We start from the raw sequence: 235,403 nt of genomic DNA on the forward strand, positions 1-235,403 counted from the left end.
GTATCAAACAACTTTGTGCAAACTTTAAGAACTTTGAGTAGCAGAATCCCGTTCACACCCCCATCTTTGTACCATTGTCATACATTTCACATCTGAATATGTTGTAAACCCCATGATACAATGTGATAATTTTTACCTGAAACAATCATTTGTCTTTTGATGGAATTAAGAAATAAAAAATAATGATAGCTCTTATGTTTACACATCTATTTATAACTTTTTGATTCCCTTCATTCTTTCTGATACGATTTCCTTTCTTTTGTTTCTGATTCCAGTAATTTGATTCTTCTTTTTTCTTTCTTTTTTTTTTTCTGTGGGGGGAGGTAATTAGGTTTATTTATTTTATTTCTTTTTAGAGAAGATACCAGAGATTGAACCCAGCTAAGCATGTGCTCTGCCACTTGAGCTATACCCCCCCCAACCCCCTGCTTGATTCTTCTTTTTTCTTGGTCAGTGTAGCTAAAGGTTCATTTTTCGGGGGTGTCTTTCCAAAGAACCAGCTTTTGGTTTCACTGATTTTCGTTATTGCTTTCTCTGTTCTCCATTTTATTATTTCCACTCTAATCTTTATTATTTCCTTCTTCTGCTTGCTTTAGGTTTCATTACTTTTTTCAAGTGTCTTAAAGTGAGAGTTTAGACAGCTGATTTGAGATCTTTCTTCTTTTTCAACATAGGCATTTACAGATATAAATTTAGCTACATGTATTGCTTTAGGTATTCCCCATAAGTTTTGATATATTGTATCTTCATTTTCATTCATCTCAAAAATATTTTATAATTTCCTTTTTATTTTTTGATCCATTGACTATTTGGGGTATGTTGTTTAATTTCAAACACTTGTAACTGTTCCAAATTTGTTACTGATTTCTAATTTCATTCCATTGTGGTCAGAGGACATTCTTAGTATTAATTCTATTATTTGAAGTGTATTGAAGTTTATTTTATGACTTAACACTTGGTGTGTCCTGGAGAACGCTCCATGTGTACTTGAGAAGACTGTGTACTCTGTTGTTGGGTGGAGTATCACAGACGTCTGTTAGATCTAGTTGGTATATAGTGTCTTTACAGTTCATTACTATCAATGAAATGGGGCCAGGGTGGGTCCCACTTTAATAACATAGACATTTTCATGGTTACCAGGTAGATGACATGGTGGGGAAATTCTCCCCCCCCCCAAATGATTTTTTTGGCCAGACCAATCTGTGAGGTACTTTCTTTGCTGTTCCTGACTCCATACAGTTGGAAGTCTCAGCTTCTTAGACTAGCACATGAAGACCTCCAAAATCTCCCTCTAATTAACCTTTTTTTCCCTCTACTTCTGTCAATTCCTATATCTTTCCCTATTCCCTGAGTCTGGCAGCACCAACCTATTTTCTCTTCCTGGAATTCACTGTTTTTCTTGCCTGTGAGCTTTGGACATGTTTTTCTAGTTTGCCTGGTAACTTCTACTCATGTTTTGGGTGTAGCTCAGTGTTATTTCTGGAAGCATTCTTGATGTAAACCAAGCAAAACTCACTGCTCTTTGTGTGTTTCACTTTATGTGCATTGTTCCAGGGTCCCTATCGCATCGGATTGTACTTGTCATATAAGCTGTTTCCTTTCTCTATCAATTTAGACATTCTTCAAAGCAAGACTATATCTTGAACATATTTGTCTCAATGGGGGCTGTATTCATCTGGTATGTAGTTGAGGGTCAATAAATTCTCACAAGTCCTTTTATTATTTTTCTCTTTTTTCTCCAGACCTAAATCATCTCAGCACCCCAGCTCCCCAGGCTATCAGCAAACTGAGAAAATGCAGCTTGATTTGTTTTTATCCTTGCTCTTTGCCCTCTTTTAAAAAAGTTAAAATTTATTTCATTACTCCTCCTTCATTAAAGTAAAATAAAAATACCCTTAACTCATAAAAATAAAGGACGCAACACAGTACACACACACACACACACACACACACACACACCATTAAACAGAAGAGGTGAACACAACAAAAGACAAGATTAAAAATCCCCAAAACATTGAATTTTGGGGCTTGATGTGGGAGTAGGAATAATGGAGACATAATTCTGGTTCTCCTTTGGGTGGTTTTAAAATTCCTGTCTCTAGGGGGGAGGGTATAGCTCAGTTTTAGAGTGCATGCTAGGCATGCAGGAGGTCCTGGGTTCATTTCCCAGTACCTCTATTAAAAAATAATAAACCTAAGTAACCACCCTCCTCAATAAAAAGTGAATTCCTGTCTCTCAGTCCCGATCAGAAAACAGGCAGCTGGTGCATGTCTTTGCCTTTCTTCTCACTCCATTTCTTCTCTCTTCTCCTTTGCCTCCTTGCAAAACTAAGGATGGGTTGGGAGCCCGGGAATAGCAGAAGGGGGACATCCTTTCCCCTACTCCTTCCCCTTCATTCTTTCTCCCTCTTCTTCAAATTTTGGGCCTGTCCTTTCCCACCATCTGATGGTAACACTTTTACTCTTGTCTCTATCATATTTTACTATAATGTGCAAATTCACGGACAGAGAAGGTATCCTTTTAGAAATTTGGATTTTTAAAAAGAAAATTTACAAAGTTGATTCTTTTAAGTGCAAACGAATAAATTCTTATATTCTCCAGGTTTCTAAGCTAATCATTTTCGCTGTACCTGGGCAAAAATACATTTGAATTCCTATTAAGTGGGTTTTCAGGACGAAATCTAAGATCACCCCTTTTATTTAAATCCAGAAAAACAAGATCAATAAAAATCTACCCATACTTATTAACATACTTACTAAACTCTTAAGAAGGGTTTGAGTAAAGAGCAGAGGCTTAGAGCAGTGATTCCCGCACTATTCTGAAACCCAAAACCAGTAACGAATGCCTATTAGTAGCCCTTTCCATCCCTTACAGGACAATAGAGATAAAGAATAGGAGAAGATTAAAAAAGGGGGGGGGTTAGATTTCAAAAGAAAATATAAATCTTAAAATGAGAAGCCATCGGAACTCATAACGTAGATGACACTGGAAAAGAACAAATCCAGGAAAAGCATGGAACTCTGAGATGCGGGTCCAGGACCCCGGCCCAAGCAGCGGACTCTGGGGAGACTCCACCTCCAGGAACAATTTCATAGGAGCTCACCCGCCGGCTCACACCCTCTTCCGCATGCGCACAGCGAGCAAACCCTGCGGGGTCTTTTCTGTCGCCTTCCCCGCCCCCGGATTTCCAATTGCGATTGGTGCGCTTCACGGGGCTGCCTCTTGGGCGCAACCAATGAGGAAGCAGCCTCGGTGCTCCGCCCTCTCTGCCGGCAGCGGGCGGCGGCGTAGCCTGCAGACCCGGGCGGCAAGTGGGGATGGCGGCGGTGGCGGTGGGTGCGTGCCGGCTGCTGCGGCTCCGTGCGGCCGGGGCTGAGGGACGCTGGCGTCGGCTCCGTGGCGCGGGGCTGCCGCGGGCCTTCCTGCAGCCCGCCTCGGCCGACGCGGATGCGACCCAGAGGCGGGAGGTAGCTCACTTCACTTTCCAGCCCGACCCGGAGCCCCTGGAGTACGGTGAGCTGGGGGCTGCCCTGTCCGCTCCCGCTGCAGCCCAGACTCCCAGGCACGCGGGAGGTCACGAGCAGTGCCGCCCTGCCTGTCCTGGGCGGAGTCCGGCAGGCTGACCTCCTTGCATCCCGGCGTAATCCCATCCCTGCTCTCCGGAGCCTCGTTTTCCCTTCGGGTCTGACTGTGATTTTCTCCTCGCTCCATTTTTGTGACTTTTCAGCCTTTGGGAGAGGCAGCCCCTCAGCACCCTGGAGATGGGTGAGGGGGCACATCGGGTCTGCAAGGGCCTGAGGTTGGAGGGTTGCTTCCAGGGAACGTCTCTCTTTCTTTCTTGGTTCTTTATCCTTTCTTTACCAACGCTCGTCTTAAGTGTTGTGCACTCTTGCCCAACGCTGGGCCGCTAACTATAGGCAGAAGTTATGTTGAGAGAGAGGGAGGGAGGGAGGGAGAGAGGGAGAGGGAGAGAGAATTTTCCCTCTCTTTTTTGCTTTGGCAGGTAAGAGAATTCGGAGGGACTAAATAACTGAGTTGATTTTTCCAAGGTCACGAAACAGGTTCTTCCTAGAGATGCGAAAAATCAGCTTCCTATCTGAGCCCCATACTGCTGAGTTTGTGCTGGGCTAAGCTACCACTTAGACAAGGAGGGTTAAGCAATGGAGCTGACGGGCCGAGGAAGACATCTAGTGCTTCCCACAACAGGAAAGACAGGTAGCAGGTCTCACCTCACGGGATGGCAGCGGCGTGACTTTTATGGTTTCTTCCCCAAGTTTTATGTAATCTTCAGAAGACCCAGTGTCAGTCATCGGAACATTGGAAACACTAAGAAAACAGTAACCTTTTCCTTGGCTAATAGCTTCTCACGTGCTAGAGCTGACACTTTGGGAAACGTGCCTTTACTTGAGAGTAATAAGAGTAAACATTTTTATTGGGTGCTTACCACAGGCAGGCACTGGGCTGAGAAATTTACATTCATCATCTTATTTATTTGATGCTTAGGACAGCCATAAGAGGTAGGTAACATTTTTATTCCCATATTTCAGTTAGAGTAACTGAAGTCTTCAGATAATTTGCCCAGGGTTACCCAGATGAGTTAGTGGTAGCTTCAGCTTTGGAATCTAATTATTCAGATTCCAGAGTTTCCATTCTAAACAATATGCTTAAATGCATGTAGAATTTGTTTACTAAGAGGTGTCTTAGTTTTGTGAAATAGTAGATATTGTAAAGTTGAATAGTATTTTTTTTTTTTCTCACCAACAAGATAAACCTTAAATTCTGTCTTCAAAGCAAAGAAACTTTAGCCCAGTCCTTGAGAAATAGAGCGCAGGTCTTCTTAACCTCCTTCCATAATTATGAAATTACTAAAATCCGAGTAAAATGATTATAAAATGTTTATTCCTATTATAAAAATACTAAAAACATGGATAATTTGAATAATAGAAAACAGCAAAAAAAGAAAGTAATCTCATCACTCACTACTGAAAATATTGCTAGCATTTTGGTATGTATCCTTTTTATAACATTTGGTGTATTTCCTTTCAGTTTAGTGGAATTAAACTATTCCACTGATAAAATGAGTAGAATAAAAATTTCTTATAATTGTAATTTTAATGCAGCTATAATCTGCATTATTTAATCAGAAGGATTTTCCCATATTGTTACATAGTTTTTATAAACTTCTTTAGAAGAATACCTGTTCTGTGGAGCAGAAGTACTGTCTAATTCAGTGGTTAAAATCTTGGTTCTAGAATTGGATTGTCCTAGGTTCTGTCTTCACCCTGCTGCCTATGACTCTAAACTCATCACTTATCCTCCATAAAGCCTCCATTTCTTCATAAGTAAGGAGTTAGTAATTATACCTACTTCAGAAGGTTATGAGGACTAAATAAAGGTAATGTGTATTTACACAATCACTGACTCTGACTCCTAGAGGCACTTACTCAGTAAAGGGAAACTTTTAATAACTACCTTTATGCTTTTGTTGCTACAGTTTTGCTCAGTGTTATAAATAGTGCAACTAGAAACACTTCATGTATCTTAGGTTATTTCTTTCGGGTAAAGCGCCAGGGATGAGATTTCTGACTTGAAGATGTGAACACTGTAATGGGTTTTTAATGCATAGTTCAAATTGCCAGTTCATGACTCCCATCTGCAGGTATGAGAGTGTGAGTATTGGGTGTCATGCTACAATCACATGTGTACCATGATAATAAGAAAGACATATTTGGTCTTTGTTCTGTTCCTGGCACACAGAACTCTGAAAACCTTTGACATTTTCCGTGATGAGAGCAATAAAAATGTCTTTTGCTATGGTAATGTTAACTGTTGGTGAACTCTGAAGTCACCTATGGATGGGGGCTGGTCACCAGATGTGATTAGAGCGTTGGAACATTCAGTCCCACCCCCTTGTCCTGGGGAGGGTAGAGGGATTGGATGTCAGTGAATTGCCAGTGACCAATGATTTAATCAGCTATGCCTGCCCAGTGGAGCCTCCTTGAAACCCCAAAGGATGGGGTTCAGAGAGCTTCCGGGAGAGTGATGCTGTCAGAGAGCATGTAAGCTCCTTGTCCCTCCCCATGAACCTTGCCCTGTGCATCTCTTCTATTGGCTGTTCCTGAGTTATGTATTTTTTATAATAAACTGGTGCTCTGGTAAGTAAAATGTTTCTGAGTTCTCTGATCCACTCTAGCAAATTAATTGAACCCCAAAAGGCATCCATCTTAAGTCAGTCAGTCAAAGCACAGGTGACAGCTTGCACTTGGGGCTGGCATCTCAATTGGGGTGGGGGCAATCTTGTAGGATTGAGCCCTTAATCTGTGGGATCCGACTGTCTCCAGGTAGATAGTGTCAGAACTGAGTTGAATTATAGGACACCCAGCTGGTGCTGCAGGTTTGCTTGGTGACGTGTGAAAAAAAGACACACTTTGGAATTGCTGTCAGAATTGTATGCGTCCTTCTGTGTGTGTGAGCACGTGCGCGCACGCACACAGGTATTTTGTGCTACCTGCGCTTTGTTTTAATACACATTTGTTTCATTTCTGTTGAGGAATATTTTCCCATATATTTATTTGCTGAATTTATTTTTCTCTTCTGTGACTTGAATTGAATGTTCCTTGTTTTTGTGCATTTTAAAAATTGTACACGTGGTAATTTTTCCTATGGGCACTAATATTGTCTACCACTCTTGAGGGACTGCTCTGTCCCAGGTGCTGTGGTAGACGTCAGTCTATAATCCTTACTGTAACCTGAGAATATTATGCTCATTTTATAGATGAGAAAATTGAGGCCAAGTCTGGTAAGTAGCAGGACAAGAATGTGAACCTAGATGTTTCTTAACTCCAGAGCTTCCCACACTACTTCCCTACTAACGTTTTGTATATTGGAAATATTTATCATCTCTCTGCCTTTATGTGTACTATCTCTCTGCCTTTCATATGTGCTGCAAATACTTTTTATTCTTTCACTTCGGTTACTTTGACACATGAAAGGGACCCCTTAAGTAGAGTGGTGGTAACGGTTGACCCTGAGGTGGCGGTTAAGCTGCATTGTGGGGATGATGTGTATCCTTCCTCTTTTATCCCCTTTCTCTGTGTTTCCCATTCTGACTGACTTTATCACTGCTCTCTAAGCCTTTCCGTGGTACCCACAGAATGAAGAGAACAATGGTAGCAGGCCCCCCTTTTTTTTTTCTTTAATTGAAGTATAGTTCATTTAAAATGTTGTGTTAATTTCTGGTGTACAGCATAGTGGTATGTGGGTTTATTTCTGAGCTCTCTATTCTGTCTTATTGATTCATATGTCTGTCTTTGTACCAATACCACGCTGTTTTGATCACTGTAGCTCTGTAGTATTGTCTGAAGTCTGGGAGGGTTATTCCTTTGGCTTCATTCTTTTTCTTCAGAATTGACAGCAGACACTTTTGTCAGTGCTCACTGTGAGCCACACTATTCTGGGTGCCTTACATGTATCAGTTGATTTAATCCTCATCTAACAGTGTTGTGATAGACAGCCTACTGTTCTCTCCATTTTACGGATGGAGAAACTGAGACTCAGAGATTGAACTTCTACTTTTTGACACTGAACTTCGCCAGGTCACATCCCTTGTGAGAGACAGAACCAGGCTTCATGTTTAAGTAGTCTGACTCAGTCTGGCTCCCAGAGTCTAGGAGCCTAGAAGCACTTTACTGTGCTGTCTTTTGCATGGTTCATATATGTTTCTGTTTCTTCACACAACACTTTGCCCCCTCTAAACCCTCTCTGAAACCTGGCTTTCCCCAAATATGCTGCTTCATTGCATCTCATTTGAGCAAAGACTGCTGTCCTCTTTCTTTGTAACTTACCCACCTTCAAGTATCTTCTCTATTGACTGGTCATCTGGAGACTTGATTCATAGTTTTCCTCCTCCTTCCCTGTTGGCTGTCATCATGAAGATGGCAGTGTTCCCGAGGCAGTATTTCAGAGAAGCTAAGAGCTGGCGTTCTTGAGTCAGACGTGCCTGAATTTGAGCCCCGACTTTATAGCTTAGTGTTGTGACGTGGGCCAAGTTTATTAATCTTCACAAGCTTTCTTTTCCTCATCTGAACTCCCCTCAGGTTGCTGGGGGCACTCAATGAGATAATGTGTGCAGTGGGTTAGAGGAACATACCTGGTTCATAGCAAAAGATTCCTGAAAAATAGGGTATCTGGGAGAGGTTTTGTTGGGGGAAATAGGTAGCTTCTTAGGCACCCTCCCATTTGACAGTGTGGCTCGTGCCAGATTATGGCACTGACATCATGCATTCATCGTGCTTCAGCGGGCATGTACGACTTGTCCCGTATGTGTCAGGTGCTGTGCTAAACGCTGAGCTTTCTCAGAGGAACGCGATGAGGAGGTGCTGTGATGCACAGGTCGACACAGGGACCAGGCAGCTCAGAGGAGGGCAGCGCTGGATGGGCGGGTGGAAGCTTCTTTTTTCTGAAGCAGACCCTAAGCTTCCATGTCATAGCTGTGTGTGTGTCTTTGTTTGGGGTCTCACTGCAAACACACTTGTCAACATGCACTGCTTTTGACCTTGTTTATTTCTGGAGACTGCTCTTTGGGCACCCGCTGGCCCCATTCATCTCAGGTGCTCTAGCTCTGTGAATGGCTTCTCTCTCCCCTCAGCGCTCCCCCGTGCTGCATACGGAATAGTTACTCAGAATAACTGAGTTCTGCTCTGTCGGACTGGTACTGCAATGTCACCTCTCCCCTACTCCCCTTTGCCTGCAGTTTGTCTTTGAATTGTGACACTGGTGGATTTTTTTTTCTTACCCCATTCCTTTGTTTTCAAGTGGTTGATGGACAGTTTGCTTTATGTGTTAATTTTTACGTAACAGCCTCATCGTTTATTTGTTCAGCTCAATATTTATTAAGCACCTGTTACATGTCAGATGCTGTGGTCAGGCTGAGCAGATAGCTTTGATCAAAGGCAGTTAAGAACCCCTGCCCTCTTTTAGCTTATGTTCTATTATGTCCCTTACATCCCAGCAACATGCCGCTCTATAGCAGCTCAGTTCCAACCATGAAGCCTCATTTTACCAGTGAGTACCCTTTAGCTTTTGTCCTTGGCTTGGGAAATGGCACTGCTGTGTATTTTTATGTTTTTGTTATAATGTATTTCTTGGAAAAGAAGAGTCGTCAGTCTGGTTTTGAAATTTCGTAGCAGTTGTTGACATGGGTAATTGTATGATTTGGCAGCTGTGTATAATAATTTTGTAGTGGTGTTTATAGACCTTATTATTATTTTTTTTTCTTTTTTAAGGTCTTACCAGTGATACAGCTTTGGTTAGACACGCTGCAGATGTGCGTATCTCATCATAAGGGAACATATCATAAGGGGAAAAAAGGCTTATTTTATCAGTAGTCTTTGAAGTAACCTACAGAAGAATGACTAATGCTAAGGAAAATATTTAAAATGATGTTACCTGTGAATAACTTGTGATTTCTTCCTGACCCATTCATAAATCATACTACAAATTTTAAAAGAATCAAAAGTAGATGTTGTACTACTAAAAATTGTCCTGTGGAGCTTTTAAAGGCATCTAGTAGAATAGCAGTTAATCCCAAACCCCCCAAATTCTGATTCTATTTTAAAAAAGTATTCAGGAGTGAAAGGTTATGGATTCACATGGAAATAAATCCTTTAAATACCTGTACTTGTAAATTATTTTCATATATGATGAGCAAATTCCTTGTGGTTATCAGGCAATACTTTCCACATTCACTTTGTATGATGTTTATTATTAAAGTCTTTGCTTTCTTCCTATTGGAAACGTGCTGAGCAGAAATGTGATCAGATGTCTTAGGGGCATTCAGTATTAATTGAAATGGTCAGCAGACTTGAAATAAATACCAGCTTAGATGTCAAGGCATTTTCATTCTCTCTAGGTTCTTAGTGATGAGAATAGACAAATAAAAATCTCACTTTAGGAAATGCATGAAATAGGAGAACGAGAAGGAATGTCATGGTGGTTGGGAAAAAGTTTACCCTAAACCGTTATTATCTGATACTGGGCACCAGTCAGCACTATCAGGAGTTTTATAGAATAGAGAAGGATTAAAGGAGAATATCTATTAAATGGTAGAGGGTCAGCCTGAAGAGAAATAAATTATGAAGTAAGTATGGACATGTGGTGGGATTGTGTATCCTTTGACGTAGGTGATAGGACAATATTTCTTGAATAAATTCCTATTTTTTCCATCAGAAATAAGAGTAGGCAGGCCTTTATTCTGGACTCAGGGAGGAGCAGATCTGATTGGGATTTGATATCAGCGTGGGTGAAGGTGAGCACTCAGGCATGAATCAGGGACTAACATGAAGACTCGGCCGGCCGTGCGTCAGAGAAGAGTCAGGCAGAAGCCTTTTCTGCTGGGAAGTGTTTTCGGAGAAGAGTTGACCTGAAAGTTCCAGGATGACTGGGTGCTAGGCAGCACTGAGGCTTAAATCAAAGCTCTCAAGTCATGATGTTTCTGAATTCCAACATTCAGAACTTGATCAAATAAAGCTTTGTTACACCATTCAGAATAATGCCAAGGTCAAGATGAAGGACACAGGGGGAGGGTATAGCTCAATGGTAGAGTGCGTACCTAGTGTGCACAGGGTCCTGGGTTCAGTCTCCAGTACCTCCATCAAAATAAACAAAGAAACCTAATTACCCACCCCCCCCAAGTAAATAAATAAAATAATAAAGTAAAAGTGATAAAAAAAAAAAGATGACATACCCGGGCAAAGTCCAGAATCTAACAATAAAGAGCTAACATTTATTCAGCGCTCATGTGCTTTCCATGTATTCCATTTAGTCTTCTCAACAGCCCTGTAGGGGGGAGGCTGGCCTGCAGGGGTTCTGCAGTAAGAAGGACCACCCCGATGTCCCGTGGCATGGGATTATAGCATTCTCCAAACACAAGCAGTTCTGGGAACTGGAGTTTGTTTTTAGCCTTCCTCATCATTTTACGGCTTGTGACTGTTTGCTCTTTTTGGCACATTTAACAGGTACCATTGGTCATGTGTGTTCATGATGGACTCTCCCCAGACCACTCTCACTCTGGCTGGTTCCCTTTTCGGACTTTCCAGAGCTTTTATTTATTGCCTATACATATTCAACTTTTATTCCTTCTTCCTTTTTATGCTTGCTTTTCAGTTGTGTAATATGTTTAAATTTTGCCTCATCAACAGCGTCTTAAAGTTTGTATTGCTTTTGAGCCCACCTCATTGTAAATAATCCACTAAATTTGCATAATATATTCCATACCATCCTTTCTACCTTGACTTTAATCAAGTGTTAAACAGCTATTAGGAAACTGGTTATTTTAAATATATTTTACAATGCATGAAATGTTACTTTTTTTTTTTTTTTTGATTTTCACAGGGCAAACTCAGAAAATGAATCTCTTCCAGGCAGTAACAAGTGCCTTGGATAACTCATTGGCCAAAGATCCTACTGCAGGTAAACTTTGTGCTTGATTATGGTAGCTATGTTAATTCAGAATTGAACATTTGCTGGAATTATTTGTCTGGGGCTTATTGGATAACATTTTATCTATTTCAAATTTTTAAAAGCTCTGAACAAATGATTAAGGCTAAATAACCCAATGATGATATTAACACATTTTTTCTCCTCTAATTATGAATTAGTTCTCATGTATATTTGACGTCATTAAGTTAACTTTCTCCCATAGTACATGTGGTCCTGATATTACATTGACACCTTCTGGATTTTTTTGTTCTTTTACCGTGTACTCCTGTTTCTGTAGCATACAGAAAAAATGGAAAAATTTGTTCAGATATCTATTTATAAAATGAAGGTAATTATCTTTATAAGTCACTTTATCTTATCAAGTTAATTATTCATATAAAAGCAGTTGTGCTGCTGTCTGTTTTCTGAATTTGATTGACTTGACTTCATATGTATATTTAATAGCCTTGGGTTTCCATTTGAAAATCTCTGTTTTAAGTTCAAGTGAAAAAGAGGTGATTTTTTTTAGGAGGAAGTGAGAATTAAACTAGTGGCTGGTTAGACCTGGCTTTGTTTTGAATGCTACCTGAGAATGACTGGTCTAGCTGCATAGATGAGGCTGAGTTATTTTCTTGAGGCCTGCAAAGCTGGTGAGGTGCATTAGTGGGACTGGAATTGAGCTTTGCGAATACCCATTGTTTGGTTTTCTTTGCCTTCCTACAAAGCACCCCTCAGTTTTCACCTAAGCTCTTCTTTGCCTCCTGTGTCCCACCCGACTTGCCTCCTTTCTCTTTCATATAGTTCCAGTCACTTTCCAGTTTTGGGACTGTCGTCTCCGCTTGAAGTGCTCTTCCTCCAGCTCTTCAGATTGCTGACTCTCACTGTATACTGTGTATTAAAAAGAAAACACTGGCCAGGGACTCAGGAGCCTGCAGTGGGAGTCCCCGTTCTGCCTCTTGCTTCCTGGCTTGTTAAGTCACTTTACTCCTTTTCTGGCCTCCTGTCCTTCACGGGTAAAACAAGATGAGATTCCAGACCAGTGGTTCTTTCTCAAGGGGGCCGATTTTATTCCCTTTTACCCCCCTTACACTTAATGATGTCTGGAGACATTTCAGGCTGTCACAGTTGTGTGTGGGCCACCTGTCACCCACCGGGTAGAGACCGGGGGGGCAAAGGACAGGCTGCTATGACATAAGAGACTGATCTAGTCCAAAGTGTCACTAATGTTGAAATTGGGGAACCTTAGTTTAGCTCTGCGGTCCATTTTTGTTTTCTAATTTAAAATGTGAACATTTAAAGTACTTACTTCTCATTGTTAGTATTGTTTAGGGATTATTAAATAAAATGTGTTCTTTAAACGTTGTTTTTCAGTAATATTCGGTGAAGATGTTGCCTTTGGCGGAGTCTTTCGATGTACTGTTGGCTTGCGAGACAAGTATGGTAAGCTAGTGTCTTTATATGTGAATAGTATTCCTGTAGAAGTTTTACTTAAAGATCTTGAAAACAGAAAAGAGTTTTTAACAGAAAAATGTTAAAATGTTGGCCATATCCTCACTGTATGGATGGGTTCCTTTTCATTTCCATGGCCTCCCACAGACTCGTTTGACCTAGATTTCTCCAAATGTCTTCTAACTGTAGCATCCTTCTGATCTAGTTCATATGACATGTATTATAGATTCCAAAATAGTCTTCACTAAATGTATTGTTTATCATGTCATTCGTAATCCGGGAATCTTTGATCTCGTATTGCTGCCTACCTGAGCCACTTTCAATCCCATTGCTTCTAGGTCAAGGTCCTTCCCTGTTGGTCTCTGTTAATAGATTTCATCTTTTATTACTTTCATTGGTCAGGGTTCTCCAGAGAAATTGAACCATTAGGATATATCTATATGTGTATAGATATATGTGTGTGTGAATATGTATTATATTTATGTATCTTTATCTATTTGTGTGTATATGTATTGATACCTGCATCTATATCTTTATATTGAGAGAGAGAAAGGGAAAGAGAAAATGAGAGAGATTTATTTTTTAAGGAATTGGCTCACACCATCGTGGGGGCTGGCAAATCTGAAATCTGTGGGGCTGGCAAATCTGAAATCTGTAGGGCAGGCCAGCAGGCTGGAAACCCGGGCAGAGTCTTAACAAATTTCTTCTTGTTTGGGAAACCTTCGTCTTTTCTCCTAAGGCCTTCAACTGATTGGGTAAAGCCCACTCACATTAAGAAGGGCGGTCTGCTTATTATTTACAGTCTACTGATTTACACGTTAATCACATCTAAAAATACCTTCACGGCAATATCTAGACTGGTACCTGACAGCTGGGCACCATTGCCAAGCCAAGCGGACACACATCGTTAACCATCACACTGTCCTTCCACATGTTTCTTCCCCGCGGCTCTCTGTCTTTTGCCTGGCTGGTGATTGATTTCTGCCTACTGCTTTCACTCATTTCAGTTGACTCAGACTTAAAACCATCAGAATGCATTTTGGCCCATCCCAGCATTCCCACTGCTGACTTGCTGTGTAAGGAATGTGTTTCAGCCCCTCACTGTTAGGAGTGCCTCTGAGGTGCTTTGACTTTTCCTTTCTTTTCTCAAGTCTTGTCTATTCTGGAAATCAACAAAGCAGTTCAGTTTGGGGAGTAGTTGACGACTGCCTTTCTTCTTATCTTTGCCACTGCTCTGTAAAGTCCCTGTGTGCAGAGTAAGGAGTGAGGGTCCTTAAGAGTTTGTATTTTTTTCCTAATTGTTGTTCCTCCTTCTTCCACTCGTCTCTGAAGTTATATTATACCTGAATCCAGGAAACCATAGCATGTTCCACTTACCAGAAATTCTCCGATGGTTCTTTTTCCCTTTACAGCAGGTTGATTTTTCTTGGTCCTGTCCCTCTGCTTTCTCCTTGCTGTCTATTTTAACAGCTGTTCAGAGTTTGAGATAGTTGGACCAATTTTGGTGATCTCCAGCTATCTCAGCTTCAGCTAATTTTTTTTTCACATACAGAAGAGTCTCAGTAAACATTTACTTATTGAATGAAGGCATGAATGGTTAGTCTTTACTAATCCCTGCCCACCTCCCAGGCAGTTCATTTCCTTTCTTAGATTCTTAGAGCACTGAGTTCACATATCTATCACATGTCACATTGTAATTATTTTTTATGTGTCTGTCACTCCCACATGGACAACGTAAAATCTTCCAGCCAGAATCTTATCCATCTTTTGTCCCCAGGGCCTGACAAGCTTCAGCTAATTCTGATTCCCAGAGATTTTAGATCTTAAAAAAAAATTAAAGCCTTTATATATTTGATTTCAAAATGCATATGCACTATAGAGAATTTGGAAAATGTAGAAAAGCATAAAGAAGAAATTAAAATTGTCCGAACTACTGGAGATAACCTAGAGAAAAATCACTCTTCATATCTTGGTTTATATACTTCTCAAGCATATTTGAATATGTTTGAATATATTTATATATTAACTAATAATTAAAACATAGAACTAACTATACTTTTGTTTTTCTCTTAAGGATTTTCATCTCTGTTTACATTGCCCATCTGTTCTTGCCTGCAGTCTACTTTATCCATTAGAGACCTTAGTGTATTAATCATGGTTGTTTAAATTCCTGGTCTGATAATTCAGGCATCCCTGCCATGTCTGGTTCTGGTGCTTGCTCTGTCTCTTCAAATTGTGTTTTCTGCCTTTTGGTGTGCCTTGCAATTTTTTTCTTCAGAACCAGACATGATGCACTGGGTAAAAGGAACTGCTGTGAATAGACCTTTCCGGGTGTGGTGATGAGGTGTGGGAGTGGGGAGCGTGCTATAATCCTTTGATTAGGTTTGTATTTTCAGCCTGTTCCACTGGACAGTGAACTTCACAAATACTTCTCATTCTTTTTCTCCCCTTCTCAGGTAGGATGGGATGGGATGGCTAGAGTGGGCTGGGGTTGGGTGTTTCTCTTCCCCCATGTCAGTGATGTTCTGATGATACCTAGCAGGTTAGACTCTGGGTAACTAGTTTTACCTGAGGTCAGGGCTTCTTTATACATGCTCTGGCGTACTTCAGAGTGGATCCTTGTCCGCTTCCCCTGCTGGAAGCAAGAGACGATTTCTCTCTGATGTTTACTGTGGAAACCTGGTAGAGCTCACAAAATTGTGGGGGGCCCCCTGTGACTGGGCCCCCTGGAGTCTTTAAACTCTCAGACTTGTCCACACTGAGCCTCCAGCAGTTGGCCAGTTACAGCTCAGATTTCCCACGGCCCTGGTTCCCGCAGTGGTTTTGAGATTCCCCCCATTCACCTGTCTGTCTCTTCAGTCTTGGGGGCAGCGCCTTGCTCTATGTCCTCGCCTCTCTAATGGGTCCAAGCAGAGTTGTAGATTTTGCAGTCTGTTCAGTTCTTTACTTGTGAAGACGGAACGGCAACTGCCAAGTTTCTCACACATGGAACTAGAAACCAGAAGACAACTTACACTTTTGTAATTTAGTCTTGTGTGTCTATGCCGAGCAGCCTCTAGCTTTCACTGCTGCATCTTGCCAGAGCATCTTCTACATATTGCAAGTTATGTTGTAATTGTCTTCCCATGAGATCTCTGCACAGATAGCTTCTTAAAGGCAACAGACATTTAAATCATTGGTGCATCCCTAACTCCTAATGTAGCATCAAGTGATACTTATGGAGTGGATGTTGAGTATATCTCCCCTTCACTTTCACACCAAGACAGTGGCCTGCTGCCTCAGAAAGGGGATTTCCTTTTCTCTGGTCCATCTGTGTTGCTGCAGAGGGCATTATTTCAGTCTGTTTTGTGGCTGAGTAGTAGCCACACACACACACACACACACACCACATCTTTATCTATTCATCTGTCGATGGACATTTGGGTTGCTTCCATGTCTTGTCTGTTGTAAATAGTGCTTCTATGAACATTGGGGTAAAAATAACACATCTTTTAAAAATGATGTTCTGCCCTTTTGAGTATAGGCTGGGAATTTTAAGCTATATAGAAACAGGCTTGGCTTAGTCTTCTCTTTAAGTTAAAAGAATCTGTATTTATTGAAAAAAATTTTATTGACATATAGTTGACTTACAATACTGTGTTAGTTTTGGATGTGCAGCAAAGTGGTTAATTTATATATATATATATATATATATATATATATACACCGTTTTTGGGGGGGGATTGTTTTCCATTATAGTTTATTACAAGATATTGAATATTGATCCCTGTGCTATATAGCAAATCTTTGTTGTTTAAATAATTGGTACTTAAAAGAATGAAAAATATTGTGTTGATATAGTTGAATGCATTGAGTTAAATGACAGCAGGAAAATCTCTTGTGATTGATTCGCTTTCTGGGGAGAGCTGAGTGTTGAGTGAGAAGGGACCGGCCAGTAGGTGGCAGCCTACACTTTGAAATGAGACTGTCCCTGTTGGTCTTGGACCAGTACTCTCGCACCGCGGAGAAGCCTTTTAAATTCCACCAGAAGGGAGATTTTGAAGGATTTTGGGTTAATGTTGTGATATTGTAAAGTTGAATACTGTTGAATATTACAGAAGAAGAAATTGAATCACTATGGACGATGCTGTAAAGAAAGGAAGGGAGGTAGATAGAGCCCTTTGGTCCTCCAGATACCACAGACGAGTGTGAGTTTAGCACCACTAAACTGCGTTCCTTCTTCCTTGTTCTTTGACAGAACAGAATGTAAGGAGTGCTTGGACTCTGGAAACAGAAGGACATAACCTCATCAACCCATTGCTTACCAAATGGCGGTTTTAATATTTTAGGCCAGCAGATCCCTTGATGGGAGCAGCAGCTGGAATGGGGGAGTTGTAGGGAAGCAGGGGATGGGAGGCGGGCATGAAAAGTAGCTGCTTTTTAGGGTGTGTGTGATTTTATGTTGAATACCACATGTCCTTTCATTTATGCAAGTAACGAGACGGATTCCGCACGCCATATACAAAAATCTGCCCTCATTATTTTCATTCTTTGTATGAGAGTGTTTGTGTTTTATTCAAATAAGACTTTGGTGTATTAATTTCAGGGTACATTTTTATTTAACACTATTCTGTACTGAAATGAACGTGGCCAGGCTGTGGTTCTTAAGGCTGTATTTTGGTCCACTTGGAGGAAACTCAGGTGAGGAGAGGAACAGCAGAGGACTTGTTAAATTAGTCTACAGACCTAAGCATCTGCCTTTTCACGGGGTTTGATGTTTTTCCATCACTCTGTTCATTCCTGCCCACCACGACTGTGGCCTGTCGTAGCCGCTTGGGCACATGGATATAACCACTCACTTGTTTTCTTATGTAAACATCATAGAAATTGTATAACCAGATACTCTAATACACGGAATTCAGGAAGGAAAAGTAGGGCAGGCATGTGGAGAAGGCGAGTTTTTCTCTGTAACCTGCACATATTTTGGAGCTGGCTTTGGGCTCCAGGGTCCTCATCCGTAAAGTGAAAGGGAAGTACCGTCCTTGCAGACACACAGTTAAATATTCTTTATGCTTTTATCTCTTTTTAAAAAGAACATATTTGCTTAATGATTTGATTTCCTTTACATTTAGAGGTTTTATGAATATAACAGTTGTCATGTCATATTAGAACCGTGGACTGCCTTAGGCACTTAATTTTCTCTTAAGAAGTCCCTTTTCCAGTATAATAAGTTTTAAATGTAGAGGCTGAAGGCAGAATCTTTTGACAAGTCTTATATTTTTTCCTGAATTACGAAATTAACATCTTCAACAGAAAAAAAGTGACCTTGCATCATATGTTCTTGCTACAAAGAAAGGGTTGCTTGGATGATGGTTCTACTCTTGGGTTTCATGTCAGGGCTCCACTGAAGAATGGTAATCTGTGAGATGGGGTTTGGCCTCTGGGCAGTTGAAACTAATTTTACTTCAAAAAAAAAAAACTTGGTAAACTGATGACAATTTTTTAGGAATATGGATTACATGTTTTTTTCCCCCTATTGAAGTATATACATTTATGACTTCAGAGCAGATTGAATACCAGATACAGATTGTAAGATATCTAACTGTTTTGTGAATTTGGAGTAAAATCATGAATCCATAGTAGCAGTATTTTTCTGCCTTCCTTAAAGTCAAGCCCTTTAAGTTGCTTCTGTCCACTAAAGTTCCTTTGTCTACTAAAAGTACATATGTGGAGAACTACTTAAAGACTGTGTTCATATGCCTTTCTTTTTATCTTTTCTTTTTATCCAGTTGAAGGAGTTGCCCTCAAAAATGGGATGAAAATATTATTGGCGTCTGCTTCATTTAGATGAGTTTCCCTTATATATTGCTTTAATGTCCTTTTGTGAATTTTCTTTGCAAAAAAAAAAAAGATTTTAGAATCTACAAAAATTAGAATTGGTATAAACAGTCACTGTATTTCATTTTCTCTGAAAATCAGAGTGAGGATCCTCCCAGTTGGCATGTTGACTTAACAAATAATATTTAAGAAAATAAGCTATTTAATCTATTTTGTAGGGTGTCAGAGCTGGAGAGAATGAGTTACATATCTAGTCCAGTGACTCTCAAGTAGGGGTGGTTTTGCCCCCCCGGGGGGATCTTGCCATATCTAGGGATATTTTTTGGGTGTCACAACAGGGGGTTGCCACTGGCATGCAATGGGTAGATGTCAGGAATGCCAGTAATCATCCTATGATGCAGAGGGTAGCCCTCCAAACAAAGAATGATCTAACCCCAAGTGTCAATAGCTCTGAGGTTGAGAAACTGAAATACTGTAGAAACTGAAGTTCTGAGAGGTTAAGATGTTACCAAGTTTTCCAGGGGCAAGTAGGTGAACCAGATCTGGAACCCAGTTCTGTGCTTTTGTACTACATTGTTTTTCCTTTTTATTTAGAAATGAGCAGCTCATTATTATAAAAAATGAGAAATATAAGGAATATATAAGGAATTTTAATAAACGAAGCTCGGGGTTTTGATTATTCATGGAGCAAAAAGAAGCTTAATCCATATGAAAAAGTTGAAAACAATGCTTTCTGTGACTCCTGTGAACAAGCTTTTTGACGGGTGCATTAGGTTATTCTGGCAGCTGCTGCTTCAACTATTTTTTTTCTTAGTTGATTAAACAATAAATGCTAGAGCTGCCAACAGGTGTTCCCTTTGACATTTTAAGCATCAGTCAGCGTGAAGTGCCCTTAAGCCAGTTCTTCTCAACCTTATTTGACGATGGCATGCTTTTAAAATTATCAAATGGGAGCACCAACGGGGACTTAGGAGATGGGTTTGGACTAAAGTAGGATCCCAGGAAAAATGGGTGTCAGAAAGTCTACAATTGATTCCTGTATCTTTTTCCCTTTACAATGTTTCTATGTTATTTTTAATTTTATTTTTTCAGAACAACGCCTTTTATTTTTTGTCTTTAAACCATCATAATTAAGAATTAGAAAAATGAAGCTCTAACAAGAACAACAACTAAGTGAGAGTAAAAGGTCTCGTTTTATTTTTTCACTGTCAAGTATGACATCTATCATTGGTCCGTTTAATATGAGGGACGATGTTGCTAAGTTAGCTTCCTAAGTCTGGTGCTGGGTCTCATCAAAATCCCCTTCTAGACTGATACTTTTAACAAGGAAAAACACAAACTTGTTTCTTCAGCATTTAGTATTTCTTGGATTTGGATGCACTGGACATTTTAAATTGTTTTAGTTTGGACAGCTCACTTATTAATTTTTTATACGTTGAAGCCAGTGTTGTTTTTTTTTAAATTATTTTACTTTTCATGTGTTCAGAATTGCTGCGCATTTGACGCGAATCTTTTTGAATGATAAGGCTTTTCTTTTTAGATCTTGGAAATGACCAGGGGTGAAAGGGGATCAGGATAACAATTTCTATATGGGCTGTTCAGATTGTACAATATTTAGGCATCCCTGGGTTCTCCCATCTTGTTTCGTTCAACTTAAGGAAACGGATCACAAACCCTTTAAATTTACAACTGAGGATGCTCTTCTAGAAGGAGCGTGCTTGGTGGCCATGGCAGCTGTATGGAAATGTAACGTTGATATGCTCCCATGCTGAGTTGCTGTTGTCACTTAACCTGTCTCAGGAGGTTTGAATAGAAATGCATAGTTTATGACATAGCCAGACAGTCTGTGCTCAGTTCTAACTTGGAATTCCACTGTTTAGCACCTTCCATGCAGTTATAGAGTCACCTAATAATTAAATTCACCAGGAAAAAGGATTTTCTAGTCCAGTTGCGAGTAGCCAGTAAAAATAGCCCTGCGTGGGGGACAGCACTAACATCATCTGCCAGATCCTTGTTGAGCTAGGCCTTCTATGTAAAGTCGCAGAGGCTTGGAGCCCAGTGCTTTGTTTTCTGTTCCTGTTCAGTGTAGGGTTCTTGATTGCTTTGATTGGCAGAGGGGATGAGGGCTCAGTTAAGTAGAGTTTGGCAAGTATCACGTGCTAAGGAATCACTTGGGAAGTCTGTTGGACAGAAGGTTTTCAGGTTTCCGAGTGAGCAGCTGCACCCAAAGGCAGCATCAGCCACCAAGTGCCTGACCTTCTCCAGGGGCATCCTGCCAGCCCTCTCCCCCCTAGGGCCTCTGGCCACCAGCCAGAAGTGGTGGCATCTGGCCAACCTTAAATTAGCCAAGAGATTCTTTTTCTGTAGTTTTGGCTTTTGGACGCTCGAGCATTGTTGGTAATAAGGGATTTCTCCTCCTCTCAGTTACTGGGCAGGCTGCTCCTTCAACCCTCGTCTTTTTCTTTTCTGGTCGCTGCCAGCTTGGAGTCCAGCAGAAACAAAGAGACTTGTTTCTGAGCCGAAAGGGAACACACACAAACACAGTATTATATTCTTAATTAATCACCATTCTGTAGATGCTGAACTTTGGCGTTCTGTCCTTTAAAAACTGAAGGTTCCTCAAAACTCAAGAGGAAGCTTTTCTATCATTTTAGGAAATGTGAATTAAAAAAATTTTTTTTTGGTGTAACCTAATTATTTATTTATTTCTTTATTATTTTTTAATGGAGGTACTGGGGATTGAACCCAGGACCTCATGCATGCTAAGCACGTGCTCTACCAGTGAGCTGTACCCTCCCCTCAGGAAATGTGAATTTTTGACTCAGAGGAAGAGGGGAACATGTTAAATGGCATAAACCCATTATATTATTCAACTCTAAATACTGATAGAATAGACATGAAAGAGAAGAGTTCTGCCGCATTCTGAACAAATTCCTTTGTCCGAGAAGGCCACTGAGACATTTGCCAGAAGAAGGCACCTTTTCTTTTGTTAAAGGTTCCATGGAGTTTCTTCTCAAGGGCCATTTAGCTTTTAATTACTCTATACAGGTATATCAAAGCAGGTTACAACTCTGCTCACAGTGTTGAACTCTTTCTCTAAAAAGAGAAAAGTTAGATATTGTGGCATACAATTGTTGAACTAATGTGTTCTCTTAAACGGCTTCATTCATCCCGCAATCTGCTGACAGCGAACCAGGCGGGGAACCAGGAATCTCCAGCCTACCCTGCCTCTCTTGATTTCTGTCAGATACTTAGAAGCAGAATTTGAGCCAAATAGTCTCAATGAAGCATTGCCCTCTTTCACTTCTTGCCAAATTACCTTTATTCACTGTCATATAGTTCACATTTGCCAATTTATTCGCCTCCATGTCTAGTTTGCTCTGTTTTCTTTCTGCAGGCAGGCGGCAGCTCACCACTCAGCTCTGCCTTCCAAGACACTTAAAGGTTTCAGTAAAGTAAAATTTCAGTAAACATTTCTTCCCAATTTTTCCAGGCCAAGGGATCCTTAGGTGATTCATTTTACTAATGGAGCAATAGCCAAGTGACTGAAAAAGCTTTCCCTGTTCAGATTTCCTTGTGGCCACGTAGGGCTATTGCTGTCACTTAGCTCCCTACCACTTCCCATTTCTCTCAGAACCATCTCCGTATTCCAAGGAAATTGCAGGATCGGAGAACAGACATGGTTTTTTGAAAGAGTAGTAGGTAGGTACATGGCTTTCAGTGGGTGAAGAGTCTAACAGACCAGGATTTCCTTGCTCAGTGTTCTTTTTGCAGGTCCCCTTCTGGGATCATTTGTACCTACTTGTGGTCTCTTGTGGGGTCTTTGTTCAACAGCATGGCCCTTTCCTCCCTAATTTCTGCTGGACTGCAAGGGGATCGGGCCCAGTTGTTAGCCTTTGATGCATTTTTCTCCCTTCCAGACCACGTGGACTCTTTTTTCTCTTGTGGTTCCCTCTTGCGGAGGCTTTCGCAGGTGGTCACTGTCTAGCCTTGCTTGTCCTCTTCTTGCCACCCCTGTGTGAGCAGGTGTAAGTGAATTGATGTCCATCCTCTGGAGAACAGCCAAAAAAGGCCTGAAGAGGCCTCTGTCTATGGTGCAGTGACGTGGGTCATGGTCCCCAACTTTGCTAACATTGTGGGATCTGGTGCTCGAGGTGACGTCAGCTCTCATCAATTCCCCAAAACTACCACATGCAAACATAACATCCAAGTGAAAACAACGGGCTCTCCATGAAAGTGTTAGATTAAGATGAGCCATCTGGCTTCAGTCTCTCACTAGGATGCCTCCCCTGAGCTCCTCCTATGGAGATAGTCTGGAGCCTCTGCTACCTGGCAACACCATCCATTTCTTTTTTTTCTTTTTTCTTTATTTTGTTGGGGGAGGTAATTAGGTTTATTTATTTATTACTTAGTGGAAGTACTGGGGATTGAACCCAGGACCTCGTGCATGCTAAGTGTGCGCTCTACCACTGAGCTATACCCTACCTTTCGTCCGTTTCTTTGTTTGGGTCAGTTTTAGAGTTTCTGCAGAACTGTAAGGTTACCACTCAAAATAGCCCCAGGTCAGTTCAACTGCGTGATGCAATTGCTCGGCCAACTGCTTGAGAGTGATGAAGGGACAATGAAGGCAGTAATGAGTGAATTACACTCGGTAGAGAAAGGCTGGCATTGGCTGTTACCATTGCCACGTTGACCAATGGGCACAAGAAGTCAGTGGTTAATATTAAAGGGTCATCTGACAAGTAGAAAAAACACCCTGGGACTTTGTCTCAGACTAAGGTGCTTCTTTAATATGTCCTTGGATTACTCAGGTTATTTTCCTGGTTACAGAGACCAGAGCGTGAGGCCTGAGAGCTTGCTGGAGATGCCACCCGAGGAAGGTAGGAGCCTGTCAGTTGTGCGTGTACGCATGTGGGACCAGTGTCTGACATAGGTCTCCAGACAGCAGTCCCATTCCCTTCACAGCACTGTTGCTCAGCCGGGCCTGAAGGTTGCACTTCTCACCCTAGAGATTCTGAGTTCCTGGTCTGGGGTGTGGCTAGGGTGTTGGAGTTTTAGAAGGTTCTCGGGTGATTCAAATGTGCAGCCAAGTTTGGGAACTACTATTCTAGAAGGTACTAAAAATTTTAACATGTCGTCTCTGCCTTTAAGGAAATCTAGTACACTTGAAAGGACAAAGCTTAATTCCCTGGGGAGTAAAGTAACAGTGGTCTCTCGGGACATCTTTGTTCAGTAGCAAGACCCCTTCCTCCCTGTTTTCTGCTGGACTGCTAAGGGATCAGGCCCAGGGTGAAATGACAATATCAAATGATGTAAGATGTGCCCAGCAACTTTCTTTTATTTAGTCCTGAATTTAAAGCTTTTTTGGGTGGGGGATGGAGTAATTAGGTCGGTTGGTCGGTCTGTCTGTCTGTCTATCTATCTATCTATCTATCTATCTATCTATCTATCTATCTTTATTATTATTATTTTTTAATGGAGGCACTGGGGATTGAACCCAGGACCTCTTGCATGCTAAGCCCGCACTCTACCACTGGGTGATACCCTTCCTAGTCCAGAATTTGAATGACAGGAGGTGAGTGAAATTGTGTGCTGAGAATTTTGGTAGAAAATGATGGCTAAGATTTCTGGAAAAAGAGACAATCAGATGTAGTCATCAACATCTGTTCCCTCCCGAACCCCCCACTAAAATGTCAAGTGATCTTCTTTCGTAAATGCCTGAATCTACAAAGATAGGGAGAATGCGACTGGAGGTAACACGAACAAAATGTTGGAAGCTGGAAGGTAAAGGGCACAACAGGATTGGAAAAACAGAATCTGGAGTGCGCAGTGGGGCAGACAGGAACCAGCCTCGCTTACATCACAGAATTACGCAGAGACTCAGGAACTGGCAACACCCATACCTCTGGGGACAAGAGTGAAGGGAGGTGGGGCACCAGAGTGCAGAGAATTGGTTGAAAGTTTTTACAAAGCCCTCAGGACTCCAGCCTCCCTCTACCACCTGGCAGAATCCTGGAGGTTAACGTTCCATGGGGAGGGTAGATGTAAACCAGTTAGATGTAAGGGAGGCTGAAAAATCCAGTATTTAATGTGTGTGGACATGTGCTCAGCTAGAACTCTGGGGTTATGTTACTGTAGAAGAAAGAGAATGAATATTGGGGGATCATTTGCCGTCAGTACTATACCTAGATGTAGAGGTATTTGCTACAGAAATGTTATAATATTGTAATGATAACAATGGTGGTGATAATGGTAGCTGCCAACTCTTCACAGTGCTTTCTACGTGCCCAACCTTGTTCCAGGAGCTTTCCATATATTAAGTCACCTCATCATCGCAGTTCTGTGAAATTAGTTCTGTTATCGCATTTTGCAGATGCAGAAACTGAAGCACAGAGAGGTTAAGTAACTTCAAGTTTTCACAACCAGAACCAGTCCCAAGGCCTCATCTTTCCATGATTAAACCTGACATTGTGAGGAAGTTTCAGAAATTTAAGTTTCAAATTAATGTTGTTTACTGTACTGGTTTTGTATTCTCTTTGGAAAAAAAACTCTTCTAATATCTGTGCTTGATAAATATAAGGCATTATTGCTAATTTTATAAAACTTTGATGTCTGTACAAATTCAAGTAACATTTGAGCACAAATTTAAGTTAACATTTGAAATTTATTTTTTGTTTGAAGTAGGTTCATGTATTTTGAATACTGTTGTAGTAGGGGATGAATGACATGATTAAATTGGTAATTGAGAACCTAACTCTGGCCACCACATTGGGGAGCTGTGAGACTAAAGGCACGGAGACCAGAAGTGGGATGCTTGCTGATTATGCAGGATTTTAAATTTTGCTGTGCATCAGGATGACTTGGAAGGCTTGCCCAATCTCAGATTACTGGACCCTGCCCTTAGAGGTTCTGATTCAGTAGGTCTGAGGCGGAGCCCAAGCCCGATTTTTAGTTATAGTAGTTTTCCAGATGTTGCTGCTGCCGCCCCTGGTCCGAGGACCACAGCTGGAGAACCACTGAGTCTATCTGAGAGGTAGTGAGACTCTAAAGCATGGCAGGAGAGGGAAGATGGATCAGGAAGGGGTCCATGAGGAGTCCGTCAGGGAGCATTGATAAGACTTGTGATTCTTTGCAAGTGGAGGCAAAAGGAGAGTAAAGGACGTAGAGCAATTCAGGAATTAAATATCGAATGAAAGATTGAAAAGTTTCCCCTGGGTCTGCAATTAGGAGGCCATTGTGACTTGTGACCTAAAAAATAAAAGCCATTTTCATGGAAAAGTAGGGTGAGAAATAGATTAGAGGACTAAGGCTTTGAAGACATGTGATTATCCCACAAGAGCACAGAGAATATAGATTTCTTTAATTCCGAAACATTGGATTGTACTCTGTACCATTGCTTATGTTAGCTGGCCATCTGGTTCGGACCAGGCTTCCATCGTGTTATGCATTGTGATACTTTCTGGCCTTCCCCGACCCTTTGCTTAAAAATGGATCTGATGTATAAAAAGTGTTTATCCAGTTTATTTCAAGTGAAACTCGTCCTTCTGCATACACACATATTAGTTTTAGATCAGTGTAAGAGCTGTCACCTTTCTCTTCGTTGTGTTTGGGGACTTTCAAGCTCTGCCTGCCTCTGGGATCCTGGTTCTGGATGCTCAGAGCCAGTCAGATTGAGAACTTCAGAGTTGTGTGAAATTAACTCTGTTAATATCCCATTTTGCAGATGAAGAAACTGAAACACAGAGAGGTTAAGTAACTTCAAGTTTCCACAGCTAGAACCAGTCCCGAGACCTCATCTTTCGGTGATTAAACCTGGCATTGTGATTAAGTTTCAGAAAAACTCGATTTCAAATTAATATTTTTAGTGTACTGGTTTTGTGTTCTCTTTGAAAAAATTATTCTAATATTCAATTTTTGATAAACATAAGTGATTATTGCTAGTTTTATAAAACTCTATCTTGGGGTTTCTCTCACTGCTGTCCCTACTGTGACTGTCAGAGTTAATGCCCTCGTTACTTTTGGTCTGAATGATTCTAATATTTGTCAAGAGTCTTTCTTCTCCCTCTCCTTCCTACTCCAGTTCGTGTTATATACGTCTGTGGGAGGAATTTTTTCACAATACAGCTCTGATCACAGTGCTTCATTGCTGAAAGCCTTCCCCAGGTTTAAGGGTAAAGTCCAGTTTTCTTAGCTTGTGTTTAAGACAGTAAGTGGTCTGGCTTTGACTTTTCTTCCCAACTTTAGTTTTTTTCCCCTGTAGTTTTGGCTGCATCCACACTGCCCACCAGTTGCCCCCGGGCCCCTCTGCCTTTATGATGCTGTTTCTGCCCCTCAGAAAATCCTCCCCCTCTTTCAAATCTGACCTGTCCTCCTGGACCCAGCCACATCTTCCTCTGCCTTTACCAACTGGAAGTCATCTCTCAGTTATTCTTGTCCGTTTCCACCTGGCCCTGCATCTGTAACTCATATGCTTATTTTGTCCCATATTTTACTTATATTTTCAATTTATCTTCATATTCCCCACGATGCCCGGAACAGTGCCAAACACGGAAATTGGTTGAACAAATGGAAGAGTGGGAAGCCAGTTGTCATGACTTAGGGCAAATAAAGTGACGATTCATTTAACTGACACAGTAAGAATGTTATATATCATGGAGGACTTTTTTTTTTAATTGAAGGATAGTCAGCTTACAATGTTATGTCAGTTTCTGGTATACAGCATGTTTCAGTCATGCAGATACATACATTCCTTTTCATATTCTTTTTCATGATACATTACTACAAGACACTGAATATAGTTCCCTGTGCTTTACAGTATAAACTTGTTTATTTTATATGTAGTAGTTAGTATCTGCTAATCTCAAACTCTCCATTTATCCCATCCCATCCCCTTTTCCCCCTGGTAACCGTAAGTTTGTTTTCTATGTCTGTAAGTCTGTTTCTGTTCTATAAATCAGTTCATTTGTGTCTTTTTTTTTTTTTAGATTCTACATATGAGTGATGTCATATGGAATTTTTTTTTTCTGTTTCTGGCTTACTTCACTTAGAATGACAATCTCCAGGTCCATCCATATTGCTGCAAATAGCTTTATTTTCTTTTTTTATGGCTGAGTTGTATTCCATTGTGTGTATATATGTATGTCTTTATCCAGTCATCTGTTGATGGACATTTGGCTTGTTTCTATGTCTTGGCTATTGAAAATAGTGCTGCTGAACACTGGGGTGCATGTATCTTTTTGAAATAAAGTTCCTTCTGGATATATGTCCAAAAGTGGGATTGTTGGATCACATGTTAATAAGTTTATTTTTAGTTTTTTAAGGAATCTCCATACTGTTTTTCCATAATGGCTACGCCAAACTACATTCCCACCATCAGGATAGGAGGGTTCTCTGTTTATCATGAATGACTTCTAACAGGATTTTTTAAAGCTGCCATAAGTGAGGGCTTAAGGGACCTCTTTACATATAGTCTATCAACTTTGTCATATCTTTTTTTGATCAGAATTCTTTTTTATTTAACTTAATTCTTAGTTTTTGATTGTGTTCTAGATAATTTCAGTGAGCTGAATACTAGTTTTACCATATGTGGGATATCACTATGTTATATTTTGCTACTTATGGCAAGCTTATTAAGTATCACCTGGATGACACATGTGTGTGTATATGTGCAATGCACATGCATGTATGTATATTAATATGATGACCAACTGTATTTTCCCACACAGTGATTATTTGTTTGATGGATTAGTGGGCTCACTAGCCTGCTCAATGGTCTACACCAGTTATTTTCTACTTTTTGATAAATTCCATTGATGTTTTCTGATTCCTGCTTTTATTGACTCACAGGAGGGTGAATTAGAAGCATGCTGTACACAGGTACTTAGACTGCAGAAGTGATGTGTAGGATTTGTTGGTTATAATTGATTTTAGAGGATAAAACATCTAGAGCTAGCAAAAGAAGTGATAATGTTATAGTTTATAAAAATTATAAAATGTTTCAGATGCAGAATGGAGTGATGTGGTTGAATCTTGAAAATTAACTTCTTTTTTGGCTAAGCATCAATCATTGGGGGCATTTAAACTATCACTTTTGGGGCCATATTAAGGATTATAATTATGGTATCTGTGTTTAGCTCTGCCTGTATGTGGACCTTGAATTATTTCCTGCAGCCCTGAGACTCACAGATGCTTTAAAGAGAGCTGATACAGTTAGTGAGTGTTGTTTATTTTCTGGTTAAAACTGGTTCTTCATTCTCTCGAGTTTTATTTTATTAATAGCTCTTCAGTTTGGACTTAGAATTGGTTTAATGTCAACTTTCTCCTGTTTACATAGGGGAGAGCTCATTTATTTTTCATGCTTCTTTGTCATGTTGTTCCCTTTGCTTCTGAGAAAAGGGCACCAACCTGTTTAGATAGGGACGTTTAGGCTATTTATAAAGCGAGGCAGGTTAATTGAAATTGACAGCTTGGTAATGTCCTCCTCGGTGAATGACGCACATGGGTTTTAGATGATGTTGGCGTGCTGTGTTCACTTACAGTCAGGCATCAGCTGGAGAAATTTGTGTACTTTGAGCTCTGGTGTTGACGTAGGTACTGGGTATGGATATGTTTTAGGAAACATCTTATTTCCATATAAATGAAGGAAGATTAAAAAAAATTAGATGGCTTGCCTTTAAATTCCAGCTGGTATCTCAAGGATGATGAAAGTATTTCTTTTGACTTTCTGGAAAAACAGCTTTGGTTGTATTCAAGCACAGTGAAGTCATTACAGGTTTTTCAGAAATACTTTTTGTATTCATTTATTGGAATCTTTCTTTACAGCATCAACTACGTGTACCTTTATTTGAAAAATATGTTTTTAGCATGCATTTCTCTAAATAATACTCTAGACTTTTAGTAAGTTTTAGATAGCTTAAGGAATTTGGATAGTTACATCAATAAATGATGTTGATTTAATTATAATAAAAGGTAGACCCAAATAGCTCATCTTCTTTCTTACATGATGAAACTGGTTCCTTTTTTTGGGACATAGTAAATATCAGTTTGACTGAAATTAATTTTTGTGTTTTTCTTTCCAAGCAGCATGTAAAGGAGAGCCTTACATAGATAGAGAGCTTAGATAGTTGTATGGTACATATTCCCTAAAACCCAAGTGTTCAGATTACATTTGTTTAAATTCAGTTTCATACAAGACAAGGTGATTTTGTAAGTGGGAATTCTTTCTCCTTAAGTCACATTGATCATGCTCAGAAACAGAATTTCAGCTTATGCACAAGTGTCAAAATAACCAGTGGTTGATTTATTGCTGGTTATACTTTGTCTCCTATGGGCCTGTAGCTTCCATCAAAGCCAGTGTTAGGCGATTCCTGGAGCTGCCCGGGGCCCTAGGGATGCAGAGTTGGTTCTCTGCTGCCAGGATCATGCAGTCATCTGTGTAGGTCATCACGTCAGAGGGGTCTTACTCAAACGCACGGAACAGCACATAGTTCAGGAGCAGACACTGGTTTACTTACATGCCCATCTGGGTGGGTAGGGGCAGGTGGTTTAGAGTCCGGGCTTCCAAGTGGACGTCTGCTTGAACAGAACTGCAGCCTATTAGGATCAGCTGGCCCTCATTTCCAAGCAGTGAGGTGAAGGCTTTGGGTCCCTGGGGCTCAGTCCTTGGCCCGCATGGTTTCCGGCCCCTGCACGTGCACAGCTGTAGCAAGAGAGCATTTGTTCCCCAACCCTTCACCCTCACTCCTTGGGTATCTTTTAGTTATTTCTTTTGCTATTTTTTCAATTGCAGTGTAGTTGATGCACACTGTTATGTCGTTTCACTGTGTACTGCAGAGCGATTTGACATTTGCATGCATTATGAACTGAGCACCACGACATGTCCAGCGACCGTCTGTGCTCCTGGAATAGCTCTTGTGGACGGTTAGCAGTGGCTGGGCCTCCTGTGTGCAGCCCTACGCTGCCCAGTGGTGAACTTCGGATGGAGGTGTATGCTAGCCTCCTGCGGCGCCTCTTCGTGGTCTTGCTAATGGAACAAGACTTTGGTTGATGGTTTAGAACTGCTGGTCCCAACCCTGTCACCGTGATGACCTTCCTTGCCTGCCCCGCCCTTCACCCCGGATGGAGAAAGTACTCGCTGTGGAGTGACTCACACTGCTGTTGACATCTAGCTGGGGTGGATTGGGGGTGAGCAGGGTGCGGTGCTGAGTGGGCTCCTCCAGCTGAATGTCCAGGGGTCTGGAAGCCTACTTTCGGTCCCCAGTATCTCTTAGTGCCAGCCCTCAGGGTTTCGCTGCTCCCACATGCCTCTCAACTAACGACACTGAAGTCCCCTGACTATGTTCATGTGTTTCTCAAACTTCTGTCTCTGTAGTGTTTCTCAAACCCTTTCTCCATTTTATTTTCATTACCACCATCCTGATGATACTTTACATTCTTATCATGCTTTACGGTTTATAAAGCGCTTATACAAGCCTTATCTTATATGACCCTGGTTGGTAGGTTCATTGTTTTTATCCTAATTTTATGAATGAAGAAACTGAAGCACAATCCAAGATCTCACAGCCGGAAAGTGGTAGAAACACATCTAAACCCACGTGTTCTGACCTGGAACCCCCACTTTTAACCACCACACTAACTAGTGTGTATACCCTGAACTTCCTACCTCGATCCCCTACTACTGTCTCTAATTCCTTATCTCCCTTGGTTCACGTCTCAGCTCTGAATTTGCACTTTATTTCCTGCCTCTGTGCGTTTGGTCGCACTGTTCCTTCTTCTCCCTCTGCCTATCGAAATTCTGCCCATTCTTCAGTGCCAAGTTCGTAAGACTTTATTTACATGATTCCTCCAAGCCTGAAAGAGTCTCTCCTTACCCTCTCCTCTAATAGCTTTTTATTTTTACATCACTTTCTTGTATCTTAGTTCTTTATGTTTGTTGCATCTCCTTATTGCATTGTATGTTGTTTGAATGTTTACATGTTTAACATTGTTTAAATGGTATCTTACTTACCACTGTCATTTGTAGCATCCAACTATGGTGTCTTGTACATGGTCAAGGACATACTGGGCAAATATTTATTCCATTGGATAAAAACTCATTATAGCAAATAATATTTTTCACTGAGTCAGAGTTAAAGCCTCTGATGGTGTCAGGAGGGCTCAGGGCTTGATATTATCCCTCGCCACATTCAATAAGCTTAGAGGGGTATTCTTTTTGTTTGTTTATTTGTTTTTGGGGGGGTAGGTAATTAGATTTGTTTGCTTTCTTGTTTGTTTATTTGTTTGTTTATTTATTTATTTAATGGACGTACTGGGGATTGAACCCAGGACCTTGTGCATGTTAAGCACTCATTCTACCACTGAGCTATACCCTCCCCCTTAGAAAGATATTCTTGAGATATATCTTCAATTTGCCCCATCTCTTAGGATACAATTCATTTGTCAAAAGTAAGGTATCTTAAGTTGCAACAGATTGAGCATTTTGTTCATCTTAAAATTTCGTTCCAGTGTTTCATATTTTTAGTAGTTTCCAATCTGATAATTGCTAATAGTAACTGAATTTCTTAGCAAACAAAAGAAGATCCAACTTGAAAGTCTCGAAGTCATTTTTATTTTACCCTTTAAGATTTCTTTATAATTCGTTGAAAAGTGAAAAACAGAAACAAAAACAAAAGCAAAACTCTTTCAAGTTTATGCCCAACTTCAAGAGCATAGCAAGCAGGAAATGTTGAATTAAAAATTTTTTTTGACTAACTCTATCATATAAAGATCATTTGAACTGTGAAACTGATACAGTCAGTAAGAGATCCTCAGTTGCATCTGGAACTGACTTTCCCTGAAATTTCCCTTATATCAAATTGCTTACCTTTCTCTCCACCCTCTTTCCCATAAGATGGATAGTGGAAAAACCACTTGATGCTTTACTGTTGGTAACATCTTAGTTTTATGCACAAGTTTGGAGAGTTAATACTGCATTTTCAGGATAGAAACATGTAAACATTTATGCAGAGTAACAGTGCTGTATTGCAATGCAGTTAATTATTGAATCAGAGTCTGAAGCAGCCCTTTTAAAAGTTTTTTTTTTTTAAGAAATGGTATGTAATGGTATAGGTTTAGCCTGAAGAGAAATAAATTATGAAGTAAGTATGGACATGTGGTCTGATTGTGTATTCTTTGATGTAGGTGATAGGACAATATTTCTTGAATAAATTCCTATTTTTCCCATTAGAAATAACAGTAGGACAAGCCTTTATTCTGGACCCAGGGGACAGCAGGGCAGATCTGATTGGATATCGCTGAGACCTGGAGCCTGGGCACTCAGCTGTGTTGAAGGAGCCAGAGAGATGTGTGAGTCCAGAGCTGACAAAGAATTGGAAGGGCGGGTGTCAGGGGCAAATGGAGGATTGGGGTATTATAGGTCAGAGCCTGCTCTGGAGCGAGGCTGCTCCAGGGATGGGTCTCCAGGAAGAGGATGGGTGACCAGTGTCTCATGGCCACAGAGATGAAGGTGTGACCCTCCCTGGGAATTGGACCTTGGCTTTTGGGACACACAGGCTACTTAGGTTCACAAGGAAAACTAATTTAAAACTAGTTACGGGTTGCAAAAAATGTCTAGGCACTGAAGATATTGAAATACTCAATTTTCTTGACCTACCAGGAAGTCATTGGTTGTCTCCTTAAACCCTGGTGGCTTCTTTTTCCTAATAGTTGTTTCTTCACACTCTGTTCGCTGTGTCTGGTCTACAGTTGTGGCCTCAGTGTTGTCACAGGGAACAAGGTTCACTGATGGACTCAGCTGGCTCACCTGTGATTCTTCGGCCAGAGAAGTCAACTGCTGGTTTTTTGATGTTTGGCATTATTTAGTGGACAATATCTTTAAAAGATCGTACACTGCCAGTGATGTAACACTTCTTACCCATGTTCCCTTTACAGAAGAAAAATTGTTAGAAAGTGGTGATATGACTTTATGTGTGATCCTCAACAGATGAGAAATTGGAGCCAGTTATTTAAAGGATCAGCCATCATATTGTACATGTTTTCATTGGCCCGGGGATCATGGAATTAAACAAAGATATTAGCCTAAGACTTAAGCAAAGGTAGCCAAATATAAGGAAATGGCATGCGTATGAATGCCTGTTGTTCTTTTCATATTTTTTCCATTAAAGGTTATTACAAGGTATTGAACATAGTTCCCCGTGTTACACAGAAAAAACTTTTTTAAAATCTATTTTTGTATATAGTGGCTAACATTTGTATAATTTATCCTTTTAAAATAAACATTTATTGAACACATTCAATAACTAATTCAGTCATTTATTGAGTACTAAGCACCAATACTATTCTTCCTTGTCATCTGTTGACCCCAGGCCAGTCCTCTTTGTTCCTAGCCTAGCTCACTGCCAGTCTCTCTCCAGCACTCCTGTTAGTATCCATGTGGATGATCTTCTTAATTTTTTATCCCTTTCTCTAGTGATCTTGTCCTCCATCCTACCTCAGCTTCTCACTCTTGCAGTCCTACCCCAGGTTTTGTCACTGTCAGTAACTGTGGTCCTTCCACAATCTCAGTATGAAGCACTCCCAGCTGTGACCTGCACCTTAAATCTCCCCAGCTCACTGCCTCAAGTACCTCCACTCCAACCATCCTTTGACTTTATTGATTCTTAAAATCCATGGATCCCACTACTCTGTCACTGAATCTTACTCCTCTGATGACCTTTCTTCCCATTAGACCCAGTTTAATTCCCCACCGTGATTTGCTTGGCAAATCCAAGTCTAGTTAAATCCATCTCTATCTAGATGACTATATACTTATACAATGGAATACTATCCAGCAATAAAAAGGAATAAAATAATGCCATTTACAGCAACATGGATAGACCTGGAGATTGTCAGTCTAAGTGAAGTAAGTCAGACAGAGAAAGAAAAATACCATATGATACCACTTATTTGTGGAATTTGAAAAAAAAAAGGAAAAAAGAGGACACTAATGAACTCATCTACAAAACAGAAACAGACTTGCAGACATAGTAAACAATCTTATGGTTATAGGGGAAAAGGAGTGGGAAGGGATAAATTTGAGAGTTTGAGATCTGCAGATGATAACCTTTCTATATAAAAACAGATAAAAACAAGTTTCTTCTGTATAGCACAGGGAACTATATTCAATATCTTGCAATAACCTTTAAAGAAAAAGAATATGAAAATGAATATATGCATATACATGCATGACTGGGACATTATGCTGTACAACAGAAACTGACATATTATAACTGACTGCATGTCAATTAAAAAAAAAATCCATCTCTGTCTAAATCCTAAATCCTGGGCTGAATGATACTGAAGCAAAACACATCCTCTGGCCAACTGATCCCACTTTAAGTTCAAGACTAGTGATCTGCAGGGCCCACGGGTGCTGCCTGCCATCCTGCTGCATGTTCCTGGTCCATCCACTCTTGTGTTTTCCTGGGTGACTGTTTCATACTCTCTCTTCTCTCAACACTGCCTCCCCATCCTTACTCTTAGCTGATGATCTAGTTTTGTATTTTACTAAGAAGGCAGATGCAACTGAGAGAGAACTTTGGCAAGCTCTCACCACTGCATGCATCCCTGTCCCAACATCCGTGTTGATACACTCCTGCACTGTGAGTGAATGTAGGGTTTCTGTCCACATCTCCACACTAGACCCCTTCGTCCTCTGTCACCTACTCAAACGCATGGTTCCAGTTGTTCTTCGTTCTTTCCATTTCACTAATTTTCTCAATCATCAATTCCCCTTCTCTATTGATTGTTCCTACCAGCCTGCAAATATCCTGTTATTTTTTTTCCATCTTAAAAAAAAATCCTTCTGTTGATTCCATATTCCTCTCCAGTTCATTGTTGTTCCTTTTCTCTTCTTTCCTTCACAGCAAAATTTCTCCAAATAATTGTCATTACTCATTGCCTCCAATTTCTCTTCTCCCATCCCTCTTGAATTAGGCGTTTGTTTTCCCCCTTCTGCTTCGCAGACCCTGTTATGTCAGGGTCACTAGTTAGGAAATCCTCAACCCTCATCTCACTTTCAGTTGGCATTTAATGTACTTGGGAATTTCTTCCAGTCCTATGGTTTTTTTGTTTGCTTGTTTTTTAATTGAAGTATATTGATTTACAATGTTGTGTTGATTTCTGGTGTACAGCATAGTGATTCAGTTCCACATATACATATATTCTTTTTCATTACAGGTTATTACAAGCCATTGAATACAGCTCCCTGTGCCATACAGTAGGACCGTGTTTATCCTATTCTGTACATAGTTTGTATCTGCCAATCCCAAACTCCCAATTTATCACTCTCCTATGTTCCTCTTTGGTAATCATAAGTTTGTTTTCTATGTCTGTAGTTTGTTTTCTGGTTTGTAAATAAGTTCATTTGTGTCACTTTTTTGGATTCCACATATAAGTGATATTATATGGTATTTTTCATTCTCTTTCTGGCTTACTTCACTTAGTGTGACAATCTCCAGGTCCATTCATGTTGCTGCAGATGGCATTATTATATTCTTTTTTATGGCTGAGTAGTATTCCATTGTAGAAATATATCACATCTTCTTTATCCAGTCATTTGTCAATGGACATTTAAGCTGTTTCCATGTCTTGGCTGTTGTAAATAGTGCTGCTATGAACATTGTGGTGCACGTATCCTTTCAAATTTGAGTTCCCTCTGGATATATGCCCAGGAGTGGGATTGTTGGATCATGTGATAAGTCTATTTTTAGTTTTTTGAGGAATCTCCTTACTGTTTTCCATAATGGCTGCACCAAACTACATTCCCACCAACAGTGTAGGATGGTTCCCTTTTCTCCACACCCCAGTCCCATATTTTTTAATGTCACCTCCACACTGAAGACTTTCAGCTCATATATGCAGCAGTCTAATGACTAGCTTTACCTTAACATCTAAAGGCATCTTTACAGCCGAGCTCCTGGTCTCTCATCCCAACATGCTTCTTCATGGTTTTCCCATCGTTAATCAGTGGTAGCTCTCTCCTTAGGCTGCTCAGACCAGAAGCCTCTGAATCATCCTTAGTGTTTCTCTGACTCATTCTCCACATCCATTTCCTCAGTAAATCCTTCTGATGCTATCTTTAGACTATAGCTAGAGTCTCACACTTTTACTGTTCTGTATCATCATCTCTTACTGGGATTATTGCAGTATCCTGTAATTGGTCTTGCTGTGTCCGCATTTGCCTATTTACAGGCTGTTCACCAAACACCAGCCAGAGAGATCTTGCCAAAATGGAATTTGGAGGATGGCATGACTTTGCTCAGTGGCTTCCTGTCTCACTCACCAGCTTACTGACTCACTCGCTCTCACTGTGGAAGTCACAGTACTCACAGTGACCCGCCAGGCCCTGTCTGATCTGAGCCACGTGCCAGCCCATCCTTTTAACTCTTCAGCTTCATCGCTTACTGCTGTTTCTCTTTACTCCAGACCAGGCTCACTGGACTTGGACTTCTTGCCTTTCCTCTGATGTGCTAATAAACCTGTTCATACCCCAGGACTTTGCACTTGCTGGTCCCTCTGTTCAGAACATTTACACCCTGAATGCATGCACGATACATCTCCTCACTTCCTTTAAATGTCACCTCTCAGTGGTGCCTTCCTGATCTCCCTGTTTAAAACCACAGTAGTCCCACTTCCTCTCCCCCAATCACCTAGTCCCTGCTTTACTGTTCAGCACTTCTCATCATCTCACTCATTTTCTTGTTTTATTGTCTGTTTTCCCTGACCAGAATGTAAGTTCCATGAGGGTAGGAATTTTTTTTTTACATTTTTTTGTTGAGTTACAGTCATTTTACAATGTTGTGTCAAATTTCAGTGTAGAGCACAATTTTTCAGTTATACATGAACATACATATATTCATTGTCACATTTTTTTTTTTTTGCTGTGAGCTACCACAAGATCTTGTATATGTTTCCCTGTGCTATACAGTATAATCTTGTTTATCTATTCTACGTTTTGAAATCCCAGTCTGTCCTTTCTCACCCCCCCATCCCCTTGGCAATCACAAGTTTGTATTCTGTGTCTATGAGTCTGTTTCTGTTTTGTATTTATGTTATTTGTTTTTTTTTTAAGATTCCACATATGAGCAATCTCATATGGTATTTTTCTTTCTCTTTCTGGCTTACTTCACTTAGAATGACATTCTCCGAGGACATCCATGTTGCTGCAAATGGCGTTATGTTGTTGGTTTTTATGGCTAAATAGTATTCCATTGTATAAATACACCACATCTTCTTTATCCAGTCATCTGTTGATGGACAGGAATTTTTTTTTTTTTTTTTTTTTAGTTTTGTTTGCTACTGTATCCTCTGCATCTAGAATACTGTCTATACAATATTAGGTACTTTATAAATGTAAGAGTAAGTGTGTTAGTTATTTTAGTCTTTCCAGTACCATGATTAGTCTGTTACAATATGAAACTGAGCCTTGAGGGGGTTTAGTGATTTGTGGCGATAGCACTTAAACCCAGATCTGTCTTGACTCATGGTGCAGTCACTGCATGTAGTAATTCACCCATTGGGAGACAAAGTGTATGAACTTTACGTTAGGTTAATTGCACTAGAAAGTAGAAGAAGTCATCAATACTGTGCATTTTATTTGTGCTCTTACCCTCAGCCATTACCTGTTTGGGAAAAAATAGAAACAGATTTTTAACATTTAGTTTGTAATTGAAGCAGTTTCTGTTAGATCATAGAAACTTGTTGGAGAGAGTTGTTTAAACAGTTTCGTCAAACAAACCAAACAGGTTTTTGGAGTAAGAGTTCTGAGAAACTCAACTTTCTGCTTTCTAGCAGCAAAAAAGATTTTATCTACTGATGAAAAATAGCTGAATCGGGGAACTTGAAGCAGCAAGGACTAAATAGGAGCACCGCTCATCCGGTTAAGGTGCTTTGGCTGTTCCAGGGACGCAGATCTCACAGATGGCAGCTGGAATCTGTGTTCCTTTTCTACCAGTGAATTGTTCTTGGTCTAGTGGAATCATAGATTGTCAGCAATTATCAAGCTACTTGCAATCAAATAGCGAACTGGTGATGGATGGAGGTCACAATTTCAGAAGGTAGGTGCAGATCATGATGAGTATGACTCATGCTATAAGTTTCTGCAGCTGCTTTTTGAGTGCAAACGACAGGATGTGTCTAGTTGGCATCTCCCAGCACCTGCCCTGTTTGCGGTTCACAGTCAGAGGAATGATTGAGGAGAAAGTGAGTTCTGTGCACCGGGAAGAACCGGTATCCCTGGGCTATGGAAATGAAGCAGGAGACCCAGATCTGTCGGCCGAACTTTTGGTCCCCTGGCCAGACTGTGACCATTGCTTGTATCCATCCAGCTCCCTGAAATGAGAATTTTTCACGTAATACTGATACCAGCCTGGAGGTGGTGAAATTTCAAGTGAGAATTGAGTGTATGCTAATAAAGTATCCTGCGGTTTTAGTGGAAAGCGTAAGATGTTTGTCAAGCTCCTTTAATTTGAAGAGTCTCAGATTCCACGTCCTGGCTCCTCTTTAGTGAGCACTGCTGACGTCCCTACACAACCCTGTGAGTTCCAGCCATTGTCACCTGATGCAGGCACATGGGCCTGCTGAGAGTCTGAGCAGAGTGGATGCAAAGATTTTGGGGTGTCCCCATGTAGTGCCCCGTTTTGAGGGACTTAGTCTCTCAGTTTCCAGCCACCAGGAGCCCCAGACTCCATTTCCTGACACCTCAAGTCAACAGGACTGAGTATGTGCATCTGAGTTCTAGCTGTCCCATGTCACATGGCCTGGGGAGTCTCCCCAGGGCACAAGCCTGATAAAGGTCATGCCATCCTGAACTTCCTTTCTTTCAAGGGTCAAGTCCCCTGCAGTTCAGTCCTGCTTTTTGTTCTCCAGTGCCTTTTAACGGTCGTTTGTTATATTCTGTCCAGATTTATAATCATTAGATGTAGGACATTTAGTGTGGAAACAAAGCTGCCCTGCCATTACCGAACCTGGAACTTCAGTAAGTTGTGATACATAGTTTTTCATTATCATTCAGTTCAAAACACTTCCCAATTTCCATTATAATTTCTTCTCTGAGGCATGGGTTATTTACACATTTATTTAAAGGTTTTTTTTTCCCTAATATAAGGCTTTAAAATTTTTTTTTGAGGCATAAATGACATATTAGTTTCAGTTGTACAACATACTTTGATATTTGTATACTTTGTGAAGTGATCGCCACAATAAAGTCTAGTTAACATCTGTCACCTTACACAGTTAAATTTTTTTTCTTGTGATGAGGACTTTTAAGATCTGCTCTCTTAGCAACTTTCAGATATGCAATACAGTATTATTAACCATAGTCATGCTGAGTATTACATCTCAATGATTTATTTATTTTGTAACTGGAAGTTTGTAATTTTTGACCACCTTCACCCATTCCCCCCACCTCTACTCCTGGCAATGAGCAATCTGTTCTCTGTACCTAGGAACCTATATTTTTGTTTTTGTTTGTTTGTTTGATATTACACATATAAGTGCAATCACATGGTATTTGTCTTTCTCTGTCTGACTTTCTTCGCTTAGCATAATACCCATGTTCCATCCGTGTTGTTGCAAATGGCAAGATTTCATTCTTTGTTATGGCTGAGTAATATTCCACTCCATGTGTTTGTGTGTCTGTATATATATAGATTTTTAGCTATCTATATCTGTCACATCTTTTTCCATTCATCCACTGATGGACACTTAAGTTGTTTCCATATCTTGGCTATTTACTGTAAATAATGCTGCAGTGAACATGGCGGGCATATATATATTTAAAACTTTGTTATTGCTTTTTAGCTTAATTCTACCATGGCCTGAGAATATACTCTGTATAATTTTAATCCTTTGTAACTTGTTGATTGGCTTTACAGCCCAGTCTGTGGTCGATTACTGTCAGTGTTCTCGTTTACTTGAAAAGAATTTATATTCTTAGCTCTTGGGTACAGTGTCAGTTGGGTTATGTTTGTTAATCATGTTCAAATCTTCAATAGTTTTTACATTTTAAAATAAAAAGTGTGTTTTTTCTTTCAGTGAGACTGATATATGAAAATCTCCCTCTAGATTGGAAATTTTATTTATCCTTTTAATTCTGTGAATTTTTTCTATTTATTTGGAGCTTGTGTTATTAGATGAGTATAAATTTAGAATTATGTCCTCCTTATGAGTTGAATCCTTTAACATATGAATTTCCCCTCTTGTCTCTGGTAATGCCTTTTCCCTTAAAGTCTACTTTGTCTGCTATTAATGCAGTGACATCAACTTCTTTGGGTTAGGTTTCCCATTGTTTGTTTTTTCCTTTCTTTAACTTCCATTTATATTTATTGTTTGAGTATTAATTTGAGTATTGTTTGAGTATTAATTAATTAATTAATTTTCTTTTAAGTAATTGGGTTTTGCTTTCTTTTATCCCAGTGTGACAATTTTTCTTTTAATTAGAATGTTTCGATTACTTATATTTAATATAATTACTATGTTTGCATTTAAGCTGTCATACTATTTCTTATCTGTTTCATCCACATGTTCTATGCTTTTTTCCTCCACCTCACCATTATTAACTTAGTGAATTTTCAATTGTGTGGTGCATGACATTACTCTCATTTGTCATATTAAGATGACTTTCTTTTCTTTCGTAGGTAAAGATAGAGTTTTTAATACCCCATTGTGCGAACAAGGAATTGTTGGATTTGGAATTGGAATTGCAGTCACTGGGGCTACTGCCATTGCGGAAATTCAGTTTGCAGATTATATTTTCCCTGCTTTCGATCAGGTAAGAAGATTGTATTTGACTGTAATTGAGCATTTCTAAGGGAAGTCCATGAAGTATTGAAGTATTATCTCCACTCTCTCACCTCCTAGCTGGGGAATTTTTTGTTACCTTTGGGCTATTGTGTTATGGGCATGTATTTAAAGATCTAATAAAATGGCTTAAGAAAATGGTTGGGAAAAATGACTCATGGTGACATGTCCCTTCTCTCTTTCCCCCTCAGATTGTTAATGAAGCTGCCAAGTACCGCTATCGCTCTGGAGACCTTTTTAATTGTGGAAGCCTCACCATCCGGTCCCCTTGGGGCTGTGTCGGCCACGGGGCTCTCTATCACTCTCAGAGTCCTGAAGCATTTTTTGCCCACTGCCCAGGCATCAAGGTATTCTCTGTGATGTGCTTTATTTGCTCTCGATTTGATGTTTCCGTTTTGGTTCCTTCTGTTAATATTAACTGATCTGCTTATCGAGAGAAAAGCAATCAGGATTTTTGGAATTTATGTGAACTTAATTGTTTTTAGGAAAGAGAGCTTATATTTCTTTTAGATCAAGTATCCAGTGCCCAGGTTTATAGAACAGTCTTCTTGAAGTGGCCTTGGCTTGACCTTGACATTAATTTCATAGACTTCAAAGAATAAGAGCTAGAACACAGTCGGTTTATCTTCCACCTCTTTCGAAGCTCTGTTTCTTTCTAATAGGGCTTTCTCACTCAACTGATTTTGGGGTAATTTTAAGAAATCTTCTGTTAGCAGATTTAGTCCATATTTACCTGAAAGTCAGAGGGATAAGACTTTTGCTTTTAGTCTGTTTCTTCTTAAATAGAGTAACAGAAGACTTTGTTGCCTAGATGTGTTTTCCAGTCTAGGATAAGGTCATAGTTGTTCAAACAGTTAATTTTGAAGCCTCTTTTGTAGCCTTCTGCAATAATCTTAGGTCTTCCACAATAGTTCTTGGGTCTTTTGATTTTATATATATTTTTGTATGTATGTATGTATGCATGTATTTATTTATTTATTTGCTTATTTTATGTCTTAATTTTTTACATTACCTTCTTTCCTATCTTCTGAAACACCTTCCAGGGAATCATTATAGAAACTCATCGATGTGTCCACCTAGGGCAGTGTGTCTGTTTTTTGATAACATGAATCATTTGTGACTGAGTGTTTAAGTTTTATTTTATTTATTTATTTTTTTTACGAGACCCAAGTTGTAAAATTTCTTAGTTGAATAGAGTTTGCATAATTTTCCAGTGTAAGCTGGAAATGGTAGGTTGGGACAGAAACCACATTTGAGGCAATCATTATTTTTTTGCCTGAGCTGAAGATCAATTCACATTTACTGTTTATGGTGTTACCCAGTATTTTTAAAAGACGTTCTTTTCTCTCAGTCCCCTACCCTGTCCTCCCTGACCCTTTCTCTTTTATCTTACCCCAAGTGAGAATATATACATAGTACAAAAGATTGAAAATAAACACATGAAGAAGGCAGATGAAGAAAAACTAAAATAAGAGCATAAGATGAAGACAGTGTGTGTTATGAGGGGCCATGTGTTTAGCTGTCTGCTTTCAGAAAATAGTGAGATTTTTGCTATTTTATTTTTTAAATTAAAATCTTTCAGTAAGATGATATAAAAATGATTTTGAAAGCCAAGTATAGCTTGCTTCAAGGAATCTTACTTAAGTGTTTATGATAAATTCAGATTTATTTTATTTTATTATTTTAAAAAATATTTCATTGTCTATATTTTTCCCCCCTTCTTAACAGAGGTACTGGGGATTGAACCCAGGACCTTGTGCATGCTGAGCATGCCCTCTACCACTGAGCTGTGTCCCCACTCTCTCAGGTTTATCTTAATGATAACTCTTCCCATGGGACACTTATCTTTATGCAGTTACTTAACAATCTTTAAACTAGATACAAGTTTGTGATTGGAGGCAAAATGGTATAGAAGTTAAGAGCTTGGTCAGTTAGAACAGGTGGGAATCCCTGCTCTAGCAATCGGTGTAACCTTGGGAAAGTTACTTGATCCCTCTTTAAGTCTCAGTCTGTATTTCTAAATTGGGGAAAATAATAATCACCACCTCGTGGGGTCGCTATGAGCAGCGGAAGAACTAACCCACATAGTGGGCTTGGCCCCACTAACATGTGTTCTCCCTGCTGTTACTACCATCATCTTCCTCAGTATCAACCTCATTCTCAGGAAGGTCCTAGAGCCCTTTCCCCACCTGGAAGTGTTTTAAGTATCCACACTTTTCTTTTAGCTTTTCAGTAACTTGGAATTATAGTACCTGGATCATAAAGTTCAGTGGATTATCCAGATTTTGCATGGGAAAGGAGGAGATTTTAGCATGTTAAAATTGGAGAAGAGAGTTGCATGCCTTTGGAGTATTCTACTGGAATATTAGTAGAAAAGATTTCTTTATAGGTAAATGCAGGAAGATATTGGGAACTTTACTCTGTTGTATTGATGAGTGCTTTTTGTGGATTCCTTTTATTGTTTATGTATATGCAAACCTAGCTCCTTGAGAGAAGAGCAGTATCTTAGTTACCAGAATATGGTGGGCATCTGGTAAAAATTTGTGGAACAAATGGGATTTTTTAGGGGACAATATGTAAATTTTATAATAAACGATGATTGGTCTAAAAATACAAGCTTTCTATATTTAATTAGTAACAATTGGTTATTTAAATATCAAACCTTTTTATAAGTAAGATAACTGGGATACATTTTCACTGAAATTGTCTTTAAAACAAAAATCTGTTTTTGCAGGTGGTTGTACCCAGAAGCCCTTTCCAGGCCAAAGGACTTCTTTTGTCATGCATAGAGGATAAAAATCCTTGTATATTTTTTGAACCTAAAATACTTTACAGGGCAGCAGGTAAATGTTTCCTTTATTTTATATTTATGAAGATCTTTATACGTTTTGTTTTACACAGTTCAAAATTATGTAACTTTTTTTTTTTCCCAGAAGCTTGTTTTATATTTTCCTTGTAGGAAAAAAAGAAATCTGATTACTTCTATATTTAGTTTGTCCTCAGCTGTATATTTTAAGTTAACCATAGGGAACATCCATCCTAGCTGTTTTATATTTTGATTGTGGAAACAGAAGCAATGTGAGCTGGTAGCAAGAAAATAGGGATTATATTTGACTCCATAACAGATGCTAGTAGATGTGGATTGAATGAAAAAGTGAATGAGCTCTTTGTCCTAAATAACATCAAATGCCCTTTTAGCAAAAGTGACCTTACAGGTCTTCATCTGAATTAGGACTCTTGGTAGTGAAGGGGACACTGTTAATGCTGTGACATCAGGTCTGCACTGAGGGGAGTGTCTAAGATAAACTGGAGTGTTTGGTCACCCTTCCCCTATTCTCAGAATCATAATTCTGTAAACCCTCATCTGTGACTGCCTCTTTATCAACTATAGTGGACATTTAAACATCAAACTGTTTATTCTGTCTAACGTGTATTTTGTTTTAAATTCAAGAAACATTGCTTTGGCAAATCATTCCTTTCCTTGAAGAGCTAAGCTTAAAAACATTTTGTTTTATTCTGATGTGAATTACTTACATTTACATACAAATGCACAGATATTAAGTATGCACTTTGATAGATCTGACAGTCCCATACATCCATGTAAACACTGCAAAATAAGATGTAGAAAACTTTCATCACTCCAGGAAGCTCTTTCCTGCCTCTTCTCTGCCAATCCATTCTCCCTACCCCAAAGTTAGCCACTTTTCTAATTGCTCTCACCATATATTAGATGCACATGCTTTGGGGCTACATAGAAACAAATCACATAGTACTATATATATTCTTCTGTGTTTGTCTTCTTTTGCTCAACCCATTGGCTTTGAAATTCATTCATGTTGTTACTTGTATCAGGAATTTATTCCTTTTTCATTGCTGAGTAGTATTTCCATTGTATGAATATACCACAGTTTATCCAGTCCTGTTGATGAGCAAATGTCCATTATTGTTTTCAGATTTTGTCTATTTTGTACAAGGCTGCTAGGGACAATCTTGCACAAGTATTTTTGTGAACATATTTTTTGAAGTGGGGGGAAATAAACATCTAGGAGTAGAACTGGTTTGTCACAGAGTGGATGTAGATCGTTACAAGAATCTACTGAAGAGTTTTTCAGAGTGGTTGTGTCATCTTACATTTCTGTTGGCGAATTTATCAGAGTTCTATTTATTCTTAAGTTAAGCATACTTTAAATTGAATTTCTATCTCTTTAAGAAACTATTGTTATCTATGTCCCTTATGGAATAAAAAAATAACAAAAGAATTTATAATCTTGAGGTGAATAGGAAAATATCAGTTTTTTAAAACTCTTTTTATTGAAGTGTAGTTGATTTACAATGTTAGTTTTAGGTGTACAGCAAAGTGATTCAGTTATACATATACATACACACACACACACATATATATATATATATTCAGATTCTTTTCCATTATAGCTTATTACAAAAAATTGAATATAGTTCCCTGTGCTATACAGTAGGACCTTGTTGTTTATCTATTTTATATATAGTAGTGTGTATTTGTTACTCCCAAACTGCTTATCTATCCCTCTCCCATGTCCCCCCTGGTAACCACAGTTTGTTTTCTATGTCCTTGAGTCTATTTCTGGCTTGTAAATAAACTTTGTATCTTTTTTTAAATTTTAAATTCCACTTATAAACAACATCATATATTTGTCTTACTTACTTCACTTAATATGACAATCTCTAGGTCCATTCATGTCCTGCAAATGGCATTATTGCATTCTTTTTTATGGCTGAGTAGTATTCCATTGTATAAATACACCACAGCTTCTTTATCCAATCATCTATTGATGGACATTTAGGTTGTTTCCATGTCTTGGCTACTGTAAATAGTGCTGCTATGAACTTTGGAGTGCATATGTCTTTTTGAATTAGAGTTTTCTGTGGATATATGCCCAAGAATGGAAAATACCAATGTTAAAACTGAGTAGCTATTTGATTTCTAATTACTTGGATACCTTGTGAGTATTATATTTGTAAGACCAACCAATTAAAGCTAATCAATTAATAAAGGTGTTTTTTTTCAGTGTTTAATAAGAGACTGAGTAGGAAACATTTCAAAAAGTAATACTTATTTTGCTGCAGATTTTGAAACCAAGACTGGTAAGGGAAATGTTTAATGTTACAGGATTCCAGCTAAGAGACTGAGCTGGAGATATTAGTTGTAGGTTTGGCCCTGGGATAGATTATGAAAGGCCCCGACGAGGAGGATCGAGGCTCAAAAGTTTTGCAGAAGTTTCCCTGTGATTGATTATGTGCCATTTCAGGGACTCTTAACTCTGAATCTTTTCTTGACCCCCAATGGCTCGATAAAGACTAAGAAAGCATCGTTCTTTCACAGCTAGAGGACTTGTCTGTAGAAGAAAGTAGGCTAGGAAGAGAGCTAGCCAGCAAAGTCTTCATATGAGTGTTCTCTGGGTGGTTATCAAGGTTGATCCCTGGGCCAGCAGCAGAAGCCTTGTGGGAGCTTGTTAGGAATGCAGACTGTCCAGCCTCAGTTCAAGACCTACTGAATCAGCACCCCTGGGGACGGCCCAGCTCGCTGTGTCGTCACAGCCCTCCAGGTGCTTCTGACTCAGAGTAACTTTTGAGAACCAGTGCTTAATATCAATATTAAAGCAATAACTATCTCCATTTGTCTTTTTTAAAAATTCTTGGTTCTTATATAGAATTCAGGATGCTTTTAAGGGGGTAGGGTAGGTGCTTTTAAGGGGCTCAGTGGTAGAGTGTGCACCTAGCATGAACAAGGCCCTGGGTTCAATCTTCAGTACCTCCATTAAAGATAGATAGCTAGATAGATAAATAGATAGGTAGGTAGATAGGTAGGTAGGTAGGTAGGTAGATAGATAGATAGATAGATAAATAAAAAAACCCTCCCATGCCAAAAAAAAAAATTTCAGGATGCTTTTAACGTTTAGTTTTCTTAGACTTGGCCTCTGGTTCAAATCCGTATCTTATAGCTGACCATATTTTGGTTTCTGCGTTTTTGAGGGGGATGAGGTCGGGGACTCTGAATATTCTGACACTGATTCTTTTATTGCTGCCTGTGTGGAGCCACTCTTTTCTGGCTCCATCTGTTAATCTCTCAGATCTACTTTGCACTGGTGTAGTAAACTCCACAGTTAAGTTTGTTTGGAATGATATAAAAAGGAATGGAGTATTTTGATTCAATAATCTGGAGTGCCTTGTGGAAGACATTTCTGTATTGACAGAGTCAAAAAGATAAAAGATGCTTTAGATTCAGCTTTAGATTCATTTAAAAGATCAAAGAGCGTGAAAATTCCTAAGTGGTAGTAATAGGAAGACTTGTATCTGTAACTAACTTAATAGATTGACTTCCCCTCACTACATTCATTCTTGAATTTCCAGTATACATTTGGGAATAGTTAAAACAGGTGACTAAAGATAGGAACCTTTACATTTGAATTTTTTTTAAGAGTTTATGCTGGAAAAGTTCATAGAGTAATAAATATAGGTGTGTATTATTATATTACAGATACTTTCCTGACAGTTACTTGTAAAAATGGGAGTTGATTGGGAGTTGTATTAATTACATAATAGCTCATTTATGCTAATTATCCAGTAATCCTAGCTAAATGGGACATGGTCAAGTATAAGTAAGGACACAAAAGCTAACTTTTGAGAAGTCTAAGGCAATGTTTCTAAAGTCCATGAATTTAAGTCCTCATTTTATTTGTGGAATGGTATCTTAAATACATGGATATATTCATGAATTATACAATTTCAAAAAGTTAGGCGAACAATGGAACCCATAATAAGACCTTAAGGAAGACAGAAGTTTATCTTTCTCTCACATAAGTGTCCTGGTTGGCAGTGTGGCATCTCCTCAGTCATCAAGGTACCAGGGCCCTCCTGTTTGATTTCTCTGCTGTCTTCAACGTGGTCCCACAAGGGTGCTGTACTCCCAACATCACATACACATTTTAGCCACCAGGAAGGGGAAAAGAAGGAGGAAAGGGAAAGGGAAGAAGGGGAAAGAGATTCTTTAAAGAATGACTTAAAAGGGGGAGAGGGTAGAGCTCAGTGGTAGAGCATATGCTTAGCATGCACGAGGTCCTGGGTTCAATCCCCAGTGCCTCTGTTTAAAAAATATATACATTTATATATAAATAAAAAACCTAATTACCACCCCCCCCAAAAGAATGACTTGACTGTTTCATTTAATCCTCACAAAAACCTTACCCGAAATTCTGTCACTATCACTATTTTATCCATGAGGAACCTAAGGGTTAGAGAAGTTAGGCAACTTGCCCAAATCTGCACAAACAGGATTCAGACCCAGACAGTTTATCTCTAGACTCAGGCATTGGACGTATGTGGTAAATGGATCGTTCCATTTAATCTTCGTAAAAGCTCTGTGAGATGGTATTATCCTGAAACTGCAATGTAGAGAATTTAAGAAACTTACTCACAGAGGAACTAGTGACAGAGTTAGGTTTTAAACCAAGGTGTTCTGACCCCAAAGGCTGTCCTCCTTCTCACATTACTTACCCTACTTTATATTACCACTTAAACATTGTTGGGTGGAGGGCATAAATGAAACAAGTTGCTCCCTTGTCCTGGTTTCATGCCAAGAAATACGCTGTTTAAAAACATTTTCCCACAGAATTAAAATGACCTACGTTTTAATTGAATGGAAAAATATGCCATCAATAGCCATTCATTGAGGCTGTGTATCATTTATGGGCTGTATAGTCCAAGGTTTGAAGGTGTACCGACTGTGCTAACTTCTCCATTGGCATTGGGTTAATTTTCTTCTTTAAAGGTTATAAAAACTACACGTGACACAGCCCAGTGTGGTCACAGGTCTGATTTGGGAGCCTCTGTGCTATAATTAAGGGACTTGGTCACATGTCCCCGGCTAGAGACAAAGGCAGCCGAGAAATATAGTCTTCTCACATTTCAGGGAGGGGGGTAAAACCATTTGTCCCTGTCACAGCTCTTCTTGACCTCCCTGACCCCCTCATTTTTGGATCTGGTCCCCATACACTATTCTCTGTTGCAACATCTGTGCTGTGATGTCTCTCCCTTATGTCTGGTCTACAACATTTAGAAAGGATTTCTTCCCACTTAGCCATTAACTTTATAAACTACAAAGATGAAGGTAAAAATAGGTCATTAATCCATTCTTTATGCAGCAGTTTTCTTAATTTTGTCTCCACTTGTTTTGAATATACAATAAAGCTTGTACCTTTTAAATTTGGAAAGAAAAAGTCACTAAATATTTCTGGATCATTTATTCTAATTATGACATCTACATGCAATTAAATTTTTTTAAAAATAGCAGAGGGTTATTTAGAAGAGGCAGATAAGGAAGAGCAATCTAGACAATGTCAAAAATATACAAAATAGTTATGATTCAAAAAGAGAATGAGTCGGGGACATTATCAGATAAAGGCATCTGGTGGAGAAGCTGTTCTTGTGTGTCTTTTGAACTTTTCGGTTTTATTTAACTGAATGATTCAGGGCATCAGTGATAACTGAAGTAAATACGGCTTTTATCTATGGTTGTTTAGTGAGAAGAAGTAAGGCTAAAAGCTTGTGTTGCCTTATTTCCAGAATTCACACTACCCTTTCAGGCAAATATAGGTCATAATGATATTGAGGATTTTTTTTTAAGCAAATATAGGAATTAGATACATACTCATACATTCTGAAGGGAAGAAAATTGTTTTAAGTGGTTTCTGAATGGTAGAAGACTTTAAAAATATTTTTGCTAAATCCCAGTGTACACAAAAAAGGAATTCATGTTTTGTATTTTAAATTTGTTTTGGTTGGCATCATTAAAGCAGGTTATTTTTATGCAGGCTAGGACATTTAATACTAGGGATAGTCACTGAAAAGAATTAAGTTTGATGCAGTAATGAGAGAAAATTCATTTGTTAGATTTGTTAGTTTTTAAATTAAAATGATACACAGAATTTAAAAACTCAAATAATATCTTGTAACCAAAAATAGTAGTTCCTTACCTCAACCTTTGCCAAATCCATGCTTCTCTCCCCACAGGCAATCATTTATAGTAGTTTCCTGTAGTATATCATCATTAGTAAATAATGTGCTTACACTTGTTTTTAAAATTTTAAGCATTATTATTTTAACTTCCTACTAGAATTTGGCTATTTTATGCCCTCTTCTTTTCTCCAGCATGTGTCTCAAAATATCCAGGCTTTAAAAAATATCTCTATAGGGTGGTAGTGTAATTTTTGGTCAGATTATTATTTAGTATTTACATTGCTATGATCACATTGGTATGATTCACAACAGCTAAAAAAAAAAAAAAAATGCAAAATACCCAGCATTCTTTTATTTCCTCTTTGATTTGAACTGTTTGTTTTCTCTGAAATACTTTTTTTCCTTTTCTTTCTCTTTTCATTTGCTTAATTTCTCATGTTTCTATTACTAATATAGTCCCTAATCTCCTCAATGTAATCTTTCTTTGTTATCTTCAGACACATTAAGTGGTCAGTGTGGTTTCTCTTTTTCCCTTGGGCAACTTGTCTTTCTTGTGGCAGTTGAATAAAGTGGTTACGATTGTAGATTTTGGAACCAGATTGCCTGAGTTTGAAGTCCTGACTCCACTACTTCCTGCTCAGGTGACTTTGGGCAAGCTTCTTACCCTCTCTGTTTTAGTTCTCTCAGTACCAGGACAGTGATAATACCTTGTCTCATCAAGTTGATTTAAAGATGAAATGAACAGATTTAAAGGGACTGGCACAGTGAAAGTTCTCCGTCATTGCTGGTGGTGGTTGATGTGACTTCCAAGGGTAACTTAGTTGTATCATTAGTCCTTAATATGACAAAAATACCTATTTTTATATCAGGTATTTTATTCATATATATAAGGGCAGCATTGAAGTTTGCTAAATGGCAGCTTGGAACTCGAAAGTAGTTCAGTTACCCTGTTGCACTACTTTAATTTTCTTTTTTTTTCAATTAAAAAGACATACACCTACTAGAAATAAGATACCTGTAATATTTCAGTGTAAACAACATTCTAGTTAAGTGGTTAGTAGTGTCTTACATTGTTTTCTTGAAAAGACTTATTTTTCACCTTATAAAGGTATTGTATGCTCTACCGGCAAACAGTTGATGCTTAATGAGCCACTTATTGGCTTGAAACAACTTTCTGTACAGCTCATGTGCAGGCCAGAGAGTAAGGCTGAGCTCAGCTGGGCAGTTCTGGTGTCCGCTGGGCTCCATCATAGGTCTGCCATCAGTTGCAAGTCAGGTGTGGCTTGGATTTGCTGACCTTAGTTGGGCTGTCTCAGGTTTCTGGGGCCGTGGTTGGTGTGCTCTGGTCTGCTGTCCCTCGTCCTCCAGCAGGCTAGCGTGGGCTTCTTCACATGGTGGAAGCAGAGGTCTCAAGGGAGCACGCAGAAGCACCCAAGGCCCTTGAAGCCCAGGCTGGCATGCCTCTCTGCTGGAGTATGCTAGAGCAAGCCTCAGGCTCAGCCTAAGATCATCAGGAGGGCAAACAGCGTCCATTTCTTCATGGAAACAACTGCAAAGTCACATTGCAAAGGGTGTGGATACCTGGTTAAAGGATTGTGGCTATTATTGAATCTTTCCTATGTGTTTATTGAAACTCCTAAAAGTACAAAAGCGATGATCAAAGGAGCTCATAAATCCATCCCCTAACTGCTCTTGACTTTTTGTTGTATATCCTGCTAGACTTTTGTCTGCATGTATGGCCTTTTTATTACTGTCCATTTATTTTAGTTTTCATTTATTTGATTACAAATGATCTTTTTTACATTTTGTGTTTTTTACTTTCATGCTTGTTTATTCTTCATGAATTGCTCGCGTAGACTTCAGCTTTAACCTTGTGGAGTAGCGTTTCCCTACCCAACTCCTCAGATCTTTCTGTGCATTTATATTTATACATATGTGAATGTATAGAACACATTTACATATAAACAGAGTTACATAAGGTCATACTGCAAACATGGTTCTGTGGCTTTTCAAATCTTTTCCCATGCATTTACATTTACACAAATATGTGAATCTATAGAACATATATACACAAATAATGAAAATAAACATGTTATGTGTAGCTATTTTATAACTTGCTTTGCTTACCAATTTATTTTGGATACATTTGAGTGTAAGTTCACAAAGATTTAGCTGATTTCTAACTTACACAGTTTCTTGGAGTATACCATAAATTATTTTTCCTTCTATTGTGGAACTTGGAGTTCTTTCTAAATTTTGCCTATTCTAAACAATGTTGATGTAAACATCCCTATTTATATATATATTTGGGCATGTGGAAGGAGAAAATTAAAAGCCTGTGTTTTTTGTAGTCTAAACTTTAAAGCCTACGTTCCTTAATTCCATTTTTGTTTTCTGGAAGCCTCTTGTATTCTTTGATTAAGCCCTGAGTAATAAATAATAGATGAAGGCAGACACTGCAAGTGTCTAAAAGGCAGTGACTGAGAGGATCAGGTGTTACCGACACAGGTCCTGTGGGAAGACAAGACTCAATATGTAACCATTTATAGTCCTGAAAGCTAAAAGTGAAAGCTGGAAATGTTTGGAAGACAGTTAACTTGGGGATGCTAAAAATAAAAGCCTTGCATTTTTATTCTTGTGTGTATCAGAATTTTTCCTGCTCTTGTATTTTTAAAACTTTTTGTGTGTGTGTGTTGTTATAAAACGTGTCTTTTTCATCTGTTTATTAGAAGTTCACCTTGAAGCAACTGGATCTCAACAGTTTAATGTTACCTTCTGGGAAATGTCGCCATTATGTCTATACCTGTGAACTGATTGTCATTGAGAGCAGTGTTTGTCCTATTATTTGGAAATATATGGGTATATTTATACATAGTTTGTAAAGGTTTTTTTTTAAAGTAGGCAAAAAAGATTGGAACGTTTTTTTCCCTGTTCTTTGCATCTGCACTATAACGATTCTTCTTTTCCAAAAACATGTTTGTCTTCATTTATTCAGACTTTTTATGTTAATGCATAAATTGTGTAGGTATTTCCATTAGGTTTGGCATATTTTGTTGTTAGAGTTACTACTAGATGTTTTATATATATATATAAAAATTATGGGTAGGATATTTTTTCTGTTACATATTTCTAATTGGTTATTACTGGTATATGGATAAGCTGTTGATTTTGTGTGTTAATATTGCATTTGGAGACCTTACTCAATTCTCTGATAAAATTTCAATTAATTACCTTAAATGTTCTAGGTAGAAAATCTTATCCTCTATAGCTAATGATTATTATAGCTCTTTTTCCCCCCAATAATTGATCAGACATTTCTCTTTTCTTTATTAGAACTCTCATCTTTAAAAAATTTTTATTAAAGTATAGTTGATGTACAATATTATATATTATAGGTGTACAATACAGTGATTCATAGTCTTTAAAGGTTATACTTCATTTAAAGTTATTATGAAATATTGGCAATATTCCCTGTACTGTACAATATATCCTTGTAGTTTATTTCATACATAATAGTTTGTACCCCTTAAATGTCTCATTCTTCCTTAACCTAGTACGCAGTTGATGCTCTTTATCAAGTTAAGGAAATTTCTCTTATTTTTAACTTAGTCACAGGCTCCTTCCTGCCACTTCTCCCAAGGTGCTGAATTTTTTTCAGATTCTTTTTGGGTATCTGATGAGATGCTTGTATGGTTTTTCTCCTTTGATCTCTTGATGAGATGAATTTCATTAACATATTTCCTAATGTTGAGTAATTTTGGGATAAATTCTACTTGATCATGATGCGTTGTTCCATCAGCACATTCCTGTATTCAGTTAGAAGATTTTTAAAAAGACCTTTTTGTTCATAAATAGACTATAGTTTTCTTTCTTTACATGTATATGAACATGGATATATATTTATATGTAAAATTGGTTTATAGCTTTTCCTTCCTTCACCCTTCTTGTCTGGTTTCCAAATCAGAGTTAAGCTAGTCTTGTAAAATGAACTGGGCTGCTTTCTTTTTCTGTGCTCCAGACTGGATTGAATATCTAGGTTATTATCTGTTCTATCAGGTTTAATACAATTTGCTTGTAAAACCACTGTTTCTGGTGCCTTTGGGGACAGATTTTTGACTTTGCTTTTGATATCTTTTATAGTTCTTGGTCTACTACCGGTTCTTGAGTAAATATCGGTTATCTATATCTTTTTATAATATCATATTTTCTCTGAATTTTCAAATTTAGTAGTATGAAATTTTCTTTGTAGTATCATTTGATTAAATATGTTAATACATATAAAATACTTAGAATAATGCCTGACATATAAGAAATGCTTAATAAATGTTAGTGGTGTATTAAAAGATGTTTCTATTATTTTAAAAAAACTCCAATAATTTATTTGAATATTAACACCATCAATATAAGCCTTTATTCAGAATGTTGTACCATGAGCACACTAGAGTGTTCTAATTCAGGAGAGAGGGGGTAAAGGATTTTATAGAGCTTTAGCAAGAGAGGGCCACCAGTGAGCAGCCAGTTTCAGGAATAGTTGGTCCAAAACGGTTACCAGAAGAGAGAGGAATTGTTCTTCCAATGTTGTTTCTGTTGATTGGACAATTCAGATTTTATAAGAAGTTCAGAAGGAATAGTTGCTAGGTCCACGGTAATACAAGGGCTACTGTGGAATGTTTTTAGCCTGTCAGGGATTCTTATGAAGATTATTTAGGATTTACAACACATCCTAGCATATTTGGATGTACATTGTATCATGTTAAATCAAGCCAGAGTCCTCTGCTTCTTGATTACAGACAGTTCCTAATGTGTTTCTCAAAATGTGAACAAAGTCAGATGTCTGAAAGTCTAAGATGACTTCTATTTAAAAGAGTTCTTTATCAAGAGGGGAATTACAAAAATTCCAGTTTGAATCTCACCTTTTAGATATAGTTGTCAATGACACAGTTACCAAGCTTATGTATATGTAAGTATGTATCTTTAATATTTTTCTTTCCAGATTGAATGATTCAAATGACTTAAATGCACCAAGCATCCAAGTGAAAATTTGTATGCAGTAACCAAATGATTTCTTAACTGACTTCAGTTTTATAGTATTTTCTTTGGTGGCATTAGTGCTTTGGTTTTTCTCCAGCAAAATATTGAGGGCAAATATAATAGCTCTAATAGTATAGAAACATTGCTATGCAAGTATTGTCATGATATTATTAATGTTATTAACATTGTCAAAACTGAACTGTTAACTAACATTAGGGATGTTTTGAGCTGGCATTTAGTTGATCTACAGGGTTTCAAATTTGGAGTAAAAAGCACACACAAAACCCATTAGGAATTTTCATTTTCAATATGTACAAGTGTATGTTAAGCAAAAGTTGAAGCTATATATTTTGAGGTCTGGCATGCTAATAGGTTGGATAGGTAGGAAGCCCTAAACTCTGGAGGCCATTAGGTTATTTAGGAATTTTCATATATATTTATCTTTCACAGATAGAAATAAAGTTGTCAGGTGTGTGAAAATTACAGTTGGGAAATTTTTCTCAATTTGAAACATTTCATTAATGTTGTCTTTACTCCTTCAGCATCTTTCAGTGTTGTACTTAAATTTATGGATTCTACCTAATTTATCTTTATCTCAGGTGCTGAATATGTCTTGGGGGGTAGGAAATGATTATAAATAAATGATGTTTGTTTTTCTTAAGTCACTGGACTACAAATCAGAGTTTCTGGCTATATTAGTGTGCCCAGTATTCCTGGTAATTTGGTAGTTTTAATCTATGATTTGATATAAAGGAATTTATATAAATGGAGAATACAGATTTCTAACAAAGGAGTGATAATACAGCCATACGCAGAGGCAGATACTGGGTGATAAGTGTGTGTGGAGATTGTGAAGAATACTTGATCTATGGAATAAAAAGCCCATTTAGTATATGAATTTGAGGAAATGGGAGCAAATTGCTGCAGCTAAGTGAGAAGTTCAAGATTTAATACTTGATTGGTCTTAGGAAAAACGGCAATTATTTATTCTTAAGATTATGTCGTCAATCTTTTAAAAATGTGACAAACCTAACATCCCCTTCGTTAAAATATACAGTTGCTGCTATTGATTTTTAAGGTTTACAATGATACATGTTCATATTTCATATTTCTACTGAAACCCACTTTGGGCAGATGTCTGAGCAATATGACATAGTGGTTATGAGCTTGGACCCCAGAGTTACCCCTTTGCTATCTTATAACTTTACCAAGTTAGTTAATACCTCTCTGACTCAGTTTCCTTATCTGTAGAATTGGGGTAAATCTAAGATCAATCACATTGAGTTGTGAGGATGAAATGAGGCGATACATGTAAGATCCTAAAAAACAGTGTCTGGTATGTAGGAAGGGTTTGCTAAATAGTAGCTCTTTTGGTTATTATTAATATATTGGGGTTTCCTTTATTTCTCACCAAAGGTGACTTTTTCTTCTCTTAAATACTAATATTATTAGGTAAATCTGTTTTATATTTGTCAGTTGGCTCTTGTTTCCACACTTGCTTTACTCTAGTTCTCTGTAATGCTGGAAAAGGGGTTGGAAATTAGTAAACTGTATTTTTCTTTCTTTTTTTTTTTAATTGAAATATAGTCAGTTTACAATGTGTCAATTTCTGGTGTGCAGCATAATGCTTCAGTCATATATGTAAGTGCATACATTCCTTTTCATATTCTGTTTCATTATAGGTGACTACAAGGTATTGAATATAGTTCCCTGTGCTCTACAGTAGAAACTTGTTGTTTATCTATTTTATACATAGTAGTGTGTGTCTGCAAATCTTGAACTCCCAATTTATCCCTTCCCACCCCCTACCCCTCCTGGTTACTGTAAGTTTATTTTGTATGTCTGAGTCTGTTTCTGTGTATTTTTCTGACTCCCTGGCTGTCCAAGTTCCAGGAGATTCTGTCAATGGACAGTATTTGCATTGGATTAGAAGGAGGGATGGAGGTGGAAGGGAAGGAGGCCAGTTATGGTTTTGGAGGCATCGCTGGTCATGGCATTGATGAGACTCTAGCAGCTGTCATTGTTCTGCAGCATCAATGTCAGCAGCTTGATGGGCCTTCAGCTGGACTCTCCTGCTCAGCAGCATCACATGGTGGCTCCTGCACTGTTAGTGGGTCTTCTGGGCCCCTAGGTCCAGCCCAGAAGTCATATCTGCTTCCTGATCTCTGAGTTGCATTATTTCACCACTGTGCTACTCCAGCCCTTGCCACATCTTTCTAGCAGATTCCCTGAATTCACTTCTTCTCGAGAAGTTCGTTTTCCTGATTGGATCCTGATTCATAAAGTCATTAACCACTGTTCAGTGTTACATATGCAGTGATGAATTTTGCAGTCTAGCAGACGTATCGCATGGTTCCCACATGTCTTTCTTCTTAGAACTGTTGTCTTTGGCTGATGTGCTCCAGTGATTTTTTTCTGTCCGTTCTTTGCATTTAAGAAGTCAGAGGACAAAAGCTCCTGGAAAATATAGCTCCTCATGGGTATTTATGGAAACTGAGGGATTTAAGATACCAAAAGCGTGATATAGAAAATATCTATCATAATACTTTAATGTTGGAAAGTCATCTACTCAGTATAAGGTATTATATTTTATTGATTCTAAGATGTCCATTGCCCTTCACATTGTAACATATCTGAAATTGGAATGTGGCTTAAAATCAGTGGCATCTTGGAGTCATCTTAACCAGTGGCCACTGTTACCTGCGCGTGCACAAATATCAAAATGGTTAATCAGGACCAGTAGCTGTAGATTGGGTATCAACAGCTTAGAATAAAATTTCAAAGACGCCAGAGAACTACTCTTTTAACAGTGAGGTTCTAAGTGGTGTGATGGGTAGAAGGCTGGGGAAAGTGGAGGCTCACAATTCAGGGATCTTTCGAAGCAGGAGTCAGAAATAGGCTGTTCCTAATGCTGAGCTAGCGGGAAAGCCTGGTACCTATCTTTTAACTTTTTTAATGGATTTATTTAAAAGGTGCTGCATCAATGATGTGCCTGGTAACACAGAAAATGATATTCTGTAAAGAACATGTACACTGATGGTTGTAAGTCAAAAGGTGAGTGAGAATTAGATTCTGAAAGTGAAAGAGTTCTAGGAATAGCATAACTAACATATTTTCCTTACACTTTGTTATGATGTGTATATAAAGGTGATAGGTGGTACCCACGTCTGATTAAGTGTAATTTTTTTCTTTCAATAAGAAGTAAAATAAAAATTCTAGGTTTTTTTTTTCGTGTTTTTTTGGAGGGGAGAGGTAATTAGGTTTGTTTGTTTCTTTGTGGTTCATAAACTAATGGTGATTTTACAGTTGACTGTGAAAACTAATATATTCTTTTTCTATATCAACATAATTCTTTTGTTAGGTAATTTTTTTTTCTTTAAACTTGCTACATGCTGATGGAGAATGGCTTTAAAATGTGCCCCTTAATTCAGCATTCCATTATTATCTTTGCCAAATACCAGTTTATCTTGTTAGAATCTGTGTAAGTGAAGTTCATCCATATGTAGCTCCTTGCTCTAGAGAATATTTACTTAAGGAATTCTAGAGTCTTAAACATGAAAAATGAACAAATGCTAGTAAAATGGCTGATGGGAGAACTTTTGTTAAATTATTAAATACTGCACAATAGAAAGTACATGAGGAAAAAGGACCCTAAGAGTAATTGCAAAGATTGATCAAGGTATGTTATAAGTATGGTTAAATTTTAGCATATGCACTAAGTTTGTTGACACATATTGCAGAAAAATATCAGTTGTTGTAAAAGCTTTTCTGTTACATTAAATGAGACAGGAGAACGGAAAGAGGCTAATTTTGAAATTGTGTAAGGAATACGGTGGTTGCTTTACCAAATCTTTGTTTTTGTGATGACTTTGAGAAAAAGAATCTAATTTGTCTTATATGCAAAAGAACTGGGAATGTGGGATTTTCAAAATAACTAATTATCAAAGAACAAGAATTAACATGCATTTGAGTTGAACTGGGTCCAGGACTTTTTGTTTCAAGGTAGTATAGCTATTCAGTAAAAAATAATAGGTAGATTTTTTATTTTTCAGTGATAATGACAACATGACCTTCTGAAACAGTAATGCTTATTTAACATGCTTAATAGTGTGAAGGCCTAGGTTATTATGTGGTTGTGACCCTCAACCACTGTGGCTCCCAGGACATCCCTCTGGTTGACTCCTTTGTGGAACTGAGGCTTTTGTCAGTTTATGCTGTGCACGCATGCTCCTAATAATCACCATGGGTTAAATAATACCAAAGGCTTGCACTTCATTATTTTATTTATGGAAAGTTGATTTTATCTGCTAATTAGACTGTAATATTAATATTATGACAAATATATTGATAAATATAGACAAATATATAACAATATATTGACTTTTTAAAGTAGACTGTTAATCTTTAGACCTTCAGTAATTTGAGGTGCAGAGGTGATGCGAAGATTGGGCACAACGGTGTTTGGAGAATAATTTTAAAGTGATTACTAGAAGAAATTGCATTAGTTTTTTTGTTCATATAGTCTTAGCTCTCACATCAGTGTTAAAGGAAATTGTTAGTGTAGAGGTGAAAAATTACCAAAAAATATGACCATAATTAATACCTTCAAATTTGAAAGGAGAGTGTTTAGGAAAAGAACGATTATAATATAGAGAGATTAATTTATGATTAAGTAGAAGTTTTATACAGCAAATGGTAATAGGAATAAGAATAACGTTCCTGGAATGAAAACTTTATAGTCTCAGTGACTGTACCAATGCAGTATTTTAAATTATAAAGCTGTTTTCTTCCTCAGAACTGAAAGAACATCTATAGCAATTAACTTAATGTGTCCTCATTCTGTTCCTGTGATGTGCCAGGTAGACTCAGGCTGCTTCCCATAGTTATAGGTGGGAGACTAGGGCACAGAAGTAATATGATGCTTTGTCAGGGCAGCAGATTAGATGCAGAGACAGGGCTGGGACTGGGCTCTTGTGGGGAGAGGGTGTGCGCACTGTCCCCCATTAGGTTGTAAATTCTGGCAAATGAGCGAGGCTCTCTCAGGTGTGGAGACTTGGGATCTGCTGTTACTGATCAGGCAGCATGAAGTAACGTACTTTAGAAGTACACTTCCTTTTTAAAAAGAACATTTGTGCTTTATCACAGCATCATGTTTAATGCAACACAATAAAGCCCTACCAAGCTTCACATCTGTGAGGAAACGAGCATTACTGTAGGTTAGTGCCAGCTCAGAGAAATGACCCTATTATCTCTGTCCCGGTAATGCTGTGCCTCACAGCGGGACTTACAGCATTAAGAGTGAATTGTTGCTCTCTAGCCAATTCTTTCTACATGAGTTCTTAATGTATTACATCGGAAAGAATTGGAAAGTTCTTTCTAGGGACTTGGAATTATAATTTAAAGCTTTCAGTGTTCACCTTTACCTAAAGCATCATGTAAGTCTGTGTTGACACGTGTTTGTAGGTGTGTACACACACACACACACACATCTCACACCTTCATTTCTTTGTACACACGTTTTCTTTCTATATGAAATGTCTCCTTTATTTCCTCTTGTGCCAAGTACTTCTTTATCTCTGAGACCCTGATCAGTTGTCCCCTTGTTGGTAGTGAAGCTGCCTCTACCTTATAATCAGATGTTGTTTCTCTGTGTAGTCCCAGAGCAGTTTGTCCTCACTGCTATATCTTTTTTTGGGGGCAGGGAGAGGTAATTAGGCTTATTTATTTATTTATTTATTTTTAATGGAGGTCCTGGAGATTGAACCCAGGACCTTGTGCATGCTAAGCATGTGCTCTACCCCTGAACTATAACCTCCCCCTGCTTAAAAAATAAGTTTTTTTGTTTTTTGTTTTGCATCATGTTTTTATTTGTTTGTTGATTATCTCTTTTCATCCTTTTAACTCCCAGTTGAGTATGTGCCTCTCAAGGACAGGAACTGCCTTTTTTAATTTCATAGTCTAGCATCTTGCAGGATGTCTGCATATATCAGGTATGCAATGACTATTAAATGAATTAGTGTATATTATACATAGTCTGTAGGTTATTTATATACTCTACCTTATTTAAAGAATGTGTTGGGGAGAGGGTATATCTCAAGTGGTAGAGCACAATCTTAGCATGCGTGAGGTCCTAGGTTCAATCCCCAGTACCTCCTCTAAAAAAAAAAGTAAATAAACATAATTACCCCCCACCCCCCCAAAAAAGAATGTTAAGATGACTTGTAAGCAGTACAACAAATTAGAAGAAAATTGGAAGGAGAAAAGAAAGAGAATGGGAAATAAAAGGGATCAAGCATGAGTTAATTCATGCTGAGTCTATAAATGTACGTGTAATATGAATATAAGGGCATTTGCAACTGCAAAGAAGCAGAGATGTTGGAACTTACCATATACATTAAAAAAATTGATCCTGTTAGATGTTTGAGCAAAAAATTGCATCTTTTTTATTTCGGCCTTAGAAAGCTCTGTCTCTTTTTTCCCTAAGCCACACATTTTTGTCAACACAGCTGATGCTGAAGGGTTTCCCTTTGGAATGCTCATGAGTGCTAAGATTAGAATGTAATCAGCACGTGGGGGAGCGGGGAGGCTCAGTTAGTCCCACTGCTGGGAAAACAGGAATCTGGCTGCATAGGGGCTTTTCAGTTCCCGGGGTTTCGTGCTCTAACTCCTCTTACCTGCTCTCTTTCATAAAGCGCTTAGCCGTGGTGTAAGAATGACTATGTGAAATAAAAACTCTCTCTTGGAATAAAAATCTTTAAGTTAATAAATAATTCAAGTTAATAAAACTAGAAAGTACCTGTGAATTACAGCTTGCTCTCTAGGTGACCTGTTGGTCACGTTTAAATAAATGAACATCTTAAAATTGTGTTCTTTTTATATTTAAAATTTAAATATATTTTACATATATTTAAAATTATATTGTTAAATTTATATATGTGTGTGTATATATGTATATATATAAATATAATTATAAAATCTCCTTTTTCGTCTGTTGATGGACATTTAGATTGCTTCCATATCTTAACAATTATAAATAATGCTGCTAGTGAATCTTGGGTGCATGTGTCTTTTCAAATTAGTGTTTTCATTTTCTTTGGATATATACCCAGGAATGGAATTGCTGGATCATGTGGTAGTTCTATTGTTAGTTTTCCAAGGACCCTCCATACCGTTTTCTATAGTGATTACACCAACTTACCTTCCCATCAACAGTGTACAAGAGTTCCCTTTTCTGTACATCCTTGCCAGCATTTGTAATTTATAGAATTTTTAAATTTAGTTTTTGTTGAATGAAAGTTTCTTTAATTTCTATAGTACCTTACAGTTTCCAAAAATTTCACACACATGATTTTATATAATCCCATAATAACCGTTTTTTTTCTTTCCCGTACCCCTGTTTTGCTCCTCTTCTCTTTCCCCACTGGTAACCAGTAATTTGTTCTCTGTATCTGTCTGCTTCTTTTTTGTTTTATTCACTAGTTTGTCATATTTTTCAGATTCCACGTATAAGTGATACCATACAGTGTTTATCTTTCTCTCTCTGACTTATTTCACTTGGCATAATGCCCTCCAAGTCCACCCATGTTGCTGCCAGTAGCAAAATTTCATTCTTTTTTATGGCTGAGTAGTATTCCATTATATATGTGTACATATACATATACTACCTCTTTATCCATTCATCTGTTAATGGACACTTAGTTTGATTTCATACCTGGACAGTTGTAAATAATGCTGCTGTGAACTTGAGGTGCATGTATCTTTTCGAATTAGTATTTTACTTGTTTTCAGGTATATACCTAGAAGTGGAATTGCTAGGTCATATGGTAGTTCTGTTTTTAATTTTTTTGGAAACCTCTGTATTTTTTTCCACAGTGGCTGTACCAATTGACATTCCCACTAACAGCGTACAAGGGTTCCCTTTTCTCCACATCCTCGCCAACATTTATTATTTGTGTTCTTTTTGATGATAGCCATTCTGACAGGCGTGAGGTGATATCTCACTGTGGTTTTGATTTGCATTTTTCTGATGATCAGCAGTGATGAGCATCTTTACATGCGCCTGTTAGCCATTGGTATATTTTCTTTGGAAAAATGTCTGTTCAGGTCTTCTGCTCATTTTTAAAAATCAGTTGTTTGTTTTGTTATTGAGTTATATGAGCTCTTTATATATTTTGGATATAAATGCCTTATTGTGGGGTTATGGTCACATCATTTGAAAATATTTTCCTCCCATTCAGTACATTGTCTTTTCATTTTGTTGACGGTTTCCTGTGCTGTGCAAAAGCCTTTTCATTTAATTAGGTCCCATTTGTTTATTTTTGCTTTTGTCTCTTTTGCCTGAGGAGACAGATCCAAAAAAAATATTGCTGGGATTTTTGTCAAAGAGTGTTTTGGGTATGTTCTCTTCTAGAAGTTTTATGGTTTCTAGTCTTACATTTAGGCCTTTAATCCATAAAATTGTATTCTTATTCTCCTTCTCTCAGGATTAAACTTATGCAAATCTAAAAAGAGATTTTTTGGGGGGTAATTTTTTATCTGAGATCTTCCTGAATCAAGTTCTTGTCATGATTTCTTCTTTCTTTCTTTCTTTTGATGGACTTTAAAATTGGTTTGTCATGTTGTCCATTAAGTAATCGTTAAAGTAATGAGGTCTTATTCTGGGTAATTTATTGAATACAATGAAGCAGTTAGTCACTCACTGGGAATTTTTCAAAGGAGGTGGGCCAAGATATCAACCCATTTCTTTTGGTGCACCAGCCTTTAGAGTTGGGTGTTCCAAGGATTTGCTAATCACCAGCTGGCAACTGATTTACAAGGCGGGTAAGATGGGACTCCTGAGTGGTGGCCACCGACTCACAAGCAAGACAAAGTGTGTACCGGCTTCAAGACTTGTCTTTTGTATGTGCATCTTGATGGCAGAGAGACTGCGTGCTGCCCGTGGCATGTTTGCCAGATGTTATCAGTTCTTGACCATCACTTTGGCTTAGCAGCTGGGGACTGCTAAGTAAAATATGTTATTCCAGTTGAATATGTCTGTCTTCCTATTTGTTCTTTTGTCCATCCATCCATATATCCATTGATCCTTCCATCCATCCAATACTGGGCTTAAGCCATCAGTGAATGGGCTAGAATTAACTTCTGAAAGCACTGTTTAGAATTGAGGTTGGGAAACATTTTCTATAAAGGGACAGATAGTAAATATTTTAGACTTATAGGCAATGCTGTCTCTTGCAACGACTCAGTTCTGCTGTTGAAGGACAAAAAACAACTACAGATAATACGTAAATGAATGGACGTGGTTGTGTGCTAATAAAACATTGTTTACAGAAGTTACTTTCCTGCCCCTTGTTTAGACAGTTGGAAGTATCTGACTCAACATAGTTTGTGTGCTACACAAAAAACTTAAAAAAAAAAAATGCTTTTGATGCTTATCTGTTTCCTAACAGCTGTGTCTCAGGTTTGTTAGCTTAATTGTCATCTGTGTTGAGGTTTACCCACAAAAGAAGTTTTATAGGTTTTACCATTTTATTTATTTATTTTATTTAAACATATTGATGATTTAAAACTTACTCATTTCTCTCTGGCACTGGTTATAGAAAAGTCATTGGATTGGAAATATACAAAAATACGAGGACTAAAATTTTCCACCACATCATTGATAACAGCAACATTAAATTGGAGAATTGTTACTTACAAATATGATTTTAAAAACTATATTTTTGATATAAAAACATATCCAAGATATATTGCTAAGTGGAAATGGAGATTGTAGAAGGGTTTTAATTAGTGTGTACAATGTGATTCTGTTTGTGGAAAGAAAACAAGATTTACATATATCTATGAACAGTCAACAGGTTTGAACTGTGCGGGACCACTTGTACTGGGGTTTTTTCAGTAGTAAATACTACTGAATAGTACCATGATCCATGGTTAGTTGAATGTGTGGATGTGGATGTGGAACCAAGGATGCAGAGGGCTGACTGTAAGTTATATGCAGATATTTGACCCGTGGAGGGTCCATGCCCCTATCCTCTGTATTGTTCAAGGATCATATTACAAATATATCTGAAAAGATACTGAATCAGCCAGAGTCCTTAGTTTTCAAGTAGATGAGATCAACTCTCCAATATAAGCAGAAAGATAATTGAAAGATAATATGAAGGATAAGCTCAGAGATCTCTAGAGTACCTAAAAACTAGGCTTAGAGGTCATATATCTAGGTACAAAATTTGACTGCATAGTGGTTTTGCAAAGATGCCGCAGCAACTTTAGTGGACATGGAACTGTAGTCTGAACCATTGGTACCATTGAACCTGGGTGCCAGATCTGCCTCCACCGTTAGTATCTCATGGGTTCTGGATATTTGCTGGTCTCTGGTATCATCAGCTTCCAATTCAAAGGCTGGTACGGATGGTGCATTTAATTGGCAGAGCCCATGTTTTGCGCCCTAGATGCAAGGGAAGCTGGAAAAGTGAATGTGTGGACCTCAGCTTTGAAGTGGACAGGGAGCCTTGCTTCATGAGGATTGTAGGAAGATAATTAAGGGATCTGGACAACAGATAGAATGAGAATTATTCATTGCAGGCACTATGAAATTGTTGGTATTGATTACTTCTGGGCAGTGGAGTTGGAAAGGCTTACTTGGGAGCAGAGAGAACCTTTTCTTTTACTCTTCTGTGCTTTTTGAATTAAAAAAAAAAGGAAATTCATGTGACAATGGTAATAAAAAGACCATGGGGAAAATGAACAAAAGGGAACAACACTTTTTTCCCACCACTTCCATTCTTATTCTACTTCACATAGGCATTCAAGGTTTCCCAGCATAATGGGGCAATTCCATCAATGTCCTATTCAATTTCCCATAAAAATTATCTTACTCTTTCCTCTTGAATTCAGTCAACTCTATGTTACTTGCACTTGGCTGGACAGAGAAATCATGAAATGGTTTTCTCTGGAGTACCAGTGGTTTATTCTTCCTTTTGTCCTGGTGGAGCTGATTTGGTACCTCTCTTTGAGATCTACAGGATTCAGCTTTGAAAATTAAGGTGTTGTCACCTGCCATGGTTGATGAACTGTTCATAGATGCAAGGTGCAAAAATAAAGTATACTTAAAACCTTGGCCCTACTATGTGTGTGTGTGGTTTTTTTTTTTCTATTTTTCAAACACCCATAACTCCTTGATAGAAAACTTGTCTGAGATCTTAATTCCATCCAATAAAGTTTTAGCAGACATATTAACATTTTGTAAACTTTATTTTGTAGAATAGGTTTAGATTGATAGAAAAAGTACAAAGACACTACAGAGTTCCCAGACACCCCAAGCCCAGTTTCCCCTATTACTAACATCTTATGTTTGTATGGTACATTTGTTATAATTAATGAACCAATGTTGATAAATTATTATTAACTAAAGTACAAACTTTATTAAGATTTTCTAAGTTTTTCCCTAAAGTTCTTTTTCTGTTCCAGGATAGCTGATTTGTATTGTACTTTTTAATCTGTGTAGTAATGTCATATTGTAAATGGTGTTTCTGTTATAAATAACTTATGGAATTTGGGGGAAGAATAAATAAAAGTAAGCTTGCCACAGTGAAGTTCATATATTCTTTTATGCACAAATGCCACATGCGAAAAAATAATTAACCTTTCATTTTTTTCCCTTGTTATCTATTCAGTGGAGCAGGTTCCCATAGAACCGTACAACATCCCCTTGTCCCAAGCCGAGGTCATCCAGGAAGGGAGTGATGTTACGCTCGTTGCCTGGGGCACTCAGGTCAGTAACAGTTGTGGCAACGGGTAACGTCCATCTTGTGTTTGGAAGCTCTCATTTTCAATTCTGATCCGATGAAGATCAGAATTACGCCTTGTTTTGTGCTACATCTGTATCTGGTACTGATTTTTGATTGAAGGTGAGATGCCTTTTCAGTCATGTTAAAATATATAGGCGTATGGCGAAGCCATTAAAACTATGTTGAGAGTTTATGAAAATGTATTCACTAAACATACATTCTCTCAAGCACACGTTCCACATCCTCACTACTTGGTGCAGCACGTGACTTACGATCGTCTTTTTCTTCCCATCTGCTGTCCTCTTTCCCGATTACTTGGCTGGCTCTTTGGACCCAGCCAGGGGTCTCGTTATTCCATTCCTTCTCTTTTCGAATGACCTGACCTGCCTCAGCTTTCCCCAGCACTTACTCCCACATGGGTCTCCTGTCCAGCTTTTAAGCCATAGACTTCTATCTTGTACATTACTTCTCCTTCTTTTCTTTTCTTTTTTATCTCGTATACTTCTGTCTCTCCTTCTTTTAAAGAAATGATCAGTTTTGTTTTTTGCAGTGTGAAGGAAATACTTGCTTATTTTAGAAAATTTCTTACCCCACACTGTAAAGAAGATACTGAGAATCATTTGCGATACCACAGCCTCCTGCTCTCTTCTCCTCTTGATTTTTGGCTTGGAGAGCTGTAGTCCCCATGGCTTCTCACCAGCAGGGGGATAACCATGCTGTTGGGTGAGTCACATCCCGTGATGGTGTCCACAGTGATTTTTGCAAACCTCTTCTGCTCTCCTTGAGCCCCCTTTAAAAAATATCCACCCTCAGCATGTGTCCGTGTCTCTCTTTTAATAGGGAAGTTACATGTCTCAGGCATTAACTCCCTCAACGTGCTTTCCCCTCACACCTATTAATTCTGCTGCCAGTCCTTTCCTTTTTCCCTTTTGTCCTGGTCCAAGAAGAGGTATCTGGTTTTCATAGCTTCCTCTCTAAATCTGTTTCAGGATGTATTCCATTTCCCCTTCTCCAGGACTGGGATTAGTCAGCTGGTCCCTCTCTCTCCTGCATCTTCAGTTTCTCCTTCCATGTCCCTTTTATTTAAAAAGCATGTATCTCTTCTCTTTGTAAAAAAATACCTTTTCTCTGTCCTACTTTTTCCTTAAATATCAGTGGATCGCCCTCCTTTTTTTATCACCAAACTTGAACAACTATTTTCTATTATCTGTATTTAATTCTTTAACTACCTTGTCTTCTTTTTTTTTAAACTCATTTCCCTTATGAGTTCTTTTCCCACTAATTAGAACTATTTCTGCTAACATTGATAATCGTCTAGTTGTTAAATCCATCCCTTATCCTGTATTGCTATAGTATGTGACACTGCTACTGTCTCTGTGTATCTTTTTTTAGCTTCTGGAATATATTGTCTCCTGATTTTATTTCTTTTTCTTTAACTATACTTTTTCTTCTTCATCTTTTTTTTTAATTTTTTTTTTTTATTAAGCAATCTCCTCTTCCTCCACTTAACTCTTAAATGTTGGTCATCTACAGGATCCCATGACTTATGCCCTTTACTTCTCTCTCTACATGCTTTCTCTGGAAACTCAACCTACTTGTGTGACTTTGTTTACCTTCTGTGAGCTGATATCTTTGGAATCAGTATCTCTGGCAATGACTGCTCTCCCTTTCTCCAAGAACCTCTTTCCTGCTATTTTCTAGGCATCTGTATGTGATTATTTTGGTGGAATATGGGGTACAACATGTCTAAAACTAATTCAACTTACTTTACAGACCAATTCCTCTGACTTTAAGCACTATCGCGATTAAGGCTGTCAGAACTCAACAATTTTTGTCAGTAGTCCTTCTCTGTATATTTTCCTCCTTATTTCAGGTTCACGTGATCCGAGAGGTGGCTTCCATGGCTCAAGAGAAGCTAGGAGTGTCTTGTGAAGTCATTGATCTGAGGACTATACTACCTTGGGATGTGGATACAGTTTGCAAGGTATGGATATACTGTGGAGAGTATCATTTCCTCAAAATCAGGGACCAGATTTCTTGGCTCTTTGCAAAGAATCAGTTTGAAATTTTGAGCTTTGTGAACATTTTCAACTGATTGAAAACTTTAACATTTACACCCTGAAAGAAGTGGATGCTGAATAATCCGCTTAAGGCTCAAGGAAACAAGTACATTCAGGTTTTTTTTTTTTTTTTTCCTCCCATAGTTATCTGTTTCAAATATTACAACTCTCTGTTCATCATGCAGCCAGCTTGGGTTGAGTCGTGTGAGTTATGGACAACTACAAATGAGAGCATGTCAGGGATGTTGAAATCACTTGTGTTTTTTAACTTCTTATTGGTTATGGTTCAATAAGTTGGGTTTAATATAGCCAGCTAAATGGTTTGGCTGAATTCTCATTTGTCCCCTCTCCAAAAGAGATGGAGATGGATTATTAAAACAAACAAAGAAAACAACTTTCTTTAGATAGCTTTAATACTGTGCCTCACAGTTTGATGTTATATTGTGGGATTCTGGCTGCTCTGATTTACAGTTTTGTATCTAAGTAGTCTCTTGAACTTTGGCGTGTTTAGATTGCTCTGGTTCTTACTATTAATAGGATTCACATAGTCCCCTCTCAAGAATATAGTTTAGTTCTCATTTACTTGGCTATGACTGATGCCTTTCATATTAATATCTAGATAAATTGAGGTACATCTGTTACCATATTGGTATATAAGGAAGGTTAAGCTACTAAACTTTAGGTAACATTGCATGTACTTTTTCTTGATCTACGGTTATAGCAGATGAGTTGTAAGACCTAGACTATGTTACATTTATTATTTTCAAAAGCTTTGGCATTCTTACAGCTTTTGTAGGCTGTTTCTTAGGTTAGTTATGTGAAAATAATCTGCAGCTAGTACTGCTGTAAAAGCATAGCAGAGGATGTCTTTAGGTGAAGATTTGTTTCATAATTTAGTGGAAGATTTACAATAAATGTTCTGTAGACTCACTGGACACTGTCTAAACACTTGAGATGGTTACAAATGGTTTCAATAATATTCTAAGTACTCTTAAGAGCACCATTTTAGGTTGAGTTATTTATAACTGCACGAAAACAATGCTTTTTTGCAGACGTTATTCAAATCAGGTCAGACATTGAATTTTCTTTCAAATAGCCAAATGTCGCAAAGAATGGTTAAACTGGGGCCGATAGCCTTTGGCCCAGAGCAGGCTTCTTGTGTGCAACATGTCTCCCCCACTTGGGGTTTGTATTTATAATGTGACTATAACGTGTTTTTTCGTATGGGGATACGATGCTTTGTCGTGGTGCAGTGGAGGGTACTGATATATGGTCAGGGCAAGTACTTTTAAGCCTATTTTACATATTCATATACATTTTACATTTAAAAAGAATTTATAGCAGTTTACAGTAAAACACAAATATAATAACTCTCCACGTTTGTAAGCATGAAAGTACAGTGAGGAGAAGTAGAGGAAGAAAGAAGTGGGAAATTATATCTGTATCAGTTTGCTTCCGTGGACACCGCCACCCGCCAGCGCCCTTTGGTGAATCTGCTGGTCGTGTCTCTGTGTGATCCCCGAACGTAGCTCCTGTTCCCTAAGGCTCTGCGCTCCTGGAGAGGGTGAAAGAGGAGACCCAAAGCCTCCGCTGAACGGGACAGCGATGCGGCAAACCTCTGCCTTGCTTGCAGCTCTCTTTCCGGCTCGTGCTGGGGTGCTTTCATCATGTTACCTTTCTAGTTGAAGGCCCTCCAGTTGCGCCAGTGAAAGCCAGCTTGTCATTTCTTGATTACTTCAGGTGTACTTGTGCCTCTCTTCGTTGCTGCCCATACTATATCTCCTGTTTTCTTTTCATGTATCAAAAGAGTATCAAAAAAGTTTTTTTTTGATACTTGGCATCTTCTAGCAATTGGAGATGATTTTAAGGAAGAGGGCCCTATACCCAACACTGATATTAAAAATTAGATTTTTAAAAATTTAACTACAATTTGGCTTTTCTTTGTTATCTTTATGAATTCTGTAGTAATCAAGATTTATGTTTATTACCTCTTTCAGTTAGTGCTGTGTTTCATTGGTTGTTTTTGTCTTATGACACAGTTAGATCCCTCAGCGTTTTATTCATTATATGTTAAACTCAGCACGAAGGTGCATCTTTTAGAATACCACATCAAGAAAAGTCTAAAGTCTATTAAAAGTAAAAAATAATTTATCAAACATATGCATTAGCATACTGTGCATAGTAAAAGGACTCTGGAATATTGGTTAATGTAATCTGGATTTAAGTATGCTTTGAAAACATACTCATACTTTTTACTTAAGCCTTGAAGCATTGTTTGGACGTTCTAAGCCTGAACAGCTGCTTAGGGACAGAGAAAGCAGCAGTGATTTAAAAAAAAAAAGAATTAATTTTTAAATTGAGGTGTAGTTGATTTACAGTGTTATATAAGTTTTAGGTGTGCAATATAGTGGTTCAAAAGTTTTATAGATTTTTATACTCCATTTAAAGTTATTATAAAATATTGGCCATATTCCCCGTGCTGTACGGTGTATCCTTGCAGCTTATTTATCTTATACATAGTAGTTTGTAGCTCTTAATCCCTGACGTCTATCTCAACTCCCCGGCCTTTCTCTCTCCCCACTGGTAACTACTAGTTTGTTCTCTGTATCTGTGAGTCTGTTTCCGTTTTGTTTTACTCACTAATTTGTTTTACTTTTTAGGTCCCACATACCAGTGATAACATACGATATTTGTTTTTCTTATGTCACTAAGCCTAATACCTTCCAGGTCCATCCCAGTGGCAGAATTTTTGACTGTTGCTCAGGAGTGCTACAAAATTGGAGACTGGAGTGGGCCTAAAACCCAGAGTCAGTTCTGAACCTGACATAAAGAGCTCAGCTGGAAGCTACAGGAAAGCAGAGTAGAAATGCTGGAGTTTTGAGGTGCTGAAGAGGCAGGGACCTACTCTGGCACCGCGGGGTGTGTGTGGGCGTGGAGTGGCTTAAGAACACCAGTGATGAGCAGTGAAAGCCCTGAAATGAGGCGTAAATTGACACTGACTACTGCTCTTTACTTGGGGATACCAGTTGGTCTCCACTAGAAGCTGAGAATCCAGGTTATAGAACCCGTGTCTCATGGGGCTATAAGAACAGAACTGGAAACTCACAGGGTCTTAAAGACACAGTTAGTCTCCCTCTCAAGATGCTTGCCACATTCTAAAGCTGTGTATGACAGGGCCTAAGAACATAACTGAAAAGCTAAGCCGCCACTCACTTGAGGCTGAAGTGACTAAGACCAATAATGCTCTGAATGGAAAGCTGTGGGGTCAGGTCCTTGATTAGAGGCAGGCCAAAAGTAGATCATCCTCAAAAAACTAAAAATAGACTTACCGTATGATCCAGCAATCCCATTCTTGGGCATATATCCAGAGGGAACTCAGATTTGAAAAGATACATGCACCCCAGTGTTCATAGCAGCACTATTTACAATAGTCAAGATATGGAAACAACCTAAATGTCCATTGACAATGACTATATAAAGAAGCTACTCTGGAATACTACTAAGCCATAAAAAAGAATAAAGTAATGCCATTTGCAGCAACATGGACAGATCTGGCGATTGTCATTCTAAGTGAAGTAAGCTAGAAAGAGAAAGAAAAATATTGTATGATATCACTCATATGTAGAATCTTAAAAAAAAGAAAGAAAAGAAAAAAGAAGATACTAATGAACTTATCTACAAAACAAAAACAGACTTGTAGACATAGTAAACAATCTTATGGTTACTGTGGAGAAAGGAGATGGGAAGGGATAAATTGGGAGTTTGAGATTGGCAATTACTAACAACTGTATATAAAATAGATAAAGAAAAATGTCTTCTGTATAGCACAGGATACTATATTCAGTATCTTGTAGTAACCTATAATGAAAAAGAATATGAAGACAAATATATTTATGTATGTATATGACTGAAGCATGCTGCATACCAGAAACTGACACATTGTAACTGACTATACTTCAATTATAAATAAATAAATACATACATACATAAATACATAAAAAAGAAAAAGAAAGTAGATCAGATCTTCCCAAACCCACATGCAACCTCTATCCCTCTCAGTTCCTTATTGAATTAGTGTAATTTACTTTTCTGCCCAGCAGAACAGGGAGGCAGTCCTCCCATCATCTGGAACCTCTAGGAATCAGAGTTCAATGGAAAATTACTAAGTATATGAATAGACAGGATCATTTGACCAAAAACCAAGAGAAATTAAAGTAATAGAAAGCAGAAACACAAGTGATTCAGATGTTGGAGTTAGCAGACAAAGGCTTGATGATTATTATGTTTAGGAACACAGAGAGAAAAAGGAGTGAAAGAGGTGAGAAGGTAGAGAATTATTCTAGAGAATTGGGGGGAGTGTTTGTAAATGTATGTGTGTGCACGAGCCTGTGTGTCACACATTGTAGAACCAAAAAAATTTTGACAGTAAGAACACAAGAGGTGTGTTTAAAGACATATTAGACTTAGCAGGTGATACGATCAATAACCTAGAAGGTAAGTTAATAGAAAATGTCCAAACTGAAGCACAGAGAGGGAAAAATAGACTAAAACAGAAAACAGCATAAAACACATTTGGGATCTGGTCAAAAGCACTATCCTACATACAATTTGAATAAAGAGGAAGGAGAAGAGAGAGTGAATTGGTCAGAAACAGTATTTTAAAATATTTCTCCTGTGAGCCTCTAATGATATATTCAAAGAAAACCAGACACATTTACGCAATGGAATGACATCTTTTTTTTTTCTTTTTTTGCTTTTATTTTTATTATCATTTACCCACTTTTTTCTAAGAAGCATGATTCCTTATTTAAATGTTTAAATTTATTCTCATGCTGTTGAATGTATTTACTTTGGGCTTTTTTTTTAAACTTTTTTTTAATTGAGTTATAGTAATTTTACAATGTTGTGTCAAATTCCAGTGTAGAGCACATTTTTTCAGTTATACATGAATGTACATACATTCATTGTCACATTCTCTTTCACTGTGAGCCACCACAAGTTCTTGTATATATTTCCCTGTGCTACACAATACAATCTTGTTGAATGACATCTTAAATTGCTGGAGATGCCAACCTAAAATGCTATACCCAGTGAAAACATCCTTTTAAAATTAAGGTGAAATAAATAGTTTAGACAAATAGAAATTGAGAGAATTTATCACCAGTGCATATTCACTGAAAGAAGTACTACCAGGGAATTCTTTAGGCAGAAGGAAAATTATCCTAGAAGAAAGTCAGAATAGGCTCACATCAACTAAAATATTCTTTGTTCTGGGATTCTTAGTGTAAAATTTTTATTAGATTATGATAAATCAAGGATGCATGTTGTAATCTCTAGAGTAACAACTGAAGTAATAGTGAAGTGTGTATCCAGCAAGGGCAAAAGGGAACTATAGGTTAATAAAAATATTTGGTTAGACCAAAAGAAAGAAAGAAGGGAAAATATGGACCAAAAAACAGGTATGTCAGTAGAAAACAGATAGTAAGATGACAGATATAAACCCAAATATATGTGTAATTAAATTAAATACAGGTGAATGAAATAGTCCTAATAAAAGCCTAAGATTGTCAGACTTCATTAAAAAATGACACCAACAAACTTGCAGCTTAAAGGAGATATAGTTTAAATATAAGGACACAGAAAAGTTAGAAAGGGATGGAAAAAGAAAGCTATTATAGTTATACTAATTTCAAATAAAGCTTTCAGGCAAGAAGCATTACTAGAAATAAAGAGGAACATTTCATAATTCCAAAGGGATTAGTCTGTCATGAAGGTGTCACAATCTAAAATCTATTATGTCCTTAAGAGCATAGCTTCAAAATACGTAAAGCAAAACAAACAAAACACAAAGCTGAAAGGAGCTGTAGACCCATCGACAGTTAGAATGGGAGACTCTGACACCCCTCTTAAAGGCTGATCAAACAAGAAGACGGTATCAGTGAGTACAGAAGATCTGAACACTTAGTAAACTTGTGCTAACTGTATACCTGGCTATGCAAGAAATCGTTCTTTTCAGTTGATGATAGAACATTTGTCAACACTGACCAAATGCTCAGACAAATAGAACCTTAACAGATTTCAAAGTTTGACGTCATTAGGAGTATGTTCTCAGACAATAGTAAAATTCAGTTAGAAATTGAGGGAAAATAAAAGACAACTGGAAAATCCCCTACAAATTAAATAATTTATGTTTAAATAACCATGGGTTGTAAAATAAATTGCAGCAGAAATTAGAAAAGACGCTGAACTAAATGGTTATGAACATAACATATCAATAGCTTAAGGATTCAGCTGAAGTCATGCTCAGAGAGAAGTTTATAGCTGTAAACACATATATTTAGAAAACAAAAATAAGAACTAAAAAATTAACAATCTGGGTTTCCATCTCCAGAAAGAAAATCAGGCCTAGAGAAAAATAGAAGAAGTTAAGTGACAAAGAGCAAAAATCAATGAAATAGAAAATGTACAATAGAGAAATTTAATAAAGTAAATTTGAGATCTTTGAAGAGATTAGTATACTTGATAAACTTTTAACAAGACTATTTGAGTAACATACTTGGCAAACCTTTACCAAGACTACTGAAAAAAAATAGATCAAACACAAATGACAAATATCAGGTATAAAGAAGGGAAAATCACAGCAGAGTCTGGACATTAGAAAGGTAGTAAGAGACTATTATGAATAATTTTACAAATCAATTTTGGGTGAAATGGACAAATTCCTGGGAAAATACAAATGTTTCAAAATTAATAAAAGGAGAATTAGGAAACCAGAACAGTCAGATATCTGTTAAAGACATTTAATCCATCTTTATCAAGCTTATACAAGGAAAACTCTAAGCCCATATGGCTTTACTGATGAATTCTTTAAAACACAATTCTTAGCAAACTTTCAGACAGTAGAAGCAGAGGGAAAACTGCCAAATCCTTTTTTTATATGGGCAGCATAATCCTTATATCAAACCTGTTTAGGACTATATAAAGCAAAATTATAGACACATTTTTCTTATGAACAAAGATGTGAAATTTGGAAGCAAAATACTGGAAAGTCAAATCCAGCGATATATAAAAAGCTTAACATGAGGGTTTATTTCAGATATGCAAGGGGTGTATGAAATCACAAACATTCACAAAGGGGTTGATGCAGTTCCCCACGTGAACAAAAAATGGCAAGAACCATCTTATTATCTTAATAATACAGAAAAATAGTTGTTAAAAGTCTATATCCATTCATGATTAAAGTTTCTTAGCAACCTAGAAATGGAAGGAAATTCTATTAATTTGATAAAGAGTGGCTTTATCTTGTTTTATAAACAAGATTTAATCTGATAAAAAGTAGGTTTGTCTGGTAGCTCCGAGTAGCTTTTAAAAAGCCTGCAGCAAAAATATTTCCCAGTGAAATTTTGACAGTTTTTCTCTTGAGATCAAGATTGCAACAAGGATGCCCAGTCATAAAGGCAAGAGGCATGACAATTGTATGGATGGGAAAGGAAGAAATAAAATTTATTCATAGATAGCATGACTTGTATGTAAAAAAGACCTAGTAGAATCTACAGGCAGGTTATTGGAATTAAGTGGGTTTACCAAGGCCCCTGGAAGCATGGTTAATATACAACAATCAGCTGTATTTTTTTATATCAGAAATTGATAATAATTGAAATTGACAATAATTGAAATAATTTTTGAAATTAATTTGAAATGTTATCAATTAAGAAATTGATAATACTTTTTAAAGCATCAAAAAATCAAATACCTAGGGAGAAATCAAGTGATGTGTGTAAGAATTTTAATGCAGAAAATCACAAAATATTATTTAGAGAAATTAAAGAAGATTCAAACAAACCAAAGCACACACCATATTAATTGGTTGCCTTGGCTATTCTTGGCCTTACAATCTTGAAGAAGAATAAAGCTGGAGGACTTCATTATCGTATGTGTTATAGTCAAGAGGTGTTACAAGACTATGGGAATTACAACATCATCTCGGTGTAAAGATGGAAATATAGACAAGTAGAATAGAATAAAAAGTACCCGAAACAGACCTGTTGGTCATCTTTGAATCCAGGACAAAGGTGACATTGCAATTCAGAGAGGGCTGGGTGGACTTTTCAGTAAATGATGTTGTTTTAGTTGGGTACCACAGAAAATAATTATGTTAACCTGTAGAACACAAATGTCAGTCCCAGGAGGACTGTGGATCTAATTGTGAGAGGGAAAATGATAAAGCTCTTGGAAGAATAGGTGAATATCTTTATGATCTTGGGCAGTCAGGGATTTCTTAAGTAGAACAAAACAAAAACTCAAATATTAACATTAAAAAAAAGGCTGACAAAAACTAGACTTCATTAAAATTAAGAATTCGTTCATCAAAAGGCCTCAGTAAGAGAGTAAATTGACACATTTGGAGAAACTTATGGAAATTTATATTCAGAAATATAAAGTACTGTTACAGTCAAAAGGAAAATATAGACATCACAATAGATATATTGGCAAAAGTCTTGAAAAGGTTCTTAGTGGAAGAATATATCTATCGAAATGGCCCATAAACACATGACAGATTACTCAGTTTCTTTAGCCATCAGGGCATGCAAACTAAAGACACAATGTAGTAACACTAAAGACACACCATTCTAGGCAAAAGAAAAGTGCCCCTCAATACGAAGTGTTACTTAGGACATGGAACAACCCATCTCTCATGTACTGTTGTTGGGGAATATAAAGTGGCACAACGAGTTAAAAAAATTGTTGAGCATTATCTGTCTGAGTCGTATGACCCATAATCCACTCCTGTTTATATACCCAACAGAAATGTACGAAAGATAAGTTCAAGAATGTTTGTAGGAGCAGTATTTCGCATAGCCTCACCCTGTAAACTACTTAAATGCCCATCAGCCAGAGGATGGAAACATTATAAGTAAATAGGATATTGATCAGCAATGAAAGTGAATGAACTACAAATGTAATGGAACAATGTTTTTCACCTCACAAACGATTTGACTTAAAAAAGCTAGCCTCAAATGCAGTACACACTGTGTGATTCCATTTATGTAACATGCACAGGTAGACAAAACCAATCTATGGTGTTAGAAGGCAGGTGAGTGAGTAGCGTGTGGTGGTAATAATTGGAAGGGGGCCGTCTGCGTAGGGGATGCTGGTAACAGTTTCTTGTTCTGAGTGTTGGTTAGGTAGGTTCAATTTTTGAAAATTGAGCAGAACCCTCATTTTGTGTACTTTTTTTGTGTTTATGTTATCCTTCAACGGAAAGTCAAAAAAGAAAAAAATGCAACAAACAAAAAAAGCACTGTGCTCCTGTTGATCAATTTCCCTGCATTTGTATTGTACTGGACCTTCCTATAACTCAGGGAGAGCCTTGGTGTGCTCTGGCCAGGAGGAGCCATTCGGCTTGGTCCTCGATGGCTCCCAACTTAGCTCAGCTGTCGCACTGATGAGAAACAGGTGCCCCTAAGTAGGGCTCCTCTTCCCAAGCCTTCCTAGAAGTCAGAACAGTGGTTAAGTGTCGTGGGCTTGAATGGTCTTTCCTGCTGAGATACCGGCCACATTCAAAATGTATTTAGAAGTGAGCTACAGGCTAATGACGCAGTGGTCAGGCACAGAGCTAGGCTTTGAGGTGCTGTCCAGCTTGAAATGAAGAATTTTTTAATGTGTGGAAATTAAGAGAAGCTACCCACAAAAAAATAACACTTGATTTTGGCAGGAGAATGATAAGCTTTGAAAGAAACTCGGAATTTCAAGAATCATACTGTCATTCTACTTAGAACACTGCATTCAACAATGCAAATTTAAGAAATGACCATTTACAAGTCATGGGTGATTTCCACCTGTTTATAGAGAAAAGAAAATTGATGTATAGTTTTGACATGCTTGTACTTTAATTGAAGATGAAATTATGCTAATTATTGAAATAAATAAAGGTTTGCCTTTGCATCTTGGAGTTTTTGATTTTTCTCTCTCTCTTATGCTCTGCTTTCCTACGTCCATTTCCGGAGCAGATCCTCTTGGCTTTGCCTACACAATATGTCCAAAATTTGACCACCACTGCTACTACTGTTACCCTTGATCCTGGTCCAAACCACTGGCATTTCTCACCTGGGTTTTGGCCATAACCTCTTAACCACTGTCTCAGCTTCTGTCCTACCCTTGCCATAGGCAGGGTTGATCCTAGTCCCAGAAAGCCTCAATGGTTTCCCGTTAAACTCAGTGATAAAGTCAAGTTCCTTACCAAGGCTTACAGGGATTTGCCTGATCTCACCATATTCCACACCCCTCTGCCCACCCACCCTTCAGGAAATAAATGAGGTTGACTCTCAGCCAAGTCACCACTGTTAAGTCATCACTCAAATATCGTCTTCTCATGAAGGCCTTCTCTGACCAGCTTACGTAATATTGAATCCCATCCTTCCTGCCAAGACTCCCCTTCACCTCTTCTTTCTTTTTCTCTAGAAAGATTAACACGATCTAACATACTTTGTAATCTTTGTACTTTTGCTCTTTCTTTCCTCGCTAGAAGGTAGGTTCTATGCAGGCAGGGATTTTGTCTGTTGGCTCACTGCTGAATTCTTAGTACCTGAAACAATGCCTGGCCCAGGCCTGGTGCTCAGTAAAAATTTGCTGAGAAATTATTATGAATATCAGCAAGAGCAGGTTGGACAGTATGCTATGAAAACTGTTGTAGTATTGAAATGTTTTGACTTTGGTGCTTTTTCTTACTTGGGGTGCTTTATACGAAAGTTCAAAAAGTAACCCAAGAATATTGCTTTATGAATAAATCCACACATTATTCTAGTGGAAACATATAAGTTTTAGCTTGACCTTGTGTTTTTTTAATAAATTTTAATGGTGTATAGAAATGACTCATTTGAATTCTATTAGAATAGGACCAATATATCTTTTCTAAAAAGCAAAGTGAAATTGACTACAGTAAACATCAGCTGTCGGTAATTTCTGAGAAATGAGTTCTTAAGATAATTCACTTTTCTACAAAGATGAGAGTTACTATTCAGTGTCATAACTTTTGAAACTTCTTAACCAACCTTTTGGATGTCAACATTTCTAAAACCTTTTCACTTAACATTTTCTCAAGGAAAATATGTGTATCATTTCATCTTTTAAAAATAACTGAGTCGAAATGAACTTGGATTGTCTTACTGTTTTAAGACATTTACATTTATTGAGGTCCTTGGCTGTTTACCTCATTGATAGGTTTCTGTGCTTAATTTTTATGGTTTTAAGCCTTTTGAAATTTGAACTTTCTTTTCTATTTTTTGCTGTCACATTATCACCAGCCACGCATGGGATCCAGATGACCAGACTTTATAACTGAGATGTGCATGTTGGCCGGAGAAGACCTGTAATGTTTTCTTATGAATTAAGAACACATGCTTCACTCTTCAAACCTTATGATATCAATTTGGGCTTTCTGAACCTTTCTCTTCTCATTTCCTTGTCTGCGTTGCAGGTGGATCATTGTCATGGAATTTAGAGCCCTAAGAGGTCAGTCTGGGCTGGTTCCCTCTGGCCTTCCTGCTGGTCACAGGGATGACCTGTGAGTTCAGCATCCATCAATCCCAGTAGGCACTGCTTCTGATCAGGGGTTTTCTTTGTCCAAATGCCCTGTGGTACAGGATACTGTCTCAGAGCCTTCCCCTTGCTCCCAAAGTATAATCTAGTTTTTTGAAGTACTTGGGAAATGGGTTTTTTTTTTTTTAAACAAAGGATGTGATTTAAAAATAATCTTCTCTACCCCTTCCAATCTTCTCTCCACCACTCTCCTTCTTCTTTTCTTCTTTTAAACCTAAATTATGTAGCAAAAGATGATGATGGTGGTTCTTTGGCTAAATACTGAGGCTTCTGTATGCAGTCTCAGAGTATTTTGGGGTGAAGCCATCATAGGGTGAGGGCAGGGCCTCAGTGTTAACTATGGTAACTGGAGGACAGGTAACTGGAGGACAGTAACGGGGACAGAAGCTGGAGGTAATTCAGCCAGCTCATAAGGGTGTGACCATGGTTGGGAGGGAGGGCTCAGAGTCCCTAGATTTACCAACCTTTGCTTCTCCTCTTTCCCAGTTGTTTCCGTTCTTGCTTCAAAAGATTTCATTGGGACCCTAGACTAGCCTAAGGCAGGTTCTAGGGCTGGCAGGGAGGGATTGGGGCAGGGAGGTTCTGGGAGCAGAAGGTCATTCCATAGAAAAGGAAAAGGGTCTTCTAGGAGTGGATCTCAGAAGGAGATAGACATTGGTCATCTGGATGTGAGTAATTTTATAGATAAAGAACCAAGTTTGCTTAGTCTTTGTATTTGCACCTGGTGTTAATTAGTGTAACTTTTAGTGCCTAGTGTAAAACGCATTTAGAAGACCCGTAGCACCACTGAAGATAAACATAAAAACGTATGGCTTTTATTTTATGACTTTAATTCTTACTTTGTAGCCTTTAAGTTTGTTTGTTTTTTTCATCGTAGGATTGGTTTAGACTACTGTAGTTTTCATTTTTATTAAGATTTCTAATACCAGTAAGGGAATGTCAAGGTCTACACTGAATGTCTCTAAATTGGTTTTATGGGGAAGCTGGAGAATTTGCTCTTAGAGAATCCATATTGGTTCGTTACTACCAGTTATTTACATTTACTACCAGTTATTTTGATTTCTTGGACTTAATTGAGTAATTCAGTGATTGAATATTAGCTGTTTTGCTTGAGGCTTTAAATTTGTGATGTAAAGGGGGGAAAGTATGAGAATTGAATGAGAAGAAGGAATGAGTACCGGAGGGTGGGGGTTGGGGGTGAGAAGGGGAGCTTATACCTTCTATCACCACTAGAGGCCTCTCTTAAACCAAGTTTCATGGTTAATAGCACCAGGTTTTCATAGTGGGGCCTGTCTCTGTCATTGTAAATTCAGCCTGTTTTATGCTGTAGCTCTGAATAAACAATATGGCAGTACTTTCATTCTAGAGCATATATTATAGTGCAACCCCAGTGTTTTCTTTAATGTATAAATCAGAGCAGCTGATGGTCTATTAGACTGAAAACGTATTAGGGATCTTTCTCATCTTTTCACTTTCATTCTCTAAATAAGCTTTTAGTAGAAACATGTAGTCAAGGAATATGGCAAGATGGAAATTATATGTCTTTCCAACAGTGCAAGGCTATTTAGTTTAAAATTATTACTGATTTAATGTGTTTAAACAGCGAGAGCAATTTATCTTTTTCTAGTAGGTAGACTCTAAAGTTATTTTAAGTTGTATGCTAAAAGTTACATGTATTTTTTTGTGATTATAATAAGCTTCTAATCTCAAAGACATATTTAAGAAGTGACTCAAAAATCTTTTTAGACTTAATATTATCTGGGGTAAAATTTAACTACTTTCCTTTGGGAGTAATAAAAATAAATCTCATTTTTAGTGTGGAATTATTTTGGATGTAGGTTGACCTTGCTGAGAAAGCAAGTAGACAGGGTAGATTTGTCCTGTCTGATGAGAACAGTTCTGGTCGAAAGTAGGAAAGCTGACAATTTGGAACTTGGTTCCACTTTTCCAAGTCATTGTTCCTACTGGGTTTTCTTGGTCGTGATCACAACTGCCGCAACTAGTTAGTTGTTGTACTAACTGGAGCAAGTTCTAGGTTCTGGGATGCTGTATTTGAGATGTGACTAGTACACATATTGCCCTGTGTGGTGGCCATTGGCCAATTCCTCTGAGTTCCACAAGGGGAGGGAAGTTTGTATATTTTGCTTATTGTTGTATCTCTAAGAGTCTTGAAGTGTGTCTAGTATGTGGAAGATCCTCAGTAAATTTTTCTTTTTTTTAAAAAATATTTTAACAAGATAAATGTTTATTAAAATTAATTTAAACTTTCCTTATGTAAGAGTTGTTGATCAAAAAGGTAAGAAATTTTTAAGGCAATACAATATCAAAAGAAAAGCTTTCAAAAAAAACTATGAAACATTCCAGATGATTTCGGTTACTCCAGATGAGGCTTCCAGAATCTAACCTTTTTTTTTTTTTCAGATTCTTGAGGATGATATTGCTCAGTAAATTTTTCTTGAATGATCTTACTGGATTGCAAAAATGACATGTAATAGGTAATAACACTTTGGTTTTTCTGTGAAAGAAATTAAAGGAGAAACTGGTAATTCCTGTAGGAAAAAAAATACACAGTATCACTCCTGCTACCTGGTGAATGTTTGGTATGAATTGTGTTTTAGGTATGTTTTGAGGAAGATTCAAATAAAAACTGGGTTCTGTTCTAGTTTTGTGTAATATATTTTACCCAACAAGGCTTAACATAGTATCTGGTAATTGGTAAATCAAAGAAATTAAAAGGACAGGTTTTGTACCTATCTCCTTTAGTTTTCATGACAGTTCTAATTAGACATCAATGTTGTTATTTTATTTTATTTTATTTTATTTTATTTTATTTTATTTTGTGATATTATTTATTTATTTTGTATTGTATATTGTATTTTGTATTGTATTTGTATTGTATTTATTTATTTTTGTATTGAAGTAGAGTTGATTTACAGTATCGAGTTAGTTTCTGGTGTACAGCAAAGTGATTCAGTCATATTCTTTTTCATATTCTTTTCCACTATAGTTTATTATGGAATATTGAGTATAGTTCCCTATGCTGTATGCTGGGACCTTGTTGTTTATCTCTTTTATGTATAGTAGTTTGAATGTCAGTAGTTTATAGGTGAGGAAACTGAGGCTCAGAGAAGGTAGAATAATGAGCTGTAACCCACACAGCTGATGACAGGTGGGCAGAGCTGGGCTCCACCCAGATCGCTGAACTCAGGGGGCCTGTCCCTTTTGTTTTTCTCATTCTTTTTCTTTTCTTCTTCTTCTTTTTTTTAAATAGGATGCAGCCTCTCAAGTACAGTTTGAGCAGAATTTGTAAATATTTTTCACATGTGATAAAATAACTGTGGCTTGTGCCGTAATTTGGGAGTAACTTGAAAATAGAAAAATGTACTGTCACTAGAAATGTATTTCTGGAGAAGGGTAGTGCTTTTTAGTTCGTGTTGATCTCATGGGCTTTCGGTCAGAACTGTATATATTCTGATTTAATCCTTTTGGTTGTTCTATATGCTCAGAATTATTACTTCCACTTTAGAGAGGAGGAAACTGAGTCACAGAAAGATGAGAAGCGTCCCTAAATCACCCGGCTCATAAGCCGCAGAACTGCAGTTCAATCCCAGCTCTTAAATTCTTGAACCCTTAGAGTTTTGTAGTATGACGGTGCCTCCTGTTAGTTATTTTACAGTTAACTAACTTCATGGTTTAAAAATTATTGTTTTGAGTCTTGCTGATGAAATGCTTCTAAAATTTTTTGTTTTGTTTTTTAGAAGGAGAGGTAATTAGATTTATTTACTTATTTGTTTTTAACAGAGGTACTGGGGATTGAACACAGGCCCTTAGTGCGTGCGAAGCATGCACTCTACCACTGAGCTATGCCCTACTCCCCCTTGAAGTGCTTCTAAATCTGAGCTTGCAACGTCTCGGTAATTTTCTTTCATGTTTGCCCACTCATATAGCACTTCTAAGAATATATAACATTCTTAAATACCGTTTTTACCTTATAAATCATACTACCATATTTTATTTCCTTTGGCATTGTTGTTTTTCTTCTATGTGGAGCCAGAGAGAGCAAGATTAAACTACATAATGACATTTTTCTATTTCTAATCCTTTTTAATGTGTCCCCTTACACAGGCATACCTCATTTTATTGTGCTTCACAGTGTATTGCATTTTTACAGATTGAAGGTTTATGGCAACCCCGCATGGAGCAAGTCTCTCAGCGCCATTTTTCCAACAGCATTTGCTTACTTTGTGTTTCTGTGTCACATTTGGGTAGTATTCTTGCAGTATTTGAAACATTTTCATTCTTATTATATTTGTTATGATGATCTGTGATCAGTGATCTTCAGTGTTACTATTGTGATTGCTTTGGAACACCAGGAACTGTGCCCATGTAAGACAGTGAACTTAATTGATGAATGTTACGTGTGTTCTGACTGCTCCACTGACCAGCTGTTTCCTTGTCTCCCTCTCCTCGGGCCTCATCCCCTGAGACACACAGTATTGAAATTAGAGCAAGTAATAACCCTACAGTGGCCTCTAAAGTCTTCAAGTGAAAGGAAGGGTTGCGTGTCTCTTACTTTCAATCAAAAGCTAGAAATGATGTAACTTAGTGAGGAAGGCACATCTAAAGCCAAGAGCAGCTGAAAGCTAGGCTTCTGTGCCAGTTAGCCAAGTTGTGAATTCAAAGGAGAAGTTCTTGAAGGAAATTAAAAGGGCTGCTCCAGAGTACACATGAGTGACAAGAAAGTGAAACAGCTTTATTGCAGATATGGGGAAAGTTTTCCTGGTCTGGAGAGAAGTTCAAACCAGCGACAGCATTCCCTTAAGCCAAGGCCTAATCCAGAGCAAGGCCCTTCAATTCTGTGAAGGTTGAGAGAGGTGAGGAAGCTGCAGAAAAAAAGTTTGAAGTGAGCAGAGGTTGGTTCATGAAGTTTATGGAAAAAAGCTGTCTCCGTGACATCGAAGTGCAAGTGCTGATGGGGAAGCTGCACTGAGTTATCCAGGAGATCTAGCTGAGATCACTAATGAAGGTGGCTGCACCAAACAATAGATTTTCAATGTAGATGAAACATCCTTCTACTGGAGGAAGATACCACCTGAGGCTTTATACCTAGAGAGGAGAAGCCAACGCCTGGCTTCAAAGCTTCAAAGCTTCAAAGCACAGGCTGACTCTCTCTTTAGGGGCTGATGCAGCTGGTGACTTGAAGTTGAAGCCAGTGCTTATTTATCATTCTGAAAGTCCTAGGGCCCTTAACAATTATGCTAATAAAGGGAATAACAAAGCCTGGATGACAGCACATCTGTTGACAACATGATTTACTGAGTATTTTTAGCCCATTGTTCAGAAATACTGCTTAAAAAAAAATCCTTTCAAAGTATTACTGCTCACTGACAGTGCACCTGGTCACCCAAGAGCTCTGATGCAGATGTACGACAAGACTGATGTGTTCTTGCCTCCTAACACAGCATCCATTCTGCAGCCCACAGGTCAGGGAATCATTTTGATTTTTAAGTCTTTAAGAAACACATTTTAGAAGGCTGCAGCTGCCGTAGATAGTGATTCCTCTGATGGATCTGGGCAAAGTCAGTTGAAAACCTTCTGGAAAGGAGTCACCATTCTAGATGTCACTAAGAGCATTTGTGATTCATGGGAAGAGGTCAAAACATGAACATTAATTAACAGGAGTTTGGAAGAAGTTGATTTCAACTCTCAAAGATGACTTTGAGGAGTTCAAGACTTCTGTGGAAGAAGTAACTGCGGATGTGGTAGAAATAGCAAGAGAACTGGGATTCATAATGGAGCGTGAAGATGGGACCTGAATTGCTGCACTTTAATGATGAAACTTGAATGGTTGAGGAATTGCTTTTATGGATGAGCAAAGAAAGTAGTTTCTTGAGATGGCATCTACTTGGTGGAGGTGCTGTGAAGATTGTTGAAATGACAGCAAAAGATTGAGAATATTGCATAAACCTACTTGATAGCGCAACAGCAGGGTTTGAGAAGATTAATTCCAATTTTGAAAGAAGTTTTGTGGGTAAAATGCCATCAAACAGCAGACCACTTAAAACCTATAACTTTGTAACTGGAGTAAGAAAGCGTTTGTAAGTAGAGTCAGGAAGGGTTGAAGCTGCTGAGTTATGGAGTTGAGGGCAAAATGCATGGAAGTCAGGGAGAACAATGTAATAAACACTTCTAAAACAGAGCAGATGGGCCAGCCTGAGCCAAAAGCCATCACGTGTGGAACTGTATTTCTCTGAGGCTCTCAGCTCTGTGGTTATGCTTTGCCTTTTACTGAGTTTCTTAATAGCATGAAACTTTAATGTGCTCAGGCAGCTGCATGTATGTCAATGTGCCTTGGATGGTTGCTGCTGCCTCTGGCCCCAAAACACATTCCACACTTTGTGACAGAAAAATGGACTCCCCTTGCCCAGTTCCTTCCCTCATGTGGCTCACTGATGAATCAGGCTTAATTGATAGAGCCTAGGTCACATATTTATCTTAGGTATGATGGAGACTGGAAAATAGTTTCCACATTCTACCTTGAGAAAGTGGGATTAAAAATTAGGGAAACTGTCAAAAGTGGAGAGTATGTTCAAAAGTTTTGGGTTATCAGAAATAAGAGCGGTCCAACACATACATAAGTGCCCATGTATATAAACATATGTATATCAATGAACATATATATATCTTCATTTATCGATTTTGAACATTATTTATTCCTCACTCTTGACACATGAAGATTCAGTGTGCTTACATTACCTCCTAGCTTCACCTCATCATTTCCCCAATTTTGAGTTATAATATTTTATTTCTTTTACTAATTGGCTTTTTGTGTCCTCTGTCTTCTTGGTGAGCCTGGCCAGAGGCTTGTCTATTTTGTTTATTCTTTCAAAAACCAGCTCTTGGATTGTTTCATTTTTTAAATATATTTTTAAATCTCTATTTTATTTATTTCCCACCTAATCTTTATTATTTCTTTCTTTCTATTGACTTGAGGTTTTGTTCTTTTTCTAATTCTTTTTTTTTTAATTAATTAATTTGGGGGGTCATTAGGTTTTTATTTATTTGTTTACTTATATTTAATGGTCCTGGAACCCAGGACCTCGTGCATACTAAGCACACACTCTACCACTGAGCTATACCCTTCTCCCCTAGTTCTTTTAGTTGATAGGTTAGGTCCTTTATTTGACATTGTTCTTGTTTTTTGAGGAAGCTCATTGCTGTGAGCTTCCCTCTAGGACTGCTTTTGCTATATCCCATGGATTTTGTGTGGTTGTTTTTTCATTGTCATGTCTTAAGGTACTTTTTAATTTCTTCTTTGATTTCATCATCAACCCATTGGTTTTTTTAGTAGCATATTGTTTAGTCTCCATGTAGTCATTTTTTTCTCATTTTTCTTTCTGTGATTGATTTCTGGTGTCATGCCATTGTGATCTGTAAAGATGCTTGAAATAATTTCTATCCTCTTAAATTTGTTGAGGCTTCTTTTGTGTCCGAATATATGGTCTATCCTAGAGACTGTTCCATGCATACTTGAAAAGAATGTATATTTTTTTTTGAGATGTAATTTCCTGAAATTATCAACTAAGTCCAACTGTTCTGTTGTGTCATTTAGTTTCTCTGTTGCTTTATTAATTTTCTGTCTGGAAGATCTGTCCAATTATGTTAGTGGGGTTTTAAAGTCTCCTACTATTATTGTGTTCCCATCAATTTCTTCCTTTATGTCTATTAGTATTTGTTTTATATATTTAGGTGCTCCTATCCTGGGTGCATATATGTTAATGAATGTAATATCCTCTTCTTGTATTACTAATTGCCTTTTGACTTTCAGTTATTTCTTCAAATCTTTCTTATCTTGTTTTATTGACTTTTCTCATTATCTCTCTATCTTTCACTGTGTAAGAAGGTGACATTAATGTCCTCTTCACCTGTCCCACCTCTTCACCTCTTTCTTCCCTTCCGATTCCCATTTTCTGTCAGCTATTTTATTTCACCACTGACCAAAGGTGTAGCATTTTATATTTTTGCTTCCAAGTGTTCTCTGCTCCTGGGCCCCTAAAAGGAGATGTCCTTGACATCCAGATCAAATGGTTTGCCTTTTCTTAGAGTGCATTAATTATACAAAACCTTGCCACATTTTAGGTGCTTTGTATTTGGGCCACTGGCATTTTTTAGATCATTCTGGATTTTTTAGAGTTTCAAATTACCTTTCTGTTCTCCTTGAAAAAGCATACCAGCCTTTACTATATCTTGAAGAGTGATACTGTCTCTTGGAATCCACTTTCCTTCTACCTCCTATTTTAGGCTTGACTACCATTCTCTAAGTCTGCTGCACAAAGGTCTTCAGGGATGTAACTCTATTTAACTCTTGTAGACATCATTTTATGGGTCTTTCCTCTTTCATGGTTTTCTCCCTCACTTTGCTGAAGGATGTATGTAATTAACTTCTTCAAGCAAATGGTATATGGGCAAGGGAGACTGGTATTTATTTTGTACTCACACTTAATTGATACTTGGCTGCACATAGAATTCTGGATTGACAGTAACTTTCACTTAGAACTTTGAAGAGGTTGCTTCATTATATACCTGTGTCATATTGAAGTAATATACCAGCTTGGGTTTGATACCAGTCTGTTTCTCATTCTTTTGTAAGTGATCTCTCTGTGTGTTTGTTTTTCTGGAAGCTTTTTTTTTTTTTTTTGTCCTTTTATACTGAAATGTCACAGTACTGCATCTAAATGCATGTCTGTTTCACTCATCCTGTTTTGCCTGTCATGACTTTCCTCTGAGAACTTATTACTTACTTAAAAATAATTATATCCTTCCTCTTTTGTATATTTTCTTTTCTTACCAGTTGGACAATAGACCTTCTAGATTGATTCTCTGTGTCTCTCATCTTTTCTGTCCTAGTTTTTCTTTCATTGTGTTCTTGCACTATTTGGGACATTTCTCCTATTTTTTTCCTTTAATTTCTTACTTTGCATATTTTAATTTCAGCAATCAGAATTTTTTTTCTTATGCTCAGTTCTTTTTGTAGTATGATGCTTGTTTTGTTTTATGCCATATATTCTTCTATTGTCCTGGGTATACTAATACAATATAGGTTTTATTTATATATATTATAAAATAGTAGTAGTAGGTTTTTTTTTTTTTTTTTAAGTTCTCTTCTATATATTATCTCTGTTTCTTCAGTAGTTTGTTTTTTCTGGTATTATATATTTCTTCTTCCTGTTGATTTTTCTGGAGAGCTGGCTGGTCCAGTTTTCCCATAGGCCTGTTTTTTCAGAAGGCATATCCCTTGTGGGGAAAGGGTAGATCTTTATACATGGATGTAACTTGGCTTTAGCGTGACTGCATGGGCAGGAGGGTTGCCTCTAGCTGTGTAATGGAGTTTGGATTTGACTCTTGGACATCACCCCCTCACAGTATAAGCCTGTCTTTGCAGACAGTTGAATGGTTTTGTCAGGATTGTTTGTTTGCTTAGATTGTCCCTGGGGTCAGGGTTGGAAAAATGTGTTTTATTGGGGAAGTGGGGCCATTGGTACAGCTGCTTTAATTCTCCTATTTTCATTCCCCATACTTACACCCACCTTCCACACCTGCTTATGAGCCCATCTGGGGTCTCTGGGGACAATCACTTCCTCTTCCCCTGTTCACCTCCCTCCACACCCTCTTGGGTCCTGGCTTTAGCTTCCTCTGTTTTTAGTCTACATTACATCTCCCACCCATAAGAGACTTACTCCAGTCTCTTTTGTCTAATAATCACTACCCTTCCCCATCTTTGTTGTCTTGGTTGTTACAAGTTTTTTCCCTTTCGTGTCATTTCCTGTCTAAGGCGAGAAAGAAGACAAAAGCAAACATTCAGTTAATCATCTGGAGTTGGAAAGCTTCTCTCTTGTGTTGTTTTCACTTTTTAACGGGAAGCCTGATGATTTGTGTGTGTTAGTCTATATATTGTCATTTCACCAAAAATCTTATTCATTTCAATAATTTCTTGGTTGATTTTGTCTGATTTCCTTGTTTGGTAATCTTATTCTGCAAGTGAGACCTGCTTTGTCAATTCTTTTTTAATCTGTGTACCTATTTTTTTTTTCTCATTTGGCCAGAACCGCTGAACAATGTTCAATGACAGTAGTGATAGCACACAATGAACATGGTGTTTCTAAAGCCCTATCCTGAATGGATTGAATTGTTCAGTGGGACATGGAAAGTATTGACTTCATTAGGTAGATTTCTGGCTTATTGAGAAAGGCATCAGAATGGATTTGGCACTTACAGCCCTGAGTACCTCTTAGATTTCTTTTGCCAATAACCACAATTCAGAATTGGTGATGGGTAGGAAGGGAAAGTTAGATTTCTAAAATAACCCTTCTGATAGAGTTCATCAAGTTTTAGACGACAAAGGTGGTAAACTGTCATTGGGCAGCAAAATCATTATTTTTTTGACAGAAATATTCAAGAAAAATATGTCACTTAAACAGCTCTGATGGATCTTCTACCCTAAAGACCTAGTGAAACAATCAGAACTGGAGAGCTACCTGCATGGGATAAATATGGTCCCCCGATTGACAGTTAAACAACAAGTCATTGTGAGGGCCAGAAGATTTGGTTATTAGTTATCGTGTAGAAGAAATTAACCACTTGACTTATTTGTAGATTTTAGTTTTTTTGGGGGGGGGAGGTAAATAGATTTACTTGTTTATTTATTACTTTTGGTGGAGGAAGCAGGGATTGAACTCAGGACGTTGTGTATGCTAGGCATGAACTCTACCACTGAGTTATACCCTCCCTGCTGTTTTTTTTTTTTTTGAATTATAGTCAGTTTACAATGTTGTGTCAATTTCTGATGTACAGCACTCCTCGCTATTTTTAATTTTTAAGGGTGCTTAATGAATTGCCTTGTAGATATTAAAACATTTCATAATGTGAAAATCTGGAGTATAATCTTTGGAAATGCTTGGCACAAGTTGCAGGGAAGCAATTTTACGTCAAAGTAAAGAGACTGTATATCAGTTTTATCTATAAAGGGACTATAAATCAGTTGGAACTATCAAGAAATAAAATGAGTTGCCTCTTGTGGTTGTGAGACCATCATTAATGGTAGAAACATGATGATTATCTGGCAGAGATGTTAAGAGAAGGATTGGGAAGGATGGCCTTCTACGTCAGAGGTTATGTGAAATGAAGGAAAACCATCCTTCAGCATTTGGGAATATATTATTATATCTCAGTATTGTAATGCAATCACACAGATATTATAAGAAGTTACCCACTGACCTTTTATGTTTTTACACAAGATTTCTCTCATATTTGTAGTAAAATACTTTGTGTCCTTAGACTTTTCTTTTGCTAGCTTTGTCTTCTTTTTATCACAGTCAAATGGTAAATTATTTCTCCAGTTCTGTAAGTAGATAGACATCCACTGGCCAAGTTTTATAGTGATTTTTATTATAAACCTCTGGTATTTGCCTTTTTAACTCTCCACAGCTGCTCCTCCCCTAACCCACTCCAGGTTTAACACACTCTGGCCTTGACCCGACCACCTGCACTACCTCTTGAACCATGTGTTCCTTCCCTTCTCAGCGCCTTACTCAAGCCATCATGATTTCTCTTTGGAACACAATGTCCTCTTGCTCCTTCAAAGCCCACCCTTCTTGCCAGGGTCATTTTTCTGAACTGGAGTGCTGCACGGATCATGACTCTTATATTTCAGTTCTATTGGTGGTTTTGGGTTGCCCTTAAGACAGAATGTAAAATCCTATTATGACATATGGGCCCTCCATTCTCCGATGCTGGTGCATTAGCTTCTGTCATTTTCTGCCATTTCTCCAGCCACACATGATAACCTAGCTCTACCAAAATGGTTGTAGTTCCCCCGAAAACATCCTGTTCTTTGTTGATGCAACGCCTTGGCACGTGCTGTTTCTTCTCCATCTCCTTCTCCTGATGGATCTGCGATCCGAGTCGTCTTTCAACACTCAGTTCACACACTTTCTCCTCCAGGTAGCTTTTCCAGACCTGTTTTGCCCGGTGTCTTTTAAGTCTGCATTGAAGTCATTGTTAGTGTTCACAGGGCACTTTCCTTCCATCTCTGAAAGCGGGTTTCCCTTTGTGTTGTAGTCGGTAATGTCCTCATCTCAGTCCCATTAGACATTGCCTTTTATCTCTTTTCATTCACAACTACTAGTATGTGTGGCATCATATAGTGGGCGTGAAATTGAAATCCATCTCTTGTCCTACGAAATGTGGACTTTCCACCTCTCCAGCGATTAAGTTTCTTAGTATCTGTCTTCTCTGATGCGGCTAAGAATCTTGAAGTACGTAGAAAAAGACTTCTAAGTAGCTGGTAGTCGGTTGCTGTAAAACCCATGGATAACAGCACCCCCACACTGACTCTGTAGGGCCCTTAGTCCTCTCCCTTCAACTTTTACTTTACATGGAATTCTAACAAACCTGTCTACCTAGTGTCACAGCCCACATTAGATTAGAAGCAACACCTTAGAAGATGTAGAAGCAACACATTAGAAGACGGGGAAAAGTTGCTTTGACAAAGGTAAGGATGTTAACAGGACTAAAGCTGACATACTGATAGCCTGAAAACAGGGCATTCCTTGGGAAAAGGAAAAAAAAACAATAAAAGCTACATGGGATTTTTTAAAGAAGTTGCAGTAGTCATTTAATGTAGAAACAAGGTAAACATCTACCTTGATTGCATGGTGTTATAATGGATATTCCCAATTCTACCCATCACCGCGAAGAGGTTAATTTCTGTTCTCTGTACTGTGTTTGAAATACAATCTTATTGCTTAAAGGTATGAGTGGGGTGAACGCTCAGATACGTTGAATAACTCAACTCCTACAGTGCAGGATAAATGAGTTCTTGCTGAGTTTCTTTCTAAAAGCTACAGGGTCCTTTTGCTTCTAATCATTAATTTCCCTTTGTTGTAGTCACATTACTAATAATGTTATGTAGCAATCTTCTGTTAGGGCATTTTTCTATTAATTTCTGATCTCTCATGTCACACTTGGAAAATAATAAAAGGGCCCCTGTCTTTTGGCTCTTACTGTTTTTTCTTTAGTTATTTTAATCATGGAATTGCTTATGAATGTTTGATGGCAGAAACCTCAGTATGTTATTAATTCTAATAGAATTTTGTATTAACTTCCTCCAGCATTTCTCCAAACTTCCCTTTCAATGGATTGGTGGGGATAAAAAAAGAAGGGAGAGATTAAATGTCCGTGTTCGTGGATTGAGATATCGAGATGTGACAGGTACCATGTGTAGTAACAGAACCACGAGTCCTTGTGCTGGACCTTGGGACTATTAATCTTCTTGGTGTGAAGCCCTGAGACCTGCTTCTTCTGTCTCTGGTGTGGTTAAACTCGTCCAGGGGAGGCTGGGCTGGCGGTGCCAAAGGGTGGAGGGAGGTTGACTAATCTGTAGAGTTGCCTTTTATCTGAGAGTCTAGTTTCTCATTAGTATTTCTGACCAAAAGGGTAGATGGTTGGAAATACGGATTTTTGTTTTTAATTAGTCCCTCTAGGGATGAGAGGCTTATTTTTGAAGAATGGAATTTTAAGGAAGCCTGACAACCTCAGTTTCCATGTGACTGAAAAATCTTGGCAGCTGAAAACGCTTTCACAACTAGGAGTTAGAGCCAGACTTTCCATCAGCTAAGCCGGGAGTGTGAGACTCAGGCATAACCCGTAGCTCTGCTCGCAGGTTCCCGCAGTTCCCGTGGGACTGTCGTGCTCCTTCCTCCCTGGTGGCCCCAGAGGCTCTTCCGGGGTTTGCCCTGCCGTCATGTGCGTTGTAAAGCCCTGCACTTCTGCATCCTCTATTCACGCACGTCCGTGAGGTCAGCGGCTCCCTCCCGCAGGCGGAGGGCTGCGCACCTCGGCGTTATCTTTACAAGAAAGGTGTTTTCCTCCTCTCGTATGCCGCCATAAAAGTACAAGGCTACTGTATTACCAGCGTTTTACAGCTTGAGAGGCAGAGAGATCGGTTGTTTTGCCCAAGATGCTGTAGGAAAATGGAGAAGTAGCCAAAAGCGAGCAGACTTTGGACGCCACCCAGTCCAGCTCCCTGTGCTCTGCGCCTAACACCCTGACAGGCAGGCAGCAAGCTCCTACTAGACGCTTCCCGTAAAATGAGGCAGCCAGTTTTTTTTTTTTTTTTTTTTTTTTTTTTTTTGGGTCAGGCAGTTCTGTTTGTTAGAAAGACTTCCTCTGACTGAAACTAGCTTTTCTCTAACTACCACCATGTATTGATTCTTACTTGTTTCTCTCATAAGACCATTTGTGTATCTACTGCTATACGACTTGCCTTCAAATATTTGGGCAACTTCCAACCCTCCTTGTAGTCTTCTCATCTCTAGACTAAATTTTCTGTCCATCCCTTAACATCTTTTGGTTTTCAGGTTCCTCACAGTACTGTCGGTTATCCTTGGGACATGCTTTCTTTGTCCAATGATCCTTTTAACTTCAAATGGCTTAAAAATGATTCTTGAGATATTGTCTGTCTAGCTGAATGCCTAGAAAGACGTTTTCTCCTGAGGCCTGACCTCTGTCATGACCTAGAATGAGTTTATGCTTTTATGCTTCTGTTTTACAATGCCTGGACAAAGGTGAGTTCCATGTCATTGGATGTGTTAAGCAGATGCATATAATGTTGGGGATGTTATAGATAAAAACAAACAGAAAGCATGTTGGGAGTGTAGTGTCCTTACAAAAATAAATTAAAATGGCTATTAAAAAAAATTTTATGTAGGGGAGGGTATAGCTCCATGGTAGGGTGCATGTTTAGCATGTATGAAGTCCTGGGTCCAATCCCCAGTACCTCCTTTAAAAATAAGTACATAAACCTAATTATTTCCCCTCAAAAATAGAAAAAAAATTAAAAATAATAAAAAAGTTAAAAAACACCTTAATGAAATACCAACTATAAAATACTGAGCCTATTAGAGTACATAATGTTGGGAATGATACTTGGAAATATTCTCCTCTTCAGAGTGATAATACTGTATCACTTAGATGCTTTTGTTCTTTGACCAATTACTGAATAAACTTGTAAGGATATTTTGCATCTGTGAAAGACTGCATCTTTTGTCATAAACTTTTAGTTCACAAAAATGTCATTGATATTTTCCCTTTATGTCAACATTTAGTACTTCAGTTTTCTCCACATATGCCCACATTGTTTACTTATTTTTTTATAGTGTCAACATTTAGGGCAGTACAGATAGGTTGTTACAAATTTTTAAAAAATCATTAATCAGCATTGTTATTAGCATTGTTTTGTCCATTACCAACTACTCGCCTATTTCTTTTACTAGGATCATGTTAACCCATGCAATGTTAGATGATCTGAACCATTTATCAATGACATTTTTGTACATGGAATATTGTTTACTCTTAATCATAAAATCAAGTTATTGAAAAATATATTGACATTACTATAAATTTGAGGCTGTGTAGCTAATAGATTTTGCCAAATTATGGCAATGAGAGTTTTTGTGGTGTCCGTTTTAGGGTAAGTAATTCTTTAGTGACTATGTTAATGACATACACTGTAGTGTATAGAGTTTATTTTTTTCCATGAGGTTATTTTTAAACTGTGTGGCTGTTGTGAGATATTTAGTCCAAAAATATGTTGCATCTAAGGACATTCAATGAGAGGGTTCTTGGGTTACAAGGAAAGGATGCTGAAAAACCAAAATCTCTCAAGTAAATTGTGAGTGTAACAGTTCCATCCTCGGGGAAGGGAGGCTCCTTGAAACTTCCATGACTATTAATCTTGAGAAAGAGCAGGCAAGGTCTCGTTGGACTGAATCCTCTAGCCATCTTACTGAGCCAGGGCTATGAAGGTGGGAACAATTTGCATTCCTTTTTGGCCCATTAATCAGAGTGAAGATGCTAGGAGAACGCGGATGGCTCGGTGGGTCCTTTGACAGGTAAGCGTAGGCTGTGTGTCATGACCATTTCCCATTTCTTGATTTTACCGTCTCCCCAAAGTCGCTCACCAGAAATGTACAGTAAGAAGCTGAATCCGCTGAGTTCACTGAACTTGTTTTGGAGAATGGGTGAGAGGGGCTTCCAGCTGGAGCTGTCAGTTTTTTTCTGCAGCATGCGTCTGCCTTTAGCTCTTTGTGAGGATGATCTGATACACTCTTCCTTTCTTGTGCTGCCATGAAGCACACTACCCTGGTTTCTGGAGGCCCCCAGGCCATAAGGTCTGGGTTGTACATAGAGCTCTGGGCTTGGAGGAGGAACCCAGGCCCTGGTTTTCACCTGGTTGCTGATGACCTTTGGTCAAGAGAGTCAACCTCTGCTCTGTTTTCTTTCCTATTTTATAAAATTGAGACTTTCTTTTTCTCCTACTCTTAAAAAAAAAAAATGAAATAAAAGGGAAGTTTCTTGAGTGAGTTAACATCTCTGGATACTTTAGCTATATATAGATAGGGCGACTTCGCCGATTACTAGGAATAAATTAAATAAAATGCCCCAAATGGGTTCAATATGTATTCCAGATTGTGTTAAATAAAAGATGTCAGTCTGGTCTAATTTGTATAAATCACTTCAAGTCTCTTTCGAGGAAAAGCAATGTAGTTATTTATGTTGTCCCTGTAAATTGTATTACAGCATTAGAGAACTTCAGGGGACACTGAAAAATTGTGCAGTCACTTAAGCCCTTAAAGTCCCTTCAGGGCATCTAGTTGATTCATGTGGACCCTCCAAAATCATCTAGTTAACCAGATTTTAAAATTGCAGCAGGATTATTTCATCTCTTTAGGGCTCTCACTTTTAATTTAATTTTGCTTAAAAAAAAAACAACAAACAACACAGGAAATGACTTAGCCTGGAAACATGTAAACTTAATGGCAGTGTTTGTATCCGGGATGTCTATTATGCCTTTATAATCCTACTAGCTCATTAACACTCCAGTTCTCATATTGGGTGCCCTGTGAGCCTACAGACTTGAGTACCCTGAGCTGCAATCTGTGGTTTAATAGTGCAATCCGATCTGAGGTTTATGACCATAAATCTCCTTCACTGGACTCCTCTGTTTATGGATCTAAAAGTGTTGTATGTGAGGTAGCAGTGAGTCTGATGTGAGAAGGTTTTGAAAATGATAAAGCACTCTTCAAACAGTAGAAGCGTTATCTGGTAAGAGTAAGTCCGTGACTCATAGTAATTCCCTGACTTTTTATTCCCCGTCACCCATAGAAAGAACCCACTGTAGGGGGTTGGAAATACTCTTAATGACTGTGGGATGACAGACTGGTTGCTTTTTCCAACCACCATATGTGGTGATTAGGCTGTTCGGAATGACATTGGGGTACTCTGAACAAACAGCTTTCCAAAGAACTTATAATAAATAAAGTATGTAAGACATTTCCCCCAGCCAGATGTAGCGTTCAATAGTTGAGAAATAAATTTAAAGTGACCTCTACCAGGGAAATCTGGGAAAGGAAGCAGGAATGCCGTTCGAAATAAGCAAAATCCTTCCCTATTTTCAGGTGAGAATATATCATTTAAACGTACATTTAAATTTTGTTTTCATGATTTCCGGGATTACTTGGAAAATGCATTGATGGATAACACCTAAAAGCTTCAGTGAACTAACAATCTATTCGAACTATTACAGAGTCTTTGTTTCCAATATTTAAAAACATTTAAGTAGATAGCACTTTGGTGAGGGTCATTTTCCTGAACATTTAGTAACTGATTGAATTTTATTAATTAAATTGTGTTTTACACAGTAGAGTGAAATTCAGTTCCGGGGGAAATTCTGGAAAGGTGACATTTAAACCTGTGCCTCTGAGCTTCCTCTCCACCACCTAGAAAAGCTGCTTTAGAATTTCTAGGAGAAGAGTGCTTTCACCTGGGTTTTGTGTTTACAGTTGACCTTTGAATAACTTAGATTTGAACTGCAGGGCCCACTTATACGTGGATGTTTTTTTCCAGTAGTAAATACTACAGTGCTTTGATCCCTTTGAGGAAAGGCTGAAGAAAGGAGCTATGCAAAATACCTGGGAAGGAAGAGTAGGCAACGTTCATAGCACTTGCAAAGGGCCTGAGGCAAGGATATGCTTGCCTGTTGAAGTAACAGCTGGGAAGCTGGTGTGTTTGTAGGAGATGAGATGTGGTTGTAGAAGTAACCAACAGCCAGATCAGGAACAAAACAGGAATGTCTGCTGTCACCATTATTAATCAACACTATTTTGGAGGACCACCTAAATAATGACATAAGACTTAAATTGTTATATTATAGAAAAAAATTATTTGTATTTAGAGGACCTGTTTGTACACTTGTGAAGCCTGAGAGACTTTAAATAATTGAGAAGTAATAAAAGAATTGAGAAAGGAAGCTTGGTGTACACTGAAAATGAAAAAAATTAATAGTTTGTCCCTGTCCTAGGGATAAATAGCTAGAAATGGAAATTGGCCAAAAGACCCTATTTATAATCAAAACAAACTATAAAATATGAATACATTTTACAAAAAAGATAGTCAATATATGCAGAAAATAATAATAAAACCTTATGAGAGGCCTTAAAACAAGACTTGAACATGTTGTGTTCTTGGATGGCAAAGTATGTAAACACCATTTAACACAACTCCAATTCTAGTCCCGATAGAGTCTTTTAGTTTTTTTTTTTTTAAACTGCCTAAAGATATATGAAACTTCATATAGAAGAATAAATGCCCTAAAATAGCCAAGAAAGAACAGGAGAGGGGATTTTCTATTATTTGAAATTAATACTAACTGCAAAGCCACGTTAACAATCTATGGCTAGAAATTAACGTATAAGTCAGGGGCTAGCAAACGTTTTCTGTCAAGGATGACATAGCAAATATTTTAAACTTTGTAGGCCATGTGGTCACTGTCTTGACTGCTCAGCTCCCTTTTTAGCATGAAAGCAGCTATCTGGCTGTGAGTGGATTTATTTGTTTTTGCCAATTCATGATAGAGATCTTAAAGCAAAATAGTGCTTACTAGGAAATGACAAAATATGTGACAGAGGTGTTATTTCAAGTCATTTGGAAAAGACTGTTTAGTAAGTGGTGCTGACAGTTTATATTAATCTGAGATAACTAACATTAAGTTCCTACTTAGTAACATGTAAAAGTAAATTCTTGGTATAGAAAGATTGAAATATAAAAATGAAACAATAAAATAATACAAGAAAATGTAAGAATATTGTATAATCTGGGACTGGAGGTTGCATTTTTAAACAAGACAGAAAATAGAGAAGCTATAAAGAAAGGAGAGAGAATTTAACTGCATATAAATGAATATTTGTTTATGGCAAGGGTACAAAATTTGGTGACTTGTAAACAGAAGTTGATAACGTATTATCTGTAAACAAAGAAATAAAGTGATGGCCTATGAAAAAATATTTGCAACATACATGAAGAAAAAGGGCTGCTGTTCATAACATGCAAAGTACTTCTGCAATTGACTCAATTTTAAAAAAAAGGCAAAGAGGACAGCTCTTGAAAAGAAAACAAGTGGCCAGTGGCTATAGGAAATGATCCTCAGTGTCACTAGAAGCGGTTTTGTCCTTCTGTAAAACAGTGCATAAAGTTATAGTACCCACCTTATCGTATTGTTGGAAGGATTAAATCAGATAATACAAGTAAGTTATTAAAGTGCTTGGCCTGAAGGATGTTCTCCACAAATGTTAATTTCTTACCCTGGAGAAATAAAAGCGCAAGTGGGCAAGGATTGCTGATAAAGGATAGTTAATGCCGTTTTATTTGTAGTTGGGAATAGCTGGAAACAAACTGAATGGCTCATCAGTAGGGATATAATTGAATAAATTGTGTATCATTACTATGGAATTTTATGCAGTTTTTTTAAGACAACGAGTTTAAATTATATCCATAGGTTTAGAAAGTTTTGTAGGGTGTATTGTGTAGGAGAAAAGTACATTTTAGAGAAATATAGAAAGTATGACTTCAGTTTTATAGAATTATATGGCAAAGATCTTTTATTTTTTCTCTTATTAAAATTTTTTTGTATATATATTTTTATATTGAAGTATAGTCAGTTTACAATATTGTGTCAATTTCTGGTGTATAGCATAATGCTTCAGTCATACATGAATATACATATATTCATTTTCATATTCTTTTTCACCATTAGTTACTACATAATATTGAATATATTTTCCTGTGCTGTACAGTATGAACTTGTTGTTTGTCTGTTTTACATATATTAGTGTCTGCAAATCTTGAACTCCCAATTTATCCCTTCCCACGCCCTTCTCTGCACCCCCGTAACCGTAAGTTTGTTTTGTATGTCTGTGAGTCTGTTTCTGTTTTGTAAGTAAGTTCGTTTATCCTTTTTTAAAAATTTTTTTTAACAAAGATCCTTTGGTATGTTTTATATGATGCTGACATTAAATTTCTACATTTAAAAATCACTGTTTTGCAGACTCACAGACAGAGAGCAAACATGGTTACCAGGGGGTAAAGGGAGTGGGAACGGATAAATTGGGAATTTGAAAATTGCACCTCTTGGAGAGTGATGGAAATGCTAGCTATCTTGATTGTGGTGGTGGTTTCATGGGTGTAGACATTGATCAAAATTCATCAAAGTGTACATCTGAAATACCTGTAGTTTACTGTACAGGAACCATACCACAATAAGGGTGTTGAAAATCTTTTCAAAAAAATATAAAAGAAATTTTAAAAATCACTATTTTGATGCAGAATATTCTAAAAACAGACTCTACAATTCACTGCCTTCTCTAAATACACCTTTCAATATTTGATTTCTTGTTAGACCTCCCCCTCTTTCATGATATTCTAAATGTAATCAGGTTTTATTGAAAGTCCTCTAAAAGAAATTACACCTTTTATTTCCTGGAATTCTAAACTCCAATAAGTCAGACAGAACATGAAGAACAACGGTTGTATAGAGCACCTGGGGTCAGTCACCACCATCTCGTGCCTTTCTATTATTCCTTCAAGAAACCAAGAAAATAGTTTTAAGAGAACATTGTGTCTGTTAGTTGGATATTGGTACTTAGGGAATTAACTTTTTTGCTGGCTATGATCAGAGATGGTATAGTGTATGTCAGCTGGAGGGGTAAGTGTTTGTATATAAATTAAGAGCTGGGGTAAAGGTTTTGAGTAGGTTAGTAGCTTGATAGTAAATGATATCTTAAAATTGTATTGTTCTTTAGTTTTTACAACAGATTATAGCAACAGCAATAACAGTAGCTAGTACTTCCAGTGTTGGGCATTGACTGAGTACTTTGCATTTGCTCCTCTTTTAATCCTTGAAACCTTAAGGGATAGACACTGTTATCATTTTCCTTTTAGTTTTGAGGAACAGATGCTTCGGTGAGTTGAGTAACTAACCTTCTGTTAATTGTTGAAACTATAAAAGCCAATTCCTACTTCTACAAAGTAGAAGAGATTATTTTTGAATTAGTGTCTGAGCTGGGATTTGAACCTAGGTTACTCTCTTACCGAAGCCTATATGTTCTTGATTGTCAAGGTACATTTCTTCTCATTTGATTGCCACATTAATTCTGTCCAAAGTCCAAGGGCAGTTATAGAGTCTGTGGAAATCATTTTGTGAAATAAAAATTTTGAGTCCTGGCAATTCTCCTTGTAGTTCTTGCAGAGTAGGGAATAGGATAACTTAGAGTCACATCTTGAGTCTTGAAAAATCTTATTGTGTTATCTTTGAGTTTTATACAGCATCTGATGGCAGGAGAACAACAGTCAGGCTCATTCCTCAAAGGAGCAGGGAAACTGTGTTGGGAATTGATGCTGCTCTGAGCCCTGGCATTGGGAACCACTGCTCAGTCATGCCATGCTGGTGGGAATGATGGTTTAGTGGAACCTGAGCATCAGTGGCCAACTGCCAATAAGATTAGGTTGCTCTGGTCAAGCAGGTAGTTAACCCGTGCTGCATGTGGAAGGGTTGGTTTTGTACCCCTTCACGTTTGAATGTAAAATATAAAGCCAATTGATTAATCCTAGTTTATTCAAAATATGATTCAAAACAGTTGTCCTTCTCCAGCCATTTAGATGTTCTGCTATTTCTTAGATAAACTGTTAGGCTATGAAGTATTGCCTCATATCTTTATTGTTATGTTGCCATCTTCCCCAAGCCTTTATCCGTACAACTAATGCATTACCTAAATGATGGTTATTTGTTTACATGCATAGTCCCAGCTTAGCCAAGGACTGTTTGAAGGAAGGGCTGCCTTATATAATTTTGTGCTCTTACAGTGACATACTTTTAGGTGATCAGTTAGTGTTGAACTGATTTGAACTGTAAAGTCAAAGTCAATGTTTTGTCTTTGTTGTTCAGAATGTATACTTGCATTCACTTAAATTTAAGCCAAGCTGTAGGTCTCAGTTTAGGTGAAAAAATGAAAATTTAATCTATGAATATAAATGTAATTTTAGGTCTCATGGTCTTGTATAATTCCATATAGAGCCCAAGGCATTCTATTATGGAAAAGAAGATAAAGCCCTCACTAAATGGCTGTCTGAAGCATTTACGTAGATTTAACTCATTTATTCCATACCACTTCAGCATGAGGTAGCTGCAGTGAAAACACTGAGATCTAGAGAGGTCAGATGAATGACCCCAAGCCACATACCAACAAGGGCTGAGCCAGGATTTAAATCTGTGCAGTCCAGCTCCAGAGTCTGTCTCTTAACCAATACGCTATGCTGGCTCATTGCTCTGTACATGGTGCATGCATGTATGTGAGTCTGTACCTGGAAAGAAAAAGAGATTGAAAGAGATGTTCTTTGTCTGAAATTTTGTAATAGACATCATTATCACTTCTTGAATAATATATAATATTTTACAGAAAAATGTTTTTCTTTTTTAATTTAGTTAAAAAATTTATATGTTTTATTTTATTTTATTTTAGGTTTTCTCTCCTTCAAAAAAAATTTTTTTTGGTGTGGGGGGAGTGGAATTAGGTTTATTTATTTAATGGAAGTACTGGAGATTGAACCCAGGACTTCATGCATGCTAAGCACACCCTCTACCCCTGAGCTATATACCCTCCCCTCAGAAAAATATTTTCCCTAAGGTCAACTTTTAACATAAAGGAAAATAATGTATCTTTTTTTCATATAGATTTGTTTTAAGAGAAGTTTAGATGAATTGGAATGAGTTTGGAAGGGAACCAACAGAAGAGTAAGGAAATTTAAGCCATTTAAGTTATTATAAGAAACATTGTAGATATTTCATTTTAAGAATATTTATAAAGGAATTGGAAGTGTTTTTCAAATATTTGAAGGTAGAAGTTGGTGGCGAGTTTAGCTTACTTCTTTATAGGTTGGGCAGGTAAATTGAGGACCATTTGGTAGTTGCTTTGGAACAACAGATTTTTGCTCAGTAGAAGGCAGACCTTTCTGCATGGTTGGGCTGACTTAGAAAATAATGAGCTTTTTCTTATCAGAATGCTCACAGGGACATGAATGAGGATAATCAAGTGTTTGCTGATTGAATAATTGAACTTGTTGATCAAATATAAAGTTCCTTTTAAGGCTGCAATTCAGTGATTCTAACAACCTGGACAGAAGAGATTCTGCTTTAATACTTTACTCTTATTACACACTTCACCACTTAGAAAAGTTCTATCCAAGTGACTTCCAGTGAAACTTGTATTCATTAATTCCAGTGGTTGTAGAAAATAATGCCTACTGCAGAGCGATTTATAATATCAAGCTCACGGAAAGCCATTCAGGATACTCGGTGTTAATTGTTGCTACCGATTCCTTAGTGTTTATTATGTGTCAGGCATTTTGTTAAGCACCGTATATTTCTTACCTTATTTACTCTTCACAGTAACCCTGTAGGGTAAATACCATATGATCTGTCCCCATTTTATAGGTGAGAGATTGAATAACTTGCCCATGTTCACATTAGCCAGTAATCTAGCATGGCCAGGACTTGAACTTAGGACTTTCAGACTCCAAAACCCATACTCTTACCTACTGCACAAGACTTCAACTTCCCAACCCAGATCAGAAATTGAAAGTCAAGATAATTAGCAAGCCAAGTTTCTCAGAATATGTTACCTTTGGTTGTTTATTACATCAGGAGAAAAGGTTTGGGTCATCGCCAACAACTGGAGACTATGAGAAAAAAAAGGAGTAAAACAGAAGAATGGAGGAGAGGAACAGGGGCAAGAGCATTGTAGTATAGAAACCGTTTCATATCTAGTTGGAATATGTTATAAAACTTAAATGTATTTCTTTATTGAAGTATAGTCAGTTTGCAGTGTGTCAATTTCTGGTGTACAGCATAATATTTCTGTCATACATATAGATACATATACTCCTTTTCATATTCTTTCTCATTATAGATTACTATTAGATATTGAATATAGTTCCCTGTGCTCTACAGTATAAACTTGTTTATCTATTTTATTTATAAAATGTATTTTTTAAATAAGTTTTGTTGGGGTGGCATGATTTTTATAAAACTAAACTTCTTTGTTTTCTTTTTTCTTTTTTTGGTCTGTCTTGTCCTGTTCTCTCTCTGCCTCTCTGTCTCTCTTCACCTCTCCCCACTCCTACTCTTCCCCTCTTAATAAGAAAGGAGATATCTTTTGTTGTTGAGGAGATTATCTTTAAGTTAGTCAGTAAACAGTTCATTACTGATAACCTTTGAGAGGGGATATTTGTTCCTCAGTGAGGAGTATCCACCCTGGATGTTGATGACAGTAAATAGAGTCAGTGTGCATCTCAGAGTGTCACTGTCTGGAAACTGAGTGAATGAAAAAGCCATTGTCTTTTCCTTTCAGCCTAGGCTTTAGGTGAAGAGTCTAGACCAGTAATGTCCAGTAGAACTTTCTGTGATGATGGACATATCTCTGTACTGTTCAGTATTGTAGCCACTAGACACATGTGACTACCTAGCAGTTGACATGTGACTAGTGTGATGGGAAAACTGAATTTTAATTTTAATTAATTTAAATCTAAAATTAAATAGTCCATGTGGCTAGTCCATACTGGACAGTATGGGTCTGGATTACTTAGGTGGCTGGAGTGACTGAATGCTTAACAATGGGAAGGTTATATTTTCAAGTCAACTATGTTTCCTTTAGTATTTCTTCCCTTTTCTCTCCTTTTTTATTTTAAAATAATTTTTCCAGCTTTATTGATATATAATTGACATATAACATTGTATAAGTTGTACAACATGATAATTTGAGATGTGCAATGATTACTGCAGTTGGGTTAGTTAGCATTTCCATTGATTCACATAATTACCATCTTTTATTTGTGATGAGAAGATTTAAGATATACTATCTTGGCCACTTTCAAGTATATAATACAGTATTATGAACTATAGTCACCATGCTGTACATTACATCCCTAGGACTTACAACAGGAAGTTTGTAACCTTTGGCCAACATCCCCCCATTTCCCCTACCTTCCAGCTGCTGGCAACCTCTATTCTACTCTGTTTCTGTGAGTTTGGCTTTTTAGATTCTACATGTAGGTGAGATAATAGAGAATTTGTTTTTTCTATGTTTGACCTATTTCATTTAGTATAATGCCCTCAAGGTCCATTCAAATTATTAAAAATGGCAGGATTTCCTTCTTTCTCATGGCTGAATAATATTCGATTGCACACATAGATCTTTATCCATTCATTCATTGATAGATACTTAGGTTGTTTTAATGCCTTGGCTCTTGTGAATAATGCTGCTGTGAACATCAAGGGTGCAGATATCTCTCTGAGGTAGTGATTTCATTTGCTTTGAAGTATATGGTAGTTCTGTTTTAAATTTGCTGGATCATATGGTAGTTCTGTTTTTGAGTTTTTGAGGAGCCTCCATATTGTTTTCCATTGTGAGTGTACCAACTTACACTCTCACCAACAGTGGACTAGGGTTCTGTTTTCTCCACACCCTCACCATCGTTTGTTACTTGTAGACTTTTTGATAGTAGCCATTCAAACCATATATGTTTTGGAGGTACTGGGGACTGAACCCAGGACCTCATACATGCTAAGCATTTGTTCTACCACAGAGCTATTATCCTCCCCCCCTCCATTATATTTTTCAGTTATTAACTCAACAAATATTTATGGAGTACCTGCTTTGTGCTGGACATTGTTCTAAGTTCTTAAGGTACAGCAAGTGAACAAAAGAAAGATCCTTTCTCTCTTGGCATTAATATTCTGCTTAAGGAGATGGGCAATATATAATACACATTTAAAACAGTAAATTATATGTACATTATAAGGAGACACTATAGGGTAAGAGAAAGTAGATTCAGATAAGGGGGCTAGAAATACTAGCGAGGTAGGGAATTACAATTTTAAATAAGTTGGTAAAGGTAGGCCTCATTGAGCAGGCAGTTGAGTGGATTTGAGACAGGTGAGGGAATTAGCCATATACTTTTCTGGGAAAAGAATGTGCCAGGCAGAGGGGGTCAGAAGGCAGAAGTGTGCCTGGTATTCTTAGGAAACACAGAGGAAGTTCGTGTGGCTGGAGCATTGATAGTGACTGCAAGTGTGGTGAGAGGTGAGGTGAGAGAAGTTAAGAGAGTGGAGCGCTAGTACTTTGGCCTCTACTCCGAGTTGAAATTCAAGCTATTGTGGAGTGAAATGATGCAGTATACTGCAGAAGGCTTGATCCAGTTGCTTTGTTGGAATACACTGAATAGAGTCAGGGAGACCAATGAGGAGACTACTGTAGTAATTTGGAAGAGAGATGCAGTAGCTTGGACCAAGATGGTTAACAGTAGAGGGGGTGAGAGGAATGGTCAGGTTCTGGGTTGCTTTTTTAAAGGCAGAAACAGTGAGATTTACTGACAGATTGGGTCTAGAGAGTGGGAAAGAAGAATCAAGGCTGACTCAGATTTCTTGACCAAAGCTATTGGAAGGGTGGAGTTGCTGCAGACTGAAATGAGATGACAGCAAGGATACACTTTAGGGAGGGAAAATCGGGAACTGAGTTTGGACTGTGTTGTATTTCTTTTGTCTTTCATGAGTCTAGAGTTTAGGAAAAAGGTCTAAGTTGGGAATGTGCATTTGAGAGTCATCAGCATATAGATGGCATAATCTATATTGGGTAAGATGGGTAAGATCACCAAGGGAATGAGAGTAGGCAGAATAGATACCGAGAAGCAGCCTTGGGACACTCCAGCTTTTAGAGATCAGGGAGAAGGGAAGGCGCCATCCGAGGAGTCTGAGGAGGGGCGTTGAGTGAATTAGGATACACTGTGTGAAATCCTAGAAACCAGATGGAGCAAGGGTCAGGGACGAGAGTGTGGTCAGCCGTGCCAAATGGTGCTGATAGGATCTCAGAGATGAGTACTGAGAACTGAGCAACTGATTTATCACCATGGAGGTCACTGATGAACTTAATGAGAAAAATTTTAGTGAACTGTGAGGGTTAAAAGCCTAAAGTGTGTTTAAGGGAAATAAAAGGAGAGGAGTTGAAAACACTAATGTAGAAAATTGTCAAGGAGTCATTTGCAGAAGGGAAGCAAAGAGGGTGGTATAGGATGGTGGAAGTAGGCACAAGAGAATGTTCTTTTCTTTATGTTAAAGAAGTGGGATAAATAAGAGCTTGATGGTCCAGTTAGAGCACAATTTTGAGTTATTTGCTTATAGATACGTATACATTTTTTCTAATTTATTCTAACTGCTGGTGTTCTGTTGTATGAATATCTCCACATTGATCTATCTGTTTTCTCCTTAATGGAAATTTAAGTTGTTCTCTGGTTTTCTCTCTTATGGTTTATGCTTTAGGGAATATTTTTGTTCATGTTTCCTTGTGTGCATATGCAAAATTTCTCTTATGTAAATTCCTGGAAATGAAACTTCTAGATCATACTTTACCCGTATTTTCAACTTAGTAGATGTTATGTTTGTACCATTTACATGCTCACCAGCAGTATACGAGATGTCTTGTTGTGATAAGTCCAAGTGTGTGCAATGGTATCCTGCTAGGCTCCATTCTGCATTTCCATAGTCACTAATGAGGTTGAATGTCTTTTCCTAAGTGTACTGACCATTCTGGTTTCTCTATATATTCTCTCCCATTTTTCTACTGGGGAAAAATTAAAATTTCTTAATGATTTGTGGAGCTCTTTACATTTTCTACGTATGAAACCTTGATGATATCTCTTTGTCTATCTATCTACCTACATCTCATGCATTCTTTCTCAGTCTATGACTTGCATGTTCACGCTTTTAATGGTGTCTTTGATGTACAGAAGTTTTCTATTTTGTTGTGATCAAATTTATTCATCTTTCCATTTAGAGTTTGTGCTTCTTCTGTCTGACTTAAATCCTTCCTCATCCCAAGATTAAAAAGATATTTTTATATTTTTTTGAATAGTTTTGAAGTTTTACCTCTCAAACTTAGGTCTTCAGTCACCTTTAATCACATTTGATGTTTTTAGTGTGGTTTAAGGTAGGAATCCTTCTTTGATTTTGACGCTACCATTTATTGGATAGGTTCAGGGTGGATAGAGAGAACATTCTAAACTCATGTCTGGATAAAACCAAATCAAATTAAGCATTGGTTGACAATAGCTAAGAATTAGTGGGAGAAGTCCCTTAAGTTATCTATTTTAAAAAATGTAACTTGAGATGGGTCACAACGTAAATACAGGGCCTTAGAATTATGAAAGCTATGTGTATATTTGCCTATTTTAAAACATTTATGTAAAGATGAATGAACCACTCACTTTTTCTCTCAGTCAACTCTGGCAATGAGAAGTCACATGCTCTAAAGATAAGCAAAGTGTCTATGAAGAAAAACCCACTGTTCCCTGATGCCTTGTCCTATAAACACGAGTCTCTAAAATGACGGAAGCTACTGGGTTTTTATGTTGGGAAACTGTAATTGGTAATGCATGTTAAGTAGTGATATTTGGGGGAGGCCGAGGTGTTTACTTATGGAGGGAAGTAGAGAGAGGAGGGCACAGTCTTGGGTTTATTCTCTGTGGGCGTAGGTGTGTGTCTGGAATCGTGAAAGAGTGTAACTAGAGGTATATATTTAGGTAGAATTAACGGCCAGGCAAGGGGTGGTTTAAAAAACCTGTTAGAAAATTGTTTCCTCTTGAGGTTATTTCCCATAGAGATGCTGAAAGACATTGCCCGTAAATCAAATCTTGAAGGGCTCCAACATAATTACAAAAAAAAAAGTGAGCTCTGTTAAAATTACCATTAAGAGAATTAGGCATACATTCTTTTTGTTTTGTTGTTATTATCTAAATAGAGAACAGAAATGTCTTTGTTTTGAGGGAAAAAATTGGGAACAGGCATTTTGTGTGGTTTGTGCTTTTGTATGTGTGTGTCCACTATAATAGTAACAGATAATGTCTTTTTTACAGCTCATGGAAAGAATTAGTTTCTTCTCTACCAAAAAGCTAGCCTTGTGGAAGCTGACAAAAGTCATTATATTATTATGATTTTTGGCACAAGAAAATAATGATATCTTGGAAAAAGTGAAGGCGTGTGGCAATGGAAGAAAGACATCTGTAATACAACAGACAAATTCTTTAAACAAAAGATACAGTGTTTCTTTAATTGCATTCTCATGGACTATTGGTTTAAAATGTGCTGACCAAAGGCAGTCTCGGGAAGAAAGGAACTTTGGATTTCTGAATCACAGTTTTTCCAGTTTAGAGTTCATATAATTCAGCAAACTTTTATTGGGCATCTTCTCTGGAGCCAGACAGCCCAAGTGTGATTCTCAAGTTTTATTTTTCCACCTCTCTGTCCATCCGTTTCCTCATCTGTGAGATGGAGAGGATAATAGTAGTCCTTACCCTCTGTAACTATTTTGAGGAGGAACTGAATTTTTAAAAAAATAATCTACATCTCTGTCTATCTTTCCTTCTTTCTTTTCTTTCTTTCTTTCTTTCCTTCTTTCTTTCTTTCTTTCTTTCTTTCTTTCTTTCTTTCTTTCTTTCTTTCTTTCTTTCTTTCTTTCTCTCTTTCTCTCTTTCTCTCTTTCTCTCTTTCTTTCTCTTTCTCTCTTTCTCTCTTTCTTTCTTTTTTTCTTTCCTTTCTTTCTTTCTTTCTTTCTTTTCTTTCTTTCTTTCTCTCTTTCTCTCTTTCTTTCTTTCTCTCTTTCTCTCTTTCTTTCTTTCTTTCTTTCTTTCTTTCTTTCTTTCTTTCTTTCTTTCTTTCTTTCTTTCTCTCTTTCTTTCTCTCTTTCTTTCTTTCTCTCTCTCCTTCTCTCTCTCTCTCTCTCTCTTTTAAATGGAGGTATTGGGGATTGGACCTAGGACCTCATGTGTGCTAAGCACGCACTTTAGCACTGAGCTGTATCCCTCCTCCACTGAATTTTAATATATGTAAAGGATTTAGACCCGTGCTTGCCACTCTGACACAGAAAGTCAACTGAATTAGAGACTGGGACTTTATTTATTAGTTCTTATTTTTGATTGATGTGTAAATGACTTACAATGTTAGTTTCATGTGTACAGTAAAGCGATTCAGTTATACATACACATACATATCTATGTATTTTTTTCAGATTCTTTGACTTTTTGTTAGCAGGATTCTTCCTTGTTCTTTTATTTTTTAACTTTTTTTATTGAGTTATAGTCATTTTACAATGTTGTGTCAAATTCCAGTGTAGAGCACAATTTTTCAGTTAAACATGAGCTAACATATATTCATTGTCACCCTTTTTTTTTTTTTTTTTTTTTTGCTGTGAGCTACCACATGATCTTGTATATATTTCCCTGTGCTATACGGTATAATCTTGTTTATCTATTCTATATTTTGAAATTGGGACTGGGACTTTAAAGATGCTCACACTATCTTCGTGAGGGAGACAGGGAAGCCAGGGAAGCCAGGTACTCAACCCAGCAATTCCAGTATTTTCTGATGGTGACAAGAAAACATTTGTCAAAAGTTGCTGTGGGTACTCAGAGTTGGAACAAATAACAATCTCAGGGGGAGAGTTTTCTGGAGTAAAACTCAAAGACAGGTTTTCTGTAGGAAAGGAAAAAAAATGCCTCCCAAAAGTTTCGGAAACAAAAGGGAGATGAAGCTGGAGGCTGGACACATGCGTTGGCAGCTTCCTGAGCTTCCTTCCTTCCTTCCTTGATGGGCTTATCACTGCATCTGGCCACTGTTTCGATCCCTCGTAAAAACGTGTTGGAGATGGTTTTAAGTCGTCTCAGAGTCTAGTTGAGTCCGATGGAATTGTGATAACTAGAATAGTAAAGGACTGTTCCTCAGTGCAGTGCCCTGTCCTGTCGGATAAATGATTGACTGTGGATTGGGTTAGAAGAATGTTGTGGAGAATGAGCACTGCTTTTATGCCCCAGCTCTTCTCGTCTGTACTCTGTGAAGTAGAATGAATGCAGAAGAAGAGACGTGAGCATTATCTTGTTAAAAACAAAAGCGAGAAAGGAAGACATTTTTTAAGACCAACACTTGGGAATCATGCTTTAGGATAATCTGGATGTGGGCATAATTTGTGATTCTCTAACCTGTGAAAACTGTAAAGTGTTAAGCAATTGAACGTTTATATGCATTTGTGGATGTACAGAAATGTGACTTCCTTTATTTCTCTGTAGCTGACCTCAGTTTAGCTCTGGAAACATTTTTTCTGCAAGTAGGAAGAAAATGTGTAATATTGCTACTTCAAGTTAGTATTTCTTTAACACTTGGGGGGGGTCACTGTTCAGTCAAATTCAAGATGTGATTCAGTCTGCAGAATTCATTCTTAGGGCTGCTGTTACTGTTCTTTGGTTCTTCCTCCATCCTCATCCTCATCCCCACCCCAACATACTCCAGATGGAGTCTCAGTATCGAGAAGGGAAGGTAGGTGTTCATCCAGTCCACGGTCCCCTGGGCCTCCCCGGCCTTTCTTGTGTGCCTCATCCTGCTTGGACTTTGGCCTCTGTCTTCATGGTATTCTGTGTTGCTATGTCAAAAACTGGGGCATCTTCTGGTTGATTTTTTTGTAGGTAGGACAAAGCCACGATGACTGCTTACTGATTGATCCATTGGCTGGCTCCATAGTTCTCCACACTCGGTACCCTCACCCCCTAACCCCAGTGCTGCAACAGGAGCTGCACAAGACCTCCCTTGAAGGGGCTGTGAGAATGATTTGGGGTCTCCCTGACAGCCCACTGGAGCCAGGAAGACATGGAAGCTCAGAGCTCTCAAGCCCATTCTGCCCCGCCATCCTTCACCACCACTGCTGCTCTGTGATTTCTACCGACACTGACTTGGAGGACCCATCAAAATAGTTCCCCCAGAGGGGTTCAGATGGACAGCTGGCCACAAGCCACTAGTGTTTGTGGATACCCTCAGTCCCTCTGAATTTTCTACCACCTTACTACCCCTCTCCAGTTCATCCACCTCCAGACACACTCTTGTATACATGTACCTTTGAGGACCTAGATGGTGTTTAAACTTTAGCTAGAGACTTTCATCCTTTCCTCTTTCTACCAGCCATTCAAACTTTTGTCTCTTTTCCTGGAGCCAGGAAAACTGCTCTAACATCATGTTGTGCTATTGCCATGTTCTTTCAGTATCTTTCCTGTGAGCTCTCAATGCTACACGTTCCAAGCCAAATGCTTTGGGAACATCAACATACCGTTTTGCAGGGGGAAGGCATAGCTAGCATGCATGAGGTCCTGGGTTCAATCCCCAGTCCCTCCGTTAAATAAATAAACCCAATTACCACCCCTTCCCCCCAAAAAATCCCAAAACGAGAAAAATTCTTTAAAAACCACCACCACCACCACCAAAAATACCATTTTTCCTTCAGGCCCTCACAATAGAGAATGTGGGTTCAAGACAATTGCTTCTGCTGATCTCATTTAAACTATTCTATTTGGAAAGTTACAATTGAACAATGTCTTTGTTCGTGGCTCTGTCTTCCTGTCCCTCTAAGCTGAAGCTGTCTCAGCTTTACTGGGTAGAAGAACAAAATCGCTCAGAGTGAAAAACAAATCAGATGATATCAAAGAAAACAACAACCACAAAAACCCCTCACCTGTTAAATCTTATTGCCTCCATCTGAGTCCTTTTACTGTATATCGTTTATAACCCTAACTTTGCGATAATGAGTCAAGCTAAAATCCATGTATATTTATAAACCAAAGTGTTTGTCAAAAATGTGTTGCAAGTGAGCTAATGTTAGATACAGAGGGGAAATTGTTGGTCAAAATTCTGACTCCTCTCTGATTCACTTGGATGTCTTTACAATTTATTTAAACCTTCCGGAACCTTATCTCCAAAACAGACATAATGACTCACTTATGATGATAAAGCGTATTGTTCGTACCTTTGGAGACCCGGGTGTCACCAGCTGACCAAATTCTATTATCAGAGACGTAAAATGAATTGACATGACCCCTGTTTAGTTCCTGAAATAGCGCCTTGGGTAATCACCGCTGTGAATTGCTGCTGTGTTAGCGGAAATCTCTGGGGTGAGGAGGACCGCTTGAACGCTGGCTGTGCCAGGATCGTTTGATGCTTTTTGCTACTTGACGTTCAGAATGATCCATGGTTCTTTCTAAATTGCTATTAAAAACCTCAGTGTCTTATCAGTGGGAGTTCTGAGTATCATTGCCCAGTAATTCTAAGACCTGCTTGCCTCAGAGTTTTTCAGAGAATAAAACGAGATAATGTATGTGAACATTACAAACTTCACGCCATGCAAATGTTAGGTGGTGGTTATTATTTTTACTAACTCTGCTACTTTATTCTATTTTCCCTTCATACATTTCCCTTTCCTTTCACTGCTTTGGGATAGTCATGCCTATTAGGCTTGAATTTTAAAGAGAGTAATCTTTTCTCAGAGTCAGCACCCTACCTGGTGGGTGTCTTCTGTTATCTAAGTGTCTTTTTCACTGTTTAAGCCACGCCCTGGGGCTCCTTTGGTTCTTTCTGGTTTTTGAAAGTGGAATACATTTCCAAATGTGCTACTTTTTGATACTGAATGCCATTCTTCACTGCCTGCTTTTGTTTATTTTTTTTCTCTAGTCTTCTTTGGGCTTATCACTTACCAACTGGTTTGAAAGTATTAATTCCTATTCCACATTTGGATCAAATGCCGATTACGTGCAAAGTGTAGTGATCATTCTGGGGAGGGGATGAGCTCAGGGTGCCCAGACTCCCCCCTTGAGGACTGGTAGATAGCAGTGTCGTCAACCAAGGCTGGGAATACGAGAGGTGAAGCGCAGCGGGGGGGGGGGGGGACCGACCAAGTTGGGGGAGTAAAGAGAGATCGCTGTTAGTTCTGGACACGGGGAAAGCTGGAGGTGTCCAGTGTGTGAAATCTGAGAGAGGCTCTGACTCCAAGTGACAGATCTGGGGGTTATTAGCATAAAGACTGTGATTGAAGCCAAGGGAATGAATGAAAGGAAATGAAGATGAATTCCTTGTTGAATAACTACCAGGCGTGCCATGGTTACTCTTCTGTAAGCAGATATCCTGGTGGGGGAGAACCCCTCAAAACAGCGAGAGTGATGTTGAGGTCTTTACGTGCTGAATGTCATTGATCGGCTTTTTGGAAACTGCAGTTTTGAAAATCAGTGACAGCCTTAGAACAGAGCTTCTCAACCTTGGCGCTGTTTGCATTGTGTTTCAGATAATTCCTTGGTGTCGGAGGCCGTCTTGTGTACGTTGCAGGCTGCTTAGCAGTGTCCCTGGTCTCCAAACCCTGGGTGGTGGAGGCATTCCCTTTCCTGCCCCTCACACCTCCAGCTGTGACAACCAGAACTGTCTGCAGACATTGCAGACTGTCCCGTGGGTAGATAATGCCACCTGAGCAGGTGCTTCTCTGAGTTTATGTCAGGCATTTTGGAAGGAGCTTACAATAGCTCTTCTGTTCCAAAATAGTTGAAAAATGCATTTGCATCTGCCATTATCCTGACCCTGTTAGGACACAGCTTACTCATCTTGGAGTTTCGATTAAATAATTTTACAGTTTTTCTTTTCCCAAAAAATCATCTACTGCACGTAGAAGCACAGATGGCGCTAGTTTCAAATCAAATCTTGTTTTTCTGTGTGTGTTATTGATTATATAAATAAAGGGGATACTGTACTCCAAACAGTGAAACAGCTTGTGGTTATGATGCAACCATTTCCCAGGAATTGCTGTCAGTTCCTTATGTGTCAAACATTCTAAGGCAGATCATCTAAAGGGGTTACTGAGAGTACTCTTGAGGATGGAGGTAAGAGGGTAGGGTTCAAGTGAAGCCAACATGAACCTTGTTCTAGTCATTGGAGTGTAAGAAATTTTAAACACAGGAACTGGTACTTAATAGTCTTAAACTTACGTTCTTTTATAGTGCATCAAAAAAAAAAATGGAAGAAAGTCACTTAATAAATTACCTGTCATGGTAGCTAATTAACCGATAGTTTGAAACGCTCCTTTTAAAATTACTCAAATTTGCAGAGAGATTGGTAAGGTACGTTAATTGCAAGGACTTGTATACACATGTTGCTCTGAAATGAAGCTGCTTGGAAGCCTCTGAGAGATGTTAGCCTCTTGTTTGGCTCCTTCCTCACAGCCCGGTATTCCTGACACTCCATTTGGGGAAGGAGCCAAGGCTGGGAGTTTAGCCTCCTAAGGAGATCTTTCAGCGTTTCTTCCTAAGCTCTCATAAAATTGTGGCTACTGCACATTTTATACGCCTTGTAGAATTGTGGCTCTAGACTTCTAGCCCCAATCTTTAAAAGTCTTTTTTTTTTTTTATTGAATTACAGTTGATTTACAGTGTTGTGTTAATTTCTAGTGTACAGAAAAGTAATTTAGATATAGATATACACAGTCTTTTTCATATTCTTTTTCATTGTGATTTATTAGAAGATTTTGAATGTAGTTCCCTGTGCTCTACAGTAGGACCTTATTTATCTTAATCTTCTTCTACCCAATGGAGAAAGAAAGAATAAGTTGGAGTCTAGCCTTTGCATCATGTATTCAGCCCACACTCAGAGGCCCATTGCTACCGCCTCAAAATCAGATCACATCCCCTGATTAACAGACTTGGGAGGAAAGTGGGGGGTGGAGAATACCAGAGTTTGGAGGTCTGTTTACTGCTTTTCATCATGAAGACGGGAAGAGTGGTGTCTGGACAGCTGAGAAAGGGGAGGGCCTTTTCTGTGCGTTACTTCTGCTGTCGCTTGATTGGAGTGACTAAGGCCACTTTGGAACCAGCAACTGTATTTTACTGTTTAAGGCAGAATTGGGTTTGGGCTCATCTTGCCTTTGTACAGGGAAGATGGGGTAAAGATAGTGTGGTAGCTAAGGGTCTCATGTCATGAGAGGCTATGTGTTGTGGTGGAGAGGACATACTCATCCTAGCTTAATTACTGCCTCCCTGTGTGTACTTGGTCAAGTTACTTAACATCTCTGGTCCTGACGACTCATCTGTAAAGCCCACTCAGGGTTGTGAGGATTCAGTGTCATCACTGTACGAAGAGCTCAGTAGTTTATATGTGAATATATGGATTATTTGCTCGAGATTGTGTAATAACTATTTAAGAATTGTTCTCTGATTGTTCAAGATGAGGATTCCTGTTTTGGCTTCCCCACTAACTAGGTACCATCCTTGGTTATGTCATTTAACGTTGTGGACCCTGCCTCTCTTGTAGTATTCAAAACTGTTAAAATTGATGATCTTACATTTTCTAAGCTCTGAAAGTCAATTTTATTTTGCTATTTAAAAACCTAGGTCTCTTTTTGTTAAAAAATGCTTCTATTAACTAATTGGAGTTGGACTTGTCTGCTAGGTTAAGGGGCTGTGGCAATTGTGACGCCTTTCACAAATAATCCTGTCATTTTCTAGGTAAGCACACACAAACAGAACAAATTGTTTAACTGGTATTTTACAACTTAATTATGTAATAAAGAGTGCTGCTCAAGGCTGAGGATGGTATAAACGGAAATGTTTCCAAAACACTCAGCCTGTCACAGGGATGTGTGGCAAAGGCAGAATTGTATTAAGTGATATTTATTACCAAATGCTCTTAATTTCCAAGCAGTCTGGTTGCTGTGGGGGTGTGAATCATGTGTCCTTACTGTGTTTAGATTTTTCTCCCTCTGCCATATGTTCATTGTATAAACCAAGGAGATTAGGTACAATTAAGAGACAGCAACTTTCACTCCAGCCTTAATTTCCAAGTGTCACTTATACTCTTTGTTCCCATGGAAAATTACTCTGAGGGTCTTAAAGCCCATCTTTTTCTTTCATGTATTTCTGTTTGTTTATAGTGTGTACGGCACAACACATGGTCGATCCCCTCATAATTTTTTTGAGGTAATGATAGGGAGTTAAATTATTAAGCCGCACATCAAAGCACAAACATACTTTCAGCATTAGCTGTGAGTTATTAGCTTATTGGACTCTACTGCTGCTAAATAAAAATGGGAACTTCATCATATAAATATTTAAAAAGTAACAGAAACAAAGAGAATGTGAATTGACACAGAACAGAACCTCAATTCTATACCATAACAATAGCTAACATTATAGGATGCTTGCTGTGGTTCTAGGCATGGCATTAAGAGATTTAAACATCCCAACAGTGCTTCTGTGTAGGTGTTATCATTCCATCCATTTTATAGATGAAGAAACTGAGGCCAAGGTTCAGAAAAACACAGCTTGTGAGCAATAGAGCTAGGGGGTTGATCCAAGCTGGCCAAGTCCAAAGACCATGATGAAGTTGTTTTTGAAATAAAATTTCCCAACTTTCCTTCACACAACACTGAGACTTATTTTTGTTTTTATCAAATGAAGTGGCAAAATGAGTGGTTTCTGGAGAAATTCAGGTCCAAACAAGATTATTGCTGAGATCATTCAGATCGTTTTTGTCATTAGCATTTGATGAATAAGACTGTGTCATGAACCAAACATGGTTACAGAGGATAGAAAAGTACCTTAGTTCTCTACTCACTGGCATCTCAGTTGTAAAGCCACATTTTGACAAGGTTATTGGTCACAAGTTATTTTAACAAACTTTCTGTACTTAAATTTTCTGATGTTAATAGAAACAAACATTTTAAATTATTTTTTATTTTAAAATTTTTATTGAATTATAGTCAATTTACAATGTGTTAGTTTCTGATGCACAGCATTGTGATTCAGTTGTGTATGTGTGTATATATATATATATGTATATTCCTTTTCATATTCTTTTTCATTACAAGGTATTGAATATAGTTCCCTGTGCTATACAGTAGTACCTTGTTATTTATCTATTTTATATATAGTAGTTAGTATCTGCAAATCCTAAACTTCCAGTTTATTCTTTCCCGCCACCTTTTCCACCCTGGTAACCATAAGTTTGTCTTCTGTGTTTGTGAGTCTGTTTCTATTGTGTAAATAAGTGCATTTGTGTAATTTTTTTAAAGGATTCCACATATAAGTGACATCAAATGATATTTATTTTTCTTTGTCTGACTTATTTCACTTAGTATGATGATCTCCAGGTCCATCCATATTATTGCAAATGGCATTATTTTATTCTTTTTTAAGGCTGAGTAGTATTCCATTGTGTGTGTGTGTGTGTGTGTGTGTGTGTGTGTGTGTGTGTGTGCGCACGCGCGCGCACGTGTGTGTATACCACATCTTCTTTATCCAGTTATCTCTCAATGGACATTTAGGTCACTTCTGTCTTGGCTATTGTAAGTGGTGCTGCTATGAACACTAGAGTGCACATATCTTTTCAACTTAGAGTTTCCTCTGATATATGCCCAGGAGTGGGATTGTTGGATCATATGGTAAGTCTATTTCTAGTTTTTTAAGGAATCTCCATAATGGCTACACTAGACTACTTTCCTACCAACAGTGTAGGAGGGTTCCCTTTTCTTCACTCTCTCTCTAGCTAAATTGTTTTTTAAAACCATCAAATGAACTGAAACCAATAAAGCTATGTACTTTGTATAAAACTGGAGCAATATATGGCCACCATCTTAGATGGTTACTTATCCGTGAAAATATAATGTCTAATATTTAAAACAATCTGAATCTAAGTTCTTAACATTGAAAGTTCTATAAAGAGTGATTATATATAAATCTAAGAGATACTAAAAGAGTAACAGATATCAAAAGTACCACGTAAATTATGAGGCATTAAAAATGTAATTGAACAACTAACACCTATTGTCACACAATTTAAAGTAAAGCCATTTAAACACACTTGTTTGTAGTCCCTTAAGCCATAGACTTTCCTCTTCTTCCGTCTCTTTCCCCACCCTTTCCTCTTACCCACATCATGATCGTCATCATTGCCATCTCCAAGTACTTTAATTGCAAGCAACAAAAACCTACACAGGCTTATTAAGCCAAGGAGTAGTCTATTTGGAAAGATATCTTGTAGTTGTAGTTGGAATGATATCTTGTGGTTTGTAGTTTGAGTCCACTCTGTAAAAGCAAGCCTCTGGGAGCTGTGCCAAGGCACACTGATTTGCTTAGGATGGAATATAGGTGGGAATAGACACTGACCCTTCAGTCTAAGGTCAGCTGAGTGGGTCCTGGGGCCATTACTTCTAGCCTGAGAGCAGTGTATCCCTCTAACTCGGGGCACTATTAAGATGTTAAATGTTTACGTGAACTGAGACTTAAAAACTGCTGGTGGGAGGTGTCTTAAAAGAACCGAAGATTGAGCAGATCTAGAGATGAAGGAAGACTGAGGGAAGTAGTGGATGATCTTTTCAGTTGTCACCATTGGGGTCAGTGAATTTTTGATCCTTATGCAAACATGCTGTTTATTCATATGTCAGCATTCAGGAGACAGTTTTATTAACCTTACTTTGGGGCTGTGTGTCCATTCCTTGGTCAAGAGAATGTTGGGTGCTTTGGTTGATAGCACCTCCAATATGTCACTTTGTGGAGGGGTATAAACTTCCAAAATAAACATCACCTAGAAGGAAAGAGGCCATGGATGGTAGACAGGGAAAATAGTAACATGTCATGTTGTGCCATGTCACTTTATCATGCATGGAAGTCATATTTCTCTTTGATGTATTATTAATCACAGGTAATCTTTGGCCACTAATTTATGGCTATACTGTTTTCTTAATATTATGTAGTTTTCATACTAAACTGTGGTGAAAGAAGATTTTCAACCATAACTTGTTTTTAAGTCTAAAAGGGAAGATACAGGGTAATTTCAGCTTTTATAAATTGATAATGCTTGTCAAGGTTTCTAAAATTTGTAATAATATTATTATTATTATTATTATTATTATTATTATTATTATTATTATTATTATTACAAAAGACATAGGTTTTAAAATAGTCTTCAGAACTTGAATTACATTGTCTTTAGGCAGCATTACCTAAGTAATCATTTCTTTGCTGGAATAATCATGGTCATGACTTTATTACAAAATAACTATCTAGGATGTTGTGTCAATGATAGTGTTTGTGTTTGATTCAAGCATGTTTACTGGGTATACAGTATCTTCAGGTTGGGCCGTGGAACTGCCTTTTCCCTTTCTTAAATAAAATCTAAGAAGGTAAATATTTCTCCTCTGATTTCTCAGTATCCTAATGTATTATTAATCCTTTATGTCTCTTACTGTTTCATCCTAACCCTAGCCCCATCTCTTTTAGTGCACCTCTTGGTTTTTCCTCACATGTCATGTTTTTTGAATTGGATTCTTTTTGAGAATTTGTTTTTCTCTCCAAATTCTGCATTTTATGAAGTATGATTGTAAAGTCACATTAGTGATCTTTTTAATGGTTCATGAACTAATTTTAAAGATCATTTGGAAAGTTTCAAAAAATGTGTTCAGCAAACACTTTATGGTTAGAATAACAGTCTTCTTTGGGTATTTTGTTTAAAAATGAGTCTGATTATATTAACACTACAGGTTATGTATTTTTATATACTTTAAAAAATAGAAAATGAATATATGTATGACTGAACTATTATGATGTACCCCAGAAATTGATGCATTGTAAACTAACTATACTTCAGTTAAATATTCAACAAACTCTAGATTCTCAGCTCCTAGAAGGCAGAGCCCATCTGTTACTTGTATTGATTTTGTACCATATTGATTTTTGCTGATTGGACATTGCCCTTCCATAAACTACAGTATGGAAAAGAGATAAAGCACCATAATTCTTTGTGAGAAATATAACATAGTCATCATCACATTTTTTCACGATCTATTAAAAATAGTCATCCCTCTCCAGTTTTCCAAAGATGTATCTTCCATGTAAGGGTTTTTTGTATCTCCTTCCTTTCTCTCCCTTCATAGTGGCCTCTATTCTTCTGTATTTAAAAACTTTTTTGGTATGAATTTCTCAGATTTTGATTTATAAAAAATCGAAGGATGGAAATTCAGATCATTGCAGACAGTTTGTCATTAAGGAACCTGATGTTACTATACAATATGCAATGAGGAGAAACTCAATATGGAGAAAACTGTCAGGTTTCCATGTTATAGGATCATACAGCCAGGATTTTACCATTGTCTTACAACATAAAGTGATGTGTGGCATAGGTTTGGCTCCACATGATTATAGAGAACAAGGAAAATTTAGTTTTCCAAATTGAATTGTGTAATTTCTTATGGAATATGTCTTAGCCTCCCAAGCAGAAAGGATATACCTCATGTACTGGTTATAATGTATCCTATTCTTATTAGAAAAAATGTAAAAGGATATAAAAAAATGAATATATTATCCTAGTCACTAAAATTATTTACAGATGGTAAGACAATAAGCCAAATGCAGAACTTTAACTTCCGGGTTTTGGCAGCATGACTCTGCGGTCAGGGAAGTGACTGGCACCATGATGCTATGTGCCTTTGTTCATTTCCCCCATATTGGAGAAGCCTTGGTCTTGCCTTCCCTTGTGTGCCTCCTTTACTTTCTCACTACTACCACACCCATAACACTTCTGACACTTCCAGTCATCAGATGCGTGGGGTTATTTCCTTCTACCAAGCAATTCTTTGACACCAGCTGGGTGTCCTAAAATTTAACTCAATTCTGACATCATCTACCTGGAGATAGTGTCAGTTCCCATAGGTTCAGGGCTCAGTCCAACAAGACTGGTCTCAGCCCACTTCAGATGCCAGTTGCAAGAAGTACATCTCCAGGTAACCCACAGCTTTTGTCTGACTTGGCTATAAATAGGAGGTTCCCCTGACTCCTTCCTTGGGTTTGCTTAATTTGCTACAGCAGCTCACATAACTCAGAAGCACTTATGTTTACCAGGTTATTAAAGGATGTGATGAAGGATACAGATGAACAGCCGGATGAAGACATATATAGGGTGAGGTCTCGGGTATCCTGAACTCAGTAGCTTCGTTCCCATGGAGTTGGAGTGTGTCACCATCCTGGTATGTGGATGTGTTCACCCTTCTGGAAGCGCTCTGTACCCCATACTGTTGGGTTTTTAATGAAGGCTTCACCAAGTAGGCATGATTGATCATGAACTCCCCTTTCAGTCCTTCTCCCTTCTCAAGAGAGTGGGCAGCCAGGGCTGAAAATTCCAGGCTTTTAATCATGTCTTGGTCTTTCAGGTGACCAGTCCCCCTTCCAGTAGTGAAATAGGAACCCACTCAGATTTGCCTCATTAGAACAAAAGACGCTCCTATCTCCCAAGAAATTACAAGGGTTTCAGGAGCTCTGTGCCAGGAACTGGAAGCAGAGACCAATATATATTTTCTGTTTTCTATAGAAATGCTAAAAACTCACACCCCCAAAGGCTGAAAATTTTATAATATGCTTTTCTTTGAATTCGGTTTCCCTGTGGGTCATCAGGTTGGCAACAAATAATAAACTAAAGTCAATAAAATTCAGAGTTGGCAAAAATGACTCATATTATTTAACTTCTTCTAATGTCACATTTATATATATTCATATAATCTGTGTATGTGCATATGTGCATATATGCATGCATATATATGTATATATACTTGTATGTATGCATGTAAGGTATATATATAAAGTTGTTTGATTATCTAAGGAAACTTTGATTTATATTCACAAAATCACCAATTTTTGTAAAGCTTCTTACAGTTTCATTTTCATTTGGAAAGAGAATAGTTTCATGGTAGTTCTCCCTGTGTTCAACTGAAAGCACTTTCCTCCATGCTGGTGAAATCAGCAAGCTTCTTATTTTAGGCTTCAGCCATACTTTATAAATTAAATACACTGTCGTTGACATCTTCTGATGGCTTAGCTTTTCAGGCAAGGGATATAACTGCTAATAGTATTTAGCCATGATAAATGTAATTGTCTCATAATACATTTTTTTGTGATAACAATATGGTTAACAACAGACTTCTAATTAGACAACTATTGGGGAATAGGAGGGGATGTTTTAAAATTTGTGGACTGGTGGTGGATGGTTTTACTCTAAAATCTAGTGGTTTCCTGATGCAGTTTTGTAGTTTCTATAGTTGCTTACCAATGTGAATACCTACCTTGTTAAGAAAAAATTTCATAAAGAGAAAGACAAATACTGTATGATCTCACTTGTGTGTGGAATCAAACAAACAAAACAAAGCTCAGAAACAGAACAGACTGATGGTTGCCAGGGCAGAGGGACGGACGTAGGGGTTGGGGGAAATAGGTGAAAGTGGTCAAAGGATGCAAACTTCTAGTTAAAAGATGAATACAGTCTGGGGATGTAATTAACATACAGCATGGTGACTACAGTTAACAATACTGTATTGTATAACTGAAAATTGCTAAGAGAGTAGATCTTCAAAGTTCTCAGCGCTCACATACACACACACACAGTTGTAGCTATGTGAGGTGATGGATGTGTCAGCTAAATGAATTAATTCTTTTTTATGGCTAAGTAATATTCCATTGTGTGTATGTACCCCTATAAATTAAATTAAAACATATAAATCAGGTATACACACACACAAACACCCCCCCCCCATCTTCTTAAAACATCTGTTGATGGACACTTGGGTTGCTTTTATGTCTTGGCTTTTGTAAATAGTGCTACTGTGAACTTTGGGGTCCATGTATCTTTTCAAATTAGAGTTTTTTTTATCTTTTTTAGATATATGCCCAGGAGTGGAATTACTGGATCATATGGTAGCTCTACTTTTAGTTTTTTAAGGAATCTCCAAACTGTTTTCCAGAGTGGCTGCACCAATTTGCATTCCTACCAACAGTGTAGGAGGGGTAGAGTTATAGTTTCTTTAACATTATTTTTGAGACTACTTTTAAAAAGAAAAAACTCGTAATGTTTAGCCCATCAACAAATGAGTTTACTGAGCAGCTTCTGTGTACTGAGGCACCAGGGCAAAGCAATGAGAAAACAAAGTCTGTCCTGTCATGGGGCTTATGTTCTTACATTGGGCTGACTGACTCCTTTTGACTTAAAATCCTGGTTTCTCTTGTCTTTAATGTCACTCTCTCTGTCCATCCACATCTGCATACCTGCCCCCAAAATATATACTTACATCTACATACTCATTATTCGTATGATGCTATCTATATATGTGTATATATGTGTATATATATGTAATTTAATAGCATAAATACCCTGTGTGGGGAAACCCATATGATTATTTCTGTATTTGTGAGCTAAAACCTATAAATCGGGGAATTAATTATGTATAACAGTAATACATATTTTAAGAGTTTGAATTCTCCCTTTAAATATTCCCTATTATGTATCCCAAATTTTCCACTTAATGTTTTGGCTCTATGAATGATCTGTCTTCTACATTAATTTGTTCACAGACCTTGTCCTTTTCCTCGTTTGACTGAAACAAAACAAAGCACAGTGACTGATGAGGTTGTACTGCTTCTGCCTTAAAGTTCAGAAGTGTTCAAAGATCAGTGATGGGTTCTGTTTTCAGCAGCTTCTGGTCAGCTTTTCGTAGCCTAGGTGCATAAGGAGAAAAGGTCACCAAACTGAGCTAAGGATCATGCTTTCAGGGGCTTCTGTGTTTTGAAGGGACTTTCGCACCAGTGTAATCTAACTCGGAGAAAACCGGTAGAACTCTGCTTACAGAGGACATGGCAAGGGTTAAGACATCTCTTTCTTTGTTTAGAAGGATACCAGGAAAAATCTTCAACGAACTTTATCTTTACTTAAAAAGTTCAACCTTGTAAACATCTTTCATCTTTTCATTATTAGCCTATAGCTGTGTGAAATCAGAAATTCTTAAATTAATATTATTGATATAAATTTTATTGCTTTTGCTTTTTGTGCTTTTTTTTTGAAATTTCTTTGATTGATGGTTGTATGAGAGCTATAGGCATAAGCAATTTATATTTTTATTTTGTGCACATTTAAGTTTCATCAGAATAATTTAAATTTGTAAATTAGTCTTGAGAAATCTTTCAGAGGGGTGTTTTAGCAGAACATTATTCAAGTTGAGAAACACTGGACCAGGGCCTCTGTGAGGGCAGGTGGCAAAGTGGTGGCTTGGAGGATGGGCCCTAGGAAAGCAAACTCTCCCCTCTCTGATGATTCCTGCCCTCCAGGGCCCCATCAGGTCCACCACTGTTGTTCTTTGCTGAAACTGGATAGTTCCTGCAGTTACACCCTCTGTACTCAGTGAGGGGCTTGGAATCCATTAAAGCCCAAAGCTCACCTTAGAAATCGCTTAAAATTCAAATGAGGTTCAAAGTTGGTGAGGCATAATGATTTTTTTCTTTTATTGATGTTTACTCAGTTACAATGTGTCCATTTCTGGTGTACAGCGTAATATTTCAGCCATACATACATATATTTGTTTTCATACTGTTTTTCATTATAGGTTACTAGACGATATTGAATATAGTCCCCTATGTTTATTAATATTACTGATCTCACTGCTTAATTTTATTTGAAGGATTAGCCTTTGACTTTTTTTTTTCAGATTGGATACTGGCTCTTAATAACTGCAGCTTATTGAGAATTTGCAGATTTATGTCTCGAATGTCTTTCCCCTCCACCCCTCCCACCCCACGGCCTTGCTCAGTGAGCAGAATAACCCACTGCTCCAGGCCAGCTACAATATTATGATTTCAGTGTCAGTCATGCAGAGCCAGCTATGTTCCGATTTCAGAATTATGTTTGGCTGTCTTGGTGTAAGGTGATACTCTCCGCCATCAGGAAGCTGTGGGACCAGGGAGCAGAAGGTTACGTTAACATTCCACCTTCCTAGAGGTTTCCTGGTTTCATTAAAGGCTGAGGTTTAAAATACATGCACTTCAAATCGTGTAGATAAAAAAGTGTGAAAAAAAGTATGCATATATAAACATAGGCACACATATTTTGTAGGTCATACATTTTTTTCTGGCATAGATGTGAGAAATGATTTTTTTTCTTTAGGACAGAAATTTGTAAGTGATTTCTTTTAAGTTCTTCAGGACTGTGGATAGTCACGAGAATAACAAAACCATAGTATGTTTCCCTTAACTTTTTGGAAATAATCATAACATTCATCACCATCAGAACTAGAGGAGTTGTGTATAACAGACTCAAAAACATTAATTTATGTACCTAAGAAGTGAATTTATGATTAGTAAAGGCCGAAATGCAATCTGAGCGATGGTTTTGTGGCTAGTTAAGATGTGCCAGGTAGAGGGTTCGTAATCTCCAGGAGGATGGCCGCGGGGACGGTGAAGTGATAAAAAATAGTGATCCTAAGACCAGATCATGGCTCTGTGAAGAGAACTGAGTCTTATCCTCATCATTTTGATCTTTGGATTTTCAAGTCCTGTTTCTGTGTGGGTCCCAACATAAACCTGATTATTTTAATGGTGGTGCCTTCGTTTTCTCCCTCAACTTTAACACATTGGCCCTGGCATCTGTACTTCCTCCCTGTGGCTAAGACAGACACACCAGCTCTGGGCATCCCTCTCACTGCTGTTGGCCTGGCCCAGCTCCCAAAACTGATGGCCAAGGTTAGCAATTTACATTTTCAAAAACTGGGAGTGGGTGGGGGTGATAAAAAAGAATTCCTTTTATGTAAGAGAATTTTCTAGAACATTATATTATTCGTAGAATTATTAATACTTCTCTTAATCAACAAAAATGCATTTCATCTGTGGCAGATATTCCCGGTGCAGCATTTCTCCTCTGAAGGACTAAAATTAGTTGGCACACTGATTTTCCTCTTTCACTAGCGCATAAACACATGGGAGGTGTCCTGGTAAGGCCTGGAAGGGTGCTATAAATGCTTCAGGAAGAGTGCGGGGCTCCCTAGTGCGTTGTGGGTAAGAGCTCCAGAGCTTCTGGGTACTTTTTTCCTGCACGTTTAACATTTCAAATGCCTTAGTTGTCCACTTATGATGTCATTTTGGGATGTACAGCAGGACTACTGAAAGCTTAAGCTTACACATCCTCTTGGATAGCTGACTGTTTTTCTGGGTTTTCTAATCACGTGATGAAGAAATGACTCAAGTGTCTTTCGTCTGAAATGCTGGATCTGCCCTGCTAAGTGTCACGTTCCACAAAATGGGTGTTTCATGGGTCAGTGTTCGCAAAGTGTTTGGGAAGGCCAGAATGGAAGGCTGCCTCATTCAGTGTATAATTTTGTGGGTACAGATAACATAGCATCTTGACATTTGAAAAGAAGTGTCGTTCCCCAGAAGGATGTTTCCATAAAAGAGAGGTTGCAAACCCTTGGGTGAAATCTGGTTTGGAGACATATTTTGCTTGGCTTTCACAGTATTTTTGTTTTAAAAAAAAAAAAAAAAGGAGTTTGACCACCTAAGTCAGAGACGGTGTTTTCTGGTTGTCCACATGACCCACCGTTTGTTTTTGACTCCGTTATTTGCATCACTTCCCCGGATGCTGAGACATTTGTTTTGCATCCTTTGCCAAAGGAAAGCTGCTTATAGGCAGTCTCTCATTTTTGTGCTTTATCCTCTAAGTTGCTGTCAGCCTGGGAAGAGGATCCTCCCTTCCGTCCTCCCACTCCTTGCTTACTCTTGGCTCCAACCTGAGTTTGGGCAGTAGCAGGCCCTGGGGCTGGGGGGTTGGGAAGAGGGCAGAGGAGGGAGGAGAGGAGGAAGGGCTGTGTTGGCTTCTTTGGCCATGGTCCTCAGGTACCTGAGGGGATAGAAGGAACCCGGGGAAGTCCCTGCTGCTGTGTTGCGGCCAGTAAGGGAGAGATAGACACCCCTTCTTACTCACCTTGACATCCTGTCTGCTTGGCTCTTGACTCTGTATTTTTCTGATACTTGCCTTGGGGACCAGCATATCCATATTCATTCATTCCGTGTACAGTTTTGAAGTCCGCTGAATGGAGAGCATTGTACCAGGTTAGCAGAGGGCAGCAGGGGAAGCTACCTAGGTACCCAGATCTACCACCACTGTAGGTCTTAGTTTTACTAGTGTGATTTCAGTTCCCACGTGAGACGTTCGGGTTTCATCTGTATCCTTTTTCACCCAGCCTTTCGGTCTGCACAGGATTTTTATTCTGGTCTCTCCGAGGTTAGAGCTTGTATTCTCTTGAAAGCACTTTATTCTGGATCCCCAGTAACTCATTTTCAGAGGCATGCTTTTCCTTTGAATGATTAGGGTAATTTTCAGCAATTTTTTTTTCTGTAGGGTCTATGATTTCCTCTATGTTTTGCTTCCTTTACTCATCTTTCAATAGAATGATATCATCTTGTCGAGACTCCTTTGCCAGGGAGCAGAGTGTGAGTGTTCACTTTGATTTTGCTGTCTGTTCGTGGGGAGACGTCCTTTCTCCAATTTCCAGCCCTGATGGTTGGAGACAGGAGCTCAGCTTACAGGGAAGAGCGCCCCCTATGCTGCCAGCCCTCCACCTGCTCCTCTGCTGCTTTGAACTAGGGGCCCCCCAACTAAGGGCCGGAAGAAGTTTGGCAGATGACACAAAATTACTGAAGCTCTTGGTTTTAGGCAGCGCGCAAGGGTAGCTGTAGAAAGCTTTTAAATAAAATATTTCTAAAGTGCTTTTCTCTTTTAAAAGGAATTAACTATGAAGCCAAATGTGCTATTTGAGTCTTTAGTGTGAAGCTCTGGTTCTAAAACAGTGTTTCTTAAATTTTTTTGACCTTTTTTGACCCAATACATACATATGATACATAAGATTTTATTATTTATATTATTTTAAAATTTCATTTCATTTCATATTTTGGTTTTCTTTTTTTCTCACAGCTGTACTGAAGGATAATCAGCATACGATAAACAGCATGTGTTAAGAGTGTGCAATCTGATAAATTTTAACACGTAGGCAGCCGTGAAACCATCACCGCATTTGGGACAGTGAGCATGGCCCTCATCCCACCCTTTCACTCCCTGATCTCCAGGCAACCTGTTTCTGTCACTATAGCTTAGTTTGCATTTCTAGAATTTTGTGTAAATGGAATCATGCAGCATGTACTCTTTTTTGGGGGGGGTCTGGTTTCTTAAACTCAGTATAATTATTTAGATATTCATCCATTTTATTGCATGTATCAACACTTCATTCCTTGTTACTGCTGAATAGTATTCCATTATACAGATAGACCATGATTTGCTTATTTATTCACCTGTTGATGGACATTTGAGTTGTTTCCAATTTTTTAAAGATTTATTTTAAATTTTGTTCATCTATTTGTTTATTTTTATTGAAGTACAATTGACCTACAACACTATATTAGTTCCAGGTGCACAACATAGTGATTTGATATTTCTTTACATTGTAAAATGACCACCATGATAAATCTGGTGACCATCTGTCACCATACAAAGTTATTGCAGTATTATTGACTGTATTCCCCATGCTGTGCATTTCATCCTCATGACTCACTTATTTTGTAACTGGAAGTTTGTACCTCTCAGTCTCCCTCACCTATTTCTCCACTTCTGTCCCCTTCTCACTCTTCTCTGGCAGCCACCTGTTTTTTCTCTATATATGAGTATTTCTGTTGTTATGTTTGTTCATTTGGTTTTTTTTTTTAGATTCCACATATGAGTGAAATTGTATGGTCTTTGTATTTCACTTAGCGTAAAACCTCTAGGTGCATCCGTGTTGTCACAAGTGGCAAGATCTCATTCTTTTTTATGGCTGGGTAATATTTCATTGTGTGTGTGTATACATGTATACATACACACATATGCATACACACATACATACTATATATATTTATATATGTATATATATCACATCTTCTTTATCCATTTATCTGTTGATGAACACTTGAGTTGCTTCTATATCTTGGCTATTGTAATTAATGCTGCAACAGACATAGGGTTGCATATTTCTTTTTGAATTAATATTTTTGTTTTCTTTAGAAAAATATCCAGAAGTGAAATTACTGGATCATATGGTATTTCCATTTTGAATTTTTTGAGGAACCTCCATACTGTTTTCCGTAGTGGCTGTACCAATTTACATTCCCACCAACAGTGCAAGAGAGGTTCCCTTTCCTCCACATCCTTGCTAACACTTGTTATTTCTTGTCTTTTTGATAACAGTCATTCTGACAGGTGTGAGGTGATAGCTCACTGTGGTTTTGATTTGCATTTCCCTGATGATTAGCGATGTTGGCGGATATAGCAAAATGACCAGCTTAAAATAAAGTTAAGTCAACAAGTACCAAATCTTCTTCGATAACTCTTCAAAAAATTGCCTTTATCATTTACAGCCTAAGTTATTATAGATATGTCTCATTTTTGTGTGTGTGTGTGTGTGGTATAATGGCCATGCACAGCTTACTTTATTTTCTTAGTTCTTATCAATAAAAAACTTGCAGAATAGAGAATAGTAAATCAAACTAGAGTGAATTATTAATAGTTTTACAGTTTACAAGGAAAGAAAATTTCAGAGTTTTTTTTCCCTAAAAAGAACTAGGGCTTAAGTCTAGCTATAAATTAATTTTTAAATATTGAATTGTATCTCTGAACAACTATTATTACTGCATCTTAACTTCTCATTAATATTCCACTAACAAATGAAGTTTGACACTGTAATTCTTGACATTGAGATTTCTGTGCCTCTCCACCCCCCACCTACTCTGTCAAAAAACCAGTGAATGTTTTGTAGACAAATATTACTATTTCTACTAAAGGAATTCTTTTCCTGAATCCACCTGTCAAATAAACAATTTCTTCCCGTCATCTTGGTTTTAATGAAAGTATGACATTTATGTACTTTATTTCCCTCTGCACCATCTTAGTTATATATGCTCAAAAATATATGTGTAACTTTTGCTGATGCATCCTATGAATTTTACCATACCACTTTTTTGAGTCACTAAAAAAAGACCCAAAAGATTTTAAGCTTTGCCCATGTATTATGAACTACACATGAATTTTGTTTCGTAATGAACTAAAAATCCATTTACTCCAACAGAATTGAGCCAGGTTCTAGAAAATAAAAGCATTTATCCATGGTGATGCAGAAGTGTAGCAGTGTTTATACTTTTGATCATTCCTTAGAGAAGTATTACCTTGGTCGACAACCAGCTGGCTTCAGGGAAAATTGTACCCTCGACACATGCTTAAAACAGCAGTGTAAAATGTACTGGCTGACAGTCTTGGTTTTGGTCAGGGTCACTGTTTTGTTCACGGTATGCTAGGAGCATAGGCGATGATGTCAGTTTCTACCCGTAAGACTCTTATGATGGCCAGACGTAGTATTTCCCTCTGTTGTCAACACTTGAGAAAAATTTGCCAAATGGAGACTTAGGAATGAAAAAGAAAAGAATATTAGTAATTGTTTGTTTAAGGAGAAAAATTCATTTTTTTTCCCATGTTATTTTTAAAAAGACCTTAGGGGTTGAAATTTAAAATTTGAAAAAAAATTCCTTTTTACCAAATATAACTTGATTTTTAATTTTGATATTCTACCTTAACAGTCTTTAAATTAATTTTTCTTTCTTGAATATGCTTTGCCCTAGTTCATTGTGGCAAGCCCTATTATAGCCCTTCAGGGACCTGGGTTAACTCATCTGTGTTTCCCCAGTATTGGCATATGTGAGTGGCTCAATAAATTTTTCTGACATGAACCAGTGACCCTTGGAATTTATACAGCATTGAAAGTTAATTGGGAAATTGCATGTAATACTCAAATGAGATGATGACAGTGATCTTCTGGTTTATACCAATGTTTCAAACTGTCTTAGTTGGTATTATTCTATATTTGAATTACTGGCAGAGTATGAGCAAAGAGATGAGGCTCAGAGTTTCTGTAGTATGTAACTAGACTCCACTGTTCTTCAGATTACGGGTACCATTAACTATTTACAGGTTATCTTTGTGATTCTTAGTGGCTGACTTACCGTTGAAGATTTTTAAAAAGAGGAATGCTGTCTTAGATAACCAGTTAGGCAAAGGATCTATCTGTGTGACATTAGTAATCTTAGGGAAAAAAACATCCTTGTGTTTGTTTCAAAATGGAGGATAGTGGGGGAACCAAATGTAAAGCTTTTTCAGAAAAGAAGACATGGTGAACAATTGAGTTTGATTATATATTTTTTTCATGTGGTATATCATACACTGAAAAAATGTTATTTCCAGCCCCCCAGAGGGATCAATTTAAGAAATCTGATGCCTGCCTTGAGCACTTTAAAAACACTATCTGTATCAACAATAAAAATCAAAAAGCCTGATTAAAAAATCAAAAAGAAAAAGAATTAAAAAGTGATTAGTGATTAAACATCACTAATCATTAGGGTAATGAAGATCAAACCCACAGTGAGATAATACCCGACATCCATTAGGATGGCTACTATCAAAAAGCCCCAGAGAATAACAAGTGTTGGTGAGGATGTATAAGAATTTGAGCCCCTGTGTATTGGTGGCAGGAATATGAGAAGGTACAACTGCTATGGAAACCAGTATGGCCATTCCTCAAGAGATTAAGCATGGTATTGCCAAATGATCAGCAATTCCATGTCTGGGTGTATATACCTAAAAGAAATTGAGAGACTCAAATAGATCTTTGTGCACCCATGTTCATAGCAGCGTTGTTCACAACAGCCAAAAGACAAAGGAATCCAAGACTCAGAGAGCTGAATGGATACACAAAATGTGGTTTATAAATACAATGAGGGTAGTGTTCAGCCTAAAGGATGGAAATTTTAATACATGTTATAACATGGATGACCTTTGACGATATTATGTGTTTGGAATTTTCATTCAGCCCATCATCATAACCTAGATGTTAATCTATGTATGTGAGTCATCGGTGAATTATCAACCCCTACCCCCAACACGCAATATGTATATACTGTCATGGTAACAAAATAATATTACTTGAGTGAAGGTAAAGTGCCTAAATTAATGAATAATAAGTGTAGTGAAGTGGCCCAGCCAATGGTCTTTACCGCTGGGTCAGGTTCTAGATCTGCCAAGTAGTGTGCATACTACTAGTACTACCATGTTTTCATTTATTACAAGAATATAAGCATTCTTAACAGTAAAGTTTTAGTTACGTGATACTTCTGAATGTTGCCTGCTGTTGCAGACTTCAAAGAAGAATCCTGGAAGAGGTCAGGATGGCTCTAAAAATAGAAGACATTAAGAGCTACAACACCTTGATTGTGTTTCAAAAGTACAGCTTGGCGTTTTGATCCTTGTTAACAGTTTTCCAAAATTCTACAATGTCGAAGTCAACAATATTAATATCTGAATGACATGTTATAATTTCTCCTTTTCATAAAAAGAAATGGATAAGCATTGAAGATTGGGTTTAAGTTTATGGAAATACTTTAAATCCTGCTGAAAAATGATAGGGTGGTGACAAAAATGAAGATTAGAAAAAAACTTCATAAATGGCCACCTCAGTCTTTGTGAATTTGCTTTGGCACACACAGAAATTATGTTGACACCTGTAGGTGCTTATGCTTTGCATGATGTTTAAGCTAATGGGGAAAATGAAAAAATGAACTTTTAAGACCTTTATTTACATACTTACTCATGTTTTACTATATATCTAATTAATGTCTACCAGTCCAGTACCTTTATCATCATGGTGACTAGAGTTCTTGTCACTAGCAAAGGAAATTTATGTTCAGTACCAAGGAAAGGAAATGTTCTGTGTGTTTGTTCCAGCCATGCATTTACAAAAGATGTACATGACAGAAACACGTTTAGTACTGCTCACCCTTATACCAAAACCAGTCTAGCGTGGGAAAAATAGATAGGAAGACTTGGCCCAGGGTGGCCTCTGTCAGAACGAGAATGATGATTACAGCTTAGTTTTTAGAACTTTCCTTTCAACGCCTTTTATAGCATTAGTCTCTCCTAATAGCATCCAAGCATCAGAAAATCAGAAACTTGTTAGTGCTTTATTTAAACCACTACATCTATATGCTTTTCAATAAAATCAATATTAAGTACATTTATTGAGCATCCACAAATTTACAACTATATCTTAGGTATTGTGGTTAGGTATAGAATACTTCATACTTTCTGAATTTTGTGCTCTTGAATGATTTGGAGTCGGCTGGAGGAGATGGTACAGAGATACACACACACATCCTCCATAGAAAAGAATGCTCCCCAAAACAAAGAAACAAAAAGATGCTCAGGTACTTTTTCAAACTGTTTTTATTTGAATAATATATGCATCTGTCCCCAAGTAATAAAATGAGCAGAATGTACTCAATTTAATGCTTATTTGTCATGTGCTATGTTCTGTGGTAGACACAACTCCAAACAGCAGAGTCCCCCGCTTTGGGCTTGTGATTTGGAGTGTGATTGGAAAGGGTGATAAGACAGAGGGACACAGGGCTCTCCTTCCTACAAGGTAAACTGCTAGTTCCTGAGAGGTAGCTACACGTCCGCAGTGAGTGCTGCCTCGACCTAGTGCGTGATGCTTGCCCCTGAACCCGGGTTTTAGGTCTCAGAATATCCTTGCATTGTCAGGACCTCAGTGGAAATGATTGCCAATGTCTCTGATAAGAAAAGGAAGGAAGAGAGTAACGTCAGGTTTAAAAGAAGGGAAAGCCTCACTAGTTGGGGGGACCAGGGAGGGAGGGGTTGCGTGAGATCGGTCTTGAGAGAGGCTGAGACATCTTGCCTCCAGAATTCAGGGAAGGAAGATGGAGGCAAGAAAGCGTGGATCACGGTCTCTGAGAAGCGAGGAGCCAGACATAACTGGAGCCCGGAGGGACTACGAGGAAGCGAGCTGGAAAGGAAAGGTTGATTAACACGGTTATCTGACACGCTTTGAAGTAGCTTTCAGAAAGATGTCCACATTTAATCTTTGTCAAAGCGGGTTTTCCTAGGCTCTTCAGCATGTCGGCTCTGATTATCCAAATAATTCAGTCAAGAGTGAACCAGTGAGGATGTCTGAGATTTTCCCTAACGCCCCCTGCCTTTGTCAGCCTGATGTGCTCATTCTTCTTCTGTTGACTTTATTCAGTTCTCTTTATGCTCTACTTGCTCCCTTACCTACTTTTTCCACGTGGGCGATGAAGCTCTGCGGATTTAGTTTTTCTCAGTTTATACCAATTTCCTACGATACCAAACTTTGTAACACCATCACTGACGTCTTTGCCAAAATGGACTTTTCCGAACTTTCTCTGGAATTCACGACTCTTCTTTGTTTTCTGGCCTTGGTGTTTCTCCAGTGGAACATGAGCCAGTGGTCCGATTGTGTGCGCAAATTGTGCTGATTAATAATAGTTACCAGGCAGATATTAATGCATTTGTTAGCCTGTGATTAATTGTGAGGTTTTCCTGGCTAACGTGTCAAATGTGTTTGGCTACTAAACAAGAAAACATTTCAAAAATTTTAATTTACTTCCAGTGATATTTGAAGCTAATTAAAAGCATATCCTTAATGCTTCTAGATTCTATAATTATTATTAACGTGCTTTTGATGGATAAAGCAAAGGTGTGCGACTTTACTGTTCCTTCTGCTCCTATGTATTTATAAGCACATCTGATTTCAAAAGGAAGTGGTGAAGGCCAGCTTTGATGTTTCTTTTGCTTTTCATTGGCTTCATATTCAGGTAGAAAATGTGAAAAATTCTCTAAGTTGCCTATTCAGAGTGTTACTTTCTTACTTTGCCTTTTGAGCCGTCAGAATAGGCTGCTGAACTTGGTGTTGGTCAGACTGCATTGCTCTGGAGGAAGAAAGTCTTGCTGTAGGTTTTGAGTGAGAAATAAAAAAATACACTTTTGCTTTCTGAATGTCAGTGTTGAACTTCCAGGCATATGCAAGCTTAATGGTCTGCCTTTCTGTATCATTTTCTCCTGGAATGACGGCTTAACAGTTTTCCTGGTTGGATTGTGTTAAAATCTTTGAAGGCTACATTCACTAAAACATATGTCTAATGTTTGGGCAGCCAAAATCTGTGCAATCATTTTAGCGAAGTTTAACTTAGCAACTCCGCTGTTACCACAGATATCTTATTGTTAAAGCTGCATTATAGCAGCCTCCATTTGGAATCTGTTATTTCCTGTTTACGTTGTTCTGGGATGTGCTGAAGTATCCTTTCGCGCTGTTTTAAAAATGGATTTTACTAAGAAAGCAATAGCGTCAATAAATTAAAGAAGGACATGCTTAATATAGGTAAATTCCTTTAAGAAATTTTTCTCTAGTTAACTTTTCTTGAGTGTCTACCATCTTCTGAACGCTGGGCTAGTATCCCGCATAGATAACTTGAAGTTGTGGCAGTGGGTACTGACATCTGGGCAGAAGATGAACAGTGAGGAAAAGTCATGGAGTGGCCAAACCCAGAACAAGGTATCTTAAAGTTTCCATCGGAACAGGAGTGTCATGATCTGTGGGTCGTTGGCAAGGTCATTGTGTGTTCAGTGTTAAGATTTTGATGGCTTCTCTTGGATAGGGTGCTGCTGATGCCCTGGAGGGAGGGGACGACAGAAGTAGTGACAATCACTAGGAGAAATCCAGGGCAGACAAGGGCTCATCGACTTGGCAGCCATAGGCTATTTCACTCCTACCCTTTCAGAATTGGTTTTTAAGTTTTCTTGACAAATTTCTCGAGCCCTTGTAGGGAACAAAGCCTTTCTGTTCTGTGGTAGGGAACACAGAGACGTTACTCACCTTCCTGGTCTTAAACTGGCTGAGCCTTCCCTGGTGCCATTAGCTGCTCCAAGTCAGTGGTGCTCCCTCTGGTGCTCTGACTGGTGCCAGCATCCTGGAGCAGGTCTTAGTGGCAAGAAGTTGAAGAAGCAGATACTGGAAAATCCAGCCTTACGTGAACTTTCCTGGCTGGGATGGGTTTAGCTTTCATATTGAAAAGTTGTTTAAACCCTTTAAAATTTTTTTCAAGTGCTGAAATACATTTTTATCTCCGAAGAAAACTTGAATCTTGGAACATCACTTTTTTTTCCTGAAGAAAATGAATTTTAAAGTATTATTAGTATTTCTGTCTATAGTTATTTATTTTGAAAAGGTTAATGACTATCTCTGTTGAAAGGCACTATATTAATTTTTATTATCTAAGTAGATCAAAATACTAAATTTGGCTAGAAAATGTCTCTGCAGTTGGATATCATTGTCATTGAATGCATGAAAATTAAATGCCTGTTAAAGTTGACAAACACGTAGTTTAATCAGACTGTCTGATTGAATCACAGAGAATGGAAAAAATAACACTTTCTTCCACTTTGTATATTTGTGACGATCTCATAATCATAATATTAACAGAGTGCTGATAATTTCCAAAACAGAAAAGAAGCCATTGTCAGAGATTTTAGTAAATTAAAACTGTGAATGATAAAAAGCACACAGTGAGTTGAATTTATAGTCTACCTTACAAAATCATGGGACTCTATAGACTCAATCTTAAATGATATGTGCTAATTCTTTGAAAATATCAGTGTTATGTCTGTATTTTGGCATGTTTCAGACTTTTGATGTGGTTTTATTTGATACATTTTAATACTTTTCAGGTATTAGATGATCTTAAGAAGGAAAAATGAAACTCAGGTGCTTTCAGAATTGAATGAAATAACCAATGGCAAATGCTCAGCTCAGAGCCTAAAACACAGCAACTCCTGTGACAATCAGTCATTTGTGATTATTCTGTCTCTTCTCTTGTCACTGCATCCTCTTTCTCACAGGTTTGTTTGCTATGACAATTTCCAGACTCACGGTGGTATTTTCATTTTGTGTCTATCCTCCAGCTCTTGGTGTTTTAGAAATTTCTGGAATTACTTCCAGAGCTGTCAGCATAACTCCTGATCCAAGAACTCGCATGTTTATGCAGCACACTTGCAGAGGTGTTGAAAAACTTCATCTTCTCTGATACCAATAGCTTACTTCCCATTTTGTCTGGGATTCAACAACTTGAAGGTCAGGACATGAGCTGAACGTGGTCCTGACAGGCAGCAGATCACATAGAGACTGCCATGGGAAGGCTGATTGCTTGTGTTTTCACTGTGCCTACTTGCTGCTGGGGTTTGGGACCTCAGGGTTCCCTTGTACCTGAAGTGAGTCCAAAGATGCCATAAAAAAAATTATGTTTTTTGAGATTATGACTGTGACATAACATATATCTGTTACCTTCCACATTAATTCAAGGGCTTTCCCTTTATTTTTATCTATTTCAGACTTATTGAGGATATTTTCAATAATATAAAAATAGTTTGCACATAAAGTAAAAAAAAAAAGTTCTTTTCTCACAATTCCTTCACCGTCATTTTCCAGGAGAAGCACGTTTTGATAGCTTGGAAGGAATTCTTCCAGACTATTCACATATATTAGCTCAATACATATGGCTTTGTTTATTGTTGTCCCCACTACTGTGGTGGTTGGTTGTTTTTCACAAAAATGAGATGATACTATTTTTCAACTTGCTTATTTTACCAGCTAATTTGACATGGGCATTGTTCCGTGTCTTCGGTCTTTTTCATGGCTGCATAATACTCTGCTGTATCGATGTATCCTGGTGTGTTTAGTTTGTCTCCTGCATCATCCATGCTTATACATCATGTTGCATGAACTGTAAGGGTTGGAAGCTTTTGTCCTGGGTACATCTGTGCTTAGTTTCCCCACTAGTCTCTGCAGGCTAGAGGAAGCCCAGGACTGTTGCTCTGGTTGCTTATTATCCTTCTGGGGCCATCCTAAAAGTTGTCATTTGATCTTGGATAGCCTCAACTCAGGTAAAAAAATACCAGTTCTGTTGTGTGGGGTTTTAAGGTAACAACAGCATTTTTATAGACGTTTCTCATTTCAGCCCTGTAGCTGGGATGCACTGTCTAGCTGGGATGGATTTTGGTTACATCATTCTTAGACACTCTAATGTTGGCAGAGTTCTGGGTTTCAGAGCTATAAGAAAGGTTTGCTTGTCAAATCTTTTTTTTTTTTTCTTTTTAAATCATTCATCCTTAAAGTCAGGACATCTTTTTAGGGAATACTTTGAGAATACATTTTTTTTATGATTGTGAAATATTTTTGTTTCTTTACATTTCTAACCCGGTACACTGAAATTTAATTTGTGACTTTCACAAGTGGCATAAATAATCATAGTCATAAAATTCAAATACCAACCTATTGCAAGGTTAATGTTTCATTGGGGGTGGGGATGGTATTCATTAAGATGCTCATAAAATTTTATGTTCCTCAGGCCCTATTTACTTAGTAGATACAGTAACTTATTTTTGTCATGGCTACTGGCCATATCTTGGAGTTTAACATCTGCTGGCTGAAACTGCTGCATGTTTTGAAATTGTAAACTCTAATTGCCTCGAATGAAGGAAATCTTTTAATTTATATACAGGCATACCTTGAAGATACCATGGGTTTGGTTACAGACCACCGAAATAAAGTGAATATTGCCAAAAAGCGAGTCACACGAATTTTTTGGCTTCCTGGTGCATAATAAAAGCTATGCTTATACTGTACTGTAGTCTATTGAGCGTGTAATAACGTTATGTCTAAAAAATGCAATGCCTTAATTAAAAAATACTTCATTGTTAAAAAAAATGCTAACCATTTGACAACGCACGGTTCAGTTTGTAAAAACTGCGATATATGCGCAAAACACAGTAAAGCGAAGGGCGATAAAGTGAGGTCTGCCTGTAAATTTTCTTGTTTGGAAGATTTTTATTTCATGTTCATAATATAGTATTGTAGAATTTAAAGAAGGTGATGCCAATTATTAGAAATATGGAGGAGAAATGACCATTTCTTCTTCATAATAGGGTAATTGATCAACATATTTTAAGCACTAACTTGCTGTGGGTTTTAGTTTTTTTTTTTTTTTTTTTTTTTTTACTTTCTACTTCCCTGGCATCCTGCTATGATATCATAGCTAAGACTTTTAGATTTATTATTGTATAGAATATGGCGTGCACAGTGGAGTTAGCCACACGGAGCCAGTGCTGAGAAGACATTCTTTTTGTCTGTGACATTTTGTACTTTAAAACAGAGTTGTGGTCGTTACCCCGATCTCAGGGCACGTGAACGAAGGGAGTTGTAACCCTTTGACTTTCCCGGTGATTTCTTCCTGCTCGGTTTCCGTGAATATTTTGTGTGGCTTCAGCTTTTCCTTTGCTACAGCTTTTACATGCTGTTCTTGTGTTTTTCTTGTCCACAAAACAGTATTTCCTACGACTGTTTATTTGTATGCAAATATACCCCCAAATGAACAAAAAGGCACTTTCATTCTTAAAGTAACACAAAGAAGAAAATGACATTGATACAAAAATGTGAGATAACAATAATTCAGTTTATAACACAAAAATTTATTATAATGGAATGCATTTTTAATGATATGTAGAATTACAAATCTCACTTTTCCTTTGCCCTGGGATTATAAATGACTGAAAACTTTTTCAATTGTGCAAAAATGAAATGACTCTCTAGTTGAAAGGGAGATGTAACTTAGTTGGCATAAAATTGAACTGCTAATTTTTCATTATTTACTAGATTTAAGTAATTTCTTTTTATGACTTAATCAAAAATATCATCATATATTTGAAAATGTGTACTCTCCTCAACATCAAGTTTTCCTTTTCTTTTTCAGTCTGTGGTCAAAACAGGGCGACTGCTAGTCAGTCATGAAGCTCCCTTGACTGGCGGCTTTGCTTCAGAGATCAGCTCCACGGTTCAGGTAGAGTAACGTTTTGGTACCGATGTGAATGTTTGTGCAATTGCATCTGTCTATTCCAAGAAAGAAATTACTTATCACAGTACATAAAAGTATGCACTATTTAGAAATGAACAATTTGCCATTTGACTACAATTTCACTGTCCTTTAGATGATGGTCTAATTACATCTTCTAGAAAAGAAATCTTGAAATAATAAAAGTTGAAAATTTCTTTATAGGGAGAAGAAAGTTTAAAATAATCTTAATAAACTCATGTCAGTTATGTTTGCTGGGATAACAGGAAAAGAAAAACTTTAAATTTAAATGTGATCGTTCTTTTTTGATAAAACTTTTGGTAAAGCTCGTTGTGATATATGTTGATTTATAAAATTGATCTTAGATTTTACCAGCCCTCACCTTACAAAAAAAAATGAATCTGTCAAAAGTCAATAATTTAAATTCAGTAAATAATTTCACAATCAATAAGTTAATTTATTAATTGGATCAGTCACATATTATGCTATTGGCAATACTTTAGAAATGGTTTAAAAACCATTTCTTTTAAAAATATTTTGTTATGATGCTGCATATCAGGAAAAAAATTTGCAAAACTCTTTATGGAAGATTTGACTTAAAACTTTCAGTCACATGTATTTCACAGATGTGAATAAGATGATTTAAATGACTTTTAATTTTCCTAATTGTGTAAATTAAAAATTAAATAACTATTTTAAATGAAAAATTATATGCATTTTAAATTCAGAGTATGTCTGTGGTTCACAAACATTTTGCTTCTTTTTACTGGTGGTAAAATGATTCTATTTTTAAGATACATATATGTTGAAAATTCCTGTAAGAGTATATGGTTTAAAAACTTGATATAAAATTATGATATATGAGTACTGAGTTACATCGATGATTTCTAACAATGAAATATCTTTAAGTATGAATTGGCAACATTATAAATATTTTAAAATTAGGTGAATCAAATTTAAACATAAATATTTTAAAAGCTAGATCAAAATAATTCACAATTATAATAAAAAACAAAATTATTTTGTTACTTTTACATATCTATTGTCACCAACAAAATTAAGAAAAGCAAATATTTGAGTTTTGTAGATTTGTTTTCCTATTATATAGGCTAAAATTTGAAACGTATTGCTTATCATTATATATCATGATTACCTGTCATGAGTATTTACTGTGCATTTTATTTATTACGTAGCATAATGTACTAACTTGTACTAACTTTATAAATAAAAAAAAATGTGGCTTGCAAGAATGAATCACTCTAACACCCAGACGCTATTTCAAGTCAGAGGCAAACTAGAAAAACAAACTAGGATTTTCTGATTCCTAGTTACTATGTAGTCCACTAAACCTTTTGAAATGAGAGGAAGTGGCTGTTGCTAATAGAACCTTTATCTGACAGCCTTGTTTCATTTTGCCCATTGAATGTCATCTTATTGTTATCTCAAACATTTCATTTGCATTTAAATGTAAAAGGAAAATAAGCAGAATATAGAATCAGAAATTATGACTCCTCTGTAAAGTCCTCTTTCTCTAAGTGTGCTTTCTAAATTTGAATTCCATAAATTATTATAAGCGGCAATAGAATATAACATTTTTCAGACTGGAAAGGAATTAGAAAGATTATCTAATCTAGTGCCTGTTGGTCTTGAATAATATGTGGACTTGTGTTCAAGGAAAATTGTCTCTCGGGCTCCAAGAATACATTTGCAAATTCCAGTTTGAGGAACATCATTTTCTGGGTTAAATATAGTCACTATATAAAGCTAACACCAACAAGATCGTAAACACTTTATCAAAATCAGATCCAATTATGACAATAATTGGTGGTCGAAGTTGTAAAAAAGATTATCCAGAATAGAATCATATCTTTATCATACTATGAAGATACCAAAACAAATAAGATGCGTTACAATGCTCAGACTCTCAAGAATACAGCCACTGATCCCCGTGTATGTAGAGTCTGAGAAATCCTGACCTAAACCAACTGTATTATTTTTATAAGTGAGTGTTAGTCTCCACAGTGCTGGTGATTAACCCAGTTTTAAAAGAAAGTGAATGATTTGGGACTGGGACAGGAGTTTTAAGTAAAGGTTGAGTGTGTGCACACACATTCTTTATTCAAAGTATCCACCCCAATACTACCAAAAGGAAGAGAGAAGCTTTGGATTCATTATAAAAGGTTTTCTGTTTTCCACGTTACAATCATTCAATCAACTAACCACAAAATGAATTCAGGCGATAATGTAAAATATGCAGAGGGATCTTCATTTGATATTTTGGGGAATTAGAATTTGCATTTATTATTATGAGGATGAATTTGAAAATGTTCACAGTTGGTTTTTGATTCATTCAGATTTTACTTGCACAAATGAAAAGTGTGGAAAATGAATTTTAATAAAATAGAATCAACATAGTATCTCCAAAGATTTGTCTGTTGAAGCTTTTGTGCATTGATAAGGGAGGGGGAAAAAAAGCCAGACACCGTGAGGGACTTTTTTCTTTTTTGGTAATGATATTTGCATATAATGTAAAGTAATCTGAGGAATACAGCCTCCTTTTCAGCAACTGTTTCATGCGCTTATTTAGCTGAATGCAGTGTACTGACTATCTTGAGCATCTTCTTGTGGAAGGTCTCATTCCCTGTTCTAAGTGAAGCCTGTATCAAATTACAAGTGCCTTGGGCTGTTTCAACTGAAATCACTTAAGTGTGAGGTGCCGCTGCCTTCACCACTTGAAATGATTCATATTTCTATATTTCTTTTTGTTGTGTATACTTTGTAAGGTTAGAACAGGCAGTATGGGGTTAAGATACTGAAAGCCAGCTTTCTATGACGGCAGGGAAAAGGTACACAGAGAACTCTTCATTGTTGTCTTAGAAAAGAAGTTTGAAATTACGAATGAGAATGATCTATACATTAGAGCACTACTGATTAAAATACTGAGTTATTCTCATTGTATCAACGAGTGTAACTTTCATGTGAAAGTGAGCACACACACACACACAAAATCTGCCCCACAGGCATTGTTTTGTGGAAGATATTTGGTAGCTCTTTAAAAGCTCATGGCTAATCTTACAGAATTGCTCTCGAAACTATTTTAAGAGAATGATTATTAACCACAAAACTACTGTTTTGAAATACATTCAAAACTGAGAGCACTATTTTCTGCTCTCCTCCCATTTTAAATGATTACCCACATTAAAAATTGAAATGAAGAGACTATAGCATTTCTTTAAGTTAATAATTGATATTTTTAGATAGAAAAATTATATCATGCTGTATAAAATTAAATACCAAGTAAAGGAATTTTTTTGCTAGTTATAGGAAATGTTGCTGGCTTTACTATTGATTATTTTTAGTTAGATAAAATATGAAAGGAATAAATGTAAAATATGCTCATAGTTTATTTACATAACTTTTCAGTTCATAGCAAATGGCTCTGCTATCATAGAAAGAGTTCAGTGCACACAAGTTTTTTCATGCTGGTTGCCTCTTTTTCATAAAGCCATTTATTTTATTGTTTTCAAAAATATTCACTGTCAACAGTCTTAGCTTGAAGTAATGTTAAAGTCACAAAAGTGATTAGGAGACGATTTGAACTAATTAAACATAACGTTTTATACTTGTATTTATCAGCAGTTTCTTCATAAAATTTATATAAATGCTCACAAAATTCAAAACCAATCCATTGACTCTAAGAACTGCTCTATATCCCTACTGGGTTTAAGTCGAAAGTTAACTGGGAGGTGAACTAGCTGAGCGAGGTCGGGTCTATCTGGCTCCCCTATGGGGAAGATTTCTTGGTCGGTCATCCAAAGCTTCACTGTCTCTTCCCATCTAATTTTACATTCCCATCTGTTCTCACTTTGGGATGAGGGAACTTTTTCCTTCTCTCCTTTGATACATACCGAAACTTGGAGAAGAGCTTCTTTTAGGGAGTTATGCATTCCTCTGTGCACCCTGATTTGTGGAAAAGTGGGGAGACAACAGAGTTTAGATCATTCATTGACTTCATTGTGTAGTTTGGGCAAAGATTTTGTTGTTTCGGAAAATTATGTGACTTCATTTGATGTGATCTTTGTGTTCCTCAGCTTTATGTAACCACATCTTTAAAAAAAAAAACCCAAAAACTTTACTGTGCAAAAAAAAAAAAATGCTAACCTCATCTGTTTTAATATTCCCCCAAGTTAATTTATATTTTATATTCTAGAATGCAGTATTCAAAATTCAAAAGGCATTACTTATCAATATTAAGACCCAAATAATTTCTGGTATTTTAGCAGCTTTAAATAGCATATTTCCTTGAAGCCTTGTAGAAACCAATCTTTATTATTAATTTCTAATACATTCCCATAATGATGAACTAAATGTTCACACTGATAAGCTTGGGATAATAATACAAATTTTTTTTTTTCTTTCTGGACTCAGCGCTTAATAAGAGTGCCAAAAATTTTAGGGATTGGGGTTGGCTTACAGGTTTGGATTTTTTTTTTTTTAACACATGGAAGCAATAAGTCTGCAATAAGAGTCCAATTGGAGAGGATGGTAAATTTCCATACCATTGTTCCATCCTTTCTGTGCAGTCTATTCCTAGGATAAGAGCTCAGAAATTGTACATACAGACATATATTTTTAAGGTAATCGTATAATAGTTTGAATTTTTAGAGGGTTTACATTACTCAAAAGGTAACTTTCATAGTTTTCAAGTCAAGGAATTTTGCTTTTCTCACCGTTTCATGTTAGAAAGGATTATGCAGAAGGATTTTTTTTCTTATAAACTTACTATAACCACCAAATTTACCTGCACTCCGTTTAAAAACATCAATCTGAAGCAGAGGGAAAAAGTCCTAAATAAATGGTCTTGAGTGTTTACCATTGTGGAAAATACATTTAAATCAAATTACCATGTTGATAAAGTAAGAGTCAGCAGAGAAAACTATCAGAGTAGTAATTCAATGAATAGTTTACCGCAGTTTCATAATCTTATTATTTGTCATTGTTTTACTAGTGATTCAAAGCATTTGTCAACAATAAATACAGCCGTCAGGAAAAGCATACTTCTAACATCTATCTAGATGGAGCCAGAGCATCAGAAAAGCAGTTTAACATAGAGCATTCAGATCTTCGATGGACTTTTTAAAATGGAATTTTGCCCTGAAACCTGTTGAATGTTCAGCCAGCAGCTTCTATGGCCATAAATATGAACCAAAGACTAAATACTTTCCGGGGATGCATCGTGGATGGGGCTGCTCTGTCGCTGTTCATAGTTAAGCCCACGTTAGACTCTGCTGGTCCTGTCCCTGCCCTGACCACACCTTGTCTCCTTCCATATCTCTTTCTCCTTTGCCTATTAGTGTACATGTGGCCAGGCTTTTCCCATCAGCCCTCTCCCTCCTCCCCCCATCCTTTCCTGGGCAATCTCAGCTGTTTGCATGGCTATCCTTGAAACCTTGAACTATGAAACCTTCAAGATTTGCCCTGCCTGTTGAGCCTTCATTTCAGAATTCCAGCCTCATGCTAATTTGGGTAATGATAAGAAACCTGTATGATACGATGGTTCATGGGGAAGGATTTTAACATGAAACAGAAAAGGTAGACTTCAGCACATATCTGCCAGTTTCTGGAAATCAGCTTATCTCGGAATGAACTCTGTTTCTCTTCAGCTCTTTCTGGACCTCGTAAATTGTCTTTTGATCTCTGCCCCTAAGCCTATCACTTCAGATCATGTCGTGATTCATTATTTTCATAAAACATACTTCAAAACACACTCTCTGTTTGAAAACCTCCAATAGATCTTCTCTCCCTGTAGATCTATTAGATCTATAGATCAATATTTAAGATCTTTCTTTGATTCAAGATCTTTAGATCAGTGTTCAAAATCCTCATCTGCCCAGACCAATGTTTCCAATGTTATTTCTCACGTCCTTTTATGATTCTCACAACACGTAGATCACACTGGCCCACTAGACATTTCCCGAATGATAATTAAGTTTTGCAACCAGTCTTTATGGAATTCTCTGGGCACAGCCTTAATTGGGGCCTTTTGTTCAAGGAATGGAGTCCTTGTTTTATAGACATTTAAAGAGTTCAGTAGAAGAAACAGATGTGAAACATCATTATACTGCAGTACATATACTAGGATAAAAGAATATTCAGAGGACTGTGGGACCGTAAAATACTCGATCACCCCACTCAGATGGGACAGTGAGTTAACTCTTGGAGAATGTGTAGGACCCTGGGAGTGGAGGTGGATGGGGATTCAGGCAGAAGGAACAATGAACAAAATGAATAAGAAGGCAGGAAAAATATTTGATGTTCTAAGGATTAAAATAATTCTGGTATGGTTGAAGAGTAGCATGTGAGGTTTGTAGCATGTGGTAAGAATCAATAGGTAGGCAGGAGTTAGAGTCTGAAGAGTCTTATATAAGTAATTTGTTTTTATTTGGAGGGAATAGACATGCCAGTAAAGCCAGTTCACATAGGTATAAATTCCAGTTCTTCCATATAATGTATTTAAAATACCCCTTATAAACTGTCTAGCAAACAGGCAGTAGTATGAACTCAAAAAACAATGGCCACGGTTGTTATCATTATTTAAGGCAGAGGGTTGTAATAAAGGGTTTTAAGTAGGAGATTAACATAGAAAGATTTATAATTTAGAAAAGGCTCTGGCACTTATGATAGGGTTGCATTGGGATGGGTGAGGCAGGAAGTCACAGAGGTTAATTAAAAAACTATTCAAGTAATTTAGGTAAGAGATTTAAGGGTCTTCTAAACTAAGGACATGAGAGTGGGGTTAGAGAGAAAGGTGAATTTTAGAGAGAGTAGGGGGAGAATATGAAAGAAAGTCTTGCTGACTGATTAAGCAGTAGGGCAGGAAAGGCTCAGTCCGGTTTCTAGGTTGGGTGATGTTTGAATGGAAGTGCGCTTTCACTGAGTCGGGGAGTATCATTGGAAAACGAGTTTAAGCACATCGTCTTGTGGAAGATTCATTTTAAACTTGTTGAATTTGAGTTGGGGATGGAAAGTGTGTCTCTGCAGCTCAGGAGAGATTCTAAGGTGTAGTGTAAAGATTAAGGAATTATCGTCTTAGGGTGATGGCTGAGGTCATGGACGTGGATGTGATCACACAGGAAAAAGACAGTCTTAAGGGAAGTTTCTAAGGAGCCCGTAGGTACACCAGTGTGTATGAGAAAGAGAGAAAGAAGAGTTTTAAAGGAGGTTGAGATGGAGTGGCCGGAGAGAGGGAAGGGAGTAGGAGAGAGCTATTACAGAAGACCCACAGGGAGAGTTTTACCATGAAATACGTGGCCAACTATATTAAATGATTCCACATTTGTCGGATCGGCTGAGGATGATCCCTTGAATATAGCAACCATCACATTGGTGACTTTGATGAAAGCAAGTGTGGCTCCTGTCGTATTTGGGCTGGTGAATGAGTGAAGAATTGAAACAAGGAAAAGTAGACTAGTATCTATTTGAAGAAATGAGACTTTTAACAAAAATGGGAAATAAAGTGGTTAGAAATGTGCTCCATCTCTCAGTGCTATTTGCTCAGCATGGATGGAATGTCATTTTCTCCATTTGAACCCCTCCCTGGCAATCTTCTTAACTTCTCCCTTCCCTCAGCATCTCCTCACCATCTCCATCTTCTCCCTTCCACCTGCAGCCCTTCTAGCAGTCAGGTTTTAAATCTCTTTCAAATCTGCCCTTTGCTTTCTATTCCCCTAATAAACTCCAAGTGAACCAAAAACAATGAAAAAAATCCCTAAATAAATAAATAAACAATAACAAAAAACCAAATCACAAAATCTAAAAGAAAAATGTAGAAAATAACTCATATGGGATGAGTAAGAGATTTTTGAGCAAAAAAATTTTAAAAAGCAACACAATCAATCATGATTAGTGTATTTGCATAAAATGAAAAATATCTGTGTGACAAAAGCAAGCACAATTAAAGGAGAGTGACAACTGAGAAAGTGTTGGAACACATGGCAAAGGACTGCTGTGAGTCCTGTAGTAAACATTGTTACATAGCAATAAGGAAATTCATTGCCACTGTATTTAAAGGTCAGAGCAGATTATTTTTAGAACTATTAGTGGCCAGTAAACATGACACTGTATACCTATGGCTTCCTATGGCTAAAAATTAAATCTCAAAATGGGCTATCAGTATTCCTTGTTACCCATAAGAGTGGTACTGCTTCGAATGAATTACATTCAATGTTGAGATGGTGCAGCGTGAACATAGAAATTGATTCATCTTTTCAGGAAATCAGTTTGATATGTGTATCAAGGCTCTTCCTCTGACTCAGAGATCCTAGGCACCCCCACACATAAATGGATAAGAGCGTTCTTCTCTGTACCACTCATTTGATAGTAAAATACTAGAAGCAGTATCTGTTACAGCAGGAATATAGTTGAATACATTATAATGAATGTTGTAGACTTATTAAAATCATTAGAAGAATAGTTATCTTTGTAACATGTGTATGAGGATATATATATATATATAATATATATAAAATAACTAAATGAAAAACTCACTAGGCAAGCCACAGGTGTTTTACTTGCTCAATTTTTCTAAAAGAAAAAAAAACATTCATGTATCTAGGCATAGGAAAAAAATCTTCAAAATAAGACTTCTATCGGTTTATATTTTCTTCCTAATAATTTCTTTATTTTCTATGTGCATGTATCCTAGTTTATAATAATTAGGAGCTTTCTTGTAATTAGATGGCCTCTCCCACGTAGCACAGTAAATCTTCTAATTCTTCCTAAGTTGTTTTAAATAAGAAAACCCATTTTGCTCAGCGTTGATTGTTTTAAATTTCATATTTCATTTTGACATGGTTTCTTAATCATGTACGTTTGAGTTTTGGGAATTGTCATTCATAGTAATACCCAGATTTGTGATGTGGGATAGTTTTAAAACCAGTGAAACCCTATTGCCTAAAAGTTGGTTATTCTGCAGGTTAATTCTGTCCCCACATGCCTGGTATATTTGATTCACTGCTCTCATTAGAAAAGTGAAAGCAGCCTAATATTGGGATATTCAGATTATTTAATTTTATTTAATTTCCCTGCATTCAACAGTCAGTGATACTGAGACTAACATTACTAAAATGTAATGTTATTAACATGGGGGCCCCTGCGTATTTTTCTTCCCTTCCTCTGGTATTAGCTTTAGGGCGGATTGCCATCATTCTTTTTGAAATCCTTCTGGAGGTAAGCCAGTTGGAAAAAAGATCATCCACATTCCATCTCTCTGGATAATGATAAAGCACCTAGTTTCTTTCATACAAGCCTTCTTATTTGTCCAGTCAGAAGTAGTCCCCTTTGAATTCAAAGGTGCATCATACTAAACCTCCTGCTTTTTTCTCCCTTTCTTTGTAACCTCCAGTTAGCCTTTTGTCGTGTCCTTTTGGTAATGTCCAAGGACCGCTCCTGTCCATCCCTCTTAAGACTGACTGTTCTGCGGGTTGGATGGGAAAAATTAATTTTTCTGGAATGTTTGACAGTAAACGTGCTCAACTGAAAGGTTATGTTGTAAAAGTATAGTCCTGAATCACGAGGTAGAAGTTATTTAGAGGAGTAGGTGACTTCTCCGGTAACTTCAGTTTTGAAATAGCACCTCTGCAGGGAGGCCCTCCCTGATGCCCCATCTATAGTAGCTCCACAGTTCAGAGTCTTCTTCCATCACGTGACTCTGTCTTACTGTCCTCATAGCCCTTAATGTGTCTGTAGGTGTCTTGTTTATTTGCTGAGTGTCCTTGTCCCCTCGATAGAAGGCAAGCTTCATGTTCGCTCCTGTAAGCCTGGTGCCTGAGAATCCTGCCTGGCACTAAGCAGACCCTCAATAAATAATTTAAATGAATTGTCTGCCCCCAGGCATTGCTGTTGTTAGCAATTTCTTTGAAGAATGAGATTCTTGCTGGTTTATGTCGTATGTAGAAATTCCTAGCTGCAAAAACTGCTAGATTGAACGGTTTCCCTTTTTGTGCATCACCACTGCAGTTGTTGACCCGACCCTTGCCTCCACCCCCACCAAATGATTTGTTTTGTTTGTCGCGTTAACCTCTGAAATGAACACTGGTATTAGGTGCTATTGTCTTTCACATTTCTACTTTGTGTCCTTTCAGCAAAGTATTATTTCTTTTGAACAATCTGATGGTGCTTTTTTTCCTCCTCGAAATTGTCTAGCGAGGTGGAAGACATTGACATTTACATAGTTACCAATGAAGTTTCATAGAACGAATTGACTAGTTAATGAGTCAAATACATTCTCTGAAGGAAAGCGTTACTTTTAAAAGTTAGTGGTTTCTATGATTTGGGACCTTTAAATTGTATTTCAGCCCCTAAAGAGTTTCCTTTCAAAACAGTAATTCTTGAACATCTGGTTGTATCCCCAAGGAAAATTATAATAGATTTAAAATATTTCATGTCCTTATATGGTATGAATGTGTTTCTAGTATTAAAATTGTTTCAATACACAACCTTATCTTAATATTTTTCAAACTACAATAAGTTAATTATTTAAAATTTTGTAAATGAGGAGCCACGAGAGCATGGCTAATCCTCTCAGGCACCTTGTACAATGTCCTAGGCAAATACGGAGAAGCGGATAAAGTTAGTCGAGAAAGTTTAGGCAGTTTTTTTTCAGCATTATGTTCACTGTCATTAAGGGGCTGATTGGCCTTCTGGAGATAAAACTAAATTTATCAGCTCCTTTGTCATGACTCTTGGTGGACAGTACGGTTGCTATTGTTGAAAGCTCATTTTATTTTGGTAATTCATGTAATTAAATATACAACTCAAATTAGTTTACATGTTGTGACCAAGGTCCATCATCTCTTTCCATGAATGAGTTCACAGCTCGGCAGAAAAGAGATGGGAAAATAGAGATTAACTACTGCTAATGAATTTTCTGCTCAGTTTGAATCTAAACACTTGTGAAAATTAAGACAAGTTGTAATCAGCACTTACTGCCAAAACAAGCAGTTGAAAATGAAAGCTGTAAGCAGAAATGATCCAGTTTATAATTGTTCTGATTTTTTAAAAGTCTACCAATATTAATCAAAGTGTTCAAGAGGTTATTTTAATTTGCAGAAATGTCTGAAAAATTGCATTTGATTGGGGGAAGTGTTGAATATTTGATTATTTTCTTTAGACTTATGTTGAAGAAGAAACTTTATTTTTAATTGTTGATCCATTTGAAGAGACACAGTTTTCTGTTTTTAATCTTTTAAAGGGTCGTATATGATATTTACTACTTAAGATAGTTTTATATTACAGATGGCACCGAGAATCTATTTGTCTTCATCAAAATTATTAGGGGAAAAGAATAATTCATGATTGTACTTTTAAGAAGTTCTAAATGTTTATTTTTAAAAAGTGCCTTGAGATGACTAACATTTCAAAATTCACGTTTAGATCATCCACAATTATAGTTGTGCCATTGTTTAAAACAAGTTCTTTTGATAAAATTAGTTCATCCTCATAATAACTACATTTTCTTACATTTCTTTCCTGGACCAATTTTGAATTCCCAGCTTAGAATACAGATAGTATAAAATACTCACCATGCCTGTATTGCTGAGTGCTTTCCAGACCAGACGATCTCGGTTTTCCCTGAGATAGCTTATACTTTTAAATGTTCTAGCACCACTTTTCTCTTTTATTCTCCTGGTCTTTTAAAAATAGCACCAATGGTTAATTCTATATTGACAGTTAAGAAAATTGAAACTTTGTCTTACCTTTACAACTCATTACGGAAGACTCTGCAGCCTCTGCACTCTGACAATAAATTTATGCTTTATTTTTTTAGCTATGAACTTTTCCGGGCATAGGTTTCTATGTAAGTGTTCATAGCAGACCAAATTGAATGTATTTTGTGAATAATGTTCCAACATCACACAATCCTATAGTTTATTAAAACCAGCTTTCCTGTAGCAGTTCCAAAAACAAAGTTCAGGTACCTTAAAGTAATGAAGTACTACACAAATGTTGATAAAATAGCCCTTTAATGGAATGTTTTATTATGTATACAGCTGTCGCTTTACCTAATAAATTAAATACAGTATTCATTTTAATAAAGCCCACAATCTTTATAAAACCAGGACGTTGACTAACCTGTATGCACATTGAGTCATGTAACAACACAGGTGAAGCTAGATTTTCCTATTGGTGAGGATGCCACCTGGATGCCTTCTTAACTCTTTAGAGAACCTCTATTTTTCCTCCTTTTCTTCCTTTTCTCCTTCCTTCCTCCCTTCCTCCCTCCCTTCCTCCCTTCCTTCCTTCCTCTTTGCTTTTCTTGACAGCATTTTTCATGCTGGTCTCAGCAAAACACATAGATTTTTGCAGCAAAACTATCATTTTCTCTCACCATGGACAGACCAAGTAAGCATCATTCTAGGTTGGATGTAGGCATATATTTTCTTTTTCACGTGGTTGAACAAAAGTGATATTAAAAGAATTATGGAGTTGCTTAATACCATTGAAAATCATTTTTAAAGAGGCTTAGCTATCAGTACGAAGTGTGTGTGTGCTTCCCTCTAAAGAATATGTAAATTAACTTTTTTTTTTACCAACGGTTTTTTAAAATGGTATAATGGAATAGGATGTTATATGTGAAACTTCTACCTACATTGTTAATTTCCTCCAAGGGTATCATAGCTGACAGTAGTTTTAATGATGCAGTTACAAGGTAATTCGCTAAAGTTGAAAGAAGGGGGAATATTACGACACATAATTAAGAAAGACATCCTTTTCCAAATATCAAGTGATGAAAAAACAAGTGGCACCCATAAAATATTTTTAAATGATTTCTCCTACGAATAAGCCCGATTTTCATTTTTTTCTTCCAGAACAAAAGTCCTCAAAAAAAAAACAAAACCCATTTTGCAATGTCTATTATGCCATTTGAAGAAATTTGCTAAGTACTTGAAAAGTTCATTTTGGATGACTTTTCTTTACTTGCCTTGTTACTCAACGTTGCGACAAAATATTGCTTGTTACCTGACACATCACTGTGTTACAGCGATTAAAAAGGTTCTTGTGGAACGAAGGCTTGGCTCACTTGGCTACAGCTAATGAATTTGTTTTCCTCGGGGACAAAGCCTTAAAACTGTTTTCTGAGAGGCTAACATTCCATGTTACACAAATAGAGATGCTTCCCTTGAGATACTGGGAAGGATGGGTGGGTTATCGGTGAATACTAGTTTGCTGCAAAGTCCTTTGCCTTACAGCTGTGAAGCCAAGTCTCTGTTGTCTGTAATATTTTTTAATTGATAACTGTTTCATAGATAAAATCTAAAGTCCTTTGTTCTTAGTGAAGGTTTTTATTAGTGAAAGTTTTGTTTGTTTTTTGGTGTCCCAGAAGTGGAGTATGATCACCTGTAATAATGTTGATCTTTTTGTGCTATAAGCAAGTTAAGCATTTTAAGTGTGATTTCATATTTGCCTTGGTTTTCATGAAGCCTTTGGTCATCTGTACATCACATTGAACTGACATCTATATTAGGGTCATTAGGGTACATTTATCTAAAGAAGAAATGTTCAGACATGTCCAATAAGTGACCATAGAATTTCAGCTCCCATGTCGGGCAAGGGAGAGCCGAACTGGTAGGGAGTTGGGAAGTTAGACCCACTTCTGTTGGTCCAACTGGTAAAACAGTTCTTGTTTCCACCAATTCTCATCTCCTGGTGTGATAGGAAGCTTGTCATAGAGACAGAGAAGACATGAGCTGGTAGTGGAATAAAGGTGACCATATACTTTATCTTACAAACTTGGACAGCAGGCATAAACTGGGGTTGTTCCATGCAGACCAAGATGGATAATTACCTACTTATGCTACTTCATGGGAATATGTCACCTACTACGTTATGCAGTTAAATCTTAAGTAAAGCATTAGTGACCATGGAATTAGAACTATTTAGGGAGGATTCTGAGTTGGGTTAAATCAAATTTAGTGCTCTTAAATGTCCAAGAGATTAAAAAAACAAAATGAAACTCAAGAACATAAATGCCATTTCACTAGTCAGTGATCATTTCTTTTAAAGGTAGTGATAAAGAAGAATTTAACATAGGTTACCTTTCCTAATGGCTGCTGCTGCTTTTCCCACGTGTAATCTATTGTTAGTCATTTGCAAACTACCTGGGAATCACTAAATGACTTGCTATTTGTTGTGTTGGAAATTAAGTCATCCTTAATAGTTTGAAAATGTCAACAAGTGCTAAATATGTTTAAAATAATTTAAAATGCCCCCTCCCAAATGGGTGGTTAGTAGTTTGTATTATGTACAAAATGAAGATGAAAACAGAATTATAAGACTTAATATGTCTTTTAGAAATTTTTTTGCTGACCTACCAATCAGTGAATGAGAAAATGACCCTTTCTGTTAATAATAACTTTTGATTTTTACACATTTGGCTTTTTGAAATAATTGCTAAAGGGGAAAAATTGTATTGTTCCCTAATGTTAAATGAAGGATCTGGGGGGATTCATTAACTATTTCAGTATGTTTAGTCTTTCAGTAAACTTTATTTTCATTACGTTGAATCATATTATTAAAGGCCTGAAATGATTCTGTAAAAATGTATTTAATGGGATACTGGCTTTGGGCATGTGTTCCTGAAAAATGCCTTGATGAGAGAAACCCTGCTGGCAAGATCAAGATCTCAAAGAAAACAGAGATTTAAGAGCAAATAAAGGTGACATTAAAAGTGCTTTAAATATGTATTTAAAATAAGGTCAGTGAGGACACTGCTTCCAAAAGAAACTAGAATATTGGGTGTTGATCTACCACATACGTACCCAGCTCCTGAGTGACCTTCAGTTTATAAAGCAGCACGGACCTGAATGGACCATCAAGGACCTCCTTCCAAACGTTGTGTGTTACTCAGACTAGACTTCATTTTAAGGGTTTTAGACTAACTTCTATTGCATTACACTTTTTTTTTTTTTGGTTTATATATATGTGTGTATATATATAAGTTAAAAAAAATTTCCTTGAATCCTGGCGAAATACTTATGAAACCGCCCCGCCTTTTTACGAATTATTCTGGGGCTTAAGGCTTGTGGTTTTATTGCCTGGTCTTTGTTCATACATGGAGTGGCTGAAGTAACACATAATGTTGGGAAGCCCAGGGACAGGGTAGAGGTTTAGGGAACATAAGTAGTCAAGTGACCTTTTGTTTAAGGGGCCAGAACCTTACTGTGCAGATATAAGTAGACCTCATATTTTAAATTTCAGGTGAGCAAATATAAAATTATTCGCTTAAAACAGGGGTTGGTAAATCCTCATGGCTCAGGGACTATTGAATGGCCAATCTGTATATTTCTAGAACTTTCAAATCCCTTCTTTTGTGAAGGAGGGGAATTTCTTGGCATGATTCTTTTTATGATTCTAGTAAAGCATTTTAGATAATATGTTTGCATATAAAACTTCACGGCATAGTCTAAAATTTAAGCTAAAAAACAACCACCTTTTCATTGATTTCCATGAGCCCTTTAAGGGTTATATACAGTACAAGGTTGAATTTGTTCCTTCTTTAAAAAGGTAAGACTGCCAGTTATATCGGAAGGTGAAGTAATGATCAAATTGCACTGATTAACTGCAGAAAGATCAAGGAATGAACCAAATGTGGTAGTAATAGTAAATTTTATAAAATATTGATCATTTGTGATCTTTTTTTTTGGTGGGGGGAGAGGTAATTAGGTTTGTTTACTTATTTATTTTAATGGTGGGAGATTGAACCCAGGACCTCGTGCATGCTAAGCATGTATTGTACCACTGAGCTATACACTTCTTACCTCCATTTGTAATCTTAAGTGATAAATAGCTAATAATTTTTCTCTTGGTATAGTTGATCAGTTCATACAGTATCATTTTGCTATAGTAGAAAATTTAGTTGAATATTTTTAGAGATGACAGATACTATCCCACATGTTAGTAATTCTATTGATGGACAATTCTTTTTGGATTTGACAGAGAAACCACTGGATTCTAAATAACTATGTTCGAAAGGGATTTCTGCTGTACTCTGTGGTTATATTTGCTTTTTGAGGCATTTATATATAGTCATTCTTTGGTAAATTCATTTAGAGAAGGCTTTTCAAATTCATTTAGTAAGGTTAAAAAGAAATATTCTAAAATATAAGCAGATGTTTGTTATTTCTAGGTAGAGGGGTTATATTATGAGTGCTTTTAATTTTCTCCTTTATCCTTTTCTCAATTTTCCAAAATTTCTAACTGCTTACTTCATATACTTCATATCTCAATTTGGCTGTCTAGTAAGTGTCTCAAAAAAAAAAAAAAATGCCCAAACCCTCTATTATTTTCTCAGTGATCCTTACTTCAGGCCAAAACCCGGGAAACCTCATTAATGCCTGCCTATCTCTTACACTCTGCATTCAGTCCACCAAGAGGTGCACGACTCTAAAGCACTGTCTCTAAATCAGCCAGTTAACTTAGCATCTCTACTACCTCAGTCAATACCACAACTTTCTTCTCTGAACTATCACTTTCTTCTCATTAGTGCTTCCTTACAAAGTAACTGGACTGGCCTTTTCAAAGTGCAGATTAGATCTTGGCAATTCCTTGTCCCAGGGGTGTCCCATCATCCTCATAATGAAATCCTAACTCCTTATTTTCCAACCTTCTTTGCTCCCTTCACCCTTCCCTATCCTCAGGGACCTTCTTGTTCCTTGGATGAATGTAATTGTGGTTTAAAAAAACATGAGGCTAAAAACATACTTCTGACCATAGCTTTAGAATATCTTACAGAGCAGACAAAAATAGAAAAATTGGTCCAGATAAGACAAAAATGTCCTGAACGGGTGACTTAAGTTTCTTACGATCTGGTGTTATTTTTTTTAACCTTGTACTTTAAATCACTAACTCGGCAATCATTTAACAGAAATTCAGTATACAATTTTCTTTTTCTTTTTAATTACTCCATATTGGCTTTTATTTCTTTCAAATGATGATGAGAGTAGTCCTCAATTACATTCTGTTAATACTGTGGCAAAGGTCATGTTGTAAGTGAAGTTTTAGAAGGAGAGGAGAAAGACAGGAAATATAAAGACATACAATCTATAGATAAAGACAGGATAGCCAGAGAAAAAACTGAAACATTACATACAGAGAATTATACTACAAATGTTTGCTTATTTTTAATCGGAAACAATGGGAAGGAAAAAAAAATAACCTGGAAATCTATATTCAGTCAAACTGTCCTTCACAATAGAGGAAAAATAAAAAATTTTCAGATTAAAAAATGAGAGAATTCACTGCCATCAGACCTGTACTCTGAGAAATACTGAACAATTCTTCATGTTGAGAGGAAATACCACCAGATGGTAACTCAAATCTATAACTAAACACTGCAGACCATCCATTTTTTTTTGTGCACACAGAATGTTTGCCAAGATAGACTGTATGCTATGCTATAGACAAGTTTTAATAACGGTTTAAACATTTCAGATTGTTCACAATATGTTGTCTGACCACAATGAAATTAAATTAGATATTAATAGCAATGAAACACCTAGAAAATAAACAAATATTTGTGAATTAAAAATATAACTCTAAATAATGACAGCTCAAAGAAGAAATAACAAGGAAAATGATAAAATCTTAAGAAATGAATAATAATGAACACACAAAATAAAATTTGTGCAGAACAGCTAAAACAGTGCTTAGAGGAATATATGCATAACTATAAATGCTCATATTAGAAAGAAAAAAAACTTAGTGTTCAACATTTCCACCGTCAGGTAAGGAAAGAAAAGTAAAATATCCCTATAGTAAGCAAAAGGTAGAAAATAATAAAGATAAGAAAAGAAATCAATAAAATAGAAAAAGGAGATACAGGAATTTTAAAATGAAAGAAAAAGAAAATTGGTACTTAGGAAAGATTAATAAAAGTGATCATCCCCTAGCAAGACTGATCAACAGAAGGAGAGAGAAAACGTAAGTCACCAATATCAGGAATGAAAGTGGGAATATCATTACAGACCTAACAAACATCAAAATAAGATAAGGGAATACTATGAATGACTTCATGTACTGGACATTCCTTTGCCTGGGTGCTCGAATGGTGGTAGAAACGGTTGGGATGGGTGGGGAAGGAGAGATAACTCTCCAGAACCAACTATGTGCTCATTGCTCTGCTGGGAACTTACATACCTTCTTTTATTTAATTCTGTGACTCTCTTGATGAAGTGTCCATTATGCTTATTTTTACAGATTAGAAAATTAAGGCTCAAGAAGGGTAATTAATTTGCCCAAGGCTAGAGAGCAGGCAAGCAAAGGAACCAGAAACCACACCACATGTGTCTCCAGGGCCCAGACGTTCCCTTGACTCTTTTGATGTATTGTGAACATAGCAATAACTAATTTTCAGCAAACAAAGTACAAAGCTAACCGAGCACATGAAACTGGATCCTCCTGTGTGGGGTGGTACTCAGGGCTTTCTGATGACCATGTTGTATCCTCTTATTTATTTAATTCAGAATATAATTGTTTGTTCAAGTTTAGTACTCTCAACACCTATTTTCTCTGTACAGTGAAACCCATTCAAATGAAACTGATGATTATTACAAAATAAATAGAATGTTAAGAAAACTTCTGCTTTGCGATAAAGATGAAAGTGCCCCCACCCCCACCTCTCAATCCCCAGCATGGACATGAACATCATTTCTGTAATTTAAGTGTTCATTTTATAACACTCTGAAAAAATAGATTTTATTTTGTTCTCTTCAGGAACTGTCATTTTAAAGAGTTGCTTTTTGCAACTCTATTTTTCTGATATGTTAGGAAAAGGAGGTTCTATTTTAATGAATATAACCCCACTGAATCTGGCAAGTAGAATGCAAAATCTTTTCAGGCATATTTAAAGATAATGAAAGGTCAAATAGAGTACATTTTTGTAGGTATTCTTTTACAGTCCGATTAAACTTATCATATTTAAGTATTTATTAGGAGATGAATTAATAGTGGTTAGTCATATGTCTCAAATGCATGTGAGGCTCATGTTGAAAACTAGGAGAAAAGTATCTTTGCATGTATTGAAATACATTTCAAGTTAATTATATAATTAAAACTATTATACTAAATTATTTTTGAGGACAAATCATAGAATTTTTCTTACAAGTCTTGTAAATGATCTCTTGTGAAGGCCCAAAGCTTCATACCTTTTTATTTTGCAAAATATATTGTTCTGTGATCTGTATATAATCAGCATGAAACATGTTGGAGGACTGGATGTTTGAAATACTAACTTTTTTGACAAAGTCATATGTTGTCAAGTAGGTGATAGAAACATTTTCTGATAAAGGTGAGCTCAGTGCATGTTTGTTACACGTCAGTGTAATCCAAAGGAATTAGAATTTTCTAGCTAGTCAGACTGAAAACCACCAGTTGCTTTTATTTTTGTTTAGTTCTAAACTATATTTTGGATTTGGTGTTTTCTTCAGTTACATTTTAAAGGGGAAAGGAAAAATATTACATGAAGTTGTGCTGAAACAAAATTCTGGAATAAAATGAAATATAAGCTCCACTGTGAAACAGACATTGCAGTGTAAACGTTTGAGATGAAGCAGCAGTTGCCGGAGAACTCAGATCTCTGGTGTGACAGCACTGCTTATGTTTGAGAGTCACAAATAACAGTGCTAGCTGAAATGGGATGATGATGCTTTGAAAAAAAACAGAGGGCAGAATGTGGAGGAAAACAGGCCTTCATACACTGTTGGTGGCTATAGAAATTAGTGCAGCCATTATAAAAACCAGTATAGAGATTCCTCAAAAAATTAAAAATAGAGCTATCATATGAGCCAGCAGTTCCACTCCTGGATATTTAGCCAAAGAAAACAAAAACACTGATTAGCAAAGATATACGCACCCCTGTGTTCACTGCAGCAATATTTAAAATAGCCAAAATATGGAAGCAACCAAAGTGCCCATCAATAGATGAATGAATTAAGAAGATGTGGTATGTATGTATGTATAATATACAATGGATTATTATCCATCCATAAAAAAATAATGAAGTCTTGCCATTTGTGACAACATGGTGGACCTAAAAGGTATTACACTAAGTGAAATAAGTCAGAGAAAGACAAATACTGTATGATTTTACTTATCTGTGGAATCTAAAAAACAAACAAACATAAGATAGAAACAGTTATAGATACAGAGAACATGTGGTTGCCAGAGGGGAGCGGGGGGTGGAGGAAAGAAATAGGTGAGGGAGATTAAGAGGTATGAACTTCCAGTTGCAAAATAAATGTCACAGGTATGAAATATAGAGTGTGGGGAATATAGTCATAACTATGTAATACTTTGTGAGGTGACAAATTGTTAACTAGACCTATCGTGGTGATTATTTTGAAATGTATAGAAATAAAAATCACTATGTTGTGTAACAGGAACTAACATAATGTTGTAAGTCAATTATACTTCAAAAACAAACTCATAGAAAAAAAGATCAGACTGGTGGTTGCTAGAAGTGAGAGTGGGGAGAGAGGAATTGGATGAAGGCATTCAAAATGTACACACTTCTAGTTATAAGATAAATAAGTACAAGGGGTGTAATGTACAGCATGGTAAATATAATTAACACTGCTGTATGTTATATATGGAAGTTGTTAAGAGAGTAAATCCTAAGAGTTCTCAACAAAGGAAATACAATTTTTTTCTATTTCTTTAATTTTGTATCTATATGATATGATGACTGTCACTAAACTTATGGTGATAATTATTTCATGATATGTGTAAGTCAGATCATTATACATATCACAATAAAATTAGAAGAAAAAAAATAAGGCAGAATTTCCAGTATAGATAAGACTTTATTTTACTGAATCAAGTGGGATTTGTCCCAGGGATGCAAGGATTTTTCAGTATCCACAAATCAATCAGTGTGATATACCACATTAACAAATTGCAGAATAAAAACCATGTGATCATTTCAATAGATACAGAAAAAGCTTTTGATAAAATTCAATATCCATTTATGATAAAAACCCTCTCCAGAAAGTTGCCACTGAGGGAACATACCTCAATATAATAAAAGCCACATATGACAGAACCACAGCTAACATCATAGTTAATGGTGAAAAGCTGGAAGCATTTCTTCTAAGATCAGGAACAAGACAGGGATGCTCACTCTTGCCACTTTTATTCAACATAGTTTTGAACTCCTGGCACAGCAATCAGAGAAGAAAAATATAAAGGAATCCAAAATGGAAAGGAAGAAGTAAAACTGGCACTATTTGCACATGACATGATAATACACACAGAAAATCCTAAAGACGTCACCAGAAAACTACTAGAGCTAATCAATGAATTTGGTGAAGTTGTAGGATACATAATTAATATGTAGAAGTTTGTTGCATTTCTATACCCTAACAGTGAAGTATTAGAAAGAGAAATTAAGGAAACAATCCTATTTACCATTGCATCAAAAAGAATTAAATACCTAGGAATAAACCTACCTAAGGAGGCAAAAGATCTGTACGTGGAAAACTATAAGACACTGATGGAAGAAATTGAATACGACAGAAACAGATGGATTAGAAGAGTCAGTATTGTTAAAATGTCCATACTGTCCAAGGCAATCTACAGATTCAGTGCAATCTCTATCTAAGTACCAATGGCATTTTTCACAGAAGTAAAACAAATAATTTTAAAATTTGTATAGAAACACAAAAGACCCTAAATAATCAAAACAATCTTGAGAAAGAAGAACAGAGCTAGAGAAAACACACTCCCTGACTTCAGACTATCCTACAAAGCTACAGTAATCAAAACAGTATGGCACTGGCACAAAAACAGACACATTGATCAAGGAAACAGGATAGAGAGCCCACAGATAAACCGACACACTTATAGTCAATTAATCTACTACAAAGGAGGCAAATAATAAAGGAGACAAAGAATATACAATGGAGAAAAGACAGCCTCTTCAATAAGTGGTGCTAGGAAAACTGGACAGCTGCATATAAAAGAATGAAATTAGAACATTTTCTAACACCATATACAAAAATAAACTCAAAATGGAATAAAGATGTAAATGGAAGATCGATATTATAAAACTCCTAGGGGAAAACATAGGCAGAACACTCTGACATAAATTGCAGCACTATTTTTTTGGATCCATCTCATAAACTAAAGGAAATAAAAACAAGAATATACAAATGAGAGCTAATCAAACTTACTTAAAAGCTTTCCCACAGCAAGGGAAACCATCAACAAAACAAAAAGACAACCTACTAGATGGGAGAAAACATTTGCAAATTATGTGACTAGTAAGGGATTATTACCCAACATATATAAACAGTTCATACAACTCAACAAAACAACCACAACCCAATTGAAAAATGGCCAGAAGAACTGAACAGACATTTTTCCAAGGAAGAAATGAAGATAGCTAACAGACACATGAAAAGATGCTCAACATCACTAATCATCAAGGAAATGTGAATCAAAACCACAATGAGAAATCATCTCACACCAGTCAGAATGACTATCCTCAAAAAAGAACACAAATAACAAATGTTGGCAAGAATGTAGAGAAAAGGGGACCTTGTACAGTGTTGGTAGGGATGTAAATTGGTGCAGCCACTGTGGATAACAGTGTGGAGGTTTCTAAAAAAACTAAAAATAGAACTTTCATATGACTCAGTGATTCCACTCTTGGGTATATATTAAAAAAAAGAACTAATTTGAAAAGATACATGGGCCCCAGTGTTCATAGCAACATTATTTATAATTGCCAAGATACAGAACCAATCTAAGTGTCCATCAACAGATGACAGATAAAGAGGCTGTAATATTTATATAGAGAGATATACAGTGGAATGCTACTCAGCCATAAAAAGGAACAAAATTTTGCCATTTGCAGCAACTTGGATGGTCTTGGAGGGCATTATGCTAAGTGAAATAAGTCAGAGAAAGGCAAATACTGTATAATATCACATATATGGAATCTAAAAAATACAACAAACTAGTGAATATAACAAAAAATAAGCTGATTCACAGAGAGAACAAACTAGTGGTTACCAGTTGGTGGGGGGGAGGTACAAGTTATTGGGTGTAAAATAGGCTCAGGGATGTATTGTATACCATAGTGAATATAGGTAATATTTTGTAACAACTATAAATGAAAAGTAACCTTTAAAAATTGTATAAAATTAAAAAAAAAAAAACTAGGAAGTATAATAAAATCATACAGGGAAGATTCTTTACCATGATATTACCTGAAACTCAAAGGATAATCCTCTTGGATCTTATGGCTTCAGTTCGTGGGATTTACATAATCCTAATTCAGGATCCTTTAGTGTTGAGATAATGCTACTGTAATAAATCTAGCAGACTAGTTAGAGAAAAGAAAGTATTTTTCAAAACTAGCTACATCCACTTATGAGTTGTAGTTGAGTATGTCTTACAAAAATAGATGGCAGACAAAAGAAACGAAAAATTTGGGCAGAACGTATGAAGTTAAAAAAAAAAAAAAGAATCTTAGAGAATGTCCAACTCAGCTTCTCACTTCTGCTCTGATCTCTCTAGATCCCCTTGTCATTTGTTTGCATGCCTGTGAGTCTGCCTGCATAAAACTACATGTGGGACAGATACAGGCATCTGCATAAAAATCAGCAGGGTCTGTAGGTCTAGAGCATGTTAAGAAGAGGCTCTACGGAGAGTCAACTCTGCCTGTGCCAAGGTCTCTTTTTCAAAAAAACTAGTCCATGGTAAAATGAGAACAATACGAGGGCTGTCTCCTGTCCCTGTCTCCCCTCCCCCTCCTCCTCCTCTCTCTTATTTCATGGAAACAGAAACTCTTCAGATAATCACATCCTTCCTTTGGAAGGCCAGTCCTTCATTCTGTGATTTTGTTCATCTTCTTTTATTCGTGTTACATACATTTTTCTCTTATCAATTGATGATGTTAATTGGCTTTTGTTTTAACATCTTGGTCAGCGATTCAACATTATGTCCAGTGCGCATTTCTTTCTTTGTTTTTGTTTAGGAAACTGTATCAGTTCATAAAATGGTGCTATAGACCAGTTTTTTTCATTATCATGCAGACATTTTAGCTCTTTATTGCTCTGTCTCTATTTTGTCTTTGTGTTTTATTACACAACTAAAAGATCCATTTTGGTGGGTCTTCAAGAAAGTAATAGGAACAGCCTGTCCTAAAAATGAATGTTCTAGGAATCTTCAAGATTTTTAGTAATTTTCTAAAAATCTTACACATTTCATGTTTTTAAAAATGTTGGAGTTAGGTAATAGGAATTAAATTACAGGTAATATTGGGCCATTGAAGTCCAAACTAGGTAATTAATTTGAAAGAGATACATTTTTTTCTAAAGGGTTTTTTTTCCCTTTAGTTCATTTTTTAACCATTTGTTGATTTACTGGTTGCCTGTTTAAGGAAAATGGGGACCATGAAAAGTGAAAATACAGTAAAGGATTTTTGGCCAACATTTATTATGCCAGACAGCATTCTAAACTCTTGGACTATTTCATTTACAATATTATTAACACAGAACTGTAAGGAAATGTGATACCATAAAATACTATAAAGTAGGAACTACTTTAGTCTCCATTTTTACAAATAAAGGGACTGAGGCACAGAGAGGTTTAGCAGCTTGCTCAAGATCACACAGCAAGTAGGTAGCATTGAACCTTGGCCACCTGCTTCCAGATTGCTAAACTTCCTGAAAATCTGTCTCCAGCGGAGAAACAGATACCATGTCTTTGGTAAAAGTTGAAAAACATTTACAGTAAATATTTGTGAGCAAGTTTGTGAAGAATTGGGACACCTGGGGAAGGGTATAACTCAGTGGTAGAGTACATGCTTAGCATGCACAAGGTCTTGTGTTCAATTCCCAGTACCTCCACACACACTCAAACACAAATTTAAAAATACACAAATAAACCTAATTACTGCCCATCTCCCCCCCAAAAAAAAACCCAGAATTGAGACCCTTAGAATTAGTTTTATAATGGCTTTTGTCTGTTTTAATATGTGACTGATACAAGTTTTATTGATTAAAAACACTGTAAATAATCCCTAGCTGAATAACCCCTTTTTTTAAGGAGCAAGATAATTTTGTAAGCATTATAAAATTATCAAATTATGCAACAGTTGACATTGTTATAAGTTTTGGCCAATTTTTTTTTATATAAGTAGACATTATTTATAACATTATGTTTGTGATAGTTTTTTTTTTTTCCTTCAAGAACTAGAAGATTTCACTCTATATCTTTTTAAAAGGTTGTAGATAGTCTAAATTTTCAAATACCAGTAAACTTCCATATTACTGATAGGAGAAATTTGGCTGGCAGACATATTGGCCTCATTTACAGTTTTTCAAAGACAATATAGGTAACTAATTGTTAGACGGTATGTCTGTATGCTTTGAGTTCTGAGTGTGAAGGTTTTGATCATTCATTTCATGTTCACTTTGTAATGTTATTTCCCAGCATTGGTAGATAACTTTCTTTTGTAAGATAACCAGATCCTCACCTAAAAGATAGAAATATAACTCAAGGAATCTTTTCTATATTTTAATATCCTTTACATTTTTTATTTTGTTATGCTCTGAAAGAATGGAAAAGTGATACGTTAAAAATCAACATTAAATATGACAAGTGAAATATATAGCAAGTTAATTATATACCATCTCTTTTTTAAAAATTGCTCTTACAGTCTCAACAAACATGAGCAAAAAGCTCCTAGACAGATAAGATTCATTGTGATGATATATTTTGGAAAGAAATGTAGGTTTTTTAAAAAAAAAAAATTTGTTGTGTAGTTGACTCAGTTAAAAGGACTCAGTTAAAAATAACAGCATGAGGAAAGCACAGCTGACTGTTCTGTGCCAAGTACTTTGTAGTCACTAACTGGTTTCTCTGGACTTACTATGTGCCTGGTTTTTAGTTTTACTAGTGATTATTTTATTTGATTTAATTGTGGATGGATTTGAAGTAGTCATAAAACCTTTAGGGAAATTGTATCTTATTTTACTTGGAGCACTTCGAGACTGCACATTGTTTGCTAGTTAGGCAGAGCTTACGACGTGAGCCCTCAGAGAGGGTGCTGTTACACCCTTAAGCTGTGAGTTTCCTTCTGGGCACGGGGGAAGGCGGCGAGTCCCTGACTGCAGGTCTGTTTTCGCTCATCTTTGTTTTCAACTTCCTGTTGCCTAGCCTTCTTGTTACTGTGCCATCTTTATATTTTCTAATAAATGTGTCTGTTTCAGTGGGGAGAAGAAAACGTAGTGGTTCTTAGATTAGTTTGTTTGCCGGGGCTGATATTTTAGGGAAGTGGGCCAACTGTTTCAGTTGGCACCATGATGATGGAGGCTTTGGGAACCTCTAAAATGTCAGAGTGAAAATTGGACGTGACCTTTTAACAGCTCGAGAAAAATTAGATGTGGTTGAACGCCAGCCGTGAACGCTTTTGTGACGGTCGCATAATCTTGCTTTACTGTTCTTCTTTGTTCTTCCCAATTAATGAACTGTCACCCAACCCCCTTTTTTCTCTCACTCTATCTCTAAACAGCACTTTCATCACTTAAGGCCTTCTCGACATTTACTGTTTCTTCCATACGCCTGAAAAAATATTTTATAGGCCATCTGTCATTTAGGGGGCTTCTTAGTTGACTTTGAAATTCCCTTCGGTTGTGAAGTTGATTATTGAGTAATCAGTACTCAGTCATCTTGAGTATCGGTAGAAGTCTGGAAGCCCGGTGTGACCACTGATTGAATTTATCTTGGTCATAAAGATGAACAAGTGTCACTTCTTTGAAGACAGCTGTTGTTTTCTGAAAATGTTAACTTGAGTACTTTTTAGAAGGCTTTTAGAAATTGTGATGTTTATATTCCAAACCCCTTTTGGCATTTTAGAAAACATAGCAAGCAGTAGTTTTTTTCTTCCATGATTCTAAAGGACTCTTGAAGGTAACAACAGTTCTCTAGTGTGAAGTTTTGAATGGAGAGGGAGTTAATTGGAGGTGTTATGAAGTGATGCTGTATAAGTTTTTAACTTGTAAGTTCCTTAGATCTCTTTGCTTTACCTCACCTCTCTTTTCAGAAATTCAGAAAATTTGCAGGAAGAAAAGATACATGGCCAAAGCAGATCAGTCACATACATATATAGATTTGTAATCTTTTTTTTCCTTTCTGATTGACGTACATGAAAACCCAATATTCAGTTTTAGTTAAGAGTGAAGCATGATTTGACTTAGTGTCATAGTTCTATGCAATGTGATTAACATCTTCCTTAAATTGGGATACTGATTTAATGGGAAAAAGGTGAAAAATGGAACCAAAGATTTCTTCATATGAACACAAAGGAATGTGGGGAAAAAATACAGTTTAGAAAATAATCTACAGTTTGCTGAAGATAAGGTAGGCTATGGTAATAGTAAGTGGTTCATTCAAAAGTAATTACTGTCCTAAGGCTGAGTACTCTAAACTGCATTTGTGAAAACATCAAGACATTACCAAAAGGGGATGTGTTCTCAGTGTTATGGTAGTTTCATTGGTTCTTTACTCGCAAGGGGATTTTGGCAGACCTGGTTGTCACTGATATCTTTGCTGGGGTGGATCATCTTTTACCAGTGCCACATTTTCGATTTTGGATTTCTGGATCTGATTTTCTGGATTTGCTCTACATTTTTTTTTTAATTTTGATAATTTTAAAAAGTTTTTGTCATACAGTCAGTTTACAATGTTGTGTCAGTTTCTAGTGTACAGCATGATTTGCTCTACATTTTTATTTGTTCTCTCTGTCCCCCCAAACCTCTGAATTTGATTTCAGTGAATGTCAATTAATTGTGCACTTCTGACTTTCCTAGAAAAAGAAAATGATCAAAATTGACCAAAGAAGAAAAAGAAAACTCAAATATTCTTGTAGTTTGAAAGAAATTGAGTCAATAGCTTATCTTTGCTTAAGGACAACATCAGGCCCAATTGATTTTATAGTTAAGTTCTACTGGAGTTCAGTGTTTTATAGACAAACTCTTCCAGAAAATAGAAGAAAGAGCCTGCCCTCTCGCATTTTATGAAGTTAGTATAACTTTAAAGCCAGACAGGGACGATTCAACAAGAGAAAACTGTAGGCCATCCTCACTCATAAACTTAGATGTGAAGTTCTTATAGCAAACTGAATCCAGAAATATTCAAGACCCAATTAACTATATTCCAGGAATGGCAGATTAGTTTAACATTGGACAGTCTATTAATATAATTCATTACATTAGCTGACTAGAAGAAGAAAAGCTACATAATCATCTCAGTGAAGGCAGAAGGAACTTTCAAAAATTTTCATACGTGTTAGATATGCATGTTTTCTACCTTGGTATTAAATATCCCTTGAAAAGCAAAAACAAAAACATCTCAGCAACTGATAATAATTAAAAGAAAAAAATAAAATTCTTAGTAAATTAGTAACTTTCCTTTACCTGATAAGGGTTATTTGCCAAAAATCAACAACAAATATTATATTTAACAGTAAGCATTGGAAGCATCACTTTTAAAATCAGAAACCAGGAAACCCACTGAGACTAATTATGTTTATTGTTGTATCAGATGTCCTAGCCTGTACAGAAGCATGAAAGTAAGAATTACAAGGTTATAAGAACAGGAGAAAAGAAAGAAAAATGTCATTTATTGATAAACGGTATGATTTCCTACATATAAAACCCAATTTAATCTATATATTGCTTATTAGAATTTATTGGCGAGTTTAACAGTGTTATAAATATCAAACATAACTGAAAATACAATTTTTTTTAAAATCAGTGTCTAAATTAGCAATTATAGATATGTGGAAATAATTTTTTTTTCTCTTTTTCATTGATGTATAGTCAGTTTACAATGTGTCAGTTTCTGGTGTGCAGCATAATGTTTCAGGGATTTGCAGATACTAAATACTATGTATAAAATAGATAAACAACAAGTTTCTTCTGTATAGTATAGGGAACTATATTCAGTATCTTGTAGTAACCTATAATGAAAAAGAATGGGAAGAGTGATATATGGAAATCTTTAAACAATCATTTGAGACCTTTATGGAAAAATTATAAAACTGATAATTATTAGAAAAACAATTTAAATGATTTTTTTTAAAGATTATGTTCATAGGGAGATTGATTACAATAGTAAATTATTGTCTAATTGATCTATAGATTCAGTCCAACGTCAAACAAAATCCATGCAGGGTTTTTCCTTGAAACTTGACAAGTTGGTTCTAAAATGTTATGGAAGAAATAGAGTCCCAAATACTCGACACAGGCAAAACTAGGCGAGGGGTACCTATTTCTGCTACCTGCTGACGTGAAGGAGCAGCCCACGTGTGGATAATGTTGGCATCATTCATCTCTGTGTTCCTCACAAGGCACTCAGACACACAGCCCTGATCGCATCCACCCTGCTGCTCACCTGCAGAGCCATGGGACCAGACCAAGGAGGTTCAGCTTGACTTCCCCTCCTTGCCTGTTCCTCCTATCTTCCAGACTGCTTCCTGGGATTAAATGGAGAGGAACATATAAATCACTAACAGGAAGGACTTTGACTGATGGTGGTTCTAGAGCCAGACTGCCTGTATTCAAATCCCACCTCCACCTTGTCTGCTGTGTGATCTGATGGTTATTTAATCTTCCTCTGCAAATGGGGGAAAATAACAGTCCTTTTGCATAATGTCATGAAGGTTAAATGAATTAATACATGTAAAACTAGCAGAGCGCCATCTGGCACACAGTACTCGGGAAGTGTTCGCTATTACTGTTTTTATTTCTTTACACTGTTATTCTTTTTTTCCCCCCTCAAAATGCTTTCATCACTGTCATCCTTTGACAATATTTTGCATCAGTCTTAATTCATTGTTAAATTGCCAGTATTCAAACCATATGTTCCTTAAGGGATGAAAACAATGACTAGTGGGTTTATTTAACAAATGAATACTGAGCCTTCTTTAAAGGCTGAGGTTAAAGAACTGTCAGGTGAAAGATACCAATTTAGTGGGGAGAGACATGAACAACATGATTACTGAGACACCAGTACAATGGGGATATGTGCACACTACAACCTAAATATAGAGAAAAGGTGCCTGAATGAACCTAAGAAAATCAATCCAGAAGACTCATAAGGAGTGTAGGATTACCTGTAAGGTCTGAAGAGTGAGGAAAAGTGTCCTGGGCATGTAAGCAGATCGGCCAGGGCTGATATGACTGGAATTCCATTCACAGGAAGCAGGTATTTAATGACCTTTGGAAGGTTGTGGCAACAGGATGTGTGTTGATGGAAAGACACCATAAGACACAGATAAAGAATTTAGTTTCATTAATGGAGAAGGATACAGATACTGATGGAAGCGATTAAGTCAGGTGATGACACAGCAAGCCGTCACGTGAAGGTCATGCCGCTGAGGATTGATACGAGGTATGGCTCACCGTTTGCCTTCCTCCTGACCCCAGCCTCCTCCTGGGAGCTGGCTCCCTGCCTACTGGAGATTCTTCTGGAGACTGGCTCCAAGTCTACCTGCTACCCAAAAGCTAGTGGCTTTCTGACTGGTGCTTCCTGTGAGACTGAGGCAAAGGTCACTTTCTAGAAGCTTTCCTCATCAGGCCAAGCTCAGCCCATCTGAGATCATGAAATTCTCTCCCCTTCAAGGAGAACTTTGGCCCTTAAGCCTCTCCTGTCATTTAAATTACATAACTAGCAGCTTATTTCTAAACTTGGTCCTCAGGCCTTCAACTGGTCTTTACCACCAATGTTTCTTTCCTGAGAGGCATAATGACATTAGAGAAAAAGGCTTTATTCAGTTAGACTGACTAGGGTTCGAATCTACCGCACAGTAGCTGTGTTTTCTTGGGAAAGTTACTTTCCTTTATAAATCTCAATTTTCATGTCTGAAAAATGGGGATGATCAATCTAACATACAGGGATGACATGACATCATGTCTGCGAGTGCAGTGCCCTAGTGCGTTGCGGGATGCATCATAGGGGCACAGTAAGCTGTTTGTATTTCCTCATTTTTCCATATTCTAAAATTGGACCGTGTCCACTTTTAAATGTCTCCCCCAGCTGTCGTTAGTTTTCTGTGCTTCAGAGAGCTCATTATTTTCTACTACATTTTTTTCCACGTACATCTCCAATGAAAAAGCATGTCTCTCTTTTAAAATTTCAATGGATTGAAATTTAAAAGTCTCCAGATGGGTTTTTTAATGACGGCAAAAAATACCTTCTAGTGAAAAATATCAATATCATACTAAAGGGTGACAAACTACAAAATATATAGACATTTTAGAAAATCTGTAAATTATGTGTGTTCACTTCAGGCGTATTTAATTTTAATAGGAAACATGACCTGAATATCCCAGTTGACATTTGTTAAGTCTTGTCTCATTCTTTTTTAGCAGAATGTGAAGTGTGCACACTACAATGAGGTAGAATTTCTTTTCTTTTTTTCTTTCCCAATTAGAATATAAAACCATTTAAAGAGAAAAAAATTACTGAAATTGTAGATAATCCATTCAGATAGAATTGTGTTCAGATGTGTTTTTGGACTACTATTGCTATAAATGTGTCTTCAAATAATAACAAACTTTAAATAATATAGAAAGTATTCTCAAAGTAAAATCATAGACTACCTTACACTTCATTCAATTTAATCCAGCAGACTTTGTGAATGCCAAATACTGCAAAGGTCTCTGCAGTTGCAACCAAGAGATGGTCCCTGGTCCCCAGAAGCTTACAGGCTAATGAGAAATAAAACAAACAGACAAATTAATTATAATATAAAATAGGATAAAATGAGCAAAATTGGAAAACAGAAAAGGTTCCACTAAACTGTAAGCTCCATGAAACAGTGACTGTTCCTTATCATACGTATCTCTGAGTACCTAAGTGTATATGTATTTCATTTTATTTTTACACTTTTGGGATGTTCCTGTGTGTGTTTTTGTTTCCTGTTTTTTTCCTCCATTTGGCATTATATCATGATGTCCTATATCCTTAATTATGTTAAAAATATTGTTTAATGGCTATAAGGTATTCCGTCATATAAGAAAAGTTTAAACCTTCTTCTGTTGTTGACCATTTAGTTTGTCCACTCACCACTTCAAGCCTCAGCAGAAATGAAAGAGCAAAGGTTCACTAACGCTGATTTTTAACATAAAATGTATTCAAATATATCTTCTACTGTGTACACCAGACAAAGTTAGTACCAGATCACTACATTATATTTAAATAATAAGGCTAAACACCTTATACATATAGTTGTTAAATAGCAGTATTTAGATTAAATGAGAAAAATAGGTAGATTTTCATATTTACTAATTTAGCTTGCCATTCATATGTATGCACACTCACATAACTTTTATAATTTTCCCAAATTAAATAACATAATTATTGTTTACATTATATTATTTATTTTACTATTATTTTATTATTAAAATATTTCCTTATAATAAACCTATTAGTTATTTTTAGTCTACTATTAAAAATATGGATTATTGACAGTGCATTTGAAAAGCAAAAATGCATCTCACCTACTCTTTTTTGTCTTGTATAGCCCCATCATTCACTTTATGAGACAGTTTCTCTTTGAAATATTTACTTGTGTAGCACTGACTTTCAGTTATTTTAGTCAGAGAGGAAGTAGTATTATCCTGTATCTGAGCCTCTTGTTTTTTTCATGTATAAAACGTAGCTCATAGTGTTTCACTGGGATGACGTGAAGAGTAAATTCTTTAAAAATATGGAAAGCACCTCCCACAATATCTGACGTGTCGTGGGCACAGGAGGAATACACACTTTATTCTCTGTCTTTCCTGTTGGTAGCATGAGTTAGACCATAAACTGGTCTGCAGCAGATTCTGTAAGGAAAAAGTACTCTATCAGTTGGAGCCTTTTAAAAAGGGAAAATACCCATCAAGGATGTCTCTCCCATGAGGCAAGTTGTTGGGCTTGAGTGACTTCTAGGGTTTCATACGTATTCTGTCATTTTAAGATTCTGAAACAGAGAAAGGAACCAGGAGGCTTCTTCAGGTAGAACAGTTGCAAGTTGAGGATAATTTAGTTTGACAGTTAAATCATTAAAACAGATGTTGTTTTTTAAAACATTTACAGACCTCACTGAGCTGTTTTTTAATTGAGAGTCCAGTCATCTTAAGAACTTAAGCTCTATTGTCTTAGATTTTCCTTGAATCATAATGATTTGATTTGTTTATAAAAGTAATCCACTTCCCTATCATTATGAGACAAAATAGTCAATGAAACTCAAGCACAAACTGGTTATTTTTTTCTCATTTTACATCAGGTTTTTTTTTTTCTATATTACATAGTCATTATTCTAACTTTTTACAAGGATAAAAATACACTTCTTTCCTTTAGAACTCAACTTTCCCAGCAACCACTCAGTTCATCTCATACGGTTTTAGGATGGGTAACAACCTATACAAGTGTGTGTATGATGTCCATCCTTCAAGCAGCTTAACTTCACTCTTAATTCATGGAGAAAATTGCCAGAATGAAGATACTTCCCACAAAGAGTTCTTAAAGTGTTTCATACCACTAACTTTTGTCTTCTGATTCCTGCTTTCTTTGCCTAGAAGTACTGGCAGAAATGGGAGAGTGATCTTACTGGTTTTTTTTTTTAATCCTTCGGTGGGTAGCTGTGGTTTCCCTGCTGCCTGAGCACAGGTTGGGTCACAGAGAGCTTTGCAGACTCTTCTGCCCTTGGATTGGGATGGACAGTAGAAGCCATTTAGGAGCACCTAACAGTGTGGCCTTTATTCTGTTTGTTTTTAGATGTTCTCAGCTGGCTCAAAGCAGGCTTCCTAGGTGAGAAGCTTGGGGTGGGGTTTAGAATTAGAGCAGTGTTTCTCCAAAGATGAAGAAGATGTACCCTCTCAAACTTTCACATTAGGCGCGCTCTCTGGTGTTCTCATCTTTAAAAAGTCTTCCTTCCAGTTCCTTTCAGCCTCCGTTGAGCTGTCAGGGTCAGATGTGGGCTTCCTCTCTGCCTGCCCTCAAGGGGCAGATGTGACCTAGAACTCGAACATCCCTGGATACTTTTCTACTGCAGCCAAAACAAGTGACCCTGAATGTAGTGGCTTGAAAACAACACAGATGTATTATTTTACAGTATGTAGGTCTGGAATCCAACACACGTCTCACTGGGCTAATATCAAGGCATCATCAGGGCTGCATTCCTTTCTAGAAGATTCTCTAGGGGTTATCCTTGTTTCCTCTGGCTTCTAGAAGCTGCTGACATTCCTTGGCTTGTGGTGCCTCCTCTGTCTTCAAAGCCAGCGATGCTGTGTCTCTGTCTCCCTCAGGAGTCACAGCTCCCTCTCACTGACCACATCTGGAGAAGGTTCTCCAAGTGTAAGGATTTATGTAATTAGACTGGGTCTACCTGGGTTAAGCCTTCCCATCTCAAGGTCTTTAATCACTTCAGCTGAGTCCCTTTTGCCACGTAAGGTAACGTATTCACAGTTTCTGGGGTTTTGGACATGGGCATTTTTCAGAATAATTATTCTTCTTACCACCGTCTCCCCTCTTTTTGAAAGTCGGCCACATGAGCCTGGGACTTGAAGGAGACCACCCACCCCGCTTTTCCCTCTCCACAGTGGGTCAGGATGTAGTCATATGAGAAGTGCAAAACCCAGCGCATCTGGCTTCAGACCAGGGCTTCTCAGCCCACCTGTTTCCTTTCTGTTTCATGGACTGGATTTTTGGCTCTCTCTCCTTCTACTCTCCTCCAGCAGCTCTAAGTCTTGTTTGGAGATGCTTTCTCCATGGGTCCTCAGTGTGCCTGTGTTCTTCCTGCAGCTTTCTTCAACTCCCCACGTCAGGACGTTAACACTGGGCTCCACAGACCACGGTGGTCGAATCCCAGCGATTTTGGGTGTGCAGCCATCCACAACCCCATCGCCCCCTACCTCTTCAAAGTGCAGTTTTACTTTTTAAAGAGCAGTTTGGGATTCCAAAGACTAGATGAGAAATTTAATCAGTTAATCATTCAAATGTGCAAGGAGTAAGGACAATCAGATAAAAGATGTGGTCCCTGAGCTTCAGTAGTCTAATAGCAAGACATGCAGTATGATCATCGCTGTGTACAGGATGGATGTGTGTATATGTGTGCATGTATATGTATACAGGTGTGTGTATGTGTGTGTGTTATTACGGGAGCTCAGGAAAGGAAGCCCCCAAGTCTCCCTGGGGGATGCAGGGAACCTTGTTCCGAGGAGGCTGGGATGGGGCAGCTGATAGCATGATTATCCTAACCAGAGAAGTCTTAACGCTTTCCATCAGTCTTTATGGAAAGAGCTATGCTTGTGGGATTTCTGATGTGGAAAAGAATTACAAGTCACAACCTGCATTTTTCTCCTCTTTCTCTCTCCGTATTTTTAAAGAACTGGTAGGAATCAGAATCCTGGCTGACACCTGGCTAGGACTGTGGTCTTGCACAAATTTTTCCTCTCTCTCCTCAGTTTTCTACTGAAGTCGGTACCCAACTCACCGAATTGTTATGTTTGAATGAGTTAATAATGTTAAGCTTTTGGAATGGAATACAGCATGCAGAAAACATTCAGTAATGTTACTGTATCACTTCACCATTTATCATCATGATCTCTTGAATTACTCATCACTTTTTTGCCATAATCGTATGGAAGAAATGTCTTAATACAGGCCAGCTTTTCTCTTATTTATGGTCCAGGAGTTGCCTGTAGATGGGTAAGGAATCTTGTAGTCCTCTGGTTACATGACATAAGCGGGTGTGTCATAAAGCCATGTGGATACAACTTCCAGATGAGGGGATGTGTTTATTTAGGTAGAGGAATTGTCAGTTTTCTACAAGGCAATTCAGATAAATTTGCTTAATTTATATTAATAAGTTGCTCTCACATTTTTCTTTTCTTTAAATGATGTAATTATTATTTTTAAATCTAGTGAGATAATGGGGAGAATGATCATTTAAAAGAAACTGAGTTTTCACTCTAAGCCATATAATTACAATCTTTAATAAAAAGTCATCTTTTGAAGTAGCTTCTTTCAAAATATTAATAGATGAAGTTGTAGAATCAGTTTTTGGGGGGGTTGGGTTATCAGCCATATGTCATCTTTGCTTATAAGGGATATTTAACAAAATAGGAAACATTGTGTAAATGTTGCTGAGTGGATATGTTGTCAAATTTAAGATGTACTCAATATGAGCACTGTTGTAGTCTTAAATGAGCAAAATGAAATCTGAATCATACTAAGTGAACACTTTTGCAGGGAGGGTATAGCTCAGTACCTCCACGAACAAAAAATAGAGGTGCTCAAGTTTGGATCATCACTATGTAGAACAAGTGTATGTACCTTCTTTAGCGGCTAAGAGGTGAGTGTGTATGCAGGATACTGCCACCCTTTCTCCTTTATTTACTTCATAGCTACCATGTTCAAGTCCATGGAAGCCAGCCTTTGGGGGCTGTGTTCTAAACAAAAATGGATTCATTAGGAATTGGGATCTGCTTGGCCACGTTTAGCTAGAGAATACTTTGGCTTAAGGACTGATGGTTGTGTGGGAATGAAGAGCAGAGTTATTGGGAAATATATTCACACAGGGAGGACTTTGAAGTTGCAAAAATAGCACTGAATCAAGAATAATATAAAATCATAATTTCTCCATCATTACCAATAAACATTTATGGAGTCTCCCCAGTGTGACTGGTTCTGGATTTTACATCTTAGGTAAAACTTGCCTTTGCCTTCGGTTCTTGCTGTCCTGTAATTGCCCCAAATGTTCTCTGTTAATTTGCCAATGACTTTAAAAATAATACATATAACCTACTGTGTCTGTGGGTTTAAAAAAATTTTTTTAACGAATTTTGGTGAATCTACAACAATTCATGAAAGAGACTAACAATGAAGAACTCAGGCCTGAATTGGACGAGCTGATTTCAGATACCATTTCTGCCCCCATGTAAACTGGACCAGTTGCCTGCCTCTCTAAACCTCAGTTTCCTCATCTCTAAAATGGGGATAATGAAGCATCCTCCCCCTCATAAGGTGCCTGAGGATTAATGAGGTAATGCAAGTCACAGGCTCAACACTGGCATCTGGTGTGTGAGCATCATATTTGTCATAATAGTATCAGTGTTTTTTTAGCTGCAGAAAGACATCTTAATCTGTTTCCTGCTAGTAATGCCTTTTGAGGTATTATGTTCCTTGTGAACACATAATGCAAACTGACCTTTTTTTTTTTTTTTAAGAATGATCAATTTGTCTCCGAAACTGCACCAAAAAGTGATGAATTCTAACACAGTAGCATATAACAATCTGTATCGTGTCATACTGATTCTTTTTGTGAAAACTCTTCATTGCTTCACCTCGTTGCTGTTGTGGCAGAATCCAGCTTTCTATCATTGTGTTTCTGGAGATTATGAAGCAAATACATTGCTGTAATTTTTCTTGTTATGACTTTATAGAAAAATGTGACTCCTTGGTTTTAAGGGTCTGCAAACTCTTTGCTTACAAAATGGAGCAAATGCTAATAAGACCTTTAAAGGACTGTCAAAGTCTCCTGCACTCTCGAAGGAGCAGCTGAAATGAAAGAACTCTGTTACCAAGAAGTCCAAAGACTGTTACATAAAGCTCGTGAGTATCAGTCTTAGGACTGTTTTTGTGTATGGTTGTAATTGACACATTAGAGTTGATTTATAAAATGGTGACTTAAGAAATACAGTTCATAAGAAATAGTTTGGGATCCCAAAGAGTTTCTTATCAGGGGAGTGACTAGAAGACCACTTGCTGGTTTCTGGAATTATATATTGTTAGGCTTCAGTCCCTCTCTGCAATTTGGGATTAAACGTGGGAATTAAAAATACTTAAGAAAAAAACTTGACTTCGCTGTAACTTCACTCCAATCATGAGAGAATCATCAGACAAATCCCAGTTGAAGGACATTCTACCTAATACCCAACCAGCACTCCTTAAAACCGTCAAGGTCATCAAAAACAAGGAAAGTCTGAGAAACTGTCTTAGCCAGGGAGATCATAAGGAAATAAGAGGACTAAGTAGAATGTAGGATCCTGGATGAAACCCTGGAACATAAAAAGGACACTAGGGGAGAACTGAGGGACTGAAGTGTCTGCTGTTCCTGTCTTTTGCCCACTTTCTAATTGGATCATTTCTGTTTTGACTGATGAATTTTGAGAGTTGTTTCCATAGCCTGTGAGGGAAGACCTCTCTCAGATATTGTCATTTGCAAATAATTTTGCTTCCAGTCTGCCCTGTGCCTACTTTTACGAAATCTGTAACATTTTACCCTTTTCTGGAGGTTCTGATCTTCTCTTGAGGTGATGACTTCTCCCTTTGAACCCAGGAAACTATCTTTTGCCCTTCACCATTAAAGAAATTTTGTCAAACTTTCTGGGTTTCTATTACAAAAGGAATGCCATCTTCCTTGCCTTCTCTGCACTCCCTATTCAAGAAGTCTTTCCACTTCCCTTTGGGGATGTCTTTGCTCACCCATTTCATTTATGGTGATAAAATTATTTTCACCAATATGGCCAGCTCTCATGTACTTTTTGATCTTGTTACTATGAGGTTAGCCCCCTTCCGTATTTATTCAAAGTAATACCTTAAACAAAAGCATTTTGTGACTTCTTAAGGTCCTAGGGGCTTCTTTGTCATCTTTATTTGGTTTGTTTTGGATCCATGCCATCTATATTTTATGGTCTTTTTTTAACATTTGAGGTCAAAAATAGTCATTGGTGACAACCTTTTGAGTTTAAGCTTTGTCAAGAATTCAGGGATGAATTCTTATTTAAAATCTGTAGCTTCTGTTCAGTATTAGAGGGCCAACAGCTCTGAATGAAGCCCTTGCCTTTCTCCAGCCGGAGAGATGTGAAGGTAAGTGAAAACTAGAATTTTTCAGGTGAACCTCTAATTAGTGAGTGCCTGCTGTGTGCCAGACATTGAGTGCAAGGATGACTTCTATTAAAAAGATTCAGGAAGGGCATTTACTCTTCCGGTGACTGGAGTTTGATTTCCTTATTATCTTGCCAATTAATATGTACTCACTGTGCGAATGATTGAGAACCTAGACCCACACCGTCTTGCCGTTTACTTAGTTGACACTAGATTCAGGACAAGGACCCACGTCTTCTATACTAGAACAATATTCATGTGAAACTCAAAGCAGTCCAGATGTTTGTCATCAGGGAATATTTTTTCACAACACAAAAAAATAGCTAATTGGAATTTACCTAAGCTTTCTAAGAAAGTCCAAATAATAGAATTTTCAACTAACCAGAATTTTCATACATCAGAATTAAAATAAATGCTAGGCAAAAACAAATATATCTTTCTACGATATACAAAATAGATAAAAAACAAAGACCTAATGTATAGTACAGGGAACTATATATTCAGTTTCTTCTAATATATAATAGAAAAGAATCTGAAAAAAAGTGTGTATATATATATATATATATATATATATATATATATATATATATATATATATCTCTGAATCACTTTGCTGTACACCTGAAACAAACATTGTAAATCAACTACAGTTCAATAAAAAATGAAAAACAAAACAAAACAAAACAAATATACCTTTCTAAACATTATCTAATTGGGTACACAGAAAACCTTCTGGTTATATTTTGCCTTCATTTTTCGATTACCTCACAATCACCCCTAAGTTGCTAGGTAGCAAAAACAGGACAAGCTCAGAATTTGCTATATTCTAATCAGCTTTGGTGACACAAAATCCAGACACAGCATGAATGAAGGGTAAAGGTTTCTCTCTACTGCCCCTAGATAAAGCACATGAAAATCTGTTTCTATCTGCAGTGGATTCTTACTTCTACCCAAAGGAACAGTAGATATATGATCTCTGTACATGTTGCTAGGTCACTCAATTTTCTTTACAATGCATAATCATAAAAAGCCACTGAGAGAGATGCAGAGATAAGAGATAGTGTGAGTAAATGGGAAATTGATAGCATCCTTAAGACACTGGATATGGTAATAAAATGTGTTATGAGAAAAAGTATCTGAATACTAGCCAAGAAGGGATTCCATTTAGTCACAAACTATAGTAAAATCCTTTCAACTCTAAAATCCCCTATTTTTATTGTCCCCACTTCTTCAGAAGTGGGCGTTTCTCTGTAGAGCCTTTAAAAGTTTTCTTACCAAATGTAATGAGAGTTTCCTCCAAAATACACTCAAAAATAATGTATTCATACCATGTACATTGACTTACTGCCCTCCTCCCTGTCTGCTTTTGTGTCTCAGGTTATCAGCAACTCCAGCATCCATCTCTAGTGCTATTTCCGATTTCCTGTCACTGAACCCCAAGTCTACCTGGAGAATCTTATATATCTCCATCGCTACTCTTGTATGTACTCTGAGAAATACAGAGATGTGAAATATCAGAACCATCTGTCATGTCTTCCTGCCAGGACTGGTCTGTTGGCCACCTGGCCATCTGGTTGTCCCCCCCTGCCTTCTCCTTGCTCTGCTGTCCCTCCTTGGGTGTGTACCCCCCCAGCCCCACCGCTCCCCGTGCTGTGGTCCCACGGGCCTTCTCTGCATCCCTGGGTCACACCAGAGATGCTTGTTGTGTGACCTGCCAGGATGCCCCTTCCGAGTTCTTGGCCAAGCTGGTTCCTCATGCTTTTCACATGCTCCTTCCTCAGGAAGCCCTTCCCTGAGCATATACAACTTTCTGTCCGTCACAGACCTCTGCCTGCTTCCTTTCTAGCTGCTTCCTCTTACCTGTTTCTCCAACTAGAGCATGAAACTCTATGGAGGTGGGGATGTAATGGGCTTGGAAATATTTGATTGATGAGTGATTAAGTGAATTTTAAAAAATCACCATCAAGGTCCTGAAAGTTTCTTAGAAAATGGGCACTTGAGCTGAACCTGAAAAATGATCTCTGTGAAGACAGCAGGGGATCGAAAAATCGGGGCGTTCTCGAAGAGAGAGGTTTGTGTCAAGGCGGTGTGGTAAAAGGGTAGGTTTTGGAATGGAAGTGGGCCGGTGCACATCTGTTCTGGGCTGTGAGGGAAATAGGAACAAAGAATTAGCTCTGGGGAGCCAGGAAAAACTTCTAACCCGGGGAGGAACGCGATCACAATGGCAGCGGGGCAGCGTCTGGTCGATGAGTAAGAGCGCTCAGTAGTCACTAAGGAGTAAAAATCTCCACACCCCACTTCCTGTCCCCTTGATTGTTTGCCTCATTAGTGACTCAGCTCCTTAACGCCCCAGAGTGAAACAGAATATAAGGGAAAACTGGAATTGTCTGGTTAGCAGATATTTACAAATGCCTACCCTGTGTCAGGCACTGGACCTCTCAGACTGTGGGCTGCGACAACCAGTGTGCAGGACACTGGGCAGTGCTGGTTTTGCCAACCTAAAGCAAGGCACATCTTACAATTTAGCTATTGATACTTGAGCCAGTGAAGACAAATATTTAACCTCCTTAAATTGGAGAGAGATATATTTGACTTAATAAATATAATCAGTTTATTTATTACCCTGCCCAGTAATAATGATGTGTCTGGAAACAACCACAGATAAGAAATAGAACTATGGAAATGTGTGCTGCTTTTATGAACCTCCAAGAGCTGCGTGGAGCATATGTTGTTCTCTTCCTGTCCGTCTTGCTGCTGATATGTCATTTGCTCTCTGGAGACCTGATTTTTCTCCTCCCTGGACCTATACACATAACTCACTTCCTCTGTAACATCCCTAGATGACTGATGTCACAGGTTTTACCTTGTTTTAAACCGGAACTGGAGTACGGGGGCTGATTTCACTCTTTGTCTTTATTTGACAAAGCTGAATTCTAGTGAAAGAATCCGAATCAGCAAAGATAGTATATGTTTTGCACAAAAAGTGGTAATTTCGGTCTTGAAACTAGTTCATGTTGTTGTTGCCACAGAAGAGGAAACTGGTTTTTGTTTTCTTTCAGAATGTTAGTGTTCAGAGCTGTTGCGTATTGATAGGGAAGGGGTAGTTTCCATAGCAATATAACAGCCTCGGGAGGGAATTCGGTCACGGCCTTAAAGTATCCGGCAACCCACCCAGTTTGGAGAGCCCCTCGGAAAAGAATTTCCTTACATGGAAATTGAGTGACTGAAACAAAAACAGTTTAATTTCTGTAGCTCAGATGTGTCCATAGGTTCGTTTTGCACACTTTCTGTACTTAAACGAAAAGCATTTGTAATAAACACAGTAGAAGTGATTTTCATCGGGAATGGGGTTAAATACATTGCATGTTAATTCTTCCATAAATATGCCCTCAGACACCCAAAGCAAGCTTTACTCTTTTTCATGTGAGCTATAGAGCTTGAAAGCCATTTCAACAAGATGCTGATTGCATGCATTTATCAATATTTGGGGTTTCCAGCGTTTCAGTGAACATTCCTAGGGGGAGGAAACTCATGGCATGTAGAAATCTGCCCAAGCTGTGCTGGGCGAAATAAGTGACTTAATACTTATATAAAATACTCACATAACAGGGACATAAACCTGCAATCGGTAGTTCTGCCTCCAAAATTGCTTGCAGGGCAGATGGATGTGTGAACACTGTATTTACAGGACCGAAACCCCACCACATTTGCTCTGCAGCTGTGTTTAACGGTTATCAGTTGGGCGCGCGGCGTGATTGTTTTGGAGAGAGAAGAGACACTTCAGATCCCTTTTGGCAATTCTGGAGTCCCTCCCGCACCTACTGCTGAAATCAGTCACACGAGCCTAATTAGATTTGCAACATAATGAGCATTGGAGGAAACCTAAGGAAAATCCCTGTGGGTTGGTGATTTGTTATGTCAAAAAGGAGCATGCTCCTCTTGGGGACCGGGAATTGAAAAAATGAAATTCTGATGCATCGTAACCCAGATAGAGTTTATCCATCTATAATTTTGTTTAAATCGAGCTGTCAGAGTGATACTTTGCCAGGGATGACTGAAACGCTTATCTCAGACAACGGGGACCGACCTCTGCTTCCACGCACGGGGATGGACGTCTCTGCACACGGCCGGGTCCACTTGATGGCACCTACGTGTGCTCAGAGAGCTTAACACCTAGAATCAGAGCTCACGGCTATTTAATAAACACCCGGGCCAGCTGTGCAGGCTGTGCCAATAACCACTAATTGAAGTCGGCATGGACTGAGACAGACCCCATCCGCACTTAAATTTACATTTGAACTTTAAGATGAACTTAATTGCGATGTCTTGCCTGTTGTTTTAATTGGAAAAAAAAGAAAAAGAACTTAATTTTATTCTCAAAAGAGACATTTCTTTAAATACGCCAGAAATTTTCTTCCATATTTTTTGAGTTTAAAAGTGAGTTTAATCATGGAGAAGAGCCAAAGAATATTTACTGTGAGAAGAGGATTAAATTTCATACTCCCAATTTCAGTTAAGGGCTAGGATAAAATTTGTAACCTGTGTTTATTTAAATGATTTTTCCAACGTATCACAAAGCTGTCACATTCTTAGTGAATTACTTAGCTACCTGAGTTTCGTATAGGTTCCGTCAGTGATAAGGAAAGAAATGAAAGGAAGCAAATTTAATTTCCTGGTGAAACACTTTAGTGATTTTTTTCCCAAGAGGAAACTTTAAACGTACAGCCTACCATAGGTTGAACATCCAGTTTTTTCTGAGAATTCAAAATCAGCTTCAGGACCCAAGTAGCAGCTTGTGTTCCACGCTCAACAAGCTGCTGGTAATTGACTAGAAACAAGTTCCAGTCTTGTCCGTTTTCCCTTCGACTTCTCGCCTGCGCTAAAAGACACAAAGCATCTGCATCCGAGCTTCACCTACTATAACTCTAATTAAAAAGACCCACCTATTCCCCAGTGACCACCCCCCAAAAAAGGGGGGCACTACCTGCTAAGCTTTTTATTAAAATTGAAAAAAAAAGAATTTTGATTGGACTTGACATAAACAAGCAGACAATTCCGCCAGTCTCTCTTTCCCAGGTAGAATGGTAGCACTAGATACAAACTTTACCTTGTGTCCAAGCGAGACTCTTTTGCCCATTTTTAAATTGAAGTCTTTTGCAGCGCACCCAGGGGTAACCAGGCCAGTGGGTTCAGACACCGCCAGAGCTGTGTGCACTTGTGTGACCTCGGTCACCTCACGTAACCTTGGCAGCCTCAGCACCTCACTTGCCGCCGCCACCCAGACTTGTTGCAGGGATTAAGTGAAATGATGATATAAATGAAAAATAAATAATTTCACTCGTTTATTGTTAAATAAGAACATCTCTTGTTTACTCTTTAGTGAATGTCTGGCTTTTCTGTTCTCTGTCCACATGTACACACTCCTTTTCCTGAACCGATAAGCGTAGGGACAAACACATTTCTTTTCCTGTAGCTTCCATGTTGCTTCTTAGGATATTCATCAGGATGTGTTGCTTAAATGTGGAATTGTTTGTTTGTGCCCATGTGTGCTTTTGTATGTCACTGTCTGTGGTATGTGACAATAGGGAATCTCCTGTGATGTCTTCGAGGGCATCAGTGCTGTGTGACTCAGCCTGATTCCTGCCTGAGGGGCCTGATTGAATTTATATGTAGTTCAGCACCGGTTAAGTAGATAAAAATGAGTAAGTAAATGCTCTGGTCCATCTAAATAAAATATGTGGACATCACCTGATTATAGGAACTATATAAATGTCGTTCATCAAAATGTATTAGTAAACAGTATCTCTGGGCATTTCTAATATTAAATTACTGCACTTAACTATAAAAGTAACGAGAACCAGGTCCCAGTTGCTAACTACTCCTTCACTAGTGTATCTGTGGTTTAATCAGGCTTATTAGAAATTTGTCCACACTGAACATGCAATACAGACTCTGGGAGAGTACAGAATTGGGTTCATCTAATCAGCACACAGTTTATACAAATTAGAAGTAGAAGAAGAGCATGTGTATTATCCTCCTAATTCTCAAATGTCTCTGGATTCTTCAGATTTAACATAAAAATGTGTGTATGCAAATACACAGACATTCAACCTGAAAAGCTTCTTTGTAAAAAATATTAACCAACTTTAAAGGTAGAAACATACATATGTAAATACAGTAAAGAGGAAATAATATTTTGGGTTCTGTATTATATTTTTCTTGGCTATAGACAGTAATTACAGCTGCTAGGTTTGTTTTAATGAATAGGTTAAACTCATCCTGTTAGCAAAAGTTATCTGCATATAAATAAGAAGAGCTCTTAGAAGCATTTTCTTACTCAAGTCAGAGATTCCTGCCAGAAACTTGTTTGCTTTGTTAATTTGTTCAATTATTAAATTTTGGAAATGCTACTGTTACTGGGATCCAATTAACAAGTCTGGCAACAAATCTCCCTAACAATTGATGATAGCCTAGAACATTTACTTCTGCTGTGCTTTTCTTATTAAAGTTGCAGTGATCTGGTGACCAGAATTAAACTGCTGAAAAATAACTTGGTCTGATTTATGCATTCAGCAAAAACCAAGCTTAAAGGCTATGTTGCTATGACGCCCAAGATTAACTTTAAAAAAAAAATCTGTTTAATTTCAGTAAAAGCATTGACCTGTCTCTTTAGGCATTATGTAGATAAAATAAAGTTGATTTTTCCCTTCCCCTCTGCCCTTCTTACATTTAGCAAGTTGTTTTAGCATTCTTTGAAACATAAACTAAAACGTGAACTAGAAATTTAACATATTTAAAGAGAAAGATGAAACCACAAAGAAAACCCCATTATCCTGCAACAAAACAGTATCATTTGTAAAATAGCAACTATTTTAGCCCCCATTTTTTTTATCCAGCTTCTCAGACTTTTTAGAAAGATGGTGCTAGATAAGGAGAAATCACACTGTTCTAGTAGTTTCGTTTTGTAATTAGTCTTGAAACTTAAAAATAAAAAAGAAAGAAAGAAATTGCAAAATTGGGAGAGTGAGAGATCCTACCAGAAGTTCTCTTAGTGCAGGTTCAATTCCCCCAGATTCTAAAAGGATATATTTTCTATGTCATGAGACAAAGGAATCACCAGGTCGCCTTAGCCAGGATTGATTTCTGCCTTCAGAGCACCGTTTGGTGGTGTTAGAACGCTATACAGAGAATGTTGTTGGAAAACAAGCAGAAAAACTGAATACTTTGTAGGCTCATCAAAAGTTGCTTAACAGGAGCGTTTTAAATTTCCTAGTGCCAAGCAAAGCAAAAATCCTACCTTACAGAGAGAGAGAGCAACTTGTCCATGAGACGACCCAGCGCTGCTAGTCGCTTATGTTTATCATTATGCGTCCACATTCTAGGGAAATTCCACTTGCAAACTTTGCTGCCGTTGATGCTTTCTTCTATAGGAAGAATTTTGAACTATAAAATTTGAGAAGCCTCAGCGTCTGTGGAAATTTGAGAGCGTTGCGTTTTTCCCCCCCTCTCTACTGAATGTAAAGTGCTTTAACAAAAGCATTGTAGCCACAGCACATATTAAATGTCAAAATGGGCCCATAGTATATCTCAGAAGAATTTAAACTTTAGACTTCAGACTTTTTAAACCTCAGCACATCTTTAGAGATGAATTGCTGCAGATTAACAGAATGTATTGCAGGAAGATTTAATGAAGAAATGGTTTTGTTTTGTTTTTGTTTTTGTTTTTTTGGTCTTTGTGTCTCCCAGTGCTCCTCAGGTGAAAACGTGGGGCTGCTTCAGGGAGGAAGTTTGAAAGCAAAACCAAGGCACGGTGGTTTGGCTGGGGCGCTAGTTTTACCTTTGTGATTGCTAATTTAGTGTTTACGAAAAATTTAAATGAGTTAATATTCATAAAATATTTAGTAAGTCTCTGGGCCATAATGAGTACTATTGTACTTTTTAAAAAAGTGATTTCAGAATGAAGATTCTAAATTCTCGGAAGAAGTTGTCACTTGTTTCTGACTTTAAAATAATGAAATTTACAAAATTATCATTTGGAGAGGGAAAAAAGCAATTTTTACTATGTAATAAATTATTGATTTTAATGTTAATTTTTGATTTTAAAATTTGTTCCACTTCAGTTTCTACAATAATCCAGAATTAATGTATTGAGATTCATAGATAATTTTATATTAACATGGTTATATTCTGACACAACTGTTGAATTTGAACCATGAATCATTTCTATGTATATTTTAGTACCATTCTCCAACTTTGATTTAGGAAGCTACACTGTATCCAGGGAAATCTGTTTAGATCAGAAGTAATATTTCTGTCTAGCTTCAGAAAAGAAGTTTCCGTTTTAAAAATGGAATTTGTATTTAAATGAAAATCCTAATTTAGAATTCAGTTCCATTCGTTAACTAACTGAAAGAAATCTTAGAAAACAAAAATTGTACCAAATTGGCAATCATTTGCATTAGAGAGGAAGAGATGGATTTTTTTTTAAGTCAGGAGATACTGAAGACGGTCTAGTGAGGTTAAGGAATAGAGATCTCAGCTTTTAATTTAGTCAAGATTATGGTTTTAAATGAAAACTTTGCTGAAATAGTTGGGATTGACTCTAGTGGTTTAGGTGCTATACAAAGCTGGATGAAGTAATGTTATTCATATACTGTCTTATTTAGTTATATTGGTTCAACTGTGTTTTAAAAATGAGAGACCTCTTATCAACAAGTGTGTGTTGAATGCATCTTATGTGCATGGTATTGGAAAAGTGAAATAAACATAGCTGTAATGATTAGCGGAGCATCCTGCTACTTTGGAGGTAGATTAGGGACCTTGCTGTCTGAAGAATAAATTTCATAGGTCTATGCCGTATAGAAAATCGGTACAGCTGTAAAATGTATATTTTAAGCTCTTTTAAAAATGTGATACATACTGTTTAAACCATTAGCTTAAATGAAAAATTCTATTTTACATTGGTAAAGTTGTATTTGTTTAAATCAGTGATGAAATTAATTTGGAGTTGCTGGCATTGTGCCTTCATAGGTTTCTGTGACTCATTTGTGATTCAAGACGCCAGTCATTTTTTTCTCATCTGCTGAAACTCATGTTTTGGCTGTGGGCGAGTTTTCATGGTAGATTTAAAATAAATATTCTCTGATATTATTTGGAAGCTGGGTGATGTCTAACCTTACATAAATAACTAAAACTAATCAACTTAAAATCAAAATGTAAGTCTCAAAGTTCATGAACTTTAACGCTATCAAATATACATCATTTTAGTATATTAATTTGGTTTTTTTTTTTTAAGTTTAACTCTTGCACTGCTCATCATGACCCCTAGACAGCTAATTGCATTTAGAAGCAAAATCTGTTGCTTTATTTTTAATAATAACTAACAGGGGCTAAATGGTGTTGGAATTTAGGTTTAAAACTAAGCATGCTTGCAAGTCACTGAAAGCTCTTTCTTAATATGCCCTCCTAGAGAAGAAATGATGATTCTATGATCTATATGTCTTGTTCAGTGCTTATTACATTTATAGCTTAATTTACCCTGACTTCAACCCCCTCTTAGAAACAAAATGTATTCTGGTTTAAATGTGTTATGGTTGCATAATGATTATGTGATTATAACTTGGACCTTTTTGTTTGCAAAGTAATTTAAAAATCAATTTTCTGAGTTAATTCTTTGAAGTTAACTTGTGGACTGATGTTTCTTATTTTTTTCTTGGAGAAACGTAAAATCCGGATTTATCAGAGAATCCTGTAGACAATGTATTTTAACTTTGATGGGTTTCTCATTGAAGCACCGTGCATTTTTGACTTTCCGTTAAATGTTTAGGAAAATTAGGTGAATAGTTCTTCCGGAAAGTGAAAGGAATTTCATCATCCTGTGTCAGCTCTAAAAAAGTAGGAACATATATAAAAGACCTCAAACTTTCTTATCTCACTTTAAACTTCACAATTTTCCGACTCAAGATTGTATGTAGTCTAGCATTGTGTGGGCTGTATCCAACTTTCTGTCATTAGAAGGACTGAATAAAAATTATCCCAAAATTGTTCTTCGAAAGAATTCTGAGTCTGAAATTGCCTTGAATTAAAAAACAAAAACCAAATGGTTGCCTTAAAAATAAATCAAATGACCTTATATGCTCTGTTCTTGAGTATTTTTGAAGTGTGTACGCCTTGATTACATTGTTCTCTGTTGGGCTCTTTTACTTGGAACCTTCCGGTAGCTGACTGACAGGTGATTCTTCTATAGTAGCAGTGCTTGGAAATTATGTTCTTTTTGGAAGGGATATTTTAACCATTTCTGGATTTCCCTATCTGGCCACACTTAATCTGTCATTCTAGGCCCAGGAACTGGGCAGTAAGTGTCTAGGCTCCCTGCTCACCACCAGGGGGCAGCACCAGATCCTGCCTTTCACTGAGTGCAGCCTGGCTCCTTCCATAATCTCAGTGGTCTCCACCCTCTTTCCTCACACAGCACTTACTTATTTTTGGTATTTTCTTACACTTAAGGCTTAGTAAGTGTCCAATAAATGGTAGTTGCCAGGCACTGTGCTGTTAACGGATATTAGTTCTCCTGTGTACCAGAATCTCGTCTTCAATGATGGTTTGGTCTGTCATTTCAAATACCTTGTGTTTATTATAACTTGGAAATCTTAAGAGGAAAACAAAACCCTCACCATTCTTCGGTCAATTATACTTCAAAAACAAACAAACAAAAACTCATAGAAAAAGAGATCACACTGGTGGTGACCAGAGGCAGGGGGTAGGGAAAGGGAGAGTTAGAGGAAGGTGGTCCAAATGTCCAAACGTCCAGTTATGAGATAAGTACTAGGGATTCAATGTACAACGTGATAAATATAATTAACAGTGCTGTTTGTTACATATGAAAGCTGGTAGTCCTAAGAGTTCTCATCCCAAGGAAAAAATCTTTTTTCCTGTTTCTTTAATTTTGTGTCCAGATGAGATGATGTTCACTAAACTTACTGCGATAATCATTTCATGCTGTACGTAAGTCAGATCATTATGCAGTACACCTTGCGCTTACACAGTGCTGTATGTCAATTACAGCTCAGTAAAACCGGAAGAAAAAAAAACCCTAGCAATTATCGCGCACTGTAATGCATTAGGTAAGTTTCATATGCCACTGCATAATCTGGAGAGGCAGCCAAGTAAGGTCACAGGAGAATCCCCAAACAAATAAGATAACACAGTGACAGATTTTTTTTTTAACACTTCTCTCTTGCCGTTGAGTAATCAGAGCCTTGGAGAAGTTAAATCCTAGTAGAACAAAGATTCCCTTTAGATAGAATTCCAACTTCCATGCTGTATTAATTATATCATACAGCCTTGCCATAAAAACAACAAAAGGATTTGTTGAGAGTGACCAGAGCTGCAGTGTGGAATTCCTGAGACTGATTTCAGTGATGTAACTTCTGGGACACAGTGATGGGAGAATTTATAGCTGATGAGAATTTATACCTTAAAACTTTACTAAGGAAATGTTGTGAAGTGTTGAGACACCTTGAGCGATCTCATGAAAGCCCTAATATGTACGCATTTACAGACACATACACATAGCATATAACCTGTATCATACTCACCAAAGCAGAAATAAAGGCAATGCAGTTTTTTCCTTGTGATGAGATTAAGATCTATCCTCGTAGCAACTTTCAAATACGCAATACAGCATTATTAACTGCAGTTAATATGAAGTACACTTAATTTGAAAAAACCCATCCATATTTTATTTATCTTAAAACAAGCATAGATTCTATTTTATTTCTTTTTATTTACCCTCTCTTCTCTGCTACCAAGTTTATAGGATCTCTGTCCTCTGCAGTTTCAGCAAGATACTTAAATTTTTTTGTTTTGTTTTGTTACTGAAAATAGGCAAATAAAGAATTTCTTTTGCCTGTGTCTGTGACTTTTATGATTCAGAATTGTTAGTTCACAGTGTTCGCTTCCTTTCCGGTTATAACATGCAAAGTAACCCAAATGGCTAATTTGTAAACAATTTGATTTATGCTTCTTTAAATCATTTAGGATAACCTAGAGCTCCCTAATTCCCGGGAACATCTGTTTATTGCTCTGTGTGTTACCTTCATCATTAAGTGTCTGCTCTCAGCTTCTTCATGTCTTAACCTCTACTTTCCTCATTCATATGGGAAAGTCTTCTTAGACCGAATTTAACCCTCTCGAGGCTCAGTTGTAAAACCTTAATCCCAGCCTGCCTTCCACTTTACCATTCTTTTGTATTCATTTTTTTCCTCATTATTGCTATTCTTAATAGTTGTGCCTCAAAATTTGCAGAATGACTGAGAACATGGGCTTTGTAGTCAGGTTGGAGTCTTAACTTGGCTGTGTGTATACCTATTCGACCTTGGACAGGCTCCTTCACCTTGATTTCCTCACCTGTGAAATGGAATACCTACCTCATAGATGCGTTAAAAGGGTTAAATGAGATAAAATATAACTCATTTAGCACCATGCCTGCTACATCGTAAGTACTGGTTACTATTTTTATTATTAACCTATTTTGGAAGGAAAATTCTCTTACTTACAAAAAGACATATTCCGAAGTAAATTCAAATACAATATACTAGAATTTCATGCAAAGGTCTTTTGGAAGGAATATCTATTTTTCTCAAAGCACTTGATTATTTATGGGAAAACATCCCACAAGCGCAGTATCTGGAGGTGTTACTACCTGATTGGTTTAGGGTTTACTTTCAGTCCTGTTCACTGAGTCCAGGATGAAACTTTGGAGCATGAATAGCTGGAGGAAAGTTTCTCTTGGCACCTGCCTGGGCTCTCTTCTGCTGCCCCTGGTGACATGTTATACTGTGATCAGCTTTGGAACCTCACAGTTCCGTCTGTCATTGTCCCACGTGGATTGAGCTAATTCACATATGAGCGCTCCAGGAAGAGAGACCAGAAACTGGTCCTTCCCATCTCAGCCCCTGTGCTGGATGCTACCTGTAATCCTGACAAATTAGATCATTATTTCTCCCTAATTTTATGTGGATTACTCTTTCTAAATCAAAAATCATCACAGTTTTAAAAAGATAAGTGTACTTATGTGGCCAGTGGAAAAGAAGCACATGACTAGTCTGGATTGTCTTGCAAATTCAGGGCAGGTGGTTGGTATAGTTACGGAGTCACATGTGGTATATAATGAAGAGAGAGAGACTTTGTGGGGAAGTATTCTGTTACATTGATCTGCACATCTGTCAATGAGATTCATATATTTCTTTTCCTGTGTATGTGTGCATATGGCATCTACATAAAAAATACTGAGTTTGAAAAAGGATGCCTGTTTCAATGTTTGCTCAAAGAAACATGTCGTCACACATGAATCATTTGTATGTGAACCAGTTCAGTGGGAAGTAACTCTGTACTTGACCCAAACATCTTATTTCCAATTGCTTTAAAAGAAGTTTTAACACAAATCCATGAAAGGAGTAACTTGTCTCTTTAATATACTTCAGTTAGCAAAGCATTAAAATTTCATACTGTTTCCATTGGTTAGGCTATATCCTTATAAAACTGAATCATGTATTCTTGAATTGTTGTCCATGATTTTTATAATACATTTTACATATTTACATATAGTACTTTATAGTCATTTAATTCCACATATTTTACAGTAATTGTTTCCAAATTAGGAAAATGCTACTTATAAAGTCACACATTGGTATCAAATAGAATAGGAACTTTTATTCACCTGAGAAGGTGATTCTTCTTTTTCACTCTTTATCTTTACATCAGTGCCATATAATTATCAAAGTAATGCTGTGTCACAAAAGCTCCAACAATACTTATATCATATAAGTGGCACCCCTGTCACCTCCTTGTCACTCCCAGCCTCTGTTTACAGTTCAAGTGTGACCTCGCAGACTTATTTTCTTTGCTGCTGCAAACATGCAGATATATTCTTGTTGAGTGATTTTCACATTCTGGGGGAATTAGAAGCATTGCTATTTGAAAAAAAAATTTTTATTTTGGCGATGTTGGTTGTTACGCTGACAGAAGGGATTTTCACAGACACCAAAAGATCATTCTGTTGTAGGCCAGCTTTCCAGGCTACTATTTTGAAAGAATAAAATTTTATAATAGGTGTAAAATCAAAGGAATTAAAGTGAAATATTTTGCCGTTGTTTTTCTGTATTTTGTGGTGCCCTTGGATAGTTTGCTTATGAAGTAATAAAGTAATAAACTGAGTTAATCCCAAATTGACAATTTAAATCCATTTAAAATTGCTTGTTTTGATCAAGAAATAGTCCATCCAATCAGTCATCTCTTTGGAGCATATTAGTAGTGGAATTTTTTAGTTGACTTTTTAAACCTTAGGTATGCAAGGTTCTCAAGTTGTTGATGAAGATTTCCTGTTGCTGGAAAAGCCAGCACACATTTGATGTTTGATACAGTGGTTTTGGGGGGCAAGGAGAGTATGCAGATGGCCAGGTGGTTCTCTTTGGAGCTGAGTGCCCTGTTCCCAGGCCCTTTCTGCCCTGACACACTTGTCACTGGAAGAAATATGTACAGAAGGTAGGGACTGAGCATCAGTGTTCTGTTATGTCAAAATTTCTGCTCAAATGAAAATTTTAAAATACAGTTAGTATAGTATGTAAGAAAATGTGAATCTTCTCCAATCCTTTGTGACTCAAGGCAATGTAGAAAGTGGATGCATGAAAACCAAAGGTTTGATTTCAGTAAAAGCTGTGAATGGTAAGATCATTTTCCTAAGATATCACATATCTCTTTTTAGATTGTTTTTTAAACTCTCTAAAAATTTTATTTTCATATTTGAATTTGTCACTTGAATAACATTCCCCCCGCCGAAGATAATTTCCTACAGGGTCTTCCTGTGGTTAGGATCTTACATTTTCTGGAACCAGATCTCTAGCCTTATGTAGTTCATAGTCTCTCAGGGGAGACAGATAATTGGGCAACAGCAATGAATCGTGCTAAGTTCAGTGCTATGGGAGTTCAGGGCAGAAGCCCCTCCCTCATCAGTGGTGCAGGGTTGGAGAGGTGCTGTCAAGGAAGGCTTCCTGGTGGAGGTGGCCTTTAAGGTGATAGCTGAGAGATGTGTGCACATCAGTCAGGCAAAGAGCAGTGGACTTGCAGTGTAAGTGGCCAGGGGACTGACAGCATCTACAAAAGCCTGGCTATGGGAGAGACCAGAACTAGTAGTTCAGCCTGGCTGCATAGAGTAATTAGAACTATTTATCATTGAAAGTAATTCTTGTTCATTGTATATTAAATTTGAAAAATGCAAGAAACAAGAGAAAACATACGCCATCACTAATTTCAAGCTGCAGGGTTTACTTTGAACATTTTGTTATGATTTTGTTATACTTTATGTTTATATTTGTAGAACAGCCTGTTGAGTGTAATCCCAGTTTGTCTTGAAAAACAGATGTATATAGGCATAACATACATATACATATTTAAAAACATATTTTAAGTAACTGGGATCATGCCAAACGCTATTTGTTACCTGCTTTTTTCACTTTATAATATATGTAATTATTTTAATACCCTTGATGCCATTGTGTCTTAAGTTGAAATGTTTTATTTTGGTGAATAAAAAGAAATGTTCTTGCACAGGGAACTACATTCAATATCTTGTAACAACTTATAATGAAAAAGAATATATATATATATATATATATGTGTGTGTGTATAACTGAATCACGATGCTGTGCACCAGAAATTAACACATTGTAAATAGAATATACTTCAATAAAAATATACAAATAAAAAACCCACCAAAAAAAACAAACCAAAAAACCCCCCAAAAAACAAAAAGAATGTAACGTTCTTGAAGTTATCCACCTGGATTCTTCTCTGCAGGAAGAATGTTTCCTGAACCTGGAGGCTCCTATCTCAAGAGTGTGTGGGTATGACACCCCGTTCCCTCACATTTTTGAGCCATTCTACATCCCAGATAAATGGAAGTGCTATGACGCCCTCCGAAAAATGATCAACTATTGACTATAGAGGTGAGTCCGCCCTGTGTTTTGAAAAGCCAGCCAGCGTGTGTCCTTGATATTAATGTCCTGTTACCCAACGAACAGCAGCCAACCAATGTGTCATAAATGACAAATTCCAGAACAAAGTGTGGATTTCAGAACAAATAATTTAAATGTATAGCAGTATATTTACATCAAATAGAAGCATATCAAGAGTATGCATTCTCTGGTTTCTGTAAACCAGAGACACGCGTATGTTAACAGTGAATAATCGCTGGAGGATGCTGTCTGCGTGATTGCAGATTCGCCTCAGCACACGACTTCAGCTTTTACCCTCATTTCTGTATATTTTAATCAGCAATCTAAAGCAGTCTAAACTGTTCATGGGTTGGGGTAACTCTGGTATTTAAAGATGTATGACTGAAACATTAAGCTTACACTAGAAATTGACACATGGTCACCGACTATACTTCAATTTTTAAAAAATGGCCCTTCAAGCACCATTAGCTTGGACTTGAGTGATTTAAACTATATGGTGATCCACTTGTGTTCTGAAATCTGCCTTTATAGGATCTTGAAAAATAGATGTATTGAACAGGAAACCTATTTATTATCTATAAGGGAAATTGTTACTTAAAAAAAAAAAATCCAGCACCACTGCCATTTCCCAAACCTTTTTTGGCAAGTGAACGTTTAAAAATTGTGGCTAATAAGTGATATTTATTCATTGTGATTTTCTAGGTTATGCTTATCTGTCCCTTCAGCAGTGTTATTCTATCCAAAATGAATACTGTTTAAAAACTGCTAAGTTCGTTTTCAGGGTTTTAATATAGAAATTGCTATCACTGATACACTGATTTATTTTATCTTTGGCATTTTCGAAATGGTTCAAAATGAGTAGATCAGGGATTAAATGCTTTCCATTTTAATATCTAGGTTGTCCAAATAATAATAATGCATTTTGAAGAACCATGATCTTTGAAAGGAAAAGGGGGAATAGGCTTTATATAATAACACAGATGATACTTTTTAAAGATTAGAAACACCGTGATTCTTGAATTCTGTGTCTGGGTGTAAAGCCAGCTCATGTCAAATGAAAGAGAGATGCCTTCACATTTGTACATACAGAGAAAATAATGTTCCCCATCTGCCACTACAATCCCCACATTATCTGTAGTTCTATTCTGAGGATATTGTCAAAGGCATACGTTGGGGCCATCAGTTCACATACCCCTGGTAGTCTCTCAGACGTGTGGCGGTAATGCTGTATTTCTGACGTCCTCTTAACGTCTATGAGAGCAGGTGGCTTCTAGAGTCACACTCAGGACTGATTAGAGGACTTCCTCACTTTCATGTCCATCTTGTTCCTTCCATGGACCATCCATAGTGGAAAGTCAGGGTCATAGTGTGGCCATGTGCCTTGTTGCTATGTTTAAATTTAAAAAAATGTTTTTAATAGAGGGACTGGGGATTGAACCCAGGACCTTGCACATGCTAAACATGTGCTCTACCAGTGAGCTCTACTCCCACCCCTTGTTGCTATTTTTAAAGGTGCTAGTCTTAAATTTGGATATGTATTTCTTTTTAAACATAAAAAATATTTAAACATATCATAAATGTATGTTAAAAGGAAAAATAGCTCTTCTATGCAAAAAGGTAAATGTGACAATAAAGAAAGTAGAAAGTAGTCATGCAATTGAGAAAAATCTATATTTAAGTCATGGTGATCAGAAATGTCTATAATTGTTATTGATTTCTTTTACAGAGAAATTGGAAGATTATGACTAGATATGGAAATATTTTTCTGGATTTTTTACATTTCTTCTTCTTGAAGATAAGAGTTTTTATGAAATGAACCGTCTTGGATATTGGCTGAAAAATTATGGATTAAGTGTCATATTAAAGCATATGAATTGATAATTTCCATTCAGAGTATTTCAGATTAATTTTTTTAAATGTTCCACACAATAGGCTTATAAATTTTGTTTAATCATGTATGTAAATATTGGATGTGGGAGAGTATTCAATAAAGCAAAATCAGATTATCTTCAGCTTGTGTATCCTTTTCTTTTTTTCATTAGTAAAAAGAATTTTTGCTACAGAGAAATTAAATTGGAATGGAAGTGAAATGTGTAGAAATGTTGATTTTTTAACTGCATTGTGTTTGGTTTCGTTCTTTATGGCTCAGATGGTTGCGTGTTGACGAAAATTCTGGAATGTTTGCCCTTGCTCTTCCCTCCTGTCTCAGCGAGGTGGTGTACTGATGGGCGTACTCACTTTTCCTCCAGAGCCTAGCGGGGCAGGACCATCCTTGCTGCCGCTCTCCTTTTTTAGGGGAGATGGACAGCCTGAGCCTGTCTTTTGTTATAAAATAGCCGAGCTTTTGCTACAGTTTTTTTTGCCACAATGTTGCAAAGCAAACATTTTTTCCATGTCCTTTATATCATTATGCAGCTAGAAAGAAAAACAACACAAATAACGGCAAAGGGCTCCTTTCGACAGGAGGAAGCTTCCTTGTTGGGTGTTTGCTGGGGCCACTTGTTTCTGACAGCGCCTTCCTTGCCCTTCACCGTGGTTTGGACAGACCTGAGGACAGCCCTGGGAACCCCTTTGCAGAGCCCCTGTCCCCGGCCTGGCCCTCAGAGGAGGTGCTCTTAGACCCGCCTCCCATACACTCCAGAGAAACTTCTCACCAGTTCCAGCAGAAAGGGCACCCCTCTCCAAAAAAAAGTGCAGAGAACTAGGGCCATTTGTGTCTTCCTTTCTCTCTAAACACTGAAAAAAATGGACATTTTTAAATGATTACGAATGTATATATGACTTTAAACCCCTGTTTATTTGTATCAGATATTTGAAGGACGATATAGAAAGCGACATTGGTAGATTGCCAGAAACTTGGAGATAAAGTAAAGGCACTTTACGACAGATTCTGGGTAGCAGTGGCTAAAATAAAGAACTGAGGGATTTGTTAGCCCTGTCCTTGCTTTAAAAATAGAAACACCGGAACAGTATAGGAGGGGAAAAGATGTACTTGTCAGCAATTTAAGTTTGGAAAAGATTTAGGGAATCCATTTGGCGAACGGTTCAGGACATGCGGAGTTTAAGATGCCAGAACTCAGTATGGACCTTGGCTTTGGACTTCACTCTCCGCTCTGGCTCTAGGTGTCCCTGCAGGGAACTCTGCACCCACGTGATCAGTCCAGCAGAGCAGGAAATGCCTGCCAGTCATCCATGTCTTGGCCTGTAATGGGGTTCTACTGGAGCATATTTGTTTTAGTTGAACTTATTGTTTTAGTCGGTATTGTTTATGATTTTAGTTGAAGTTACTTATTGTAAATTATAGTGCCACTGGTATCTTTTTAATAGTATTTTTATTTTTATTTTTTAATTATAGTCGGTCTACAATGTTGTGTTAATTTCCAGTGTACAGCATAGTGATTCAGTTATACATACATGTTCTTTCTCATATTCTTTTTCATGTAAGCTATTACAAGGTATTGAATATAGTTCCCTGTGCTCTATAGTAGGACCTTGTTGTTTATCTCTTTTATATACAGTAGTTAGTGTTTGCAAATTCCGAACTTGCAACTTATCCCTCCCCACCCCCTTTTAAGACTGTTTTTTAAATTCATTTGTTATTGTAAGACTTTTTCCTTAGCTATTTTAATTTTGTTTTAACTGTTTCCATCCTCCAGTTATCCCTGCGGTGCCCACCGGTAAATACCGCTTTCCCTTCCAGAATAAATGGCCTGCAGTTAATGCTGACAGTAGTCTGTGGCAGGAGAGGTACAAATACATTTAAATAATTGTCTTAAATACCATTTTTACATGAAATAAATTGTTCCATCTTATGAAAATAAGAAAATAGCGATAAGACACTCACGAGGTATTCAGTGAACGCCAAATTCCAAATCCCCCGTGACTCCCAGCCTCAGGATAAAAAGTCTGCTCCCTGTGACAACATGGATGTATAAGTGAATATAATCTTCTATAGTTCCAAACACTTAATTCCTTTAGGGAAAATAATATAACATCCATGTTCTAGACAACTGAGAGATAGGATCCAAGCTAAGCAAGCAATATACATTAGAAAAAGAAATGAGGCACAGGAGCAAGAAAATTACCTCATTTCAGTCCCTTAAATTTAAGTCACATAAGCTAGAAAGTCATGGTGGGATCCTGAGGAGACGTCCCACAGAGGGTCCACACTCAGTTTAGTAAAATCTCTTTCCCGTCAGCTTGCCTGTGGTGGACTCATGTGGCTTCTGGCTGCTTGGCCTCCCTGCACTGACCTTTTAGTAAGAGCACTGCCGTTTGTTTCGAGAACTCCCTCTCCCCAGTCCCAGTGCCGGCCAGCATCAGCCACAGAGATGGCCCCAACCCAGGCCCCCCCAGTGCCGCAAAAAGTCAGGTTACTTGTGCAGAAGCACCATTTGTGAGCCTCAGCCTTGTCAGTGACACTAAATTCTAAAGGACTGGTTTTCAAACTTTTACCTGTTCTAAGTACACCAGGGCTACAACGGATGGTTGTGCACCAGGTAGGCACACAGCACTGCCTTAGCAGAAATGCTCGGCAGCGGGGTGAGGAGCACGACCTCGAAGCATCACGTTGGAACTTCCAGGGAGATGTCAGGTTTGGAGACTCAAATGTGTTTTCCTAGGCCATCGAGTTTGGAAAGAAATAGGAAACATTTATACACAGGCAAAGACTTGAAAACCCTGATCCCTGAAACTCCTTGAATATGGTAATTAATGATATTTGCCAGAAAAATGAGGAACAAAATTAGAACAAGAATGAGGAAATCATAGCTGGAAAGGACTGGATGTAAGAATGGAAACAAATAAAAAATATACATATAATAATTGTCTTAGATACATTTTTTTATGTGAAACAAATGTTCCACATTTGACACAGTGATGATATGACAGTTAAAGTCTTTATGTTGTAAATGTGTCCTATTAAAATGGTAGCAAAAACTTACAAATGCAAAAGATATGAGCAAACCAGTTGTAGAAGAAAGCTTTGTCACCCCAATTTCAATTTGATAGATGAAGTAGACAAGAATAGGTAATAAGGTTATGTCGATAAAAATGTATTTTAAACTTTATGTCGTCATAAACAGAATATATCATCTTTTAACATATGCACAAGCTGTTTAAAAAGTCGACCACATACTAAGGCACAAAGAAAAATAATAGTAAATTCCCCAAAGAAAGAGTATCCAAAGGTTTGAGAAATAAAATCACCAGTTTAAGTAACTGTGGAACCAAGGGGGAAATGTAAAACAATTAGAATATAAAATCATTGATGTGCTTCAGCCAAAGTTTTACTCGGAGGTAAATTCATTGACTTTATATCTTTTAAAGAGAAAAATTGAAAATACAAGGATGCAAGAATAAAGGAGTAAGTAGCACAAAAAGAGTGAGAACAATGAAGTTAAAAGCAGAACATTCCAAATGAGAAAAATAAAACAGTAACATCGAAGTTTTGTTTTTTTTTTTTTGCCAAAATGGAAGGTTTTCTTTCATTTTATAATGTCTGTGTCCTGTGAGGGTGGAGGTTTTTTATAGTCATATCAGTAAAGAAAGGCTACATAATGGCTGTGCCTGTATCAGCTGATGCTGCCGAGATCCTTTGTTTAGGAGGTGGAAATTATTTAGCAAAACCTAATTGTTCACCTAAAGTATTGACAAGCAAAGTTCTTTATTATAAGGATATTTTATTCCATCATTTTAAAGAAATAATTATGATGGCCTTGTATTGCTAAAAGTCCTTCAGTTTCTTGCTGAGGCCTGCTTGGCTACCATAAATGTTTTATTTACTGTGAATTTTCATAAGATATAGTGACTATAAAAAATTGGAATAATTCTTTTAAAAAATGTTTTCTTGATCATTTGGAACATCTACCTACTTACTTATTATCCTGAGGTTTTTTTGTTTTTGTTTGTTTGTTTGTTTTGTCCTCCATCCCTAATGTTTTACTGGTTCCACAAAAGCTGGGGTCTTGCTCTGTCTGTTTTTCTACAATTCTGCAGAGCCTAGGATAGTGCCTGGCCTGCAGTGGCTCTCAATATGTTGCTGAACAAAGCAACGGGAGGAAATGCAGGCCTGCACTTGAATCAGACCTTGTACCTGAAAAGCACTTAGGCAGAGCCCTCTTTGAGAAGTGTAGGCATTTAAAGTGACATATATAGGTAAGATTTGACTTTTTATACCAGTTGGTATTCTAGACCATCAGAGGCCTGGGGCTGTATTTCATTTCTTAAGGAATTTCAGGAAACAGACCTTCCTGTAGGGCTAGACCTCAAAAGTCCCTAAGAGATGAGCATTATTTCTTTATTTTCAGGTCTATTCTTCAGATAGATTTCAAAACCATGTAGTTTTTGAAGTGGCTCTCTGGCAATATTGGACCTTTAAATGTATATGCAAATGGACAAACCAGAACAGAATGCTCATTCAAAACTGTTCATTTGAGGGGGTTGAGATTGTCAGTAATTTTCCTTTAATTTTCTTAATCTCTGATCTTGTAGTCACAAATGGGGAGTCAGCCTGGCTCAGAGTTATTCTCCCACTGGTCCCATCTTGGTCCCTGTCTGTGCTGTTCCCCCTCCTTCTGGTTGGTGTGCAGACATGAGACTGGGCTAGAGGTAGGGCACCATCTCCTTGGCCACAGTGACTGGTCAAGGGACGGAAGGTGACCAAAAATGGGCAACTGGAGCTCCTTTTGAGGATTTTTCAAACAAACAGATCTGGGACGATGTTTTTCTGGAAGGACCTACCACTCTTTTCCCTGTAGAGGAAGGCCATCTTTATCTGGAAAAGAGAGGAACCAGTGTACAAAGGAAAGCTGTAGTAAGGATGGGATCAGTCACCCCCAAGGCTGGCTCCACGTGCAGCCTCAACTTCCTTTCATTCTCTGAGGAGTTGCCCCAGGGTCCTTCCACATTCTCTCTTCTAAACTGGATTTCGGTTGCTTGTAAGCAGAAATATTCTAATTCAGTCATTCTGATGCTTTGGAATATATTCAGTTTGAAAGAAGTCCACATGGTTTTAATAAAATACACTTGGGGAAAACCCTCAACCTTTGGGACTAGTCTATGTATTGTGCTTGATTTTTTTTTCTTATCTACGACATGCAAATTAGATGCAGATATTGCTGTGTTAATATCAAGTATCTTAGCCATGAAATAAATGAGTTCAGACTTTCAGCCTGAGAGTTGAATGCTGGCAACCTTCCCTTAGGCTAGGAAAATGAGCAGTTTCACAGAATCTGTCTTTTGGAAGCCTTCCTCTTTGGAAGCTTATTCATATAAAGTTCTTTACTGAAGTCATGAGACCTTAGAACTGTTTTAAAACTTACCCATATAGCCCAAAACAGCCCTTGGGAGCTTTCTTTTTCAAAGAAATTTAATATGCCTATTGTCAGTCTAATAGCAAATTTTTCTTTGAGAATGCTTGGTGTCAATTCCCCATATTTTCCTCCTTTTGAAGCGTATGTTTACTTTGACCCACTTTCATATTTTATGTGAAATACTTCAAAGAGTTTAGAGAGTACACGTATAGTGACTGTCTGTGTACTTTTCACTGAAAATATAAATTGTAAAGTACAGTTCTTCTTCCCTACTCTACCCTCACCCAGAGGAAAAATTAAATTAACATTAATAGTAACAGGTAGTGGTATTTTGTGTGTGTGTGTGTGTGTGTGTGTATGTGTGTGTGTGTGTTTTAAATTCTGTCCCAACTGCCAGGCAGCCTTATAAGGGTTTCCCTAATTATTTGGGGGAATTGCCGGAGGGTTGCTTTGGGAGAGTGACTTAACCACGTGGAGTCCACAGTTCTCTGTGTCTGTTGCCAGCAGCTACGGGAGACACCGCCTGCAGCTGGCCATCACTGGCCCCTGGCCCTCCGAGCCCCGGCAGGGACTAGGGCTGGATGCTGCTGAAGCTGTTCCTCACTGGGCACCTGCAGCAGGGATGGTGCTCTGGGTTCTTCCTGGAAGTAGGAAAAATCTCTCGTCTTCCATTGAGATACATGGGTCCCAAAGGGGTGTGGCTGTGTGTCCCCAGCATCTCATGGATGTTTGGTGAATAAGCCACGCGGCTGTTCATTGGTGACAGACCAACTGTTGTACTTAGAACCTCTGTCCCTTTCTGGGGCTCAAGCCTTGCTATTGATCTCGGCCTGGGTCCCCGGCTCCCTCCTCTGCGAGCCCAGGCCCCTTTGCAGGCTCCTCTCTCTCTCTGTACATATAGGCCATTGGCTGACCTGCCCACCAATCCTGCAGACCAGTATAAGTCTTAGAGCGACATATTTACTCCTAACTCACTTTTTTTTTTTTTTTTTTTTTTTTTTTTTTTTGTGGAGGGAGGAAGTACTAGATTTATTTATTTTTAGAGGAGGTACTGGGGATTGAACCCAGGATCTTGTGCACGCTAGGCATGCACTCTGAGCTATACCCTCCCCCCTAACTCAGTTTACTCTTCCAAGGAAGGACCTCAGGTCAGGTCTATCAGATTTATTTGATGTTATTATGTGCACAGTAACAATTTTCATATAGATTATGAGAAAATGGCTTAGGAGAAAAGATAACCACAGTGGTTTGTGATTTATGGTACATCCACATGATTAGGTACAACATAGAATTTGCAAGTAATGATTACGAAAATCCTGTGGCAACATGGAAACATGCTCATTAGGGACTTTTAAGTGGAAAAATCAGGATGCAAAATGATATGTATGTCATGATTACAACTATTATTACTCATGATTTTTCTTGCAGGGGAGTAGGTAGAGAATATAACAGCAGTGTTAGAGTGAGGACCATGAGTTATATCATAATAAAGGGGTATTCTTCAACATGTTTATTATGCAAGTAATAAAAGTACTGAATATATACTTTACTAGACTGTTAGCAAGTATTAAACATTGTATAACCGTCCTGTTCTTTAAAATATGGTCCCCAAGCACCAGTACTGAAGAATCTTTTTCAGTCCGTCCAATGACTGCAGGAAACTGAAATCCATAAAATACAGTTTTTCTGTCTCTCTCAAACTCTCTCCTCCTCCCTTCCTCTCTCTCTCTCTCTCTCACACACACACACACACACACATACACACACTTTCTGTGATTCAAGTGAGAATGATTCATTAGATGAACTCAGAGGAGAAGACTGAAAAAGAAATAATTCATCTTCTGTGGTGCTCCATTAATGCCTTTGTAACATTTTGACCCTTTCTATTATGATTTATAAGTTTATTTGTTAGGGTCCCAGCAGAAAAAAAAAAAGATGTCACATTCAAAGATGTTAACTGAATAGAGTTTTAATAGAGGGACTATTTACAAAGGTATGGACAGATGTAGGGGACCGGGAAGGAAGATGGAACCCCCAGGGATGGGCAGCTCTCTCTGGAAAGCCATCCCACCCGAGCCTGAAGGAGCAGTGGGAGGACCGGTGCTGGAACCTGGTGGGAGTGCTGGCCGTGGGAGAAGGACTGTGGAGAGCTGTGGCCACAGAGAAACAGAGCAGCTTCTGAAACAGCATCAAGGGAGAGGGGAGTATGGATCCTAGTCTCTGCTTCTACCTCCCCCCCCTTCCCCGTCAGTGGGCACCAGGGGCTGAAGGAAGGGAGAATGGGGAGAAAGTGCTTAATGAGTGAGGGGTTTACACTGGAGGGATGGAAATGTCATGGACTAGATGGAGGAAGTGGCCACACAACAAACATGGTGACTGTACTAAATGCCACCGAATAGTTCACCTTAAAAAGGTTCATTTTATTATGTGAGTATCACCTCCATAAATTATTTTTAAAAGCTGACTGGGTGAGCTGTGGATGTACGTGGGGCGTGAGGGGGAGTGGCCTTCATTTCCAGGGGATTAGGCGGAGAGCACCCCACTTTGAGAGCACCCCAGCACTTTTGGTGTAGGAAAGGATACCCTCTGGGGCTTCTTCCCAAGAAAAATGTTCTGATCTCCTGCCTACAGGGTGGCAGCCTAGTGCATTGAGCGCTGCTTGGATCTGGGTCTGGAGGTGACACTAAATTCCATGTTTTATACCTTGGGCATCTTTCCATTCTTGCTGTGGACCAGAAGATAAGTCCCGGTCTCCACCGGGTAGGCAGACACCCAGTTCTCCTCATGGGGGCCAGGCAAGGGACTGCTCCCAGGCTTCTCCCTCGCTCCACCCCTGCTGTGGGCCCCAGGAGACCCTCTGAGGACCCTGGGCTGCCAGGCAGCCTCTTTCCACTGGACAGTCCTGCCCTCCCCTGACTGCCCCGCCCTGGGCTGGGGCTTCCTGCTCGGACAGAGCATCTCTCTCTTATTTCATTCTTCTGACAATGCCCTCATTGTCCCCTCTCCTGTTTTCTTTGTCCTTGGGGTTTATACTTTTTAAAGACGTGTTCTTTGTTATTATTTTAATGCCATGTCAGGAAAGAGAGAGATAAACCTCTTTGTTGTTCACCAGCCTGGTTTATCTAAGAGCTGGTCCATTTTGGGGGCAGGACTTCTCAGGGGATATTTTCCCCAAGAATGAAAAGAATTGTCAGCTCTAAAGCAAGCTGTGTTCTCGGGCAAATTAATAAATTGCCTAATCTCTTCTTGCACCTGATTTTTCACTGTTAACATGGTGATGGGAGGTGGTAAGGTGTGACAGGACATGGAGCGACCTACATTTATTAAATGCCAGTTTTGTGCCAAGAGAACAACACTGTACCTCCTCAGGCTTTGGGTGAAAACTACTGAGATTAACCTGCTGTTTACCTGTCTTGTGTGATTGTTTCTGCAGGGTATCAGTTCTCAGAACTCTCTCTGAAATAAGTGAAAATTAAATGAGGTAGCGCCCCCCGAGCCCTAGAGCACCAGCCCATGCCTCCAGGACAGACGGCTCACGTGCCATTGTCATCATTTGTCTACACGTTTGACACCCACCCCACCAGCCTCCAGCAGGAATTCTGCCTTATCTATCACTAGGCACAAAGTAGCTCAGTGAGTAACTGTACCCATATACATGGTGCTCCTGCTGTAAGCACAACTTAAATGGAAGAAAATAAGTCGGTAAATGTAAAGTAGTCTTAGAATTCAGTATCAGCTGTGAGTAAAGCTAAGAGCTGTATCTTCGCAGGTCACTACCTAGTGGTCCTATTTCTGACTCTTAAGCAATCTACTGGCACATGTGCATTTCATTGCAAGGACCAGAGATCTACTCACATTAGTTTAGGCAAGGTGGAGTTTGTATTAATGAATCTAATTGTAGGAAGAACTCTAGGACTTAAAAGAATTAGAAAGTTATCATATAGTTTTTTTTTTTATCTCCTTCCTCTCTCTCCATTCTCTCCCTGGGGCCTCTTGGTACCTCCCCTCTTCTGCGTGGCAGTTGCATTCTTTTCTCTCTGCTGACTGCCTCAACGTATCCATCGCCCTATGTTTGGCTGCCTTAAAATGGCAGCCTCTACTTGGCTTTCTATCTTGGCTTCACATGTTTAACAAACTCAATATTTATTCATTCTAATTCCAGGTTCCTGGGAGTGGGAATAGTTTGGATCAGCGGTCCTCTCCTGGTCCACCGTTGGGACAGGTGTGCAGGTGCACTGCATATGGAGGGCTGGGGAGAGATGGCGTCTCTACTAGAGTGTGCCTGACAGGTCCCTCTCTCTGACAGAGTTATGATTACCACTGTCATCGCTGTCATTGTTTCTTTATAAGCAAGGTATTTTATCCAGAACTTGGTGGATGAAAGTAAAGAGAAGTGTAAATGGATAAGCTCTCCTTTAGAGGAGCACCTGGGAGTAAGGGTCCTTCAGGTCCTGTCTGGTGCTGCTCTTTCTGTGATCAAATCGGAGCACAAGAAACAGTGCTTGTTCTCTGCTTCAGCCAGATTTTTTAAATAGTCATTCGAATGCTGGCCGCTCATAAAGGAATTGGCAAATAGACTCCGGGGAAATGGAGCCTCTGTTGCAGTAAGCCCTGGGAGTCCCACCTGGAGAGAGGGATTAGCAAGTTCCCGTCTCCGTGATTCTCTAAATGCCAACTTTGCACACAAAGGTCACATGTTGTAGATTGAAAAGGGACTAGAAAAGGAGGTAGATTCTGAGAGAGAGTCAGAAAGCTGTCGTGGCAGAGAGCTGGAGAGCTGGCCCAGGTGTACAGGTCATGTTTTGTGTAGAAACAGTGGTCCTGAGAATTGCGTAATTAAAGTGATGGACAGCATGAGGAATATAGTCAACAACTACGTAATATCTTTGTACAGTGACATATCCAAAAAAGCAGTTATTCATTTATTGTATCATTACTCAGATGTATTAACTGTGTGCTAGGCTGTCTCTGAGAAACGATGATTAATTATAAGGATAGGCATGGCCTGACCCTAGGAAACCGACTTTCCATTTCCTTCTTCGTGACGGTCAGCTTAATCTTGCTTTCATGCTCTCTTTGGTTATTTCCTTTCTTACCTTCAAGCCCCCAGATCAGGGGAATCTGATCTCATTTTGACTCAGAGTGAACTCTTGATGTCCCCTCCCCCTAAGTCCTGTTTCCATTTCCTATAGCCAGGACAGAAGTGGTTTTATAGACTGACGGTACATCAATGCTTTCCTCCAAAGGGCTGCAGAGTTTAGGATAAATGAAGGGCATGATGATGCTTAATGACTCCCCACTGTAATCAGAGGTTGACGTCATTGATTTTTCAGTCCTTCAGCCAGCCAGCAAGCCACGCAGAGTACCCGTCCTGGTGCTAAAACAGCACTGGGTCGCTATTGTCGCTTCTCTGGGGATACGGACACCACCCGAGGGCTGTCACAGGACCTGCCAAGCCTTGCACAGACAGACATCATCCCTTAGAACGCTCCCTGGAAGAGAGAGCTTGGAGTAAACTCTGGAACCTGCAATGGATATGTACACTGCGGGAGAGAACAGAAAAGCCTTTCCAGGGAGGAGCACGTGTGAGAATGGATGTGAAAAATGGAGACCACGTTGGCCTCACAGTTCCACACAGCACTTTTCTCAGAAAAGTGACCCTGAAACTTTCAAAAATTGTACTCTGCTTTCATTTTAAACTTAATAAGTGTTGCTCTGTCCACTCCCTGACTTGAAGCAAAAGTTGCATTAGCCAGAGACGTGCCTTTCAATGGGAGTTTAAATAAAGCACCTCTAAAGAGGACGACCATTCTATGTAATTTTACGTAATTAACTGCAGCTATTTTGTCATGCTACAATTTTCCGTTTTGCTCCTTATGTCTACAATTTTGATGGTTGTCATGGATTTGGATGGTTTATTTCAGTGCAAGCTTACCCACATTTGTAGGGTGCAGATGGTAATTACTCTCTACCCAAAACCAGACAAGATGCCCCAGGTTCTCAGTTTGATGACAGTTGGAAAATTTGTAGCAAAGAAAATAGTGAATGCTCTTCAAATTCGGGCACAAACAGGGAAAGCAAAAGTCGTTTAAAAAGGTCACTTTTATTTCTGCTTCTGTCTTAACTTTTCCACTTCTCTGGCTTTTCATTGGTGAGAATTAGAGCATTTTTGACATGAGCATTTCTAAAAAGGCTGAGACTAGTATACAGTGTCAAAGGCTGATGTTTTTGATTCCCAGGAACTATTTTTTCAAGAGACTATCTTTAGGAAACACTTATTTTCTAGTCTCTTCAAACAAAAGATCATTCAGAATGTGAAAGTCTGAAGTCCTTGGAGTCTTGGATACATTTGTTTTCCTTGTTCCCTTTCCATCACAAGTGAAAATTAATATTTTGAATTTTCTATGCTTTTGGTGTAGAATATTATTCATGGACTAAACTTGAAGTTAGAAAAGCTGACCTCATTCTATGAGTGTTGTTGTACAAACTGTATTACTGTAAGCCTAGAACAGAGCTGTGGCCAAGGAGATTACAAGAGAAATGTAAGATCAAGTCCGTGCCTCCCAGCTCAGCAGAAGGAGTACAATGGTCTCTTAAATTTTTCTTTCTTTTTTTTTTTAGGGTTTTTTTGGGGGGGAGGGGAGGTGTTAATTAGGTTTTTATTTCTTTATTGAGGAGGTACTGGGAATTGAACCCAGGACCTCATGCATGCTAAGCATGCACTCTATCACTTGAGCTATACCCTCCCCACCTTTTAAAGTTTTCTTTAAAAATAAACTTGACTCTCTAAACACCTCAGAAGGTCTACATACAAATATTAAGGGATTAAGAGTATAAAGAGTATGTTAATATGGCAAAAATTTTGTAGGTGGTTTGTAGGTGACTAACAGTTGGGCAACTCTGCTTGATATAGTCCTCTAGCGTCACAGCGAGCATTCGGCTACTTCTGAGGACAACAGATTGGTCATCATTTCTGACCTTGACACACATTAGGGCAATGAGGTAGAAGTTACAAAGATTCACGAATACTTCCAACCTTCCCTGTGAAGTTTGGAATGAGTGAAGCTAGTCCTAGGGTGACATTCTGCGGCATCTTTTTCTCTTTTTCAACTTAAGTGCGTGTGTGAGTTATGTGCACTAGGATGTAGCGAGTGTTTCTCACTTAAGGATTTCTATTTTAGCTGTGACCTCAAACGCGCAGTTACCCCAAACCTGAAACTAACAGGACCGATGGAGGAAAGAAAGAACAGGTAGCTGGAAGCATCCTCAAGACATGCCACAAATAACCATGGGATGGAAATGGACTAGATGATTGAATTAGGCATTGCTGTTGAGTCTGAAATGGGTATTTGATGGATGGGGGAGGAAGGAGATCTAGGTCATTTCTGTCTTTTTAAAAAATACTATATTATTGTATTACTTAATTATTTTATTTTGGTAGTGGGTGGGTAACTAGGTCTGTTTATTTTTAGAGGAGGTACTGGGAATTGAACCCAGGACCTCATGCATGCTAAGCATGTACTCTACCACTTACATTTCTGTCTTGATGTAGGATGGGGAGGTCCCGAGCCATGACATGGTGGTGAGAGGACAGCCCTGCTCTCTGATCGTTCAAAATAATTTTCAGACAAGTATGATTCTACAAGTAAAATATGCCTCTATGTAGAATCTCTTTTCCCTCATTTGTTTCTGCAAGCCTCTTTGTTACAGCCATTCACACCAAAGTGAGTGAGCCCAGTCATTTGTCAGGAGCCTGAAACTCTGTGGCTCTCGGCTGAGATTAAAACCCCAACTTGTTCACACGGTAAAAACAGACTTACGATAACAGGAACGCATGTTGGCAATTTGGAGAAAGACAGATAGATCCGCTGCTACTCTGGCTTTCTCTGGACGATCAGTGAACCTGTTGAAAGCAAAGCTGGGGCCAAGAATTTGTTCTGAACAGGAGACCATAATATGATACCCTTGGAAAGGTTTGAAAAGCAAGTGATCTCACCCCAACCAGCGTTCGCCTTTCAGGTGTAATCGCTCAGAGACACCTTATGGTATATGCAGTTTGTGTTTTTATTAGTACAGAGTAAGTTTCAGTTTTCTCCAAGCCAGTTTCAGTCTCTAGGCTGATGCCATAAACTTGAACCTGGAATAGTCAAAGCAGGAATTTCTCTGTTGTTTGGCATTGAGTTCTACTCATTAGCTGTTAATGAGGCAGGCGTTGTAGAGCCAAGTCCCGTGCGGGCCGTTTGGCTTTATACTGAGAAGAGTGTCTTTCAGAGGCACAGATTGAATTCCCATCTCCAGGCAAACATCAGGCAGATGCCTATCATGGGACACAAATTGATTCTGAGGAATAGTATGATCTTGATTGTGCTGTAACCCATGCCTGTAACTGGACAGAAAAGTGCTAAATATGGCCTGCTGTTTGGAACAGCCTTAGCATCTGCTTATGAGCATAGTCAGTGACATTTCCCTTTGGTGAGAAGAAAATCTGAAAAACAAAAAGGAGAAGATAAAGTTACCTACGTATGAAAGTCCAATTTTCACTTATACACCAGTATCCTGTTGACCTAGAAGTGATGTTTTTGTTCTGCATGGAATGTTTTGCACAGTATTTTCAGTGTCGTTCTTAGTTTTCAAATATCTTGTTATAAAAATCTCCCATTTTCCAATTTCATATAATAATGCCTAATCTATAAAGAGTAGACAGGAAGGTACATAAGTCAATTTATGCATCCATCCATCCACCTACCCATCCACCCACCCATCTACCCACCCACTCATCCACCCACCCATCCACCCATCCATCTATCTATCCATCTATCCATCCAGACTTCTAATACACTTTCTGAGGATGTAATTTATCCTTGCTGTGTTAATGTTCTCTTTTGTTGATGCCTTAGTTTTTTGAATCTGGCTTCCAATCCAGCTACTCTCCCCATATTGCTTTCTCAAAGATTACCAGGTTAACCTGCACGTCCAATGCTTATTCTCAATCCCCAGCCTGGAGACAGAAAGGAAGAAGGGCAGACTTCAGACGTGAGCCATCTCCCTGGAGCTCTGGTCCTCTGCCAGCAGAAGGGCAGGCATGAGAAGTCTTGTCCCCTACCTACCACTCCCAGCAAGAGAGCTGTTTCAGGGCTGTATTTGAGCAAATGACCAAAAGCTCTCTCTCTCCCAAATACTTGTTCTTTTCCTTCCATGACTGATTATCCTGGTTCCTCATCAACCTAATGACTCTCTCAGAGCCTGCTCCAAAATTTGTGAGGCTCAGGGCAAACAGGAAATATATGTTCCCTTGTTTAAAAAGCAGGGAAAAGTACCATGAAAGATACTCAATTATAAAGCTTTTCCTTTCTCTTGCAGTTTCTTCACTTGTGGTGGTGTCTTTTAATTTGTGGTTTAATAGCATTTGAAACAAATTTTTAATTTATTTGGGTGAATTTAACCACTTGTCTTTAGAGTCTACAACATCAATTTTAAATGCAAATTTAGGAGCATTTGGTTTATATGTAGAATCATTGAAATTACACAATTAGGATTTTTTTAGTTAACACAAGTATATATGTATTTCATCCTTACCAGAAGGGTGGAATCACCACACAAAACAAACTGCTGTTTTTAAGATTCACTTCTTCATATGCACGCATCCCACCAACAATCTCTACCATTGGCTCCCTGACAAAGAAGGACCGAAAGGAAGAGGAACTGTGGGTTGATTATAGCTCCCTTTCCTTCTGTGTCATCAATTTCGGTGTAAGTGGTTTGCTAATACAGGGAAGTAACGCGGTAAGAAAGGATGTAAAGAAGGTTTCATGGTTATTCATGTTTCTTAGAGTGGCATTGATTTCTTGCGAACCAGCAAATTCTGTTTTGAATGAAAATCATGGCCTCTTGGGGCTTTCCACCTTCCTCCCGCCCCTCTTCCTCAGTTGAAGATCACATGGTACTCACGCTGAGTCTTGCTGAATGCCCTTCCACCCATCGTGGGCACTGGACTTCTGTGTCAGGAGACAGGGAGCACTGCATATGATGGGGAGTCAGGGAAGTGTGGATGTGTACAGGGTCTCCTTACTGACATGCTCCATGGTCCCATCCAACTTTCATTACAGACAAAATTCAGAGATTAAAATTATCAAGAATTTCAAGACTATGGTAGTACAGCGTTTCACGAGGCTCAGAGTCCTTGTTAGCATGGAGCCTATGAGACTGCACAGGTCACACCCATGAAGCTGGCCCTAGACTCTCTCTGATTTCTATTTTCCATCCAGTCCACCTGTCTGTGTCAGGTGTCATTGTCATCATCATCTTCTCTTTCTAGATTCTATTCACCCTTAGAGATTCAGTTCACACCCCTCTGTCTCGGAATCCCAGCTTTCCCCTGGGTCTGAATCTCCAAATGCCTGCTGTACACATCTCAACACACAACATGTCTAAAATAAAAGCCATCATTTTCCTCTTAAAGCTGTACTCCCTGCTTCAGTTACTGAAATCAAAATTCTCAGTTGCTTGGTCCTCAGGCTGCACAATGCTGATAACATGGTAGTTGCTGAATACACACCAGTTTATTGCTTATATTGAAAATCTGCTTCCGGTTACAAATTTGCAGAATTCAGCCTCAACCATTCAGAATTTGATTGTTCTGGTGGGAGATGACCCATATCTTTATTTCCCTTCTCTCCCACTTTAAAAATTATTCTCTTATCTTCAAGACATTGTACAGAAGCAAGGGATTAATATAAAGTTTAATCATCCACTTCTTAACACTAACTGAAAACTTTTAATGGAAAAGGCATCGATATTAATAGTTAAAATGAATACTGGGGCTTGGAGTAGATTTCACTTACATATGCTCATAACTTCACCTTTCAATTATTCTCAAATAAGCAGTTTCATTTCTTCTTTTCTTTTCTATTTCCAGATTTGTATATATATGTACTTTTAAAAAAACTCTGCCAGTGGGCCTCAGACATAATCCCTTTTAAAGCCACATTGGCTACTGTCTTGTTATTTGTATTCTTTGTTGCAAGAATTGTAACTGGATGGACTTTAATTATGGTGTTGTGATATTTCCAGTGCTTCCCACTTCTGGTTAGGACATAAATACAATGGCAGTATTTTGTGTTGTTTTTCTGGCACTCCCAGTGCAGACTAGAACGCAGGAAAGTTTCAAGGGTATTAAAAACAAGAACAACAAAAAGACAAACAGAACTAATAAAGAAGGGGGTTTGGATGATTTCAAACCTCATGATGGTATTTGGATTATATTTAAGTGAGGTTCAAGTCAGTTTCTGTTTTTATGGGACCCTCCAAGCCCATTTCTAGCCATCTTTGCTCTAGGTTTGGCAAGTGGAAAGACTACACCGCCTTCTTGCTTGACTGGGGCTTATCCAGTTATTAACTGCCTGCTACACGGAGGTAGAATTTTTACTTCTTTCAGATGGCCCAGGCACTGGAAATAATGTGCTACTTGTATAATAAATCCAAAGAAATGCCAAAATAACATGTGGCTTCCAAAAATGGCCCAGAGAGCTGTTAGGCACAAGAAAGAGGAAGCCGACTTCGCATCCAGTATCAACCTCTCCGTCCAAATCTGCACTCTGGCAGAAATAAAAGTGTTAGTTATTTGTGAAATTTGAAAGGAAGATTTTACAGAAGACTTACTTCTAGACTGTTCTAAGACCTATTTCATTTATGGTAATCCTCTAATTTGAAGGTACCCAGAACTATTTTAAACAATTCCTTTAAACAGTTGTAACAGGTCTGTGACATTTCATGACACAACATCAAAGCCAGTAAGGCAAGATACCAATCAGTCAAAAAAACCTGATTAAGTTTTTGCTGTGTCTAGCACTGTTATAAAACAGCTGTAAAATGAGTAACTCCTACCTTAAAAAAAAAAATGAATCTTTTTGAGGTTAAAATAATATAGGCATATGAATAATAATACAGTATATAGATAGCTCTATATTGTATAAAATATAGAACATATTCTATAATAAATATAAAATAAATATAAAATATAATATATAATAAGAGATCAGAAGAGGAAGAAACTAGATCCCTATGGGGAGGAGAAAGTGAAGCTTAAGAAATCTTTCTCCTTGGATCTGAGTTGGGTGAACACGGCCTGGCAGCCTGGGAGGCCTGAGTGGAGGGGAGGGAACAGCACGGCTTTAATACGAGGGCCCACTCCTGGGAAAGGGACCATCAGGACTTGGTGCTCGGCGCCCTGGCTGGTTTGTAAAAGCCCCTTATGAAGTGCTGATTCTCATGACCTCTTCCTGGAACTTGAGCAGTTTTACCATCTCCTCTTGTGTAGACTGCAGGGATCTTTCTTTTTCTTCAGTTCTTGGACGAGAAAATTGATTTCCTTCCTCGAGCTCAGGTTGCCTGTCATCAACTTTCCGGAAGTATCAGTGAGGCTGGGTGTATTTGCTGGCTCCTTCTCTAGCCTGGCCTTCTTTACAGTTGTCTCCACCTTGGGCACACTCCTTTTTAGCCACACAAAGCTGGTCAGTGAGGTGGCCTTTCTCCTCAGTCTGTGCAGCCAGTGTTTTTGCCAGTTGCTTTTCATGTCTTCCATTAAGTTGACTTCTAACAGACTGAGTAAGTCTGAGAGTAAATAAGATACCCACCATTAAGCTGAGGCCAGGCAGACTCAACACTGCCTCCCAGTGGAGGCTCTGGGACATGAACTGAGAACACAGGCCATGGGGAGGGGAGCAGCAAAACCAGGACCGCACTCAGCTTCCTAAGAATCAGCCCAAAGCCAAGCTCCAGAGAGGACAATGGCCCCTCCATGGCACTGACCCACCGCAGGGCTCTGCCCAGTTACCATGGCTCCACCAGCCACAACAAGCCCCAGGGGACACCCCAACATTCCACCTGGAACCCAACCAGCAACTGACATCCTGGGTTAATCAGTTATCTGTTCAGTGTCGGTGGGGAGGAGGGGGGTTGTCAGAGGAGAGGGTTGTAACTAAAATGTCATTCTCTCTCTTATTGTCTAATGGTATTTTTTTTTACCTCTTTCTTTTTGTGTTTATATCTATACACACAAAAAAAATATAGTGAAATGTGTCAAAAAAAAAAAAAAAAAAAGTCTTTCTCCTTGGAAAGTTGGTAAGGACCAAAGAGGGCATCTTCAAAGGACTTGTGAAAAACAAAACACCTAACGGGTTTTAGACATCGGTAGAAGCTGCATGATATTTGACATTTCTTTAGCTATAAAAGGATGTGATATATCCAAAGACCGAGCAGTGTGGACTAGTGAAGAGTTGGGATGTGATCCAGGTTCTAGAGGAATTTAAGAATTCGAAAGCTTGTCTTGATACAGTACAAAAATTATTTTTAATGGGAGTGGGGTGGCAGAGGGTCATAAGAAAGAACTATTCAGATTCTTTGTCTCTTTTTAATTGGGTTGTCTTTTTTAATATTAAGCTGGCAGGGTCCTTAATATATTCTAGATACAAGTCCTTTATCAGATATATGATTTGCAAATCAATTTCTCCCATTCTGTGGATTATTGTTTCACTTTTGTTTTTCATGATGTACTCTGAAGCATGAAAGTTTTTAATTTTGAAAAAGGCCAAATTTTTTTTTCTTATATCACTCATGCTTTTGGTATCCTACCTAATAATCATTTCTCAAACTTAAGGCCATGAAGATTTACTTCTATGTTTTTTTCTAAGAGTTTTACAGTTTTAGTTCTTACATGTAAGTCTTTAATCCATTTTGAATTTATTTTTGTATATGGTGTGAGGTAAGAGTCCCACTTCATTCTTTGCAATACGTGTGAATTTTAGAATCAGTTTGTCCATTTCTACAAGGGAGTCAGCTGGGATTCTAAGGGATTGGGGATCAAATTTGGGGCTATTGCCTTCTTAATGACATTAAGTCTTTAGATCCATGAACATGGGATGTTTTCCCACTTATTTTGATTTTTAATTTTTGACAGTGTTTTGTAGTTTTCAGAGTATATGTTTTGCACTTCTTTTGATAACTTTATTCCTTAAGTTTTTTTTTTCTCTTTTTGATGCTATTATAAATGAATTTCTTCCTTAATTTTGTTTTTGGATTGTTTGTTGTATAGAAGTACAAGTGACTTTTGTGTATTGATTTTATATCCTACAACTTTGCTGAGCTCATTTATTAGTGCTAATAGTTTTTTAGTGGATTGCTTAGGACTTTCTACACACAGGATTATGTCATCTGCTAATAGAGAGGGTTTTCCTTTTCCTTTTTCAATTTGTATTCAGGAAATAATATTCGTATTTTAGGTCTGGAAGGTAGATATATAATCCAGGCATTCAGAGTGATTAGGCATTTTTTTCCGTCTTCTCTCAGGTGCTTTAGAAAGCAGAAATTAGAATTTCATTTCACATTATTTGTATGGCCTGTTAGAGAGATGCCTGCATTTGTGACATTCACTGTTATTCTAACAACCCTTTTGAGTATAACTTCTTGTACTGGATAAGGCCCATCTCATTAAGGTCAGTGATGTCTCTGAGACTAGAAATACCAAATGCTAATGTAGGTCTGAAAACCTGGACCCAGAATATGAATGATTCCAGGTGTTCAATACATTAGGTCCCTTCTTCCTTATGTTGAAATTAAATATAGTTTGCCTTTTACTCCCAATCTATACAGCCACTAGCAGAGGACAGTTTTATGTGTGATGTGTTTTTCTCACCATCTGTTATTTTTAACAGTTACACCATGTTTGATGTTAATTTCCCCCCCACTGCCCTGAGTCCATCACATTTAAATGATAAATCCACTTAGCGAGGTCAACAGGTTTTCCAACAAAAACGTTTTCCTGTATCTTTATTGAGATTTGTTTCTTTCTCATTCTTTCAGTAGCCTATTACCAATTTTTATGTCTAAAGCATTGCACAAAATTATGCTTCTGTGGTTATTTTTGATAACTGAAATTTTAAAATAAATTCTGCATCACTTCTCTGTTGAGAACATTTCTAACTATCAGCAATGAGGTTTATTCTTCATTTTACAGAGATGCAAAACAGTGAGGTCTGTACTTCCCATCGCAACTATTTTATTAACAATGGCTATGTTCTTAGAAAAAGGTGTTTCATATTTTGCATATTCAGTGTAATCCTCTGAGGCTTGAAGAAATTCCTAACAGCTGATTAAATAAGATAAACATGTCATATGATTCCTACATGTTATTTGCTATGTTTTTATTAAATTCAATCTAACTTGTGGTAAATTGCAACCCATGCGGTAAAGAGCCTATTTTATGGTCAATAAATTTATTATAATAATGACGACATAATCCAGGAAGAGGAAGCAAATGTTGAAAATACTTACCATCATCTTTGGTACACTTTTGACAATCTTGGACTCCAGACTAAAAGGACTTCTTTTTTATTCCTTTCAACTATCAAATCTATTTAATAAGATTTCGAAGATATAGCATTAATTTGTACTACTCAGGGTTCTGGAAATATAAAGACATAAATTGTGGTTTATCAGTTTTGGTTCTGATAAAATTGTGTAAGAAAGAAAGTTGTAAAAAAGTTATTGAAATAGCATTGAGATAAATGATATTTGAAATCCCTAGATGATTCTAATAGTACAGAGCCATTTGAAATATATTTCAATTCTTTCATTAGATTTGAAATATATTTCCCTTGTATTACTAACAGCTAGTCTATGCATGCATTTCACTGAAAATCTTGAGATAAAATACTTTCAAGTGACATCAGTGAGATGTTCATGCCTTGGGTTTGCATAGAATCTCTGTAGATGTTTCAGTTTAGCCCCCAAACTACTGCCCTAACCTGTACCTCCTACCTATCCAAAAGGCCATCCCACTCTCCAGGGGATTATATTTTCCTCAGTTCTCTCTTCCCTCCACCACTGTCCCGGAAATCTTCTCTGTCTTGAAAACAATAAAAAACAAAAACAAAAACAAAACCCACTTCAATTTGAAATGGCTCTTCACTTAAAAAAAAATCCAAAGAATCAATGCAACAATTAGTGAAATGCAAAATCAAAGGCTTCTTACTGATAAAATTGAATTATTATCAGATTTTTTGTTCATAAATTTGGTGAATTTTTTTTTTTTATCTTTTATTGAGTCTTCTAAAAGAATGTTAGGTATTTCTCTCACTGATTTATAAGAGTTCCTGACATATAATATTTGCACTATGTTCCATCATTTTATAAACATTTTCCTAGTTAGTTTGCTTTTCAGTCCGCAAACAATTTGGTTTGAAATACAAGAAAACACTCTTTTATGTAACCAATTATATAAACTATATAGAACTACATTCTTCAAATGGCTGTATAGTTCAAATGCCCTTGTGCATAATAAAATTAGATTCATTAATAATTTTCAAGTGTCATACTTTCAAATTTTGCATTTAAATATTCAATAAATTTAAAATTTGTGTTTATGATATGAAGTGAGACTTCAAGTTCTTCTTCCAAAATATTCATCTCTTTTTAAAAATTTTAATGCTTTCTGGATAGGAGTACATTCATATGATTCAGAATTCGAAAGTTGTAAAATAATATGGGTTTAACATACAGACAATTATTATTTTTTGTTTATAGCCATTCTATCCTGAGAATTATTTTTCTGTATTTTGTTGAAGAAGAAGATAGATTTTGAACATATTTAGAAAATCATCCTTTATCTTTCAGTACTTTTACACCACAATTTTCTCATTCATGAGCTCTTGATTTTACTCTCTTAATCAGTTGGAAGACACTTAAAAGTAAATTTTTTTTCCAAGAAGCTAACATAGGTAGTGTAGTGGGCTGAATGGTGACCCCAAATATATATCCACATCCTAATCCCAAGAACCTGTGATTCTTACATTATATGGCAGAAGAGCAAAAGATACTATCTTGCACAGTAAAGGATGTGTCTTGAGAGGAGGAAGGTTTCCTGGATTATCCAGGAATCAGTGCAATCAAGTGCATCCTTACTAGAGAGAGACTGAGGGGGTTTTGACAAACTTGAAGAGGGGAGGACAACATGGAGAGAGAGGCAGAGATTGGAGTGATGGACCTGTAAGCCATGGGATACCACGGATGGCTGACAGCCATCAAAAGCTAAGAGAGGCAAGGAATGGATCCTTCTTCTGAGTCTCCAGAGGGAGCTTAGCCTAGCTGACACCTTGATATTGAAACTTTGACCTCCAGAACGGTGAGAAAATAAATTTCTGTGGTTTTAAGCCACCAAGGTTGTAGCAATTTGTTACAGAAGTCCTAGGAAACTGATAAGGTGATGTTTTATGGGCACTGGTATAATAAATGAGAATGTCTTCATCTGCCTTAACATAAGAACTACAAATTGGCAAGGTATAAAATTGGAGAGTGACATCCTAATTCTGTGAATATTCTCTGGACGTTGCTTTATTGTCTATTATCCTTGAACATCATTTTTTTTTAAGGGAACATACATTTTCTTCCTTATTATTTGTAGGGTCTTATTTTCTTCATCCTTTTGTTGGTAAAACTTTTTCAAGTGTGCTTCTTTTTATTGATAAATTTCCAGAATGGAGCGAGCCTTTTAATATGCATACAGAAGTCGTTTCCTGTGGCTCAGAATGTTTTGTTCTATTAGGGCTCTGTATTAGTCTGTCCAGCTGCTATAACAAAATATCATAGACTGAGTGGCTTATAAACAGCAGAAATTTATTTCTCACAGTATTGCTGACAATTAGGTTCTTGTCTCATCACAGAAAGAATTCAGTGACAAGACACGGAGGTTAAGAAAGTAAAGTGGGGATTTATTAAGGGGTCGATAGTACGCTCTCAAGGGGAGAGCAAGCAAGCTGCCCTGAGTTTCTTTGGGAAGTTAGTTACATGGAGTGTAAAAATGAATGGGCAGAATATTCACTGGGGAGAGAAGGGTTTGGGGTCATATTCCCTGATTTCCATCCCGCTTCCACCTTTCTGAGGGTAGGAGGGGTTTTTGTCCTTATTTAGTCTGGATAAGAAGTGTCATGATGTCCGTGCATGATGGCTACATCTAGTCTGCAAGGCTCATTTTATTCAAATGAGGGCATAATGAGTGAAAGGTTACATTTAGACACTAGAGATTCCTGCCTTTTCCCACCTTTCTTTGTCAGCCTCCAGGCCATTTGTCACCCCAAAATGTGTGATCTCTGGTGGTTTTTGTTTTGTCCATCTGCCCAAGGACTCCTATTGTTCACATGATGTATGGATTCCTACCTTTTGGCCCGTGCGCCTCCTTTTTGCCCAATTCCTGCCATTTGGTCCATGTCCCAGTTTCTCTGCTCATTTCTAGCTGTCTGCCTGCTCTAACAACAGTTCTGAGGCTGGGGAATCCAAGATCAAGGTGCTGGAAGATTTGGCTTCTGGTAAAGATAAATGTTTTTCTAGTTCATAGCTGTTGCTTCTCTATAATCTCACACAGCAGAAGGGTCAAGAGATTGCTTCTGGTGGGGAGGGTACAGCTCAGTGGTAGAGTGCATGCCTAGCATGCATGAGGTCCTGGTTTTAATTCCCAGTACTTACACTGAGAAAGATAAATAAATGAACCTATTTATCCACCCCCTCAATAATTAATTAATTAATTAATTAATTTAAAAAAAAGAGAGAGTTCTCCTGGGCTCTTTTATAAGGGCACTAATCGTACTAATCCTAACCACTTCCCAAAGACCCACACCTTGGGGGTTTGGTTTCAGCATGTGAACTTTAGGGGGAAATAAACATTCAGGCTCTGATTATTATTTTTTTATCTGCAGCTTTTTTTTATGAACACTGTGTCTTGTATGGGTCCTCAATCTCCATGATCCTTTCATCATTTCCATCCCATTGTCCCTTTCCTCCGTCTTCTTGGATGGTTGTCAAGTTTGTCTTCCATAATATTGTTTCCATTTCCTGCAATAGTTCTTAGGTTCCTTACAGGGTCCAGTGTTGATTTTCATTCTGCTATCATGTTGTTAGCTCTGTTTCAGTCCATTTCTAATTTCAAGTTGTCTTTTCTAACTTGTTTTTTCCTTGTGATTTTTAGATTCTTGTTTACAGAAGTTTCATCTTGTTCTTAATTGAGAAGGCTGAGCTTTTTTCTGAAAAGTTCTTTTGGATCCTGTGGTAGATCATTTTCAGAGATAGACTCTTCCCCTGTGTCACTCAGATATTTTCTCATACAATGACATCCTTTTTCTTATTAAATTGTATTTAATATTCCAATTAAAATGATAGATAACCTATAATAAGTTTACACCAAAGAAAAGCAGTTCTCTGCCTCATCTTGGCTTAACTCTAACCATTTAATTCCCACCATCCAAGGACAACCCTTCTGAACTTGTTCATTTAGTTTCTTCTGATAATTACCTTCTTGGTTTAAATAACATGCTTATATTGCTCTCTCTTGAATTTATTGTTTTGTATTTACTAGCAAGCTATGGAATATAAAGATTATCTCTTTAGTATGATCTCTCTAATACACCCCTCCCCCAATATCCCAAAAGAGTATTTTCATAATTTTTCTATCAACCAGTATTTAATGTTTACATTATTATAACTAGGTATATTTCCCTCGTTAGCTGTGTAAGGTAGCACAAATACAACTGTTTTGCTCTCCCTATCACCTTTTTATTATTTGATTGATTTTTGATATCTCTATCATTAATTCATACCTAAACTTGCCCATGGGAGATTAACCTCCTCTCCATTTATCCATCTCATCTTTCTCCTGGAGATGTCCTTTCTGGAGCCCTTCCTATTTTGATTGGGACCGTGTGCTCTCTAGACCAGCAGGACAGCTCTCACCTTGAGATTTTACTTCCTGACTGTGTTGAATTCCCCTTCACAGTCATCACCATCGTCATCCCCTTCCTCAGAATTCACTTCTTTCCCATGTTGAACCCCTTCTTTCCAGGACTCCTGTGTTCCTTTTTCTTGGTTTCCTCCCTTGCTTCAGTAAAGCTTATTTTCTTAGGATCTTCTGAGAAAGGGTATAAGTGAAGTTAAATTTTGAGAACTTGCAGGTTTGAGAAATTTTTTTTTAATTCTACCCTCACACTTTTTTTCTCCTTTGGCAGGATATAGAATTGTAGTTTCTAAATATTTTTCTTTTGTATCTTGACGTCCTCACTCTATTTACTTGTGGTGTCTAGTGTCACTTTTGAGAAATCCTGTGCATTCATTTGCTTTGCACACTGATTTCACTCCCCCAACGTGAGAGGCTTTTAGGATCTGTATCTTGAGGTTCTTGAATGTCACTGCCAATAATTTGGAAAGTGTCTGTTCATTAGGTTGTGGGAAGGAGACCTTCAATCTGGCAGATCATGCTGTCTGGTTCTAGAAACTAAAGTTTCAATTTGATGTTTTTCTCTTTTGCATTTTCTCTAAACTTTCTTGTCCTTCCATTACTTGGGTATTGACCATCCTAGTTTGTATCTCTAATATTCTTGTTTTCCCTACTATTTTCCATCTTTTGTCCTTTTGTTCTACTTTCTGGCAGATTTTCTCAACTTTCTTTCTTGACATTTTAATTGAATTGGGAACTTATCAAATCCTTAATAGCCAAAAGCTTCTTTGTGTTCCCCTAAACATGTCTTTTTAAAATAGAATTCTGTTTTCTTTTTGGATTCAATATTTCTCTCACCTTTTTTGAGGAAATTAATTAACTTTTCTTTTTTCAAAAAAATTTCCTTCTGCTCCCTGTGTTGCCTCTGCCTCCTGTGAGTTCCTCTGTCTCTGTTAGTGTGTTTTAGTCTCAGTGTTTGGGATTCTCTTCAACGGCCAATGATCTTAGGCCACTTAAAGCTGACTGTTGCTGTGTTTGGTGTGAGAGAGGCTTTTCAAGTAACAGCTTTGCTAAAGCTTGAGTGGACAGAGATTCAGATATTTTTCCGGGAGGACTCTCAACTCTCAGTTCCTGTACGCCTTGCCTCTTGGGCAGGTGTGCTTCCCCAGTGTGCCCCTGTAGGGCACATGTGAGGCTGCCGCGTTTCAGAGCCAAGTGGGAGGAAGGGGGCCTGAGGGTCACAGTTGTGTGTGTTGGACCTCTTGGTTTGATCTTCCACCTCTTACATTACAGAACTCCACCTCCACTCTTAGCTGTGCCCAGAATTCCCAGTTCTAGAATTTCCGGTTCAGTCTGTCCAAAAAGTTTACCTTGGCCAGAGATAGGTGAATATTTGCCAGGCTTCACAGGGTTCAGGGTTGGTCTGCTTCCTTCATATATTTTTAAGAAACACTTCTGCTCTTAATTCTAACCTATAAAAGCCCGAAGGCTTTTCTGGTTCCTGTGGTGCCAGCTGGGCTTGTGTATTTACCTGCTCCCAACCGTCAGCACACTAGCCGCGTCAGCTATTTCTTTTCTCTCTGCTTTCCAGTTTTCAAACTTTTGGTCCTATCTCTTGTCTACACTTACCTTCTCTTTTTCCCTTTGTCTTCTTGATTTAAGTTAATGTGTGTGTATGTGTGTGAGTGTGTGTGTGTGTTTCAAATTCCTTTAAATAATTTGACTAGGATGTCAAGAGAAAGCAGAGGTAATTATGTTTTCAGTCTACCTTGATATCCCAGCCATGTCTGTATCCTTTTTCTTCAGCAATACTTTTAAAAAAACATTTTAAATTGAAGTATAGTTGATTTACAATGTTGTGTTAGTTTCTGATGTAAAGCATAGTGATTCAGTTATACATATATATATTCTTTTTCGTATTCCTTTACATTGTAAGTTATTACAAGCTATTGAATATAGTTCCCTGTGCTATACAGTATCTTTATCTATTCTGTACATAGTAGTCTGTATCTGCCAACCCCAAACCCCCAATTTATCCTTCCCTCTCCTTTTCCCCACCAGTAACCATAAATTTGTTTTCTGTGTCTATGAACCTCTTTCTGTTTTGTAAGTTCATTTGTGTCACGTTTAAAGATTCGACCTATAAGTGATATCATGTGATATTTGTCTTTCTGTGTCTGACTTACTTCACTTAGTATGATCATTTCTAGGTCCATCCATGTCACTGCAAATGGCATTATTTTATTTCTTTTTATGGCTGAGTAGTATTCCATTGTATATATATAAAATGTAGTTTGTATATACACAATGTAGTACTTTTTAATAGGCTTTTTGTTGTTACTTTCTTCTTAGTTTCCCTCCTTCCATATTTTATGACTTGGTGGAACCAGCTGGGTTATGGAGTCATCTCACTCTTCCCATCATTGTTCAAACCTAGCTTTATAGCAGGTTAATCTCCACGACTCCTGAATTTGTCCCAGTTTCTATATTGCTTGTTTTTCTAGTGTATATCGCTGCTTTGTTCTAGGTGGGTTTTCTGTTTTGTTTTCTTTCTTCCTTCTGTCCCCACTAATTTCTTGTTCATTTGAACTGATAACGGTTGTCTGAAAAATTATATTATAGGCATGCACTGCAACTCTGTTCTTTCCTACCCAAGTACTTTGTCTATTAGGACTACTTGGCTCAGAAAACACATTGCATGCAGAAATTGTCTTTTATTTTGTGCCTGATTGTTTTCCAGGAGTTTGCAGTATCTGGAGTTAGGCAGAGGATAATCTGCTTTAGAGAGATCTCCCAATGCGTAGAGAGAGAGATTTGCACTGTCCTGCTTGTTCTAGGTCCTGGGACTCTTGAGTACATGGATGGATGGTGGCAGAGGCAGGAAACTCACTCTTAGGAATCTTGAAGCAAAGTTAGTGTGTCAGAATCTACAGTTCTACCAACTGTCTCTTAGCTAGTGCTAATTCCTCCCAGATACTAAAGGTCCTCCAGTCTTTGCTTTCATTGTTATTGAGAATTTTCATCTATTTTTGTTTTCAGTAGCTATTTAGTGAGAAGTTAAAAGAGGATGATTGGGGATCACCACCCAGATTCTCTTTTAGTCAGAATTCTTACCCAGTTTGAAACCATACTTGTCATTAACTTTAAACTTTAAAAGCATCCTTTTAACCTATAGTTCTGAAACATCCTTTTTAGCATCAAGACAGAAAGATGTATTTTGAAGATTGCATATTTTTGCTCTTTCCCCGACCCATCTCTCATCTCAATAATCACCTCCTAGATTCTGGTAATGTAAGCCAGATTAGTGTAACTATATTGTTTTATATTATATATTTCCTTTTAATTATTATTTTGGACATTTGCATTCCATTCTATTAACACATATTTTAAAAATTCTCAGCTATGTTTCATGTGTTTGAATGTTTTAGTTGGTAGGTTTAACTTCCAATACTGTTTTTTTTTTTACCATAAAACCTCCCATTCTTGACACATTTAATTTGATTTGCTTCCATTTAGACTATGCTATTTAGGAAAAAAATTTTCATTATGTATTTTTTTAAAAGATTACTTGAGTCAAATATTTCTGAATTCTAGCTTTTCTGAGACTTTTATTCTGTTGTTTTGATATTAAGTGATACATTGACTCTTCATATAAATTTTTTTTCATCAAGACTCCTTCCCCCAGAATCAAAAGATGTTGCAGCATCGTATACTGGCATCTCCAGTAACAGAGAAAAATAATTACCCCTCTGATTTTGTTGTTTTGTTTATAATCTATTGTTGACTTGTTTGCTTGCATGTATGCTTGTTGGAGTTCTTTTTTCTTATCCTTCTAATTCCAAAATTCTTCCACAATGTATTTTGCATGGGTATCTTTTCAGTACATTTAACTGAACCATGGTTGGATATACACGTTTGCATATTTGGATCTCTTGTTTTAAATTTTTTTCTTCAGCTATGGCTTTGTTACTTCTCTTCTTTGTCTATTCTTTGTTCCAGTTTCTTCTGTTAGAGCATCTTCACGACTGAAATTAAAATCTCTGTTCTCATTTCTCTGCTCTCCATATCCATCATATTCTTTTATTATTTTCAGATCTTTTTCTTCTGTGCTCTGGGAGGGCTTCATAAATGTGTTCCCTATCCTGCCATTTCAGTTATGCTCTTTGCTTCCTGCATAGGATTTTATTTCTGTTATGGCTCTTCTATTTTCACCTAATCTCATCCAGCCTGCTCTTCTTCTCAGGTTAATGTATGTAGATCTCATTCTGCAGGCCTTTTATAGTCAGGGTGCTGGAGACTGACCAGCTGTTCCCCAACCCTGCTTCTCCTTTCTCTTGCACACCCACTACAGCATTTCTCAGCCCCTCTTGAAGTTAGGTGTGTTCATGTGATCACATTTTGCCAACGGAATAGATGAAGAACTGATACAAATTACTTCCACAGCTGGCCCATAAAAATCTCCCCCATGCAATCTCCCAGCTATTTCACAATCCATGGCAACCTTTTAAAAGCCATGTGTCAAAGATGATGGAGCTATATGGTAGAAAGAGTCTCGTTCCCTGAATTGCCAATTGGAGGAGAGCCATCTGTGAATCAGGAACATCTGTTTGTTTGTTTTTTTTTATTGTTGTTGTTTTGTTTGTTTGTTTTTTGAGACTCTTAGGTTTCATTTTTATTAGATTGTCTCAAAATGTTATTTTTTTCATTTTTTGTGCTCTTAAAATTTCTAAAAGTCTGACTAATGTTTCAGGATCATTAGATCTGCTTTCACAAAATAGATTAGTAGTTTTCTTCCTGCCTATCTTTTATTTTGCACTTAAGATAGTATTTTTCAAATATATTTTCTTACAAACAACTAATTTTTTTTTAAAATTGAAATATAGTCAATTACAATGTGTCAATTTCTGGTGTACAGCATAATGTCCCAGTCATGCATATATATACATATATTCCTTTTCATATTCTTTTTCATTAAAGGTTATTACAGGAACATCTGTTTTGGATTTCACATACTAGAACAATAAACTTTTATTTATCATCCTACTGAAATGTAGGAGTTTGTTTGTTACGTCAGTAAGCATTATCTTAACATTTATAGCCTGTTTGTTCATTATGCATTTTTTTTCCTTCTCTTGTAAAAGTCTTATCTTTGACATCCTTTTGAGAATTGCCATCTTTCTCTAATTTTCTCTATCATCTGAGCCTTGGGATGCTGTTCTCTTTCTCTTGTGTTGTCATGTTTCTAAGTTCCATGTTAATTTTTGTCTCTTTACTCATTCTTTAAAATATAATGGTTTTTGCAAAATGGAGATTATCAGTAGATAGTATGTGTGACTTTTATTTGGCTATGCTAACTCTACACCTATTTTTATCAAAGAATCTCTTTCTAGGATCCTTACCTACTGGAAGGTTTTCAGTATCTGATCAGCATCCATACAGAGCTGGTTCAATGTACCGAAGTGTAATTCTATATTACTCCCATGATTTGATCCTTAAATCAGTGAACCAAAAAAGTGGACTGAAGGCCACAGTCTCCCAGGATGCACTGCTGCCAGGGTTTTCCTGTTTCTGCCCCAGTTCCAATGCTTTCACCTCAGGGCAGAGGAACTACTGACTCACCTACTCCCTCCACACATGTCCGTTCCTTCTTGACTTGTTTTGTCTTTAAGTTGTAACTACAACTAGCCAGGAGTATGTTGGATGTGGTATTCAGACTGGTACACAGATCACCCCCCGATTTTTTCTTAGGAGAGGACAGATGCACAATTACTTATTGGTAAGAAATGAGGCCTTTGGTTTTCTTAAAATATATATTCCTGGGCCCCAAGATGGAAACTCTGATTTAGCAAATCTGCGGTTAAGCCCAGTAATCTGTATTTTTCAAAACTCCTAGGTGCTTTTGACGTGTAGCTAAGAGCCTGATCTGGAAGGAAATGCACACAATAGCAGATAATTTAAAAAATAAATTTTCTCACAACCCACATTTCCATCAACAGATAACTGGTATTTATATAAAATAAAACACTATTCAGCTTTAAAGAGGAAGGGATTTCTGATCCATGCTGCAGCATGAATGACCCTTGAGGAAACTATGCTTATAAAATAAACCAGTCACAAAAAAGACAAATACTGTATTATTTTGCATATATGAGATACCTGGAGTAGTCAAAATCATGGAGATAGAAAGTAGAATGGTGGTTGCAAGGGGCTGGAAGCAGGGGGAAATGGAGAGTTATTGTTTAATGAGCACAGAATTTTAGTTTGGGAAGATGAAAAAAGTTCTGGAGATGGCTGATGGTGATGGTTCATGATGTAGATGTACTTAATACCACTGAAACGTGCACTTAAAATGATTCAAGTGGTGGGGGGAGGGTATAGCTCAGTGATAGTGTTCATGCTTAGCATGTACCAGGTCCTGGATTCAATCCTCAGGACCATTGTTAAATAAAAAATTATAATAATAATAATAAGTAAGAAATAAATAAACCTAATTACCTCCCCCCCAAACCAAAACAAAAAAACCAGATTCAAGTGGTAAAATTTTATGTATTTTTCACCACAATATTTGAAATAAAATAAATTATAAAAATTAAATCATCTCCTTGAATTGTATTATTCTACCCCTTGAATTTTTATATCATTAGAATCATAGACCTTGAGATCTGAAAAGATCTTAGAGATGTAAGCCCCTGAGGGATGGAGAGATTTACATGAGACCAGCAAGTCAGTGAGAAACAGAGACAGAACTATAAGCTCTAAGTCTTGGTCGAATGTACCTGAATATCATATTGTAAGTATTGAGCATCTCTTTTTCCTGACTGCTGGTATGAAAGGTTTGCTCTGGAAACCTACTGTGCTGTGGAAGCTCTATTGCGATGTGCCCCCCATCAGTCTCCTTCCTGAGACAGGGAAGTATTTTCAGGTGACATTATTTCTACTAAGTCCAATAAAGATCTTGGGCTATTGGAAGCAATTAGGATTTTTAGGAACAGGTGTATTTAGGGGCATTTCTTAGGTTGACAGGAGGATTTAGGAGTTGATGTTATTGTTAGGTTCCTAGCATGGAGAGCCACAGGCTCTGGAGTGGGGGGAGGGGTGGAAAGGAATTAAAAAAAAAACTTGTCCTTGTCTTCCTGGCTTTGAAGCTTCCAAGTGAGCCCGGATGGACCCCCTGTGGTGTTTTATGACTAATTAAATCATACTTGTGCAAAGAAGAGGAATGGCCAAAATTACAGATGACTGTCTGGAAAAGACTTTTCCCAGACTGAAAGAGTGGAACAACTCACTGATAGAGAATTTAATGAATTACAGCTTGAAAGAAGCCAAACAGAGATGAGTTTACATTAATTTGCCACACACAAAACATTCTCCAAGTATACAGGGGATAATGACTAAGACTTGTGTAATAGAATTAACTGAAGTATATGCACACCACAACTTCTGGAAAAAGAGATTGTAACATTCTTGAGGCCACACTGGAATTCAAGACCAAAATACATTACTCGTCCAGTGGTTCAGTTTAAATTGTGCAACCACTGAGCTGCCAGAGTTTCCTCTGGTTATGACTTGTTACAGATGCAACTGCCACATGTCACTGAGAAATCGTAACAGCTTGGTCATGTCAACTGAGGAAATATGGATGCAAAGAATTTGCTCTTTACAGCATTTTTCAGAACAAACCACTTTGAGGTCGATGAAGGGATTACATCTGGAGTGTCTGAAAATAAAAGTCGTTTCAAAAGAGTATGAAATGGAAGGAATTAAAAATAGCCTATGTGGGGATAGTTTATGTTATTCCCAAGAAGGCAAGACAGCTCTGGACACCTAGTTACCACAGCAGGTGATGACAAGGAAACCTAAAAAATCAGACCACCTGAACATGATCTTCTGCAAAGGTCTTACAACTGCCATCTCAGTAGTTCATTTTCCCAGTACATTCCAGTGCATTTTTCTTTTCTTAATGCCCACAGTATTATTGAACCCAAGTTCACGTGCCCAGTGCACAGTGAGACCAAACAAACTGAAACACTGGAGGAAGGTTTTTTTTGTGGGGCCAACCAAGCAGAACAGGCAGCTTGTGCTCAAAACTCAAACTCCCCCGTGGTTTCCAGGGAAGAGTTTTTACAGGCAAATTTTTGGGTGAGCATTGCAAGGTCTGTGACTTTCTTCTGATTGGTTGGTGGGGAGGTAACAAGGTGGTGTTCCAGGAATCTCAGTCATCAGCCTTTTGGCTCCAACCAGTCTGGGGTCCAAGTGCTTGTGTTACCATCCTCCATCTGGGTTCGGGCCTTAGTTCTAGTAGACCTCAGAGATATGCATCAGATTGTTATCTATACTCCCTGAGGAGAAGCGAGGGCTCTGTTTTATTGTTGCACCATTGTTTCTTGCCTGTCTTTCCTTTGTTTCTTCACCCTCTCACTCCCCTAATTAGTAACTATTTGAATCTGCCCTTTGGAACTCAGGGAAGGTCTAAGAGGCTGAAGCCTTTTCCCTGCAAACAAGAAGGAGGGGCAGGGAACATGCAGTGGGGGACACAGAAAGTCTTTTGTACCCAGGAAAGCCCCACAGGGTCCTGCTTGGTTTCAACAGTACTGTATGTTGTAAGTGGAAAAGAAATAGTGTTGTAAGTGGGAGCCTCCTTCTATTGGTTTGAAAAATCAAATGAGACAAGTATAGCATTGTTGTTTTCAAAGCAAGAGGATTTTGCAGGCTTCCATTCTCTTTCTTGAAACCTTGAGCCTGCCAAATGAATAGGTCTGAGCTGGCATGCCAAAGAATGCCGAAGTGGACGTAAGTGTTGGTTATCCCAGCTGTGCTAGTCAAGTCATCGTAAGCAGTCAGCCCCTGCCTACCCACTAGCCTGCAATGTATCAGGCACTGTGTTCCATTCTAGCCTCATTTTATCAGTTGAAGTGAGCCTGGCTAAGACCTATTGCGCAATGCTGTGTGGTCTCTAGACACCGATTGTGTGGTATCTGTGAATACTTTGGTTAGTTGATGTTTTTCATTGACTGAATGGAAGGTGAGTAAACTACTGACTTGTACACTGCTATTTTTGAGTCAGTAAGGTTTACATGTCTTCTCAGAAGTCATTTCCTCAGGGAAATTTTGCTGACATCCCTGACTACATTATATTTTCCAACTATACTCTCTTACAGCATACTGTATTTGTTCTTTTTATCATTAGTCAACTGCAACTTAATACTTTTTTCTGTAACTAACATTCAACTCCTCTATTCCATAATAATAGACTCTCCTTCAACATCTATGCCCGGCATTTAAGGCAGTGCCTGACACTTAGTAAATATTTGGTAAACATTACTTGCTGTGTGACTAAGAGGTAAAGTAGGCTAAGGGTTGAGAAGTGCCACTTGGGTTTAATAGCAAAGAAGTCATTAACAAACATGTTGACAGCAATTTCAGTAGATTGATGGGAAAAGACATAAGACAACAGGTGAGTGGCTATTGCAAAAAGCATTGAGAAAAACAGAAAATAAACCCAAGTCCAAGTTACTACTTTTATTTCAAAACGACAAATTCCTTTTCTGCGTGATTAGTTTTTCTTTAAAGGGAAAAAAATTAAATCTAGAGAGTCAGGTAAAACAATTCACAAAAACCATTTTTATTAATTTAATCATTAACTTGTCTCTGCGAATCAGCTCACGGAGGCTCTTAGTAAGTGGCAAGTGCTCTTGTGATATTAACCTCTTTCAGTTTTACTTGTGTACTTGTTTTGAGCTCTCCAGAATTTGACAGTCAAGAGGACACAGCGTAATAGAATAAGGCAATATGTTCAGTTGGGTTACGAGGTCCTAATTGAAGAGATTCCGAAGAAACTGTCATTTGGGAAATTTGAATAAAGGTCCCATTTAAAATCGAGTGAAGATTTATCTTTCAGGACGTGATATGTACATTTCCTTTACTTCTCTCATGGCAGGAAGGACACATCTTTGTTTGTTTACTCTCTGCCTTTGAAAGTGGTTTCATTATTTCAAGTGTCAGTTTTAATCATCAAGTGAAGTGAAAGACCAGAATGGAGTGACCTTTATTTTCAGTGCCATAAATATTGCCAAAGAAATAGACCTTTTGAATTCAGGAAAACGTGTGTCAGATGAACAGGTGTCAGCAGAGGTTCACGTGTTGTCTTTCATCACTAGCACTCTGGACTGGAATTTGGCCTGGGTCACACATGTGCAGGAGATCGGCCATCTCAATCCCGACTCTCGTGGAACCATCTCCCTATTAAAAAGCCATCAAACACAGAAACAGACTCACAGACATAGTAAACCATCTTACTGGGGGAAAGCAGGTGGGAAGGGATAAATTTGAGAGTTTCAGATTTGCAAGTGTGTTAGCCTCTCTATATAAAAGTAGATTAAAAAAACAAATTTCTTCTGTGTAGCACAGGGAGCTATATTCAATATCTTTAATTATCTTTAAATAACCATGAAAAAGAATAGAAAACAAATATCTGTATTTATATGCATGATTGAGACATTGTACTGTACACCAGAAATTGTAACTCACTCTACACTTCGATGAAAAAAAAAGAAAGCCATCAAACAAATAATCCGCTCTGAACCTTAATATCAGCCTCCCGGAGAAAGATGGCCGCTGGGATGGTGAGAAAATTGAAGCCAGGCTCGTGAGCAGACAGCTGGCCCGGGCGCAGTTTGCCTTCTATATTGTGCTTCTCATTAAGCAGCTAATGAGTCCTTCTCACTGGTGAGTGACATTCAATTGCAAAGAGAATGATTACTAAAGAAGGGAAGTCCCAGAGACACATTTCTGGAAAGGAAAACGTACCCAGCTAAACACAGGAGTGAAATATATCTTTAGGTAACAAATGTGGGCATGTGGGATGTTAATGAACGTGAAAGAGAGGAATCAGTGTCATCTCAAAGGGGCAGAGGATGGAGGGGTGAGCATCTCCAGAAAAAAGAGCAAAGTTTCTTGAAAACACTATACGTCTTGTAAAATGGACATGCTGAAGTAGTTGTCCATTCATTTTTTTCCTTTGATTCTTTTCACATAACATTGACTTATTATTTACGACGGTGCTTAAAGAAGCCATCTGGTAAAGTTAATGGTAAACTACCTTCTCCTCTGTTTTATGTTGAGAACTTAGTCATTGTATCACCTTTTATACAGTCCTTGGCTTGTGCATACATTCCACAGAATACCTTGTTTATGAGGTCAGGATGAAGCGGGCTGCAGGCTGAAGTGCTGAAGTTACCTTTATTGGTACTTAATTGTGACTTCTTCCTCCTGTAATAGCAAGTTGCCAGGCTCGGGAGAGAGTGACAGTACATCAGAAGCTCTGCTAACATCTCCAAGCAGTAAATCTTGATCACATTTATGCATCTTATATTGCTGTCATTACTATATTTCCAAAGTGCCCTTT

At 37.6% G+C, this 235,403-nt stretch overlaps 1 protein-coding gene across 1 annotated transcript; it reads left to right on the top strand.

The window, feature by feature from the left end:
* Positions 1–3,254: 3,254 nt before the first annotated feature.
* On the top strand, positions 3,255–198,945 carry BCKDHB (branched chain keto acid dehydrogenase E1 subunit beta). Its single transcript, XM_032484509.1, has 11 exons — positions 3,255–3,514; positions 11,393–11,470; positions 12,851–12,919; positions 41,419–41,552; positions 41,773–41,928; positions 44,316–44,424; positions 67,279–67,376; positions 69,266–69,376; positions 141,879–141,965; positions 196,776–196,924; positions 198,660–198,945. The coding sequence occupies exons 1-10, from the start codon at positions 3,319–3,321 to the stop codon at positions 196,914–196,916; spliced, it is 1,179 nt and encodes a 392-aa protein (XP_032340400.1). The 5' UTR covers positions 3,255–3,318; the 3' UTR covers positions 196,917–196,924; positions 198,660–198,945.
* Positions 198,946–235,403: the final 36,458 nt, after the last annotated feature.

Source organism: Camelus ferus, chromosome 8, assembly GCF_009834535.1.
Source record: "Camelus ferus isolate YT-003-E chromosome 8, BCGSAC_Cfer_1.0, whole genome shotgun sequence".
Taxonomy (NCBI): Eukaryota; Metazoa; Chordata; class Mammalia; order Artiodactyla; family Camelidae; genus Camelus; species Camelus ferus.

Excerpts from the sequence above, each read along its gene's own strand:
- BCKDHB (XM_032484509.1), top strand. The coding sequence starts at position 3,319 with ATGGCGGCGGTGGCGGTGGGTGCGTGCCGGCTGCTGCGGCTCCGTGCG. Across the intron at positions 3,515-11,392 it reads CCCGGAGCCCCTGGAGTACG|GGCAAACTCAGAAAATGAAT; the intron begins GTGAGCTGGGGG and ends TGATTTTCACAG. Across the intron at positions 12,920-41,418 it reads TGGCTTGCGAGACAAGTATG|GTAAAGATAGAGTTTTTAAT; the intron begins GTAAGCTAGTGT and ends TTTCTTTCGTAG.